Raw genomic sequence first — 271,542 nt, forward strand, 5'->3', positions numbered from 1 at the left:
TAAGAATACCAATACCCAAGTAAATGCTCGTCCATAGAATAGAATGTGCCTTCATCTTATTTCTTCTTCCGGTCTTCCCGTATGTTCTTGACATCCCTGTTTCTGGGTGGGTGCTATTGTCTATACACGCTCCTCCAGTGGGTCAATCATGTACTCTTTAATGTCAAATTTAATTTATACAAAAAAAAACCAAGAAAGAAAAACAAATCCACATTTATAATATAAAATATATCTCTATTAACTGTTTTAATTAAAATGTAAAAAATAGCATGCATGAAATTCATAATTCATAGAATTTGATGATGACCAAAAACAATTAGCAGGTCAAAACTCTTACACATCCCCAATACAGCAGCAATGTATTGGCTTGCTTAGTATATCTGTTCCACTTCTGTTTCTTTGGTGAGAGCATATATATTTGTTCAACTTGAACTTGAGGAGCTCAAATTACCATATAACCCATATATCTCTCTTTAAGCAAAATTAAAGAGGAGGGCAGTTTCGTCATCTCCAACAAATAATCGATTCCTGCAGCCTGCTAAATTCGAAACTTGTTCCGAGGTCCAATTCCAAACACAAAAACTTTTTAACTTTTAAGCCGCCCATGTACTACTCCATATAGTCCATGCATACCCCGTCTATATAAACGATAACCTCAGGGCCACCTCTCCAACAATCCTACCAAAAAGAGAAATCAAAACCACTCCTTCAATAAATCCTTCTCTCCAACCCTTGAACAAATTTCAATTCCAAATCATAATTTGCAGCTACTCCGATCTCTTCAATGGAACGAAGCAACTCGTTTGGGACTTCGTGGGCGGACCAGTGGGACTACAGCAATCCGGACCCGATCCCTGAGCAGAAGAAGAGCGGAGATGCAACCGCCAAATACAAAAAGAAGGTGGGAGAAGGCTTCGAGAAGACCAAATCCGTGGCTTCAGCAGGATTCAAGAAAGTGAAGGAAGGTACTTCTGTAGGTCTCAAATGGATCAAAGACAAGTACCAGAAGAGAACCCAGAAGTGTTAATCCATGGAGCTGGAGATCCTTCTTACGTACCATATCTTCTCTACCAATGGTGTCCAGTTTTCTTTCTTTTTTTTTCTTTACGGTTTGGCTTTATTTTATTTCACTTTTTTTTTTCCTTCAATTCTCTCAATTGGGAGATGAGTTACTACTGTTGTTCCATTGAGATTCGATATTGTTTCATCACTTCATGTACATCTCTTTTGATAATGTAAAAAGGAGGACGATACATATTGTTACATCATACATGGTCTTTTTAGAAAATTTGATGATACCCCTCTTTCTCTTTCTCAATAATTGTTTGTCTTCTTGATTGAATCATGAATTTAGAAGGGTTAGATGTCTCTGTTATAACAGCTCGATGGACTCGTCTGGGTAGCCCATGTCGAAGTGGGAAACACATCATCGATCGTCATCTGGTCACGCCTGTGAGATAGTCAGATATAACATAAAACATAAATAAGGATTCCAGCACATCAAATCAGAGGGTGCCATCTGATCCTGCACATTCATCCCTGCAGATCTTTCTTTCTGTACATCAAATCAGAGGGTGCCATGTCACCATCCTCTCATGCGTGATTTTCACATGTGCCAGTGGAATTAATAGACGTTTTAAACATCCTCCACTCCTCTTACCCCGTTTTTAATATATTGAAATTTATATTAAATTTTAAAACAAATAAAAAACAGGGGTTAAGGTTTTTTCTTCCTTTTTGTTAAATAAAAAAAGGTTTTTACCGTTTAGTCCACCTCTGAAATCATAACTCTATCGTACAATTGGGGGTATGTGTCAATTCGGTATTGATGCCAACTCATAGGCAAATATAAATGTTATAGGTGGAAATATTCATAAATTTGAATTATTGTTGGTCTGCAGATTAAATCTGAATTCCAAGATGGAGTGCAGTCTAAAAATCCCAATAATAAAAGGGTTTGCTCTCCAAGGAGCTGAATATTAGTAAGCAGAAAAAACAACGAATAAGATTTTCAACTTTTGAAATTCCCTGACCAACTACAGAACCACTGGTTCCTTGATCTATCATACAACAATTTCTCTGGTCCAATTCTGGCTTCCATAACAAATCTGCCCATCTAGAACTTTTGGGCCTAGGAGGTAATAAATTGACAAGAAGCATTCCCGCCTCACTTTGAATATCACAAAATCCCTTCATTTCGGCCTTTCACAAAACTAGCTTTCTGGTAAGATTCCTAAATCGCTTAGCGACTTCAATGCAGAAGCAATCTATCTTAGTAAGAACAAGTTTATACGAGATGTGTCGGCGTTGTTCAAAACAAACAGAACGTTGTTGTGACTAGACTTGTAATGGAATGAGTTTGACTTTAATCTAGCTTTCCAGGGTGAAGCTTCCCAAGAGCCTATAATATTTGGACTTATCCCATAACAGGACTAGAGGGAGTATCACTAGGCGTGAAAAAAAAAAAACCGAAAATTTAAACAGGACCAAATAATTGATTAATCGAATCGGTCGGTTTGGTTTTGGTTCGATATTCTTAAAAAACCAATAGTTTTGTTTCGGTTAATCATTTAAAAAAACGGCGGTTAATCAAGTCAACTGATATATATATATATATATATATATATATATATATATATATATATATATATATTATTTTTTTGAAAATCGAATAAACACTTTCGGTAGTTTGAGAGACTTTTAGACTTTCTCTTTGAAAGTTTCAAAGAGAAAGAGAAAGTTTTTGTCTTTGCCAGAGTGCCAGACCGGAGATTGTCAGTCTCTCAGTCTCGAAAATCGAAAAATTTCAAGCCATTAGCCCTTTCTTCTCTTTTGTCTCGGTGGTTTTCCTTCCACTAGCTTCTTCGAATCACACTCTCAGTCTGTCACAGTCTCACTCTCTCAGACTCTTAGTTATTTCTTCCCCAACGGGCCGACGGCCTTCGGTGCTCCGCCCTCCGACCGAATCACCAACGGCCCCTGATGATTGAGTCACTGACGTTCGACGCTTCGACCAGGCAACCAACTATGTCTATCTCACCTCACTCTCTATTTTGTGTTCTCTCTCTCATACTCTTCTTCTTCTTCCCCAACGGGCCAGACCTATCAACGGGCGAGCCTTCGACCGACATCCGACGTCTCCTCTCAGATTCAGCCTTCACTCAGACCGGCATCTAGCGTCTCCTCTCAAATCTGAAATCTCAATCTCTCATCTCTCAGTCTCTCTCTCTCATTCAACACTCACTCGGCACTTAGATTCACTGATCTCTCTCAATCTCTTCTCTCTCAGCCTCAGCCACTCATCTCTCTCACTCCCAGTCAAGGTTTTTCCCTTTTTTTTGTAATATTGAGGGCATAAAAAAACCAAAAAATTGAACCGCAATTAACCGGTTACATTGGTTCGATTTTAGTTTGGTTAAATTAAAAAACCGAAAAGTTCAGTTCAGTCCAAAAAATCACTCCACGGTTCCGTAAGCACCCCTAAGTATCACCAAGGAGGTCATGGGATTGAATTTGTACTGGTTAAACGTGAGTTATAATCGGCCATACAAAGAGATTCCATTCGGCGGGAAGGTGCAGGAGTTCAGTGCCGACTTTTTCTTCCATTACCACTATCTGTATGGTCAGCCACTCTCTAAGTGCTAGTAGCTTAATCGGCTCACCATGGATGACGAATGTAATGGACTTTCTCTATTGAGAGCAAACCCTTTTTTTATTTGACAAACAGGAAGAAACCCTTAACCCTAGTATAAATTTTAATATATTAAAAACGGAATAGCAGGAGTGGAGGACATTTGAAACATATGTTAATCCCACTTGCACATGCGAGATTCATGCATGAAAGGGTGTTGACATAGCACCCTCTGATTTGATATACAGGAAGATATGCAGGAACAAATGTACAGGAGATCCGGACTCAATTGAAATAACTGTATATCAAATAGCACCCTCTGATTTGATATACAGGAGATGTTACCAATACACGAAAGAGATATGATGTGGGACGTTGTGAGAACAATCTTGTGGGGGGCTGATTCGGTCTCGTGTGAGGAACGTTCTATTAGGGGCAAATCTCAATCCCAATTCTTTCCAATCTAGTGAAGTTTTTGTGACATTGATGATTGAAACCAAGATATGGTTAATTATTCATGTCTGTAACCAACTTTCTATATCATAACATATCATCTAAAGGAATCCCAAGATCTTTAACTGCAAAATCTTTTTTTTTTGTCCACTTCAAAAATTCTGGTAAAACAGAATCCAATCTACCGTTCTCTTTATTTGTTTGCCCTCAAAAAATTTTCTATTTATTTATTTCCAGAGTGTCCGTCTTTTCATCTATGTCAGAGGAGAGAGGGAGGCCAGGGGTAATGAAATCACATTGATGCCCCACAGGGGCCCTCTCACAATAAAGCTTACATTAGACCTCCTCCTTTTTCTCATACATGATGTATCCTTTTTAAACTGCAAATGGCTATGTGATTGCCTTTTTCAAATTCGATCCCGTTTTAAGGCTGATCTGAATTCATCCATTTATAATAATAATTGTATTAAATGTGATTCCACCCCTATTCAATTGATTATAATCTGATTTGATTTGATTTAGGTATATACCCAGACTTAAATTTTTATATTGTATCTATTAATAAATTTGGTTTAAAAGCTGTAGTTTTACTAAATAACATATCATAGGATAAAGTTTCATACGAGTAATTCTCAATTCATTTTTGTCATGAGATACAATATCCAAAGTAATTTTAGCTCATGACAAAAATGTACTTTAAACCTACAAATTTTGACACTGGATGTATCGGTCATTCTCCCTAATAAAAAACCCAACCAAATTATGGCCTAATGGCGGAAACCCAAAATTGTTGAGTTAGGCTGGGAGTAAGTATTGATAAATTTTCATTGGCCCCAAACCCCAACCGGAGCCCAATGTCGTTGAAATTATTTAAATTGGGCAACCCGATCGATTTGCATTATTGCATACACCTAAACCCAAACCAAACCAAATTACAAGGAAACTGGTATTATATGAAACTCAACAAAGAAATTAAATTAAAGGAGTTCATTTTGTAGTTACCATTTACAGAGGGCCGAGGGGCGTTCCTACTTCCTACCATCGTAGTATTTACATAAACTTACAAAGAAAAGCAAGCTTAAGGTGCTGGAGAAGGCGAGCAGCCAGTAATACTTGTCTAGTCGGGCTTCTCTCATGTCATCTGAGAACCAGCTATTCTCTCCTCTCGCACTTGTGATCTTCTCGATGACCGATATTAGAAGGGCACTAAGGAAGCTTCCCACTCCAAAAACACTGAAATACAGACCTACTCCCATTGTTCTCAACCTACTTGGCACTTGGGTGTAAAAGAACTCTTGCATCCCAACCACTGTGAAAACATCTGAAGTGCCCAAAAGAATGTACTGAGGTAGCAACCAGAAGATGCTTAATGGCACTACTGCAGTTCCAGCTGATTGAAGCCCCGATCTGCTAATCTGAAGCCTCTTTGCTTCGACAAGCGCCGCTATGACCATGGCTATGATTGAGAGGAACATCCCAATTCCCATCCTTTGCATCACGCTGACCCCTCCGTCATTCCGACTGATAATTCGAATCATGGGGATGATCATCTTGTCATATAGAGGCATCAGAAATATTATTGAGATGGTTATGGCACTCTGCAGTGTTGCTGGGGGGATTATGAAGTTCTTTCCGATTCTCCTCTTCATTGTCATCCCCTGTTTGGTGAAGAAGGTGGATGGCTGTTGGAATATGACAGCAAACATCAGGAGCATCGTCCATATAGGCAAGAGCCTCAGTAGAGCTTTTGCATCGTCAAAGGAATGGACCTGATCATCATTTGCAGGGTTTGTATCAAAGTTTCTGGGCCTGGGGCAACCAAAATCTGGCGGATTGCACAGTGGTTTCTCTTGTAGCCTAGAATAAGCAAGAAAAATTAATATAATGTTGCTTTAATTAGCTTCCTCCAATAACTCCATGATCAAATGTGTGGAACCGAACCTTGTTCCAAGAATGAATGAAAGAAATTAATTGAAGGGAAACTTACTCGAGCTCGGTGGCTTTGGATTCTTTCCTCCTTAAAGTGATCCTACCATTCATCACTATCTTTGATGCAGTTGCTTTGATAGATTGAATGATGCATATTATGGTTCTTTCTCCATCATTCGGCTGCTTATGAATGAAGAATCGGGTTCCACTACACGAGAAACAGACAACAGATGATGCCATTGCGATTGTGGGGATGGCGAATCCCAATCCCCAACCCAATGTGTCCTGAATGTAGGACATAAGAGAAACACCCAAGAGACTCCCAGTACAAATGCCAAAGTACCACCACTGAAAAAACAGACTCTTCCTGCTAGAATTCTGGCCATTAATGTTGCTGCAAGGCAATTCATCATCGTTTCCGTGTTGATCTGCTGCGAAGGCTTGTAGGCATGGGTTATATCCACCTTGGCCAAGTGAAATCAAATAGAGAGAGAGAAAGAGGGATACGGAAGAGCTTGTTTTGCTCCATGACGATGACACCAGTGCTGTGAACGTCAATGCCACGAGCCCCTTGAGATAGATAGAGAAAATTAGGGAGAAAAACCATCAGCTATATATTAAGAGTTATGCTCCATTCTTATATTTGAATCTGTAAGTTAAACATCAATGCTATATATAAACAACATTTTCACAACCGTTTCTCAGAGGCAGAATATAAGTAATTAACACTGCAGCAAAAACAAAGATATATAAGAAACAACTCACCACAACATAGAAGAAAGAAGCAGCCAAGAGGGTGGAATAACGATCCCAATATGAGTCGGCAAGAAATGCGCCCAAGAGAGGCAGCATGGATGTAACTCCACACCAGCTGTTAATGGCCTTGGCCGCCGAAGAGTTGCTCAACTTCACTACATCGGTTAAATAGGTTACCAGGTTTGACGCCACCCCCTTGAAGGCAAACCTCTCCACCCCGGCCACCACTACACAGAATCAACAAATGAAACTTCTCTTGTTATAAGTTCATAGTTCATATATATATATATATATATATATATATCGATCATTTCTCCTCTTGAGCTCTCAGTTCCTCATTGTTCAATTACCCATATGATGAGTATATGATCCCGGCCATGTTGTCATTTGAATGATCTATGAGTAGTTGAAACAAACACAGCAGAGAATATATGTATAAAGTTCTTACCTATGAGAAGAATACAGGATTTGCTGAGTTTTTTGTATCCCATACCTCCGGCCATGTGCTCAGCAATAAACAAAAGCCTTGGGGGACGAACTACCAAGAGATGAGTCTCCAATATGAAAGCCTAGACATTATTTTCTGCAAGTCTCGATCGGTCTCTCAGATACGATATATCGAACACTTCCTCATGGGAACTTGTGTGCTTTTGCTTGTTGCTTTTAACTTTCACATTAATTATGTATTTTAAACACATCACAAGATTCTTCGCACGTTAAAGCACAAAGAGCGCACAACAGATACATTTGGCAATCACTATCTCACCTTCCTGTCAGTTGGTTGTGTCGTCATCGTGAACACATTGCATGAAATTCACAGTCAACATGTGGCCTTCTGTATGCGTGGCTCCACTAGCCGTTGCCACGGTGGCGCAAATTGCCCGAAGAAAAGGTTTTGGTTTTGAAATTACCATCTGTGGCAGGCACTAGCAGAGTTCCACAAAAGATGGGGCAAAAAGAACACTGCAAAGAAAGTGAAGAAGACTAATAGAGACAAACGGGGCCCAAAAGTAGTCCTGAACAGGGCCATCTCATTCTCTCCGTCAGTTCTGTCGTTAATATGATGATATATTATGCTTTTCTTAATTTTCCCTCCAAACTTTTTATCAATAACAGGGGAAAAAGGAAAAGGATTTTTGAGTGAATGAAGACGGGTTCATTTACTTAAAACGCCCCTATAATTTCATGGATTTTCCCTTTATTAAAACGCCCCTATTTGGTTCTTTTTAATCAATTTTATTTTTTATACAAATATTTAAATAAATTCATGAATAAAACTATTGAGAATGTTCTAGTAAATGAACCAATGAACATTGATTAATCCTTTCACGATTCGCAATGTAACGTCCGGTACTGATGAGCGTATAGAAACGGATCGAACAGAAAATAGATATGCCCGGTACATGCACCACGTTTAATTTGGTGGTTTGCTGAGATGGATTTCACTTGATTTTGTTTTGTTTTTTATTTTTGGTGTTTCCAACAACATGTTTGATTTGATAAAGGTTTTAAAACGGACACTAGTGCGTTTTCATCCATCATTTGCAATTTTCTTTCATTTTTTAAGTAACCGCTGCGCTACTTGTCTATTAATATTCTAGTGATCACTGGCCAACCAATTTATCTAATTCCCGGCTTTATTGGAGTTCACATCTCCGCCCCACAGCACATCCCCGCCGTGCATTGAAAACATCATCGGGACTGGTACGGAGGGGATGTGCTGTTGTGAGGCGGAGATGTTAACTCGCTATCTTGGGAAACGGGCTGACTTACCATAAGTGGGGATCTACACAGCTTAATGCGCCTGTTCAAAAATGGGATTTGTACCATAACAAACAAACATCACTGCCCAAAACTTTAATGAAAGGCGGGATTTATTTAATGAAAGTTGGGATAATGACTTCGAAGTTCGAAGTTCAATCACCTTACTTCAAGTTTATCTTATGAATAAAGATAAAAATAAATAAAAAAATAAAGATAACACACTCAACACCAACTTTTGTCATCATTAATTACTCATCAAACCAACTTTTAACACAAGTTTCAGTACAGATCAATGTTTTTTAAAAAGGATCTGGAATCGGAAAGCATTCTGGCCACTGGTTTTTAGGTTGATGGTTCCATTGTTTGGTCTGAATAAATAGTCAATTTTGATATATCAGAAAAATAATTTTAAGAGACATATCAGGATACGTATTGGAGATACGTATGGATCCAAATGAAAAATCAAGATATGCATAAATATGTTAAAAATTCAAATAAATCATAAAAAAAAATATATTATTAACAATACTTACAAGTTTTATATGATTGTAAATAAGTCATTTAAATGTAAAAAAATAACATAATTTAATTTTTATATAAAATGTGATATGTCGAGATATAATTAGCAGCCATTGAAAAATGATGGAATAGCTAAAATGTGAAAAAAAAAACTAAAATATGAATGTATATACATCAATTTTCAAATAACCAATATAATTTTCTTAATATTTATTAACATATAAATTTTAATAATTAATTTCAGCATTTATTAATAAGCAGCACTAAGAAAAGAAAATATTGACTTAAAACTAAAAATGCATATAATTACAACAAACAAATCGGAGTGGTTTAGTGGCAAAATTATTTGCATTTAAATTTGGTGACTAGGGTTTAAGTCTTGCTATTGTTAATATTTGCAGTTTTTACACTAATAAAACGAAATTAATGATGAGAGAGAGAGAGAGAAAGAGTCATTAATTAATAGAATTAATGAAAGAATTGTAATTAGGCGCTAAAATTCAAATTTAAATTTAAGTATGTCTTAAATATAGGAGTAATTAACTAATTAATGAAGAAGTTAGACTTAAATAGAGAAGTAATAAACGACATTAATGAGAGAAATTCGATATTAAATATAGATTAATGGAACAAGGGGAACCGAAACGATTAAACGGAACACATGATTTTTACATGTTCCGTGTATCAGTTTCTTATCGAAACGGTACATATCAGCTGATGTGCTGCGATATTTTAAACCTTGATTAAAGTTTAAAAACGGCCAAAAACTGTTAAATGGGTTGACAGTTCAACCACTTATGTCAATGGGTCATTGCCTGATTCAACAGTTTTTGGCCAGGGACCAGGTTTGGGGTACAATGGAACCGGATGCTTGAATGGTTCTCAGGCCGAACAGTCCGACCATCTGCGCCAACGGCAGTTCAAAAACCATGGCACAAATAATAATATTAATTGATGGATGGAAAGGAACATGAAAGGCCATTACCCCACCCAACGTTCCTCAGTTACCTGGGATCTTAGTCATTCAGACAAATTGGGTTGGGTTGAAGGTCAATTTAGGATATATTTAGACCTGGTCCAATCCAAGGTTAAGTCTGGATTTGTCAATCCAAGCCCAAATCAAGCTTAACCCAATACATCTCTCTAATAAGGTTTGAGCTTGAACAGGTTGGTTAAGTTCAAAAAAATTATAAATATATTTTTGTATAGTCATCTATTGTTAAGCTTTATAGTTCAGTTTAGGAATTGAATTGATTAAAAATATGCACAAAGTCTAACCCACAGCCAAAAAACTCAGCCCCGGCCCATGCAAAAATTAGGACTGGATGAGGTTAGGCCCGCCCAAATTGCAGCCCTAACCAGGACAAAACACGATTTGATTTGAGTTGAATCAATTTAATGCAACAGTGTAAAAAAAGGTGCAACCACATTTGGGTGAATAAGTATACATTTCTACGAGACATATCCCAACATGTTGAGAGAGATTGAGACTCAAGGTTAATCGTATAGCAGTAAAATAGGACAACTTGTTTTACCCTTTTTCTCTGGTTCAGTTTGGAAAGAACGCAAATGCAAATATGTAAAATGTAAAACTTATATTTTATATGTATTTATACTGTACACATTTATATTTATTCCAAACTGAGATGAAATACTAAGTATTTGTTCGAAATCATTAGAGCATCTTCTAAAAATTTTCCATAATAAAACCTAGAGATCAAATTGCCAAGCTTTATAACCATTTGTCATGCTGTTTTGGGGCCCTAAGAATCCAAACTTTAACCAATTATATCTATCTATATAGATAATAAGGAAAATTTTAATACCCTCTCCAATCATTCAAGGGTGTCCAACAGTCCAGTTAGGTTTGGGCCAGATACATTCATACTCAATCCAGAGATGTGCATAAATCCCAGATACATTCATACTCAACCCATTGGCATGCACCCTCTGTAGACTCTAGTCTAGTTAAAAATAAATTACAAGACCTAAAAACTGCAGGCTTTCGCGATATATATGTTAGGTGCGTCATGAGCCATGACAAAGGAATCTCACAGTACATTATCTTCCACTGTCAAAAAAGAATTCATCTACATGAAACGACACTATAGTGGTGGCTATTTGGGTGATGATGAAATAAAAAATTAATTTAAATATGACAGTGATCGTCATGGGTCCAATTTCAATACATGAATAGAGGTGGCAATTTTTGACCCAACTCAATCTATCCACTTGTTATCCATCCAATTTCTTCCATTTAAAATGTGGATTGAATATAGATTTAGTCACCTATTAGGTCAAGTAAAAAGGGTTGGGTCATATGAAATTCTCTCCCCTTTAATCAATAGGAATTCACGGAAAAAGGAAAACAAAAAAGAGAATAACTAAGAGAAGAGAAAAAGGACAGATTTAAGAGAAATAGTGGGGATAGGAGAGAGAAACATAAACAGGGAAGTAATTAAGGCTGCATTTGGAAACGATGCAAATATGTAGAGTGTAAAACGGTTCATATAAATTGTAAAATTGGGTTAGTTTTGAACTGACAAACTTACCTTCTTACAAAATAAATTTTTAGCTATAATGGATGCAAACATGAATTCCAATAAAGCATATGCCTTTTTTTAATCAAAAGCCCACTTGAATGGAAATTTACTTTTTTATTAAGGCTGCATTTGGAAACGATACAAAATGGAGTGTAAATCCTAGTTCATGGTAAATTTGCACTCTGGTTCACTTTTGCCTGTTTGACAATATTTACATTTATGCATTGACAAAATGACAGATCAATGCATATTTACATTGATAATAAGATGTAAAAGCATATCAATAAAAAAGAAGCATTTGTGACTATTCGACTCAGGATTTGAATCGTCATTGACCCAGACAGTTGGACCATTCGACTCAGGATTTGTCTATGCGACTGGTTCTATTTTACTCCAAACCTGCTTTTGATAAAAAAATCGTTGAAAAAGTCAATAATCCGTTTACTCGGGTGGCCAAACCATCAACCCATTGATCTGTTTAATAGTTTTGACCATTTTTTATTTTTAATTATTTTTAATTTGTTTGTCAATAGGTCGTTCATTCGAACCGAATTATCGGACCATCAACCCGGAGACCAATGACCAGAACAGTTCCATTTCTAGGTCATTTTTTAAAATATTGGTTTTAATGTATAGTAACGGTCCGTGAATTGTGGAGTTCTATGGTTTGAGGTGTTACTGGTTCACATTATTTGTCCACCATCTTATCCTTTCAATCAATCATTTAAGTTAATACTTCTGGTAAAGGTTTTATTTATCAAAATTCATGGGTACCGTAGATTTTCCCATTAAAGAGATGTTCTTAAAAGCTGGCAGTTCAGATAGAAACTAGAAAGTGCATCATCTTGACTCTTATTCCTGGAGCTACATGTAGTGCCCATCTTGTAGTTGAGTATTGTTTTATTGGGCAGGCAATATTTAGGCCCTCTTTGGGAGTGCTTTTAAGTTAAAAATAAGTCTTTATTAATTAAGTGCTTAAAAGCAATTCATTTGACACCCAATTTTTTTAAGTGTTTATTTTAGTTTTTTTTTTCTAATAAGCACTTAAAATAAGTATTTGTGACTATTTTGTTCTTTATTTTCTTTCAAATTTTTAAAATATACCATTTGGAAGTACTTTAATTAAATTACTTTTATAAAAACACTTTTATGAAAGCACTTTTATAAAAATACTTTTATGGAAGTACTTTATAAAAACACTTTTATGAAAGCACTTTTATAAAAATATTTTTATGAAGGCACTTTTATAAAAGTACATTTAGGAAGCACCCTTACGAAAACACTTTTAAAGAAAGCACCTTTATGAAAGTGCTTTCGTAAAAGTATTTTTATAAAAGTGCTTTCATAAAAATACTTTTGCAAAAGTGTTTTTGTAAAGTGCTTTCGTAAAAATGCATTCATAAAAGTACTTTTATAAAATTCAACTAAGGGTAATTTTGTAAATGAAATTTTAAAATTCAACTAGGATAACTTTGGAAGAAGAAATTGAATAAGTGCCTTATTGTATAAGCACTTAACAAAGAGTTGGAAATTTGGGCTTAAAAAATAATCACTTATTTCTGGCTTATTTCCTAAATAAGCACTTATTTTTAAGCACTCTCAAACATGGCTTTAGATTAATTGCCAAAGAGAAAATAATTGCAGCCTTCAATCTTTCTTTCAGTATATCGATATACATTAACCCAACATTTTAAAAACTGCCCCAGAGGCTGAACCATTTTTGCCTCTGTGTCATGGGTCACCGGTTTGACCGACCGGGTCAAGTGGTTCAAACCGTGCCACATCCTCACATACACACATATGTATGTGTGTATAAATATATATTTTAGCAATAAATAATGTATGAATATGTTTTGGATATGTTATATGTATTATTTTATATTTAATTTGTTTTTTAATTTTCATTTATAAAAAATATTAAAAATTGCAATTTGAGGCCAAAAAATTGCCCTGCTATTTTTTTTTTTTTTTTTTTTTACGAAAATAGCGGGGCAAGGCGCATACGGAACTTTGGGACGCATAGGTTTCGAAAAGTTATCCAAAATAAAAAGAAAAAAATTACTCCAATCAGACAGCGAAATGCAAAATTATGGCCTCTGAAAGTTTACATGTATTGAATGTATAACTTGCGACCTGATCACCAGGTCAAACAGGTCAACGATTGAGCTAGCCGGGTTGAATGGTTCTTGACCATGTGTACTGTTTTTTTACCTATCAGACAAGTCTTAGTTGAACCGGATCTGGAATCCTAACCTGATGACGTTCGAACGGTTCGAGGGACCAGGTCAACGGCAAATTGAAAACATTGCCTTAACCAATTGCTTCAGAAAGCGATTTGGGCTCACTTCGGGCCTGGACCTGAGCCCAAAACTACATTGGGTCAGGCATGCTGTGATGGATTGGGGCCTTGGGGAGGTAATCGTTTTGTTGAAGCAAGTGAAGTTGGATGCTTGGTTGGGCAAACCCAAATCCAATCATGAAATCCGATGTGCGTTAACCAATAGCCATGCTGGCTTGAGCCAAGTATTTCGTACACGTGATCAATAACTTGGAATTGGAAATTGGAATACCATACATAAGTCAAAGTCATAAGCGTGGTGAATCGGATTTGGTGATCTCTAATTAATTAATTAATAACTATCAGGGTTGTTCCTTGTTGGACTGGAAAGAAATAAAAGTAAGATTGGTCCGGTCCATACGATTTCATTTTCGTCACGACAACTTCTCTATTTAATAAGATTAACAACACGGCATTACTATAAAGTATAAACACCTGGCGTCAGTTTCCATAATTAAATCCTATTCCCTGGTCGCTTGCACCAAATGCTTCAACTTGGGGCTCAATGGCTGCTGCTCGTGTTGTTAATTCGCAATTGACTCGCTCCGATTCTTTGATCTTTGATGGCCCCAGGCAACTGTACAAATTAAGCTAAATGTATTTCTATTTGTTTAATTGTTCTTAACTGATAAAATATTGAAACAACACAGATGGATATTGGGCTAGATTACATACTTCGTGGGCATTACTTGAAAAATGAGAAAATTTTGTGAATAGTTGGCAGATGAAATTAAAATCACAAATATTTTAGTATAGTGCTATAGATTATTAATTAATTTAGATGGTTAATCCTTTCGTATTTTAAGGTTAGATCTATATCAGTCCAGATAGTTGGGACCAATAGCCTTCATGTGTTTTCCTTTGTTTTGTTGGGTAGAGGAGATGGAGAATTCACGATGAAACTCACTTTAGTAGCAGAAAGAAATCCAAGCCCTCTCAACGTGAGAGCATTATTTGTCGAAGAAGCCCATCTTGAAGGGGTCCTAGATTTAAAGTATCGATATAATCCGATGTGAAGAATGGGGCATATCAGACTTTTTTTAGTTTTTTCAAACATGTTCAAAAGCAGGGGCAGAGCTAGGAATTTTTTATCAAGTTAGGGGGTAAAACTTATGAATGGGCCATAAGGAACCAACCATTGAATGAAAAATGGGAAGAGGAAAAAAACTTACATGAAAATATTCATTACCTGTGGGGATTTCTGGACCATAGGAGGGAGCCCTGGCTCCGCCCCTATCTAATGGGGCGGTATAAGGCCTGTCTACCCCTGAAACTGATAATACCCCAAAACTCCTCATATTTCACATATCGATGACCGAGTTCGGATTAGATCCCTTATTGGCACTAGATCCAATCTCTCGGTGACCCACCAATACGATACGTAGTTGCTAAATTTTGATCCTTAATAGCAGGCAATCCTCTCAAGTAGTTTAATTGACCATGGGCCCAAAACAAACATGGAGCCGGAGATGGAGCTTCCTACTTCCACATTTCTAGGTATAATTAGTCATGTAATTATACTAGAAATGGAGATGGAGGTGCAATCAAGCAATCCACCTTTTGGCATTTGTTGAACTATCCTAAATTCCTAATTCCTAAGAGGACACAGGCAACTGAGCTTGTAATTGTAAACCCAATAAAATTTTAAGATCGGAAATTTCCATGTGGGGTGGGGTACAAGGCCAAAGGCCCACTCCTGCCCCAACTTCACATCGTGGGCACTTCTCTGTTTGAAGAAACCTATTCGGCTAACCCATCCCGTTTAGGTCGGATTGGTTCATTTTCATCCGGCCCAAGTTGTAAAAGTAGTGGGCCCATAAAAAGCATTTGAGCATTGGGCTCTCTTACTCATTGAGGTATGACTGTATGACAGTATGAGGGAGAGAGTAGAGAGCCCGCCAGGCCGCCAAGGCAGGGACCGGGCAGGGTGACTCACTGACTCCCATCCTCACGTCTCCCTGTAGTTGTACAGCTGACTCAGAGAACTCGGCCAAAACGCTCCACCTGGTTTAAAATATTGCAGAAAAATCTTTCTTCCTCCACGCATTACTCCCTTCTTTTTCTCTTACTTCTCTCTTCGGTCTTCCTTTGATTCCATTACCGAATAAACCGTTTTTATTTCTTACTTTATTTTTCATCGGAACTCGGAAGCCCGTCTGTTTTCAGCTCTGTACTTCGATTTAATTACTTTCCTTTTCTTTGCCTCTTCTTCGGACGCCAATCTCTGTGAGTAAACCTTCCAAAATCGTTCCTTTTGTTTCAATCCTACCTGAAGGCTTGGTCGCTTAACTGCAGAGATTGGTTGGTTGCAGGTAATTTTGTTTCTATTTTTTTTTTTTTGGTTTCTGATGTCTGTGCTTTATGAGAATCGTCCAAATTCTTTTTTTTTATGGGGGGTTTTCTCTCTCCATTTTTATTGCTCTTTTATTTATTTTTCTTTTTTTTTGATGATTCTACGCTGATTTCTTAATTGAATATGCTTCGAATTGGGGGGCACTGGAATTGTTGTTTAGCTGCTGAAATTAGCTGCTTTCTTTCTATCTTTGTACCTTCCAGTTACCGGGAGTTTCGCACTAGTAATCTGCCCGTGGTTAAATGCTTGAAGCGATAAAAATATGAAATCTTGTCTTCTAAATAAATTCATGGCTCTTTACTTCATTTTCTTTCATCCTTGTTGTTTAAATAGTAGAATTTTGCAACTAGGGAGTCATACTTTAGTAAATGGATGACTCAATAATGAAACTTAATCGCTCTTTTACTATTTTGTGGTCCGTGATTGATGAACTATCGCCTTGCATGTTCCTATATTTGTGTTCGTTTTTGGGTCTGAAATTGGTTAAATTGATGATTGTGTACCGAGGTTCTGGTTCCATGTGGAGCTTCTGTAATACAAACCTCTGAATCAGATGCACTTAAACGGTTAGTGGGGAAAAAATTATTTAGAAGTGTAATTATGAACATTGTATGGTCACTTGATCAGAACTAATAAACTTAGTGTAGCGGCTGGGTTTACTCAACTTTATAGAGCACTTTGCATAAAGTGGAAATTGTTTTCCTTACCCTGATACTAATCCTTTTTTTTATTTTTATTTTCTCTTATCAATAACGAATTTAGTTTCTATGAAGTTAATTGCTGCAAATTTATCTTAAGGCATGAAAAAATATTGAAATGCATAGATGAATAGATCAATACCACTTCGGGCATTGCTCTAGAAAAATGCCTAGCTACTGCCCCTCTGCAACTTGTTTGCTAAAGTAGCCAAAGCTGTATAAATACAATGATGCTGTTTTACTCATAAAAAGAAAAAAAGAAAATAAAATGATGCTGTTATAAATTGCGCTGACTAATACAATAGTAATGCTGGTTGTGAAGGATTACAAGGTGGTCTTTTGGATATGAAAGTAAAGTTTATGCCTGACATCAATCATTTTAAGTTTACCAATCAAAAGGAAAAAAAAAAGAAAAATCCATCATTTCAAAGTTTAATCCTTCATTTCAAGTTGTTGAAGAGAGATGGATAGTCTGATCCTCTGTATCAGCTGAAATGGTTTTGACCTATGAAAGCATGGTAAACTGATCAATTTTTCGTTAAATGATCATATTGTCGGATATTATAGATGCCTTTTGCACAATACATATTGGTTACCAAACTCTGGGCAAGTTAACTTTAAACTGTACTAGAATCCTTCAATGCAAATTTGAAAAATAAACTAACCAGGTCACTTAAAGTATTCACCATGTATTTTCTATATCACATTCTTATGTTTCATATGGTTATCTCTTTTTCTTTAGAAACCTTTTTTGTAGTTTTATTCATTCTTGCCGCATATCTATTGAAATTTTTGTATTACTTGTGCAGGTTAGAAGACAAACTTAGCAAGTTTGTGGTGGCACCTGTAATTAAAGATTTGATCGAGTTCTGGAAATCAGCATTTAAGAAGGATTGCCTTTATAAATCATGGAAAGGTAATGCTGTCAATTTTGAATATCATATGACACCTTGTAAAACAATTTTCTGTATAGCAGTGATGATAACTGCATTGCTTCGGCGTCAGCAATATAAAAATCACTTATATTAAATTTTTGTAATGAAAAGAGAATTTATTATTTGTTCTGATGGACATAACTATCTTGGCACAAGTCAGTCAAACAAATATTTCAGGAACTTCTCATAGTGCACACAAACATGTGTATATTTCATTATGAATCTTATTCATCTGTAGTAGATATTCAATTCAAGCTGGGTGTTCACCAATCACCATTAGCTTTTTCTCAGCAACATCTTCCTTCTAAGTTCTAACTTGCCTGTCACCCAAAATTCTATATCATTTCAAGTTAGCCAATATAATGTACAAGGATGGAAACTGTTGGGACACAAACTAAAGAAATACAAGTGTACAAGAAAAGGCCATGACAGCCTTTAAAGATTGTAACTAACAGCCAACCACTAGATCAAAGATTGTAACAAACTAGACAAGTGGACTGACAAGTGGAGAGGCTGGTACAACAGAACTGTAACAGCTGTATAACAGCAGTGTATAAATAACAATAGGCTATAATCGAATGGGATTATTGAATTGGGAGTACAACCTCTCTTCCTTTCTCTCTCTCTCTCTCTCTCTCTCATTCTGGAGGTAGGCTCCCTCGAAAGAGCCCCTGAGTAAGGCAGTTCCTAACAAGTTGGTATCAGAGCCAATTCAGAGCCAAGATGCCAAGCACAAGATCATCAGCAATGGAGAACAGAGTCGATTACATGGAAGGAGAAATGCAAAGAATATCAGCCAATTTCAAGGAAATCAAAGAAAGCTTTGCATCCTTGCTGGAAAGACTGGCACAGGCACCACCGGCGCAAATTCAGGAAGAACGCAGCGACACCAGTCATCGAAGTGGATCAAGAACTGCAAGAATCGAGTTTCCCATCTTCACAGGAGGAGATCCCACTTCCTGGCTTCTGCGAACAGGAAGATACTTCGATTACCACGACACACAAGGCCCTGATCGTGTTCCACTAGCCTCTGCACACCGGGAAGGAGAGGCGATCGTCTGGTACCAATGGTACCGGCGACGACACCCAAGGGCCACATGGACCGACTTCACCAACGCCTTAACCATGCGATTTGGGGTCTCAGCCTTTGAGAATTATGACGAAAGCCTCGCTAAGCTACGACAGACCGGCTCCGTCCAAGATTATCAGATAGCGTTTGAAAGATTGGCAGTGCGCGTGCAAGGCTGGCCAGAAAACGCGCTCGTCGGCAGTTTTGTGGGAGGAGCAGCAATAGCCCGATTACATGAAGACAAAATAAACTGGGCAAGAAGGATCAGCCGACCCTTGGGAGCTGCGATCAGACCTGGTGTAACCAACCAAGAACTTGGAATCTTGGGTAAACCAGAGCCCAGATCAGGAGTAAGAATCACAGGCAAGGATGCCAGCTCTGGTTCAGGCCCCGGCTCAGCCAAGAGGTTAACCTGGGCTGAGATGCAAGCCCGACGAGAAAAAGGCCTTTGCTACGCATGTGGAGACAAGTTCGGGCTGGGCCATCGCTGTAAGGTCCCGCAAGTTTTCTTCCTGCAACCTAAAACTAAATATGTCGAGCAATCAGCCGACATTGAGGAGCCAAGGGATGACCAAGAATGGGTACAAGGGACAAAGGAATACCCGGAAGTATCTGCAAGCCTTGACTGGTCTTGCTTCTTCTCAAACGATGTGAGTAACCGGACTGATACAGGGGCGCCATGTATCGGTTCTGATAGACAGTGGCAGCACCCTCAATTTCATCACCCAAACCTTGGTCAGGCAACTAGGGGTTCTAGTCCAACCATGTGCAGCCTTTCGGGTGCACGTAGCTAATGGGAGCAACCTGGTATGTGACAATACGTGCATAGAATTAAAGATAAGGATACAAGGACATGAGTTCGGGGTTACACCCCCTGGAAATCAGTGGAGCAGATGTCATTCTCGGAGTCCAATGGTTAAGGCAACTAGGGCCGGTGATATGTGATTGGGCTCGCCTCACCATGGATTTCCAAATGGGCAGCTCACAAGTACATATTCAAGGGCAACGATCTAAGGGCCCAGGACCTATCAGCCTCGCCTCCCTAAGGAAGCAAACAGCAGACCCAGCCCACATCGTTTTAATGCAGATAAACTCCCACACAAATGGCCCCATTCTAGCCCAAGACAGCAGATCCGAAGAGGGCCGTGCACAACTACAGCAGCTCCTTCAGAAGTTCTCAGTGATCTTCCAAGAACCTAAGGAACTACCACCAAAGCGTGCCCATGACCATCACATCCCCTTGCTGCCCGGGGCTGCACCTACAAATGTAAAGCCCTATCGTTACCCCTATTTTCAGAAACTGGAAATTGAGAGGCAAGTGCAAGAGATGCTTGATAGAAAAATCATACAACCCAGCCAAAGCCCATTTTCCTCGCCAGTATTACTTGTGAAAAAGAAGGATGGGACGTGGCGGTTTTGCATAGACTATAGGGCCCTGAACAGTATCACTGTCAAGGATTGGTTTCCGATACCAGTAATCGATGAACTACTGGATGAACTTGGCAGGGCCACCATATTCTCTAAACTAGACTTGAGACCGGGATATCATCAAATTCGGGTCTATGAAGGAGACATCCACAAGACTGCCTTTCGTACACACGAAGGGCATTATGAATTCCTAGTTATGCTGTTTGGGCTGACCAATGCGCCAGCTACATTCCAGGCCCTTATGAATGACATATTTCGACCCCATTTGTGCAAATTTATACTTGTATTTTTTTATGACATACTTGTATATAGCGCTACATGGGACGAACACCTAATACATCTACAAATCACCTTGGAATTGTTAAGGACTCATAAGCTCCTTGCAAAGGAGTCAAAGTGCACATTTGGACAAACACAAGTACATTATTTGGGGCACGTGGTCGAGAACGGCCGGGTAGCAGCAGATCTGGAAAAGATCTCAAGCATGACAAATTGGCCCCGACCTCAAAATGTTAAGGAGTTACGAGGCTTCTTGGGATTAACAGGACACTACCGGCGATTCATTAGAGGATATGGACTGATTGCTGCCCCCTTGACCAGTTTGCTTAAGAAAGATGGGTTCTGCTGGACTAAGGAGGCCCAATAGGCCTTCGAGACACTCAAGACAATTGTCTCCTCCTTGCCAACGCTCGCACTTCCCGACTTCTCAAAGGACTTCATGATTGAATGTGATGCATCAAGCCAAGGAGTGGGTGCAGTCCTCATGCAAGAAGAAAGACCATTAGCATTTTTCAGCAAGGCAATGACCGCACAAAAATGGGCCAAATCAATATATGAACGCAAATTGATAGCAATTGTTCTTGCAGTTCAGAGATGGCGTCCCTACCTCCTGGGAAGGAGATTCATCATACGAACTGACCACCAGAGCCTGAAATTTCTGTTGGAACAGTCCGTACTCTCCCCGGAACAGCAGCGCTGGATAGCCAAATTACTTGGCTACGATTGTGTCATTAAATACAAGGCTGGGCACGCTAACAAGGTGGCAGATGCACTTTCACGCCAGCCACAACTGTTCCCATTACTTCTCATGGGCCCTACATGTTCCATCATGGGACAGCTAAGGGAGGAAGCTGAAAGGCACCCACAACTGTGTAAGCTGCGCGCAGAGATCCAAGAAGACCCTACTAGTCACCCAAGGTACACAGTGGAAAACAACTTGCTACTATATAAACGCCGAATGGTGATACCACAGGATTCAGCCCATATTCAGCAGCTCTTGGAATTGTTCCACTCATCCCCAGCAGGAGGGCACTCAGGGATCCTACGCACTTACAAGAGACTAGCCACCCAATTCCATTGGAAAGGCATGAGAAGTTCGGTCCAAAAATTCATAGCCGAATGCATCATTTGCCAAAAAAATAAGGCGGATACCCAGTCTCCAGCGGGACTGCTACAACCACTCCCAATCCCGACACAAGTATGGGTAGATATATCCATGGACTTTATAACAGAACTCCCCCTTTCCTATGGCAAGTCCGCCATTCTCGTAGCAGTTGATAGATTCACCAAATACGGCCATTTTCTCTCTCTGCCCCACCCCTTCATAGCCTCCATGTTTGCTGAAATTTTTACTAAGGAGGTGGCACGACTGCATGGTACCCCCAACTCTATTGTCTCCAACCGCGACCCTATCTTTATGAGTCAATTCTGGGCAGAACTTTTTCGATTACAAGGAATGCAACTCTTAAAATGGACCAGCTACCACCCTCAAACAAATGGACAGACTGAAGTGGTCAACCGGAATTTGGAAACCTACCTAAGGTGCTATGCAGGGGAACGGCCCCGCCAGTGGCTCAAGTGGCTTCATTGGGCAGAATGGTGGTACAATACCACATATCACAGTGCAGCCAGAATGACTCCCTTCCGGGCTCTATATGGTTGGGACCCACCTCCCCTACTTCCCTATGAGAAGGGGTCTACAGCAGTAGCTGCAGTAGAAGACCAACTCCTCCAACGAGATAGGGTGTTACAAGATCTCAAATCCCACCTCCAGCGAGCCCAACAATGGATGGCGGACTCCTACAACAAAAGACATAGACCTGCCCAGTACCAAGTCGGGGAGCAAGTCTTCCTTAAATTACAACCATACAAGCAGGTTTCAGTATCAGGCCACCGGTGGAACAAACTGAGCCCGAGGTACTTCGGCCCATTTCGGATTGTGGAGCGCATCGGATCAGTGGCATACAGGCTGGACCTCCCAGCAACATCAAAATTACACCCTGTATTCCATGTATCCCTATTAAAGAAATGGCCAAAAACAGGAGCAATAACAACAACCACCCTCCCATCATTCTCGGAAGAGGGCCAAATTCAAACTGAGCCCACTCAGATAACAGATTTCAGGTGGATACGCAAAGGGAATCACATCGAACCAGAAGCCTTGGTGGTATGGTCATGCCTCCCAATTGAGGATGCAACTTGGGAACCTTACTTGGAATTACAGAACAGATTCCCACATCTTGACCTTGAGGGCAAGGTCGAATTTAAGGGGGGAGGGACTGTTGGGACACAAACTAAAGAAATACAAGTGTACAAGAAAAGGCCACGACAACCTTTAAAGATTGTAACTAACAGCCAACCACTAGATCAAAGATTGTAACAAACTAGACAAGTGGACTGACAAGTGGAGAGGCTGGTACAACAGAACTGTAACAGGTGTATAACAGCAGTGTATAAATAACAACAGGCTATAATCGAATGGGATTATTGAATTGGGAATACAACCTCTCTTCCTTTCTCTCTCTCTCTCTCTCTCTCATTCTGGAGGTAGGCTCCCTCGAAAGAGTCCCTGAGTTAGGTAGTTCCTAACAGAAACTGTTGCTAGAAGTTTGATCATGTGATATATTTAAATCAAGAACCTTTCTGATCACTGGGAAGTGGGAACAGATAATTCACTTGCTCATGCTAATATCATGACTCATAACTCATAGTTTTGAGCTCCTTTCATGGAAATACGTTGAATTTTTAATGGGAAAGAGTTGATATACATCCTAGAGTACAACAAGGAAAGCTGTAATGTACCTCATAATGAATTCATACTGAACTCATAAATAGTTTTTTTTTTCCCGATTGCCACTTGATCATACATGTAATTGATGTATATGAATTCAAAATGACTTGGCAAGTACATCATATTTATCATTATTTCATAATAATTTTAATGGTTCAACCATAGAATGAAATCCGCTATCAAGTGCCATCTAACAATTTATGTTGCATATGTGCTGGACCTATTTCCATTTATGTTACTTTTAGGTGCTCCCTCCACTCCCAGTCCTTTTTGGTGTCAGAACATGCTGATTGTTTCACATAATCAACTATGCTAATGGCCCTAATTTAGAAAGATGACATTACCTTTCTGTGATAGAACAAGAATTAGAAGAAATTGATGTCTTTCTATTGAGAAAGTAGTACATATATATACAACCTTGTAGATACTAAAAAGGAAGAAAGTCATACAGCCTTGCAGATACAAAAAAGGAAGAAAATCATACAGCCTTGCAGATACAAAAAAGGAAGAAAATCATTCAGCCTTGTTGATACTAAATAGGAAGAAAATCAAAGAAAGAATAATTCCTATAATCAAGCTATTCCTAATTGGGCTAATACTACATATTTACAGCCTATAATTTCGTAACACTCCCCCTCAAGATGGAGCATAGATGTCAATCATGCCCAGCTTGTTACAAATATAAGAAATCCGAGCTCCATTAAGAGCTTTTGTAAAGATATCTCCTAACTGCTCTCCAGTCTTTACATATGCTGTAGAGATCAAGTTTTGTTGAATTTTCTCACGAACGAAATGACAGTCTATCTCGATATGTTTAGTTCGTTCATGAAAAACTAGATTCGAAGCAATATGAATCGCAGCTTGATTATCACACCATAGCTTCGCTGGAACTAAGACTTTAAGACCGATCTCAGTTAAGAGTTGAGAAACCCACATAACCTCACACGAAGCTTGTGCCATTGCTCTATACTCAAATTCTGCACTAGATCGCGACACCACATTTTGCTTCTTACTCTTCCATGAAACCAGATTACCACCAACGAAAACACAATAGCCAGTAGTGGACCTTCGATCAATCTTGGAACTTGCCCAGTCCGCATCAGAAAAACACTCAATGTTACTGTGACCATGATTCCGATACAGTATCCCCCGTCCAGGAGCTCCTTTCAAGTAACACAAGATTTGTTCTAAGGTTGCCCAATGATGCACTGTAGGAGAGGACATAAATTGACTTACAATACTAACTGAGTAAGCAATGTCTGGACGAGTCACTGTGAGATAGTTCAACTTTCCAACTAATCTTCTATATCGTTCAGGATCATCAAAAGCATCTCCATCCTTTGTGAGTTGCTGGTTAGGAAGCATTGGAGTACTGCATGGTTTGACTCCCAGTTTCCCGGTTTCTGTTAACAGGTCCAAAACATACTTCCTCTGAGACAGGAAAATGCCTCTCTTACTCCTTGCCACCTCAATCCCCAAGAAGTATTTTAGGTGCCCCAAATCTTTAGTATTGAATTGGCTCTGCAAGAAGGATTTCAAGGATGAGATTCCCTTCGTGTCACTCCCAGTAATAACAATATCGTCTACATATACAACAAGTAGAATGATGCCAAATGTGGACTGCTTATAGAAAGCAGTATGGTCAGATTTGCACTTCCTCATCCCAAACCTCTCTACTGCCTGACTGAATTTTCCAAACCAAGCTCGAGGACTCTGTTTTAGTCCATACAGCGATTTTTGAAGACGACAAACTTTCCCAGACTCCCCCTGAGCAACAAACCCAGGTGGTTGCTCCATATAAACCTCCTCTTGAAGAACTCCATGCAGGAAAGCATTTTTAATATCAAGTTGGTAAAGTGGCCAATCATATGTAGCTGCCAGAGAAATAAATAATCGAACTGAAGTCAATTTTGCCACAGGGGAGAAAGTATCAGAATAGTCCACTCCATATGTCTGTGCATAGCCTTTGGCCACCAGGCGAGCCTTTAGGCGAGCCACTGATCCATCAGAATTAAATTTGACTGCAAAGACCCACTTGCATCCAACCGCTTTCTTACTAGCAGGTAAATCGACCAGATCCCAAGTACCATTCTCAGTCAAGGCATTCATTTCCTCAAGCATGGCATCACGCCACCCAGGATGGGATAAAGCCTGGTGAACAGTTTTGGGAATCCCTACAGAATCAAGAGAGGCAACAAACGAACAAGAAGTAGAAGACAAACGATCATAGGTAACATAAGAGGAAATTGGATAAGTGCATTGACGTTTACCTTTCCGAAGAGCAATAGGTAGATCAATATCATTGGGCATTGGATCTGATGACGAAGAAGAGACCGGTGCTGGACTTGTCACAGGAGGATTAGGTCGTCGAGAATAGACTTGAGTAATAGGTAGTTTTGGTTGAGAAGGTGGTGGTGGGGTATTGGAACAACAGTAGCGTTTGGACCGGTGACATGATACACTAGTAGATCATCATCCTCTTGTGGACACACAGGTGTAGATGGAGCAGTAAAGAAAGGAAGATGTTCATGGAATGTAACATCAGCTGACACAAGGTACCTGTTCAAGAGAGTAGAAAAACACTTGTACCCTTTTTGGAGACGAGAGTATCCCAGGAAGACACATTTTAATGACTTGGGGTCCAATTTGGAAACCTGCGGACGAACATCACGAACAAAACAAGAACATCCAAAGATACGAGGTTCAACAGGAAACACAGATTTATTAGGAAACAGAATCTTATAAGGGATTTGATCATTTAGAATAGTGGAAGGCATGCGATTAATCAAAAAACACGCTATAGAAACAGCATCAGCCCAAAACTGTTTAGGAACATGTGTTTGAAATAAAAGAGCCCTGGCAGTTTCAAGAAGATGTCTATTTTTTCTCTTAGCCACTCCATTTTGAGATGGAGTATCAACACAAGATGATTGATGGAGAATTCCATTCTGAGTCATGTAAGTCTGGAAGGAATCAAAGAAATATTCTTTGGCATTATCACTTCGCAATGTTTGTACAGACACATCAAACTGGGTTTTTATTTCAGCACAAAGGGTTTTAAAATGTGAAAGCAACTCAGAACGAGATTTCATTAAATAAAGCCAGGTCATACGAGAAAAATCATCCACAAAGGTAACAAAATATCGAAATCCAGTCTTAGACATAATAGGACAAGGTCCCCAAACATCTGAATGTACTAACTCAAAAGCATGACTAGCCCTTTTATTAACTCGAGAAACAAACGATAGACGATGATGTTTTGCAAACTGACAAGACTCACAATCTAAAGAAGATACATCATGAAACTGAGGAGATAACTTCTTTAACAAAGGTAAAGATGGATGCCCCAACCGACAATGAGCTTCAAAAGGAGATAAAGTACTAGAACAGGCAATGGTCTGAGGTTCCTGGGTATCCAAAATGTACAGACCTCCTGATTCTCGTCCTTTACCAATAATCCTATTCGTCATAAGATCCTGAAACAGACAATGATCAGGAAAGAATGAGATACAACAGTTAAGAGTACGAGTGAGTTTGCTAACAGATACCAAATTAAAAGAAAATTTTGGTAAACTCAATACAGATGACAAAGAAACTGTTGGTGTGGGATTGATAGTGCCAGAACCAAGGACAGAAGAAATAGAACCATCTGCTAAGATGACTGAAGAAGGAAAAGTGTGTGATTGGAAAGTGGAAAAGAGACTAGGATTACTTGTCATATGATCTGTTGCACCAGAATCAATGACCCACTGAGAGGAAGAAGAAAGAAGACATGTATTGGTTTTACCTGACTCAGCAAGGGCAGTGATGAACTGAGAGGAGTTCTTTAATGCCTCTTGATACTGGGTAAATTTCGCATACTCATCTGCAGAAATTGTAATGGTCTGATTTGATGATGGATGAGGAGCATCACTCGTAGTTACAACATGAGCTGACTGAGACCCAGAAGACTTCTGGTTTTTCTGTAGCAATTTCTGGCAAGTCCTTTTAGTGTGTCCTGGTTCATGACAATAGTAGCAAACTACTCCCCCTGTGGCCTGAGTTCCAGCATTCCAACCACTATTACTGCCACCTCTGCTACTATTCTGAGAACGAGACCGGCCAGTTGATCCACTATTCTGACTGACAAGTGCACTAGGTTATTGTACAGGTGAGGTATGGGAACCAGTATCTGTACGAAGGACCCTAGTAAAGACCTCTTTTAAAGAGGTAATCTCAGGATTAGACAAAATCTGTGACTTAGCACCATCAAATTGAGGATTAAGGCCAGCCAGAAAACTCATAATAGCCATCTGTTCACGTTGAGTCTGCTGAACTTTGATATCAGTACTGAAGGCTAACAAGGCGTTCAATTCTTCATAAGTGCGCTTGAAATTCATGAAATAGGTCTAAAGAGACTGATCCTGTTGTTCAGCCTGATAAAATGTCTTGCAAACATAAAAAATACGGGAAATATTTTCTTTACCAGAGAACAGAAAAGCCAAATATTCCATTAGTTCTTTTACAAACTCACAGTGAGAGACATGATCGACGTACTCATTCTCAATAGAATTGCGGATTTGCAAAAACAATTGAGCGTCAATCCTTAGCCATTCAGTGCGGGTCTCATCAGTAGGAGGGTCCTTAGTCAGATGGTTGTCCTTAGAGATATTCCGTAAATACAAACAAACAATCTTACTCCAGTCTAAATAATTAGTTCCGTTTAGTTTTTGTTCAGTGATCTTAGACAGAATGGGGATAACACTAGGCATAGCCAAGTTCTTTTGTTCAACCGCCATCATAAACATAGGAAAATAAACTTTTAACAACCAACAAAGCCAATAAAATAGAATCGGCAGTAGATGCAACACCCAAACAGCAAGAAACCACAACTGGCAGCACCGAAATATCAACTGTATAAAAAGAACAGAGAAGAAAGACTTTCCTGATGGGCAAACAAACACCACAGGAGTAACACCGAGGCTGCTGTGCTACTCTCCGACCTGTTGCAGACTTGAAAGCCCTCTCCCGATCGAAGTGAAGAAGAGATGGGTGAAGGTGGGTAGGCCGATCTGGGATTCCGCTTCCACTGGTAGGGGCGGTGAGATGCAGATGTCACTCGGAATGGGTGACCTAGAGATCGCAGCTGCTGCTCACTTGGGCAACGTAAAGAATTCAAAGCTGCTCACTTGGGCAGCAGAGGGAAGAAAACCAGAAATTAGTTTCAGACTGGAATTGGTGTCTCCAGCTCTGATACCATGTGATAGAACAAGAATTAGAAGAAATTGATGTCTTTCTATTGAGAAAGTAGTACATATATATACAACCTTGTAGATACTAAAAAGGAAGAAAATCATACAGCCTTGCAGATACAAAAAAGGAAGAAAATCATACAGCCTTGTAGATACTAAATAGGAAGAATACTACATATTTACAGCCTATAATTTCGTAACACTTTCAACCATTCATTATTGCATAATCATGATCAACTTTATCCACCAACCAGGGGTATGTCCATTGATAGAGTGGAATGGTGAAATAGGATTCATGTAGCTCATCCCCAAATAGTTGGGATGAGGCTTTATTTAATTAGGTTGAGTATTCTAGGAGTTCTATAATATTTTATGAGATATGGGTATATGGCAAGTTTTGCTTCATATATTTCTGAAGTAGAACACTAATTTACTGTTCTCTCCAATTTCTTCTCATAGATTCTTTAGAGTATTCTTGTTATCTCTTTATTCTGCTCTGTGCTCAGATCCATATAGAGGTGAACTATTTATTTTTTAATTAAGTGTCCTTTTTTTTCTCTCTCATTCTCTTTATGCAGACTTGTAAAATGTTCATGTGATTCCCTTTATTTTCTTGTAATTTAAATCAGTCATTAATGTTGCAAATTGCCTTCTCAGATGCTCTTAGGCATATTACCAGGCCTTTTTTTGTGAGGCCTACTGGGTTAGTGTTCTTTTCCAGAAATATCCTCTCGTGTCATAATAATAACTATATTTTCCACTTTTTCCAGCTCCTTTCATTAATCAATCAACCAAACAGTTTGGGGAATGGACTGGCTATATTTTCTTGATCCAAGTGTTTACGAATGATGTCCACTGGACAAAAGGGTAGAAATGCTTTCAGCATATTCAATTGGAAATGGTGTGGCGAATCATCGTTAACTAGAGGGCTGCTAAGTGATGTGCCTCCTGAGATTGAACTGTCAGACTACAGAAGGCCACCAAGTTCTGGTAGTGAGAGCCCTTCTGGGTTTCTTGATGGTGAGGGCTTGAAGTTAGAACCTATTGCTGATTTGGACCTATTCTTTGAAAGGCTATATAATTATTATTGTGAAAAAGGACTGTGGTGCATAATCATCAAGTGGATTGTTGAACTCCTAACCCTTGGTTTCACCATATGTTTCTCTGGATTTTTCCTATTATTTGTTGATTGGAATGGACTGCGCCAGGCAAAGTGTGGAATAGATGCAGTTGACTCAGGAATTATCAAGTCTTGCGATCTGGCTAAGGTGGCTCTTCATCCACATCCTTTAACCCCCTTCACACTTTCCAAGGGTATTATTGTTGGGTACCTGGGTATATTTTCTGTCTATTGGATCTTCTGTTTCTTGTGGTTTTTTGCACAACTGAAGAACACATTGGAGATCAGGAACTTCTATTATAATAGGTCAGTCTGACACTACACTCTCATTCCTAGTTGATCTTCAAAGCTATAATGAGACCAAGCTACTAGCTGGATTCATTTTTTTTAGCAATAAGGTTTATTAGGAAACAAGGTTATTAAAGATGTTTAGGTTTCATTCCCTTGCTGTCCTCTGCAGTCTCCATGTTTCCGACCGTGAAGTTCAAACAACACCATGGGCATCAATTCTTGAAAAGGTTGTTCAGATACAGAGGTCACAACAACTTTGTGTGGTGAAGGATCTCTCTGCACATGATGTGGTAATGCGAATAATGCGCAAAGAGAACTACTTGATTGGAATGCTTAACAAAGGTGTGCTTGCTTTTCCAATTTCTAAGTGGGTCCCTGGTGTTGGTCCTGCTGTCAACTCTGGCAAAAATGGAAGAAAGAATCATTTAATACTACCGAAGACTCTTGAATGGACCTTATATTGGTGCATACTGCAGAGCATGTTTGATAGGTATACTTAGTTTACGAATGTCTTCTTGGACAGTGTGTTTAACTTTTTATGTTTCTTCTACAAAAATACCCTTCATGAACATGTCTTAAAGATATTATACTATGAAGGACAAAGAGGGGAACATATTCTGATCTATGATTGTCACTCTTAATAGCAGAAAACAAAGTGATTAAACCATAAAAGAAAAGATAAGAAATTAACCATTACTTAATACTTATATAGTATATTTGATTTATATCTCTCAGGACGGTTTCTCTCTTGGCAGATGGTTGCATTGCTTTTGCTTTTGTTCCAATCTCTTTTCTTCGTCTGTATATGGTTCTGCTGTTCCAATGATGTTTTCTTTATATTTCACTCTTTTGTTGACCAATAATTCCCTTTATTGATAAAAAATGTGGTTATACGTATCATTTTTATCAGTAACCACAACCAGATGAGTGCTTTTTCTTTATATTTCGCTCTTTATTGTTTTATTAATCTGGAAGTAGTAGTATTTTTTTTTTTTTGCTTTTTCTTTTTCATTTTGCAATACCATGGCTAATGCTATCGAAATGGAATATTAACCTTTTCTGAACGTTTTTGTACAGCTGCATCCATGAATGTAAAGAGAATAACTTCTATCTCTATGTAAGATATTATGCAGAATAAATGGTTATGGAAACTTTCAAATCAATTGGTTTAGATTTTCTTGGAGTGTGGAGTGTGGACTGAGTTACGGTCATATAAGTTAATTGATCTAGGCTCTATTAAGGGCTATCAGAAACAGAGTAGCCAAGATGTCTAGGCGACTCCTAAATGTTTTAGTTGCCTTTAATTACAAAAGAAACTAGATTTAGTCTAGGGACTTCGAATTAGCCGAACTGGTGAACCATCACCTGCCCAGAAGTCTGGGTTCATTTTACCACCAGACCACTTGCCTACAAACAACAAAAGTCAGTCAATGACCGAGTGAATCGGACAGTTGAACTGCTGAACTGTTTGACCAAGTCAGCAGGTCATGTGTCGCATATTAATTCTCATTTTCTGTTTTCTTTTTGTATTTTTAGCCATTTCCATCATTAATAAAAAATGATTTTTATTTATCACACTTATTTTGTTTAATATAATGAATATATAATATGAGAGATATGCCCATTTCTTATACAAATTTTCTGTAATGTTTTGTATTTTTCTACTTTTCTATATTTATTATTTAATCATGATGTCACAGGTAGACTTGTTTGACCTGGACAGTTGAACCACTAATCTGCCAGCTGGTTCCATTTCCGGGTTGGTGTTAAAAACACTGGTTGAATTGTCACATACAACACCAAGGTGATAAAGATACAGCACATAGATGTTCAAGTTCATAAGCCATTGACAAAGTTAACATGAGGTTTATTTAATGAAACAAAGTTAAATGAGGCTATCACAACCAATATCCTTTGTTATTATTTCCAAAATTTTGTGGAAACTATACTTATAACTCCTGGTTGTCCATATGTTGTGACAACAAATTGACATCAGTCACATCACATTGCCAAGTTGGTCTACTCGCTGCCTTTCTTCACAAGGATCCTTGTCACAATCCTTATTCGCTAAGGAGAAAAACCCTAATGCATTGTTGCCTGAGTAGTGCCTAGGTGCTTAGGAGCTTCTTTCTTTCTTGATAGTTGTAACTTCATGTTAGTGGAGCCTGTGTAGTGGTTACTCAACATGTCAAATTATTTTCAACTTTCTAATACATCATCTGTTGATCTGAGTATATAATGTTTGGGCAGAAACTTTTGTATCCGGAGGGACTTTATTTCAAACCCTTCTTCATTGAGGAAGAGGCTTATGGCAGTTGGGCTTGGAATGCTTCTACTTTCTCCATTTCTTGTCATTTTTATGTTGGTTTATCTCTTCCTGAGGCATGCTGAACAGTTCTATAACCACCCTAGCACCGCATCATCTAGAAGGTGGTCTAACCTTTCAAAGTGGATATTTAGAGAGTTCAATGAGGTATTTAATCATTTTATCTTTGTGCTCTTTGTGTATTTTATTTTATTTTTCTGATATTATCATTGATCCTCTCAATTTTTTACCTTGTAATAAGCAAAACTCCAATTTCAATGAAGTTTCATTTTTTTTTTTTTGAGAATTATGATAATCTTGTCAAAATATTGTAATGTTTTGATCAAATTTTGAGAAAATTGTAGAAAGAATAATCATTATGATTATTCAATGGTTGAAAACTTTAGATTTGTTTAAAGACTTCTCAATTGAAGACATTTATAGGAATTGGGAAGTGGTGGCATCTACAACTTCCATAAAACCTGCTGTGCAGGAATTGTGGTCCCCACCAACACAACAAAGAGTGAAACTGAACTTTGACGGGAGTTCTAGAGGTAACCCAGGCCGTTCAGGTATAGGAGTATTTCATGATGAAAATGGCAGAACTGTGGCTATGTTTTCAGGACCAATAGGAGTGGGGGCTCATTGAGAGCGGAGGTGATGGCCTTGCTTCAAGGTGTAAGATATGCCAAACAATTGGGGTTACACCAAATTGAGATAAGAGGGAGACTCTAAATTGTTGATTGAGTGGCTGCAATCTGGTAAGTTGGGAGCCTAGATTTATAGACAGCCCATAAGGAAAATCCTCAACACAACAAGGGAGATTGGTGTGTGCTTCAAATGGACAAGGAGATCAGCTAATGGTTTAGCTGACACGTTGGCTAAACAAGGGACTGTGAGGGAGACAGTGTTCTGGGCAGTTTTGTAAGAAAGATTACTGGGGGCTCAACACCTGTTTAGGGGTTGACAGTTGTACTTAACTCTGGAAAGCTTTACTTAAGTTGTATTAGTGAAGTTACCGTTTCCAATCAAAAAAAAAAAAGAGAAAATTATTATTCTTTCATCTCAGTTTGATTTCAAATAGGATTAAAGTTGACATTAAAATTGCTGATAAAAAAAAGCTGGCATTAAAATCAAATTGAATGTTTCCATCAATTTCTATCTACCCAATAGCCTAGAATGCATGTCTGTAAGTTATATATATTTGACCATGCTGATGTAGATAACAAAGTTTTGTTTATGTTATTATATGTTCTTTTTATTTGTATTGTATAATAGAGGGATACTTTGGAATAAGAGGCTTTGAGTAGGACTAGAAAAGAATACAAGGCAATAGAAAGAATAGAAATAAAGGTAACTCAAAGTAACACTTCTGTGCCATCGTGGTTCAGTATTGCATAGAGAATTTAGAGCATTTAGAGCAAGGTGGATGAATAATACCAAGAAGATTGAATTTAAAATATTATAATGTAGCAATAAGAGCATTTAGAGCAGTAGTGTGGGGAAGTAGATTTTTGTACAATCAAGAAGTAGCACATCCATAAGATAAGTGTAGTGAGATGAGTATGTTGAGAGGAATGAAAGGCCAATTGCTCTCCAAAATACCTAGGCAATTGCCTACTTAATACCTATACGATGTTTTACCCACAATGCTTGACTTTTAGCAATTTAACATTTGTCAAATTTGTGTCTTTTGCTCTTCCAAAAGTGGAAGCCCCATGATATTGGCCTTCCTTGATGAGGTCCTACAGTTCACGTAAATTATAGGAATATTAAGATTTCAAATAGGTATATCAGGTCTGAATTGACACGGGAGTTTGCGAATCATCTTTTATTCTTCTACCAGGGTCCAATGACCTTTAGGAATTCCTATGCTCTCCTTTTGGCCCTCCTTGACTAACTTGGCAATTCTTTCTTAGCTGTCTTTTTTGGATGGTTGTAAGGGATTCATCTGTGGGATGTGGTTTCATTTGTGGTCTCTTGGACTTTTTGCAAGGAAGGACCCATAGAATTTTTAAGAGTGCAGAAGGGCTTTTATACATCTCTATACAGATGCTAGTAGCAAAATAGTTTTCTTGTGGATCAGTCACTGGTATTGAAAAGAGTTTTGTGTCATCAACAAAAGGGATTTTGTATTTAACTAGCATGCCATTTTAGGTGCAGTGGATGGTATACTATAAGGCTATGGTTGGTTTGAAGGAAAAGGCAGGGAAACCTATACAAGGTTTGTAAAGGTTTCCCTACCTTTCCCTACTTTTTCTTTCAAACCAAACATAGCCTAAAGGTCTTTTTCACAACTTTGCTGCTCCCTTTATGCATGACCATAAGCTTTCTTGGTACATGAAAAGAAAGAAAGAAAAAGGTGCTACAAGGAGACTCAATCAAGGCTGAACTTTTGGTAGCTCTACAAGGTATTCAGATAGCAAATCAAATAGGAGTGGAGCATCTCCTAATTGAAGGAGATTCTAAAATGGTTGTTGGCTGGTTAACAGACCCAAACTCAGTAATTTGGTGCTACAAGGATGTCCTAAAGGTGAGCTGGTTAACAAGCAATATGAATGTTAGTACACGTTGGGTGAGAAGGTCAACAAATGCTATGGCCGATAGTCTTGCTAAATAGGGGGTCTTGAGGGAACATCTGTATTGGGAACTTCGTCACGAGATCTCATAAAAAATAACCCCCTTCCCATTTTCAACCTTCTTTTGAAACAGGGTGGAATAAGGTCTGGATGTAGCTTCCAACATTTATCCTTTGTATGTCTTGGTTTCTTATAGTATTCACATATAACCTCCTTCTTCCCTGTACCACCTGTAGTCATCTTAGGTTTCAACCCCATATTAGCAAAATGGTCAACTGGAATAGCCCCTTGAACATGAACCATCCTCCTGTTCTCCTCACTGCTTACCATGGCATAAGCCTGAGACAAAGATACAGTGTCTAGCTAGGATATTCTGTCTAGTAATATCAAATTCTGGATTTAACCCTATCAGGAATTCAAAAACCATATTCCTCTCAACTAATTTTCTCTGTCTCTGCATCATTTGTACTTTCCTAGACAACTGTTTCCATGAGATCTATCTCTTGCCACAAGGATTTCAGCATTGAGAAGTAGACTGCTAAAGGTTTCTCTCCCTTCCTTGGATTGTTCACATCACTTCTTAACTTATAAGCCCTGGCCACATTCAGTTTTTTGTGAATAGATTTCAGCAACACTATCCCATATTTCCTTAGCAGAATTCATCCACAAATAGTGTTGACTAATTTGCGGTTGCATCGAATTCACTAGTCACCCAATAACAGTGTAATTCTCTTGCAACCATTTCTCATAAGACGGATCATATTCCTTTGGTGCTTTCTTGCACTCGGAAATATATCTCCACTTGCCTCTACTACAAACATGTATCTTTACTAACTATGACCATGCTAGATAGTTAGTCCCATCAAGCTTGACTGTGGTCACAACCAATAAAGAGTCTACAGGTGCTCCTGGAACCTGTCTGGACTTTGAGCCCATCTTATTTTCAATTCCAAAAGCACCCATCTTCCTCAAACAACTCCTAACACAGTTTTAGATGACAAATAAAGGAGATAGGAAATAACATACACCAAATACCAACCTTCACAAATCCCTAACAGCCAACTACGTCTCACCCGAAACCTTGGAGAAATAGAAAAAAGACAGCCGCTCCCTGTAGGTTTCACAGAACTGTGCAAAGCTTGGATCGATTTTCAAGGTAATCAAAAAGAGCCCCTTCAATCTGTAGTAGACATGGTTTGCTTTATTTTGACCAGTGCCTTCAATCTGTAGATATTTTCTGGTTTCATATGTGGAGATTGGAGCATAATGATTAATATTGGCAAGGCATTAAATTTATATTTTGGAATAATATACCTTTCTGTTTTCAACATAAATCTTCTATTTGCTTTTCAAATATTGACTATGATTTGTTGAATTAACACATCTTTTTCTATGGATTCAGGTTGACCATTTGTTTAAACACCGTATTAATAGCAGTGTAATACATGCAGCTGAATATCTAAAGCAGTTTCCCTCCCCTATTGTTTCTATCATTGCCAAGTTCATTTCTTTTGTTTCCGGTGGTTTCGCTGCCATTCTGATTATAATTGCATTTCTGGAGGAATCTCTACTAGAAGGACATGTAATGATACTTTTTTGTACTCTGATCAGTGGCTATTAAATTCATTCTACAAGATTTTCACTTTCTAGATAAATATGATGGTTGGGTATTTCTTTTTTTTTTTCTTCTTTCTCAAGGCATCTTAACTGGAATGTGCAGATATTTGGTCGTAACTTGTTCTGGTATGCTGCTGTCTTTGGAACTGTGACAGCTATTAGTCGAGCTGCTGTGACTGATGAACTTCAGGTGCTCAACCCTGAAGAGGCAATGTCTATGGTCGTTCAACATACACATTATATGCCAAAGAGATGGCGTGGTAAAGAGAATAATGATACAGTACGCCTGGAGTTTGAGACCTTATTTCAGGTGAACATGCTATAATTGCTTTTTTATTGGTGCTTTAGTTCATTGTATCCATGAAAGAAAATGTATTACTACAGCATTGAAGCTAACAGAAAAACACAGTATAACCATCAAGGTTCAAAAATATAGGAAAGAAAAAACTAGAACAGATTGAGCAATATAACTCACTCATTAAAACCCCTTATTAGCTAATGAATTGGCTGACCATGGAATCAATCTGAATAAGACGTTCATTCTGGAAACCGAGGAACTAGCCTCTTTGATAAATTTCCAGACTTGTGGAAAGCCTTCAACCAGTAATAATAATGAAGACCTTCTACTGTTATTAATTAGAGCCTAGACTGAATGTCAATCTGACTCCTTTTAACACTCCCAACATCTCAGCCCCATGGTTTAAAGTGTCCATATATTTCCTAATATTTCCACCACATATTTCTATTTTCATGGATTTCGACATGAAATATTACTAGAATTAGCATATTCAGTACTCAGTAGTGAAAACTATTGGTGCTGCGTGGAGTACAAGGGATGGTATCATAACATAAGTTGACAACAATATTGTATACATGTGAAGTAGCAGTATCATTGTCCACCTAATGAACACAATTACCACTTCAAGCCAGCTCAAAATTCTTCTCAAATATGAAGTTAAATCTTAATTTTTTATGTGTAATAGATTATTTCATTGATCTATTAGTATCTTTTGCATTTTATGTGTTGAAATTTTGCTTGAACTTACCCTACCATGTAGTTTACAGGACAACTCTGCAGTACATTATTTTGTCTATTAACCTTAGTTTGTTAGCTTTGCTTGATGATTTGGAATAAGACAATAATTTAAAGGAAAAATCTATGCTGCCAGAAAGACACGATACAAGAAGAGCTTTGACCAATCAAAATCCACCTGTGAATTTTGATAAATACCACTTGATTGGTTACCACTTTTATGATACAATTGATTTTTTTTTATGAATTTTATGATTCGATTGATTGGTTACAAGATTTTCCAGTGTCATAGTCAAGCCCTAATTTAAAAGGCTGTACCTATGCTTCTTTCATCATTTTATAAAATGCTATTCTCTGTCTTTGCATGTTTCACAATGTTTCCGCCATGTCTATAATTTTTACAATATTTCCATATGACATTTCTGACATGTTTCCTATATTTGGATACCAATGTTTCCACTGATACCAACATTTTAAACCTTGCTGAGCCTTAATGGAATTCCTTTAACCAATCATCCTTGAGTAGACCAGCATAACATCTCCTATATGATATCTGAAAGCCCTGCAATGCCCAAAGCGTGAGATTCCATAACAATCAGCCATGATAGTTTGATTGCCCCTTGCCTTCTTAGGAAGGAAAACCCTATAGGTGCCATCTGTCACTGCATGACATTCTTGTCCTTTCATATTTCTTTGTGTTAATGTACTGTCATAGGACTAGGGAATCATGTCATTCAAATTATTGCTGTAATTATCAAATTTAATATTATCAAGCTTAATTTGATTTGCAGTATTAAGCATATCATACCTTCTATATAACAAGTACAATAGACTCACATTCATGATATATAATACACCTGTATTATTCTAGGAAAGGGTTAAAAAGTTGATTCAGAATTACTTGAAAAGATGTCAAACTGATAGATTACTTGGAATAAACTAGACTTGTCAGTTTAGAAGTTGCTTGAATACTGTGTAAATATGACATTGACATAACTTGAGTTCATAGGTTATTTTCTATTGTTTGAAGTTTTGTCAGTTTCCATTAGAGACTCAGATTTATAGGCTGGAATGTGATGTGGACGCCGGCAGCAGCAGCAGTAATTTAGTGTTCTCAGCAGCAGCAATTTACTGTTCTCATCCTATCTTATCTATTCAGTATTCTTACCTTATCTGCTTTCAGTAGTTGGGATTAGTAGGAGTCTTATCTATTCAGTGTTCTTATTTTATCAGTTCAGTAGTATGGATTAGTAGGGAGTCTTATCTTATCTTATCAGTAGGATAGATTAAGGGAGTCTTATCTTATCAGTTCAGTAGGATAGATTAGTAGGGAGTCTTCCTAATTAGCAAGGAGTCTTCCTAAAAGTAGGACTCTTATCTCTTGTAATCTCCTATTTAAGGAGCTAGGAATATTGAATAAAATCATCGAAAATTTCAGTCAAGAAAGAGAGCAAAGGAGAGTTGGTGATCTCTTGAACAAATCACCTTTGGGAAGACCTCTCCATGGACTTCATCACCGGACTTCCCCGTTCTTTAGGGAAGGAGGTTATCATGGTAGTAGTTGACCGTCTCACCAAGTATAGCCATTTCTCTGCCCTGCCTCACCCTTACACCGCAGCAATGGTGGCTGACATCTTCATACGGGACGTCGCAAAATTGCGTGGGACACCAAGATTCATTGTCTCGGACCGTGACCCTGCCTTCCTGAGTTCATTCTGGAAGGAATACTTCCGATTGCAAGGAACCCAACTGCACCCATCCACAAGTTACCACCCCCAGACGGATGGACAGACTGAAGTTCTTAATCGGTGCTTAGAAGCCTACCTGAGATGCTTCATAGGGGAGAAGCCCAAACAGTGGGCCCACTGGCTTCCGTGGGCAGAATACTGGTACAACACGACTTATCAGTCAGCGGCAGGAATGACACCCTTCAAGGCTCTATATGGCAGAGAACCTCCTCCCATATTACCTTATGAATTTGGGTCGGCTAAGGTGGCAAAAGTAGAGACTCGCCTAATGGCAAGAGACGAGATCCTTAGACTGCTCAAGGCCAATTTGATTAAAGCCCAGCAACGGATGAAGGTCTACTATGACTCTCACCACCGCCCACTAGAGTTTCAGGTAGGTGATTTTGTCTACCTTAAGCTCCAACCTTACTGCCAGGTCTCAGTGATGAGACGGGCTTGGCAAAGCTAGCTCCCAGATATTATGGGCCCTATAAGGTGCTGGAGAGAGTGGGCCTTGTTGCTTACAGATTGGACCTCCCTGCTACCTCAAAGCTTCACCCGGTGTTTCACATCTCACTTCTCAGGAAAGCTGTGGGGAATCATACCCCTATCTCACTCAACTTACCCCAATTTACAGAGGAAGGGGACATTTACACGGAGCCTATCAAGATTGTGGATATCCGATGGGTTCAGTGAGGAGGGCAGGTTGTGCCAGAAGCCAAGGTTGAATGGTCCGGACTGCCTCTAGAAGAGGCCACTTGGGAACCTTATCTAAGGCTGAATGAGAGGTTTCCCAACCTAGACCTTGAGGGCAAGGTCAGTGCTAAGGGGGGAGGAACTGTTGAGACCCAAACACTCCTTCCAGAACCCACTAGGGGAGTGGAGCAGGCCACCACCCATCAGCCATTCACAAGGCGACAGAGAAGACAGGCGACAGAGCCCCAGAATTAGTTACACTCAGAGTTGGTTACTCTGCCGCCAGAGGATATTCCATCCATGTTATCTGCCAGAGTTAGTTACCCAGAAGTCAGAGGACATTCCTCTGATATTACACCTGTAGGCCAGCTATATAAGGCCATCATCATATAATGAAAGCAATGAATGATTCTCCTTTAATTTTCTTCTCCCTGAGTCCAGTTTATTCCTTCCTTCCCTTCTCTTCTTCTCTCCATCTTCTGTTTCAGGAGGTCAAGCCTCCCTCGAAGAGGCTTCCGAGGTGAGCGGAAACTCACCAACAACTTTCATGGGCTGTGAATGAAATGGCTTCAATACTCAGAGAAGAGGACTCTGCAACAATTGAGCTTCAGATAGCATGGGCAGGACTTGCCATGGTTCACAAGGCTCAGCATGAAATTGCAGCAACGTTTGAAACTGGACATAATGATTTGACGGAAGTGGAAGAGCGAGCTCTATACACACTAAAACAGGCAATAGAAGAGGATCCAGATGATGCAGTTAAGTGGCACTAGCCCGGCGTACACAATCTTTGTACTCTACAGTTCAAGACATCTCAGAAGTACCTTAAGGCTGCAGTTGCCTGCGGCAAAGCATGCAGCTACGCATGGTCAAATCTTGGTATCTCACTGCAGCTGTCTGAGGATGAACCCTCTTCATTGGAACCCGATCCAGGAGGGCAAAATCATTCCACCTATCCGGGATTCCTTTGACTATGTTTCAAGACACCCATCCTGAATTCGAGCTTGAGGACAAGCTCGTAGTCCAGGAGGGGAGTAATGATGTGGACGCCGGCAGCAGCAGCAGTAATTTAGTGTTCTCAGCAGCAGCAATTTAATGTTCTCATCCTATCTTATCTATTCAGTATTCTTACCTTATCTGCTTTCAGTAGTAGGGATTAGTAGGAGTCTTATCTATTCAGTGTTCTTATCTTATCAGTTCAGTAGTATGGATTAGTAGGGAGTCTTATCTTATCTTATCAGTAGGATAGATTAAGGGAGTCTTATCTTATCAGTTCAGTAGGATAGATTAGTAGGGAGTCTTCCTAAAAGTAGGACTCTTATCTCTTGTAATCTCCTATTTAAGGAGCTGAGAATATTGAATAAAATCATCGAAAATTTCAGTCAAGAAAGAGAGCAAAGGAGAGTTGGTGATCTCTTGAACAAATCACCTTTAGAGCGGCAAGATAGGTTTTTCAAGAAAAGGGAGGAACAAGGGAAAACAGGAGGTTTTCCCTGTGGACCGACCCGTGACGAGATCCTATTCGCGGGCCCATAACAGAATGATGAACCCCAGTGTTGACTGACTTTAATGTTGCATGCTGCTGGTAATGCTTCTGGTTAACTTGCAAAGTATTGTCACATGGATATCAATCTCAATTCTTTTTTAGATTCTACTGCATTCATAAAAAATTTTGTACCATTTTAGTGCTAATGCTGTCATATTGCTTGAGTAACGCAGTACACTGGAATGATGTTGCTGGAGGAGATGGCATCCATTTTCCTCACCCCCTACTTGCTCCTATTCATTGTACCACAGGTATCACATTGTTTGCTTCAACCAACTCATGTCTAATTTTCTTTTCTAGAATACAACAGCTGCTGACCTGATAAAATTTTGTCCATTATGCAGCGTGTGGATGACATTCTGCAGTTCATCTCAGATTTCACAGTGGATGTTGGTGGTGTAGGTCATGTGTGCAGGTTATTATTGTTATATAATATTTTCAAGTCATCTTTGGTTGGCACTGATTAGTTTATGAGTTTCTACTATAATGTGGCTGAGATAATGCACAATAGTCTACTTAAGTCTGTTAATCTTGATGAGTTTTAATTTAAGTGGGTTTCATGATTCTGGATGCAGTTTTAGTACCTTTGACTTTGAAAGCCATGGAAATAGCAACTATGGTTCACCACATGATGCACCCCACACCAAAAGGAGCTCCCAGGGGAAAATGGAGAAATCATTCTTAAGGTATTTGTCCATGATTTCCAGGAGTGCTCTAATAAACCTTGATTTCTTCTCTAGTCTCTGTTCACAATGTGAATCTTCATATACCATAGTTTTATCAAGAAGAGAAGACATAATTGATCTTAAACACCTGATTTTTTCACAGTTTCTTTTTGTTTCTTATCTTGCTACCATTCATCTGTATTGTGGTCCTTATTTTTGATCTACCCCACCCTGTTTCTCAATTTCTTTCTATTATTTCCCTGCAGTTTCCAGAGCACCTATCCTACCTGGGAACCAAATACTCAGGGAAAGCAATTCCTTGCTACTGTTCACAGTTTTCGAGAGAAGAAATTACAAGGCCAGGGAATTCTACAGGGACAATCACCTCCCAGGATATTGCAGTGTAGCCCAAATCCAAGAGGTCGAACTGACATGCACAGATTTTTCTCAAGGGATGGGCTCTACAGTAACGTGGGTGGCCTTCCTAGAACAGGCAATCAATTAGGTTCTGTATGTCTGGTGAGAGCAGAACAAAAAGATCATCCGTATTTGCTTGATTGGTACTACACATCTCGACCTCCTTGTGCAGCCAATAATTCAAATCTACACCCTGAAGTTGCCAAAGAGGACATTTGGATGCCATTTCACAATTCCACTGCCCAAATGGATCCAAGTTTAGAAGAAAATTGGAGATATCCCTTGGAAGATCGATTACAAAGTCATCTAGGTGCTTCCAGCTCATCAGCTCCTTTCTTTCGAGAAAGTGTGTTTCAGCATAGTGATGGGGGTCATCCAGAACATCCCACTGAGAACCATTGGTGGGCCCGAAGTGGTCCAAATTCAGGGGGGGCCCAGACTAGTTTTCTTGAGCCTCCTAATTTTGACCATCACACTGGAACTTACCATCATGACAACTTCTCTGATAGAAGTTCGGAGCAAGAGCAACATTTGGACTGGAGGAATTCTCGTATGTTATCAAAAACTGTATACATGGATAACTATGATTTAGACACAGAATTCAATCTCCCATTCAATGATATTTACAGTAAACCATTGGAAATACTGACTATAAGACCAGATCCCCCAAGTAGCTAGTGATAAATTGCAGCTGGAATTCTTTATTTCTTTCAGATACTATTCATATGCTTCTGTTGGGATATGGTTGCATCATCTGCCAGTTGAATGTAATGTGGATTTCCAAGGTGGTCGTTTATCTCTGTTTTACTTGAGGGAGGAAGATAGTTATTCTTTGTTGTACATAAATTTCACAAGTTCCAGTAATGTGCTTCAGGAAGGTGGTTTAGGATTAAAGTAGTCCCCGCACCTGTCGTAGTTGTAAACATTAAACACAATTTATTCATCATCATCCCAATGTCGTTCAATTTTAGATACCGGGTGTATTTCTGGAGTTGTGTTATGAGTTGTTTTATTTAGTCATTTAAACTTGAGAGCTTGGCCCATTAAGCAGCTCGTATTTGTTTTGCCTGTAAGTAAAATGAAAATACAGTAAGAAAACTGTAAGAACCAAGAACTCAAAGGGTACAATCAACAAAACTAGCCTTGGGGCATCAGTCATCACCATTCTGTAACTCTGATGGCGCATAAGTAGGCTCTTTTTACAATAGGTCAGTTCTTTCTAGAGGGGCAGGGTGTCATGGGCCAACCGGCCATGGAGCATTTGTTGGTTAATGTGATTGTTCAAACTTCAAAGAGATCTTACCCAACCTCTAAACTCTAATGGGGTATTCGTCAATATGAATGATTTTTACTTGACGGTGGTTCAAAGCAGTGAGCATTTGTGGAAGGTTAGTGATTTTTGCAGTTGAGAAGTAATTTCAAGAACAGCACGGTGTGTCACGGCGTCACCCAATCAACACCCAAGGTATTTTGTCGTTGTTTGTAACATTCTAAATAAAAACAAACAATAGATGAAATGAACCTAAGCGAATGTCTAAACCTTGAAATCATCCTTTAGCACCAACCAGGCAACCACCAAGGCTTTATCCTGATATTATTTATAAAGGACTCACCGAGACATATTTCCACCATATTCCAATATTTCCCAGTCCGTGATGTTGTCTAAGGGTTTGTTTGGTTCGTGTTCAGGATTGGGATTGGAATTGAATCGGAATCACCAACTCCTAATGTATGTTTCATTCAATTGGGAATTAGAGTCAGATTCCGATTGTTACTTTTTGGTTCAATTAGAAAGCAGAGAATCAGCCAAAATTTTCAATTTTGTCCCTGTTAGAAGGAGGAGGAGGAGGAGGTGGAGGAAAGGGGGAGAAGGAAGATTGAAAGAAAGAAGAAAGGACGGAGAAGAAGCTGCTGCTACTAATAGTATTAGTAGCAGTGGCAATGACAAAGGGGAAGAAGAGAGAAGAGGGGAGAAAGAAGAGGAAGAGTGGGGAAAAGCCTGTAAAACATTGGATGGAGGCATGTATTGGGGTTCCCTCCTTATGAGGTAGAACCCACAAATAAAGGTAGAGGAAAGAAAAGACAAAAAAAAAAAAGGAATTAGAAAGTCGAGAATTTTTGCATTGGTTTGCAACACATCCTTGGCTAACCAATGAATTGGAGAGAGCTCACTTCATTCTCTCTATTCTCTTTAAAACTCTAGCAATTCTCTAGAAAATATTAGAGAACAGAAAAGGGGTTTAGAGAATAAGACTTTTGGGAAGAACAAGAGTTATAAGGGTTGAAACGAATAAAACAAATCCGTTTTCAGTATCTCCTCTTGCTTTCATTGTTGTGCTTTCACCTTTGGTGATAAATTACTTGTTTGTTATCCATTTTAATGATGGTTTTTGATATTGGTATCCAAGAGTTTTCTTGATGTTCATCATCTAGTTGTAACTAGATAGAAAAACATTGTACCCCATTATTATTGCTGATAGTGGATGTTTTAGACTTTGGTCCCATAATTTTTACCATCACATTGAGAGGTTTTCCACGTAAAACTTGGTGTTTACTACTGTTGCTTGCTCTGTATTTGTTATTTGCTTTATCACTGCTGCATGCTTAGCATTTGTGGTTAAGATCATTTTCACAAAGAAAATATTGGGTTTATTCCCAACAGCATGCCAGTCTTACGTCACCATAGATGATGATCATCAACGGCTGGCATTAGATGGAGGAAGGCCTGTAAAAGTTCAGGCCCTTGGTCAAAATGTCAAATACTAAATGGGGGTTATTTTGTCAAAAAAAAAAAATAAAGAGGGGGAATGGGAATTGCATTCCGTCAATTCTCCCATATAGGGAATCTCATTCCACCTAGAATAGGAATGGAAATCTCATTCTGAACAATCATACAGTTGACCCATTCCCATTCCAAGTCCAGGCACCTATTCCCGCAAATCAAAAACACCCTAAATTTTGAATCTTTATCATTTTGGCTCTATGGTTATTAGACAATTAATTGGGCTCTACCCGCCTGATGAGTATAGATTGAGCTGGGCCTCACCTAGATTCTGGTCCCAATGCTTTTGGAACAGGACTAGGACCTAGTTCTTGAGACTGATGTCTACCTTGTAACATCAAAAAAGTCACAACATAAATGGTTTTTCTAATCACCAGAACTGTTTTGCAAATTTTTTTTTTGGTAGAAAAACAGTTTTGCAATTTGGGTTTTGGAGTGTTCACCTTTATCATAAAAGAGAAAAAAAGTAAATAAGAAATGAATAGGTGATTCAACTATCGAATCCATTGTTTTCAAAACTGGACCGGATTGGATGATTGGACCAGAAAAATTAAGAATCGATCACCGTTTTACCCCAGAACCGTTTTTTGGCCAAAAATCATTGATTTAGTCAATAAATCGTTGATCTAGGCGGTTGAACCGTTCGAACTGTTTGAACCATCCAACAGTTTTTTGCCATTTTTTATTATTTTTTTATTTTTTATTTTTTTTGTTAGAATAGGTTATCTGTTCAATTCAAACGATCGAACCGTTGGACCCAAGAACCAGACCCTGAACAGTTCGTTGTCCAATTCGATTTTAAAAACCTTGATCGAACCCAATATTGATGCGAAAGCCTACATTATGTAGTCATCTAGAATCTTTATGGTGTTCTTAAGCTCGTCTTTGTCTCTTTGTGGTTACATGCTTTTGAGTGTAATACATTAATCTTTTCAGCCATAGGTTGTGGTCCACTTCCCTTGGAACTACATTCTAGTGTAGTTTCCTTTCAGCTTCCTTGTTTGTTTGGTTATGCAAATTAAAAGGTTAATATATGATATTACAAATGTGTCATGAAAAGCTCTACCTAACTTTGTCCAAATTGAGCCTTGAACCGATCTCAAATAGTAGTTTATATATTTTTAGTAGTTTTGAATTAAACAGATTATTTATTTTTTGTATATTTTATGATTTTAAATGTTAAATAAGCAAGGTATTCTTTTTAGTTTGGTGAGAGCAGACAATTTTGACCCTTTTTCCTTTTCTTTTTTTTTAAATTTTTTTGAGAAACAATGCTTTTTTTCTTTTTCTGTGGTTTTTAAATTAAGCCGAGATAAAACATATGAGGATTTGAGCCGAATAAAATTCAAGCTAATAATTCTAACTCGAATGGAGATTGACCCCAAATTACTCGAGCCTTATTCTTTTCTGCCAAGCTAAAATTGAATATGAAAGAGGATGGGGATTCAACCCTTAATATACTAATACTAGACTTTAATGTAGATGGACCATTTTATTATTTTAATTCATTTGGTTTAATACCAAAGAGAGAGAGAGAAGTTTCGTTTGATTTACTTTTTGTTTTTCGCTTCTATCTGTCAATAAATAAAATAATTAATTATTTGAGTTGGAAGCACATGTTAGTAGCTATTAAGTTTCACCTACTTTTGTTTGTGCTTATCATTTAAAAATAAAATTAGAATAATGGTTCCAAAGGAATACAATATGTGGGTCAAGGCCAATGGGACCTTTCTCAAGTCCTGGGTTGGGGTTATTGTCAATTGCATAGTTAGACGTGATTGTGGGGTCTCACGGGGGCCGGGGCAAAGATGTAGATAGAAAAAGCTTAGGCCCAAGCTTGGCAATAAGTGATTGATCTACTGGGCTTATAGTTGTGGACTGGACAAGAATTTGGTTCCTCATAGTACATTAACAGAATGGGCCTTTCTGGGAAAGTGGGGATCTATTGGAAATGCGATTGATTTCTCTTCTCCTGTAATCCTGTTGCTATTTTGTGAAGGAAATAAGCTGTCTTAAAAGATTGGGACTGCCAAATCACATGTTCAACTTCAGCCACATATATCTTATACGGTAAAGGGGGAGGGGGAACACAGTGAGAACGATGAGTATAAACAAATGGGCCCTACATCAACTTGGCCCGTTTGATTATTTATGTAAGAACTGTTGAATTAGTGGGCCACCCTAATTAAACATCAATTTCCCTTGTGTGACGTTTGGTCCTACTCCTACACCCAATCTGATCCGGAGGGGACAGTGGTTCCACCGGGTGGGGTTGGAATACTGTGTTCAATGCGATGCGATGCAATTGCTAATCGATCCAAAAAGAGATGGGCAAGTTTCGCAACATGGAGACAGTTCCCGGGTCGGCGGGTCAGTAAAGAACCATTTATGAATGGATTTTTAGATTAGACATATAATACCCGTTACAAGGTCCATATGGCTAGCATGAAGAACCCCATATACCTGTTCTATTATTATTGTATCTTAATTTGCTAATTGGGATTTGGGAGAGGAGAGTTGTCCGCTCGGATCCAATCCAGTACCCATGTTACTATCGCTATCATGACAAATAGGATTAGGCCCTACTTATTACTTTTCCGGTTTGTGTTGGATAATTTTAGGGCAACACTTGGTAATTCCGATTTAGCAGAACGTGATGGTTATGTTGTGGGCTGTGGGCCTCACGGTTTATTCGAAGCCCACAAATCATAAATGGTTGTTGCCCATATACATTTTGAGTCCAGATCATCCCCCGAACAAAATACATTCCTATCATGATGGGTCCTCTTTTTATGATGAAAATGAAGTTGGTATAGGGTTGGAACGCGTTTTGTTAGCAGGAGATCTCAACTCGTATATTTTATGACCGATGAATATCCATTTAACTAATCCTATTTAATACTCAGGCTCCTATTGAGCAAGGGACATGCAACCACCCAATTACATTTTGAACATTTAACTCAAATCAAGAGGTGGTCTGATTAAGGGTGAGCATTTGGTTTATTCGGTTAAAAACCAAATTGAATAAATCGAAATTTTAAATATTGAATTAAAAAAATAAAAACTATAACCAAAATTTAGAAAAACTAAAATATTTGATTCAGTTTTTGGTTATTTCGATTAAAACCAAATTTTAATAATATATACTCTATTATATATATTGTAGCATATAATATATAATATATATTATAAAATATATTATGAAATCAAATTTCAGTATATTATATATTAATATATTATATATTATATGTTACATATTATATATTATATATTGTATATTACATATAACAATAAAAAGTTCAATTAATTTGATTAACCAAAATTTTAATTCTAAAAACCGAATTAATCAAAAACCAAAATAACCAAATCGATTTAACAAAAAATCAAAAAACCAAAATCAAAATTTTTGATTTTAACCGAATAGTGCTCACCCTGTCACTCCTACGTCTGACCACAATATTGGTAAGGAATTGGATATATTACTCACAGAGCACTCATCACACTGACCTCACCGCGTATTAAAAACATCTCCAATAAATAATAGGGAACATACATATACGGTATTAGGAGTGCTCTATGAGAATGAGAAGCATATCAGACTCATCGGTAAGATGGTGTTAGGTCGGTATTGGTAAGGAATTGGGATATGTTCCTCACTAGATCTATTCATGGGCCGAATTGGGCTTGGGTCGGGCTTTTGCTCTTCATTAACATAAAATTTTCAGGCCCGAGCCTGGCCATCATAAAAAGCCCAAGCCCAAGCCCGAAGCCCGACTTAGGAGTCTAAGCGACGATGCCCTTTGAGATTGAGAGAATGGTGCCTGTTGAGATTGCCGATTCCTAAGAGTTTGAGAGTGAGAATAGAAACCGAGAAAGTGAGAAGATAGAAGATGACAACAGTGCTGGCCAAAGAGAGAGAGACGATCTAGATCTAGTGGCACTAAACGTTGGTGCCTGAGTTCGCATAATGAAAACGGTGCGCCTATGTTTTGGTGGCACCGGCTGGAGAAAGAACTGAGAAGATAGAAGACCTAGTTCTAAGAAGAGAGAGAACTGAAAATGAGAAGAAAGAAGATGAAAATTGTGCCAGTTGGAGAGAGAGAGAGAGAGAGAGATCACCGCTGAAGAGAGAGACAACTAGTTCTGGTGGCACCAGCCGCCGATGCCTGAGTTCGCAGGTGCAGCTGGGTTCGCAGGTTCTGAGAGTTGAGAGGGAGAGAGCCGCTTCTGAGAGTGAGAGTGAGAAAGGAGAATGAAAAGAAAGGTTTTAAGAATTTAGGGTTAGGGTTAAGCAGTTTAGGGATTTAGGGTTTAACTTATATAAAAGTCGGGCTGGGTCTGGCTTGGGCCAAGCTTTTTTTAACAAATCCCGAGCCCGGCCATAAAATAATCGGACTCGGGCTTTTAGGCCCGAGGTCAAACCCGCGGGCTAAAACGCATGCTCAAGCCCATCCGGGGGCCGGGCCAGCCCATCAGGCTACTCGGTCCATGAACAGTTCTATTCCTCTTTGACCTCACAACCAAATAAACTAGTAAAAGCCCATAATTTTCTAATCGTAGGGAAGAATTCCGATTTAATCAGTAATCGTATACCCTCTCCCAAAGTTCGTGTTGGCTTGGAGATTCTGTCGGATCGGATCTGTTTCAACTTACAAGTTACAACCAGCCCCTGTCAGCTGGACCCTTTTTTTGGGAAGAATTCCGATTCAATGCATGATAGGATGTGCGTGTGAAGCACATGTGAGGCGCCAGTTGTGAGAAGCAGATCCGGTCTCGCAGTGTCCAGTGGATGTAGATCCACGTTGATGAAGCTTTAGGTTGCGTGTCCGATCCAATCAGGATTATCCTCATCAGTCAAAAAAATATGCTGGCTGCCCATTGGATATTCCAATGACATAATGATTTTTCGTTCATTTTCGCCTTAATTAATTTGATAAATACTTAGACGTCTTTATTCTTTAATAAAACGTTAGTTGGACCTTACTAAATAAACCGAAACTCCCGCTGGAGATAAGATTAACATGGTTGTATGAGAATGATCTGAAGTGACCGTGAAGCGGAGGTAGGGCCCCATCAGTCATCACCACCCAACCAAAATCTCCGTTACTATAAAATGGATCGAATTGGGTAGATAGATTCAAAATTTGATTCCGATTTTATTTATTGGATTTATGTCGTATTCGAAACAAATTTGAATTATAATCGGATACTGAAAAATTAAACTAAAAATGATTTTTGTTTTTTATTTATATGAAAATTTTAATAAAAGCACAACGGAATATGTCGGATCGGAAACGGGTGGATCCATATATTCTATCAAATTGTTGACGGATGACAGATCACCCTAAATGGACCGAATTCAATTTCGGATGATCGGGTTTGGATACTCTGCAGCATCAAGGAAGAAGAAAGAGGCAGAGGAAGGGCGACAAAGCATGTGCATCCGCCTGCAAAGTCTCGTCCGTCACCGTGCTTTGCGTACATATCGCAAGCGAGTGCCGAGCATTGCTCCGCTACCACCTCCACCAACACTCGAAAGCTCATTATTGTCCAAGACATCACAGTAAATCCCTTTTTTACTCTCTCTCTCTCTCTCTCTCTCTCGCATATTTGTCGCTGCAATTGTAGCATTTTTTATTGGTGTCCGAGCTTGTAGAATATAAGGTTTTATTATGTTAGTGACTTACGGCCATACTTTGTATTTCAGTATCTGACTCTGAGACAAGTATGAAGAAAGGAGTTCTCTTCTGATTCGTTTTAAACTCTCTGGTTTCTCATACAAGGAGTTGCAATTTAAAACGACTGGAGCTACAGAATTAGAGATCTAGATTTCTTTTTACCTTCAAGATGAGGAGCTCGGAAGAGAGGGTTGTTGCTGTGATCATGGTTGGTGGTCCGACAAAAGGTATGAAATTGGTTCAAATTCTACAGAATTTTTTTTCATTCATTAAAAGTTATGATCTTTGGATTCAATAATTGGAAAACCTTCTTTCATGTTAATTATGTTCGTACTTTGCAGGTACTCGCTTTCGGCCTCTCTCTTTGAATATCGCCAAGCCGCTTTTCCCCTTGGCCGGACAGCCAATGGTTCACCATCCGATTTCGGCTTGCAAAGCGGTACACTCTCAAATCCTCAGTAGAACTTTACGCTTTTAGAAATCACATTGCGTCTTTTTTGTTATTCCGCAATGTAACTGTGATCCCTGTGGACTCCTGTAGATCCCAAACTTGGCTCATATTTATCTCATTGGTTTCTATGACGAGCGGGAATTCGCATTGTATGTCTCCTCAATCTCTAATGAGCTGAAAGTCCCTGTAAGGTAAGTTGACTCACACCTTACTCTAGGTTAGTTGTGATGTGTTCTTATGTCTAATATTGTTGTGGTGAAAGAAAAATAACACTGTTTAAATTTTAAGATCTTACACGTTTCCTCATCGTTGTCGTTGTATTTGCTCCCTCAGATACTTGAAAGAAGACAAGCCACATGGTTCAGCAGGTGGACTTTACAACTTCAGGGATCTGATCATGGAAGACAGCCCTGTCTGTATCTTATGCTCCTCGTTTCTCTCTATCCTGTATTTTCCTGGTAACTTAGAATATTTGAGTTTCTTCTGAACTCTTCTGACCCCATTTCTTTCTGTTGCAGTCACATATATTTTTGCTGAACTGTGATGTTTGTTGCACTTTTCCACTTCCAGGCATGCTTGGTAACTATCCTTCTTTCTCACTTTGATATTTCCTGAAGCCAACTTTTCTTACTTTGTATTGTCTGTGCTGTGCTGTGCTGTATGAATCTGTAGCTCAAAAGCCGTTGATTAGTTTGATGGCAATTTCCTCTTTCCAAACTTATGATTGGCTTCTTCGAATTTTAACTGCTGGCTATTGGCCTTCATATGTGCAGCGGCTCATAGGAGATATGGAGGGATGGGAACAATCTTAGTAATCAAGGTTGGCTAATGCATCCATCAATTCTTGCTTTTGAAAAGTATAAAGTAAGAAAATCACCCTTTTCTGCATTTCCTTGTCCTTCACCATTCTCAGATATCACTATGCTCTTTTATGCAGGTTTCTGCTGAATCAGCAAACCAGTTTGGGGAGTTGGTTGCTGATCCCATGACCAATGAGTTGTTGCATTACACAGAGAAACCTGAGACCTTTGTATGTGTAAAAGCAGATAATCAGCTAGAGTTATCCTATTGTGATTCATTTAGCATTTGTTTTTTACGGCTTTGCTACTTGCATTATGTACCAAGTTATTAAATATTAATGTTTGATGCATGAAACATTAGGGTGATGTTTGGCATCGATGTCGATTTCCCAAAAATCGGCACCACATTGGCGCCACATGGGATAAAGAAGAATTGGTGATTTTCAATCTGTTTGGTTGGTCAATTTTCGTCATTTTTGGGAAATCGGCAGAAAAACGATTCCTGAAATTGGAGCATCTTGAGGGATCACCATTTTCAGTGATTCCCCGATTTTTAGGTAATTTCTATTTTTGAAGGATGACATGGCATCGGATATGTCTCCTAGAAAAGGATAATTCCAAGGAAAAATAATCACCCTTGAGAATCAGTACCAAACAAACTGCTTACATGGCATAAATGATACCAAACAACAATTTTTGGTGAATTTTCAAAAACCACCAGTTTCTGGATAATCAGCAAGGAGGAATCATCACCAATGTCAAACATCATCTAGGCTTCTAATAACAAGTTACATGTTGCATACCTTGGAGTGTGTACTACGGAGTGCAGCTATGTGTAGACTGCATACCTTGGAGTGTGTACTAAGGAGGAATCAGCAAGTGTAGACTGCAGCTACACTTCGCAAATAGACTGTACATGCTGTACAATACATGTGTTATTTCATTCTCCCTTTATAAGCAATAACACACAAATAAATTGAAAAAGAGGGAAAGAAGAGTGTCAAAGGTTATGGAATATCAGGTTCCTCTGTAATGTGGTAACCCAAGGAACAGTGTCACCTAGGAGGGTGAGAGGCCACCTAGAAAGATTGGGTACCAACAGATCATCATTAGGACAAGGTTGATTTAGCCCTCATCCATTTAAATGTGAAAGGCTAATGCTTTGGTTATGAGACTTAGGCCCCTAGTCATATGACATCACATTGGCTCTGGTTCTAGATTACCAAGGATGTCACTAGGGCAAACTTTTCTGTATGTCATCCTCAACCAGTTTGGATAAGGCTTAGTTAAATAGTTAGGTTTCATATTTATATACTGAAGATAATTTAGGTAGCATTTGAATAAGGTTCAGGATTTGTGCTCTTGAGGCCCCGATTTTAGGTTTTCTGCTTTGGCGCTTAAAAGTGCTTTTATGTTTTCTAAAAGCAACTCTCTCCATTTTCTTTATAAACTTTTTGGCTCATTTTTGTTTCTTATAGCCCAAACCTCAAAAGCAAAAGCTTATTCAAACGGAGCCCTAGTTTTAAATTTGAAAAAGGATAAATTTTTGAAATGAAACACATTATCCAGGGTGGATCTTGTTCCAATCTATTTATAGTCAGATCTCTGGAAAAAAAAAATCCTGGGCTAGTATAACCAAACTGGACCATTGGTTCCTTCCAACCCATAAACAGTCCTAGAAGTTCTGTTCCTTCCCTAAGTTGCCTAGGTACTTAACCATGTTCATTGTAACTTGTGGTCTGTGCATTTGGCTATGGAGAATTGGACTTTAAATTGTTAATTCTTACTCATATATCACCCCTCTGAGTAGGGTTTTCTTCTGTTACCAATTTTTTGCAGGTAAGTGATCGAATAAACTGTGGTGTATACATATTCACACCAGATATTTTTACTGCCATCCAGAACATCTCCATACAAAGAAGCGATAGAGGTATATATATATTAACATGCAAGGTTGTAGATATATCATGCCTTTAGTTTGAGTTTTCTAAAGCACCAAGGTGGAAAGAAGATATAGAAAATAAAACAAGTTTTTTTGGTTTCAACATTTTATTACATTCTCACTTCACTAATTCATCCAAAAAGTTCTTCCTTCGTAAATATCATTTTTATACTTTTTAATTTTATTTTCATGGGGATGAGTATATGTTTTATCCAGTGATATGTAAATTTGGGGGCTGTTTATTTGGTAGTGGAAAGGTATCAGAGATCTAGAAGAGAAACTCATCTATATATATATATATATATATATATATAGTTTGATCTAATATTTTTTGTAGCCAAATTTGATTTTTCATATTATATTTAAGTGGAGAAATTTAGAAGGGTTTTGGTGTTGATTCATGTAGAAAGTATAAAACTACAAAGTGATTTAAAATTTTCCCTTGTAGGTTAAGTTTGATTTAAATTAGAATTAGCAAACTAACTTTTATAGGTTGTTTAAATGGAGAAATTTTAGAAGAATGGTGACATGGATTTATATAGATAAATTTATAGAGAATTGGGAATGGTGGAATCCACAATCTGACCACGTGGCTAGCTTTTGTTTTTTTTGTTTTTATAAAATATTTTATTTTCTATGTAAAGCGCTAGCTACATGCCTAAAGAAAAGAATCTTTGAGGAGAAGCATCTGAGGGTGTGTCTGTTGGCATTTGTAATGCTCATCTTCCATGGATTAATGCTTTCATTATAAAATAGATATAACGATTCCACATTGTAGATATCTGAACATTGCATTGTTGTTTGCAGCTAATCTGCGGCGTCTGTCCAGCTTTGAAGCTATTCAGTCAGTAACAAAGTATGGCATTTTTGGCACATTTATTCCTTCCAAGCATAAAACTTTTTATTCTTTTACTTTTTAGTTTTTAGCCTTTTGGGATTACATTATGCATTTAGTAGGGTATTTCTTGTTGATATATAGGAGTATTTGTATTTTTAACCCGTTTTCTACTTTCTGGTCATTGTATTTTTTTTCTAGGGGTCTTATTGTCTTTCCCCTATTAGTAGGGTATTGATAAAATATTCTTTCAGGGGTTGTGTAACATAGACACAACCATCCTTGCTGTAAAGTAAAAATTCTTCAAAAAAGGAAGAAAATGTACAACAAAGGAAGAGTGTTGAGGTGTTGAGATAACTTTCTTGAAAAAAAAAAACAACAAAGGTGTCTCTCGAAATGGATACCATACAATGTCAGTATGTCACACAGCTATACATCCTCTATTAAATCTAACCTAGACCAGAAATTGCCACCAAAGGAGACTCTTTGCAAATCCTCATATTCTGGGTGGTCTAGAATCCAAGAGAAGAATGCTGATGTCCATGCATAACCTATGACTATGAAAACCTTTTGATTTGCCCTAAAAAATGCCCCTTTTCCTCTCCCACCAAATTATGTAATGCACTGGAAATGGGATTCCGCCCCCCCCCCCCTTTTTTTTTTGTTTTTCTGTCTCTATCTAAAAGAAGCCCAAGTAGAGAAGTCATAAGACAAGAAAGTCTGAAATCTACAATTCCTGAAAAGCACAAAGAAAGACCACACAGAATAGCCACCCTACAAGAGATGAAAAGATGGCTGGCATCCTCCTCAAACTGATGAGACATGACAAATTAACTTGCCATATGGAAACACCTATTATATGCCATCAAGGGAGACCAACCATGAAAACCAGGTCACCTCACACCTTTCATACATAAGATTCCTATACTTATGGAGACTGCATAAAAGGACTTAACGATGAAACAGCCATCTAAACATTTTTTCTGTAGTCTCTAATCTGAATTAGTTGGCATCAAACGAAGTTCTTCAAGGCAACTAAGAAAATTTTGCATTCAATGATTCACACTCTAAAAGTAGCCTCCTGCAAAATAAGGAACCAAACTACTTTCACCCCATGAATTTGAAATACTGGCTGATGGTTAAGTTACTAGAGGCAAATCCCACATTATCCCCCTGTCCCAAACCAATTATCCTCCCAAATTCTAATTCTTCTACCATTGGCCTAAACCAGCATCAATTCATTCATCTATTCTTGATTTTATTTGTAGATATATTCAGACCTAATCCCTTTATGCTGTATTTTTTTATTAATTTATTAGAAACTACTTGCTTTTTAAAAATCCTGATTTGAGTGCAACAGAATGAAACCAGTGGCAAGGAATAATGCAGTAACAAGCATCTTTTAATATCCCAGGGTAGCCAACCTCAAATAGTTGACAAAAAACATGGTTCTTGATATATTCATCAGAAAAAAAAACATGGTTCTTGGTATAGCACAATGGCAGGATAGGATTTGAGTAGCTTACCCCATGTATGGGATGGCACTTACAGCTGACTGCTAACTCTTATACCTCTTTCATATGTAGTCAATTTTTGCTTTTCTCAAGGTCTTGGTAGAGCATAGTTAATTAGGAAACACTCGGTCATTCTTTTATGGCATTGAATGCTAGGGTTGTTTTTCTCTAGGAAAGGATTTACTTTCTCACCCATAAGGTCTAACATGATGTTTTGGTTCAGACAAATCAATGTTTTTCAGTTATTGCAAATATCCATATTTCAGGTCTATTGAATTTCAAATGTTGATTGAAGCATAGCTTCCTTTAGACTATCACTCTGAAATAAGCTCCATTGCAGGACTCTTCCTACAGATTTTGTAAGGTTGGATCAAGACATCCTATCACCTCTTGCTGGGAAGAAGCAGCTATACATATATGAAACTATGGACTTTTGGGAACAGATCAAGACTCCAGGGTAGAGCAGTATTTCTCAGTTCTCCATTTTTTTCTCCTTTCTTGCCCTTTGTCTTTGTACCATGGAATGACTCACTTGAATTTATAATTCAACTTTCAGGATGTCTTTGAAATGTTCTGCCTTGTATCTTTCACAATTCCGACATACCTCTCCTCATCTTCTGGCAAGTGGAAATGGCACCAAAAGTGCTACCATTATCGGCAATGTTTATATTCATCCATCAGCAAAAGTTCATCCAACTGCAAAGGTATTTCCTTTTGTTTTTTCTTTCAACTACAGCGAGAATTGCATCACAGCACATGGATATTTAAAATGGATCTGTTTAAACAGATTGGTCCCAGTGTCTCAATTTCTGCAAATGCTCGCATAGCAGCTGGGGCAAGATTGATCAATTGCATCATCCTGGATGATGTTGAAATCAAGGTATGACATCAGCTTAGAGATATGAAAGTCATCAATGAATTCTTTTATTTAAGTCTTAAGCAGACATGGTTTGCCATCTTCTGACAGGAAAATGCAGTTGTTATGCATTCAATTGTTGGGTGGAAGTCATCTATTGGTACATGGTCACGTGTTCAGGCAAGATTCCCCCCCCCCTCCCCCTCCCAATAAAAAACAACTAATAAATTGTTAGTTTGTTTTCAGTTAATTTACATCATCAGCCTTCCAAGTGGTGGTTTAGAAACTGGCAAGGCTGTAAACTGTTAAATGTGCTATGGTATACAACTAAAAAAATGGTTGGGCTGTTATTTTCCTACTCTATATAACTTCCATAAAGATGGGAGAGGAATACTATTACAATCTGATCTTTATCTTGAAAAGTATGAGTAGTGATTCAAACGAATGATGTGATGATATGCTAGAAGACCTCCTTTTTACATTTTCATTGATGTTCATAGTAATTGACCTAGACTGTCAATTGGCTCAGGGTGAAGGAAATTGCAATGCCAAACTTGGGATTACCATATTAGGTGCTCATCTTCTTTATTTTATTCATTTTTCTTTCAAGGAGATCAGATTCTATTGTATATGGGATCCTAACAATATATGAACCCTGGTGTTCCTGTTTTCAGGAGAAGCTGTGACTGTTGAAGATGAAGTTGTAGTCGTTAACAGCATTGTTCTCCCAAATAAGACACTCAACGTCAGTGTACAAGAGGAGATAATTCTGTAATAAGAGAAGAAATTTGGTCCATAGCAGTGTCTCCTTGCTACAAGCTGGAGCCTACCTTTTTATTTTGTTCATTATGTTTATTACTTTAATCCTTGTATAGTTGTTAAAGAACAAAGTTTTTACCCCACCTTAAATGTTATTTTTGAGTTCAAAGTAATAAAAATTTTCATTTTCTTCTTTGGTCTCCTTCGTGTTTAATCTGCAGGGATTTGGAATCTGCAGCAAATTTAGAAATTCAGATTACGTGTACAGAACTGGGTACAGGTGATGCGAATGTTGTTCAGGGCTGAAAAGATCATTCAAGACCAAACGACTGAGCTTGTTTTGTTTGTCATCTCCCAGGCAACATATTGAGATCGATGGTGTCTGTGGACAGAATCGACACATATCAGGATGATAACGCTAGGCAGAGCTGACCTAGATCCTATAAAGCTTGTTTAACAATTCCATCGGATTTTGGTTTGAGAATAGGCCATTAGCCTTTAACTAGAAAGTTGTTTATGCGTGCCATGGAGCATCATCATCTCTTAGCAATCTTTTGACAAGGCCTCACTATTTATACAAATAAGAAATAACTCGCAGCCTACTACAGCTTTAACGTTGTCATAAAATCCATTAAAGGGAACGGGGAATAAAGCTGGGAAAACATATCAGGTTCACATCTACACCCCACAGCACATCCCGACCTTGTATGTACGGGAGATGATAAAGATATCATCGGGAAATGTTCCCAGATCCGGATGTGCTGTGGGACGCAGATGTGTATTCAGCATATCAATGTCAATCAAATGACTCTCGTGTATGGACTCATTCCTGCATGATGCGAGGGAAGGCATTGGGTAGTTATTTCCATCCAAAGGCCATAGGTCTCCCTCCTGCTCATCTGAAAATAGTCCATGATGTCCTTCCAGGCCCAGCCCGGCTTGGGATTTTCTTGGCCCTATACTATTTATTTATGGTATACATGTAAATTTATTGCCATATCAATATATGTTTTGACATTAAAAAAAAGAATGGAATGATGAAACATGATTAAGCCTATATAATTAGGATAAGGCTTAGTTGTTGATTTTCTGTAATATTATTATAAATTGAAATTGAAATTTTAATTTTAGGGAAATTGTCTAAAACTCACCATGAGTTTTCAGCATTTCTCTCTTAAACTCACCACAACTTTTCAAAATGTCTAAATCTCACCATGTCACTAACTTGACGTTAAACAGACTAATGGGTGTTAATATATTACTATTTTAACCTTCATAGAAAAATATAAAGTATATACAAAATAAATTAATGGGTGTTAATATATTACTATTTTAATATTTAAACATGAAAAAGGAAAATGTTCAAAAAAATATTTCCAAATATAAAATACATAAAAACACAGGAATTACAAAAATATAAAAAAATATAGAAATTGAAAAAAAAAATAAAAAATCATTTTCAAATTATAGAAAATATAGAAATTGAAAAAAAAAATCAGAAAATAAAAATTGTAGAAAAAACACAAAAAATTATAGAAAAACACAGAAATTGCAAATAAATAACGAAAGTACAGGAAAATTTATAGATTGTAGAAAATAGAAAAATGTAAAAAAACACTAAAAATGCAAAAAAAAAAAAGAAAATTGAAAACTGAAAAAGACCACTTTTCCTCTAACTCACCATTCAAGGGTAATTTGGTCATGAAAATTGTTATTTATGTTGACATGGTCACCTCTGTTAAGAAGCATTAACGGTGCACTAACAGAAGGTGAGTTTTGAAAAATAAAAACTTATTGACATGGTGAGTTTTAGACATTTTGAAAAGTTGTGGTGAGTTTAAGAGAAATGTTAAAAACTCATGGTGAGTTTTAGACAATTTCCCTTAATTTTACAATATAATTTTATGGCAAGATACCCAAATGCCTAGGCATATATTATCAAGCCCAAGGTGCAAGCCAGGCTGGGCCAGGTAGCCCTAAGGCTCCGTTTGCTTTTTGGTAAGTTATTTACCTAGTTAAACGCGTTTACTCAGGTAAGTGTTTCCTAGGAAAGACTTACTCGGGTAAGTGCATTTACCCATGTTCTTTTATTTCCCTTATAAATAAGGCAATGACAATTTTAGTCATAAAAATCCAATATTAAAAGGGGTACTTTTGTCCCATTCAAGTGTTGGCAACTTTCCCTCAAGTGGGGAAGTTATTTACCCACCTAGGAGATGGGTCTCCCCATATATCTGAAAAAAGAACATGGGTTTCTTGATTTCTATTGACCAACTTTTCCCCTCTCAAAATCCTGAAAAAGAATGCCCCCTAAATGTCATTGCTACCATGTAAAAACCCGGTCCATGATCATCCCTACCTTGAAACCATTTAAATTAGAATGAATCTTTTTATTAGATCCGTATTTAATTCAATAGTTATATTGTCACTGAACTCCAAACCAAGAAGCTCAACATGGTATTCCTTTGCTATGACATTCTTGAAAGTGTTCTTTTCAATCATAAACAGGTGCTATGGGAGATAGGAGCTTTGTCCCGGGCATCTAAGGTCATGTTTGGTTCAATCCTCATTCTTTCTCATTCTTACTCAAGATGAAATTCTAAAATGGAAAAGAATGAGTAAAAAAAAATAGGTAGAATGAGAAAATATTGTTATGAATCAAACACTTTTTTTCTAAAAATGAATTCTTTTCAGACTGACAAGTATCTTATATTGCTCATTTTCATTCTTCAAATAAAAAAATAAATAAAAATTGTATCCGTATTCACAAACCACCAACCTAAGTCTCTAATAATCAATGTTGTTTACCAATTGACATAGATTATTGAGAATGTGCATTTGACTTTAAGGGTATTGTTGTCTTTTCATTTTTTTGTATTTGAACGCCCTTATAAGAACGTGGCTGTAATTTCAAATTTATCATATAAACAGTAACACCCAAGCTCTCTCTCTCTCTCGTAACTCGTATTCCTCTTCTCTACTTCTTCTTCTTTCTTCCTTCTCTTCTTACAGTCGACAACTATATTTACCAATAGTCTGTTATCAGTTCAAATTGCAAGATTTCACTCTGACTTCTCTACGGGCTAGAGAACACGGGAACAGGAGGATACGATACGAGGACAATCATAAATCATAAAGCAGCCCGTCATTCTACAATTGCTCGAGCTGCTCCACCCCACGTGTATAAAGCTGACATGTTACATAAGTCTGTTTGAAATACTCAACTTCCTGTTTCTATCTTACTTTTTCTATCAAACCAAAGACCGCATAATCGACTGAACACAGACATAATACTGTCCAACAACCCAAGCTTTTAACCTCATCTAGATGAAGTTAACGAAAATGAAAATGGTGCCACACCTTAGAATTTCATAATTTGAGGTTATAACTGAGTCGAGGTTGTCAGTTGAGCTCACTTGTAGCTTATTCCTAATATAATTTTTGTTAACATTCTAGCGATGGATGATTCAATTTTTAGATGAGAAACTATACATTCAAATGATTAAAATTGTTGTTTGGAGTTGGGACACAAAGCCCAGCTTGCCCAATGGCCAATGTACCCAATTGGTACTAGGTTTGAAGCAAGTAGAACAAGCCATGTAGTCAGCTTACTCCCCATTTCTTGAATGGAAGAGAGATTAAAGTAGACAGAGAAATACTTCAGTTCCATGTTTTGATTATAAGCAAAGTAGCACAGCCATCCAGTTAATTAATTGGTAGATACATTGCACAATTAAGAATTTAGATCCCATTTGAAATTTATACTAAACAAAAAATAAAAACCAAAAGAAAACAAATAATAGAGGCTTCTTCATATGGGTCATTAAATAATGCTGAAAGAGAAGGAAAATAACTCAATGTTATTGTAAAAATTAATGGAGTGGAGAACATACAGTCATTCTAGTTGGTGCATAGTGAATATACACCCAATACAATACTAGGTCACTTCTTTATAATAAAAATGTTATGTCATAATTAAATAATAAAGAAATTATATATATCTAGGATTACAAGAATAGAAACATAGAAACTTTTGACATATTTCAAATACTATAACTTTGTCATATTAAATAAACATAAGTGATGAAGATTAAAAAGAATTTGTTTTTACAATTGAGTATCGAAATGGAATAAGAATTTTAAAATTTCCCAAAAAATAAGATTCTTTTTTATTTCAAGTCAAATAGATCAACATATGATGTAATAATTATATAATAAAACTTAAAATAAATAGAAATAAAAGATTATAGAAAATACAAAAAAAAATTGTGCATATCTTTAATGTTATATGCTTATCATATTAAACAAAAATATATTTATTAACAATAAAAATAAAATACAAAATTTAAATCCATTAACACACCATGCTTTAATTACTTATACTTTCTTTCATGGGTGCTGATAAGATATTCTCAATTTGAAACGAGTGCAAATATAGGTTTAAAAATACAAAATACAAGGTTTTTATCTTAGATATTTGTATTTACACACACACTCTCTCTCTCTATAATATATAATATGTATTTGCATTTGTACTCTTTTCAAACTGGGCCCTACGAAAAACCTAATATTTTGCACGTTAATGCCATAGAGTGGGGTTGGTTTTGGATCCGGCCTCTTGGGCCCCCAGCCCAGGTCTTCAACACGACAACGCCCCAAAGGCCCAAAGAAACCAAGCATGATGACTATTGACTAACGTCATAGCGTGAGATGGGCCAATTACTCCCGGTGCATGTTAGCGACTTCCACGTTAAAATTTGGGGTTTATGGTTATAACCGAGAGCGCGAGAATTTCGGAGGAAGAGAGTGAGGGGGGATAGCTAATGGGTTCGAAGGATAGTTGCAGGACCGAGCTTCGAACTGCAATCCGCCAGCTTAGCGATCGTTGCCTCTACTCCGCTTCAAAATGGTGCGCAGATATACCCTAAACCCTACAATCCTATATCACTATCTACCACATTATCTGTACTTTTTGAATCTTTTGCATCCCGCTTCGTTTTGATTCCAGATCACGTTCATCCATCTCAAATTTTTAATCATCAAGTTCCTTTTTTTTTGTTTCCTGAAATTTAAAATCGATGCGAATATTCACATTTTTCTTCTTCATTATTGGGGTTTGGCTTGATTAATGATTGCAGGGCATCAGAGCAACTAGTGGGAATCGAACAAGACCCGGCAAAGTTCACACCTTCTCACACCAGATTTCAGCGCGGGAGTTCCAGCATTCGCAGGAGGTTCCGTACGAACGATATCCCTTCAACACCCGCTGCCGGCGTTTCCTATACCACCACTCCAGTCCCCGAGGAAGATGAGATTGTGGATAGCGATTGTTATCTTCTTGCTAAGTCCTACTTCGATTGTCGGGAGTACCGGAGGGCTGCTCATGCGCTTCGAGATCAGACGGGAAAGAAAGCAGTATTTTTGCGCTGTTACGCCCTTTTTCTGGTTTGTTTCATCTTTAAATTCGTTAATGTTCCTTCATCATTTCTTTTATGGCTAATATTTCGAGTTGCACTTTTTTCTCCGTTTCTTGATTTGGGGGTTGGTCGCATTTTTTGAGCTGTTTCTGGGGTGAGATTTTAATAGTTCGTTTGCGAATTGGAGTTCTATTAAAAAGAAAAGATAACTTTGAGTTTCGGTATGTTCTATGTGCATTACTGACTCAAATCAGCAAATAATGGCCATTGGAGAAACAATTGGGAGCTCTAGAATCAACAGGATTGGTTTTGTTTGGAAGGAACTATGATGCTGAGATGCTAGAATGGAACTTTGGAGGCCAAACATTTAGATTGAAGTTGTCATTATCTGTTGATTTCTGTGAGTGCGATCTGTTACCCTAAGAAATAATATATCCGTATATTGGAGAACTGTAAACTGATTTTGGGGGAATGAGGATGTCAAGTACCTTAATACCAACGTATATGAAATATTTTGCTGGATGGATTATCAATTATGTGGGTTCAAAGGTATCATCATGGTTACTGAAGAACTTTCACATTTTGATGATTTCTTTATTTCTTTCTATTCAAAAACTTATATGTTACATCACTTAAGAAATGTGAAACATTTAATGAAGTGAATGTTGGCATGGGACAGTGCATGCAAAGTATCAGAGTTTTTCCATTGCACAATGGTCAGTTGAATCTCTACTCATCAAGCAGTTATCCCATATTCGTATGGTTAATGGTCTTAAAATTCTTACTATGTTTTTTTTTCTTTGGAAAAGGTAAAGTAATATTTATTGAGAATGAAATACACACAAGAGGCTGATATCAGTCCCAAAACAGGCTGACTGATCTATTCAGCAATTACACAAGCCATCAAGACAAAGAAAATAATACATCTGACACATTACAGTTTCTAAAATCTGCCGCCACAGATAACCAAGAAATCAGCTTGCCCACTAACTTCTGGGTTAAGTCCTCCAGACTTAGAAACTTGTTACTGAACACCCTTCTATTCTTCTCGGTCCAGATACACCAAATTACAGCACTTGGAATCATCTTGTTACTGAACACCCTTCTATTCCCAAGATATGCCAGCAGCATAACAGCTCTTTTACCGACCTCGGCATCACCCAACAAACCTTCAAGGAGTTGAGGAAGTGGTTCCACAACTGAGCAGAGAACGGGCAGTGTATACACAAATGATCAGTAGATTCAGCACTGCACCCACATAAGCTGCAAGACAGGTCCAAAATCTGAAATCCCCTGCTCACAAGGTTCTCCTTGGAAAGGCATTTATTAAGAGCCATAGTCCAAACAAGGAAACTGGCTTTAGTTGGACTGATGGGATTCCACACTTTCTGAACTAGGAAATCAGGAACACCCCTCCTACCAAGGATAGCAGCCAAAAATTTAACTGAAAATATCCCATCAGAATTCCACTTCCAATGCCACTTATCCTCTAAACTATAATCCAACTCTTGATACTGGAGATAGGTCAAGAGGTTCATTGCCTCATCCACCTCCCAATGAAAGAGATTTCTTCGGAAAGAGGGAGTCCAAAGAACTGAACCACCAGAAATACTATAGCACTCAGCAACTGAGGCCACTTGGTCAGAAGCACACTGGAAGAGGAGTGGGAAGGACTCAGCAAGAGGAACATCTGAGCACCAAGGGTCCTTCCAGAATTTGATCCTATTACCATTACCAGCCTTGACGGAGATCCCCCTGGCCAAATCTGGAAAGTGCTTCATTATCCCTTTCCACATAGAGTTACCCCAGTTAGGAGGGGGGTACCTAAATCTCCAATTGCCCCAACTCACACCATATTTGCTGGCAATGAAAGATCTCCACCAAGCATCAGATTCTACAGCAAATCTCCAAATCCATTTACTTAGGAGGGCAGAGTTAAAATGTTTCAGCTTCCTTGTACCTAACCCCCCTTCAGATTTGGGGAGACAGACTTGTTCCCAACTCACCAAGTGCACTTTTTCTCCTCCTTCCAGCCTCTCCCAAATTCTTACTATGTTTAAACGGATTCTCCAAGGTAGCAACCGTTCTTGTTGATTTCGTGTATGGTCAGTCAGATAATCAATGGGTATTCATTGGGATTTGGGAAAGAAAAGTTGTTGTGCTTGATGGAAGAGTTCTTTTACATCAATTCCTTTTCTTCTGCTAATCACACTTCAATGTTATTGATGTACTTTTCTTTTTCCATGAAAGGAAATGCTTCTTTGTGGAGTAATGGCTGAATTCCAATAACCATTAACTTGTTCTAAAGTTGAAAGCTATCCAGAGAAGACATGATGTAACAGTGGAAAAGACAATCAAAGAACCAGCATTTCTTATCAATAACCACAGCTTTTCATTAATGTTACAAAGATATAAGAGAGTACATTAAAGAAAGGTCAATCAGTCAATGAGTGACAAACCTTCCTATCTGTCCTCTCAATGTGTTATCAAAATCTTACAACTGTGCCCATAAGATTTGATTTCAAGTCACCCCTTGTCTAGCTGGAGCATGAAAGAACCAGCATTTGCACATTAAAATCCTCCAAGTCCAAGGTGGCCATTTCCACAGGATATCATGGCGAGATACTATCCAATAGGGGTGTCAACCACAACAACCCAAATCCGCCCAGTGCCGACTAAAGATTGTGGACATCCGGCCCCAATCCAACCCACCTCACCCCACAAGTAGTATACCTACATTCAACCAAAGCCTTTTTTTTGACAAATGGTTCAATGCTACATGTCAAAAGGTTGGGTTTGGAAAGGAGCAGCCTCAACCCACCTCATCCCTACTATCCAATCAAACAAGAGATACTATCCTATCATTTCTTCTGGAAACATGCTGTTTGATCTGATGCCATTTGATTGAACATAGTAAGTTATGAAACTGCCAATTTTATGTTTTCATTTCATCCACTTTCTCCTCTGCTGGGAGTGTACTCTTTAACCCTGGTAAAAGAAACTAAAATTCTCAAGGTTAACCTGTTAACAGAAGTTGTTTTCTACCTGTGAAATTACACTGTTCACAAATCACAGCTCATAAATGGTTCTCTTCAACAAGAGCTACATTGTTAGTTCAAGAATAACTAGAAGCCAGTGAAACACCATATTCATCAACATTATGGTTAAGTGTTGGTGCCTCTTAACTTATAGCTTATCAGGTGTCTACTTTAATGGTTATGTAATCAAATGCTTATAAAAATGTGGAACATTATAAGCATATTAGTATTTAAAATAAGTATCGTGAATTTAGCCTTTTCTTCTTTCTCATGAAGGCTGGTGAAAAGCGGAAAGAGGAAGAGATGATAGAACTTGACGGACCTTTAGGTAAGAGCGATGCTGTAAACCATGAACTGGTTTCTCTTGAGAGGGAGTTGTCAGCATACCGCAAGAGTGGCAACATCGATCCTTTTGGCCTTTACTTATATGGGCTTGTGCTTAAGGAGAACGGTCATGAGGATCTCTCTCGTAACGTTCTTGTGGAATCTGTTAACAGCTATCCTTGGAATTGGAGTGCCTGGTCAGAGCTGCAGTCTTTGTGCACCACCATTGATATCTTAAACACTCTTAATCTCAAGAATCATTGGATGAAGGACTTCTTTCTTGCCAGTGCATACCAGGGACTCAGGATGCACAGTGAATCCTTATCAAAATATGAATATCTGCAAGGAACTTTTACTTTCAGCAATTATATACAGGCTCAAATAGCAAAAGCCCAGTACAGTTTAAGGGAGTTTGAGCAGGTTGAAGTTATATTTGAAGAACTTCTAAGAAACGATCCATATAGAGTGGAGGATATGGATATGTACTCAAATGTACTTTATGCAAAGGAGTGCTTTTCAGCTCTGAGTTACCTTGCCCACAGGGTATTCTTGACTGATAAATACCAACCTGAGTCTTGTTGTATTATTGGAAATTATTACAGTTTGAAGGGACAACATGAGAAATCTGTTGTATATTTTAGAAGGGCACTGAAACTCAACAAGAACTACTTGTCAGCATGGACTCTGATGGGTCATGAGTATGTTGAGATGAAGAACATCCCGGCTGCTATTGATGCCTATCGACGGGCTGTAGATATTGATCCATGTGACTATCGGGCCTGGTATGGGTTGGGACAAGCATATGAGATGATGTGTATGCCCTTCTATGCACTGTACTACTTCCAGAAGTCAGTATATTTACAACCAAATGATTCCCGATTGTGGATTGCCATGGCACAGTGCTATGAAGCCGAGCAGCTTCACATGCTTGAGGAGGCGATCAAATGTTACAAAAGGGCAGCAAATTGTAATGACAGAGAAGCAATTGCATTGCACCAACTGGCAAAGCTGCATAATGAACTTGGGCGTTCTGAAGAGGCAGCTTTTTACTACAAAAAGGATTTGGAGAGGATGGAAGATGAGGACCGGGAGGGGCCAAATATGGTAGAAGCTTTGTTATTTCTTGCTACACATTGCAAAGCACAAAAGAGGTTCGAGGAAGCAGAAGTTTACTGTACCAGACTTCTGGATTATACAGGCCCAGTAAGTTATCTCACTATTTGACAAGTTTTTAGATGTCCAAAATGTTTCCGTTCAGCTTTATTAATTGTTCCTTTCTATGCCCACGATGCAGGAGAAGGAAACAGCAAAGAGCCTTCTACGTGGAATGAGAGCAGCCCAGTCTGGTTTACCTTCCATGGATGTTGAGCATTTCCCTCCATAAGAAAATTCCAAAAACAGGTATTTCCTCTAATGCCTGGTTTCACTGAAATCAAGGACTAATGATAAAAATATGCTAGTATGCCACATGTCAGATCATACTGCTCAACAGATTGTGAAACATACAAACTGCAGAGGCAATTGCTTGGTGCTTGACTCCTTATTCCTGAAGTACAAGACGAGCTTTATGGAAAAATCAATTGATTTTTCGAAAAAATCATGCAATTACATGTTTGAAACCTTCTAAATCATTTGTATGAATTTCAAGTGGTATACAATAGTGCTTCTGCGTTCTGTAGCCCTACACTGAGACTTGTAGAGAAAAAGCCTTTGAAGCTTGAGGACCAAGTTCAACAACCAGCAGTTATTTATGACTGAGAACTTGCTGGCATCTTGATCTGTTCATTCCATTTTTATTTTTGCTTGTCCAGTCATGTACGTGTTCATTTTAAACGTTACAGAAATGGTGTTTCTCTTTTGTAATTTTTCTTCAATTTAATAAAGTTTGATATACAAAAAATGATGACAACATTTATGGTGCTTATGAATAGATTTACAGATCATGCTTTTTGAATTTTATCCAAGTGATCTAAATTGATCATTAAAACAAAACAAGTTTTGATGAGATGTCGTCTTTTCTTCATATTATATGGCAAATACTTTTCCTTTTTCTCATCAAACTAACTTTAACTTGTTCTTTTTTTCCCCAATTTTCCCTCTTCTTTCTTTTTTATTTGTTTTTTTTTGATAAATTTCATTTTTAACTGTTATGCATGCTATTGTATGTCTGTAGGAGCATTGAGGGCGAAGGTGTTGACGTAACAAGGACAGATTTCAAACCCAGTTGTGGGTTCCAATGTGGAACAACCTTGACAACTTGGACGGTACCTCATCCAAAACCATTTTGGCGCGATGTATACCTGTATACAATCTGTAATCGCCTCATCAAGCATGTGAAGCTTCTTCACGGCATTACTTTGTGATTTGTGAATCCTCAGCCAACCACAACCTTTAGAAGAGAAGCATTTGAGTATTATGATTTGTCATTTGTGAATAGTCCTTCGCTTTGAGAATCACAACGATCATGCGCAACAAAAACATTGCAAGTATGGGAAGACAGCGTCGAAGTGGTATTAGCCCATCAGATTTCAAATGATCCTAAATCATGCTTCATCTTTTCCTTCCTGTTTTACCACATCCTTTTTCATGAGTGATGGTATGGACTAGTTGAACGACATGTTTTTAGCAAAAAGAAAACTTAGGTCCCGTTTGGTTTGCAGGAATAGGAGTCTGGAATTGGTTATTCCGATTCCAAATGTTTGATTGGGTGGAATTGGAATCTCATTCTCATTCCTGCTAGAATGGCATTCCCCCATTTGAGGGAATGGTCATTCCTTGCCCCTCCCTTCGGAAATGAAATCTTATTTCTGTTGATTCTAATTTCCATTCTCACACTTGTCTGAAAAATACTGTAGGAATAGATCATTCAGATTCCGACTTTAGAGGATTTTCATTCTGATTCCAATTTTGATTATGACTAAAAATCAAACGGACCCTTAAATAGGCATGCCAGTGTTTTTGAACCGGTCGTGAAGCCAGATGGATGAACCACCTGCATTGCCACTTAGCCACAATTTTGGGTTCAGTTTGATTTGTTTAAAATCTGTGGTAAAAAACTGTACGAACCTGATGATTGAACCGATGACCTATTTGACTCATCACTGTCAGACTCAAGGTGCAAATTTAGAGAGGCCATAACTTTGTATTTGAATGCTTGAGATCTGCGTCTTGAAAGGCAAAGGCGCCTTCAGATTGCAATTTTTAGCTTTTTTTTTAACAATTACATAATTAAAAAACTGATTTAAAAAAATAGATTAAATATAAAATAATCTGCTACTGGACAGTTATTAGCAAATAGTAATGTATGAAGCTGCTTCTCAAAAGAAACTCAGATAATATGCTTGTACCTATATTTACACCTGTTCAATTCGGATGGTTGAACCGACCTCCAAGTTGGTTTTTAAATCATTGGTACGCGCTAACTCGCGAGAGAGATAGGTTGGGATGAAAATAAGCATACTAAATATTCTATTTTATGATAGTCCAGACGTGAAGCCAAAGCAAGTGCCGGCATTATATTAAAATGATATTCATGTAGATGTAGATGGACCGACCCATATAGTTGGGACAAACTATTATATTAATGAATTGACGACGATGATTGCAAGTCCTTTTAGTCTGTGTTTGGTTTGAAAAAAACAACTATCAAACCAAACGTAGCCTTATGGTCTTAAAAAACACCTATCAATTTACCATCGCTATCGCTTGACACCATTGTTGTTTCTCCACTCCAGTTCTCCTTGATACAGGAAGTAAAAAAACCCTTGGCATTTGGATCAAGAGTCAAAAACCCAAGGAGTTATAAAAGCGGCTTTTGCTCTAAAAAGGAAATAAATAATAGCTGGAATATTTCAGTCTGAAAAAAATTAACAACCACATTTATGAACACAGGCACAAAAGGCGCATAATACAATTGATACTCTGGGAAGAAAATAAGGGAGATGGCGATATCTGTATCCATCTTATTTTATTAACAAATGACGATGATTCATTCAGTTTCGTGCATCATCCTCATTTAGGTAATGTTATCAAAACAGTTCAGTTTGAGTTTTGATTAACACCCATAGAGTGATATCAATGTCAATGACAATCACAAACACAATAATAGATCAAAATAAAAGTTCTACAAGACGTAAAAATCACTTATTAAATTGGCTGCCTTCATTTTTGGTTGGTAAAGAAATTGTTAATGGAAGGCATGATCTCAGGGGTCCTGTTGCGAACAAACTTCCTGAGAGTGTGCTCAGCATATTTCTCTCCTTCTGCAAAGTTCTCCAACACTCCTGCAGTTCTGGTTTCCTTGCTAACCCTGATTCCAGAGCCAAAGGGAAAGAGAATACAGAACACATGTACAAGTTAAAATTACAATTTCCATGTAAAAACTAAAAACATTATATAAGTTCAAAAGAAACATTTCCCAAGAATCTTGTGGGAAGTGAACTTTAGTTTTAGCCATATCAAGTATCAAACGCTTTCCACTGTCCTGAGTATACATTAATAATATTTTGTGCTGCAATTTGATGGAATTTCTTTTGATAACATGCCCCAGTTTTATCATATAACTTAATGATGCTTTGTGAACTTCGTTATCATTTTATTTTGATTTTGATTTAGTAGGAATGTAGGATTGGGTACAAAAAGACTCCTTTGGTAGTGCCTTAAAACAATACTTTGAGAAACCAAAGTCTAGTATATTGGATACCAAGGTCTGGCAGAAAACTGAAATTACAGTGTTACGAGTTACCGAGACAAAGGTTCTAGTTTCTAAAATCCAGTTAAGACACTTCGAAGGTGTATTATAGAGTACGATTTGCGTGATTTTACTTGAACCAAAATATCATGTCATTACCATAGGAAACCTAAGCTGATAATATGCTTCAACAGCTCAAATCAAAGATCGGAATATATTAAATGGAATAAAATAAGGAAAAAAAATGCAACTCCAAATTTCGCAAAGGTGCCATCAAAGTTTAATAATGAATCATAGTTTTATTTGATTCCCATAATATTTAGAATGGAAAGAAAAGAATTTATTCAGAGATGTAAGAATCCAAGTAAACAAAATTAGGTTGAAAATTAAAGACCGTGCAGAAAATTTAGTGTAGATGGGGCAGAAGTCAAAAGGGTTACATATACTCCGGAAGTTGAGCCAATCCATTGCCCGATGAAAAAAGGTCGGAGCATCTAGATCTGATTTCCCACCCACCCCCTTCTTTGGGGGTTGGGGATTGTTTAGGTAGTACACCACTTTAAATAGACTGAGCTGATAAATAAAAATCCCGTACAGTGGTAAATCTAGGTAGTTTTTTTTATCTATCATCGTTCAATTAAAATAGATTTTCAGAGAGGCTATAGATCCATCAATAAAAAGGATACACAGAAGCAAGCATGCATGAAAGAACAAAGAAATGGGGTTTGGTAGTAGCTGACCTGACTTCAGGGTTGATGCAGATATTGCGCACCAACTGAAATCCGCAAATTCCTACAGCAACTCCAACCGCGGCGAACAAAGGATAAACCTTCACAAGCAAAAAGAAAATACATCTATGGAGAGATCGACAGATAGAACCCAAAACTAGATTTGGAAGAACCTAGCCCAGAATACCAATGAAAAAAAAAAAACGAAATAATCTACACAAGAATGAGAGTAAAGAAAAAGGTTAAAATGCGAGAAATGAAAAAACCTCAGGCCTCAACCATCGATTGACAGAGGAAGCCATTGGACGCTGCTGCAGGACGGAAGAAACGAGAGCGGACGGACGGCGGTGAAAGTAGCGGACGGCTCGCAACCAACGATAAGGAGGGCTTTTTGACAGACCTACCCCACTCCCTCTTATACTCCATCCCACCAATCAAATTCAATCGCGATATCATGATTCGCCCCTGGTATGGCAAAGGCAGAAAGGACATGCACGCCCCTTGTTTCTCGAGACCATGTCCGTGACCCTACTAGCCAAAACATGACTTCACATCTGCCCCCACATGGGGGCGCTACATCTCAGCCATATATTGAGAACATCGATGCTGTTGATGTGTGGGTTGGAACTTGGAAATATGACTGTCTTTTTTTATTTGGAAATATAGCGGTTAGGTATGACGTTTTTTTGGAGTGTCATCAACATTTTATTTTGGTACCGGTGCTGTCTTGTAAGTATAGCTGTCTTTTTTTGTTTGGAAATATAGCTGTTAGGTATGACGTTTTTTGGAGTAACAGCAACATTTTTTTTGGGTACCAGTGCTTCGTATCATGTTTTTGTTGACAGTAATGAGCTCTGATCTGAGAAAATGTTAAATTTAACATTGCTTCAAATTGCATTTTTTCGATTTCTAATGCATTGTTTGGAGAATTGTTTTTTATGAAAAAACTGTTTCAAACATGTTAACGTTTCATGGAGCATTTGAACAACTATCAAATTGTTTTCTGGAACAATGACATCAATGCCAAATAGATGCTAATTAATCACGTTAAAAAAGCATTTGAACAATTATCAAAAGTGGATTTTAATCTTTTTGGTGGGGTGAAAGTATTTTAAGGAACAGGTATCAAAAAAAATTTCAAATGCTCGTTGAACATGCTTACACCACTGTGCATACCTGATCCAAACTGTCCGAAACCAGACCGGATGTGGGAGCTAGAGTTCTTCGATCAATACAAAGCCCGTTCGAACAGCTTTTACAGCCTTGCAAAAGATATTCCCAATGCAAGGCTGCAAGAGACTGTTGAATGGATTTACACTGATCTAAGCCAAACTCAGGGTTCTGACGGAAGAGAGCATCCATTGCCAGGGTCTTCCCATTTGTTATATTTTATAGTTAAGAATAAAAACAGAAATATAGAGCACAACAATGCTTACAGACGGTAATTACAGTGGTTCAACATTTACGCTGTGTTTGGTTGCAAATTTGCACTAGTATAAATGCATGGGAGTGCAAATGTAAAAAATGCAAATTTTTGCTTGATTTTTATTTTGGATTTTACTTTATTCTGCTTCATGTCTTAATTTACTTCACTTGCACCGCAATCAAACAAAATAAGTTAAAATTTGAAACAAAAATAAGTCATAATTTTGCATCAATGCAAATTTTATTTACATAGCAACCAAACACAGCCTTAATAACAATGACATACGTGCACGAATAAGAGGAAATGGATCCTCGAATTGTTATTTGGATATAACATAACAAAAACAAACAGTTGAAAAATACCTCTTTTTTTAAAAAAATTCGTACAACCCGTATTTGCCACAACCAATCACCTCTTTTTTTAACTCAAAAGCTAAAAATCCAGGCACATATTAGCAGTTCTACACCGCCAGCTAAGGCTGGATTTTGATTCATTCTCTTGTTCATTGACATTTGCAATCCAAATTCCCATTTAAAGCGTTTTCAGTTCAGACGTTCGATGTGAAAAGTTGCGTTTTGCAGCATCCATTGGTAGGCGCATCTTCCCTCGTCTCAGAAGATTCAACAATTTCTTCTTGGCAAGATGATGGAATTGGAAAACAATGATGGCTGACCGACAAGAGAAAGCAACAGATGTTTATCATGTTTCTTTGCGTGGACAAGGACAATCAACTCCATCATAGTGCTCAAACAATTCTCAACTCCCTTCAGCTTTTCTGTCCATCTGTAACTTTACGAGCTCGATCTCTCCAAGAACCCCGTTGCTTCGCAAGCACCTATTACAAGACAAGTTTCCTTTTCTTATCCGGTTGCCCACAGAAAACAAGCGTAAAAAAATCCTAAAACCATGTCTTTACCTTATCACTTATAAGGTTTGTCAAAGTCACACTTTGATTGCTCTCTTTGTCATCATTGTCCTTGGTTGGTTTCTTGTCTGTAACTACAGGTGGTGGAGCAGCTGATACTCCGAACATGGCCTCGTCATGAGCAGCTTTTATTTGTTCCTCCTTTCTTGCCTTTATAATTGCATATATGGAATTTGCATAAGAAACAACTGAATATGTATTCAAAGAAAAATGGAACCTCGTTTCTCAAGCTTTACATTCCAATTGATCAAACTAACATGTAGAGTAACCAAATAAATAACCATAGTACCTCCACAGCAGAAAACCGGAAGCTCTGGCCAATATGTTTGACCAATGCTGCATCATCGTCCGCCACTGTAAATTGGATGAACATGAAGTCAAAGTTCCAAGAAATTTTAAAAGATAGAAATAATAACAAGGGTTCTCATTGAATAATGAATACGTAATAAAAAAAGGTCAATATAGTTTCCGCCATTCAGGGTCTTGGGAAGGGTATACTGCATGTGGATTTAACCTTTGGCATTTAAATTTCTTTCTTGTTCACCAAGTGACCGCAATAGCCCCTCAAGTTGTGTGTACAACCTTATTGCGAATGTGTGTGTGTGTGTTTAGCCAGCTCCTAAGACTGAGATTACATCCATTTATTTGTTTATTTGGTTCCCAAAATCTTTTGTATTAAAGGGAAAAACATGCTGGTGAACTTTGTAAAATAAGCTTTCAGATCACAAAGGGAAAAACAGTGTCATCTAGTGCACAGCGATTAAAAGCACTCTCTTGAATATCTCTACCGATTAGAGCAACGACAGGTCCTATCACACATTAGCTATAAGCAATCATTGATTGGAATTGATTTGCTGCCCTCTTTGGTTGCAGGTGGTTTTCTCCTGACAAGCTGGATGGCTTGTTTTAGCCCTACTGGCATTAGTTGCACTAAAAGGAGGGGTAAGATCCTGTGGAGGTGTACTAGAGCAGCACTATTTTGACTGGTTGGGAGGAGAGAAATGCAAGAATATTTGAAGAAAGAGAAAAAAGCAAGGAAGCCTTGATTGAAACAATAATATTGAGTGTCACACTGGGCAAAAAAACATGAAGTTGTTCTCAGATTCTTCAGGGCTTGGGGTGTCATTGCTGCCTCTTCATCTACAAGACAGAAATCTGTTGACACATGGTCTCCCCCATTAGATGGCTGGAAGAAGCTGTATTAACAGACTGATCATCGAGGGAGAATCGAAAACTGTGATAAAATGGCTGTAGAAGGTAGAGGGTGGCATGGCAGTTGAGAAATGAACTCAAAAGATTTAAATGGTTAAGGACATGTCAATTCGTGTGAGATGGGTGAGAACTGCCAACAGCTTGGCAGATAGATTAGCTAAGCAAGGGGTACAAAGAACACCTCTGTTTTGGGCTCAATTGTAACTTTGGTCTGGGTCAGCTTTCTAAAGCTGGGTTTCTTTCACAACTTCTTGTTGTAACCAATTTTTTCTTTTAATCAATGAAATCTTTTCTGTGTTGCTGATAAAAAAATTATTAATCATTAATTTTCTCAATATAACTTCTTCAGGGATAAAGGGTTTTTGAACTATTAAGTCCTTTTCTTCTTTCATTAGGAACAAATTGTTGTTTCTTTGAATGAAAGCAATATGAAATTCTGTAAAGCTCTGCCAAGTTCACCAACATCACAATGATTATCCAATTACCACATTAATGTTCACATGTATATCAGAGTTACTAGGAACTGCACAGGCAGAAAAATGAACCAGTAGAAAACAGAAACCCCAGCTGCGGTAGATCCAAGATAGAATTGTCAATATTCTTGACAAAATACAAAACAAGGAAGTTTTAATGTTTTTTAACTTCTAGAATGAGTAAGGATTTAAACACAAGAAGAATGAGCCAACCTTCAATTTCCTCATCATCAAGTGGGGCATCCTTGTTGAACTCAAATCGTTCCCATCCAGCACCCATGCCCATTGTAGCATCCTTATCAGCTGCAGAACATATATTATCAGTACTAGAATGAATATGAGCTACCACCAGTAAATGATAATCATTCAAAATTACATGCAATTATAATTGATGTACTTCTTGCCTTAATGTTCTCATAAAATTTTTAACTTCCTATCAAAAGAATTATCTTGTGTTTCTTGCACAAGTTGAAGTCCAGCATTTATCTGAGTACTTCATCTGTGCCCTTTTTCTGAAAAGACACCTAACCATGGACATGGTAGGTTGACATGTATTACGAATTTGCTGCTCTTAACACCTCCAAGGAGTTGTCACATTTGAGAAGAGTGTTGTAAAAAGATACAGTGGTTTAACCATAGTGTATCCTTGCTGATGTTTTCAGAACTGGGGCTTACACAACCTGTTGGAACATTTGCCCCATCAAGCTGTATAAAGTCTCAAAGAAACAAAGAGCTTGTGGAATCTCTCTTGAAGTAGGAAAGTTATCACAATAGTTATGCCATCAGGGTACCATTTGGCACTAATTGCGACACGAGGATCAGCAGGGGATAGAATAATGGCTTGGAGACTTAAAATACCAAAGAAGACTTTTGCAAATAAAAAGGCCAATGCAAAATCATGACCCTAACTATCCAGGGTCTTGGGAAGGGTATTTGTACTAACCTAAACTGGTTATTCAAGTGAACTCCCAAGGATAGAAAATAACCTAGCATATGCTCTAGCAAGAGAAGAGGTAAAAATGAGTAAATTAGGTTAAAGCACCAAATGACTTGATGTAAAATGACACTTGAGTTAAACTTACTACATCCTTTTCTAGAGGGGCCAAAAATTGAAAAAACAAAAAATTCTTAGGTGCATTAGATATTAAAGTTCAAAAGCTAAGTTTCACATAGGTTTAGAACAATGAACAATTTAAAAAGAGAAAGCATATGGTGAGGGCTCATCGACTTGGTTAAGTGAACATGAAATGTGATTTTCAAAATCATCATCATCGGCACTATACCTAAATAAGATTAGCAGCAAGAATTTTACTCCACCATTCCACTTTCAAACCAAGGGATAACTCAATGTGAGCTCTTTTGTTACCTTGGTTCCATAGTTCATAACAAGGGAGAGAATGAGGAGGATGCCACCCATAGAATTAGAGCAGAATAGGTGAATACCACTTAGGTTAAAAGAAAAAAAATTCAAAAAAATATGTTGTATGGAACAAAGTGTTGGGCAGTCAAAGACATGCCCAAAAAATGTGTGACAAAAATGCGAATGTTGAAATGGATCAGTGAAAGAAAAAACTAGAAAGAACTGAGACATAATGAAGTCATTTAACCTAGGAGTAGCTCCAAAAAGTGATAAATGAGAAAAGTAAACTACGATTGTTTGGTCATATGCAAAGAAGACCATTTACAACACCTGTAAGAAGTGATTTGTTACAAGTTGAAGGGACTAGAGGGTCTAGAGGAGCTAGGGGAAGATCAAAAAGGACATGGTTTGAAGTAGGAAGAAATGATTTAAGCACTCGTAATTTAACAATGGTTATGGCACTGAACAGAATGGATTGGAGAAACAATTCATTAAGTCAACCCCATATAGTTGGGGCATGGATTAGATGGTGATGATAATGATGACCATACATCTCAGCAACAAGCTTGAGTATGATAGTAGTTCAAGAAAATCAATGTTATTTGCAAGACTAACATCTATGTTCTTGGGTACACCAAAAGAAAAACCCAGCTTCTTGGATTTAAGCCTATAATTGATCTCTCTCAAAATAGACAATGCCTAAAGCTGCTTAAATAACAACAAAAACAAGATTCAAGCAAAACAGGAAGTAACATATACAATTTAGAACCAAACTAGAATAGCAACCAAGTAAATATAACGGATACTGTCCCTACTTTGGCCAAAACTCTCTTAAAATTGCATTCAAATTGTGTGATCTTCAACTCTCTAGAAAAATTTATGAGAAATTGTGCAAAGGTGTCTGGACATGATTTTAGCATCAAGCAATAAAGGTGCATTTCAAAGTCTAGTAGCAAAAGGCTGAAATTAAGTTAGGTTTATGAGATCTTAACAGCTAACATTAGGCTGGTTAACTGGGGCTTATGGAAAATGAAAAAAAGGACCTTAGAATAACAAGAAATACCAAAAATAAGAATTTAGAATTCTAACCATAACTGTTATTAGGATTTAAGGTCAAGAATTTAGAGGATCAAATTTAAGATTAAAGCTATTTAAGAGATGAAGTAAGCATCAAAGTGGTCTTGATTGTATTTTCAATTTTTTGCCTTTTTTTTCTGCATGTTCTGATTTATAGGTTATGAGGCAATTTGGATATTTTATATTTTGATGGTGACTGTAGAAACCACTGATGTGGTCCCCACCTCTTTCTATTGTACTCGTATACAACTACTAGTTATTTAAGTGTCAGTCCACAATTAGTTGTTAGTCTTTTATTAGGACTTTAATTGTTGTCTTTTATTAGGATTTTAATTTTGCCATGTAACCAGTCTTATCCTTACTTCAGAATTAATATAAATAGAAAGAGGGGGGAGGCAGATTAAGTATCCTCTTCTTTTCTGAAATCTTCTTCTCTTCTTTTCTCTTTCTCCACTCATTCTCTCCTCTCATCCTCTTAATTTCCTGTTGATTATACACCACAGCTTGGGCTGTTAGTAGTCTCATACGACTACATGGTATCAGAGCCAACCTAGGAAATCTTATGATAGTCTGACATGGCCGGCTGCATAAGAATTTTCTAGGGTTGGAAAATTTCCAGCAAAAAGGATCATCGGCTGAGTCTTGGAGATTGTTGGTGAAGCATCAGAGGATGACCAGCGATCAGGAAGAGTCAGAAGGAAGAACCCTCAAGATTAGGGTTCAGACTTATCTTTGAAGGTTGCGGCCAGAGTTTTGCTGAAGTAAGTCAATCTTTTCTATTAAAAGGGTTACCTTTGCTGGTTATTTCAAAGGTTCGACTGAAAGTTTTTTCCTCCAGAACTGTTCTTGATACATTAAAAGAATAGTTTTTTGGTTACTTTAAGAGGTGTGGCTGAACTGGTTGTGTTCTTGGCTTGTTTCTTGACCTTTGACTGGTTCTAAGTTCAAGATTCTAGTTACTTGACTATCGCCAATTCTAGGGCTGCTGTTAGTTTCAGCCTTGCACTCTCAGCCCTGCACTCTAAGTTGTACTTGGAAGGTTATCTTTTTTGGGTGGATTGCCGACCTAGAAGGATAAAGTAGGTTCGGCTGATAGCAAATTCTGGGTGTAATTACCCAGTCTCAGTGATACAAAAGGCATTTGTTAATCTTTTCTTGACAAAGAATGGAGTTTAAGAGCCAAGGGGAAAACTATTTAGGGGTTGGTGGTTCTGATAGCATACCTGAGAACAGTTTTCAGATTACCACTGTAAAAATTTGATGGGTCAAACTACCTAGAGTGGGCCCAATCAGCCATGATGGCTATTGGGGGTAGAGGAAAGCTAAGCTATTTACTAGGAGATGTCAAGGAACCAGCCAAGGAGGACCAAATATATACCAAATGGGTTCAGGAGAACTATTTGGTTATGACATGGCTGTGTAACTCCATGAAACCACATATCAGCCGAAATTATTTATGGGCAAAAACAGCTAAAGAAATTTGGGATATCATGAAAGAAACCTACTCCCAACCCCTCAATGTTGATAGGGCCTATGAGCTAAAATGTAAGGTGAATAACCTTAAGTAAGGAGAGAAGCCAGTCTCGGTTTATTTTTCCACCTTGAAATCCTTGTGGTATGAGATTGATCACTTAGAAACAATTGAGTGGGAAAGCCAGAAGGATGCACAGACCTACAGAAAGCAGGTTGAAACCAATAGGGTATTTGAATTTCTAGCTGGTTTGAATTCTGAGTATGACATTCTGAAACAACAACTTCTAACAATAGACAGTGTGACTCTATCACAAGCTTACTCTTTAGTGCACAGTGAAGAAAGTAGAAGGAAAGTTATGTTACAGCATTCGCCACTTGAATCAGCCTTGGCAGCAACTAAACCCAAGTTTGGGGGGATAAGGAGAGAGATATGAAGAAGGAAGACAAGAAGGACCTAATATGTGAACATTGCAAGAAACCTAAGCATACCAGAGAAACCTATTGGAAGCTACATCCTCATCTAGTTCCCACAAAACTCAAGAACAAAAAGGGGAATGCTAATACATCTGTTACTACTGATTGTGCAACCTCATCAGGCACAAGAGCAGCACCACTAGACACTCTAGCTGTTGTCCGAGTTGCCTTGACTTAGTTGGAAAAGGAGGTTGGTAATTCAGCATCATCATCTCAGCCAGTCACAACATCAGCTCCTCCCACCTCAGCATTTGCTCATTCAGGTACACGGGCCTCAACTTATCATGCTTCAGCTCCAAGTAACACTAAACATTGTTGGGTAATAGACTCAGATGCATCTGATCATATGACTGGTTTGCCTTCACTATTTACTACCTATCACTTATCCTCTGGTAAAGACAGGTGTTTATTGCTGATGGATCACTTGTTCCCATTTCTGGCAAGGGAGACATCAAGTTGTCTAGTGCCATTTCTCTGTCTTCTGTTTTGCATGTTCCTAAACTTAGCACCAATTTACTTTCAGTTAGCAGCATTACTAAAAACCAGAATTGCTCAGTAACCTTTTTTCCTGATCGATGTGCTTTTCAGGACTTGGAGACAAGGAAGGTGATTGGGACTGGCTGTGAAACAAATGAAATCTATCTGCTTGGAGGAAGTTCACAATGGAACGGTAGTGAAGTTAGAGGGTCTTTTGTTTCTCAATCTATTGGTCAAGTCATGCTTTGGCATAACCGACTAGGTCATTTATCCTTTAGGTCTTTGAAAAGCATGTTTCCTAGTTTATTTAAATCTATCTAGATGTCCAGTTTTAAAGTGTGAAAGTTGTGAGCTTGCAAAGCATTGTAGAACAACTTATTCATTAAGTAATAAGAGAAAAGTGTTCCTTTTTTACATTGTGCATACCGATGTTTGGGGACCATATCACATCACTGCTATGGGGGGGTACAGATACTTCTTGCTGTTTGTTAATGACTACACCCAATTTTCTTGGATCTACTTGATGCGTTCTCGATATGAGGTCCCTACCCTAACTCAAACCTTTCATCAGATGATTTTAACCCAGTTTGGGGTAAAAATCAAAATTTTCAGATCCGATAATGCGAGAGAATACTTTAAAACATCACTAGCCTCTTATTTTCTTAACCATGGGATTATCCATCAGAGTACCTGCCCTCATACCCCTCAGTAGAATGGGGTAACTGAGAGAAAGAATAGGCACATATTGGAAGTAGCTAGAAGTATCATATTCAACTCCAATGTGCCTATACATTTCAGGGGAGATGCCATTCTCATAGTTGTCTATCTCATCAACCGAATTCCTTCACGGGTTCTTGACATGAAACCCCCATTCACTCTTTTATATCCTAATAAATAGTTGTTTTTTGTCCCTCTTAAAACCTTTGGTTGTACCTGCTTCGTGCAAACTCTTGGCCCTCACTGTTCCACATTTGACCCTAAAGCCTCAAAATGTATTTTCCTTGGTTATGCACAAACTCAAAAGGGATACTACTATTACGAACCTGCTTCAGGAAAGAGATTGTATCCATGGATGTTACTTTCTTTGAAGATGTACCTTATTACTCTAGGGTTTCTTCTCAGGGGGAGAGTAGTACGATTGGGATTAACACATCAGAAGTCCCTTTACATGTTCCATTGAGTAAAGAAGGGTGTAATGGGGAGGGTTGTCAGAAATGTTAGGATTTGAGAGTTTATCGCAGATGATGGAGGCAGGTTGATTTCGGTCATCAGCAGTCCAGGCCAGCCCCAATTCCTTTTGAAGATTCAGATCCAGGTACTACATCTCTTCCAGCTCCCATTACAGATGAGTCGTCTGTTGTTGAGCCTTCTCCATCTTCTAAGCCCTCACTTCTATTGAATGACCTTGACCTTCCCATTGCAGTCCGTAAAGGCAAACGCCGTTGCACCTCATCCACAGCCCGTTGTATCTCACAATTCTTGTCCTATGATCACCTGTCTCCCTCTTACAAGTCCTTTCTTACATCCATTGCTGATATTCCCATTCCCAGAACAGTATAGGAAGCCCTGACCATTCCTGAGTGGAAAGATGCAATGAAGGTAGAAATGGATGCCCTTCTGAGAAACAATACCTGGAAGCTAGTTGATCAACCCAAAGGGAAGAAACCAGTTGGATGTAGATGGGTGTTTACTATAAAACATAACGTTGATGGTTCCATTGAAAGGTATATGGTCCGGTTAGTTGCAAAGGGATTTATTCAAACTTATGGTATAGATTACTTGGAGACTTTTGCACCAGTAGCAAAAATGACCACTATCAAAGTGTTACTATCTCTTGCAGCCAGTTACTCTTGGCCCTTATTCCAAATGGATGTTAAAAATGCCTTCCTCAATGGAGACTTGCAAGAAGAAGTGTATATGCAGTTACCTCCTGGTTTTTATAGTACAGAAACAAGTAAGAAGGTTTGTCGGTTGAATAAAGCTTTGTATGGACTAAAACAGTCCACCAGAGCTTGGTTTGATAGATTCAGACAAGCCCTTGAAAAGTTTGGCTATGTACAGGCTCAATCAGATCACACCTTGTTTATTAAGAAAGTGGATACTTCCTTGACTCTACTTGTTGTATATGTGAATGACATTGTAGTAACAGGGAGTGATAATAGCGAAATTGAGTCTCTTAAGAAACTTCTCCATCAAGAATTTAAGGTAAAGGACCTGGGAGAGCTACAATATTTCTTGGGTATTGAGGTAGCTCGATCCAAGCATGGAATCTTTGTTTTTCAAAGGAAGTATGTCCTTGATTTGTTAGAAGAAACAGGAAAGTTGGGTGTTAAGCCAACTGATACACCTAATGAACAGAATCACAAGATTAGTGCAGAAGGTGGAGAGCCTTTTGAAGATAAAGCTATGTTCCAAAGATTAGTTGGTAAACTACAATATCTTTCCCTTACACGACCAGACATCAGCTATGCAGTCAATATTATTAGTCAGTATATGCACTCTCCCAAAACTACCCACCTACTTGCTGTTGAGAGGATATTGACATATTTAAAGAGGTGTCCAGGCAGAGGTGTACTATTTAAGGATAATAATCACATGAAGGTAGAAGTTTACACAGATGCAGATTGGGCCAGTTGGGTTGATGATAGAAGGTCTACCTTTGGATATTGTGCCTTTGTAGGAGGTAACCTTGTTTCTTGGAGGAGTAAGAAACAAAATGTTGTTTCTCGTTCCAGTGCTGAAGCTGAATATCGGTCCATGGCAAATGGTGTGGCTGAAATACTATGGTTGAAATCACTGTTTGATGAATTGGGTATTACCTATGAGAAACCTCTAATGTTGTATTGTGATAATCAAGCTACTATTAATATAGCTCATAACCCGGTACAACATGACAGAACCAAGCACATTGAAGTCGATCGACATTTTATTAGGGAAAGGGTTGCATCTCAAGAAGTCTGTCTTCCATATATCAGCTCCAACATGTAGCTTGCCGATCTTCTCACCAAGGCAGTTTCAAAGAATAAGTTAGAAGCAAATCTATGCAAGTTGGGAATGACAAACATCTATTCCCAACTTGAAGGGGAGTGTAGAAACCACTGATGTGGTCCCCACCTCATTCTATTGTACTCGTATACAACTACTATGTGGTCCCCACCTCTTTCTATTGTACTCGTATACAACTACTAGGTATTTAAGTGTCAATCCACAATTAGTTGTTAGTCTTTTATTAGGACTTCAATTGTTGTCTTTTATTAGGATTTTAATTTTGCCATGTAAGCAGTCTTATCCTTACTTCAGAATTAATATAAATAGAAAAGAGGGGGATGACAGATTAAGTATCCTCTTCTTTTCTGAAATCCTTCCTTCGAAATCTTCTTCTCTTCTTTTCTCTTTCTCCTCTCATCCTCTTAATTTCCTGTTGATTATACACCACAGCTTGGGCTGTTAGTAGTCTCATACGACTACAGTGACCAATCATTGTAAGTTGTTAATATTAAGCCATTGTTAGGGTTTGTGTGAAGTTCCAAAGCCATCTCATCAACAGGTCAGAAATTAGGGAGGGAGGAGCTTTCTTTGAGGGAGAATGAACAAGAATTTGGATTTATTGCTCGTAGATCCTTTGTTGGTATTTCCCCTAAGCCCTAACTCTCTTCTACTACTCTTCTATTCTCTATATCAATCCTAACAGCTATAGAAAATCAATTTCTGTGTTTCATCATCCTTTCACGAGTTACAAAAAAAGAAATCCTTTCACCAGTTGCAGCAACTCGTCCTAACTTCATAATTCCTTAGTTTCTTCCATGGGATAGAAAAAAAAAGAATTTTAGGAAAAATTGAATTTCATCAGTTACAAAAAACAAAAAAAAACAAAAAAAAAATCCTTTCATCAGTTTCAGCAACTCTTTCTCTCCTTCATAATAATTTTCTTCTGTGGTATGAAGAATTTTGGGGGAAATTGTCTTTTGCTTAGTAATCATGAGAATATGCTAGAAATGATCAAGTCATCAAGATTGACTTAAATTCATACTAAAGATTGTAATGTAGCTAGCTATTGGGGATTGTTCTCGAATTTCTGATAAGGCTGTGCTAGCTCATGAAGTATAGAACAAAAACCAACAGGAGATGGTTGAGAAGAATCCAGAAGGGATCTTGTTGAAGAAGATGGTATCATGGGGGGATGAGGTGATGGAAGATTATTAATTTGACAGTTCTGTTGATGAAGTTGTTCTAATACACAAGGAGATTGATCTAAACAAGGTGAGCAAAAAAGAAGTTCAGAGTGCTTGGGTGTGTAATTAACTTATTTTAGTGGGCGAGAAAAATGCAAAAAAAAAAAGTGTTTGTGCAATTACAAGAAAGAGAAAATAATCTACAGCATGATGAAGAGTGCAATTAAAAGGATAAACGGAGACATTACTTGGGCATTGAGGCCTAATAAGCTTTTGGGGGAGTGAACTCTAAGTACTTTATTTGAAACATGTCTGTGATTGGTATGATTTTTCTTAGGTGGTGGAAAACCATCAGGGTTGTTGATTCCTTTTTGCTTGTTCATGTTCATCATTTTTTCCTTTAGTGAAATTTATCTTATTATCAATTAGACTAAGTGTAACAAGGGTTCTCTTCGTCGCGCCATCAAGTGCCATCCACTGTGCCTACAGCCGCAACTCCAACGTCCAAGTGTGTGCCATGGGTGGGCTAAACATGTACTTTTGTATGGGGGACTGCCAATGGCAATATTGTAATATTGTAGTATGCTTTTTCATCTTTTTGACGTTTCTTATTGTCACTCCCCCAAAAGCTTAACGTACTCTTTGAGGGGAGGTAGGTAGTCGAGTGAGCTCATAAGCGTGTAAAGGTTAAGCACGAGATCCCCTCGACACTGTACTGTGTGCTTGTGCTTACCACTGATTAATGCAATACAAGTAGCCTTTTGCTAATTCGTGTGCCTTCTTGTTGCCTTTGTGTGTGTGTTTGCTTTGTTTCGTAGGCTTACTCGCCCATTTCGAGTGCCGCACGGGGCCCCAACGATTACCCCCGTGACAGTTGGTATCAGAGCGGGTTGCTCCTCAACGCTCGTGACCCTTGCATAGCAACACTAGTGGTGGCGCAATGAAGCACAACAAGGAACTCACCGACGAGATTAGGCATGGCCTTGCCCATGCGAGGGAGACTGATGAGTCTCTAGGCGTTGAAGCCACTACAGAGAAAACCCCAGGGGGTCGCACATCCAAGACAAGCAAGCTTGACAAGTCAGTTGACACGCTTGCTGCCTTCGACACACGCATCCTTCGCTGTGAAGTGACTGTTGGGGAGATGCGTGACCGAGTAGAAGAAATCCACTTGAATGTGGAAACAATTGAGAGCTCCGTGGTGGATCTAGAAGCCCGTTTAAATGGCATTATGAACGAGGTCCAAGACGTCCTGAATAGAACCCTCAAGGAAGTCCTTGGAACAAAATCCCGACAAGAAGGGAGCTCATCTCGATCCAACATCCAAGACCAGGTGGATGAGATGAGAGCTGAATGGGTGGCCATGAAAGTGGCCATGGCCTCTCCCTCCGACCTCCAGACTCAATTGGATGATCTAAGAGGAGACATGACGCTCCTCAAGAGACTAGTGGCCAGCACTCCAAGCCCCTCCACAACACTGGCCCCTGCTCGGGTGAAGATTCGGGAGCCCACACCTTATGCCGGCTCCCGAGATGCTAGAGAACTTGACAACTTCTTGTGGCAAATGGAACAATATTTCCATGCCGCTGGCATTGATGATGACCTAACGCAAATTCGTACAGTGATTATGTATTTGACTGACATTGCTATGCTATGGTGGCGCAGGCGATGCCAAGACATTGAACGGGGTACGTGCACCATCGAGACATGGGCTGATTTCAAACGAGAACTAAAGCGGCAATTCTACCCAGAGAACGTGGAGTACCTGGCACGGAAGAAGTTGAAATCACTCAAGCATGAGGACTCACTCCACGATTATGTTAAAGAGTTTTCAGCCCTTACCTTGGAGATCACGGACATGTCCGACAAGGATCTACTGTTCAACTTCATGGACGGACTGAATCCATGGGCCGAGCTAGAACTCCAATGCCGCAACATACAGGACCTCGCCACGGCAATGGCAGTGGCGGAGCAACTCAATGAGACCAGCTTGTCAGATGAAGAAACCCCTAAGCCAGAAAACCCGCGTTCCCCTAAATCGAGTGGGGGAGCAAGCCCCTCACGCCCTCCGTACGACAACTCCAGCTTCAACAAGCCAGCAAGACAAGACTATGGGAAGAAGCCACAAGGAGAACAAGGCCCTCAGCACCGTTACAAGCCTAGAACCGCTGGGTCCCCAATTTCTTGCTTCCTTTGTGGGGGAAATCACTTGGTTCGCAATTGCCCAACCAAGAAGAAGATCAATGCCCTTGTCGCCAAGCTCAGTGATGACGAGCAAAGTGATGAGGAAAAGTCTGTACGGGCGCCTAGAGTGGGCGCCCTTCAACTCTTCAACGCCATGGTGAAGAAAGAGGCCAATCATGAAAGGCCAAAGAAAGCCCAAAGGGGGCTGAAGTATGTAGACATCCTCCTCGGCGGGAAGCAGACTCGAGCCCTTGTTGATACAGGGGCCTCCCACAACTTCATCTCAGTTGCCGAGGCCAAGCGACTCAATCTGAACACTGTGAAAGAGACAGGGTGGATCAAGGCCGTGAATTCCGGGGCAAAGGCGATTGAAGGCATGGCTCGTGGGGTTGACCTCCAAGTTGGGCCGTGGACAAGCAAGATTAACCTTTCAGTGGTACCCCTGGATGACTTCCGAGTTGTCTTGGGAATGGACTTCATGAGACAAGCAGAAGCAGCACTCCTACCTCACATCAACTCTTTATGCATCTTGGACGAGCGCTCCCCTTGCATGGTACCAGTTACGACTTCTACTAAGGTTCATGGGAAGCACGTTTCTGCACTACAACTTTTTCACGAAGAAGCCTTGTTCAACACCAACATGAAGGAAGCAGAGAAGTTCCCCACTCCACTGGCGGAAGAAGCCGCCCCTCAAGCCAACAACTACAACAGCAACAGGAAGCAGCAGGCCATCCAGCCGTCTACACCTCTCCAGCAACAGGGTTTGTGCGTGTCGACAACCACCAAGCAAAGCAGAAGACCCAAGGCCGTGACAAACTTTGCCCACACCTACTGCCACAACCATCGGGGAGAGCGAGTGCCACCCAAGCCATTTAGGGGCCACATTCACATTATCCCTCAAGATAAATCCCGTAGTAGCCTTGCGAGTCACCCTTGGGGAAAAACGCATGGGAACCAACACCCAAACAATCCAAAATACCATTTTGACCTAGCCTTGGCCACCAACTTTCCTACCACCATCAGGAACAAGTCAAAATCCTACCTTGAAGCAGCCAAGCAGGGACTTAACTTAGGGACTAGCCATAGGTTTTCCCCACCATCGAGAACATCCACTAGCAATCTACCCAACCTACTATCTGGGCCTTGGAAGAAACCCGGTTCGTGGAGCAGTCGAAGAACCTTCTTTCACCAACAAGAAGTTGAAGCCTCAAGCAGAAGCTAGTCTTCGAGGACGAAGACTGAATTGAGTGGGGGAGACTGTAACAAGGGTTCTCTTCGTCGCGCCATCAAGTGCCATCCACTGTGCCTACAGCCGCAACTCCAACGTCCAAGTGTGTGCCATGGGTGGGCTAAACATGTACTTTTGTATGGGGGACTGCCAATGGCAATATTGTAATATTGTAGTATGCTTTTTCATCTTTTTGACGTTTCTTATTGTCACTCCCCCAAAAGCTTAACGTACTCTTTGAGGGGAGGTAGGTAGTCGAGTGAGCTCATAAGCGTGTAAAGGTTAAGCACGAGATCCCCTCGACACTGTACTGTGTGCTTGTACTTACCACTGATTAATGCAATACAAGTAGCCTTTTGCTAATTCGTGTGCCTTCTTGTTGCCTTTGTGTGTGTGTTTGCTTTGTTTCGTAGGCTTACTCGCCCATTTCGAGTGCCGCACGGGGCCCCAACGATTACCCCCGTGACATAAGGGCACATGCCATGCCAGTGTGCAAGTAAAGAACTAAAGATAAAAGGTTAAAAAATGAAAAGGCATTTAGGTTTTGAGTTTTTCTTTTACTATACTTCTTTAAATGTCTCAACTTAATGATTAGATTTAAAGGTTACAATATTTGGACAACTACCCTTTGCAAGAATTAACATTATACAATACTATTAAAATATTCTGATTAAACTTTTATGTCCTGGATGTGAAGCCAAGGCAAGTATTAGCATTATATAATGACAGATAAAAGAAAAGACATACAGAAATCATGGAAGAAAAGCATACCAGTTTGTGAGAGTTGAAGTTTCATCTTGGCTTTAACTCTTTCAGCTGGAGTCTGCAAACAGTGTCATGTTTTACAATCAAAGACAACAAAAGTAATGTTGGCAGAAAATGGCAATAGAATCAAAATGAAAGAATAAACAAATAAAATAAAATACCAAAAAGAGAAAATAGTTTTATTGCTGCATAAAAATAATCAGTGCAGGATTATGTGATTTAACATCACAATGCCAAGGAATACGGTTCTCTCCAACTAAAAGTCTCCAATAAACGATGAAGCAGATCTAACAGCCTTAGCAACAATATCCATAAAATTTCTGCAACTTTTCAGTTTAATATCCCAGTTCCCTCCATCCAGCATGTTATACACTTAAATGTCCCAAATCTTTTCAATGAGTCGAATACAAACGAGGAAAAAAGGACCTTGCTCCAGCGTATAAAATTAATCACTTTTTAAGTTTGACTTCCACATTAGCAATACTAAATCAGAATTCCCTACTTAAATCACCAAGTTGTCTTGTAAATGGAGCACTTGCACTTAAACCATTATAATTGCACTTTAGTTAAGCTCTCAGATCACCAACCTATCTCCCATAATAACCCCAAAGTAGCATATAGTCCCTCAATGAGCCATTTCACTGGATGTCTTAAGGTATCTTACATTTTGAGTAAAACAAATACGGTGGAACAGAAAGAGGATCTATGTTTCACGAATATCGGTAATTGTGGGTACTGAGTGCAAAATATAAAAAATGAACATGCATATTCTGCAATTGGTATACTAACCATATCTGCATAACCCTCAACGAGTCTTGAGTAGTCGATTCCACCATTTTTGTCCTTCTCGCTCTTACCCTCTCCTTTATCTTTGTAGCTGTGGCCTCTACTCTTTTCCGACCTTCGGTCCCGAGGGGATGAACTCCTGCTTCTTCCTCTACTTCTTCTTTCTCGAGAACTCCTTCGGTGCCTGCCTTCATCATGATAACTTGGAGACCTGCTCCTCCTCCTCTCGCCCCTTCTTTCTCTATCTTTGTCCCTGCTGGATGAACGATGTCGACGCCTCGACTCGTGCCTATCTCTACTTCTACTTCTTCTCCTCGACGATTTATCTCTCTCTCTACTAGAAGAACGACACCTACTGGCTCTCGAATCGTGCCCTGCATCATACTTGCTTCCATCTCTGCCTCGATTATCAGAATCCCTGGATTGATTTCCAGAGCTTGGTTTCTTCTTTAGTTTATTTTGAATGCTTTCGAGCTGTGCTTGTCTTTGGAGCTCTGCAGCTTTACCGGGACTGGAAGCCCTAACGAAATTGCTGAGAAAGGAAGAGGAAGATGGGAGAGCAGAACCTCTAACGGCATCGTTAGTGGTATTTGAAGACTGTGAGGAGAATCCAAGGCCTTGTTTGAATCTAGCAGCGCCTTCGCCTTTCCGCGTGAGCTCGTCATAATATGCAGCGGCCTTCTCCTCCTCCATTGATGAGTTTGGGAGATTAAAAAATTATTTGAATGAGCAGCATCTACAACCAATGCACAGGCACATACATAAGGATTTGAATCTTCGAGGGTTTCGATTTTACAGCAGAATTTTTTTCACAAATCACAAATCAGGGCGGAAGAGGGAAGAACGGAAGAGGGGGTCTGCTGTTGCAAGTTCGGATCTACTTGGATCCGGTTATGAGACAAAAACGCGTGGGTGTGACCCAGGGGCTAGGGGTGCAAGTCAGGACGGGTTAAGTCAACCCTAATGTAACCCGATGACTGGGTTGGGTTGGCATCGGTCCATCGAATTGGGTTAGATTGGGCTTTGGAGTGGCCCAAATTTTCAATTCTAATAAGTCTTAACAAGTTAACAGGTCGGTGAATATGGCAAGTTGGCAACTGAATAATCAGCTTAAAAATAAATGTTGTTGAATATGTCCTTTTGGTGGAAACAACCTTGTAAGAGCATTAACGATATGCTTGAATTCTACAAGGTATAATATATGACATCTGTTATGGGTTGAAATTGGACATCACTACCACTACTTCTAACACTAGTTTGTTTTATTAGCCTTGAAACTCACTTGCTATCATCACCTTCTCCAATCATAGCCATCAAAATGGCATTTTGTATGGACAATGAATAAGGCCCTGTTTTGCATATTTTTTTGCGTGGTCTATCTGTTATTTATAAGCCCGGTAGACTGTGATTCAGTCTTTTCCTATTTGGTTTGTAGCAGATCTAATCGTCAAAAGCTGATACATCGAAAAGATACGAAAAGCCTAAATCGAGTGATTTTTGAAAAATTCTAAATGAAGCTTTTATATTTTTTTCTATTCATTTTCGTACGAAAAGACACACCTTAACCAAACAGGCTTCAGGCTATTCATACATTAATGCAAAAGCTCAATACTTCTTTTGATTGTTAAAACTACCAAAAAAAGCTCCCTAAAAAGACTTACTAAATGACCCCTAAATCAAGATTTCAACTAGTTTGCTATTATAATCGACAGGGGTGGGAGATGGTTACCTTCACTATCTAATTAAAAAAAATTAAACAAAAGCCAATAACTTAATCTCACCAATCCAAAATGATATCTCAAGATTTCAGCCATCACAAATCCAAAAAATAAATAAAGAGAAATCTTTACCCCACCTTATAATTTATTATTTTCTAAAACCTCCATCTATAATACATTACCCCCTCCCCTTTATGTTCCCAACTTACAAATAAATAAAAATTTGTCATATGGGGGAATCTAAAAATTTCCAAAGAAGAATAAGTGAAGCCACTATTGCTCATACAACACGTGCCATTTCCCTCCTCACCCCCACATTTTTTCTCCACAATACAAAAATTGAGCCCTTCCAAAAACTAGCCCTTCAACAAAAATACATATTTCAATAATTTTGCATGTAATATTACTAAGATGATTGTTAGAGGTATTTGTTGAGTTAAAATGGGGTTATTTCAATAATTTTGTATATAAAATAATTTATAAAAAGGTAAAATGGGTATTTAGAAAAAACTGGTGCGCATCAATCTAACGTTTTCCGTCTGGGACAATGGTGAAAAGGAGGTTTTTGTTGAATTTCTCAAAAGTTCAGGGGATGCATTTGTTAAAACGAAATTATAGGGGAAGTTTTTATGATTGTCAGAAACTTCAAAGGAGGTTTTTCTATTTTACCCTTTTATTTATCCATACTTCCACCTATGATTCACCATCCCGACCCCTCAAATTTTGTTTTATCCCCCCATCTGTAGGAATGGCAACGGGGCGGGTTTGGGACGGGGCACCCCCTCCCCGTCCCTGCCCCGAAGTCACGATACCTTGTCCCGTACTCGCCCCGTCTTCGGTGGTGGGGTGGGTTCAGGGCGGAGCATCCATTCCCCATTGAGGACGGGGAATCCCCGAATTTTCCTTGCTTCAAAGCAATTACTTAAAAATTATCTATTTTATGGACAATTTATATATAAGATATAGGAATTTGGGGGTATTTTAAAACTAAATTATAATACTTTAGGGGTAATTCAAAAATAAAATTATGGGATCCTAGGATTTTAAAAATTTAGGGAAAACTTAGAGATATTTTAAATATCAATATTAAATATAGATATATTTTACTAATTTACCTTCAGGTTCGGGGAATTATATACAAAACCCGTCCCCACCCTATCCTTGTTTAGGGTCGGGGAAAACCCGCCCAGTTTGGGGCGGGGCCCCGGTTTTACGGGGGAAATTACCATCCCTACCCATTTGTCACTATTTCAAGGATACAAATTGTATTTATATTAAAGTTTATGGGGTGATTATAAAAAAAAAAGTTTATGGGGTGGATTGACCAATAAAAACCACTTTGCAAAAAATTAGAATAATTGTTTATTTTAAAAATAAGTGTTAAAAAGTAACTTTAAACCACCCTGTCCTTGTGAATTGTCTTCTCCAATTGTACGTGAAGACCTTTCATCAGGCAACCTACCAATCTCGCCCAACAGATAACTCGCAAAATTTTTCAATTTTCTGTTCATCGTAATCAATGTGAAGAAGGCAAAAATCTCATCTTTGGCTAGTGGTGATGGTGATATATATGGAAGATACGTTTCCATAGAGGATTTCAAAATCAGCACAATGGTTGACATGTTTATCGGCATCATCATTCTATAAATTGTGTTTAACTAAAACCCCATCTTTAGGTGGGTAAGACAATCCAAGCTGATCGACAGACAAATAGCAGAGCATCGCTTGATGATGAAGATCTCGCCACTTGATGGAGAAGAATAGGCGACACGAGATATTCTAAGTAGTTACTAGTACAAGAAGAGCGATTTTGATATTAGAGAGGTTGATACCGAGATTTGTGATGAAGACGACGATGACACAACGAGAACGAGCTATTCAAGTTCTGATCTTTCGAACTCGATAACTTAGTAGTGATTGGTATAGATAGAGCTGCCACCGTATGAAATAACCCATCTCGATATATGCCAATCATGCCATTGCTATTGGCTTGATTTTGTAGTTGTTCAACGGTATATATATTATAAAAAATGAAAGAAATATTGTCATCGTTTTTGAATTTTAATAGTTTTGGGGTTTATTTTACATCAGAGAATAAGTAAGTGCTTACCTTTCTTTGGTTTTTGTGCGAACCCTTCTTTTATTCTGGGTTAATTTTTTATAATAATTTAATCAACTATATGAATCAAATATTGTCATCCTTCTTTTTTTGGTTAATTTTCTTTAATTTATTATTATTGTTGTTGCTAATATAATTATTAGTACAAGAAATTATTTTTCCAGTTATTTATTGTATTTTCTTAAATAAAATAATAATTTAATAATTAATGCCATGTGGGCCCATATGTGTTGTGAGGGTTAGAATTGTCATTTTTTATCAAAAATATTTCAATATAATATTCATGAAATAACTTATACATGCATTTGTTAAGTTAGGATTATAATTGTTATTTCCACAGTTAAGTGTAATGTTTTAAAAAATAACCTGGAAACAGAATCATTCTGGCCATCGGTTTCCAGGTCGATGGTCTGACCCTTTGGTTCGAATGGATAGCCTATTTTGACAAACAAATTAAAAAATAACTAAAAATAAAAAATGGTCGAAATCCATTGAACGGGTGGACAGTTTAACCGTTCGAGTCAATGGGTTGTTGACTTTTTTAACGATTTTATGGCCAAAATCAGGTTTGGGGTAAAATGGAACTCGTTGCCTGGACAGTTCTCGGGCCGAACAGTTCGGCCGTTTGAATCAACGGTGGTTCGAAAACCTTGGTTAAGTGGCTCCCCAAACGGTATAAACCAAATAAGTGTAGTGATTTGAAAAATTACCCCTAAATGCTAATAATTATTTAAACAAAAAAATTTGATGAATAATTAACTTATTTGATTTTTTTTGTAGTAAAACCTTAATAATCAGAGCAAAAAACAAAATCATTCAGGACAAGCTCTTGAATTATTAATAATAGTTAGGCTTCAGCCAGGACAAAGCCCATCCAAACAGCTCTTACTGCCTTACATTAAGAATATCTCTATACTGATATGCTTTATTTTATAGAGAAATATTTTCAATATGCAAGATTGGAAAAAGCTGTTAGATCGGTGTGGGCACAGATTTGCCCTCATGAAAGCCGATCTCCTATAAGCTGGCATTCAAATTCGGTACAATCGGTGATTATAATTAATGGGATGGCTTCATGGCCGTGTATGAGATGTGAGATCGTGTGATAATGATGATTAAGAGCTTTTCATCACCCAATACATCATCACTCTATGGAAATTATGGTCAATGCGCAATCAACTTATTTTTGGATCCATTGCACGTTATCCATGATATCTCATGCTTTGTGTCTTAATGGTTAATAATATTTTTCAAAGGGGCACAAGTGGTCTATTAAGTTGTTCTTCGTGCTACTATATTGACCAGGTTGTACATATATATTATTGTGGTTGATGATCTTGGTGGTAGCTTCATGAAAAGCCGGTTCAAATCATGGTCGTGGTTCCATATGCCCATGCTGTGGGAGATTCTTAGCTAATGATTTTTTTAGCATAAGTTGATTTTATTTATTTATTTTTTTCATATTAGTCGTACTCTGAATGTAATTCCTCTCCTCTCGGGTGGAAGGTAATTCCTCCTGATGTATTTTTAATAGAGTATTTCTTTTTTATGAAGGTTTAAAATATATTTCATTTATTTAAGATATTGATACAAAGATATGCCAATAAGATCAAATAAAATTTAGAAACAATTTTCAAGAAGAACAAAATAAAGAGATGGATGAAGAAGAACCAAAAAAACTACTACAATTAAATAAGGTGAATTAAATCACCAACAGAAGTAGATAAGTACATATAAGAGGTGTTTAACAAAGACGAAAACTGACAGTGGAAATTACAAAGCCAAACATCCATGAAACTATAACTTCCAACCAATCCAAACCACAAAAGACAGCATGGCCAAGAATTGTGGCTGTCATCCAACACACCGGAGAACTGTCAATTCTGAAGTGCCATCAAATACATTGGAAAATTGTAACGTCCAACCACAATGTCAAAAAACTAAAACTGCCAATCATAATGCCGGAGAACTATAATTACCATCCAGGACACCATAGAACTGTAACTACCATCCAAATCGCTGAAAACAGCAATAAGTGAAGCAATTTCCACTGGCGGATAAAGCAGAAAGGATTTTAGACAAAGAAACTCCATATCAAACTGCCCATACAAAGGAAGAAAGCATAAAAAAGATAGCAGGGAAGAGGGGAGAATGGGAGAAGAACGAAAAAACAAATGAACAGATAAATGGAGAATAGAAAAGGAGAACAGAAATTGAGAACTGTAAAAACAAATGGGAATGGGGAAGACATGGAGAACACGATAACTAAAGGACAGAGAAAAGAACTAAGAAATGAACAAAAGAACTACGGAAAAAGAAACGAAACCTAGAGAGAGCTCGAGATTAATCCTCTCTGGAAACAGAGAGAGAGAGAGAGAGTATTTCATGCATAAGATAACAATATTGCCCCACATGCACATTGCAGAGTGTATTGGGAACATCTCCCATACTTGTCATTGGGACCCAATTCAGGGTTTGGATGTATTGTGGGGCCTAGATTTGAACTCCTCATGTGTTAAGCTGTTAGCTACTTCTTAGGGTAATTCCTTTGAGGCTGGATTTCCTACACTTGTTTGGTGTGTGCCTTGGTGCACTCTCAATATATAGGATGGTAACATGTCATGCTTGTATGGCTCTTTAACTGAATGGAGATATATTCCTCACAAGGACCTCACAACCACATCCCACTGTATATTGGGAACATCTCCTTATGAATAATAATAAATATAAATATGGAAGATGTTCTCGGTGTGCAGCCAAAACATGCTATGAAGTAGGTGTGAGAAGTGCTCTCTGAGGAGCATATCCAGACTTCCTACTACTCACCTGTGTGGGAAAATTAAACGGCCCATTACACTTTGGTAAAATACTTAAACATACCCTCAGTTTTTCAATTACACTTAAATATACCTTCTCAGTTCTCACCATTATTTTTGACAATTTGTTCAAAAAAGACAATCTTGCTTTTTGTCGAAACATGAAACAGGATTATCTTCTACCTTTGAGACATCACCTGCAATTTGGTGGCTTCTTCCACAATACAGAATCACAATCTTGTTGGTTTTGGAAAAAGTTTTGAATCAAAATCACAATTAACCTAAAAATTTGAGAAACAAAAAAGGCATATCTTTTCAATGCCTCCCTCTCGCATTGTCGACAGATTCTTGGATCTAATCAGCTTCTATACTTTCGATTTCAAATTTGAAAGATTTGTTAATTCAATTTTAAACATCTTTTTTTGGTCCTAATTAAGCAGATTGCACAGTAACTTGCAGGTTACACACAGGTTTTGTTAATTGATTTCATGTTTTTCATTTGCCAAAACTATTCTTTTTCCTTCTAGTTGTGGGAGAGTTTTGTAGGAGTTGAAATAAATTTTGTTAAAAACACCATTAAAAATTTAAAACACAATTCTTTTGTAAATCGAGAGACCTTTCAATTAGATTTTTTTCTTCTTTTGATATTTTATACTCAAAAATCCCCGTTGGCATTGTTCAACGAAGGTCTTTTTTTTTTTTTGTTCTACCTTTTTTGCTCTTTGGAAAGTTCTTTTTATCCTATAAGATTTTTTGCCCCCAGAGGGATCAAATGAAAAATCTATGTGAATGGTGGGAGAGAATGTGCAATAAAAAGGAAAACAAATCCTTGTTTATAAGGGAAAAAATAACTTTTGTTTTATGGGCTGTTTGGAAAAAAAGGAATTCCAAAGTTTCTAATGATGTTATTACCCCCATTCCATTAACCTTAGAAAGAGCTCTTAAAATGTTCTTGGAAACTATTGATGGGGGTCAAAGTAGTACCCATGTCCCAACTCGCAAAATTTGGGAACAAATTGTATGGTCAGCTCCAAAGTACTGATACATTAAAATAAATTCCGATGCATCACACAATAGTGAAGGGAAGTGTTCTATGGCCAGTGTTGTTCGTGGCCATCTTGGCCAGGTACTTGCGATTAAAGCTTATAAACTTGGCACATGTTCTATAAATCAAGTTGAAGCTTGGGCTGCTTGGGAAGTCCATGTCCCTATTATCATCGAAGTGGATTCATCTCTTGCATCAACAGAAAGGTGGTTGTTCCCTAAAAGCTAAAAGGCATCATCTCTAACTGTCTTCAGAGGAGAAATCTGATCGAAGGAGGTCTCAAGTATCAACATGTTTATAGGGAGGCAAATCAGGTGGTGGACTGGCTTGCTCGCGAAGCTCTTTCTTCCTCTTCTTCAACTCTAGATTTTACCATCTCATATCTTCTTTCTCATTTGTTTTTCTGACTTTGGGGACATACTACCCCGTTGTGTTTAGTATATTTCAGATTTTATAAAAAAAAAAAAGATTTTATACATGGTGAATTGAAACTTGGATATTACTATATTTCGATTCAGATTTGGGTTTTGGTTTGAGAAATTCAAGGTATGTTATTACCATCTTTGCTACAATTCACTAGGCAAGGGGGGGGGGGGGGGGGGGGGGGGAGAGAGAGGGTTCTCTTCTAACTTGAAAAAAGGGGAGTGGTTTTTTGGAATAAACTATTCAAATATTTCATCAAACAGGTGGGGGGGTAGGTCACACATTATCAGCCAATAACAAGGCATAGACTCTTAAAGGGGCAAAAGGAGATTTTTAAAAATTTAAATGAATCACATGATGTCACTTATTAACGATTCTTAAAGGTATATTTAAGTCCAATTGGCGTATATTTAAGGCTAATCTAAATTAAGTCAATTTGTGAAAACTGAGGATATGTTTAAGCCTATAAAAGTAAATTATTAAAAAAGAAAAGTAGAAAAAAAAAAAACAATTTGAGAGTTAGGAGAGAACAAGACAAGGAACTCTTTGCAGACTGAACCTCAGAGCTGCACAAACGCCATTAACGATTGCAGATGCCCATTCATCTTCAAGCTTTGACAAGGGGCAGGAATTTTATTTTAAACTGTTAAGTAGCTTTGGGAAGTCTCCTCGCTCCGTTCACATCTATTAGGAAGGGTCTAAGGGATAAGAGATCTTAAATAACCTCGAATACAGGACGAATCCCCATCCATTATTTTTCAAAATGATTCATGAATAATTTATTAATTTCTTTGGAAAAGTTTTATTGCTTGATGCACCATTTCATTTCTCATCTCTTGGTTTCCTTTTTCTTGTTTTTTCTAACCATTTTTTCATATTTGAGAAGCTTTTGTGTGTTTGCCTTCTATTTTGTCATTGGTGATCAATCTACTCTCTAACGTTTTGCCGTTTTTTTCAAAATAGGTTTGAAGGTTTTATTTCTATCTTATTAACTCGTAAATAATGTTTTGGGGTATTTCTTTGTGAAAAGTATTTATGCAAGTATTTCACATATGTTTCTATTTAACTTGAGAGAAAACCCGCCTGAGTTTGGTAATTAGCCGATCATTTCGGTTGCTATGTTGCTACGATGGAGGGAAGAGCAAAGAGAATGGAGAAAGAGAGGATAATAATAAGAAGAAAGATACAAATAGGGAGAGGGTGTCAAAAAAGGAAATAGTTTCTTTTTCATTTTTTTTCTTAAAAAATATTTTATAAAAATATACCATTTGTTTAGTTGGAACATGATATATTACAATCTTATTGGGAGTATATTAGGGTTAGGGTTGTTCATAGATCAGGTCTTCATATATGAAAACTGAAACCAAACTGAATTATCAGTTTATCCCAAAACTGACTAATGGTGAAGAAAAACAAATCAAATCGAATTGAATAGGACCGGTTATTTATAAACAGCCCTAAACACGGCACACACCAAACAGGTGTAGGAAATCTGGCCTCAATTCCTCTCCTCTCATGTGGAATGTGTTTCGTTCTCATGTAATGGTTTTTTTTAGATGCATTAATACCTTTTTTGTAGCAAAAAATGATTAATTAAAAAAAAAACAAATACTTATTTCTCAAACCAATTATTTGCGAAACATAATCTTAGAAAATTTAGATAAAAAACAGAATATGAATCAGGATCTATAAAATTACGTACGACGGTCTTTATTTTGCTGGTATCCTATTGGGGGACGTGGTGGTGGGACCATTTCAGATACGGAAGCCAGAACCGGAAGAATATATCTTACGGTTTTATTTGTATCCACCACATTCCACACATACATACATTACTGATAAATACGCAACTCGGCAGGCACGACATAAATTTATTATTCCCTTTCATGTTTATTAAAGAATACAATAAAAGGGACGTTTTCGGTTTTCCTTCCATTTCACCATTTGGCCATTTGGGTGCTACTGTCCATTGATACGGAGAAGATGAAAATATTAATTCGGGGTGGATTTGCAGACCGGAAAAATGGGAAAATCTATGATATGGAAAAAGTCATATCGGATGACATGGACCAATCACATTCCATTTTTCTGTTTCAGTGAATACCGGTTATCCCAGATAATCGGTTTCAAAAACAATCATTTAAATCGTTATTTCAAAAAAGAAATTCATTTCAACATCATAAAGACATTAACGTCTTCACCATGAAAGGTTACCCAGAAGCCGCTCCGGCGGATGGGGGTGCACGATGGCTAGGAAAGCTCACTTCCGACGGTGAAGAACGGCTAGTACAGGGGGCCTCTGACAATCAAAGACGGTCGGCAGCAAGAGATAAGCAGTCGTATGTGATCAAGAAACAGTGATCTGATTTTTGGATATGATCTCTCTCTTCAATGCTTGTTCGAGTTTTCAGGAGTTTTTTGTTTTCGCGTCTAACGGTAACTAAACAGAGAATAGAAGAAAGATGCCTAGTACCAAGCAGGAGGTGCGCATTAACGCCACTCTTTCCCTTCTTCTGTTGCTTTCCAAGCAAAACAAAACGACATGACCAAGAAGCTCCCCTCCGACTCTGTTATTAACCTTGACCAGTAAGTTTCCAATTTGAAGCCAGTGCATTATTTGCTTCCATCATTTTCAATTACAGTTGAAGTTGGGTTTTTGATATGTAGATTGTCGCAGGCTACATTTATTTCATATTCTCGGACTGACGCCTAACGGTATTTTTTATTTGACTTTCATTAACAGTGGTGGTCCAAAAATAATCGAGCCATATTGGCAGAAGATGGGGGACAAGTGCACAGCGGTGATCTCCGTCTGGCAATCGCTAAGCTACTTCTCTGACATTACAAACTTGTGCTGGTTTCTAGAGCCGGAATTAGCGGAAGAGATCAGACGCTTGCATCATTTGGTGGCCAACACTAAACCAGAAGGTCGCTACATCGTGGTTGGTACCGGTTCAACACAACTCTTTCAGGCAGCACTCTATGCTTTATCATCTCCCGATTCAGTAGAGCCGATCAACGTCGTTTCAGCCGTTCCATACTATTCGGTGAGTTTTCTCACAATCTCACTCTATACATTAGTTGTGAATTCACCGCGCGTATCATTTGATAACTAGCAAACTTGTTTGCACGAGAATGACCCATCTAATGATATTGTTGTTGAGATTTGAATTAAGCCATCAGAATTGTTCAATACTTACTTACACTTCTTCTTCTTCTTCAGCATTGTTTATCTTGGGACCTCATTAGACGTTAGTGGTCGTGTCTCATGCTCCCTCTCTCTCTCTCTCTCTCTCTCTCTCTCTCTCTCTCTCTCTCTCTCTCTCTCTCTCTCTCTCGCTCGCTCGCTCGCTCCCTCGGTGGATTAGTACCTCGAGGGAATAAAATTAGTGGTATATACGTGCAGACCATCATGTTATCAAGTGCTTATAAAGTTTCTATGGCCAAAGAAATTTTAAAAAATAAAGGAAAAAATTTTTGGCCTTAATTTACTATACTTATGCTCATTGATTAATCAAGTTTTTAATTAATTTGCGCTGAATTGCTTCTTCCTTGCAGTCTTATCCTGCGGTCACCAATTTCTTAAAGTCCGGGTTCTATAGATGGGCCGGCGACGCATACACATACAAAGGCGATCAACCTTACATAGAGCTCGTAACCTCCCCAAATAATCCAGATGGATTTATTCGGGAAACGGTGGTTAACCGGAGCAGAGGGAAGCTCATTCATGACCTGGCTTACTATTGGCCTCAATATACACCGATTACAACTCCGCAGATCATGATCTCATGTTATTCACCGTCGCCAAAAGCACTGGTCATGCTAGGTCACCGGCAGATCTCATGCTGGGTCACGCAGCTCATTCATGATCTCATGCTATTCTCGAGGCCGTGTCTGATGGTTGTAGAGAAGACTTCTTTGACTATGGAAGAAGCCTCGTGGACAAGAGATGGGAGTGTTTGAGAAATGTTATTTGTGTCCGGTTTAACTGCCGAACTCGTGTTAATGGGCCTTTTACCGTGAACATTATGTGTTCTCCCATCTGGTCGACGTGGTCGATTGTAACTGTACTGTAATCGACAGAAGTTTCGTATTCCGTATCAGGCTAATTTAAGAGCTGACTGAAAAAACAAATAATTAATTATCAATTACTATAATAAATCCGGTAATTGCTGTAAACGTGGCATTATAAAGGATTTTCCACACGATATGGTTTTCCATATCGTAGTCGGAACCCCGGAAAAATAGCTAGTGGATATAAAATTGGCTTAGATTTCCAGATTTGATGAGACTTGGAACAGAGAGATAACGAAGTTTGAAAGTGAATGACAGAGAGAAGCAAAACAGGTGTGACGGGATCTGCTCCTCACAAATGGGCGCTTCATAGTCACATCCACCGTGCATTGAGAGCATCTGGCGTGAATAATAACGGGGGATGTTTTCAATGCACGATAAGATGTGCGTGTGAGACACCAGATGTGAGGAGGTGACAAGTATGCTATAGACATAACAGTATGTAAAAATAGGAAATTAAAGTGACGGGATCTGCTCCTCACAAATGGGCGCCTCACGTGAATAATAACTTATAAGTATGGGAAATGTTCCCAATGCATGATATAATGTGCATGTGAGGCGCCCTGTGTGTGAGGAGCAGATCCGGTCTCGAAGCTAAACATAGGTTCCTTTGTTATCATCGTTTTTCTCAACAAGGAAGAAAATGAAAAAGGAGCCCGTGAAAGAGATTCCATTAGCGAGAATTTCAGTACAAATGCAAATATATACAACTTAAATACATACAAAACAACACGAAATATTAGGTTTTGTAATCTACATATTTGCATTTGTATTCCTTTCAAATTCAGCCTTTTTTGAAGGAGTGTAACAAAGAAATCAATCTTTGCTGTCGTCAGCGGAATCTAATGAAGTACATGTTCTTGCGGTTGACGAGATAGTTTTGTTGATCGGAAAGTAATTGAGCGTCCGCTCAAGATCTCTTCTTGCAAAGGTCATTTTCATATTATTTTTCATTTGGTTCTCGTCTTGTTCTTTTCGTTTTTGTAGTGTTCTGTTTTGAACTTTTTTTGTTATCTAAATAAATATTGTTGAAATCATAGACTCTTAGTTACTGCCGTGGATAGCGGAAGGAGTGCTCTGAAATTTCTGGGTTTGGATGGGGAAGAAAACTCTGCAGCCGGCATGGGTGTAAGAGAATTTAGTAGGCTGTAGGCAATATAAATGATTCATTGGAATTATTTTCTTAGTAATTTATTCTTTTCATCTGATATTAATTGCAGGGCTTGAAAGTGAACATGATAATCACTGATTATTGTATGCCTGGGATGACTGGATATGATGAGTTGCTCAAGAAAATCAAGGTTAATTAGATTCAATTCATATATATTCTTATAGCATTTCAACGGATTAATTTGAAAAATACTGAATTCGTTAATTACTTATTTCCTTAATCTTTCTATGCAGGAATCTTCGACCTTCAAAGAGATACCTGTGGTGATTATGTCAACCGAAAATATCTTGTCTCGGATTGACAGGTATATTCACTAAATATATCATTACACATTTTCCAGTAATCAAAATTGAAGTATATGAATAGAAACACGGTTGAAACAGTCAATTCCATTTATAAAACAGAAATTGTTCAAGATGCATCTGAGTGGGTATGGTCACTGGATTATTTGCTGGGACAATCACTAATCTCTGTTTAAAACAGTCCGGGAGAAGAATTCATTTTATTTATTAGCTTTGACAGTTAGAAGGCGGCATTTGGAGATGTTAGCAGCTGGTTGATGTTCTGTTTTGTCTGAAATGAGCAGGTGCTTAGAGGAAGGGGCAGAGGAATTTATAGTGAAGCCAATAAAGTTGTCGGACGTGAAGCGTTTGAAACATTATTTAACTAGAGAAGGTGAGAATGAATCCAGATGGTCCCACAAGAGGAAGTTGCAGGATGCTGTACCGTCATCCACATCTCCATCTACGCTTTCGCTGCCACCCTCTTCGTCGTCGTTCTTGTCAGTTCCATCGTCGCCGGAGTCTCCCTCAATGCGAGCTCAAGGTTAGCAGAAATTAATGAACATTGGTTCCCGCAATGAATGCCATGTATATGAAACTATGAATGACATCGCAGTATCTTTTTGTGGTTGTATTAACTTTTGTTCAACAACTTTTCATTGGAAGGATTTATGGTACCTTTTCATTTTCATGTATCTTTTTTAGGGGATGTTCTTTTTTTTATTTTGAGAGGGGGAAAGTTGGTCAAAGTGATTTTGATTCTCATTGACCAAGAATCCTAAGTTTATTTTTCAGATTTATGTGGGGATCAAAGAGTTTATTTTCCAGGGTATGATACCCATCCCCTAGGTGGGTAAATAACTTTTCCACCTAGGGGGAAAGTTGCTAACACTTAAATGAGACAAAAATGCCCCTTTTAATAATGGATTTTTATGGCTAAAATGGTCATTACCATGTTTACCTAAGAAATAAAAGAACATGGGTAAATGCACTTACCCCGGGTAAGTGTTTAGAAAAACTTGCCTAGGTAATTGCATTTACCGGGGTAAATAACTTATTGAAAAGCAAATGGGCCTTAGATTTCTAGAGCGCAAAACTCGACATTTTCGACGAGTCCTTAGACCTCAAAATATGGGTGTGGCTTTTCGAACCATAGGAATCATAATATCAAATAATTGTGGTAGGCTCCCAACCCAATTAGAATTAGGCACCTTAAAAACTAGAATTAGGCATGTTTCTTGTCTGAAGAGATTTTTTCTCGTAGTAGCGAAGAATTGGGATCGAGTCCCATCCCATCTACACATGGGTTGGGGGATGGGCTACCCCTGTTGTATAGTCATGTAGAAGATATCAAAAGAAAAAAAGGGCAAATTTCTTAAACTATCCTTATGTTTTAGTTAATTGACTAATTACCCTTATTGTTTACTTATTGTCTTAAAGTATTCCTATTGTTTTTGACAATTGTCTAAAACCTCCCCTACCAATCTATCATTAACTCTCTGTCATAAATCATTCACAGATGTCACTAGATTGATATATTTTCAAAAATCTCTAGTATGCCCTTTAACAGAGAAATCAAGGCACCGAGATCAGGAGCAGGAACTCTATTACAAAGTTTCAAACCAAAGCGCAATGGAACCAAAGACTGTCTTTTTCTTTTTGAACTAAGGGACAAACAAGCGTTTGGGTTTTTTCATCATTTTTTCTTTTTTTTTTTTGGGGGGGGGGGGTGGTTTCTTTTCTTCCTCTATTTTTTTTTCTCCTTACCATTAACTAAAGATGGAGAGAGCATCTTGGCATACAATGGTAGTTCTGCCCCTCCCATCTATTTCTAACACCTCCCTCACTACCCTCTTTCATCCTTTCTTCCTTTCTCTCTCTCTCTCTCTCTCTCACTCACTTGAATCTCGCTCTCTTGTTAGTTCTTTATCAATCAAGCAATTCATTCGTCGCCTCTCACGAGTAGTCAACTTGTCCTAGTATTGCCTTCTTCGGTTTAGATCCTGTGTCGAAGTCTCGTCAAGAGCCTGTTAGTCCGAATCCTTTAGAACCGTCCAAAGACCGCCGATCCAGAGTCCTCGAAGGTCATCTACCCGTTTACGTTGCAGAAGAGATTAAGAGGTTTATCATCAGTGTTGAGTTCTTCAACCACCCAATCTTTGTCTTGCTTTTGAAGAAATCGATCCAGGAGTACAAGTGCGATCAAAAGGGTGTATTGAGGATTCCCTGCCACATACTTGTCTTCGAATGGGTTCTTGAAGCGTTGTGTGTTGTTGGAGATAGTGAAAGAGATCCAAAAGAACTTGTGCACTCGTTATCAGATGATTTCCTCTAGTTCCACCCTTCCCTCTGTTTTGGTCTCTTCTTTTGTTTTTTATCTGATTTGTGAGATTTTATCAGAATATACTAGATCTTCTTGTATATACTCTGTAGCAGAAAACGGCCGAGTATGTTAGGCTATGTTTGGTTCAATTCTCATTCTTTCTCATTCTTACCTAAGTTGGAATTCTAAAATGGACAAGAATGGGTAACAATTGGTAGAATGATAAAATATTGCTATGAACGAAACACTTTTTTCTTGGAAAATTAATTATTTTCAAACTAACAAGTGCCCTATGTTGCTCATTTTCATTCTTAAAAAAAGTTGTGTTAGTCATAATCCACCGGCCTAGGTCTCCAAAATCATTGATATAGCTGTTTACTGGTGGATAGCCGGTGGTCAATGTCTGCCGACATAAGTTTCCATGGCAGTCTGCCAATAAACATTCATGGTGGTGGTTTTGTAGTCCTAGGTCGGAGGTTTATGATTGCTAGCATAGAGTTTCTTTAAAGAATGAAAACGAGCAAGATGGAACATGATTGTTTTTCTTGCTGCAAGCTACCTCAATTCTTGTGTTATGGGCTGATTTTTTCATTTTGAAAAGAATGAGGCTCATGGCATGAATTTTGTAGCCAAACGCTCTAATGTTGTTCTTTCTTGCCATAATGAGCAAGAATTTAAAAAAAAAATGAGGCCCAAAGCAGCTAACCAAACATGGCCTAAATTGGCATAGGATTATATTTGTTTCTTAATTAAAACTTTGGTAACTTTTTAATGGGTTTGTGTAGAATACTAAAATGTTAAGATATTAAATTGGTTGGTAATTTAATGGGTTTGTTTCTTAATTACACAAAGGCATTTGTTTCTTAATTACACCAAGGCATTTGTAGCCGATAAAAGGAACTATAGCTGAGTGGAGTATGGTTTTGGAAGATTTGTGGAAGTAGTGATGGTGAATGTAGCAACGATGACAGTGATGGCGGTAGCAAGATACGACAAATGCATGATGACGGAGAACTCAAGAAGGTTCCTGAAAATTTTCATCAGTTGGGTTTTATTTTGAAAGTTTAAGGATAGTGGAGGGTAAATTTGACATTTCATTTTTCTGTTAGTGCTTAGTGACAAGGTCAATTGTTTGAAATAATAGGGGTACTTTAAGACAATATGTAAATAGTTAGGGTAGAGTTAGTCAATTAGCTAAACCATAAAGGCGGTTTAAGAAATTTGCTCCCCCCCCAAAAAAAAAGAGATTTTTTGTTGATTGTGCTCAACAAAATAAACCATAAAGGCGACCACCTATAAAGTTAGTCAATATGCATGGTTGTGCTTGCATACTCGTCTTTGAGAGCCTAGGACAAGACATTCTGATGATCAAGTTCGTTTATCAAGAGACCATTTACCTCTCAGTAAGTGCACTTATTCGGTAAACACTTACCCATGTTCTTTTTTATTAAATTTACCTAGGTAAGCGAGGCCTCTCAACTTTCTCATGTTCTTTTGTCACCCACTTTCCCCGGTAAGTGATTATTTTTTTTTCATTTTTACCCTTGGGCCCATGTCCATGTTTTTTGGATTATATTGTTTTAATGGGTATTTTTGGGTCCACTTCCCCAAGTGATGTAGTGCGATCTGACGGCTTTCATGTGTCAGATGACTCGGACGCTGAATTGGGTGTTTACTCTGTCGGTGGCCGAGCTGAGTTGGATCGAGCTAGGGTTGGCCGAGCTATTTGATTCTGCAAAAGAAAGAGTTAGAGTGCCTAGGTTGTTTTTACCCCAGGTGGGCACTTCGATGCTTTAGTTAATGAAGAGTTTTTAGTTCTTGGAAGATAAGAGAGTGCGAGAGCTTAATCGTGCATACCTCAGGTTCTCGCAGAGTCGTTTCCGCTAAGTCGGGAGAGAAATGGCATCGGTTACATAATCTACATAGAGGGCTAAGGTCCGTCCGATTGGCTCTGATGCGCATGATGTGGGTAGGTCGGCCTAACGGTCGACTCATCAATATTTCAGAGAACTCAGTCTGGCAACGAATCTATGTGACAACTCAGCGAGTGTGCCTTATAGGTCGCCAATGGTACTTACCATAGCTAAGTCATTCTCTGAGGTAGGTCGCTCTTTTCTCGGAGCCCTTTCAGGTCGGCCAGGCCAAGGTACTCTAGGTCGGCCTAGGTGAGCTGCTACCAACTGACTTGTCAACGTGATCTGTTTACTCACTACTGAGGTGTCACTTGAAAGTCACGTGTCGTGATGTCATTCGGAGGACCAAATTACCCCTCATCACCAAGGCTTTAGAATCTATGACCCGTGGTGGTCACTTGAGGACACTTGTGATGATGAGTTGATATGTCTTACATACATGGTATAACTCTGAGCCTCACTTTTTGGCTTGGTTGTCAATGTGAGGTTGCCTCATCGCCAGGTGTACTATCCGAGCTTCCCACATGTTGGCCCCTCGCCTTGACACGTTCATAGCTCATGGCCCTGCTGATCTGTGTTGGCCCCTTGCAAACTGAGTAGGGGTGGTCGAGAGAGGTGATCCTGGAACTACTCAAGCCTAGGGTTGAGCAAGAAAGCATGAAAAATCGAATCGAACAGAAAAACCAACCGAAAATCTGGTTAACCAAACCAATCAGTTCAGTTTCGGTTTGCTATTCTTAAAAACCGCAAGTTTCGGTTAGCCTTCTAAAAAACCGCTGGTTAACTGAACCGACCAGTATATATATTATGTATAATATATATTATTTTAATTTTATTTTTTTTAAATCAAAATAAACCCACCGCAATTTGACTTTTTGAGTTTTTCCCCTTTCCCCTTCTTCAATACCTAAATGCTAATCCCAAAACTGAAAACCCTTGCTTTCCTTCGGCGCTGGTCGTCATCTTCCGTCATTCGACATCGGCACCGGTCGATGGTCGTCCTCGACCGAAAACTCTTTCTCTCTCTCTCTCTCGTCTATCATCTCCTCCGTCGCTCCGTGCCAACCGCCAAGCGGCAATGCCGGTCACTAGCAAGCACCAAGCCACCAAAGCTAGGTGCCAGCTACTCCCTCTTTGGCAACACCTATCATCTCTGCCACCTCTCACTTCAAGTTCAAGTGACAACAACCAATTTGGCACGAACAAATCAGCCACCACTTCAGTGTTCATTGTCCAAGTTCGACTTTAGGCCTTCAACTTGTTTAAGGTATTTTTTTTTATTTTTTGCATAAATATTATTTTCAGTGTATATATATATATATATATATTTTTTTTTTTTTTTTGCATAAATATACAGGCTTTCAGGCTTCAACTTGTTCATTTATAGTGCATTTTTTCATTTTTTTGGATTGTTACTGAATGAGTAAATGAATGTTGATTAATAATCTAGTTTGTTTTACTGAATGAATGTGGATTAATAGTTTAGTTTGTTGTATTTTCATTTGAGTTTGTTTTAGGTTTTTTTTTTTTTTGCATAAATATTAGTGTGTTTGTTCATTTACAATGTATTTTTTTTTATTGTTACTAAATGAATGTTGATTAATAGATTAATTTGTTGTAAACTGATTTTGATGGATGGAAGATTTTTTTTCCTTTTAAAAAAAAATTGAATAAAAGGTTAATGCACAAAAAACGAACTGTGGTTAACAGGTCGAGGTTTCGGTTGGAATAATTAAGAAACCGACCAAATCAGTTCGGTTCAAAAAAAAAAACTCACGGTTCGGTTATGAGCACCCCTAATCAAAAGCCGAGCTCCTTCGGATCGATGCCACATGTCACAGTTCGATTGACTGGCAATTCTGATCACATCAGGTACTAAACTGATTGTTAATTGAGAAAATCGGGTCTGATCCGATAAGGCCCGCTTACATTAAACGGTGCCTAGGTGAAGTCAAAAAGAGAATATAGGATTTTAACACAGAAAGACTGAGCGTTCAGTTTTACTTTTCTAAACACTTTCAACCTACTAATTACTACTTAGTTCTAAAGCGAGATGTTACAGTTCAAAATTTTGAATAAAGAACAAGAAATTTCTTGCAGATTGATAACTAGGGCTGTTCATGGGTCGGGTTGGGTCGGTTTATTGTAGTTTTTCTAATCGATCCGACCTGGTCGGGTTACCTGATATAGAAACTGAAACCGACCCAGTGTTAAGCAAAACCGACCTGGTCGGTTTGAATCGGGTTGGGTCGGTTTTGGTTTTAAGTTCATCCCTGTGATAAAATCTTGCTAATTTTAAAAACAGTCATAAATTGAACATCATTTCAGCCATCTCCTATGATAAAATTTAAATGAAAAGTTAATCACAAAAGTTGTTCATTAATCACTATTCATTAATCCAAAGTTTCTTGCAACCATTCAAAAACTAGGTGGCCTAATGGGCTTTGGAACTTCATGTTTGAACAAGGAACTAAGTCGGTTCAGTTCGGGTCGGTTTCGGTTTTCTTGTGTGAAAACCGAAACCGACTCGAATCATCGGTTTAGGATTTTGCACAACCTGAAACCGACTCGTGCTGATGAAAACCCGACCGACTCGGGTTAGGTTGGTCTGGGTTGGTCGGTTTGGTCGGGTTGGGCCTTCTTATGAACATCCCTATTGAGAACTCTAATTTGAGCCAATAGTTAAGAAAACTCTAGGTAACAGAAATGAGAAAAGTTTATTCAAAAATTAAAAGAAACAAAAGAAAAACAAAGAAAAATAACACAAAAACAAAATAAACCAGAAAATTTTCATGCTTCGTATCATGGTTTTTAAAAATGAACCAGTCAGGGGTCCGGTTATTGGTTCGAACGGCCGACCGTTTGACCCAAACGACCAACCCATTCTGACAAAAAAATAAAAAAATTTGAAAATGGTCAAAACCGTTCAAACGGTTAACCAGCCAGTTCAGCGGTTTGCTGACCAAAATCAACGGTATTAGGGGAAAAAGCGATTTTGGGGGAAAGCGGAACTGGTCAAGTGACCGGTTCCCAATTTTTCTGGTCCAACTGTCCGGTCCAGTCCGGTTTTGAAAACCATGCTTCGTATAGTGAGTTCGGTGTTGTGCTTGTGTCTATCTCTATTCTAGATTCTTGGTTATTCATCTCTGAATCCGTTCAATAAGAATGAGAAAGGGTTGAAGGTGTTTTAGCATTCTCATAAATCATCTCTCAAATCTTTTGTTCAAGAAGTGAGAAAAGTTAGCCAAGGACCTTTATTTTTTATCTTGTCTATTGATCTTACGTATTTAGGTATCAATTATATTTAGGGTCCGTTTGGTTCGTAGTTGAAATTGGAATTGGAATTAGAATGGTCCATTCCCATAGTCTATTTAGTTCAGACAGGAATGAGAATGGGAATTAAAATCAGTAGGAATGGGATTTCATTCCCAAGAAAAAAGCAGGAAATGGCCATTCCCTCAAATAAGGGAATGCCATTTCAATAGGAATGAAAATGGGATTTTGATTCCGCCCAACCAAACAGTTGGAATCGGAATAACCCATTCCAATTCTAATTCCACACCCCTATTCCTACAAACCAAACGGACCCTTTATATTACATAAATGTCATTATATATATCTAATCGGTTAGGTATAGCTAGAATTGGTCCTAACCTGATAATAATTGGGACACAAATTAAACCTTAAATCAGAATCGACCCAATAATAATTGGCTGAACCAGAACCAATATAATCGGTTCAGTTCAGTTCGGTCTGCCAGATAGACCGGGCCTATTGACAGTCCTAGTGTGTACAAGTAGTTTTAGTAGACTCAGGTTGAGGTTGAGCAAAAGCTGTTAGAAGACACTCTTTGATCAAAGCTTGCTCCATTACTTATAAGCAAGGGGTCCTGACTTGGTTGTCTCATTTCATAACACATCTCACACTAACCTCAGAGCCCTTTCAGCCTTGCATTGAGAATATCTTCCGTATTTGATTTTATCATTCATATGAAGATGTCCCCAATGTAAAGTTGAGATGTATTATGAGGTTGGTGTGAGGTGTAAATTCAATTTCTGTTGAAACATCATTATAAGAATATGCGCCTGTGACATACATTACCAGGGCTTTCAAAGTGGGCCTTAATTGGATAGCTTTCAAGTAATATTAGCTGAAAAGTCTGAAAAGCCCCAATTTGTTACCCTCCAAAAACATTAAAAGGAAAAGGAACTTAATTGGATAGCTTTCAAGTAATATTAGCTGAAAAGTCTGAAAAGCCCCACTTTGTTACCCTCCAAAAATATTAAAAGGAAAAGGAACTTTCCATTAAAATTTCTTCAAGTAGCTGATTGTTTAGCTCTAACCAATGAGAATTAATTCATATATATAAAACCACAGGGTGGTTTTGATTGTTTAGCTCTAACCACCAACTCTTAACTTTTTTTTTATTGAACCTGACCAATCAAAATCACTTGTGAACTTTGTTAATTCTCATTGGTCAGTCTACAACTTAATTAGCACAAAACCTTAATTTTATGAGATCTGGACTGCAAAAAAAGATTCACTCCTCCCAAACGTGAGCCTAGACATTCTAGATGTTCCCACCTACAATGGTTAACAAGCATTGACAATATTGTGAACTTAAATTGTACATTCCAAACCTAATTTCCCAGCCCAATCAAGTCATAACAAGCATAACCCCGTAGCAAAGCAGCTGAACAGGCTGGAGAAAACCTATAATTGGAATCTTGGGCCAACAAAAAAGGGTAAATTATAAAGACGCCCCTGGGGTTATTGACAATTACCCTTGAATTTTCATTTGCGACAAACCCCACTGAACTTTCATTTTGCGACAAATACTCCCTGGCCATTAATTTAAATAACAGAATGGTTAAATTATCAAAATACCTACCTGAACTTTTTGTATTTTCTTTTCCTTGTCTTTTATCTTAAACCCTAATCGATCAAAACATTACCTCAATTTTTTCTCCTAACAAAACCATCTAAAATAACTAGAATCATTTTATTAACATAAAAAATAAGTTTTTTTTTTTAATTCTTGTTTCATTTCACTAACATAAATGGCTCTCTTCATCTTAATATATAACAATTATTTACTCATTTTCCAATAAAATAAGAAAAACCAAATAAAACCTTAAAATTTGTATCTATCAAAAGAAACCTTTACCATTTCATCTAAATATTGAATCCAGTAAAAAATCTGTAAGGATCTATTAGAGCAATCGAGAAGACTTGAATATTGTATTTAAAAAAATAATCAAATCATAAATCATTCAAATAAATAAGAATAGGATAATTTAAAGATTTAAAAAAAAATTAAACAGATAAATGAGAATTCTTTTTAAAATTACTTGAGGGAACTCTAATTGAGGGGAGTATTTGTTGCAAAGGCTGAGTTTGGAAGGAGTACAAATGCAAAATATGTAAAGTGCAAAACTTTATATTTTGTATTATTTTATATGTATTTACGCTGTAATACTTTTTCCAAACTGAGCCAAAGTGAAAATTCAAGAGTTGTTTGTTACAAGTGAAAGTTAATACTGGGGCACCTACGTAACCATTAACCATTTTTTATGCGTCACCTGTCAATAGACCTGTTCATGGGCCGGGTGGCCCGATGGGTCGGCCTGGCCCGGCCCCGGATGGGCTTGGACATTCTTATAGGCCCGCGGGCTTAAATTCGGGCCAAAAAGCCCGGTCCGAGCCCGGCCCGGCCCGACCTAATATTAAACTTAAAATTAGTTATGTGATTATATCCATTTGAATAATTTTTTTTATTTAAGAATGTAAAATTGTGTTTTAAAATATAAAAGAAAGGGAAAAATACCATCTTGTAGGCCTATTGTTCATTTAAATAGAAAAAAAATACTATCTGAATTTTTAATTCTAATTTGAATAGGTAAAATTGTTTTTTTTTTTCAATTAGGTCGGGCTTCGGGTTTTTTACCAGGGCCGGGCTCGGGCCCAAGTTATAGGCCCACTGGTCGGGCCAGGCTTGGGCTCAGACCTAATATATTTTCATTAGTGACAAATAAAAGCCTGGCCCGGCCCGGCCCATGAACAGGTCTACGTGTCAATATGGCAGGTTCTTCCCAGTTTAGAGTTGAGGCTAAACAAGACTTCTGCTATATAAGAAGAAGAAGATCAACCTTTCCACTTGTACAAGCGTCCCTTTCTTTTCCACTCGTTCACACTATTTTTCTTAGTTCTAATACGTGCAATACTGGAAATTGATACGGATCCATTATTGGTCGGCTTCGATTCATCGCCCTCTGACTTGGATTTATTCCACATATTACAATAAATGTTCTATGTTGGTTAGGTAATAGGTACGACGACAATAGTGCACAAGGAAATTTGTTCTGGTTTCAAATTATTTAGATCCCAAAAAATCTGGTCATTTATAGTTTTTATTTTTGAAGATTTATAAGCTAATTAGAATTTTGATATGATCTTGCCATTTTGGTATATACTATCGGGTTGCAGTACTGAAGCCTGAAGGGTTTGACCCGAGTAACTTCAGATTAAACGGAGAATCTTCCATACCTAGTCGGATTAGTGCATTCGAACGGGTCAAACGTGAAGTTTCTGGGGTCTGCCCCATTTAACAGCCGGTGGATAAACTTTAAACACAACTTAATGTAATTGAAAGAAAGAGGAAAGAAATAACAGAATAATTTCATTCAAAGTTAACAAGCGCAAGCATGTCTACAGGCTGATGGCTAAAGAGATTACCTGAAATAGAGTCTAAACCCAACACATTAGAAAAAGTATGGTTCAACAAATTCAACACCATCTCTGAATTACGAATGCAAATTTTTGGTTGAGATTCTTCAGACTAATTGTTTTGGTAGGACCCAGGACGATATATCATGGAATTAGCAGGGAACCGATAGGTGGCGGTGGGCCATCCTTAATTCCGCATTAGAATGTAGAAACTTCATACCACAATTCACATGGAGAACGTCACCAAGAAGAATATCAAATCTCTATTGCATGCTCAGGTCAGGACCCCATATATAATAGGATTTGGGCCTGCAATATTTTTTCTTTTACTTAAATGTGTCTCAGATCAGATCCACGTACAGGAACCCAACTCATGATCATGGACAAAAAAGGAAGACTAATGCGATCAAGTGAGGCTTGCTTCTTTCCTCGATGGTTTCGTCTGCTTTTGCCAGGACGTGAGTGACCCTTTTCGGATCGGCCATGTGGTCTCTTCCACATATATACCAGGGTCCATGCATGCGATCCACACTTTTTGGGGCTTATCTTTTTACCACGTGGCAAGATTTCCAGGGTGAAAAGAAATGATTGAGATAGAAACCGAGAAACATCTGCCTTAAAATAACTGCAATAGCAATACGAAGATTTCTGAGTCGTTTAGATTTCTTTTGCCCACAACTGATGGCAGAAATATCTTCCTATTATACATACTATTACTACTACCACTTTTAACTTTTAACAGACAAAAATATTAAAGTCAAATACCATTGGTTATTCGACAAAGGCAAAAATCATTAGTTGGTGCCATTTGACTAATTTTCTATTTCTATATGAAATAAGTTGAACGTATTTTTTTGATGTTGTTGCAAGACTTGGCCATGATCTGGTTGTGATTTATGAATTTTGAGCAAATCTACAACATTGACTTGGCAATACCTAACCCATTCCCCATATCACAAAGGAAATATAAAAGATATGGAAAAAACAAACGAGACATGGAGCAGAAGAAGAAATACTTGTCTTGCTCCCATGATTTATCCTAGACCAATCGCCAGCTAAATTCATCAACTCCTAGACGTGGCGATCATTTTCAAATTGAAAATGGGTAGGAGAAGGACTGTGGCCTGTTCCCAGACCATCACTTAGCATTTAAGTCCTCCACAATGAAAACATACATCGGCCATATATATTTGCTTCTTTCTGCATGCAATTAATTTCTGTCCTATCCACTCTCACCCTGCATGCACCCTCATCAATCACCATTGATTGTTCGCGATTTGTGCTTTCTGTTAGTAGATATGTCGGATGATGCCAAAATGAGTACTTTATTTTGGTCGAGCTGCAAGAAAGTGAAAGCTAGTATTCTGAACTTTAAGTCAATAAAGAGGTTTGAGAGACTTAAAAGTGATTGAACTAGAGAATTAGTGAATTCTGAGAGCTAAAGCATGTGTACCTTTCTTTGAAAATGGGGGTGCTCTTATATAGGCGTCGGTTGGCATGAGTTTCATGCACCACATCCGAGATCTTCGAGAGGACATGACTTACCAATTCGAAGTTCTTGGAGGTAGTTTCATACGTGGACTAGGCTTTTGTGCCTTATTTGGTTGTCTCCAGAACGACCGGTGCGGGAACTGACTTCTGGAGGACCCGAGAGTGATAAGACGCACATAGAGGAGGTTAGCGAGCACATCTCCTAGGTCGCCACCTAGACCTCAGTCAGATTGGTAAATCCTTCGGGAGAGGTTACTCCTCATGCTGAGGTCCCTTGGACCGAAAATGACGAGGTACCATAGGTCGGCCCTAGACAATAGGGGTGCTCACGGTTCGGTTAACTGAACAGTGGGGCATTTTTTGGAACCGAACCGGTACTACTGGTTTTTGGAAAATCGGTAACCATAACCAAACCGAAGCTAATCGGTTAACCGGTTCGATTAACTATCAGTTCAGTTCGTCGGTTTTTCGATTTTTTTTTGTTTTTACAATATATATATATATATATATATATATATTATATTTTAAATAATAAATATATATTTATATTTAATGCATATTTATTAATTTATAATATATAATAATATATAATATATATAATATAATATACATAAATATATATAATATATAGAAATATATGTATACTAGTTGGTAGACCTGTTCAAGGGTTGGGCCGGGCTTTCACTCTGCATTAACAGATTTTTTTATGGCCCGAGCCCGACCCAACCATCAGGCCTACAACTTGGGTCAGAGCCTGACCCTCATAAAAAGCTCGAAGCCCGGGCCTGGGCCTGAGCCCAAAGTATATAGCTCATGCCGCTGCTGAAGCGGCTGAATAGAGAGAGAGAAATTATAAAGAAAAAAATAAAAAATGTATATATATTATATATTTTATATTATATAAATGAGTTCGATTGGGCTAGGCTTTTCTAACAAATCCCAAGCCCGGATTGACACACAGTCGGGCTTGGTGTTTTGGGCCCGAGGTTAGGCCCGCATGCCTAATTACATGTCCAAGCCCAACCAGAGTGCGAGCCAAGCCAGGCTAGGCAATCGAGCTACCCGACCCATGAATAGGTCTACCAATTGGTTTGGTTAACCACTAGTTATTGGTTAACCGAAACCGAACCAATACCCTTGGTTTTTTAAAAACATCAAACCGAAACCGAACCAACCAGTTCGGTTATCGATTTTTCGATTCAGTTTCGGTCGATTTCTTCGATCAATTTAGTTTTTTTGCTCAACCCTACTAACAACGTGTTGCTAGTTGCTTTGCCGATATGCCTAAATTGTATACAAGATGTTTGGACTAGTTCCGAGTGCGCTTCCTTAAATATTTACATGTGTATGCCATATTGTCATAGGGGTAGTTCTATAGCAAAAGAAACTCGTGCGGCGTCCAGGCCAAGGAAGGCCAAGACAAGCCTTATGTGCACTTGGGGCTAGGAGTTACCTGATGAGATGGATCCACCAAGGTCAGTAGCACTGGATCATTACCTTAGTTCGCATGGTCAAGGTTCTCTGTTGACTCTTTTCGGTCCATGGGAGGCGTCGTTTACGTGCTAAAGGGGGACGACTAGATGAGAGGCGACTTGGTGCCGATGAGAGGGGGGCACCTGTTGTCCAATGATGATAGGCAACCGCTGGACTGGAACACACCCATGCACTAAGGGCAACGGGATGGCTCAATCAACTTGGGCAAGGGGCTGGCGAGGTGTAGGGACATGCTTAAGCCAGACTTACAAGCCAAGCCTCCCTTGAGTGTCGGTGGCACAGTGTCGATCCATGCACTGTCCTCATGAGCATGTGTGCACCCATAAGGAACTCTGGTAGCCATGCTAACCATTAACCAGGACTACCCCGCAAGGAATATTGATCGAGGAGTGCAAGAAGGTCGATCACCCCTCCTCAAAGAGTATGTTTAAAGTTTTTGGTAATCTACCTGGATAAGATATGAGATTTTTCGATAATCTTACTAACAAAAACGACATAGTATCCCTTAACGTAAACCCGCCAAACATAAACAACACTAAACCTGTGTCAGACCAGACCATGACAATATGATGGCCTCTCATGCCATAAGTCGCGATGTCATTGAAGGGAAAAATCACCCTTCGTCAACATGCTATTGCTATCACGTCTTTGTATGCAAGGGCACGGCCCCAATTTATGGCTTTGGAGACTACAAGGGGACGGTCTGCTGTCTACTGTTGGAAGTGGGCCCATGGCCTTTTTGATTTATTGTCGGCCAGTCGTGCGATCAACATTAAGGCGTGACAGTATCAAGGAAAAAAAAGGATGATTGAGAGAGTCCACCTTCTGACTTTTTATTAATAAATAGTTAAATACAATAAAATAAAAATTCAATCAGGAAGAAGAAGAAAGAAGAAACATTCAAATTCAGGCCTGTGCATTTATAATAACATAATTATTAATCCAAGAAAAACCGATTCAATGCTTTTGACGTCGATTACAATGGGATTATGGGAAGAGAAGAGGTCCGACAGAGTGAACCCATCATCAGAAGTCACATCTCACAACTACCCTTCCACCCGACCGCGTCCACTGCTCATGCAAATATACCCTTTTATTTTAGACCATAATTACCAAAACACCCTCTCCTGTTAGGACACCACATCCAACTGCTCCCATGGATATTTTTGTCACTTGATGAACAAATGCCTGGCAACAATTACCAACCACTCTGCTTTGAAACTGTCAGCAACCAAAACCAAACCGAAGTTTGCACATAAAGAAATTAACGTCATTTCCCCAAACTGTACAAGAACCAAAACAACACGCTCTGTTTCCAGTTTCCATCATATCTGCATATTCCATCTTCTCTTCGTCTTCATCGCCGTAATGTTTTCGCCAAGGGTTCCCTCTGTTTTCTTTCCTTTCTTCTTCGTTTTTATTTTCCCTTTCGCTCATTCTCAGTCGAATTTCCCACAGAATATCGAAACTTTCTTTCCACAGCTCTCTTCTCCTCCACCTCCTCCTCCTGTATTTCCCCCGCCCACCCTTCCAAACAGTCCTCCTATCTCTCCGCCAACTCCATTGACACCGCCACCGCCCACTCCATCGTCGGACTCGCACAACGTCGCTAAGGCCGTCGCAGCCACCGCTGCCAGCACTCTTGTCGTTGCCGGTGTCATCTTCTTTTTCCTTCGGAGGTACACCGTCAAGAGACGTCGTCGCCAGGATGAGAAAAATCCGACGGTTTTCCGCCCAGGCAAGGTTATGGCTTCCCGGGACGAGTTCAAGAGATTCGACCTCAAAGGGGTGATTGTTGACGAGAATGGTTTGGATGTACTCTATTGGAGGAAGCTTCAGGATGGACAGCGTAAGAATAGTTTCCGTAAGGAAGTCATTCCTAACCGTAATATTGATGGAGGAGAACCGGAGACTCGTAGAGGAGGAGATCGAAGCAGGAGATCTGAACAAAATCAAGAATCACCATTGCTTAGCGAGAGCTCTTCAACTTCCTCTACGCAGATTAGGCCGGCAGTACGAGAGCCACGTCAGAAAATGGCTGACCTTTCTCCTGTGTATGATTGGATTCCTCTTCGCGAAGTGGACAAACCACCATCACCAACTCCACCACCAACGCCTCCACTCTCAGCACTCCCCGTCCCACGACCTCCACTCTCAGAGCCCTCACCTCCACGGCTTCCACTGTCAACGTCCCCACCACCGCCGGCGCCGCCACCACCCCAATCACGATCAACTGCACCACCGCCCTCACGTCCTCCTCTGCAAACATCACAGGCGATTCCTGAAAAGAAAAGTCAGGTAGCACCTCCTCCGCCTCCAGCTCCTACGAAGAAAGCTCCAGCACCACCACCGGCTCCACCATCTAAACCGGGAGGCGCTGCACCCGGAGGGAAATCGATCAGAAGTGCGCATGCAGAGGCTTCATCATCGAAGGAGACGGGTGCTGGCCAAGTGAAGCTCAAGCCGTTGCACTGGGATAAGGTGACGGCTAATGCCGATCACTCCATGGTCTGGGACAAGATTAGTGAGGGTTCATTCCGGTGAGTCTCATTCCCGAAATCAAGACTAACTTTTACTCTTTGGTAAATTCATGATTAAGAAAAAACATAATAACATTTCTTGTTACTAAATCAATATTTCTTTTTTTTATTTTTTAGGTTTGATGACAATCTCATGGAAGCTCTGTTCGGTTACATGGCCACGAACCGGAAGTCGCCTGAAAGAAGTAGAGCGTCAACGAATCCGAACAGCTCCAAGTCTGGCCCGCCTGCACAAATATTCATCCTCGACCCCCGTAAGTCCCAAAACATAGCAATAGTACTTAGATCCCTCGCCGTTTCTCGCCAGGAAATCCTTGATGCCCTCCTTGAGGGGCGAGGCCTTAGTGCTGATACCCTAGAAAAGCTTACCAAAATTAGTCCAAGCAAAGAAGAAGTAGCCGAGCTACTTGCATTCGGAGGCAACCCCACCAAACTTGCCGATGCTGAATCCTTCCTCTTCCACATCCTGAAAGTTGTTCCCTCCGCTTTCGCCCGTCTCGAAGCAATGCTTTTCAGGTTGAATTACGAACCAGAAGTCATCCAGCTCAAGGAATATCTACAGACACTTGAACTAGCTTGCAAGGAACTCCGAAATCGTGGGCTTTTCTTGAAACTTTTAGAAGCCATCCTAAAGGCAGGCAATTTGATGAATGCTGGAACAGCAAGAGGTAATGCGCAAGCGTTCAACCTCAATGCACTTCGAAAGCTTTCAGACGTTAAAAGTATAGATGGAAAGACTACGCTCCTTCACTTTGTTGTGCAAGAAGTAGTTCGGAACGAAGGCAAACGCTGTATAATCAATAGGAATCACAGCCTCGGTCGAAGTAACAGCGGGAGCAGCACCAACAGTAGTGGGTGCTCCGAGTCTTTGGTTGCAAAAGAAGAACGACAGAAGGAGTATATGATGCTCGGGCTGCCGGTGGTCGGAGGACTTAGCGTTGAGTTCTCTACCGTAAAAAAAGCAGCGACAATAGACTACGATACCTTAGTCAAAACATGCTCCACTCTAGCAGCCCACGTTGCCCAAACTCGGGATATCTTGATAAGATGCAGTGTCAACGAGGGACATGGGTTTGTGAGGGAGATGAAAGGATTCGTAGACAAAGCTGAAGAAGAGCTCAAGGCATTGAGGGAGGAACAAACGAGGGTATTGGGTCTTGTGAAGAAAACAACAGAGTATTACCACGCAAGATCTTCCAAGGGGGCTTACCCACTTCAGTTATTTATTATAATCAAGGATTTTCTGGGCATGGTTGATCAAGTATGCATTGACATTGCTCGGGATTTGCAGAAGAAGAAGACAACGAGCGCCGGTACATCACCACCAATGTCACCCATAAAGAAGATTACGGTGAGGTTCCCGAAATTGCCGCCACATTTTATGTCAGACAGGTCCAGGAGCTCTTCTGGTTCCAGTGATTCGGATGACGATTTTTGAAGAGGTGTCAATATTTGAATCCTCAAATTAAGGATTTGATTACTGTACATAATAAACAGGAATAGTAGCTAAGAGTAGGAGAATGGAACACACATAGCTCGTTGAGTAAATTATTAATTGATCATGTCATTGCGTTGATTCTTTACTTAATATCGAATTGTTGGAGTCAGATGAAAAGTTGTCCATCTTGTAGTGTAAATTAATTTTTGAGTTTTTTTCTTTTTTAACTTCATTAATTTCAATACATCATGATCATGAAGATTGAATCGAAGAAGTTATTGGGATTACGTAGTTTTTTTTTTTTTGTTGGAAAAAATATATCATTAACATAAACAGCAAAAAAATCAACAAGAACAGAGAAGAGAACCCAGCAACCAGTCATGATTCAACCAAAGAAAGAATCAGCAACGACTACCTTAAATATCAGAGACAACGACATTCCTCAGTGGCTCAGTCCCCCTATATCCAGCTTGAGGCATATCAAAAGCTGAGCTGGTTCAAGAACAGAAGGGCTGAAGGGGCTATGTAAATACTAGTGCAGCTGTGGGGGCATCTGTCATTCAATCCCAAGCAGGGAAGACATACCTGGCATTAGTTTGACAGTGAAATTTAATATGCGCAAGCTCCACCGAAAGAGGATACAGCTGTGAAATGGTTGATGAACTCATTAAATGAAGTATAAAAATTAAAGAAACGCCGGCCTTTTATTTATTACTTTAGTGCCACAGCATATTGGGGAATTGAAGTGGCAATATTAAGATGCAGTAGTTTAGCAATTAGCAGAGAAAACGTATGAAATGTAGTAGTAGTCAGTCCATGGTTATCGTAAAGGACTACGTTTATTGATATGGTAGAAGAACTAGGAATAGGAATAGAATGAGACTGGGAATTGGGAAAGGAAGGGGGAAGAGGAAGTAATACCAATTGCCAAAGACTAATATGAACATATTATATATACTGGTGGCCGATGGCTTCTTAAAGTTAGTACAAGATTAGATTAGTGGTGCTTGTCTTTTTTGTAATGTTAAAATACGCGTTTACGGCTCTTATTACTCTATCCATCTTCTGGTAAGTGGTAAGTTGGTTTCGCTTGGAGACGGGACCCGGCCTCTTTGACTTGTTTAGCTGACTAACCAAGCAAGGATCCTTGGCCATGCACGCAGTGACGCAGACATACAGAGACGTGTAATGGGATAAATGCTTGGGGGAAAGTGTTGAGATAAAAATGATAAAATTGCTTTTTTGCTGCTGAGTACTCTCTCTCTCTCTCAACAAGTGGAAAATGGAAATACGGCTCCTAATCAACCCAATTCACATTGGGTTTCACATCACATGTACTCTCGGTCGGAATTGCGGTGCACCAGATTCCAGATATTTGGTTTTGGTAATGGTAGCCCTTTACACTCTATAGTCAAAATGGTTTCATGGCTGAAATGTGGGTGAGGCCCGCCCGACGTAATGGGAGCGGTTTAAGTGGGCCTGGGCCGGGAACCTGATTTGTACCCTCTACCTGTAGTTATTTCTGTCAAAATCAGTAGAGGTTTTGCTACTTATCTTTTATTTCATGAATTTTCCTTGAATAATATATAGTTAGTTGGTTTAATTCTTGCAATGCATCCCATGTTGCTTCTCCTTGTTGGTCCATTAGCTCATCAACATTTAATATTGAATTATTGATAGGATAGGACGGTGCCAACTGCCTCAGTTGATAAGTTCTTTACTCTCTATATAGTTGTTGTTTCTAGCGGATTCCTGAGATCAAATTCCACCATCACCCATCTCTCTCTCTCTCTCTCCTCTTCCTTTTAGACTCCACGATTTCACATTCCATCCAGCGATGATCTCTTGATCCTAGTCTTTGCAAGTTGGTGAGTTGCATCCATATTTACAGTTGGCATTTGAGTTTCAATTGTTAAAGATATAAGGGTTCGTTTGGTTTGTAGTCAGAATTGGAATCAAAATCCTTTGAAATTAGAATTGAAATGATCTATTTTTATAGTTTGTTTGATTCAGATAGGAATGGGAATGGAAATAGGAATTAGCAGTAATATAATGAGATTTCATTCTCAAGAAAGGTGCAGGGAATGACCATTCTCTCAAATGGGGGAACGCCATTCCAACAGGAATGAGAATGGGATTTTGATTCCGTACAACCAAATAATTGAAATCAGAATAACCCATTCCGATTCCAGAACACTATTCCCACAAACCAAACGGGGTCTATATTTTTTTCTTTTTGATAACTAAACGCTAACAAATGCTCCCCCCACAGTTTTGACCGTTTCTATATTTGTTGTTTATTATTATTGAGGACGATTTCCTAGTGTTTTACACCGTAGTTTAGATGGGTATGGATGCCTTCTTAGCAAAGTTTTCAAAAAAAGTTCTGCAAAACTTTATGAAAATGTTTGAATATATCATAGTGTATGTCAATTCATGATATTTAATTATAGATGACAAATAACAAGATGGATCAATCCACACTAAGTGTCAAACTATGCCAAGCAGGGTGTGGTGTGGATAAAAACGAGCCATTTGATCACAGCTTAAATGACTGAAGTGAGAAGCTTATTAATTTGTCATTTAGTGAAGCTATAATTGGGTAGATTATTATATTCTTAAATATTTTATTTATTAAAAAATGAAGAAATAAGTGATTCAATTTAACAACTTAAGTCGTTATCAAATAACTATAATGCCTTATTCAAGAGGCCATTTATCCTGGTAAGTGCATTTATTTATGTTCTTTTTTTGTTAAATTTATTCAGATAAACGAGGCTTCTCAACTTTCCCATGCTCTTTTGCTTCATCCACTTTCCCGGTTAAGTGGTTAATTTTTCTATCTTTTGTTATTTTTATCCTTAAGCCCATGTCCATGTTTTTTTAATTATATTGTTTTAATGAGTGCTTTTGGCAGATTGTATTTTGAGCATTTACTCTTCACTTGGGAAAGTCAAGTGGGAGAAGGGTAACACTTCCCCAGGTAAGTGATACCCAGTAAAAACATATTTACTATTAATCTCACCTAAATCCTCAAAAAGAACGTGGGAGAGTCGATGGGATTGTAATTCCCCATTGACCAACTTTCCCCTATACTAGAACCCGTGAAACATTAGAGGCTATAAATCCTCTCTAGATGGGCTCAATCATAATGGATATGCAATTTCATATATTTGACATATTCACATGAAGGCACAACCTAAAACCCAAAATTCTTGCGACTACTAAATGCAACCTTTACTTTTGTTGCATTCAATCACTAGCCCAACAGTGCTATGCTCGGGGAAGGGAACCTAAACCTTGTAACCAAGAAACCGGTTCTCAATTTCGTATGTATATAACATATTAGTGTCATTATGGACTTACTATAGCAGTATTATCTGAATTCTGGCCTTCCAATAGTATCTATCACATGGCAAGTATGTGATTAGGGCTGTAAATCAGGCTGGGTTAGGTTTGGTTGAGATTAACCCTAATCCAATTCGAGTTTCTAAACCTCCAACCCTAAGCCCCTAACCCAAACCCAATCTGACCTATTCAACTTTAATCCTAACCCAACCTATTCCTTCAACCATAACACAATCTTTCTCCTATCCTCTTAAAATCTCAAATCAAAATCTCTTAATCGATTAAGAGATCTAAAATGACTTTTCATATATACTGACCATTTTTTTTATTGCTGTTTACTTGGTTGATGTTTTTATTGATTCTTTTTAGATTTTTTTTTGAAGCCTGAAAAAGGCAAATTTCAATACGAATGCTGAGAATATAGTCTAAAATAAATTTCATTGTTTTATTAATAAAATGTGATAAAAAAGGAATATTTCAAATGACCAGATCCTCGTGAAAATCTAAAATCATGAAATTAACAATAATAAAATATAAAATAATAGAATGAAAATCATTAATGACAACTTGTAATTAAGTTTGAGCTTAAGAATTAAAAGAAAAAATATGATGATATTAGCCCAAGGGATCGAACCTAAACCGATCATCAATCAAAACCCAACTTGACCCATGTTACAGCCCCATATGTGATAGCTTCATCTATCGGATTCATATCGGATCCAACACATTTAATCTTTGATTGTTGAAAATTCAAATCAAATCTAAATTTTGTTTTATTGTGTTTAAAATAATGGAAATAAATAATTTAAAAAATTAATTATTTTTTAATTTATGCACATATAAATTTTAATATCTATATATACATAATATATATAATAAATTTTAATTAAATCCAATCTTAATTGGATTGATTTTTTATTTCAGAGTCCATTAACAGCCCTAACTATGGCATTGTGTCATTGTTTGATATTGATATTGTTTCTCAGAAAAAGAAGGTGACAATTCAGCGCCACAAATGTTGTTTCGCCAACTGAGGGGTGGCTCAGTTGGTTTGTTAGCTGGTTTGCTCCAACATAGATGCGGATTTGGTTCATGAAACCACTGGCTTTGGGAAGGGAGGCTATTAGTGTGGCGTGAATTACCAAAATACCAAAAAAAAAAATGTTGTTTCTTGTCTTGCCCTTGTGTTGTGTACTTCAATGACTTGGTGCCAGTGTGACACCCAAAAAATGGTCAAAACCCTTTAACGGGTAAAATATAAAGACTTGCCTGAGGTTTTGACAATCATAAAAATCTCTCCTATACTTTTGAAAAATCATGCAGGTACCTCCCTTCCATCATTGTCCCATCCAAAAAAATTGGCCTAATGCATTATTTTTTTTTTGAAAAAAAAAATCCATTTTACCCTTATGTCTATCAATTCAAGTGGAGATTTACTAAAAAACTCCCAAAAGAACTTTTAGGCTCAGTTTGGAAGGAGTACAAATATAAATATGTAGAGTGTAAATATATATTTGTCTACATATTTGTATTTGTACTCCTTCCAAACTGAGCCTTAAATTCTAACTAAAAGAATTCCCTAAGATTAAAAAGAGTAAAGTAATTTTATTTTGTAAACTCATTATGATCAAGTGAAATCTATAAGGGCAAATCTGACATTTTGATTATATTGAAAGATGCCCTAACAAGTACTAAATGCAATAATGTAACTTCTAAGTTTCTCTTATTGAGACAATGATGTCTTTTTTTGGCAATGAACTAAAACAATAATGGAAGGGAGGGAACAGTAAGTTTTTCAAAACTACGAGGGAGGATTTTGTTAAAATGAAACCTCAAGGGATGTTTTAATGATCGTCATAAACCTCAGGAAAGGTTTTTATATTTTTCTCTAACTATTATTGCCACACTATTTTATATTTTTTAAAGAAATATTATATTTCAGAGAGAGAGAAATAACACAGGAAAACACACAATAAACAGAAACACAGATGAAAACTAACAGTAAAAAACCTACAACTACCCCAGAAAACTAACCCAACTAAAATAGTCAAGGGGGCTTTGAAACTTCAGCTTCCTTTTTAGACCTAGAGTCAGACACTTCTAATCTCATAAGAGGGAGCAGCCACAGAGGAGAGACTGACCAAAACTCTTCAGAACAAGATTTACCTTTTGCAGCTAACTTATGAGCTGCAAGGATTGAACCACAACTGGCGCTAAACACCACAAGCTTCACACCTGAAATGGCATACAAATCATGCAAAATCTACCAAACTGCAGGATCACAATCAAAATATCTTTGAGAGACTGTATTAACCACATTAACTGAGTCACAGAAAATATTGTTCAAATTTTGAATTTCAAGTCTAATGGCAGCAAGGCAACATTCAACAATAGCTAAAACCTTAGCAAAAACTGTAGAAATAACTTTACAAGAACAAGAAATCACCAGAGTCATTGGATATCCAAAATCCAAAACCACTACAGCCAGAACAAAAGCTGCCATCAGTCATATCTTTACAACCAGAAATACTATTCCAAGAGTCCAAAAAAGCCTTGCCATCCAACTGAGAACATGCGGTTGATTTTAGAGGGAAACTCTCCTCACTTCAATCATCCACTTGCGTACAAAGAATAGAGTAGAACGAGGATTAGGCAAAAGACTCCTCAAATATAAAAACGTTTCTGGATTTCCAAATGAACCGCTGAGGGTTCCACCACATAATCATCAATATTTGTTAGATTGGGTTCTTGGTTCAGCCCCCACACCCACCAATCAGCAAAAGAATTAAATTACCAACTTGTTTATTGCTATATAAATGACAGAAAATAATAGGAAATTTTGATGCTTGTTTATGTTACTTATTTATTGTTTATATATGACAGAAAATTATAGGAAATTAAATGCAAGTTCTACACCCAACTAATCCACCTTCAAATGTAGGGAGGGTTTTATATTTTCTTGTACAGAAAGGGTTTGGATTTTGAAAATCTAATCCACTATAGATTTTGGGAGGATACTAGTTTGGAGCTCTAGTGAGGTGGGAAAGATTTAACATTTACAAAATCCTTATCCATCCTGCCATGTTGCCATCCCTAATTTGGAATTAGAACCCACTCTTTTGCATGCAAAATAGTTGCACTTTTTTGTTCTGATTTGACCTATTTTTGGGCAACAAAATTGCATCTACAAAAAAGGGTAGATTATAGATAGGTACCCTTTACTTCAGGGGTAGTGCCACATAGGTATCCTGAACTTTCAATTGTGACACTTGAGTACCTTGAACTCTCAAAAATAGACACTTTGGTCCATTTGTTAGTATTCCGTTAGTTAAACATTACATAATCTCAAATATACCCTTCTTGTGTATTTTTTAGATCATTCTACGGAGTAAAATCATCACCAGAAAAATATCGTCGTCAAAAAATTTGAGTCTACTATTTGCTGTCCATGTGACAACGTCATCATGAGGAGAAAGGTATTTTTGATATTATATAATGTTTAACTTATGGAATACTAATGGATGGACCCAAGTATCTATTTTTAAGAGTTTAGGCGCTCAAATATTGCAATTGAAAGTTCAATTACCTATCTATCACTACCTCCAAAGTACATGATACTTTTTCTTTTCTATAAATTACTCAAAAAATGTTAGGGTTTGTGAAGTAAATCTTTTATAAATAGAATAAATCTAAATTTCTATTTGCATTGAAAGATATTTTTGGCATTAAATTAAAATATTTAAATTGATCTTTACAAATATTGGTAAGGGAAGTTCAAGTGTTAAAGTGAAATTAAATGGAGGTTTCGGTATTGTTTGAAACCTAGGGCCGGGCCAGGACCAGATCAGAGTAGGTTTAAGCATTTATTCCAAGAAACAACAAAAAGAAGTGAAAGGACACATGTGATACAAAGCCAAAAATGAGATAAACAACATAACCAAAGGCAAAGGTATTAGGTACAAGGAAAATTAAAAAATTAAAAAAAAAAAAACACAAAAAGATAAATTCCTATAACTTCCCCCTGCCCTATACTTTCTAACTTACATCGTTGCATCTAAATCCCTTCCTAGAATATTAACTGAAATTGCTCATATTATCATCTCGATATTTTTAAATGTCAAGATTGTTCTTAGATGAAAAATGTATTTTTTGTTTTATGCCAAAACCAAAAGATATGTTTTTACACTAACCAAAATACTCTAAAAAGATGATCTATATCATACTTGAATAGTGGGTTAGAACCCACCTTAACCCTCATCCGCCTCAACCCACCCACTTGGACTCGTATGTCCAACATACTCAATATTTTTTTTCTTAAAATACAAAAAAGGAGACAAAAATTGATAAAAAAAACCAAAATTAAAAAAATCACACAAAGCATATGTTTTTTCAAAAATGTATTTCAACAAAAATATTAGAACTGTAGAAAAAAATACATAAAATGATAAAATTTTCAAACAGAATATATATCTCAAGTGAAAAAAGGTAAAATTTGCAAAAAAAAAAAAAACGATAAAGAATTAAAAAATGTATATTTAATTAAAAAGTAGAAAGTGTAGAAAATACATAAAATTCATAAAAAAAAACAAACTTCATGAATTTTTGCCAGTGTAATAGGGAAGGGAAATTTAATAAGCCAATTTACCATTTAAAACGTTGGGTATTTAGGTAATTTTGCCCACTTTTGTCAGCTGAAAACAATGAAGGGAAATACAGTAGTATTAACATAAAGCAGGGTACAGAACCGAAACTATCAGAAATTACCGGGGTGGTTTCAGTAATTTATGCAAAAAAAAATCGAAGGAAAAAGAAAAAGGAAAACGAGGAATGGGTGGGTCGGGGGGAGGGTAAGAACAAAGAAGTAAGAAGACTAGAAGAGGGGAGGAAAGAGTTTCAGGTGCAGCGATACCGAAGAAGACGGGCAACGAGCCATCGACGCAGCAGAGGGCTTGGGCTAATGGCCGCCACAGCTAGGGCCTTCCTGCTCTCACGCTTGAACGACCTTCCGCTCAAGACCCCTCAACTACCTCCCGCCTTTACTCGCCATGTACTTCTACGGCCGCTACTTCCCGCCACCGCCGTTCGGGCAACCACTACCACCACCACCACTATTGCTACCAATAGACAGTCTTCTTCTCCTGCTGTTCTTAATTGCCTCATATCCGGCGTCGACGGGGGTGGCGTTGCAGATGACTTCGTCTCCACCCGAAAGTCCGGTTTCGACCGAGAATTCTCCGTCATCGCCAATATGCTCAAACGCATCGAACCTCTAGACACCTCCATCATCTCCAAGGGTGTCTCTGCCGCGGCGAGGGATTCCATGAAGCGCACAATCTCGACAATGCTTGGCCTGCTTCCTTCCGATCAATTCTCCGTCACAATTAGGGTTTTAAGGCGTCCCCTCGACCACCTACTGGTGTCGTCCATCATTACCGGGTAATAGAAACTACTTCTACCACCATCACCGTTACCTTTCACCTTTCTAATTCTCTTCTCGCGATTTTAATAGGAAATTTGATTGTTAGTGAGTTAGTTATTGGATGGTAATTTTGTAGGTATACTCTGTGGAATGCGGAGTATCGACTTTCGTTGATAAGGAACTTCGAGTTGTCTCCTGGGAGTACCGAAGCTTCGGTTTCTTCTCGAGGGCGTGAGGCTTCTGAGATGGAGTTTGAGGAGAGGGAGGGTGTCAATGGTCATAGTGACGTTTGTGTGGGTTGGTCTTGTGAAGATCTGGTTGATACAAGGATTCCTCAAGGTTTGGGGGATTTGTCTCCCGAAGCTTTCAATTACATCCAAGCGCTGAAATCCGAGGTGGCAGCTATTGAAAAGGTCAGAGCTCTCAGCTCTCCCAATCTCTATTGCTTTCTTATCGGGTCTAGATCCCACATTTGGATGTGAACATGAGAAAAGTAACACAATTTTAAGGAAGGAAAATGGAAAAGAAAAGAATGAATAAAGAAAACGAAATTTTATAAACATAACAACTTTTCCATGTATTGTTTTAGAATATGAGGAATGTTTTAGATTGTTCTAGACTATGAATGATATTGATGCATATTGCGTGGATATGGTATTCAGAAAATCAGATTATATAATTGATATAGTAGAGCCATCAAAACAGTTGATCTTGATTGGTCTCAGTTTCAATTGGTTGTAGGGGATGTATTGTTGAAAATCAAGTTGTAATTACTAATTAGGCTTCTTTTTGCACTCCACTCAGCCATACAATTTAGCCCAAAATAAGTGCTACCTGTTTCCCCCTGTTTAGCTAAAGTATCTGCCATGCCATTTGCAGTTCTTCTCACCCATTTAAAAGTGATGCTCAGTTCCCTTGTTATCATTTCAATTTCCCTAATCCTTTGCCTGTAAACCCAAGGGGTTTGGCTGTGAAATTTTGTCCAGGAAATCACCACCTGAGAGTTCCCTTCCACTTCTAACCTTTGAAAACCAAACTGTTTTGCAAGCTTCAGCCCTTCAAGCAGAGCCATTAATTCTTCTGTCAATGGATCCCCTTGCCCTACAGGACCCAAATAAAGTGCCAGTACCTCACCTTCTGTACCTTGAAATACACCCCCTAAACCAGCCCTTCATTTCCCAAAAAAAATTCTGTCAAAATTTAGTTTCACGGAATTAGGTCTTGCCGGTCTCCATTCCAATAACGACCCTTTCTTTCTCTTGGGCTGAGTTTGCCACTTCCTTCCATGATCTCAAAATATCATTGAAGGATATAAAACATGGAAGATTTCCAAGGTTTTTACCCAATGTACAACTTTTATCTTTATGGCGTCTATGATTCCCGACTCAGATCTACACCTTTCATTGAAAATCCTCCCGTTCCTTTCTTTCCCAAATAGTCCAAATCAGTGCTTTTCACAGATGCTGTTTTTAAAATAAGAAATCCCAATCCTAGCTCTATCTTCTCTAGTCCAAATCTCTCTCTCTCTACACACACACACACACACGCACGTGCGCATAGCCACATACACACATTATAGTTCACAATGAAGCCCTATTTGGAGTTATGAGCTGAACTGGTAAATGGACACTTGGAAAAGAAAGTGTCAGAAAGCATTAAAAACTGCTTCTGTTAGTGCTAGGGAATATTCAAGCATCTACTTAAACATGTGAGACCCATTTCTCAGTCACGGTCTCAAGTATTTTGTTTACCGGATTTTCAATCTCCTGTGGAGTATGAGGGATATCAATTTTGTCATCGGAAGCTACATGGTGGAAAAATTCTATATTGTATGTTTCTTATTTTAATAGGATGTGTGTTCACTTTTGAAAAGGTAATTCTGTATTACATCATGCAATTTGGGGGTCCAATATTTTCATATATTCTGGTGATATTAATCTTAGCTGACTGTAGGTCTCCTCTTATTGATATCATTATATCTTTGAGCTCTCTGTAAGGGCTTTGACTTTTATGGTCCCCTGGTTTTTGAATGATAGGTAGGGGAGGATTCTTAGATTATTATTTGGTGAATGAGATGCCCTCTTACAGTTCCGAGAGGTTGAGTTATTTTGCTAGAGAAACTAGAAATTTGCCTTCCATATTAAACACTTGGGTTGTTTGGACATTTTGATCTGCAGACGTGGTTACTGGTAGGCTTGCTATAGGTGGAGTTCTGTGGAGTGTGCTTATTCAGGGCTTTCTTTGCTGGTTTTATTTTGCTCACAATGTTTATTTTGTGTTTGTTTATGGTGCATCTGTTTTGGTACTTTCTCCCTTTCTATTGTTGTCTACTACCTTAAGGAGTTCAGAGAGTATCCTTTTGTCTGATTGCAAGGCATTATGTTATCTATAGTTCAGATGGTGTGTATGTCTACAGAGACTCGTACCTTTACATATCGGTCAGGTAACTTGGGGTTCTTGTTTTATTATGTGATCTTAAAATCGGATTTAGAAAATCTAATGCTTTCATCTTTGAGGTTGATTTTGAAGGAACAAATTATATATTTATGTACTTATTTTCAAACAGATAGGGATATGAAAGAAAACTTTTTCAGGGGTTGAATGCACTGTGAAATGTGTCTGCATACAATATACATGATACTGCTTTTTGGTAAAAAATTGCATACATGATACTTAATTGCATCTTGAAGTGATTGGTTATATTTTATCAGGAATTGAATGCACAAGAGCAGGAAAATGTCCACATGGAATGTAATGGAGAAGAGAACAATGATTTGTTAGAGTATTTACGGTCCTTGGAGCCCAATATGGTACTGATCTTGGAATTTCTGTGTATTACTTAGTAGTGTTCTTAGTTCATACTCCATAATTTCATATTTCGTTTTGCTTTTTGAACAGGTAAATGAACTATCTTGCCCGTCATCATTAGAGGTGGAGGAAATTATTCATGAACTCATTCAAAATATACTGCAAAAGTTCTTTAAAGATGAAACTGCCTCCGGTTTCCTGGAAGGCTCAGTCATAGTAAAAGCAGACAACTACCCAAATGAAAATGTTGAGCTTTGTGATTCTATTGGCACTACCCGGGATTACCTTGCTAAGCTACTTTTCTGGTTTGTCCTCATACTTCACCAATGATCTTTCCTGTTATTATCCATACGTTTATGCCATCATTGCTCATATTTCAATTGAATTACTATTCCAATCCTATAATTTAAGCATTTGAGCCTGGTTTTATAGCCAGGATATCCACATAGAGATATAGACATGTTCAAGCACACACACATGTATTGGTGGTGCAACTGTCCATGCATTAATATGTGTATTTGTTGTTATTTAAACACCAGTAATTTTTGTCATTGTGCAAATGACTAAAATACCTCAATTGAACATGTAATGCAGTGGGAAGCATGAAGATTGAAGACTAACTTTTTTCTGTACATGATCTTATATTACTTTTGTTCTTTCATAGGGTTCTCATTTGCTTTCTAATAATTTTACTTTTATCACATCCTTATTCAACTTCCCAATTATTACCAAGTTGTTTTGTAATCTAAATCTTGAATACATGTGTCAACATGTTCTGGTAAAAATGAAAGAGGAGGATTAAAATTACACTCTTGTGCATGGAGGACCCTTTTTGTACTCCCATTTAACAAATATGTTGTATATAGGCCTCATTCGTTTTGCGTTACCTGGGTAAGGCATTTCCCCGGGCAAGTGATTCCTGGGGAAAAACGCTACCCAGGTAATCACAAATACGGCGTTCGGCTTGGCTAAGGATTACTCCCATTTAACAAAGCGATTGGCGTTTTACCCACCTTCTAGGAGAGTATTGGTTACCTGGATTGTGTTTCTTAAGCCATAGACCTGTCAACCAAAATATCAGATCGACTGTAAAGAGACCTGAGCCAAAATGGTGTTTTCTGGTGGCATATCTCAAAGCATCTATTATATGTTTTATTTAATTTGTGCAGTGAGAGGTTGAAGCAGTCTAAAAGAGGCATCTTTTTAGTGCCAGAGCTGGTTTGGTGATAACTAGTATCCAATTTTACTCTGAAATACAATGCTTACTTGTAGTTATTATCCACTAGTATTATAATGTATGAACCTTTATTGATGTATTCAATTCTGATCGCAAACTGCATTATAAAGGTTATCTTATTCTGATGGCAGGTGCATGTTAATGGGTCATCACTTGAGAGGCTTGGAGAACAGATTGCATTTGAGCTGTGTTACTGGATTGTTGTAAAGTTGAAGAAAGGAAGTTGTAGATGCATGTACATTCTTCCTTATAATCTGCTTTCTAGAAAACAATATGTATGATCATTCTAATATTTGCACTTCCCAACAATTCATTCGTAGATTCCTTCAAGTAAATTTACCCATTAGCATGAATTGTTAGGTCATCTCATAGTCGGTGTATAACCCAAAATGGTAACGAGACTTTCTTTCATTGGAATAGGTAGAGTTGGAACCAGATTTGGGATCCTAAAACTGCCGCAAGGCAGTGCATGTATTCATTCTGAAATCTGGACTCTAACCTGTGCTATCAACATTTTTTTTTATTTATCATTATTATTATTTTTTGTGATGCTAGTTAACTAGGTGGAGTTGTGTAATACTTCATCCGAATATTTCTGGTGTCGCAGGGACAGGAAAAGAACCTTATTTTTTGGCTCCGGGGAGCATCCATTGGAACATTACCAAATGCCGCCTAGTTGATGACCTTCTGTGTTGTAATGTGTATCCTATCTAGAGGTGCTCCACCCAAGTATCGGAGTTGAGTGATGGTGATGGGGGAGGTGGTTTTATTGGAACCTATTAACAGAGAAGGCATTAAATAACTTTGTACATCAATCTTTTAGTTATTAAAGTAAACTACTGAGGGTTTTAAACACGAATTGCCCAAGGAGACCATTAGGCTCAGCAACCACAACACTTAGGTTATGCAGCCACGTTTTGTTTATGGTGTAGGATGTTCGTGCTTGCAAGACAACTTTTGGCACTGAACAGGCTTGTATGCATTTATTGAGTTCGGTCTCTAAATTTTTATTTTCCTTTTTCTTATCTCGTCTCTGTGCTAAGCGGGTTCAAGCTGATTGTCAATCAATTTGGCCTCTTATTGTCGGTCTAGCTTATTGGTAGGTTTTCAAGTCGGCAGCCTTTGACAAGTTACTAAGACTAGCCTGCAATGCATCCTCAATTGGTTTAGAACTCTCTTTTGCTGTAACAGAGAAATGCTCTTCCTGTATTGAATTCGAAAGATTACAGACGCAACAAAATATGTTCCAGGATGGATTGAGGGAGGTAACAACCTTAAAACCAACTGGGAATCAATTATCAGCCACTTTAACCCACTATATTTCCTAAAACTGAAAGTTCACCAACCTTTGTTTCTAAAAAATGTGTTTTTTACCTCATGTCGTCCAGGGACCGGTGTCTCTTGAATAGAAAATATAAAATCACTGATGTTGGTACTGTAACCAGAAAAATTTGAGCTAATTGAAAACAAACATTGTCAAGAATTACTAAAATTATCAAATTCAGTTTTTTGCATTTCACACCGTTGGGCAAGGAAGAACAAGTGAGAATCCAGGAATAGTTATTTGAATACAGGCAAAGAATCCCATCACCAATCACTATCTCTAACGGCCACTGAACTCCATTCATCGATGTGGTTTTGTCTCATTTTCTAGGCATGGATACATATATCATCTGGGCTGAGCTGATTGATTGCTTAACCAACAACGACTACAGTGTTCAACCAAAAAAAGAAAAATGCAAAACAATGTAAATGTTTAGAAAAAGATCGACCAGTATGATTGGGCCAGATGGACAACTCTGGGTTATTGTTACATGTTACTCTCATTTGTGGCAATGCACAGAGACCATGTTAAATTTACGTGAAAGAAACAAAATACAAGTTTGGAGAATGCTTGTGCTTAAATTGGTCAGCCTTTTCCCTTTACAAATTATCTAAGTGTAACGAAACTTCTCTTTCCAAACTCCAAACCGACTTGCCTTCTACTTCCTTCAATGCCCCTACGCTACTCTATCTTCATGGTTATGTATAAAAAGAGCCCATAATCTCCATTTCCCAAACATCACTCTCAAGTCTCAACACCCAATTCTGTTCAAATTCTGCCGGTTGAAAATGAACTCAGATCTAGAACAAAAACAACCCAACTGTTCGACTAAGAACAACATGAAGAGAAAGACTGGTGGCTTGCTAGGGATCCTAATATTATTACAATATCTAGGTTCCATCAGAGCAGACCCGGATCCCCTTCAGGACTTCTGTGTCGCCAGCACCAGCACCAGCACCACCTCTCAACCCTTCTTTGTCAATGGCGCACCCTGCATTAACCCAGCACAAGCACTTCCCGTCCACTTTATGACATCTGTTCTGTCCAAACCTGGTAACACAAGCGCCAACCCATTTGGTTTCAATGTAACCCTCACCAACACAAGAAACCTGCCTGGTATGAACACCCAAGGTCTAACCATGGCACGCATCGACATAGCGGCAAATGGGCTCGTACCACCCCACTCACACCCTCGAGCCTCGGAGGTCACCTTCCTCCTTAAGGGCAACCTTCTTGTGGGCTTTGTAGACACCTCTAATAGACTCTTTACGCAGCAGCTGCGTGAAGGAGATTCGTTTGTGTTCCCTAGAGGACTAATCCATTTTCTCTACAATCTCCAATCCTCCCCGGCACTATGTGTCTCTGGCCTTAACAGTCAGAACCCCGGTGCACAGCTTGCTGCAATTGCGACATTTGCAACCAATCCCTCCATTCTTAATGATGTTTTGAAGAAGGCGTTTCAAGTTAGCGAGAAAGATGTTGCCAGAATTCGGAAGAACCTTGGCGGGTGATTACTTTACTACTTTACACCTGCTGGATGAAGATAATTACTAGTTAATTGTAACTTATTTCTTATGATTGAAATTTCCTTCTCGACGTAATTTATGGATTCTTGTACCTCCAAGATGAAAATGAAGAGAAGATTGGGGTTGTCGTATTGTTCATGTGATGTTACACCGTTAAACTTGAGCCATGTTGACAGGAAACTCCCACAATTCCAATACTACAAGTCTACGATATTACACAAATGCAAAATCATTCAGATTTTGGGCTTTACAACATACCCAAGTCTTATAACCGGCTGTAATTCGTTATCACCTCCGCTTTAACTGTAAAACCAAGTGTGCATTCAATTGTTTCTGCAACCGTTGCACCAAAAAGGAACGGTAGGAAGGGTCAAGGGTGTATCATCTTCACGGGTTTCCGAGTTTTATTAACCTAAGCAATTTATTGGATTAGGTTGTATTCAAATAATTCAAATTACATGTAAAAATTTCATCTCCAGGATGTATGTAAACTTTTAGAACTTAGAAGAATCAAATACAATCACATTTAAAGACTACTGTACATTAGCAATACAGGGATATTAGTGTTTAGGTGGGAACAGTGATAGGGAGGAGTTGATGCCAATACAGGGGATATTGTTGTGCTCTTTTGTCATAAGCAGAAACCTTAATAAAAGGACTCGCGCATAAATTTATTCACAAGGTTTAGGAAAGAATGGGACCCACGATACAATAAACAATAAAGTGATAGGGGAAAATCACTTGCCCTAAAAATTCCAACTTCACCTACAGTTGGGGAACAGTGATAGGGAGGAGTTGATGCCAATACAGGGGATATTGGTGTTTAGGTGGGGGTTTGAATTATGGGTGTATGGTGGAATTAAATTTTCTGTGGGTTTCAATGAGATTTTCCCATTCTTTAAAATCTCTATTTAAAGTGCCTAACCACATTTCTCAGAAGAAAGAATTTGGGAAACACACAAGGGCTCAGAAAACCTCTACCAGAAAGCTTTGACCAATGAAAAAGTTGCAGAGAATTTTGATACGTACCACGAACCCTTGTTGGGTGCACGTTAATACCAATACTAGTATACTGCTATTAATTCTATGGGCTGCGTTTGAAAATAATTCAAATAAATGTAAATGCAAATATGTAGTGTAAATTGCAAAATTGGATTAGTTTTGCACCGATAAATTTATCTTCTTATCAAATAGACTTTTAGCTGTAATGAATACAAACATAAATTCTAATAAAGCATTTTTTAATCAAAAACCAACTTGAGTGCAAATTTACTTATTAATGTACTTTTACATCTTATTATCAATGAAAGTATGCATTGGTCTGTCATTTATCAATACATAAATGTAGTGTTGCCAAATACAACCAAAAGTGAACTAGAGTGCAATTTTACCCTGAACCGAGATTTACACTCCATTTGATTGTCTCCAAATGCAGCCATAAGGATTACAATGACGTTGCCTATCAAAAGTTAAAAAAACTAAAATAATGCAGCTTAGGTTGCGTCGAGGCAATTGAATCATATCTCTTAATAACTCCTCACGCCTTTAAAACAAACTGATGATGGGTTTCAGCAGAATCTTTCAGATTCCAAAAACCAAATTAAAGGTATCCAAAAACACAAGCATCCTGAGGATGCCACGTTCAATAAGTTCCCGATGGTAACCGAAATTTAAAAGGCTCGGCAGGAATCTAAGAAGAATCGATTTCCTATACAACAAAATGAAAAGGATCCATTAATGGGAAAACCAGTAGTCGATAAACGCCACTTAACCCCTTTTATTCCTTCTAACTTTGGTTGAATTGTCCACAGAAATTTTGATCCGTTTCAAGGAAGTACAGCTTTCAAATGTTTCCTATCTGCTCCAAATGCCTGCACAGAGAATCCAGGTGAGTCCTTTACTCTGCTACAAAGCCAATAGCCAACAGTTCTTTCTTTCTATTATTTTTTTAGCGTTTAAGGGAGAGGTGTTTAGGGGGCTGTAAACAGATTACATCCAAGTCCATACCATTAATAAAACTCAAATTGGATTGAAAATTATACCATTAATAAATTAAACAAAAAAAAATCAATTAGGGGTGTCAATGGACTGGGTTTGGGTTGGACCAATCTGAATCAAAATCAATTTGAACAATTTGGGCGGAGCAATAGAACATATTGAATTTGATCAGCCCAAAATATTTATTGGATTGGACCAATATTCAGTCCACTGACATAAGATTAGAGTACGGGTGTCAATGAACCAGGTCTGGGTTGGACCCAATCTAAATTAAAACCAATTTGAACAGTTCGGACAATCTAGACACTGAATTGGTCCAGTCCAGGCCCATAATGGTCCAAAGTATTCATCGAATTGGATTGGACCTGGTCCATCTGTAATGGATTCATACTAGACCAGATCAGATTGGACCAATATCTGGCCCATTGACAACCCTAAGTGCAATGGTAAAATCTCAAGCTAGCAAGTGTGAAAACACAGGTTTTGAGAGCAGCTACTTTGTGAAAACAATTAAATATAAAAGTGTATTTTGAACTGATCAACCAAGAAAAAAACTATTTCTGAAACTAACAAAAAGGCATTCAAAATGAAAAATATGTTATGTCAAAAGGATGACTTAGGCCATTATTCGGTGTCATAACATTGTTGCCCACATGCTGAAATTTCTCCCAGTCTAGTACAAGTGCTAATTTAAAGTTCACATGGATTACACTAATCCACATTTAAATGCATTTGGGCCCAAATCACAAAATAAACAAGGGACTAGAAATGGCTTCAATAATATATTTCATAAATAAAACGACTTAGGATGGTATTCTTCAACACAAATGTTTTTGTTTTTCCTGTTTCTAAAAAATGCCACATCAGCAAAAAACAAAAAACAAGTGTTTGAAGAAGTGTTGTTTCAAAGCATAGTGACAAATATTTTTTAATTGACTCAAAAAATACCCCCATTTTTTAAACTAACAAATGACTGCTTCCAAAAACAAAACATTTTTTAATGTCAAGAATAATTACTTGGGTACTATTTGGTGCATTGCACACGCAATGAAAGTTAATTTCCGCCTTTTTTTTTATAATTAGTTAATTTCCACCTTTTAACGTCAAAACAAATTACACCTATTGGAGCAAACCTTTTCCCTTGAGGAAACCAAATAAAAAGGTAGAAAAGAATGAACAAATATAACAGATGAAGAATAGATCGGAGGGGAATGAAACTTACCTCTACACCAAAACCTTTTAAGTACACATTGGTGAACAGTTCAGAAGGATCAGGCATGGGACTTTCCTGGAAACAAGAGGAAACGACAAGCAGCATTAATAACAGGAACAGAACAAGTTCAAGCATGCCATAGCAAGAAAAACTAATATAACTGATGAAGTTCAAAACTGAAGCTAGTGTTTACTAGAGTAGTCCAACAATGTACAAATAATATATTGCTTCTAACCTTAGCTTGAGCTATGGCATCATCCACTTCTTTCCTGACCTCCTTCTCGGCATCCTACAAAAAGAAATTATTGACATTTCAGTCTTCTGATGCAATGAAATTCCTGCTCAATTATTCTCCCCACACTATGTTCAGACTTTGTGATTTTGTCAAAATACTTTAAGGCCCCAAACTAAACCTACAAGCCACAAACTTTAAAATACATATGACACTTGATGACTTGAAAAGACTTTTTAAATCCAAAACCGATTCAAAGAAAGCAAGCAATAAAAGCTAATTCAGTTAATCCCAAAAGCATAAACTTAATCACCCACACTAGATATTCAAAGCCCATTTCAAAGAAATACCTTCAACTCTTTTTCAGTGGCTAGCTCATGAGATAATATCAACTTCTTTATTCTCTCAATTGGATCACGCTCCTAAAATCACAACCAGAGCAAGGTCATATGGAGTAGATATGACCAAATCTTAAGAACGATTACAGAAAGAGAAACATTGAGAAATTAACCACCTGTCTCACACCAGAAATTTCATCACGTGTCCTGTAGGTGCTTCCAGGATCTGACATGGAGTGTCCATGGTACCTGTATGTGTCCATTTCAAGAATCTGAAAATCCACAAAGAAAGTTGTCAGGTTAATTGAAATTACTTTAAAATAGAATGTTAGAAATAGTATTCATGCTAGAAGTAGTTTCTGAGATACCCTTAGCAGACAACAGTCAAGAAATTCATCCATTTCCTATATAGACGACAACAAAAAATAGGAGAAAGCCTTTTAATACAGAGCAAGTAGCTTTATATGCAAATGAGATAAGAAAAGATACCCTTTAGCATGAAGGGGCACAAGAGATGGGGGAGAAAAAGGGCATAGGCAATAATATAACTTGATTTTTTAACCATAGATATATAAACATTGTTATGGGCCTTCAAATCATTTCTCACGACTTCAACCCATGTCCTTTTTTGTCTGTCCCTAGCTCTTCTGCACCCTTTTTTATCAATAACAACAGATTTCATTAATACTTAAAACAGGGTACATCTTGACAGATGCATCAAACTCTGATTCTCTGAGTCCACTCCCATTCCCTTTACTTGCAACATCTATTGTTATGGTTGATGGCTCATGGGACACCACCACACACTATGAAACCACAGGATTATGTCTGCCATCTCATACTTATAACATTTCTATTGCAGAAGGACAGCCCTGCTATGTAAATGCCACCTCAGAAGCTGAATACAGGGCAATCATTTGAGGCCTGAGGAAGCTGCTTTCTTTTGGAGTGAAAGGGCTCTCCTGGAGCACATACAGTATCTTTTTATCCTTTTTTTTTTATAAATTAGTATCTTTTAATCCCTTTTTGTTGCTTTTTTTTTATCAGTAACAAGAAACTTTATTAATGATATGAAACTATGTGAAACTTCAAGTACAAAGGGGGGAGGTAAAATGTCTTAACTCCCCACCAACAGAGTACATTGGAAGAAAGTCAAAAGTTCACCCAAAATATAGATTCCCTATTCACCCCTTGCTTGGCTAACCCATCAGCAAATGAATTAGCAGTCCTCTTCACCCAGTTGTAATGCAACACAATATCCCTACTCAGCCATTTGAATTTTTTCTTCTCATTGTTATAACTCCACAAACCGCTGTCTTCTTCCTTTAGCCACCTAATCACCACCTCCGAGTCACCTTCAAGAACCAAACATCTGATGTTCAAATCTCTTGCTCTTTGGATACCTTCCAGGGCTGCTAGAATCTCAGCCCTAAGAGAGTCTCCTTCTCCAATTGGGCCTGAGAACATGGCAGTGATAGCCCCATCCTCATTCCTGAACACTTCCCCAATCCCACAAAGCCCTGGATTCCTTAAGCAACTACAATCAAAATTCAGTTTTATGAACCTAGAGGGAGGAGGGAACCAATAAGGACTACGAGTCCTCTTACATAGGGCAGAGGAAGCTATGCCTTTCCAATTTCTTACCAAATCAGCCACAGAATAACCTGAGAACAGCTCCATAGTTTTCAGCCAATGGGCTACCCTTAAAAGTATTAGATCTAATAAGCTTTCCAGGGTTCTTTCCTTGTCTGAAAATATTCGTGAGTTTCTTTCTTCCCATAGGGACCAACACACTGCTGCCCTAATGCTTCTCCACATAATCTTCCCTCTCTTCTTTGGCCATCTGAAAAATGAAGAAGAGAACAAGCTTTAGACGCTCCCAAGGGGAATCCAAATACACCCAAAGAGGGAAAAGGCCCACCCCCATACTGTTTTAGCGACCGAACAAGTAACCATAAGGTGGTAACCAGTTTCCCCATCAGCTTTACAGAGAGTACACCTATTAGGAAGTAAACAAGAATTGGGTCTCTTTTTCTGAAGTAGGTCATTTGTGATCCCTTTTTTTTTGCTATCAAACTGTTTTATGTAAATAGAAGTGAAATTAGTGTTAGAGACTGCAAACCTATTCAATGACCTCACCTAACAGCTTAAGCTTTTAGGTTGAACAGTTCTTTAAGATGGTATCAGAGCTTGTTTGACCAAGTGGTCTAGCGTTCGATCCTTACCGCCCCCATTATAATTAATTAAATTTGAGCACAAGGTATGGGTGCACATGTTGGAGACTGAAAACCCATTCAAGGACTTCACCTAACAGCTTCAGCTTTTAGGTTGAACAGTTCTTTAAGAGTTAGAACTGCACATGTAATAGCTAAAACTGCCAAAACTAGGAAGTCTTTTGTTTCTTTTGCTAAAGCACCCCCTTAGCCTTCCAATCATATCATTGTACAAGGGGGCTTTTGATGTAATAGTGTTTTGAATGGTTCCTTTATTTTGCAAAAAAAAAGAGAGTACATAAAGCACAGATAAAAGAGGAGAGGTAAACTCTCTTTACTCTCTTCAATATCTTGAACAATGTTACAATTAAGCCCAAAAGTTGGTTTATTCCCACCACTTGTTTTGCTATTTGCTAGTACATCAGCTAAGGCATTACCAGTTCTTTTAACCCATATCAGTCTCACATCTATATCTTGTGTCATCCATTTGAATTTCTTTCTTTCACTGTTGTAGTTACAAAGTCCAACTTATTCCCTTTGTGGACATCACATCACCAGCTTTGGATCACCATCTATAATCAACTTATTAATGTTTTAGATCCTTTAACGTGTAACAGATCAATTCTGTTACAGGGGCAATATTGATAAAAAAACCACCACCTAACTTCAAAGGAAACTTGAGGATGTTATGAACTACAATAGTGATGAAATCAAACTGTAGATTAGTCCAATGGTGTGCCTAGGCTCTTGTCTCTAATATACCCTCACATGTGAGAACTATATTTATTGTCTAACTACTAATAAACTCCTATAAAATTTATATGCATTTCTTGGTCCAGTTGTGTTTCAAGCAGCTACTTCTCATGCAGGTACAAACAAAGAGTAGATCAGCATCATTCACCCTATAGATCCCAGTCCTTTCCTTTGAAGATGACAAACCACGTCATAATCAAAATAGTGGGACCAGAAAACATGCCTTCAAATCCTATTGCCTGATTTCTAATTCACGGGGTTTGACTAAAAGACATGGATGCATCCCAAGAAAAAACCAATAAGTTCCACTTCCAAGTGTCGTACACTCTCTAATGTCCTGAAGAAGAAGACATCATCAGGTCCCCAAATATGCTTATATCATCGAACACATCTTCAGATATTGTGGATAGCATTGAGATTTTTAAGACAGCTTCTTATCATAGCAGCAATTTGGAAAGAAATGACTCATTAGAAATGTTTTTTTTTTCCAAATAATTATAGTTTTTCTAATATACTTTACCAAGCATGAAAATGATCTCATAATATCTACCACACTCTGAATAAACATGAGGAAAAAAAAGTATAGCAAGACTCCTGAATATGGAAGGTAGACCCAATGGCAATTTCTCCGTTCTGTACTTTTATGTAGTACCCCTTGGACCATTAATGATCCAATACAGAAAAAATCTATGGAGCATGAACTGCACTTGAAGAAAAAAACGTGAACAGGAGGCAAAACAACACATCACGGCTAACATCTTTAATGTTATTAAAGTCTTGATTGTAAGTACACCTTGTAAAACGTGAATCAATGAAAAGCAAGTAGACCAATGTGACGTCTTAAACATGATTAGTTGAAATCTTGATTTAACATGCAGCCAATATTTGTAGATGTACTGTAGTTAGACTCTTCTATTGCAAGTAAATGTTCCACTGAAGATTTCTCCTCTTGTTCACGTTTGCGCCAGAAAGATTTCTTACAATCTGTCAACTAAAATGAAGACATAAGGATGTGAAAAATTGGGATCTCACTTTGTGTAAACCAACAAATCAGCAACCCTTTTTTCCATTCCCCCTTTTCTATAATGTTTCTACCTTCTTCAAAACCATAGATTCACCAAAAGAGACATTCTTTGGTGTTGGGACCCAAACACTCCCTCCGAACCCAACTGTAGGAGTGGAGCAGGCCACCACTGAACAACATTTCACTAGAAGACAGAGAGGCTAGCGTGACACGCGGCAGAGCCTCCCAGAGTTAGTTACACCGCCACTAGAAGATATTCTCTCCATGATTGCATACATGTAGGCCAGCTATATAAGGCCCTGATCATGTAATAAGTGGCATGAATGAATATCCCTTTCATCTTTCTCTGAGTCATTTTCTTCCTACCTTTCCCCTCTCTTCCCCCCATCTTCTGTTTCAGGAGGTTAAGCCACCCTCGAAGGGGCTTCTGAGGTGAGCGATAACTCATCAGATTGGTATCAGAGCCAGGCTATCCAAATCCCAGGCTTCACGATGCCACAGACACGTTCCACTACCGTGGATGATAGGGCCGACCAGCTTGAGGTTGGATTCCACCAGGTGTTGAACAAACTCAAGGAACTCAAAGTGGTCGTCTCCAACTTCGCCTCTCAGCAATAGTCCGGTGAGACCAGTCACCCAGCAGGAGCGGAAGCCTCTACTTCCAGTAGCCAAAGAACAAGGTATTACCCCACCGGAAAAGTCACTAAGATCAACTTTCCCAACTATTCCAGTGGAGATCCCATTCCTTGGATCTTCCGAGCAGAAAGGTATTTCGAATACCACGAAACTCCCGCACACCAGCGTGTCTCCATCGCCTCCATTCATCTAGAAGGAGACGCGATTCTATGGCTCCAGTGGTATTGCCAGAATCATCCCCAGGTAACTTGGGCGGAGTTCACCGAAGCTTTGTGCATCCGCTTTGGGCCGACGGCGTTCGTGGACTACGACGAGCTTATCACTCAGTTGAGGACTCCTCCACGGGTCGATCAGCCTCCCAGAGTTAGTTACACTGCCACCAGAAGATATTCTCCCCATGCTCGCATACATGTAGGCCAGCTATATAAGGCCCTGATCATGTAATAAGTGGCGTGAATGTATATCCCTTTCATCTTTCTCTAAGTCATTTTCTTCCTACCTTTCCCCTCTCTCGAACCCATCTTCTGTTTTAGGAGGTTAAGCCACCCTCGAAGGGGCTTCCGAGGTGAGCGGTAACTCATCATTTGGCCAGTGAGGGGATATAGCAATAGAGGGAACACATCATTCTTATCAAGAGAGAGAAAGAGTGGGAACGTATGATGGAACAAATCTGCAATTTTACTAATATGCTTTCTTTAACAGAAAACAAATAAATGGACTGCAGATGCTGCTTATACTGCCTCACTGGAATACCAATAGGTTGGTGGCACAGAAAATGGTGAATTTATGGGAACTAGAAAGCATTTCTGAATAGGTATTCTCAAAATAACGATTAGAATCAAACACCAATTATATTACACCATCTAGAGCACTCCATTAACTTTTTTAAGACTTGCTACAATCAAGCATTTCAGGCTTCGATCAAATACATGACACTCCTCAACTTTTATCTCCTCTTTGGGGGAGATTCCCTATAATTGCTTCAAAGATTGCTAGGTTGTATTTGAAGACCACCTTGCAATGCTCAATTTCCCCTTCCAAACTATATTTTCTTGGAGCAATATTTGCAAACAGTGATCCAGGCATATTGGCATAGTAGTTGCTAAGAGTTTCAAAACCATTACAATGTCCCCATCTATATCAATGGTCAATGAATTAAGAATAGACATGTTGTTGTACTCCATTATATTTCAATTTGTTTCACTTGAGAATCTAGATTCTCAATCTCGTCCACATTCATTATTACAACAAGTGAAAATGGGACTGTGATCAGGAAGTTATCACCCTTTTCCATCATTGATAGCATCAAAGTTCCCATAGTTCTGTATAAAGTGAAGAAGCTGTAACAATCTAATGATATCAAGTGTAATGATGGAATTCATCTCAAATGAAAAATAAATAATTAATTAGATAAAACCCAAGTATAAGAGTTTTTTTATGAATAATAGTAAGCACAAGAGTTTTATTGAAGGTGAATCAGCTTTTTTTTTATCGATAACAGAAATCTTTACTAATGAATAATACTTGTGAAAATTAATTACAGAAAATGGGAAGGCAAACTATCTTAACTCCCCAACATCAAAATGGCAACAAAATTCTAAAAATGTGCCCAAAACAAAGAATCCTTAGCCACCTCTCGCTTAGCTAACCCATCAGCCATTGAGTTAGCACTTCTCTTCACCCAGCTGTATTGCACCTCTAAGTCCTTACACAGCCAAATAAATTTTTTCTTCTCATTTCTGTAGCTTAACAAGCCACTGATATCTCCTTTCAGCCACCTAATCACCACCTTCGAGTCCCCCTCAATCACTAAGCATCTAATGCTTAATTCTCTTGCTCTTTGGATTACTTCAAGAACTGCTAGAATTTTGGCCCTAAGAGAGTCACCCTCTCCAATTGGCCCAGAGAACATGGCAGTAGTATACCCCTCCTCATTCCTGAAAACACCCCCTATCCCAGAAGGCCCTGGATTCCTTAAGCTACACCCATCAAAATTCAGTTTTATGAATCCGGCGGGAGGGGGGGTCCAAGTGGGACTACAGTTCCTTTTATACATAGCAGCAGTAGCAACCTCTTTCCACTTACTCAGCATGTCTGCCATAGAGAATTCAGAGAATATCTCCATTGATTTCAGCCAATGAGCAACCCTTGAAAGTATCAAATCTGTTAGGTTTTCTGTGGTTCTTTCCTAATCTGAAAAAATTCGTGAATTTATTTCTTCCCATATTGGCCAGCACACTACAGCCCTAATGCTTCTCCACATAATCTTCCCCCTTCTCTTAGGCCAACTAAAGAAAGGAGAGAGCAAGCATTGCACACTCGCGGGGGGATTCCAAGTATACCCAAAAAGGGAAAACACCCACTCCCAAACAGTCTTAGTAACTGGACAAGTAACCATAATAAGATAACCCATTTCCCCATCAGCTTTGCAAAGAATACACCTATTGGGAAGTAAGCAACAGTTGGGCCTCTTTCTTTGAAGCAAGTCATTTGTGCTAACTCTTTCCAGGAAATGGGTTTGCTCCAAATCTCTTTAACCAGGAATGACAGCCCAAGCGGAGTAGTAGGTTGGACTAATGTCTCAAAAAATGAAGCACAAGAGAAAAGAGTCGGATGAAGAAGGGGTCTAGATTCTGGTGTCTCCCTTACTAGGGTTCAAGAAAACATTTTCAAGGATGGTTAGCAAAGATGACATACACCCCAAATCTGTATCCCTTATTGCCCTTCTCAACCCCAAATTCCACCCAAACCCAAAAGAAGAATCAAAAGGAACCGAGAAGGAGGAAATGGATTCATTTTTCAAATCTAACAAAGCAAACAATGATGGAAAGTGGTCTTTCAGAGGTAGGTCCCCAACCCAAATTTGCTCCCAGAATTTTATTCGATTACCGGAGTTCAAATTGTACCTGATCCAAGGGGAGAAAACTGGAAGCAAATCATGAATGGCTTTCCACGGGGATGCGGCAGTAGTCCTTGCCAAAATTCCAGGATCCCAGTCATTCTCATCCAGCCCATTTATGCTAACCACAATCTTCGTCCACAATTTGTCCCTTTCCAACGGGAATCTCCACAACCATTTCCCCAATAATGCCATGTTCCTTTTCCTGATATTCCCAATCCCAAGCCCCCCTAGCTTCTTGCTCCTATTTACCACTTCCCACCTCACCGTATGGTCTTTCTTCTCCACTCCCGGTTCCCATAAAAAATCCCTCATTAATTTTTCTATCCTGTTGGAGACCTTTGTAGGAATCTTGAACATTGACATGAAGTAAATAGGAAGGTTGGAAAGGGTAGACCTAATCAAGGTGATTCTCCCCCAATAGAAAGATAATTTTTCCTCCAAGAAGCAAGCCTTTTCTCAAATCTCTCTACTACAGGGTTCCAAAAGCTTTCATTCTTGGGGTTATCTCCTAGGGGGAGGCCCAAATAAGTGATAGGCCACTTTGAGATAGCGCACCCTAACACACCTGCACAATCACTTACTTACCTTTCCTCCAAATTCACTCCCACCACAACTCTTATCGAAGTTCACTTTAAGATTAGACATCTGATCAAAGAGTTGTATTGCCAGTTTTAGGTTTCTGATCCATCTTATATCCCCACCCTCACAAAATAGGATTGTGTCATCTGCAAATTGCAAGTGTGTAAGTGGTACTTCCCCCCTTCTGACTCTCCAACCTCTTATTAAGTCTCTAGAATCAGCTCTATGTATCAGTCTCCCCAGGACATCTGCAATCAGAGTAAAGAGAAAGGGGGAGAGCGGATCACCTTGTCTTATTCCTCTCATGGCCGGAAAGAAATCCACCGCAGTTCCATTCACCAATATCGAGTAATGGCAACTCCTGATACAACCCCAGATCCATCTACAGCATTTGTCTCCAAAGCCAAAACTTTTCATTACCTCCGCCAAGAAGGACCAGTCAACTAGGTCATAAGCCTTCTCTAAGTCTAGTTTGCAAACCACTCCCTTTTTCTTGGATTTCCTAAAATTCTCTAAGCTCTCATTTGCAATCAAAATTTGAACAGTGATCTACCTTCCCTTCACAAAAGCTCCTTGATTGGGTGTGATAATGACTAGAAGAACTTTCTTAATTCTTAGAGACAAGACTTTTGCAATTATCTTGTACAAACTATTCACCAAACTAATCGGCCTGAAATCCCTTGGATGTGATGCCTCTTTCTTCTTAGGGACCAATGCAATGAATGTGGAGTTTAAACCCGGATTAATGATTCCCCACCTATGAAACTCCACAAAAACCAACACTAGGTCCTTCACAATATCCCAACAATCCTGATAAAATGCCCACCTGTGAAACTCCACAAAAACCAACACTAGGTCCTTCACAATATCCCAACAATCCTGATAAAATGCCATTGTAAATGCATCTGGGCCTAAAGCTTTCGTTCTATCCATTGAAAATATTGCTTCCTTTATCTCCTCTAAGTCAAAGTTTTTCTCTAACCCCACTCTGGCTTCTAAACTATGAGTTGGCCATTCCAGCTCCTCCACCCGAATCCTCTCATTTAGAGGCCTTCCAAAAATTGATTTAAAATGGGTTGCAAAAGCCTCTGCTATTTCTGCTAGTTGGGAAAGAACAACTCCATCAACTTCTAGCTTAGAAATGATATTCTTCCTTCTTCTAGTGTTTGCCACAGAGTGAAAAAATCTAGTGTTTCTGTCTCCCTCCTTTAACCATTTACATCTAGACTTTTGTCTCCAACTTATCTCTTCCTGCAATAAAAGACCCTCCAACTGCTTTCTAACCCTCCATCTCAATTCTTTGTCTTCTTCTCCAAAAGAACCCCTTTCCTCCTTCAAGTCCAGTCCTCAATTTGCTCCATTAAAATCTTCTTTCTTTCCTCCACTCTTCCAAATACCAGACAGTTCCACTCCTTTATTTGAGATTTTAGGAATTGAATGTTTTTGTGGAATCTCATCCCCTCCCATTCGACTGACGGATTGTGTTGTTCCCACCATTCTTTGATCTTCTCTATGAATCCTGGATGGATCAACCACATATTCTCAAACCTAAAGGGAGCAGGTCCACCTCCTCTTAAGTCCTCCTTACACAATGGTCTAAAGTGAGTCTAGGGAGTGCTCTAGAATTTAGGTTCCCCCAATGCTCCTCCCAATCTGTTGAGAACAAGAATCTATCTAACTTAGAGCAGATTGGGTTAGATTGAAGGTTGGACCAAGTGTAGATATTGCTTAGGATCGGGAATTCCTTAAGCTCAAAAGTATCCACAAATTGATTGGAATTTCTCATGCTGGTTGTCACTCTCTGTTAGGGATTATTGGTTTCCTCTGTGAATCTTACTTCATTAAAGTCCCCCCCCCCACACACACACACCAAGGTCCCTCCCATAGGCCCCTAATATCACTCAATTCTTCCCATAACCTCTTCCTCTTCCTATAGTCATTGGGGCCATATACATATGTTAGTACCCATTCAAAACCATCTTCCACCTGCCTGAATTTCATAGAAATTGAATGATCCCCTATCAGTTCTTCCAAACCTACCACCACATCTTCCTTCCACAATGTTATGATCCCACCCAAGGCTCCCCAAGATGGAGTAGCCACCCACTTTATCCCTTTAGAACTCCAGACACTTCTTCCCCATCTACTATCAAAGTCCATTCTCTTGGACTCCTAGATTAACACCACATCCGGATTGAACTTCCTAATTACTTCTTTGATAATTGCTCTCTTCCTTGCATTACCCAATTCCCTCACATTCCAGCTTAGAATTCTCATCTCAACTTTAGAATTCAACCTAAAAAACCACAAGATATCTATTTGAATCCTTTCCTTCTATCCCCTCTCACCCCAAACTTATTATCCACCTCGATATCTCTCTTTTATCTCTCCACTTCACTCAATTTTCTTTTCTTAATCTTGCTCTCCTCCTTTCTTTTGATTAGGGAAGCTTTTAGATCATTTGGATTCTTCAGCTTACACCCCAGCTTTCCAACAAATTCAGCTATCGAATCATCCTTCCTAGTCTCCTTCCCTTTTTCATTTTTGTTCTCTCCATAACTAGTCCTCTCCTCTATTCTAACCTCCTCCTCCTCATTGCACACCAGCTCAGACCCATTTGTAACTCTCCTTTGTAGCTCATTTTTCTCGATTTCACCCATTATGCTCTCAATGATTCCCCATATTCTTTCTTTCCTTAAAGTTCCCTCCATCCTCACCTCTCCCCCCTTCTTTCCTTGAGGACTCAGTGTGGCCTCCTTCTCATGGGCTTCTGAGACTGGAGTGAGAATGGAATCCAGAACAAGAGAAACAGAAGTGGCATCAGTAGTAAAAGCTAAATGAACAGGGTTAGCAGGGTTACCTGGGTTCGGATGGGCAAAGGGAATTGGGATTGTAGGCAGACAGATGGTTGTCAAGCCCTGTGTGTCAAAATTGGAGTTTTCTGTCTCCTTGTTTTGGAGGGTAATATTCCCCGTCATTCTGTTTTCACAACGACTGCTCCCCTTACCCAATTGTTTACCATTCTGTGATGTATTCTTGCTCAGTTCTGGGTTAACGTAAGCTAACACCTCGGTTTTCCCCCCACCTCTTTGATTGTGAGTTTCTCTGTTTTCAGCCTCTGTGTTGTGCATCTCTGCCTCCTCGTTCCCTTCTTGTTCTCCCACCAAATCTCCATGAAATAGGCAGTCCAAGTTTAGGGACTCCCTGTTATGATCCTCTTGAGATCCTTCATCTTCCAAGCTTCCAAAACTTGAAATGTCGTCTGAACTCCCCTCCTCAAAGTCACTGTCTGAACCACAGCTTATCCACCCTTGGTCTTCTACATCCCTCTCTTCTTTCTTATCCCTCAAATAGCGTGGATTAGGGCGATCTACTGCGCTACTTTCCTGTTCCTCAACACCCAGTCGAGGAACCCAACACAGAGATCGAGTTTCTCTCTCTGTTCGGCATTTTTCCTTTTGTTTCAGTTCGGCCAGCTCTGTTTTGGAAGATGAAAGATGGGATTTTTCATCTATCATCTCCCTCTTTCTTTCCCGACTCATGTGGGCCTCTAAGAGTGTTTATGCTATCCGGCTCACCCAATCTTCAAAGCGGCTCAGAATGTGCGCCTTGGTTATTACCATCCAAACCCAAACCCCTTCCTGCCACATCAGCATAGGACTGTCGACCATAGCCAAAAGTCTTTAGTTCAAAAAAATTGAATTAATTGCTTTAAATGGAGTGCTTTGGGACTGGTTAACCTCCTGCGATTGTTCCCCTTCTGTTTTCATTGTACCAGTCTTCTTCTTCAGCCCCTGAAAGCCATGTGTACTCCAACCGGCCACCTCAGCATCTCCCTTTTCAGTTGTTCGTCTTCCCCAAAGCAACACCTCAGCTTCTGAGGCAATCTAAACTTTGTACCAGGCACCATCCGAGCATATCTCAATCGAACGGGGCACTTGTTCTGGTTTCAATCCTGCAACTCTAAGTTCCACTGCTCGCAAGCTCCTCTGGTTTATCTCCAACACTACTCCACCCAAGGTTTTTGCGAAAGGAAGTCCTAGCAACTTAATCCGAAAGCTACCTTCTTCTGGTTCGATTTCATTACAGATTGGGACCCATTTTTGTATTGGTACCAATCCACCATCGATCTGTATCGTGTTGAAGCTCCACTTCTGAACATCAACTTCCAGGATAGCTTTCTTCTCAGAGAAAGGCAATAGTATAGCATCACCTTCCAGCTTTAACTTTTGTGCCACTGCATCTAGGATTTTTGTCCAGTCCTTTACTTCCCTTTCAGCCGTTAAAACCATTCTGTGCTCCCAATTTTTCCTCCCTTCTTCAACTCTTAATCTCCGACGTACGGTTGAGCTTGCTACCGTTACTTCTTGACAGACAGGGGTCTGGTCCAGGTTGGTATTAGGTAACCATTAGCAGGAGGAGTTACTTCCCTTCAGTGATTCTTCTGCTGCCTCACTCTCAACTTTCAAGAGGAAAGATTGAAGACTGCCAGCAAAGGAGGCCCACCCTTGTTTCCTCAGACCATCAGGCACGCAAATCATCTGCTTTTTATTAATGCCAAAGTGTTCTGAAACTGTGAAAAACCAGCCTCTCTCGTTCCTCTTCGGAACCGCTTCGTATCTTTTTCCAGAGTAGCCGAAAGAATTTTTCCACCCTTCTGCCTTGATGGAGTTAACTGTTCCATCTACGAAGCCTTTCAGCCCTACTACCTTCCCTGACTTTCAGGTACTCTTTACCCCTTGCTCGTCCCTGCTCGAAGATAAATCTCTTCGTTTCAATGCTCAGATCTTTTCTCCACCTCCCTGCCAGCCTAAAACTTTCCTCCACCGCCATTCGTTTCAACTACTAACCCATTTGTCCTTTTGTTTAACTTCTACCAATATTCACGCCATTGTTAAATTCTTCCAAGAATTTGTTCAGTGGTCTGTCTTTCTGAATCAGCAAAAAAGCCACCTCCACTACCCAAAAGGTTTTCACCACCTTGTATCTTCCCCCCACCAACAAAAAAAAGAGAAGTCGGGTGGAGGTGAATCAGCTATTACAAATAATAACTAGTATAAATAAGAAATAACATTCATTTGCAGGACATCAGCAGGTCCATGTGCTCTATGCATTATACTGGCAACCGTAAATATCAACTATGGTTTTTACATGACATGAATTACTAATTACTAAGATGCATTTTCATGATATGGTTAACTAGTTTGCCCATCATCCATGTAAAAATGAATTAAATACTTACAGAAAAATATGAAGAAATAAAACCATTAAGAAAGACAAAGCAATCTAGCACCATTGTTATGTGGCATCACTAAGCTCGAAATTACAAAAGAATGTTTTAAATACTTAAAAAGTAAAGTTAATTATTTGACAAAAGGAAATAGGGATGACATAAATAAAAATAACATAAAAGCCTAATAGATTTACTCACAATGGGCCCATTCTGCAAAGCATACTCCTTAGCAAATTTGCATGCTTGCTTCACAGCAAAAGCATCCATGCCATCTACCTGTTATGTGTGTAAAACAATCAGAAGCTGTGATATATATATATAAAAAAAAAAGTAGCATTTGAGGAGAAAAGAAAAAATAACTGCCTAATGTTTATGCAATGGCCTACTCGTCTTCCTCCTGTGGAAAAAGAGAACTGTGGAATCCATCTAATAATAGCACATAAACTTATAGAGCCCCAATGTTGAGCAAATCCCAAGCACAAATTACAATATTAGTTACAGTACCCATCACAACTATTCACAAGTCAACCAACAAGGATTAGGATAAGGTCATGCTTCATGAAAAGAAGCCATGAACCCAGAATCCTGAGATAATTGATTCAAACAGATGCAAATGTAAAGTCTGCAATGGCATCCATTGCAGCTGCCGCTCCAGTGTTTTCCTTTTTGCACTTTTCAGTGACAAGGAAAAAGACAGCAAGAAATACCCAAACTACTCTCTTCCAATTTTCCCAAAGCAATTCCAGTCCTTTCAATTATATCCATGCAGACATCAAGGACGATTAGTGGGTTGCTAGCAAATGGTGAGAACCAATTATGAATCCAGGCATTAGAGCAGAAATATCAAGTTCACAATCTGAAACCAGTAAATTAATGAGAAATGCACACATACACATACACACACACACACACCAAAAAAAAAAAAAAAAAATCTAAGCTATTATGTCAGAAACTTCCCACATCATAAGACTAATCTCTCCCCATAGCCTAAACTTCTGTTCCTGTACCCTATTGAACTTCAAAAACAAATATAAGAAACAAAAGGATAATGTCAAGTACATAACATGCAGGTCTTTTGTTAAACCTATAATTTACTCATTCAATAGTTTTTTAATAATCATTAATTATTTTTTATACTTAGGCAATAGCCAGAATATCAAATGATCATAAATCTAAGGTGAGACTTCTCCTCACCAAGACACTTCACAAAGCAAATCAAGACAATTACCAACCAGTACAACACTCATGATTAGTTTTTCAGCTGTCCCTTACACTTCGTCACTTCGATAAGCTAATATATCCATCCACAGTTAACTACTTATTTCATCATAGGTAACACATTTAACAACTTCTTGTTGCTGCAACTCATCACCGACCACAGGTTATGCATGAGTATGATTCTAGAGTGAACGATACAATATACAAACAGAACATCCAGTAGAGTCAAAAGCTTTAAAAACTTCGTCTTAGTAACTACAGTTAACAATATAAGTGCTCAGCTTCAATCAACTTGTGAAACTTCTCTAGCAAAATTGTAAATTGGGACTCAAATGATAAAACTGCAAGATGACAGTCATAACATCAAAGTAAACAAATTGGAATGACAAAATGTTATAACACGAATTTCACCTTCAAGCCAGGAACATAATCCCCACGCTTGTAATAAGCTGGACTCTTAGCTGCTCTCCATTCTGCTGTCCCCATTCCGTCTGCAAAACCAAAAAGAAAAAAAAAAACAAAAAAAAACAAAACAAAACAAAACAAAAAACAAATTCAACTAAGAGCATAAGAAGCACCAGTGCAAGAAAAGTTTCAAGTTTAAAGCGAGGTAAAATTGTATTATTTCTTTATCTCAGTCACTTACAGTGGTTGTTCTCACAGACCAAAATTGCGGGCAGATCCAAAAGAGCTGCCATATTGAGTGCTTCGAACAACTGGCCTTGATTGGCCGCACCATCACCGTACATAGCGAACGTGACAGTATTATCTTTGGAGTACTTCTGCGCGAATGCAAGACCACAGCCGAGCGGCACCTGTGCACCAACAATTCCATGCCCACCATAGAAGCCAGAGTCCTTCTTGTAGAAATGCATAGAGCCTCCCTTTCCCTTAGAGCAACCAGATTGACGACCCATCAGTTCAGAAAAGGACTCGAGAAGGGTTCCGCCCCGGCCGAGGAAAATACAGTGATCCCGGTAGGCAGTGATGATGCAGTCCTTCTTCGTGATGGCAGCTTCCATGCCAACGGAGACGGCTTCTTGGCCGTCGTAGAGATGACAGAAGCCGCGGATGAGCTTAGCCTTGTAGAGCGAATCCGCAGCGATCTCCATACGGCGCATGACGGCCATGTCTCTGAAAAAACCGAGGAGTTCCTTTGGGGTGGTTTCGACGGTGCGGGAGGGTGGGTCGATCTTGTGGCCGGTGAAGGGGACGCTGGTTTCGACGGTGATGACAGAAGTGTCATCGGCAGGTGAGGAGAACGAGCGGCGTAGGGATTGAGAAGAGGAGAAGGAGGCAAGGGGCTTGAGGAACCTGGAACGAGATGAAGATGTTATTTGGTTGAGAGCAGCCATCTCGCTCGTTTGATAGATCTTCCTCTCACAGTTTCGAGAGGAGAAGGGATCTAAAATCCAGAGCTGAAGACGGGAAGGTTTCGGACAGGCAGAAGGGAAGGTGGGGAAGATGGGAAAGTATACTAGAATAGTAAAAAAGGAAAAGTTAAAAACAAAAAAAAATAAAAAATGTGCACTGCTTTTTTCAATTAATTATTTTAATTTAATTTAACGAAATTTATTTAAAAAAAAAAAAAAAAGGATTAGAGGAAAAGAAGAACTCAAGAAAGAACTGGACCACCTCCACCTACCGCGGAAAACGATGAAATCGGTTAATCGGACAAATGATAAAAGGCCCATTTGTTTCTTAGAAATAATAAAATAAAGCCCTCGTTGTTGAATTTTATTAGTAATACTGTCCAAACAAGTTACTACAGTCGGGTCAAACATCTCCCAGAATGAGAAAAGGAGATATTCCTAATGTGCCGCTGCAATGATTTGTTGGGACAGTATTGAGAGATAGCAGATCATTACACGAATTGTATTAATAAAAGGGATGCTTAAAAGAGTAAATTATTTAAGCATCCGTTTGTGTTTTAGAAAAATGCTTTAACACCTTTTAGGCTTTTTTACCTTGAATTTTCCAATTTTCTTTCTTAACATTTTTTGAAAAATTATATAAATAGACCCTTTTCATTGGTTGGCATTAGAAATTTAATGGAAAATGACGATGTTATCCTTTTAAATACTTTAAATTTTCAATTTACCCATGAATTACCATATTTGGAATGTTTATTAATCAAAAAATATCCCAAAAGGGTTCTTTTATATACGTTGAGGGTAAAAACTTTCATTGCTCAATTCCTTATTGTTCTCAACCCTCTAACTCTGATCTCTGGCTCACTTGATTGCTACTCGAGTTCTTAGAATTTCTCATGTTACTACGTGGTTGTGGTTGAGGTCACCTGATTTTATTGTTATTCATCTATCTGTATTCGGATTCTATTGAGTAATGAAATCCTTTTGATTTCCAACAATAAATATATATATATATATAGGAATATTTTAGTCAAAAATTTTGAAATAAATTGAATATTATTAATCATTTTTAGTTAGGTTTTGAACGTCAAAATAAGGAAAGGGGTCTATTGAAATGTCGAGCGAGGAATAAGTGTAGGGAATGTAAAAGTGGCAACATTATTAATGTACTATTTACATTAAGGGTAAAATTGTAATAACCTAATTAAAAAACAAATGAGTATGCCGTTATTGGATGATGGCATGGTTGCGTGCAAATCTTGAATGGCTACATTTTTTTATTGGAATGGCTACAAAATTCATAACTAATTAAAAAACAACTAAGTAGTATGAGTTATAACTTAAGTTTTTGATAAATAATTTGTTTTTTTGGGGAGGAATTGTCTAAAAACTCATTATGAGTTTTCATCATTTCTCTTCAACTCACCACAACTTTTCTAAATGTCTAAAACTCGTCATGTCACTAACTTGACTTTAAACATACTCGCAGGTGTTAATATATTGTCATTACATTCATAGAAAAATATATAATATATACAAAATAAATTAACGGGTGTTAATATATTACAATTTTAATATTTAAACATGAAAAAGGGAAAAGGTTTAAAAAATATTTTCAAATATAAAATATATAAAAATATAAAAAAATATTTTCAAATTATAGAAACTATAGAAATTGAAAAACAAAATCAGAAAATAAAACTTGTAGAAAACACATAAATTACAAATAAATAACAAAAAATACAAGAAAATTTATAGATTGTAGAAAATAGAAAATGTAAAAAAACAGAAATTATAAAAAAATGATGGAAATTATAACAAAACACTAAAAATGCAAAAAAAATTAACAAGAAATTTGAAAACTGAAAAATACCATTTTTCCTCCGACTCGCCATTCAAGAGTAATTTGGTCATGAAAATGGTTATTTATGCTGACATGGACACACCTCTGTTAAGAATCATTTACAATGCACTGACAAAATGTGGGTTTTGGAAAATAAAAACTTACTGACACAATGAATTTTACACATTTTGAAAAGTTGTGGTGAGTTTAAGGAAAATGTTGAAAATTCATGGTGAGTTTTAAACAATTTCCCCTTTTTTTTCCTCTTAGTGAGTTCAAATCTGCACCCCACGGCCTAGTGCCCCAAAAACATTCCACTATGTTTCCCTCATTCCTGTTCACAACCTCTCATCTCTCAACCTGCCCTAAACCTTGCATCTCGTCTTCCTCTTCCATCCAAGTTTGATGAGAAATCCAGCACCTAGGCTAACAACCCTTTGGGCAAGGGCACCAGAGGTACTCCCCATCTCTCTCGTCTCATCTGTTTTATCTATTCTACTGTGTTGAGTGCTAATTTTGATGGTTTTTTGTTGTGTTTTTTCCATTTGTTCTGGTTTGCTGTTTAGCCTGTGTTTTTTGTTTAAGGGAAGTGGCTTTTCAGTTTTCATCGGAAAAAGAAAGGTTGAAATGGGGCCTCATTACTCATTAGGTTACAGTGTTACATGGTTGTAGATAAAATACATTTTTTTAAAGTCTATTGTACACAAAATACTTGTATTTTAGATGAGAGATATGGGGAGTACCTTCGGTGTCCTTGCTGGAATGGTTGTCAGCGTCAATGTCGGATTTCTCATCAAGCTCGAATGGATGAGGAAGAGGAGGTGTATGGTTCAAGGTAGGTCGAGAGATGAGAGGTTTATGAACGGGAATGGGGGAAACATTTTTGTTTTGGACTTTTTGGAGCTAACGGGACCAGCGGCAACTCCCTATTGTGTGGCACAGATTCGAAGTTCGAACTCCTCATTAGTGGTGTAAATTTCAAGCACACATTTTCAAAAATTGATACAAAATTTGCACTACCTTCATCCTATTTCAATTCTTTCACCTAAAAAAGCGGGGACAGCATCTTGCATCTTACTAAACTCCTACGCAAATAAACCTTCTCTACTTTCATTACTTTTTTTTTTTGTATTTTATGAGAATTTTCTTTAAGTTTAGTTCATGTTATTTCTCACAAACAAATATGATAGACAAATTTGAACTAAATCAGAATTTACACAACATTTCTATGAAATGAAATTTATTCCCAAACCAAACCCAGACTTAACTTTTCTGTTTGTCTCTCAAACAGAGGACAAAAAAGGGTAAATTGCATATTAATACCTGTACTTTGGGTCTAGTCTCACATTTGTACTTGAATTTTAAAACGTGTCTAAAATCCCAAAATATTTCAGTTTAATCCAAAATCATTAACTACCATTAAATGGGATGTAAAAAGATACAAATGTCCTTGGGATGTCATCTAATTTTTTTTATTAATCATCCAAATGCATAAATCTAGAGTATTGATTGATTTATTGAGCTAATTTTGTGATGGGCTTGAAACTTCAATTGTCTTGATTTTTTAGGAAATATGTAATTCTGACATTTTCAAAAGATTTTAGTTGTACATGTCATAACATGATAAGACAACTGACAAATGACTAATTTTCATGAATTCAAGTAGTACATTTTGAAATTCGAATATCAAAATAAGATTAAACCTAAAGTACACGATACTTATTTGCAATTTACAAACAAAAATAGAAAAATTAAAATATTAGTTTTTAATAAGGGATTCAATTACAAAATTATTACATGGAATGGGCAAAGGCATCATCAAAAAAGAGAAAATATTATTCTTTAATAAGGGATTCAATTACCTTAAATCGCTTTTTGATTAAAGTATTCAGACTCGAATTATCGACGTGTAATACACGTGGGGGGAACAAAAATAGTTGTTATAAATAATGGAATTTGATGTGCAGATGTTTGATGGCAAGACTGTAATACAAAATTTATAATCAATATGCATTATTAACTATTAAATGGAAAACAAACAAAAATCAGGTATAATATTTGGCAAGTGACCAAATTTGATATACAAAATTTAGGAGGTTAATTTCTTTTGATTATATAACACAATCATATTGGTATGGACAAAGTTGTAATTGACATCAGATGAAACCAATGCCTTATTACACATTTTAAGTAATATTAATATTGCACATTTTAATTAATATTAATATTAGAAGTGATAACCCTTTTTACATAAAATCGAAATGATTAGGGAATCGATGTGACTTTTTTTTGTAAGGTTACATTTGGAAATGATGCAAATATGTAGAGTGCAAAATGATTCATATAAATTGTGAAGTAGGGTTAGTTTTGCACTGACAAATTTATCTTCTTACCAATCAGACTTTTAGCTGTAATGGATGCTAATCAAGGGTAATTTGTCTCACCCGATAGTACGCGGACATGTGGAGCGACCTGATGATTGGACGACAATTCAACATTTCCGAACACCTCAGCAAGTCAGGTCAACTTGGGCACCTCGGCCAAGACCAAGGTCCGAGCAACTTATGGTGTCCCAACCTGTCGAGGTACCACATAGCCCTCCTCTAGAAGCTAGCCAGTCGTCTCTGACCTTTTTGAGATCACACCGCTCGTTAGCGAACCTTATTCTTATCCCGCACAGATCGGGTGAACTCGATAAGTCTTATCAGCTCACACGAAGTCCATCTCCGGATGCGAAACAGACTCCGAGTAAAGCAAATCGGAGATCTTGGATATGTTTCGTGAGGCTTACGACAACTCGCCTATATAAGGGCATCACCTCTAACCTTATAAGGTATGCGCAATTTATCTCTCAGACTTTCTCACTTACAAGAAAACAACTTGCTATTACATACCCTTTGCTAACTTAAGCATCAGAGTGCCCACACCGGGTAAAGCACCCCAGGTCTTTTAATCTTCTTGTCTTGCAGTTCGACTGACCACGTGACAGTCCGACATCCGAGCTACCTTCCAACTAAGAGAGTACAGATCACACATCATCAGATGAAAACATGAATTTCAATAAATAAATAAAACATATGCTTTTTTTATCAAAAGCCCACTTGAATGCAAATTTACTTCTTTTTTATTAATGTTTTTTTACATCTTATTATCAATATAAATATGCATTGATTTGTCATTTGTCAATATATAAATATAATATTACCAAACACAAGCAAAAATAAGCCAAATTATAAATTTACCCTAAATCAAGATTTACACCCTATTTGCATCATTTCCAAACGCAGCCTAACGAATATCACCTGAGTCCTGACTATGTTTGGTTGGTAGAGGTGTTGTTGATTCATAGTTTGTTTGGTTTGTAAATGTCCACCAACCGCAACACACCTAACAATGAGGAGGCATATATCATATGACCTGTAAATGACCAATTACGACCCATTGGATTTATATTATATATATTATTAATATCGGTAGAAAATGTTTGTTTATTCAGTTTTTAACATTAAGACAAACATCAAGAGGATTAGATACCCTACGACCCTAATAAAAAATAAAATTAAATAATTTAAACGATAAATGATCCCTCATTAGCGATTTTGGTCAAATCAAACATAGCCTTGATTTTATCATTTTTTTTAATCAGGATTTCTTTCTCACACCCACCTGAGAGTACCTCCAACCTTGTTCCCAATGTGTGGTTAAGACATGCTGTGAGATTGGTGTAAGGAGTGCTCTGTAGGGATGATCATGGGTTGGGGCAGGCTGGGTTTTGCACTTATGATAAGGAGTATAGCTTAGGTCCGGGCCTGGGCTGGCTCAGAGTTCTGGGCCTGAAACATAAGCCCTAGCCCAGGTCTATACGGGCTCGGGCAGGGCCGAGCTTGATTCCGGGTCAATATCACTCATATATAAAACATTACATATCTATATATTAAATGACATAACATGCATATAAACTTATTTTATACATTATATAATATAAAGTATTACATATAATATAAATTATACATGTCATGCTATAATATTTATATATAAAATATATAATATAATATAAAATAACATGTATACATATGTATACATTATACACAAAATGTATAAGTTTAAATATATGCGGGTACGGGCTCGGGCAGGGCCGAGCTTGATTCCGGGTCAATATCACTCATATATAAAACATTACATATCTATATATTAAATGACATAACATGCATATAAACTTATTTTATACATTATATAATATAAAGTATTACATATAATATAAATTATACATGTCATGCTATAATATTTATATATAAAATATATAATATAATATAAAATAACATGTATACATTATACACAAAATGTATAAGTTTAAATATATGCGGGTCGGGCTTGAAGTATTAAGCCCAAACCCAACCCTAAAATTTGTGGGCTTAATGTGGGTCCTGGCTCGGGCCGAGCCTAAACACAAAACCCAAGCCCAAGCCTGAAATTTTCGGGTCAGGCTTGTGAGGGCCAGGATGAAATGATCACCCCTAGTGCTCTGTGAATAATAGATATGGATTCAGTAGAGATGTTCCCAATGTATGGGTGCAATGTGTTGTGAGCTGAAAGCGAGGAGGATTATGTGAGGAAGAAATTCGGACTTTTTTCTCGTTTGGAATTTAGTGACTTATTCCACCCGTCTACTAATTACATGTTGTTAATATTAGGTCATGTTTGGGAGTGCTTATTTGGGTCGGGCCATGTTTGGTGTTTGAGAAAAAAAATAACTTAAATATAGGATTTAATAAGAGAAAATGAGATTTAATACCTCAAGTATAAGATTTAGTGAGAAGGGATTAAATGAGGTGAAAAGTAATAATTGAAGTTACATTTTCAACACTTACAATTAGAGATGAACTAAATACATAAACATGGGCACTTTAGTAGCCCTCAAATCTGGCATTAAAGCTATAATAAAATGACTTTCATACCCTTTCTCAAATAAAGAAATAGATGGTAATTTTAGTCAAAAAAAGTTTCACATTACATCGACGATATATATATATATATAGAGAGAGAGAGAGAGAGAGAGAGAGAGAGAGAGAGACGTTATGGTTCAGTTTCAGCTACTAATCTCTCATATTTCACGCTTTTGCCTTGTATAGAAATGCTTTGTTCCCTATATAAATCACCTTATATTCTCTTGAAGTAGGTTTAATTTGACATCAATGCAATGGTTAAAGACTTAAAGCCTTGGATGATGGACAGTTCTAATCTTTTGTTGGGGCTGCAAAATAATCAATTGTTTGATCTCAAATTTGTATATGATCCGGTTGAGGCAATCCAAATTTGATCCATTTACAATTAGATCAAATATGGATGTACCCCAATCTCTTTTTTAAGCCACTACAACAAAACCTATTCAACAAAGAGTCACTACAAGCGATGGTCTTGTACATATGTTTGATACAAAAAATCAGGACATGATGACCATATGAAGCAGGATACGGGTTGCTTCTAGCAGACTGGTGAGTGAAAGTGACTTGTATTTCAATGAATTCATGCATGACTACCTTGCAGTTCACAATCAGAGTGCAGATTCTCCAAGGAGGTTTGAGAAACCGAATTCACTGAGTTTGGATTTGTTCTTCACAGAGCGTGCCTCACACCAACCTCACAGTATATTGCAAGTGTGCATTGAGAACATATTCCATACTTGTTAACATTCATGGGAAGATGTTCCCAGTGCATGGCTGCAATGCGTTGTGAGGTTGGTGTGAGACATACCTTGTGAAGAGCAAATCCGAATTATGAAAAAGCATCCAATAGGAGCTTGAGCTAGAATTATACGTGGTGGTTCCACCTCGAGAACATCTTTAATTTGAAAGCACATCTAAAATGATCGGATGCAATCTTATAATATTTAAACATTTACATTCATGCTTACATTTACTTAAGATTATAATTTGTATTTACAAGTAAAGTTGGTTTGAGTGTTAGTATATTTACTTTAGAGTCATAGGTTAAGTATCATAAAATTCAGTTTTCAACTCATTTTATTCATAATTTAGAGTATCAAGTTCATTTTTATTTTTTATTATTCATAATATATAATACGCTGACTATATATTTTAGTATAAATTATTAATGATAGTACCCAACCTGAATTTGATCTAAATCCTATGGATAAGTTCAAGTCAAATCAGAATATTACCGAATTAAAATTTGAATCTAGGTACATTTGGTTTTGGTCCAATCTATTTGCAGACCTAATCTTTGAGGCTACATGCTTGAAGATATCAAGAAAATGTAAGAAGAACAAAGAGATTATCTGCAAAGAAACTCACCATAGCCTATAATTCATAATCCATGGGGCTAAATTGAATCCTAAACCCCCATGTTTTCTCTCTTATTTTCTACTTGGTTGATTGTCACTTTTATCTGTACCGATTGATTGGTTATAAGTTTTTCTGATATCATGGCAATGGCATTGGAAGAAGCCACATTATCTGTTACTCTGAGTCTGAGGGAAGGCAATTAACTTTACTGATGATTGGTTTGCCAGTTGCTAGTCAAGAGCTAGATTATATATATATATATATATATATATCCAACGAATGGAGTCTACATATGAGTATTTGAATGCAAAACACCTGGAGGATCTCCTGCACCCAAAAGCTCTGCATTCTGCAGTCTGCACACACTCTGAAGTCTGAATTCATCCAAGACGAGTGCTAGTTTACATGGCCAATATGTCATCCAACTCCCTCAACTCAATTCTTTGCCCTACATCTACTACATATATACAAGTAGGATGATATAATTTTGTCTTGTTGTATACAATTTCGTGAGTCTTGTAATGTCTGTGGCCTGTGGGGTCCGGACTCAAGAATTTCATTTCTTTAGATATTGAACTGCTGACCTGCTAGGCACCGGATGACGAAATACGGGTCATCCCTCTGAAAGTTTTATGATTATTATTATTTGGAAAAATTCTTGATCAGTATCTTTTACTTTGGCTCGAGTGACAATTTGGTCTTTGAACTTTCAAAATGTGACAATCCAGTATTCGAACTTTCAAAATGTAACAATCCATATCCAAACTTTCAAAATGTGACAATCTAGTACCTACCGTTAACCAATCCGTTAATCAGCCATTAAGTGACATTTGGAAAGTCAAAAAAGACCTAAGAATGCCATCTAATTCTCTTTATCGACCATCCAAACATTGACAATAAAATGAACAATTCCAAATTCTATATTCTTCTAAACAGTCACCAACTTTTTTGAATAGAAGAGGTTAGGATTTGGGACTATTCAGTTTTTTGTCAATGTTTGAATGGTTGATAAAGAGAATTAGATGGCATTTGAAGGACATTTTTGACTTTTCAAATGTCACTTAACGGCTGATTAACGGACTGGTTAACGACAAGTATTGGATTGTCACATTTTGAAATTTCGGGTATTGGATTGTCGCATTTTAAAGTTTGGGAACCAAATTGCCACTCGAGCCAAAGTACAAGGCACTGGTCGAGAATTTTTCCTTATTATTTTACTTCATGTGACTATACAACGGGGTTAGGGGTAGCTCATCCCCCTCCAATCCTGGTGGCAGCGGGATTTGATCTCAATATCTACTCCGATGAACTAGTAAAATAGTGTCTATCTGACTATGTTAAATAGTTCAATACAAATACTTAAAAAAAGTTGACACCCCGATAGTTTTGCTTATTTGCTGAAATCCACCCTCTAATTTGTATATTATTAAGACATTCCTCTAGTTTGCAACTTCTTTACTTAATCCATCCCCCATTCCCATGAAAAACTGTTAGTATATCTGTTTAGAGATGGTCAAGCGATCATTCAAAATAATTTTTGTTTCAAAAACTACCTTTGATCTATTAGACACAATATAGTAAGCACGTTCAATGAACAATTGATAAATATTCTTACAACTGCCAAAAATAGTGGTTTTTAATGTTTTTCAAAGATAGGCTAGGGGAATTTTGAGTGCTCACAGATTGTCCTTGCAGTAGACAAGCTGATTTGTGGTTGGCCCAAAAAGCTCCACTAATTCTCACCAGTCATTGCCTAAGAGGGGTTGCTTCTGTCAAAACGTTATGGTTGCTACTGAACATACATGCAAACTTTACTTTTGCATCACTATGGTTTAGTGAGAACCCTAATCACTCGTCAAAATAGAATTCTCTTTTGCTATAAATATTTTACAACTGTGATCCCATCTCTTGCCTATTTATCTTATCAGGAAGTCCTATTGTAATAGAGACGTCGATGGAAATTACTAATAATTTTTAATTGAATTATGACAGAAACTATACAATTAGCAAAATAATGCTTGCCAAATGCTGAAAGGGTATTTTTTATGACAGAGACTATACGATTAACAAAATAATACTTGTCAAATGCTGAAAGAGTAGTTGAACCTAAGTTGTAATGAAGAATATGTTGTTCACCTGTTCTATCAGCACATTTGTGATATTGCTTGCAAAAAATAAGTCTTCCATGGCATGACATTGCTAAGTGAAGTGGTTATTAATAGTATGAATTGTTTTGTAGCCAATGGATCGATGTGCATCACCGGCTCGGGTCGAAGGTCGGACTTACAAAATCACAGGAGACATCAACACTCAATTTGATGGGTCTTTTCTGATTGGATCTAAAGTAAAAAATCGTGTCACAGTTGGAAGGGTGTGTAGACTATTTTTGCTTTTAGGAAAGGGGAAATCTGTGCTGCTACTTTCAAGTTTCAAGGATGGTTGTGAGGTCACGACTTGTGTCGTTAAAAGATGCTGCAATTTTTTCAGAGCTCTTATAGCCCTTGCTTATGGTGGAGATGCAACAACAGGCCTTCAATTTATTTGATAATGGAGTGTGGCAAGATATTTAGTGAGGACTGAGGAGATTATTATTGCTAGAGATTGTCATCAATGTAGAGACTAGATATATAGGTGTTCATTATGTTTGAATGGAGAATAACCATTGGGTTCATGACAAGGAGTGCTGAAATCTTGAAACATATTTTTCATCTCCTTATTTTTGTGTGGTTAATGGCATTAGGGTAAAAACATCATTTGCTACTTATGTTAAGAAAACTATGATACCAAAAAGACATTGTATCCAAAAAAAACTTGTGACCAATCAATCAGTATCATTAATGTGTTAGTTAATCAGGTAGTATTTAACAAAATTTATAGATGGATTTTGATTGGTTAACTAGGACAATGTCTTTTCGATATTATATATATTTTCCCACAAGTAAAGAAGTTGCAAACTATAGGGTTTTTTATTAGCTGGTGGATTTTAGTAAAGATGTGAAATTATAAGGGTGTCTTAATAAATGACCCTAAAAAACTAATAAATCAATCCTAACTCATGGTAACCGCATCATATCCCTACATGCTGTCACATGAACAATGATATTTTGTACCCATCATGACTGGTACAGTCTCCGACGTCCTTTAGTTCCACAAGGTGATGATCAATGTTTTAAAAACCGACCGAATTATTTAAGTTTCTAGGTTACAAGTCACTAATTCAACCATCCACGATACCATATGAGCCATTTGGTATATGTAAATATAAATAAATGTATTATATATAATATTTATAATATATATAAATAATAAAAAAACTGAAAGACACAATTCAGTTATGTAAGACTTAAATTCACTTTAGCACCCTAAACTTTGGGGATAGTATCAAGTTAATACCTGAACTTTCAAATGTGTCACTGCAGCTTTCAAAAACCATTAACTGATGTCAAGTATCATATAAAAAGACAAATTTACCCTTTCACCTATCAAACAAAAATTAGATATCTCGTCTCTAGCTTTAGAAAATGGAGAGAAGGATGTGTGAGCAGGCACCCAAGGAGGGGACGTCAAGCTCCAGTAAAGGTCCCTATTGCTCGATATATGACTGAGAAAAGTTCAGATCGTCAAGATAATTGCCCGACGAATCCAAAACTGCCACCCATGTGCACATGTTCACCATCCAACCATGCTGGCTCCTTCCAATGTAGTCATCATAAGTCGGTAGTAGCTGGGAAAAATATGAGAAGGTGTCACCACCGTGCTGACAGAGAGATTCTGAGAAGGGCATTAGCACCTCCGGTTCATCAATGTAGTCAACCGCGCTGGTTGAACTTCCAACCAATGAATGATATATGATTTCTGAGTTTTTGTTTGTTCAAATGTTTGTACTACTTGACGACACACACACACACACACACACACACATATATATATATATATATTTATTTATTTATTTATTTTAATTTGTATGATATACACATACAAGAAAAACATCCATTGATGAACTAATAAATCTTGTTTGTTGTTTTTCGTAGGAAGATTCATTGAGTATTTTACCAAAAATCGCCGATGGGCTTATCAATGTTTTGCAATTTTGCAATTATTATTTGGACTCTTTTCATTTGTTCTGTTTCCGAATTCTAAAGAATTTCGTCGAGCTTCTGTGTTTTGGATTCATAGTATTGATCATGGAAGACAAACCAGCGGGGGTACCAACTTTTGTCGTAATTCACACACTTGAAAAGAATATCGGAGATTCCATTTCTGATGATGTCATATATCTTAACCTCCTAGTGACGTTAGGTCACTCATCGAAGGCACAACTCGTTGCCTCATCCGGCAATGATCAAAATTGTTAGTATTAGTGTAGCTTTATCCTTCTTACTGTATGAGTCCTATCTGGTGTATGAATCTTAGTTGTTCTTTGTTTTGGCTTTCATTGTTCATGTAGGAGTTTGTATCCTAATCGCAAGAGGGAGCTAACTTTACCTCTATATATATCTTGTAATGTTTGGTTGAAAAGATACACAGAGAAAGAAAATCTTTCCCTTCAAACTCAAGTGTCTCAGTTTATCATGGTATCAGAGCGCGGTTCGTTCGACTTTCGCACCGCCTTCTGAACTTGCTCGTTCGATCTTCTCTAACCTCTGTTCGTGGAGCAAATCGCTGAAGAGTTAGCAGAACTCTACCTTCTTTCGATCGTCAAAGACTGGAGGCTGCGGTATTTGTTTTTTTTTCAATCGTTGCTCATGAAGTGGATTCTCTTAGAGGAAACAGAGGTTGTTGTTGGAAGGTCTTCAAAGAAGATCTCTTGTCGCACACTATGGCAGACATGTTGTTATAGTCTGCTCCTATTCCGAACTCGCAGCGAATCCTTCGCTCCCTCCCTAAATTCTTCTCCCCTCGTCCATGTAGATGCAAAGCCGGTGACGGTTCCCTCCCGCTCTGATTTTTTGTTCCCAATCTTTGAATTCCACGATGACGATGTAGAAGACTTGGAGAGACGATTCCGATTAGGGTTTCTGAGCAGCTACTGCTTCTTCGCTGGCTCGGTCAGGTTGGAGAGAGGGAGAGAGAGGGGACAGACTCCTATCCTATTTAAGCCCTTGGGCTTCCTTCTCTAAGGATTCTGCAGGACTCTTTTTTCAACAGTCGGTCAAAGCCGGTAGTTGTTCTTCGCTAAAACCAGGAAGGAAACACCTTGCTTTGACCGATCGATCATGGCGGATGGAAGAGAGAGGCAGAATGAAGGTGAGGGCGGAAGCAGAAAGGTAGTCTCACCGTACTACCTGGCGGCCAACGACAATCCGGGTAATATAATTACCCAAGTCCAACTGAAAGGAGATAACTACGAGGAATGGGCTCGAGCAATGCGAATGGCACTCCGAACCAAGAAGAAAATCGGATTTCTCGATGGAACCATATCTCAGCCCGCGGACGGTTCATCGGAGTTGGAAGACTGGTGGACTGTGAACTCGATGTTGGTCTCATGGATCCTCAACACGATAGAACCAACCCTACGCTCTACAGTCACATACATGGAGGCTGTGAAGGACCTGTGGGACAACATCAAAGAACGGTTTTCAGTGGGCAATGGGCCAAGAATTCAGCAACTCAAGGCAGATCTTGCGACCAGCAAACAGGCCGGTCTCCCAATCGTGGCATATTATGGCAAACTGAAGCAAATCTGGGAAGAACTTGCTAATTATGAGCAAATTCCGACATGCGTCTATGCAGGTTGCAACTGCAACATCGCCACAAAACTGGAGAAGAGACGAGAAGAAGAGAGAGTTCATCAGTTTCTAATGGGCTTGGATGACTCAGTATATGGAATAGTGCGTTCCAATATTCTGGGCACCGATCCGCTACCAAACTTAAACAAAGCCTATGCCATGGTGATACAAGAGGAGTGGATGAGAACCATGACCCGCAGCAAAGAAGAAAGAAAAGAGGCAATGAGCTTTGCTGTGCAAACACAAGGTGGCACAAAAAGAACGAGACACGATACAAAAGAGAAATCTGGAGTGTGCACCAACTGCGGACGAACAGGACATGAGGCCGAGAGTTGCTTCCAACTTATCGGCTACCCAGATTGGTGAGGAGACCGGCCGAGATCTATTGGGAGTGGGAAAGCTCGAGGCCGAGGAACACAAGGTAAATCTGGTCGTGGACGTGGAGGCAGACAGAGAGCGAATGCTACACAAGCGGTAGGGCAAACTTCTGAACCGACCCACGCGACAGAGGGAGATCGCACTGCGTTCGGTGGATTGACTAATGAACAGTGGTCCACTTTTCTTAATCTGTTGAATTCTTGCAAACCCAGTACAACCGAGAAGTTGACAGGTATGAATTGGATAATTGATATAGGAGCTTCGCACCATATGATAGGAAACCTGAACCTCTTGCGTAATACCGAGACCGTGACCGGTTGCCAGGTTGGATTGCTCGATGGAAAGCATGTCATGGCAATAAAGAAAGGGATCGTCATTTTGAATGAGCACATGAAGCTTATAGATGTGCTTTATGTTCCTCGTTTAAATTGTAACCTGATATCTGTGTCGCAATTATTAGAAGATTCAAATTATAATATCCAATTCACTAATAAATTTTGTGTTATATAGGACCGCACTTCGAGGATGGTGATTGGTGCGGGTGAACTACGCGGAGGGCTCTACTGCTTCAAAGGTGCGCACTCAAGTAGAGTTCACAAAGCAAAGGTTGAAGCATCATACGAGTTATGGCACAAGAGAATGAGTCATCCCTCTGAGAAAGAGGAAACTGAAGAGTATGGCGAAGAGGATAGTGAGAGAGGAAGGGGTAATGGTACTCGTGAGATCATAAGAGAGACAGATCAGGACGACAGGAATGAAAATAATGAAGGGGAGCATGAAGTAAGGGGGGGGGGGTTCTATGGAAGAAATGAATGCAATGAACAACTTGGACGAGGCCATAGAGTGAAGCATCCTTCCACCTGTCTCAAGGATTACGTCATACACACCACATGGTGTTTCGATCGCAGTCTGAGCCCTTCTGCCATTTCATCTCGCCAATTTCCCTCCTCAAGTACTCCCTATCCTATAACACATTATGTGAATTGTGATAAATTCTCTTTGCAACACCGCTCTTTCTTAGCAGCTGTCACAGCTAATCATGAACCCCAGAGCTATTCAGAGGCTGTCAAGGACTCTCGTTGGAGAGAAGCAATGAGAAAGGAAATTGAAGCCTTAGAAAACAACAGAACCTGGACAGTGGTGGACTTACCGGCAGGGAAAAAGGTTCTCAGAAGTAAATGGGTATACAAGATAAAGTACCACTCAGATGGCACAATAGAGCGGCACAAGGTGCGTTTGGTGATATTCGGAAACAAACAGGTTGAAGGGATAGACTACAATGAAACATTTGCGCCTATGGCAAAGATGGTTACAGTCCGCACATTCCTTGTAGTAGCTGCGGCTAAAAACTGGGAATTGCATCAGATGGATGTGCAGAACGCGTTCCTTTACGGAGACCTGCAAGAAGAAGTGTATATGAAGATGCCCCATGGATTTGCTTCAAGACTACCTGGGAAGGTGTGCAAGCTCCACAAGTCACTTCATGGTTTGAAGCAGGCCCCTCGTTGTTGGTTTGCTAAACTAACGACAGCCTTAAAACAGTATGGATTTATCCAGTCACATTTTGATTACTCCTTGTTTACACTTCGACGGAAGCAGGAACAGTTGAACATCTTGGTGTATATGGATGATCTTGTTATCTCTGGAAATAATGGCAATGCCATACGGAGATTCAAGGAGTATCTGAGCCAATGCTTCCACATGAAAGATTTGGGAGCTTTGAAGTATTTTTGAGTGGAGGTTGCCAGAAGCCAGAAAGGTATTGTTCTTTGTCAGCGGAAGTATGCTTTGGATATCATATCAGAAATTGGATTGCTAGGATCTAAGCCAGCTGGACTTCCCCTGGAACAAAATCATAAATTAGCTCTGGCAGATGGTCCTTTGATGATGAAACCAGAGAGTTACAGGAGGCTTGTGGATCGTTTAATTTACTTAACCATCACCCGTCATGAATTGTCCTACTGTGTACATGTGCTTGCTCAATTTATGCAGAACCCCCGTGAATAACACTGGGAGGCGACTTTACGTGTGGTGCAATATTTGAAAGGTAACCCGGGACAGGGAATTTTCCTTTCGGCTGACAGTGATCTTCGGTTGTATGCTTACTGTGATTCTGACTGGGTCGGGTGTCCACTGACACGACGCTCTCTCACTGGATACTTTGTGTTATTAGGACAAGCACCTATCTCATGGAAGACAAAGAAGCAACTTACAGTATCCAGATCATTGGTTGAGGCGGAATACAGGCCTACGGAAACAACTGCATGTGAATTGAAATGGTTAAAAGGGTTGTTGCATTCATTAGGAGTCAGTCATCCTGATCCTATGCGATTACACTATGATAGTCAAGCAGCCTTGCATATCGTTGCGAATCCGGTCTTCCATGAGAGGACTAAACACATTGAAGTAGATTGTCACTTTGTCCGCAATGAAATTCAAAATGGGAATATACGGCCTTCCTACGTCAGGACTTCCGAGCAACTTGCTGATATGTTTACGAAGGCCCTGGGCAGGCAACCATTCGAGCATCTTCTTGCCAAGTTGGGCATTTCCCGTTTACATGCTCCAACTTGAGGGGGGGTATTAGCGTAGCTTTATCCTTCTTACTGTTTGAGTCCTATTTGGTGTATGAATCTTAGTTGTTATCTTAGTTGTTCTTTGTTTTGGCTTTCATTGTTCATGTAGGAGTTTGTATCCTAACGCAAGAGGGAGCTAACTCTACCTCTATATATATCTTGTAATGTTCGGTTGAAAAGATACATAGAGAAAGAAAATCTTTCCCTTCAAACTCGAGTGTCTCAGTTTATCAGTTAGTCTCGCAGTTGTGGTTCATACCATTGTTGCGAACGCCATTATCGTGGTTGTAGTTGTTATTGTCATTGAGGTCGATGGAGGATGTTCGAGGATACGCATCATGGCTGCCAGCAACCAAGTCGGATCTCCACCTCGATATGTCAAGCATATCCTTTAACTGAGAGGAAGTTGCTACTTGGCTCCACTCGGAGACGATAGAGACACAACAGAAGAGATGCATGAAGCTGGATCAAACAATATATCATTCCAAAGAACGAAATCACTAGGATTAAGAGGTTTTCAACTGGTTCAGTCTCAAGGTAGAAGATAATGAACAGTGCCTTCTTTTGAAGGATAGTTTTAACATTTTCAAAAAATTTAAATTTCACATATCATCAACATGATCAGAAAACTGAAGATCAGTTAACCGCAGGGAAAAACTTGACACTTTTTGAATGTTTGGGTATTGTAGCGACATGTTTAAAAGTTCAGAGACCAACTTAGCACTACTTCCAAAGTTTAGGGTATAAAGTGAAAGTTTCCCTAAGGCTATGTTTGGTTTGAAGGAAAAGGTAAGGAAATCCATACAAGATTTGTAAAGATTTCCTTACCTTTCCCTACTTTTTCCTTCAAACCAAATATAGCCTAAATTTAAGGTCAAAAAGTTTTTCTAAAACAAGATAAGCATATCCATTTATATCTAATAATGCTAAAACTGAAGTAACCACAACTTTAAGTCCAAGAAATAAGAATATTTGGCAAAAGGAAATAAAGACATTGGATCAACATGAACCCAACGCGATCCCAATCTAAGTTGAAAACTTAGATTGATTTAGGGTTAGGGTTTTCAACCAACTGATTTGCACCTAGTTCTCATCCAGTAATCTTACCCCCTCAAGGTTTCAATTTTTTTTTAATGAAAAACTGTCCATGCAAATTAAACAATTTATTTTAGACATGTGGCTATGTTTCTTTGTCAACGCCATTAGCTACCTCTCATGTCCTTTACTTAAGGCTATGAACAAGTTAGGTTCGGATTGAATAGTAGGATATACTTAGATTCGAATTCTATCTTTTCAATATTTTGAATTTGAGTAAAATCTTATCCATAAGATTTTTTATTGGACCAGGATATTGTAGGCATTAAAAGAATGATCAGAATATTATATGTTAAATATAATTTCTATGAAACTTGAAATTATAAGCCTTATAAAAATATAATGCTTACAAAAACTTTATTAATAAACATATGTTGATTATATACATAATATGAAATATGTAATACCTTCTCGTCCGTCTGCTGTTGAATGCTCAATAAACAAGATGTTGAGAAAGGAGATTGTGACGGAAAATTAAAAAAATAAATAAATAATCTATGAAGAAAACACATTTTGAAGCTTTCATCATAATTAAATAAAACCTTATGATCTTTAGGCTTTTTAATTCTTTTCCTTGTTGAAGAAAACGTCGCACATTAGATATTTAGATCATACACAAAAAGAAACAGAAAGTACCCAGATTAGAAATGAATAAGTTGGCAGATAGAACCATTTTCACTAAAAAATGTTCAAGCTCAAATCTTTCGGAAAATCATTTTTCATTTGAACGAAAGATCATTTTAATACGAAAAATGTATGGAGCAAAATGGCAAAATCCAATTCGAGCCCAATCTCTTATACTGTTTTGGAACTCCAATGTTGAAATGATCGATTCAAATCCGAAGGTTGGAATCATGTTTATCACCGCTTCGGGCCTGCTGGTTCTGAGAACCTCTGCGTGAAAAAAATAGAAAGAAAACAACAACAACAACTGAAAAACAAACAAATAAATAAACAATATTTCTGCTTGGATGGTTTGCATTTGCGCTTTTGAAACTGAAATCTGCACAACTGGTGCCCTTTTTTTATTAAAGCCTGTGGCGGGGAAAAGGAATATAGGATAGATATTTTCCACTTTCACACCAGCTATGAGTTGACCATCGGCTTTTTGGTGATTTTATCGTAAAAATACAGCAAATCAGCCGGCTCAGATGAAGCTCATCCTCCGTCAGAACCGAGTCGAGTAGTCGATACTTGTCAATGCTTGTAATGACCGATAACACCCTATCTTTTATGTTAAGGAGTCAATCCTATCAGGGGTAGTTCTGGTGATTGGGTTTCTGCTTGTCCATTTCTCTCCCTCTCAGTCACCCACTCACCCATCACGGACACACTGCAATTCTGAAGCGGTGAAGCCACCCCAAGAGAAGATGATGACGGAGAGGAGGAACCTTGGTGAAGCTACAGGGATGGGAGAGGATCTGATACGGAGAGCCTGTTCGCTGTCCGTGAACGCTCATACGGCTACTCGGACCTACATTCTGGACAGACAAGCTAATTCGACTCGTCTCTTCTTTGCCTTCTCTGCTTCGTGGTCCGTGGACGACTGGTTTTCTCAGGACCCTTTTGGGGATTCAGAAGTCGACCTTTCTCTCTTCCCTTCCCTGAGAAGCATCGGCAACGATGAAACTGCCGTCGTGAATGGATCGTTTCTTCGTCGTTTCGACACAATTCTAAAGACGACTCAGTTCCCCAAGGAGGTATCATACCCAGCACAGCCACTCGTATCCTTGTACAAATTCATCATGAAGTAAATGCTAAAGCTACCAGTGACAAAATGAAAGGGAAAGGAATGAACATTTCATAAATTTCAATTGATTTTAGTCGATATTTTCTGGGTCTGACAGTTGACTAATTTCCAAACTTAGCTTAGAGATTTGACTAGCTCCTCTAAATTTTCAGGTGGAGAAGGCTGTGACTGAGAATAAGCAAATAGTGTTTACAGGGCACTCATCAGGCGGCGCCGTTGCCGTACTCGCGACCATCTGGGTGCTAGAACATTTTGTAAGGCCAAAACCAGAAAGTCATCAAAGCCAGAATCCCCCTGTGTGTGAAACACGCTCTCCGACGAGAGAACTGGGCACGCCACTTTGTTCATTTTATCATGAGATACGACATCGTTCCCAGGACATTACTCGCCCCCCTTTCATCCATTCAACGTGAATTGCAGACGATTCTTAATTTCTTCAACCCCAAATCCAGGTACTTCAATTACGAGCCCCTGGGCAAATCTGAGGAGGCCACAGAGTTCTTTAGCACCGTCACGAGAAACGCGTTGTGCGTTACAAGCCACATCGCTTGCTCATACATGGGGTGCACCAATCTGTTGTCGGACGCTGTAACCAGCTTAGTTGAACTTAGCCCCTACAGACCTTGTGGAACCTATGTATTCTGTACCGGCAACAACAAATTGGTCGCCTTGAAAAACCCAGATGCCGTTCTACAATTACTTTTCTACTCTCTCCAGCTTAGCCTTGAACCTGAAGAAAACATTGCTGACATTGCTTGTAGGAGTCTCAAGGAACATTTGATATACGAGGCTGAATTGCAAGCGAGCCTGCCAGCGAAGGATGTGGTAATTCTAGACAATCTGGAAAAGCTCCCGCTGTCTTCAGACGGTGTTGGCGATGCTGGGACAAAGCTAATTGACGCAGCCTTGAACGATCTTGGGCTGGTAAGCATTCGCTGTTACTCTTAATTACTTCTAACCACTTCAATCCGAGATTGCAAGTTAAAAACCAGTTCCCTGTTTTGTGTTGGCTCGTTCGTTCCGTTCCAGAGCACGAGAGCCAGACTCTGCTTATGCTCTGCTGGGGAGTTGAAGAAGCAAAAACTGAAAAACCAAGCAAAGATCGTTGGCAACCGCAGCAAGATTGAAGATGGACTCACGACGCTTAATGGATACCGAACAGTATGTGAAGTACGTGAGGTGGGGTACTACGATGCCTTCAAGCTTCAAAATGATCCCGAAAACTTCAAAATCAATGTGAAGAGGTTGGATTTGGCAGGGATATGGGATGGGATCATTGAGATGCTAAAGAGATATGAACTACCTGACAACTTTGAAGTAAAGGAGTGGGTGGAGCTGGGCACAAGGTTCCGGCGCCTTGTCGAACCTCTGGACATCGCTAACTACTACCGACATTCGAGGAACGACGACACTGGACCCTACATGAAAAGAGGGCTAGGCCCAAGCGTTACAGGTACACACAGAGATGGCTCGAGAATGCCAAAACCTGAAAAGAGAAGGATACTACTCTGAATCCTGTTTCTGGGCCAACGTAGAGGACCTTTGCGTGGCTGCCAAAACCAAGCCCATTGATGAAGAGGTGAGGCGCATGGTGGTGCAACTGGAGGATCTAGTCTCAAAAGCAGTCGATATTGGACAACTAAGAAAGGACGTATTCTTGGAGAAGTCTACCTTTATCGAGTGGTGGAAGAAGCACGAGCCCCCCTGTTCAGGTCGGTGGCTCCCACCATTGCAAGTCTCATCGACGGGAAGGCAGAACTTACTTGTGTTGAGTGTTGATTAGAGAATTGTGGTTAACATAAAAGAAAAACAAATAATGCGATAAAACCCCATTCTAACACAAATTTTATGCTTTCTTATGACTAATAAACGATGGAGATATTTATCTGGATTTTCCACATTCCTATTTCCTAATGGCATATCTGGTTCGCAACTGTCCCCTGGCAAAAGCTACTAGATAAAATCTTGGTAGTTATCAGAAATAAGATAGTTGAAATATCATCTTACCCCAAAACAATGGGAGCAAGATTGAGAATAGACTGGACTGGAGGAAAAACACATCAAACAAATGAAAATAAATTACTCAAGTTGCACCTGCCACTGAATGCTGAACAAAATCCATTTGGTGGCATATCAAAGAGTGATAAAGTACCATTCGATCAGCAGAAACAATGTTTCCCAGACACCCAGAAGCAGAGAGCAATAGAGATCAAGAGCCAGTGATGTCCAAAAATTCTATATTTCAAGGGCAACTTAAACCACAGGAGTGTGATCGATGAAACTGGAAACGTGGGCGTGGGTTATTCGTGAACCGACAGGACGGACAACTAAATGACGCATCGCATGCAGGTGATCTGAGAAGCCCTATCAAGCTAGTTGGAATCATCTAACCTCACATCCTACCATAAAACAAGTTAAACGCCCCATCTTTGTTACGATCCAAATGCTGAGACCGAGAGTACACTACCCAAATAAGAAATAAGGCTCAATTATTTCAAATTTCAAAGGTCAATACAAAACCTGAATGCCATTGTATTTGTACAAGAGAACAACAGCGAGAAACCAAAATAAGAAACTTTCAAAATTTGAAGTTACATGTTCTGTGATGTCTCATGGTAGGGATAGCAGGATACCATTGTAGCAAGGAGAAAACTATACCTCCCAAAAGATGAAAAAATTGTTCCAATCAGCCTCTGAGAGACAGCCTTGTATAATAAATATTATAATGGATGAGGTTCTATGCCTACCATCAAGTGCTCCATGGACGAACACCAGAATGTAGCTTAGCCAATGCCACAAAAACCCAAATATTGGGAATTCATGCAAAAATTATAAAAAACGCACAGATATTGTTAAGATACAACTGGATAACCATGTTCATGAAGTTGTACTTAAAAGAACTTTTTTTTTTACTTGAAAGAATGGGAGCATGGTTTATGGACCAGAAAAATATATTACCATGTATCCCTTTCTCTAAAAGAATGCAAAAGCCACATTAGCATAAATAAAAAGGCAATAATAAGATGAACAAGTTGAATAAATATCCAGAAAGGCGAAGAGAACAATATTTGGGTATTCTTCCTATTTTGACACCAGTAGAAGTACAAGTAAAATGAAATTGGCCATCATTTAGGGAATTAGGGGTCAACCTGTGTTCTAAATTTTCACGTCCATACAAACCAAAAGTAGAAATATAGAACATCAGATAACAAATGACACCAAATAAATGTATTTGGTCATTATTTAGCAGTCAATTTGTCTGTTTTCACAAATCTTCCACGTCTACATCACCCCACTACCATGTAAGCCAACAATGGATTAAAGGAATACAAGATGACACATATCACCATAATATCCCATGGTGCTTTGGGTTTTATAGTTGCATGTAATGACTAGCAAAAACTGAGGCAGCAGAGATTGCTTTAGGTTGCTTAGCGAAATGTGACATGTTTTCATACATCAACTGACACGGGCACCAATACGAGAAACCAACGACAACTGATGCTACTATCACTAAAATCACCTGATCAATACGCAGCAGATGGCTTGTTCGCATAAATTCTTTCCATTTCCACTGTGCTAGCATCTGAGTTTTATTTGCAGGTGTAATATCAAGCGCAATGCAAACATAATTCCTTTTTTCTGGCAATAAAAAGTTAATAACAACCAGAACGACAAAGTTCAGAGGTCATTGAACTCACTTTTCTGGGTGGAGAATTAATTGATTTTTTTGGCTCTGGCTCAAGAATTTGTTGTTTTGATCCATACGTTGTAGGGACGCCCTAGTTGGAGAATTAATTGATTTTTTTGGCTTGTTTGTTGTGTTGATAACAAACAGAAGAATGCTTTAGGTCATTGAACGTCCCTACGTTGTAGGGACGCCCCCCTTAGTTTTGGCGAAAACCATTTGGTTAGGTCTAATTGCGTTTTTTTCGTTGGGAGGTGATATGCATGAGAAACAACACTCTTTTTTATTATCATGCACAAAAAAAAGACATTTTTTCTGATCAGTGCATGAAAAACAGCACGTGCCATTCTTCAGCGCAGGCAATCACACTGATCTCTTTCATCCCCACATTTTTTATGCATAGCAAATGATGAAGCCATCACTACCTATTATATATGTTTCAGGGATTTAGGAACATTTCTTTTTATTATTTACTTATTTGTTAGGGTTTAATCAACACAGACATTCTAAATGATGTATTGAACTTCAAAACCTGAACCAATAAATAAGGAGGAACTTAAAATTTTGTCTAATCGACACTTTTTTATCAATAACTCTGAAAATATTTCATTAATTAGAAAATCCAATCAACACATTTTTTCCACCTTTTCTTTTTTTTCCCTATAACAAAAATATGGGTTCAGCCCCTATATTTTTTTAATTTTCTTTTCTTTCTTCTTTTTTCTTCTCATGAATATGTTGATTTCCTATACTTTAATATGAAATTTATACTTTTGTTATGAAAATTATGGACAGTTAATAAGTAAATATGATTATGGAACCTAGGAAACTACCCCAGGATATATGTTTTTTACTTGAAAAAATCCCCGTCACCTAGCCTCGCCTTGCCTTGAAAACTAAGCTCAAGAGATTGCAAGACTAATATAGTTGTTTTCTTTTGAATCAGTGAAACAATCAAAGATGTGTTATTAATACTTGCAAAGTTAAAAAAGAATATAGTAGTAATTACTAATTATAAGACTGAGAAAATGTTCCCCAAGGAATCAAGAATCAAGATTTGAAACTTTTGTCGCAGGAACCAATCAAAGCAGTTCTCTTCATTTTAACCAAAAGCTAGCTATATGGCTTATTTTCTCTACAGGGTAAAACACATAAAATATGGGAAGCAAGAACATTAACCATGTTTTATGCTCCTTCAAAAATTCTTCTCCACATAACTACAGGAACTTAAGATAATAAGTACACAAACCAACAAATTCTTATCCCAACTACATGTCTCAGCAATATGCATCCTGTATTACCACCCCACTCTAAACCAAGGCCATATCCCTTTTCAAAGTAAAAGGTACAGTTAATTATCCCCTGTTAAATTGTGAGCCTATAACATATTTCGTCTCAACTAATGTTCTCTCCAGATTGTTTTACCACCCCACTCTTATTGTTGCAGACTTGCAGAATGTAATCACAACCACATGCTCAAACCATATTAATACACTTTCCTTTATTTTTCACCTAAGACCTCTACCCCAAGATTCCTACAAATGAAACCAGTTCCCATTGCTTCAGACCATGTCTTTTTGGACTACACCAAGTTCTTCAAATTGTGTCCGGTCACTCCCTGGCCCTTGCTAGTGTAGAAGGTGAACACATGCTCAAACCGTCTCTGTCTACTTGTCACGTATTGAAGGCTTGGAGCTACTTGCAGATAAATGCACTTGTTTCAAATTCTATCATTTCTTGTGTCCCCACTCATCCATCTAAGCATCATCATTCTGGCTACACTCATCTTATGGATGTTTTGCTTCTTAACTGCCCAAAATTCTTCTCCACACAGCAATAGGATTTTAACTAGAAGGCAGCATCGTGGAAGGCCAATTATCTAAGGCAATTAATTAACCATCTGAAAAGCCTGCCTTCCAATTTACAAGACAAAGTGATAAAACCTGCATCAATCCATTTAAGGAGCCCTTCAATTACATGTTCCATACCAAAGGGCACAACCACCTTTACAAGCCTGAGTACTCTTAAAATTACTACGTCTTTGATTCTATAATTTAATCATGTCACTCATCCATGTCTACATCTCATCTCTGTTACACATTTTTTAGACTGGTAACCAGATCAATAAATTGCATTGAATAAACAACAGCAATTACAATAACCTCAATTCTCAGGATCTCCTCATATATAACTATACCCAAAATGAGACTCCCATACACAACTCTGGACATCCAACTTCTCCTAGCTATGCTGTCAACTTTGGTGTTTAATAATTTTCGCATACATCTAAACAAGATGTTCACTATAGATGAAAGATCCCTAACCTCTCAATGTGATGATTATCCAGCAACATCAATTCTGAACTATCTAGATCAATCCCTCATCTATTTTACACCTATCTTACAGATGACTGCTTCTTGATGCCCAATACTACACTCCATATGCATCCAAACAAAATCTAGTACCTTGGGAGGGAAAGAATGGGCTGGAGAAAAAATCATGCATAGCGGTCTGGGCAACCTATCACGAGTGAACATGCCAGTGTTCAGTAGACATGGGCCCACATGGAACCCACACCTTATGCATACAGAACACTGGTGTGTTCACTCATGATAGGTTGCCCAGCCCACTGTGCATGATTTTTGTCACCAGCCAATCCGGGCTTCCTTAGAAAGACAATATCTCACAACAAAATGTGCTTTCCAACTTGCCTGCTTATGAGTTATAACCTATCCCCCCCCCCCTTCCCCCTATCATGGTTGTGGCTTGTGATGACTGAAACTTTTACAAAATTACCAAGGGATATCCTCTGCAAGAGCTAGAAAGCAACTTCGGTAGCTCAACTCCAAACCTCATAACCCTTGGAGAGTAGTATTACAGTAACCAAAGTGGAACTTGAAGTACTTCTTGGCCTTAGCTCAGTTGTTTGTGAAACCCTGATATGATACAAGCAATAACGCATTGGCTTCTTTTATCACATCTACCATCAAAAGAATAGGAGAAAAATACTATAACAAAAATGAAGTGCACATAAAACACATAGTCATACAACGTCATAAGCCATTTGCCACCAATGCATCAGCATACTATGGAAGTATTAATTATCACAACAAAAGTGGAACCAATTTCTACGGACATAATGAAAAACTGTATACAAAAGAGCAGCAACAACAACATATTGCATCAAATCTATAAACCAATTCTGTTAACATATGGATTAGAAACAATAGGGAACAGATTAAATCTAAATACATACTATTCCTAATGCAGGAAAAGAAAAAAACAGAACAGAAAATACAACCATCATTTTGGGATTGCTCCAATGCTCCCATAACCATATCTGTCCCAACAGATTCCTGAAAAAATTATCACCAAATAACACATTTGATCAGTTAGCAAAGTAGACAATAAAACTGCAGTACCTACCAATCAGATCCAGTCAACTTGTTATAATGCTTTGGAATAACAGACTCTAGTCCTCCATACACTTTAATAGGAACCCGATAAGTCTTCACATACATGATGGCCCCGAGTCACAAAGATACATCTTCTTACAAGTTCACAATTTGTACAAAAATAGATGAATGCTGAAGAAACATGTAAAAACATTATAAGAGGGTAAAGCCACAAACAAATCAAACAAAATAACCCCACTTTGAAATAAGAGATTCACCAATACAATAAGTCAGGCAACCCATTTTAAAGATTAATTTCTCAAAAGGAAAATTGATAGTACCAGGGTGAAATATTCCATATATCAGTGAAAACGGACACTGATGATATGCTCAATTACTTTTACATCAGACACTTGCACGGAAAAAGATATCTGGAATTCAGACTTCCATAGACATTAAGCACAAACATATGCAGAAATTAAGCGATTCACCAATACCATATGCCAGGTAACTTATTTTAAAGATTTATTTCTCAAAAGCAAAAATGACAGTAACAGAGTGAAATGTTCCAAATATCAGTGAAATCAGACACCGATATATGCCCAATTACGTGTTACATCAGACACTTCTGTGGCAAAAGATCATCTGAAATTAAGACTTGCATAGACACTAAGAGCACAACTATATGCAGAGAAGATGAAACAAATATGTTTTACTAGAATTCTTGATGTATTCAGTATCTATACCACCTTATGTATTCACATACCCAATTACTCGCTTAATCCTCTACATCAGCATAAGCAGAATACATGTGAGAATCAAACTCAAAAGAGGTCCAGTTCAGTTCCCGAAGTGCTTCATATCCCTATCCTATATTCACATCTTTCTGAAGGAAAATCAGAGCTCTACTGGTGAACAGACCACGCAAAGACACGCTAAAAAAGAAAGAAAATCCCGCATGCATCATATTCTGAGAACATAAAGACTCTCCCTAAGACCTTGTATTCATGCTACAACAACGAGTCAAGCGTAATGGTTGAGCACCTCCATTCACACCCATCTCCCAGTCTACATCGTATTGCTTCCTGCAGCCAGGACAACGCCCATCAGCCTCAAGAATCCTCTTGTGGCAAAACAAACAGAGACGAAATCCACATGAGCATGGTAGAAAACTAGAGTCCGTGACATCAAGATCTTCGTAGCAGATAGGGCACGAAGAAGGCTGTGAATTAAAACTGTGGCAGGCCCAGTTAATGGTTCCACGACCGCAACGCCTCTCCGCGTTGGTTGGAAAACTATGCTGCTTTGAGAGATTAGGCAGACTCTGCGGACGGAAGACATCATCAGGCCTCCATGCACGACCGTTGGGCGCGGACCTGGGGACGGTTCCCTTGGATTCCGGTTTCAAAGTGCCCGCTTCAGAGGTTTCATTGGTCGATTCAGGAGGAACGGCTGATGCAATTGGGATTTCAGGTTGAGCTGGAGTTTCAGTGGTCGGGTGTTGCTGTTTCTCGTTTGCCGTTAAGGCATCGGCAACAGCTTCCCAGTCATCCAAGCAACCATCATCGTCCTCCTCGCTGACGTTGCCAGAGCAACATCCGCTGCTGATGCTGCTGCTGCTACTGCTGCTACTAGTCCCAGGGCGATCCTTCCCCAAGTCATTACCCCCCAATACGTTACTAGTCGGACTATTGGCCATGGAATCGAAGTCGCTGTCATGAAGGCTAGATTCCTCTCCTCTTGACCTCGTGTCTAAATTGTCCAGGGACGATTTCCGCTCATCGCTCACAGGTAAAGGAGATTGAGGAGATCCACCTGCACCATTCGATTCCTCTTTCGATCCCTTGTTCTTGACTGCATCAAAATCCCGCCCATCCATATTTATTTAAAGAGAAAAAGAAAACATACAGACTATAATTTAAAATAAAACTAAAAGAAGAAAAAAGAATCCAAAAAAAGGCAAAATCTTGCTTGAGAACAAATAGGTAATGAAACGATGAACACAATTGATATGCAGAGGGAAAAAATATTTCACGTACCTTGAGAAAGCCATTGCTCGCGTCTGGCATCAAGCTTGCATTGCTTCAATTTGGCAGTTCTGTTTGCCTGAACAGCAAATAAGAGATTAAAAAAGAATGAATTAACATAAAAAAAAATATGATACGTAAATTGAAATAGAAATATGAAAAACAATATGCAAATTAAGAAATAGCAGAGGAACCAAGATTGGTTATTTACCCTCTTTTTCTTCGCGAAATCCTTTGACGACACAGCAGCCTGACCGTTGATGATTGAATCAGAAACCATGGCTTCGACCTTGCACAAAACGATTGGTCGCCCAAAAACCCTAATTCGAGAAGAGATAAAACCCCAAAAAGGAGAACCAACGAAAGATGCAGAGCGAGAGATACAATGGATAACGAAAACCCCTGCGATGCGCTCGCTAAGCTCTTCTCCTTCTCAATTTCCAGTTTCCACGACACCCAAATTAAACCCTCCACGAATGTCTATATATAATTATCTAGTTACAATTATGCCCCTAATTGTCTACAAAAACTACGGAATCAACCATGCCCTTTCTTAAACCGATTTTGATAAAAGGGAATTTATTATCATCTTCCTATGTATCTTTTATTTTCTTTTTTTTTTTCAGACTCGTGTCTAATACTGGAAAATTGCATTTACTAGCCTTAATAACCTCTCTGACATTATTTTCTCTCTCACTTTCATTGCGCGTCTCAGCATATCTTCCGATTCGTTCTCGTACTTCTCTTTCGTAGCTACCAGTTTTTCTTAAAAAATTTATGTTGCGACTTGCGACTGACCAAAGAAGGGTATTTTCGACATCCTAGCAACATTGTGAATTTATTTTGTGCGGGACGGGAATGGCAGCTTGGTAAATAAAAAGGGATGGGTACGGCTTACTAGTTACTAGTAACGACAAGAGAACCGAGCCGAGATGGCGTGAGGGTGTAGCCATCCGAACGTGGAAACTTTGTGGGGAAGTCCGTTACAAGAGCAACGTGTAGGGTTAGATGGTGAAGAATCGCACGGTAAGTATAGGCTCGGAAGCGGTTCGTCAACTGGGGAGGCGTAGGCTGAATTTGTTGGTGGCGTGTGGGTGTATGTCACTGCAGTGGGAAGGGAGAGGGAGATAATGGATGTCGTTGGATTGCTAAGAATGAAATGGGACCTATTTCAGCAGTGTAAAGTGTTGCTTGTGATATAATGGAAGTGGCCCTACAATGCCACATCCCGACCTTGTATTGGGAACATCTCCTCGTCGAAAGGTGTTCCCAATACAAATGTCGAGATGTGCTGTGGGGTATTGTGGGGCGATGATGTGAAGTCTTTGATGATAGGAGTGGAATGGGAAGGGACAAAGACAAAAGCCTCCTTTTTTATAAAAAAGGTAAAAATAAAATAAAAAAAGAGATATCTTAACTTAGGCCTTGACTTAAGATGCAAATCGTAAGGGGAAATTGTTCAAAACTCATCATGATTTTTCACAAATTCTATTACATTATAATTTTTCAATACATCCATTAGAGTATCATTAAAATTCATTGACCTAAGTTGTCCACGTCAATCTAAATGCAAATTTTATGACCAAATTACTCTTGAATAACAAGTCAGCTTGTTAAACATTTTTTTTTTTTTACTGAAGTGCCCAAACTTCTTTCATATATAAGATGTCTGCTTGTTGAAATGAGAGTTTTTCTTTTTCTCAACAACCAAGGATGAGTCTTTGCTCTGAACGTACGTCCAAGAAAGAGTCTTCTTACTCTCAACGTCCAACGAACCTCTAACCAGTTATTTCACCTTCATTTTTTCCAATTTTGTTTAATTAGGGCATTCGTTTTCTCATTGAGTGTGGGGGTGGATTTTTGTTCCAAAACCACATGTTACTGGTTCCCTAACCAAAAGCGGTTGATGAACACATCAAAAAAAAACAAAACAAAACAAAACTTCGAGAGCACCCATCACCCACTAAATTCTAAAACGAACAACTTAATTGATTAGGTCTTCATTAGAATATTTCTACTATTTCTTCCTTTTGAAAATATATATATATATATGGTGGAGAAATTTCATGTTTCAAGGGTTAGGAGTGAGTGGATTCCTTTTGAAATGAATAGGGAATTTGATGTTCTGGTGGGAGATGTAATAACAATCATAGTAAATCGATCATTGTATGTGGATGTTACATTGTCTTACACTGAATCAAGAGAAGCTATGGTGATGCCAATCAAAGATGATCATAGGAACAAAACTTGGATTTTTTTCAAGCCTTTGACTTAGATCTGTAATTGACGGTTTGTAGCCTTCATCTTTACTCGCATTGTGGATTGGGTTCTAGAACACCGAATAAACACAGAGTTCAAGGGATCACCCAGATAGCAACTTGGAATGATATTCTAGTTCTCTCTTAACTATAAAATCTAAAGATGAAGTTGAGTCTAATATGCTGAAAAAATATGATCTAAAATTAACAAGTAAATAAAGAGCATCCTTCTTTTGATCTATATTGGTCTGGCCACATCATGATTCCATGTAGATGAAGCAGGAAAAATTTTCTAGAAAAGAAACTTAAAGTTCCTAGATAATTCTTTTATCATCATCTCTAACAGTATTAAACAAAGGAACTAAGATCAGTATGTTCCTGTAAATCTTTTTAATTAATCACTTCTGCTGAAATCGTCTTTAGTTAGTTTAATTCATACCCAAACACCGATCATACAACTACCATCGGAGGTCTTTCTCAAATGGTGGAAAAAGAAGCAGCAATCGTTTTCACATTCTCAGATGGTGGAAGAATCAGCGACAAATCATTTTCTTTTTCTCAGACGAGAGATGGAAGAAGTAGCGGCAATGGTGTTCTCTTCCATTCAAACTATTAGGGTTTTGGGTGAAAAAAATGATGCGGATAATTTTGGGATATTTTAAAATGGGTTGAACATAAAAAAGGGTAAAATAGTAAATTAACAATATCAGTCAATCAAGTTAATGTTATCTTGTTGACATGATGAGTTTAAGAGAATTCGTGAAAAGTCAGGGTCAATTTTAGATAATTTCCCAATCTTAAAATAAGTGTTAGCTGTTAGGTGCTACACTAACATTGCCAATATGTAACCCAACCAAATAAAAGAGAGAGAAGTATAGCATGTATTGCATTGTATGCATTTGGTTCAATTGAGAATTTGAGATTGAATTGGAGGCCGAATCATAATTACGCAATAAATAAAAATATTATTAATTAATATCTAATAATTATAATGTAATCTATATAATATATTAAGAAAAAAGATCACCCCAACCAAACAATCGAATATAAAGTTATGACCCCTAAAAATTTGAATTCAAATTAAAAAAAAATGAAACCAGGAGTGGTTCACCAGTTCACTAATTGGCTAAGTTGATCAACTGGTTTTGGCCCATATTTAACACCCCCGATTTTTGGGGTATGACCAAACTAACTGATGGATCGGCTCATGGTTTTTCCAATCCAACCAGTCGGTCCGGTCAAGCTCTTTAAACATATTTCTTTCTTCACCTCTTACGATAGGGAAAACCTATGATACTGAAAATACATGATATTCAAAAAGCTTTGAAAGGCATCCTGTGAATTTTCATGAACACCACCTAATTTGAATATCATAGTCGAACCCCTTACAATATAAAATCATGGAGTAATGGTAGGCCAGTGAGTTATCGGATGGTTGTCAGTTTTGGGCCCCAAAATTCAGAAGACATAGTAATGGCAACTAAACAATGGGATGACTTGTGATTTTTGAAAAGAGTATAGGCTCAATTTAGAAGGAGTACAAATACAAATGTGTACAGTACAAATATATACAAAATAATATAAAATATAAGATTTTGTATTCTACAAATTTATATTTGTACTCCTTCCAAACTGAGCCATAAATACAAATATGCACAGTACAAAAACATATAAAAGAATACAAAATATCAACGTTTTAAAAAATGACATGGAATCAAAATCATTCTGACCACCAGTTTTTTTATCAACGGTTCGACCGTATGATCCGAACGGATGATTCATACTAACAAAAAAATAAAAATAAGAACAGCGAAAACCATTGAATGGGTTGACAATTCAACCCTGGGTCAACGGGTTTTGGCCAAGGACTGAGTTTGGGTAAAGCGGAACTAGTTACCTGGACGGTTCCAGGGCTGAATAGTCCAACCATCCGGGCCAAGGATGGTTTGAAAACCATGCAAAATACAATGTTTTGCACTCTACATATTTGTATTTGTACTCCTTATAAGGTTTTGCACAAAACACATTGGTATTTGTACTTTTCCCAAAGGCTGTGCTTGAAAGCAATGTAAATCAATATCAATCTAAATATTTATGTTGATTCGATTTTGTTGACATTTGGAAAGAGTGTAAATCAAGACCGACGTAAAACTCCATTCTGATTTGGTTTTGTTAGCATTTGGATGGAGTGGAGCTTTATGTCATAAATAGATGTAAAACTTCATCTAAAGTAGAGTGTAAAACTCCGTTTTTCTTGTCACGCTTTTTGAAACTCAAAACAGTCACTTTTTATGGTTCAATGTAAAATGCTATCGATGTACTTTTACACCAATAACATTTAACATCGGTTCTAAACGCAACCAAAGGCTCAGTTTAGAAGGAATACAAATACAAATATATTGACGGCAAAATATTGTATTTTGTATTCTTTTGTATGTATTTATATTGTACATATTTGTATTTACACTCTTTCCAAATTTAGCCTTGAAGAAAACAATGCCTTAAGGAGGTATTCTTCAATGTGAACTATTTTTCTTGTGAGCTCCAAAACAAATTAAAACCATATGTTTTGGAAACAGATTGGTTCTTAAAATAAAAAACATGGAAAGCATATTCTTGGCTCTATATATGTCTTTTTTTTTTGTTTACAAAGCCAAAACAAAAAATGTATTTTTGAATTTTTGGTTTGAAAAAAAAAACATATTATTATTTGATGATTCATCATCATTTTTTATAAAACATATATATTGTACTCCAAAAGTTTTTTTTTTTGTTTTAAAACCCATTATTTTGATGGTTTAAAAAACATGAATTGTTTTCAAAAACAAAACCATTTTTTTCTGCTTCTCAAAACAAAAACACAAATCAAGGCTATGATTATATTTGAATAAGCTTTTGTTTTTGTGTTTTTTGAAACATTTATGTGTGCTTTATGCAGTTTGGTAAATATATTTTCAAAGCATGCTTTTAAAATTAAAAACATAAATAAATGTTTGGTTACATCATGTTTTTTTACCACTTGTGACATGATAAATTCCATGTGTCAAATTGTTATTTTTTAAATTTATAATATAAAAATGTCACGACTCATAGCTATGCAATATGGCACAAATTAATGCTATGTTGATGTGGCTTATATTTTGCAATATTTATGGACATCAAACTTGGCATATACTTTGTCATATTTCATAAATTTGCCATGTATCATATATTCATGGGCATCAAACGCGGCATATATCTTATTTGGCCCAAAGTATGAAGCAAAAGCATGAATTAATCCAAAATAACTTCTTGCTTTTTGTTGTGCAAATGTTTTTACCTTGGGTGTTTTGACTAAAAGGCTAACGAAGCACAAAAGTACTTCAAAAAAGCTTATCCAAACAAATCCTATATTTTTTATGTTTTGTTTTCTTTTATTTTTCTAATGTGGCAATTTAAGAAACAAAAGAAAAAAAAAAAAAAAAACATTTACGTTTGTTTTAAAACTAAAACACCCCAAGTATCACTCATTTATTAGTGTAGTAACTCACACTTCTCATATGTTTTACAATTCTGCCCCCAAAGTAAATATCACATTTAACGAGACAATTCCTAACATTTTTCTCATATTTCATCTTTAAATTCCAAAATTTTCTCTCTTTTACTGCACCATTTGTAGTGGATAACCGATAACTACGATTACGATTCAGTGTGTAGCTTTTCAATAAATAACAAAAAGTCATAACAACGAAGGATTTAACCAGTACTAAGAAAAAAGACACTAAAAATTGAAAAGAGCCAATAATTACTTTGTTGACATGGAAATGACACATTACAGGACAAAGTTGATGCGTCTCTTCCTGGATCTACTCTCTTTATAGGGCAAAGAAATTCAAGGGTTTTACAAAGGCCATTGAGGGTTTTCATTAATTATTTTCTACAGCTAGCTGAAGTGACTGAACTGAAAAGCTTATTATTACTTTGTACTTTGTCTTTTAACAAATAAATTTTCAAGGATACTATGGGCTTCTGGCTGAAGCTGAAGATGGATAAGAAATATTTTATTACAGATAATTTGACCCACTAAATGCAACAAGTCATTCATTTCAGCAAAACTTCAGATGTTGTCAAATCACGTTATATTTAGCTGAACTCTTCTGCCTTGGATACGAGGACACATGACATACAGATAGCTCTGCCCCCAAATCCATAAATTGGAAATTTGGCATGAATCTGATGTTTCAACAATCAACTAAAGCAATGACTATAAATTGATCAGATGAAGTATAGCGTTCTGATTTGGGACTTTTTAGCAAAGCCCCCTTTGATATGGTTACATCTCAATCCTCCAAACAATGGACAGGTGGCAAGTTTTAACTTTTGAGAGCTCCAGACCCGTCTAGTTCGGGTGTTCGGACCCTGGATCTAAACTTGCTTAATATCTATCGTTCATCATACTTGGATTCTTAGTGCAAAGTTGAAAAAGAGATGCTACTGTATTTAAACTGGGGAAAGAAACAAATAAAACCACAAGTAATGAATAAAAAACACAGAAAATGCTTCATTACTGATTATTTCACTGCCTATGATGGGGAAAAAACAAGTTTCAATTCAATTCTCCTTCAACTTGTATACTCAAGCGGGTTAGTTGGCTTACGGACCACAGGGAGTATTTACACCAATTGCAACAACAGGAAAAATAACAGAGGCTGTCGTTCGTTTCTGGGTGGAAAAAACAGTAAACCAATGAAATGAAGATATATCTCTCAGTTTTACATCAGGATAAAACCCTATTTACAGAAGTGGCTCCAAATGCCCACTGACGCGAAATTACAGGATACCACCAGATTTTACGACCCTTTCCCACTTCTCCTAGGTTGTTATCGCGAAAAAACCAATGCGAGGGAGAGATGCCTTCGGGAAAGCGTTTTAGTAGAGAGATTGGCAGCAGCAATAATCCACAACCCCATGGGAGGTACCTGTCCGGTAACAGGAGGCTTGATGAGAAACACAATTACATAGTGAATTTCCGAAGAAAAAAAATGACCAAATGCAAGCTTTCTAAGAGTTACTGGTAAAAGTTATAAAGAGTATCCAGAATCTACCTTTGATATCCCAGCAAGGCATACTAGGAACCAGATAGCAATCTGTGGAACCGCTGTACTCTTACAGCATAACCATTCGATACCTTTGCTTGGTCGTGGCAAGAAGAGATGCCCGTAGATAAACATCTCTTTTTTCTTCTCTTTCGAAACAAGAAATCTTCTGTATCAAGCACATAGGAGACCTGCCAATGTACATGTCTCATGAGCCCACAAAGCACTGAAGCAACAGTTTAAACCAATGTTGACCAGTTGGGTCGAATAGGGAAACAGGGAAAGCAGGGGTTATCCCAGTTCAGTCAGTGTTATAGTGTGATTTCGGTATTTTTGAGTTTGGACCACTAAAAGTGAGGCTAAGAGATGGATCCAATTAGGTTTAAAGAAAATATTGATTTATACATGCCTAGTCTGTAATGGAGCCCCTCACAGGAACACAGGATATATAAATGGATTTCCTTGCAAATATAAGGGAGTAAGAGCTCCATGATCTTTCTTCCTCTAGCAATAAATGCTCAAAAATCAAATTTTGAAGCTTAATAAGTAGATGAGAGAGAAAAATACCTTCGATGAATTACAAGCTATCTTACACTCCAGACCATTGACCACTGTAACTCCCTCGAGAGCTTTGCATGTAGTAGAAAATTCATCATCACTTGAACTTTTGCGTTTGTTTCTGGAAATGTAGACTCTTATTGACACGTTGTAACTTATTTAACTAATAAATGGGCTTAAAGCAATGTGAGCTGTGATCTCCTTACCTTTCAAGGAATACACCATGCATCTCCTTTCTGTCAGGAGCAACTGACAGGAAGTCATTGTGCAGATAAGCTGAAAAGTTCGGTTCCATGGAAACAGCAGTGACTTCAGGCTTTTCATGCCCATAGTCCATCAACTGGATGGACAAACGGGTGGGACTGGGACTTGATGACTGCAAGAAATAAAACTATTCATATATCAACGGAAAATTATTCTCAACCCCTCCCCCCTGCCCCCGAGAAAAAAAATAATAATAATATAAAAGGAATACTACATTTAGATGATATTAAACAAAAGAAAACCAGCTAAAAACATACACATTCAAATCGATATATGTTCTCTTCATGAAGAAGAACACGTGCATTTTCATGATAAACTAAATCAATAAATCTCCCAGGCTGCCTTGATTTTTCATATGCATATAGTTGAAGAAGCTTGTTGTCCATCTCATCAGTTGCAACTGTTTGAAGCTGTGGTGAATGCTATATACATAAGTTTTTGGAGTAGAAACGCTAACAGGAAGAGAAAAGATTAATCATTAGTTACTTACCTGTTTGACAAGTTTATATATCAACTTATCTAATGTAAACAGAACATATGATTGAGTTCCAATAATAGCTCGGCAATCATCCTCGAACTTTGTATTATCAGCAGAACCATCAAGCAAACTGTATAATGCACTCATAAATCTGGGCATCACAATTACAAGGAGAAAAAAATAAATCCCCAATTAATGCAATTTGGACATTTTAAGTAGGTAAAGAACTAAAACTGCAAGGTTCAATCACCTGGCATAGAGATCAGGAGGGCTTGTGTCCTTTGAAGTTCTCCATTTTTTTTCAGCAGTTGATGAATTCATCTTTGCTGATAGAATTCTCTCATACAGTGTCTGAAATGGCAGATTAAAGAAAAAAGTTGATCAAATCACATAAAAATTTATGAGTTCATAATATATTTCAAAACAAAATAGAACTTACTTGATGAAGCCTAAAAAGCACATAGAAGGAATCATTTCCATAAAAAATTCGTGAATCCTTCTTTTCTTTGTCCTGTAGAACAGAAGGGACATATTTTGCCAGAGGCTTCACCCTCATCAGAAAACGTTCTGAAAATGGCAATGAGATACTATCTCCTTCAACATCATGTGCATCAGCCATCCCCTCAGCCTCTCCTTCACTTTCAGCCTTATTGTCATGCTCATCATGGTCAACATCTTCCTCCTCTTCATGATCTTCATGGGAGCACTCTTCACCATCACCTGACTCACTACCAGAAACATCACCAGCTTCAGAGGCATTCTCACTGTCCTCTGTTGACCTTTGAGCACTTTCTTCACCCTCATCATCAGCATCTGCATCATTTTCTCCTCCTGCCTCGCCACAGCATATTTCTTCTTCTTCTCCATGCCTTGTTTGATATTGCCTACTTGTAGCAGTATCCTTTGCCTTAGGCACTGCATCAATACCAGCATCTCCATAGCCAACAAAGTTATCTTCTTCAAAATCCTCATTAGGGGGGGATAACTCACCCTCTTCTCTCTCAACTTTTAAGTGTCCAACAGATTCTTCATGATATCTATGGACTTTAGAGCCATCTGTTATTACCCCATTGGCTGGTACAGTGGGTCTTGCATTGTCACCACCCTACATGGTGCATGAAATTAAAATGAAAGTGTCATCAGGAAGGGAAAAAATGTTGGATAATGCTAACTATCAATCCCACAAAACAGAAAACACAGTTGCACATTGGTCTAACTCAACCCTGCACGTGCATAGAACTTTGACTTACTGATGGAACTTTCATAAAACTATATGGTGCATGAAAAATACGATGAAGAGAATACCATTACAATTATTTCATTAAAGATACAAGCTGCAAACCTTTTTTTTTAAATATAAATAAAGAAAAGATTTTATTTCTAGAAATAAAAGATTACAAGAGAGAAACAAAACAGACTTCATAGCAAACAAACAAATACCCCAAGACTTTTTAAGAATTCAGAGAACACCAAAAATCTGACCCAAAGTCTTCTTTCTTTAAGCCTAGAAATTCTGGCATTATCAACACCCAAATCACTGAAGAGACTGATCCTTGCCACCACCTCTTCCACCCTTTTCTTCTTATTCTCAAAAATTCTGTTTCTTTCCTTCCATACTTCCCAACACACAGCAAATGGAATGCAACTCCTCAGAATTTTCACCTTGGTACCACCCTGAAATCTTGGCCAGAAACCAAAGATTTCAGACTGACCTGAGATTGACCATATATCCACTTTAAACAGCTTGAAAAACACTTTAAACAGCTTGGTAAAACATTGCAATCTGGCACTACTCAGCTAATAGACATTGCTACTCTTGGGGGAAAATTGTGAGATAATTACTTTGGGATATTAGCTTTTAATAGCATTTGCAGATAAAGCCGCTAACTTCCCCTAAAGTTGTGTTTGGTTTGAAAGAAAAGGTGGGCAAAGGAAGGGAAAGGTAGGGAAACCTATACAAATCAACACCAAACACAGCCTAAGAAAAAGCAGAGTAGGAATTCCCTAAACATATAACATTTTGAACAACACAAAATGGCATCAAAAACTGCAAAACAGAAAAAAAAAATTACATTAAGTAATGGACAAGAGAATTAGCTAGCTTTCACCCTTCCCTTACAAATGACTTAGCTATACTTATCTGAACAGCTCTGCCTGTCAACAGGTTTTCCTCCCTCATACATCAAGAACCATAAGCACCACCCCAACAGAAAGAAGAAAGATCAAAATGAGCATGTTGTATCTTTAAATGAGAAAAAATAGACTCGTCCTTTTGAATATGTGTATACCCCAGAAAAAAAAGACCAAAATGAGAATATTGTATTCTTTAAATGTGAAAAAATAGACTCATCCTTAAGAATATGTGTATACCTCAGATGATGGTGGAACATCAGTACTAAGCTTGGGCTCATTCCCACCCTCATTTGCAGTTTGACCAGGTCTGGAAGGAGGTCCGCTAAGACCTTGCAACAAAAAAGTATCTCAATAATCCAGTAATGATTTCAAAATCAATTAAAAAGAAACAAAAAAAATTCAAGATTAATTAAAATAGTAACTTCAAACTTCTTGGGCAAGCAAATTATATTAAAATTAATAGTTTCATTACTTTGAAGCCAGTTTATATTGACCTGATGTGATTTCCATATTGGATCTACCAAGATTTTGTTCTGCTCTAGCAGCAAGTGATGTGTTAGAATTGGTTAGCCGTTCATTAGATGTAGCCTGTATGTTAACTCCAGACATTTCATCTGTCATAAGGGCATTATTCTGCACTTTTCCATTCTGAGGAGTATTGCATGTATCATTTCTACGGGCAACTCGATCTGCATCATGAAGGCTATCTTCTTTGGCAGAAGTATCCCCATTTGCCAGCCTATCCCTGCATGAACTTGCTTTTTCTGGTGCAGTACTGTCATCTCCATTGCTAGTAGGGTTTAATTGCTTGGAATTTGTAACAGCAGCATCAGCTCCAGGACTCCCATCACTTTCTCTGCTTGCTACACTACTTTTGACAGTATTGTTTTTAGCTTTTACAACATCTTCAGTATCTTCAGCACCCTGTGGCCGAGGAGGAACACCCAAGATGGGTTCCAAGAATGTTGTCCAAATCTTCATCACTTTGTCCAACTGTTCTGTTGTTGTGCAAACCTCTCCACATGAATATTTGATTAGCTGGTATAAATCTTCAGGAATGTCAGAATCAGAGTACTCAAATTCCAGATTTGGAATTATAGGTCGTCTGTTTCCAGCAGCAATAGCAAGAAGAACATCATCCTCCTTCCGCTTCTTCTCATTAATTTCTTTAATCTCAGCTAATAAGGCTGTGCATTCAAAAGCATAAAAATTAGAAAAATAGAAGCACATAAAACGAGAAAGCAAAAGAATGTATAAGACACCAAAAGACAATCTTGCAGGAGCAATCAAACAGATTCATTTATAGAATAGCAAAAGATAAAATGTTTTTTAGTTCTTAATGGTAAAATTGAATTCAACTGAGCTCCTATAGTTGAATGATCTGACTATATTTTCAAACTATAAAACTCAGTTTCAACTCCCCCCCCCCCTCCAAAAAATAAAAGAACTATAAAACTCAGTCCTTGGTAGATTAACTTACCCTTCGTACTCAAACTCTTTGTATCCTGTTGCTTGAAATAGAAGCTTCGGTGATCAAGTGATTTGTGATAGTTCTTAGCATATATTTCAGCCCAAACTTTATTAAAATCTGCACGACACCTTGTCCATTCCTCTTGTTTCTGCTTCAAGCGAGTTAATATGACAGGCAATGCAAGGGGAGCATTCTTTCGCAACACATCCATCACATCCAGCCCATGGTCACCATACAGGCGTTCAATGCACCTTAAATTTAAAGCTACAAGAAGAAAGAAAAATATATAAACAGTGGTCAGAAAATATGGAGGTAAATGAGCTCAAATATCAATACATGAAAGGAAATCCCAAGATTATCATATACTTAATCAGATTGCATATATAAACCTGTAAAGTAATCCTCCACACGAATTGGACTGTCTGGTATAATTGTATTGTCATTGAGCTTGTCTAATAACTCCTCTACACGCTTAGTAGTTACATTAACTGATTCCAACAACATGTCCAGCTCAAACCTGATATTGTTTAGGAAAAGAAAACGACAGTAATTACAAAGTTAAAGGAACTAGTATAAAACCCCAGCTCAGAATTTCCATTGTAGATAAGTTTTGCAAGCATCCCTTGGGACGTGGGGCAGAGAGGTTTTGGATCAAGGAATGCGGTGTACAAAAAACAAATGAGAAGTTAGGTTTTCTTATCTATGGAAACCACATCAAGCACCAAAAAACTTCTTTCACTTTTTTTTGGTTATACATTTGATAAAAAAAAAGCTCCAAAAATGCTTAATCGTCATGTCACATATAGTTAAATCAGGAAAAATATGGGAAAAAATCATTGCTCCAAATCTCAAGCAGGTCTTTTACCTATCATCTTCACATCTGAACAGGCTTTCTTCATACTGATTTTTGCGCATGTGTTTAAAAGAGTAGTCCTCACTACCTGAAGTCACTGACACCCAATGATCATTCAATACTTGATAACCAAGATCTGTTCTATGACTTGACGAAGGTATAGGATACTGCAGGACAAACATCAAAGAATGTCATGACCACCTAAATACTAATTCAGATCAAAGTATCAAAAGAAATACCAAGAAGATAGTGAAAGAATTGCCTACATTCTTTGGCAGAAGCCGGTAACTGGGAGTACAGCGTTGACAATTAGAGAGGTCAAGCTCTGAAATGGGTTTAGCTATAAACTTCTCCTTGTTTGAATACAAAGGAACCTTGTGACCCCCAACACCCTTGTCATGCCTTTCCCTTTCTTTATCCCTCTCTCTTTCACGGTCTCTATCTTTCTCCCTATCATCCCTTTCCCGCTCCCTGTCTTTTTCCTTGTCTTCTACTTTCACTGGTCTGGGTAAGTGTCCTTCATTCCACAATGATTCTGCAATAAATAAAAGTTTGATGAGATAAATCTACACAAATAACTAAAATACCTTGAGACATCCAGCAAGCAGTCTAATCGGGCATTTGCTAGTCTCTACTTGGGAATGGCTCGTCTTGATAATACTAATCAATGAATAATAAATAATCTTATATTGATACATTAGAAGACAAAAGCATGAAAATTATACTCAACAACTGCCCTTATCATTAATGGAAATAAGAAAAGGTATGTTGTTTCACATACTTTTACTCATAACACCAGCAAGAAATCCATCTGCAGAACACATCTCAATTAGAAAAAATACAAATAAGAGCAGGATATGCAGGGAAAAAAAACTTTTAGTTTCCAAAACTTACCAATCTTCTCACAATGGGTCAAAAATTCATTGAACCCATCCATAAGATCTGGATATTTTCCAAGCAAATCACCCATCTGAAAGAAGTGCAAATTAAAAAAATTCTGAACCAAGATTGTCATCATAACAATATAAGCTTTACCAATGAGATTGAAATCAAATTCATGTTCAATACTTTTAAGGCTGCAAATGGATCAGAGAAAATTGGATATGCCTAGATCCAAATTTCATTCATTAATATCTGGATTCAAATCAAAATTTATATGCTGGATTTAGATCTGGCTCAAATTCAGATATTAAATTCCATTAACAAATTAATTATCAAAATATTACATAGTATTAATGAATTAAAATGACTGACATTGTATAAAATGAATAGAATGACTTGAATATAACTCTTGTGAGACTTGAACCTACGAATCTTAGTAAACATATAACATTTAAATCAACTCTACTAATAGATACATAATAATTTTGTGTATATATAAGCAATATAAAGCTAAACATTATCATATCAGATTGTAACAGATCGAGTTATGGTGGATACGTAATCCAATTAGAAACAAATTGATTTTAGATTGCCTTAATTGGGTTTAATTTGAACTCAAATTCAGACAAATGGAAAGCAGTTGCGACCTTAAATACTTTCATGAATAAAAGGGATGCCGCACAGTATATTCATGTTGACGAAGACAAGAAAGATTAATAGGTTCAAACTCAGCCAAGTCTATACACTCTTGGTCTAAGCTGGGCCTGACCAGAACTCAGCCCTATATATGTTGCCAGAACCCATTTTCTAAATAAACAAATTGAACAATATAATATAACAACAGACAGACTGTATTTAGGTAAACTAGTCCTGTCATCAGTGCCAGAACCCATTCATTACTAAGGGTTATCTAGTCCTGTCAAAGGACTATACTTGGTTGTCTCATTATCAACTTTTCTTCTTATTCTCTTTCATCTGTGCTCTCCTATTTCTGTTGTAATACATTTCTCTTATCAGTTATTGGTTAACATGCATACATATAAATAACAGCTCTATATAAGCATCCAGTCATAAGATCTGGTTAAAGAACACCCCAACAATTCTTATCAAAATAAGGAACAAGGAAAATATGAGGCATACCAAAGTTTGCAGTTCAGATCTTGTGATTATTTCTGTGCTATAAATATGAAGGCATTTCAAGAATTCCTGATAATCATCAGAATTACGCAGTTTCTCCTTAACTTTCTCACAAAAAGTAAATTCTTGGCTGTATGCACCTATCAAGACATGGAAAAAAAAAGTTTCTTCAGATAAAAATAAATAAAGTTACAAATCAACTAGATCATTCTCAAAAGAAATACCATAAAACAGCCTGCCCTGCCTATTTGAACTTGAAAAGCCAATTTCACCAATAACAGAAGAAAGATTACAATGGCATTTGTAAAGATACAAATCATGGGTTTATACTTATATTCTACCTATCCAGTAGTTGTGAATTTGACATTTGAACTACATTGTTAGTTCAGTACCAACTTAAATATACTGACTACTTGGTTTCAACAAAAAAAATCCTCCTATTAATATTAGAACCTGTGAAATATGAAGTCTTCAGTGTTATTGTCAATGAACACAAATGTATTATCAAAAAATACCTCGTCATGCAATTCTAATATATTTCCAATGGATAAGCAAATCCAGCAATATCAGTGAAACTGAGACCAGAACATGTTAGCAGTCCCTATGTGGGTGGATTCAGTTTTAAGACTGATTTTAGCAGTCTAGTAATTAAAGTAAATGAAACATGCCGATATCAAATTCTCAGTTGGTCCTATTCAAAGATTGTTGAAATTGTTCCAAAGTGAACATTTAAGTTCACATGATCAAGCAACCAGGTAATACCAATGAGAATGAAAGCTACTCTTTGAAAACCTTTTGGTGGCTGGTTATTGCATGTATCTACCCATGCATCTATCAGGCCAATATGCTAATTTTAGAACCTAGAAAATCAAGCAACATACATCATGTCTACTAACCTCTCCTACGTTCTTGACTTCTTGTAATGTAAAAACTTGGTTACATATGAACCTACACCATTCGTAGCCTAGAAAGTACATCTGATCATTTCATGAAAGTAAATAAATTCCCTGTATCATATGAAATTCTAGGCTAACAAGCAAAGTTAACAAGTTTTCTAAATAAGGCACTCAAATATGTAATTTACAAGTAGGCAGCTCAACCAACTAACATAAAAACCCAAAAAAAAAAGCAGAAAGAAGCCACATACTCAACGTCTTTGCTCGTTATCAAATTATATAATCAAGCACTCACTTTTCAAGGCATTTTTATCATCAAAAGAAGATGATACGGCATGCATTCCAAAATTTTCAGCACCTTCCCCACCTTGGCTTATCTGCTCAGCTATGGAGTCTTCAACCCTCCGAGAAGATTTCCGTTTATGGGTAAGACGTGACACGCTGTTGAAGTCCCTACTGCTTTCATGCTCGGTATCCTTATCATCCCGATCACGGTCTCTCCTATCCCTATCATCCTTCCTCTCCTTGTCCTTTTCAGAGCGCCTTCTCTGCTCTTTATCCCCTTTCATGACTGTTCTATCATGGTCTGTATCAGGACGGTCAACACTTAGATCACGATCAGCATGAGAAGTAAATGTCCTCTCCTTCTGACAAGTATGCAAATAAAACATGATGTCAGTTCTCTATCCAATTACAAGACGCCAACAAAACCACTAAAAAACTTTGAAAAAGAAAAGAGGAAACAGGAAAGAGGGAAGGAAGGATACCTTATCCACATGAATTTGCCGCAACGTAGGCATGGCAGTGCTTCGCTCGTCACGGCGAAGAAAAGAATTTCTGCCTGATGGAAGATGCTGTGTGGGCACTGTTGCTGATGAATCAGGTAGAAAGTGTGTGAACTCACTGAGCAAATCAGGATGGTCATGGAAAAGAGTAGCCACCTGGAAAGAGAAAGAAATCAAACTTGCAAATGATCTAAGTGCTTAAATGAAGGAAACATGCTGTAAAAACAGATGAGACAGGAGAAAAAAAAAAAAAAAAAAAGATGAAACCCATTAAGGACACCAATGAGGACATGAAGCATTCTGCAATGATACCTCCTGATAGACCTCAGTAATGGACTTGTTCTCCTTTCGGTACATATTTAGAATGTCTAAGAATGATTTGTATACATGATCATCATTTTGGAACCGTGTCTGTAGGAAAAAAAAAAAAAACATTAATTGAAAACCCTACGGAATAAAAATTACAACTCAATATTTAACAATGTGGTAGAAGTCTCACCTTGATCTTGTTTACAAAATTTATTGCTTCTTCAAACTCAACAGGCTTCTTTGGTGGAGTTTCATCCTCAAGTGGGAGGGTGATCTCATACCCCTTTGGCAAGAAGGTATTGAAGCCTAAAATTAAGTCCCTATGCCCTTTGAATAATTCTTTCACCCTTGATATGACCCCAGTAGTGTCAATTCTGCAAGAAACAAACAAAGATCAAGGAATCAACGATCCAGACAAACTGGTGAGAAACCCAAAAAACAAAAAAAGAATGACATAATGACCGCACCTCTGGGCCTTGAAATCTTTCATGACCTCAAGAAACTCGTCATATTTTTCCCTTTTATCCTGAAAAATGTCCTTGACCGCCTTAAGATAGGCTAGGGCATCGTTTGTTGTTAGTTTCTGTGCACCTTCTCCCCCTCCACTTCCTCCTCCTCCGCCACCTCCTCCAACTGCACCTCCTCCGCCTCTAGGGACTTGGGGTTGCCCGGAGCTTCATTGCCAGAAAAGAGAAACCCCAAATTCAGTAAATACCCCAAAAGAACAAAGCTCGTTTGACAATATTTGCATATACACAAATTCTCTTTAAGAATAAATCATCTAAAAAAAGGAAGAGATCAAATCATGTTTCCAGAGAAAAAAATGACTTATTTTTCCGTTTTATCTTTGAGAAGAACAACCAACACCAGAGTTGAACTTCTGGTGCAAGTTAACGGAAGAAAATGATCTGGCAATAATAGTCTAAAGAATTACCTACAACATCCTCTAGGAATTAAATAACAAGAGAAAAAACAACGAAAAAAACAGTAACCTGAAAGAGAAAAGCTTTAGATATTCAGCAATTTTAAATGAAAACATGATTAACAGCAACATCAAAAATAGCAGAAAAGCAGCCAGCACACAACGAAAAGGTTTAATCCCATTACTAAAAAAAATAAATTTAAAGATATAAAACAGCAATAAGCCATAACCACAGCTAGAGAGAATGAAAGATGGAAAATGCTTAAAACATACAAAATCAGGAAATTAAAGATAAAGATTAGAGACTTACGCTTCCCCTCGAGAGGAAACGAGGGGTCGTTTGAGTTGAGAGCCCATGTAAACGTCTTCTCTAGACCTTTTCATCTGTGCAGAAAACTCCTCTTCAACAAACCATGTTTCGTGTTAAAAACAAAACCCCGATTAAAAATGAAAATCCAAGAAACGCACGTCGTCGGTTCAGAATCTTCAAAACAATCGCTTGGAAACTTCACCCTGAAACTTGAACGACTGAGTAGATCTAACCCAAGAGAATTCAATTCGAACCTCTTCAATAGATCACCTTCAGAGAACAAATCCTGCACGAGAAAAAGAAAAAGCAGAAAATAAACAACAGATTACTTCACGAAAAGGAAACAAGCGAGAAATAGTAAGAGAAAAAATAGAAATTGTGAAGGGAAACAAACATTGCGAACAAGAATAGAGATCGTTTGGAGTTCCAGAGGCGCAAATCCCTTCAAGGTGAAGCTTTGGAAGACCCGAGCGAACACAGAGCGATGAAGGTTTGAAGAAATCTCGCACCTCTGTGAAGAAACCTTGAGAGGGAAATCGATAATTAAAAAGACTTAAGAATAGGCCTTGTTTTGCTTTGCATTACAGGGAGATGAAGCAAGGAAAGAAAGAAAAAACAAAAGAATATGAGAACGAGAGAAGAAGAGAAAACAGAGAGAAAGTTTACATGTGATATTATTGTATATAAGAAAGAGGGGAGCGGAACGGAACACTTCGTTTATAAATGGGCTATGGGTGTTGAGAAGGGGCTATTTCACGTCCGATTGCCGGTCACCCTCTCGTTAACGGACACTGTTGTCCACCGGCTATTAGCAGTCCAACTCCGACCGGTTTAAACCGGCATACTTCAATTTTTCTCTGTAAAGAACCGGTACACTTGAATTGAATAGATGTTTTGTTTTCTCCTCTTTTTTTCTTTTTAGTGTAATTCTTGGTTTCATCTTTCATGTTAGGATTTAGGGTTAGGGACTTCGGGATTTCTTTTCTTTTCTTTTTGCGATTTTTTTATCTAATAGAAATCCAGAATCATTATTTCCTTGTCTGACTTTTGATTTTCCATTCTGAAGTTGGATTTGTATTATTATAATCGTCGTCGTGCCAATCTATCTAATCGGATGACTGAGATCATTTCATCAACAAAAGGTTTGGTATTGATGTCAGACGAATTAAGGGTAATACTCACTGGTCACAATAACTGCTAAGCGTAACAGCGTTACATTGTATCCGAAGTACTTGTCAGAAAGCAAAATATTTGGAACCCAATATGCACGTGAAATAGGAACTGCAACCCGAAGTGACAAAACCGGATCGAACCGGATGAGCCGGACGACCCCGCCGTTTAAATCTGTGGTCCGTGTGGATCAGTGGATGTGGGATGTCAACGAGATTCAATGCTTTCGGGGCATCAGATATTGCTATTCCACTCCTTTCGAACGGTGGAGATGTTTCCTTGACCCAAAAAGGGGGTGAGTTGGGAGATGGTAACTTCTCTCTCTGGTTTAGGGCTTATCTTCATGTTATTATTGAGATCCGCTCCAGATCCGTATCTGGACGGGTTTGGATCGTTTGGAAAGGGTTTCAACTTCGATATAAGAAAGGACAAGATTCAGTTTTACTATTTTGATCCCACACTAATTCGGATATAGTATAGTATAGTATATTAAATATAAATAATATTTAATATATATACATATATATTATCGGGGGCGGGACAGGGCAGGGACCTCAATCCCCATCCTTGACCCCAACTTTGACCAGGGATTCCTATTAATCCCCATCCCTGCTCCACCAAAACAATTCCTGATGTAGCGCGATCTAACTACTCCCTATTGGAGGATGATCTGGCTTCCAGTCGGACGGCGAGCTAAGAGGATCTACAAGAAAGGATCAAAGAACCCGGGGTGGCTAACCCAACGAGGTCGCTCCGATGCTTAAGTTAGTAATTTGATGCGAGCTGAAGAGCTTTGAGAGTTTAGAGAGCTAGAGAGATTGAGAGCAGAAAAATCACGCGTACCTTGTGCCATCGGGGTTGGAGCCTTTATATAGTTGAGTAGTCATGGGGCACACGAAAGAATTTCGGGATATCCGGGATGTGGAGATAGAGTTCGCTCCACTTCCGAAGGAGTAGTATACAGGTAAGGCTTATCTCGTTCCACTTTCGATTCCGACGGAGTCAGGATAAGTCCTTATCGTGATCCCAGAAAAGTCGAGGTCTGTTAATTTATCGTGATCTCGAGGGATTCGGGATTCGTTGGAAAGACCTCTGAAGTTGGTTGCGCGGGAATCAGTTACGTGGCGATTCGAGTTGTTGGTTCCAAACTAGCACTTCGGTCTTTTAGTTCCAAACTGACTTGAATACCAAGGTGCCTCAATGCCGAGGTGAGACTTGCGCTGAGGTGGCCCTACTCTGAGGTGAGCCTTAAGCTGAGGTGACCTTTGTGCCGAGGTGACTGAATACGCGAGCTCAATTATTGCGAACTGAACTTGTCAGGCTGAGTTGTCATCTCTTGGTTAGGTCATGTCCATGTGTCCCCTTTTTACTAGGTCGAGCCAAATCACCCTTCATCAATCTCCATCTCTGGCCCCATTGAGTCGAGGAAGTCAGGTCCCCATCAAATTCTGCCAATATATATTGAAAATCAACCTCAACAACCCTTGTATATGTTTCCTTGCTTTTCTTTTTCATTTCCTTTTCTTTTCCAAATCAAACACAATATTATTGAATATGGATGCAACTTGAGTGGGCTCAGCCTGAAATTTTACACGAGTTAGGTTTCGATTTTCAGTCTTCGGATTGGGCTTAGGCCTAAGAAGTCGGGCTTTTATATTTTTCGGGGTGGACCTAAGCCTAGCCCTTAGGTAGCACAACCCAACTATATATATATGTGTGTGTGTGTGTGTGTGTGCGCGCGCGTGTGTGTAATTTTAGAATGGGTTCATTGACCAACTCAAGCACACCTCAGGCCTGAGCCCAACCCAAGTGCATCAAATTACCTTGTGGGTTGAACTCAAGTTGGGAAGGTTGGGCTTGACCTCGAGCTTAGGCCTTAAGAAAAAATTTTAGGGTCAGGCTCGAGTTGACCATAAACCTGACCCAACCCGCCCAAGTTGCACCCTTATTATTGAATTGTGTGTATAAAAACTATGTTTTATAATTATGTATAATATTTTAATGAGGTAAGTACAAGGACTCTCATGGTAGTATATTATAAAGGGATGCATCATTTGATATGGTAATTTATGTACCCTATGGCAAAAGGTCTGTTGTCTAAGTAGGTGTTTGGCATTCTTGAATTACCTTGGTGATCTTGAATCTTTAAATTGGCAATTCTTGAGGAAAGGAAGGGTTTCTTGAATCTTTAAATTGGCAATTCTTGAATTACCTTGGTGATCTTGAATCACTAAAATGACATGGCACGCTTAAGTTTGAAAAAGCTGATTTCTTTTCTGAAATGTCATACAGTTATTATTATAAATATAATATAATAATAAGCCAAACCACTTTAAATGCCAATCAGATTGCATCTCAATTTTTTTGTGCTTTTTTTTTAAAAAAAAAACATGTAAAATGAAATACTTGTGAATTAGGGCCTACTTGTGAAACGAAATGCTTATGAAAATGCTATGGTGCCAAACACCCACTAAATTTGATAGTTTGGGTTGTCATTTGTCAATAGGGCTTTTCACTATGAGATATGATTAATTTACCCTACAGTAATTCATCATTGATATAGAAAGAAACTAGATTAAATTTGACAACATTTGCTGTCCTCAGGGCTCTCATTGTTTGATATGTTAATCAATATGAATTTCATATAAAAACGTCAAGGACAGCATCTGCTTGCCTCAGGGCTTTTCACTCTATATATTTGCATTTGTACTTCTTCCAAACTCAGCCTAAAGATGAGATGGTATTAACTAAACACAATAGCTGTTTAGCAGGATGCAGCTATGGGTGAGCATTCGGTTTATTTAGTTAAAAACCAAATTGAATAAACCAAAACTGAATTTTTTGATTCGATTTTTTCGTTGCTTCAATTAAAACCAAAATTCAATAATATATATATATATATATATATATATATAACATAAAATACATATTAATATATATACATATATATTATGAAATCAAATTTCATTATATTATATATTAATATATAAATATATTATTATTATATATTACATGTTATATAGCAAAGTTTGGTTAATTTGATTTTTTTGATTAACCAATTTTCTATTTAAAAAAACTGAACCCAAAATTGAAATATTCAAAAACCAAAACCAAATTTTTTTATTTGATTTTTATTTTCAGATTTAACTAAATAATGCTTACCCCTACCTAGAGGTGTAAAACGGGTCGTGGCTCATGCAAAATGCAGGTCGTCCTGGGCCGTGCTGCCCTCCCCAAGGATAATTTGGGGGGTTGGCTCAGCATGGCCCACGGCCTAAGCTCGTGCGGGCCTGTGTCATGCTGTAGGCCTGGGCTGGGTGGGCTGAAGGTTGTGCCGTGGGCTTGGGCCGTGTCAGGCTTGGCCACAGGCAGGGCCTTGGGCGTGGGTCAAATCGGGCTAGACTGATTTTTTTTGTTTTTTCACATTTTTTATTTTTTTAATTTCTTTGCTAAGTAAACCTAAAATATTTAACTTTCATTTGGGAACTATTTGAAAAAAAAATCTAACAAAGAAATGAAAAAAAAAATACATAACCAAATAAGAAGTCAAAGAGACAAAGACTCAAAGTGAATAACAAATTGGAAGAAAAGTATGAATTTTATTTCATTTAAATTTGAATGATACAAAGCATACAATGGTTAGATGAATGAAATATGAAAATTGGAAAATGGAATAAATTAATAAAACATAAAAAATACAATATAGTTATAAATCGAAAATAGAAATTATATTATTAAAAAATATCAAATAAAATAAATAAAATTAAAACAAAATTTACAATAATTTTAAAAAATGCTATACGATTATTGAGCATGCAAAAAATATTGACTTCATCATTTTCTCCTATTGTTCTCGACTTTGGTCATTGTAGGAATTGAAAATGGTGGAGGATAGGGCTATTTATAGGAACTGAAAATAATTCAATTGCCTAAAATACTTTAAAAACTAATCGTTTTTTAATTGTTGGGAGTAGACCTGTACATGGGCCGGGCTCGGGCCGGGCTTTTACTCTTTATTAACAGAAAAATGTTAGGCCCGAGCCCGAGCCCGGCCCGACCAACAGGCCTACAACTTGGGCCCGAGCCCGACCCTGATAAAAAACCCAAAGCCCGACCTAATAAAAAAAATTCGAATTTTTTCCTATTCAAATGAACATTATCTATTTTAATTCAGATGCTTTTTTCCCCTATTTAAATGAACAATGGGCCTACAAGTGAATCAACAACCTTCTTAAATCAAAAAGTTTATTCAAATGGACATCACATAGGGTTTTTACTTAGGTTTAACTATAGGTTGGGCCGGGTTGGGCTCGGACCGGGCTATTTTGGCAAAGCCCGAGCTCGGCTCGAATTTTATGCGGGCCGGGCTTTTTGGCCCGAGGTTAAGCACGCGGGCCAAAAATCCAGTTCAAGCCCGTCTAGGGGTCGGGCCGACCCGTCAGGCCACCCGACCCATGAACAGGTCTAGTTGGGAGGGGTATTTTGGTCATTATAAAGTAATTTATCATTTTACCTAAAATGCCCCCAAACTAGTTGTTATATAGCTGATGTGGGGTATTTTTGTCATTCTTTCTCCCCCCAAAACCAAAATACATAAATACCCTCTTATATAGTTGTTTATAACTATTAGGGGGTATTTCTACAAAAAAAAAACCCAAAAGCTAGAACTAGCTATTGGTCGGGCGGGCCAAGCACAGCCCATAGTAGGCCCGCAAGCTATGCTGGTCTATGAACCTGGAACCCCAAACCCAACATAACTCGAACTGTCGTGCTGAACTGATTGCAACACGACGTGATTTACACCTCTACCTGTACCAATATCAACACTCTACACTAATCATCTCTTAATATGAACCCATGTATTTTTGCCACTAGCATGGTGTGACGGTTCAACACAAGCTTAGCCTTGCCTATGCTTGGCAGGCTTACGTTAGGGACATCACCGTCATTTTCGCCTATAAGATTTTTGGGAGAACTGATGTCATCTTCAAGCAGACCACCAAAAGCTTAACGTACTCTTTGAGGAGGGGTGGTCGACCTCCTTGGGTGCCTAACCTTGGCTCTCCTAGACCATCATCCCCTTGCGGGGCGGCCCTGGTTAACGGCTAGCATGGCTACCAGGGTTCCTCATTGGCGCACATTTGCTCAAGGGGACAGTGTTGGACCGGCACTGCGCTACCGATACTCAAGGGAGGCTTGGCATGCGGGCCTGGCTCAATCATGTCCCTTCACCACGCCAACCCCTTGCCCAAGCTGAGTGAGCTATCCCGTTGCCTCTAGCGCACGGGTGTGTTTCGGCCCAAGCGGTTGCCTATCATCATGGCACACAGGTACCTGTCATCATCGGCATACAGGAGACCCTTCACATCGGTGCCAAGTCACCTCATCGGCGCATGGTCGCCTTGCATTATGGTTGTCCCCCTTTAGCACATAAGCGGCGCCTCCCATGGACCGGTCTAAGCCAAAAGAGTGCCCCGACCATTGGACTTGAGGTCATGATCCAGTGCTATTGACTTTGGTGGAGCCATCCCATCGGGCAATTCCTAGCCTTTAAGCGCATAAAGGCTTGTCCTGGCCTACCTTGGCCTGTACGCCACACGGGTTTCTTCCGCTGTAGAACTACCTACGTGACAATTGGTATCAGAGCGAGTTGACCAATTGCTGTCGTAGTTGGTTTTCAGTAGATTAGCCTAGAGCCAGTTGAAGCGGTCATTACGACAAGCAACATTTTGTGGGGTGCGGTCCCTAGGCACTTCCACCCAAGATCGAGCAGAATTCATATCAGGCCTGGCAAGAGGCCATTCATTGTTCATGTTCCCATTCCAATGACATTAAAACAGCTTCCCTTGCGGGGGCAGACGCGCATTGGTTGTTGTCCTCATGCGGGGGCAGACGCGTGAGCCTTGATAGGAATGTGGGTACACTGCCCGAGCAGATTGCTTATCAGGCCTAGCAAGAGGCCATTCATTGTTCGTGTTCCCATTCTAATGACCCTAAAACAGCTTCCCTTGCGGGTGCAGACGCATTGGTTGTTGTCCTCGTGCGGGGGCAGACGCGTGAGCCTTGCTAGGAATGTGGTTATTGGAGCATGGCGGCCCTACACTGGCAAAGTATCAGGTGGACATGCTTAGTTTTCAGGTGCATCACTTGCAACAACAGAAGCTCATCATCAGGCGAGTGCATGTTCGGCAACTCATGGGTAAAAGTTGCCACACTCGCGTTTGAAGTGGTCAGGTCTCCTTGAGGCAGCAGCAGTGGGGCCCCCTCGGAGTGAAGATGTAGCCCGAGTCGGAGAGGCGAAGCGTAGTTTCGAGGGCCAAGAGAGCATAAGCCATGGCTAGGTTTGAGTAACCCGAATCGACGAGGTGAAGTCTGCAGGCCAGCATGGTGAAAGGGTACCTAGGTCATCACCAACATGAGGAGTAGACCTATCAGCGTGTTCGGTTAGCATCACTGAAAAGCTACCAAGAAGACGATTGAGCCTTGAGGTAAGATGATACATGGGGCGGACCTCGGCGAAGCACTACACACATTTCTTCGAGGGCCCTTCTTTCACAGTTCAACGGCATAGCCATTGCGCGGTTTGAGTAACCTCAACACTGGAGGGTGAAGTCCAGGCAGGCCGGCATGGTGAAATGGTTTCGTCCCCATAAATGGACACCAACATAGGCAAGACCCGGGCTAGCCAGACGAGCCCTAGAATTGGCAGAAGAGTGGATGGCGCGAGACTCAAACGCTCATTCACGGAAGGAGTCATTGTCGAGGACGACAATGAATTGAGTGGGGGAGCCTGTGACGGTTCAACACAGGCTTAGCCTTGCCTACGCTTGGTAGACTTACGTTAGGGACATCACCGTCATTTTCACCTGTAAGATTTTTGGGAGAACTGATGTCATCTTTAGGCAGACCACCAAAAGCTTAACGTACTCTTTGAAGAGGGGTGGTCGACCTCCTTGGGTGCCTAACCTTGGCACTCCTAAACCATCATCCCCTTGCGAGGCGGCCCTGGTTAATGGCTAGCATGGCTACCAGGGTTCCTCATGGGCGCACACTTGCTCAAGGGGACAGTGTTGGACCGGCACTGCGCTACCGATACTCAAGGGAGGCTTGGCATGCGGGCCTGGCTCAATCATGTCCCTTCACCACGCCAGCCCCTTGCCCAAGCTGAGTGAGCTATCCCGTTGCCTCTAGCGCACGGGTGTGTTTCGGCCCAAGCGGTTGCCTATCATCATGGCACACAGGTACCTGTCATCATCGGCATACAGGAGACCCTTCACATCGGTGCCAAGTCACCTCATCGGCGCATGGTCGCCTTGCATTATGGTTGTCCCCCTTTAGCACATAAGCGGCGCCTCCCATGGACCGGTCTAAGCCAAAAGAGTGCCCCGACCATTGGACTTGAGGTCATGATCCAGTGCTACTGACTTTGGTGGAGCCATCCCATTGGGCAATTCCTAGCCTTTTAGTGCATAAAGGCTTGTCTTGGCCTACCTTGGCCTGTACGCCACACGGGTTTCTTCTGCTGTAGAACTACCCACGTGACAATGGGGCATTATATTTGCTTCCACCGCTTGCTACATAGTTAAAACTTTCAGCTAATGCGAGTTAACCGAAGACATGTCTATATGAACTAATGTGTCATATGAAAGAAGCCTCATTACAGCATATGTTATCAAACGCGGGTAGTCAAAGATTTTTCTATCAAAAAGACTATAATGCATCCATTTGTAAAGAGTACGTGCAATTGAATGGTCCCACCTAAAGAATGATCCCAAAATCACAACTGATGTTTGCAATTATGTATTTTTTTTTAATTTTTCATTGAATGCAATTAGCATAACTTCACACAAGAAAATGGAATGGTTAAAGTTTAGCTTGACTGAACTTTGGAATGCTTGTTTTGTTTACAATGCAATTTCATTTTTATTGGTGTAAAACTATGGAGATGCAAATTATTTGAGTGCAAAATATGGTCTATTTTTTGTTTGAACTGTTGTTTTGTCGGTTTAAATTGTAGGTGAAGTAAAATACAACTTCAAGCAAAGCAAACCACGACCCAAAATTAATGTAAAGCAGAACTTACATTCTTCTTATTTGTACTCTCATACATTTTCACTAATGCAAATGAAATTGCAACGTAAATAAATGGAATCAAGGCTGAGTTTCTAAGGAGTACAAATGCAAATATGTAGAGTGCAAAACTTTATATTTTGCATTATTTTGTATGTATTTATGCCGTACATATTTGCATTTGTACTGCTTCCAAACTGAGCCCAAAAGTGCAAATTTGATGGATAAAACTCATATTTCACACTTTTATTTTTTTATATATAACCCATAAACCAGGTCAATGGGTCACTGACTAATTCAACGATTTTTAACCAGGGACCGGGTTTGGGGTAAAAAAGAACTGGTTGCCTGGATGGTTCCCAGACCGAACGGTCTGACCGTCTGGATCAATGGTGGTTCAAAAACCTTGCCATAAACAATGTTGTCCACTCAAATCTATCAATTTGGCTTCTTCAGATCCAATGCATCAATGAGGTTGCAATTTGTATTTTGAAAATCAATAGGAGCAGCAAAACTGCACAAAGGGTTATGACCAAAGATTAAAGTATCAATATCGGGTATTGTATCAGACAACTTGGATGTGGATATGGATACAGATACGCTTGAGAAATGTATGGGTATGAACAAAAAATATGGAAATGCTTGGATACGCTAAGAAAATGCACACAAATTCCATGAATATATTAATATCATTAAGTTTAATATCAAAACAAATATAAATAATATATAAATACATAGGAATTGTATATTTAAATGATATATAATACATATGAAGAAATATATTATAATTAATATAGTAGGACATGTAGATATTATACAATTTTATAAATAATGCATCAATAAAGAGTCCAAGGAAAATATTATATAGACTTTTACAAATTAATATATACAAAAAGCCAATATTATTTTATTATCTATCAAAGTGTATGGCATAAAGCATATGCAATTATTATATTTGAATTATTATATTTTTTTTTCTATTTTTATTTTTTAACATTAATAAAAACTTCAACTAAAATATTAATTCTTAAATTTTTGATAAATAATATTTATATTTTTGTAAACAATAAATATGTTATTATAAAATTTAAATTAAAATATCAATTAATAATTTATAAAAATATATAATCTTAACTTCAAATATATTAAAATTTTGAAAATGCATATCATATGAAAATTCATAAATTTTAATTACTAAAATAATTATTCTATTATTAATATTTTATTTTTATAAAATTTAAAAGTTAAAAATCATTTTTTATATAAAATGTAGATTAATGAATTTGATAGATTCAATTTATATTATATTTTCAAATACTTTGTAAACAATACTTTTATTTTTGTAAATAATAAACACTTTGTTATTTAATGCAAATTAAAATATTAATTAATAATTTATAAAAATTTAAGATATATACCATATGCAAATTTATAAAATTTAAGTATTAAAATAAATATTCTATTATGAATATTTTATTTGTATAAATTTTTAAAATTAAAATTCATTTTTGATATATATATATATATATATATATGTGTGTGTGTGTGTGGATTTTACAAATTATTTATTCTATTTATTTATAAAATGCTAAATTTGAATATTGTTCTTTTTAATTTATAGTTGAAGTTTTTGAAAATAAATGTCTGTTGTTTTTTGTTTGCATGTAAACATTAAGTTTAATAAAAGTTATTTTATTACACTTACTAACATGAAATAACAAATGGCTTTGTGGTTAAAGTGCGCTTGGGCATTAGGTGTGCATTGAATGATGTAGGTTTGAGTCACACCACTCCTGTTTTTTTATTATGAGATGTCATGCCACTAATTGAAACGATGGTCGATACGCTTCGGTATCGGTGCATATTGGCCGATACGGTGGCGTATCGGACCGATACGCACGACTGATAGGATACACCTGTAGTTGTAGCGTATCCTGTATCAGTATAGTCCGATACCGATACCAATATGATATACCCTGTATCGGACGTATCGTATCGATATTTTAATCCTTGGTTATGCCTTTGTTTTTTTTCCCAATATTTTTAAACTTGACCTAGAGAGTGAACTATTTTTCCCAAATGGGTCGTTGATCAATTCAATTGTTTTTTTTTCCTGTAAATTAGTTGATTAGAGATTGACCCAAACTATTATTGTAAAAGAGCCACTGGCCCAATTGTTCAAATCAACCATAAGGGTTGAAAACACAGGGTTTTCTAGTTTAATCGGGCAATTCATCATCAAACTAGTCCATTTCCAACTTCCCGTTGAACCCAAATAGGGTTTGGTTCTATAAAACCTAGGCTCTATTTGGTTCACAGGAATAAGGGTCTGGCCCATTCGTTCAAATCAACCATAAGGGTTGAAAAACACAGGGTTTTCTAGTTTAATCGGACAATTCATCATCAAACTGGTCCATTTCCAACTTCCCGTTGAACCCAACTAGGGTTTGGTTCATACAACTTAGGCTCCGTTTGGTTCATAGGAATATGGGTATGGAAATGGAATTGGAATGGGCTACTCCGATTCCAACTGTTACGTTGGGCAGAATTGGAATCCCATTCTCATTCATGTTGGAATGACATTCTCCCATTTGAGGAAATGGCCATTCCCTACCTCTCCCTTGAGAATAAAATCTCATTCATGTTGATTCCCATTCCCATTCCCATTTCTGTCTGACCAAACAGACTATGGGAATAGGCCAATCTGATTTCAATTCTAAAGAATTTCAAATCCGTTTCTAACTATGGGAATCAAACCGACCCCTAATTTTGGTGGCTGGTCTTTGCGGGGAAGCGGGGATGGTTGTGGGCTACTCAAGCTGTTTGGTTGGGCAGAATCGGAATCCCATTCTCATTCCTGTTGGAATGACATTCCTCCATTTGAGGAAATGGCCATTCCCTATCCCTCCCTTGAAAATAAAATCTCATTCCCACTGATTCCCATTCCCATTCCCATTCTCATTTCTGTCTGAACCAAACAGACTATGGGAATAGGCCAATCTGATTTCAATTCCGAAGAATTTCAATTCCATTTCTAACTATGAAACAAAGAGACCCCTAATTTTGATGGTTGCAGGGAGGGGGGGGGATGGTTGTTGTTAATATATCCCATTGTTTTATTTATTTATTTTTTCTCTTTCGCTGCAAAAACTATTGATTAATGGGAGATGTTCTTGATATGAGGATGTGGTGTACTGATAGTTCTTATGGGTAGGAGATCTGGACTAACCTGGGTTGATATTAGGACCCCCACACCAGTAGTGAAAACTGAAAACTGATTAGAGGCCTACACCCATCTAAGGAATCCCATAATTGAAGGCCCAAACCTTGTTGATATGAAATTTCATCGTAGTAATGAAAGTAACCTTAGAATAAGTGCTGTTTATGTCGAAGCCTCTCGATAACCCACTGCACATGTATATGTTGTAACTTGTAAGTGTAATAGACATCCCGCATCCGTCTCCAGGCTCTATAGTGTAAATCTAAAATTGATTCAATTCGCAATTTAGATTTTCATGATCTATTTGTTTTTAACTATGATTTGTACATTTAGGTCATGTTTGGTTTAATTTTCCTTTTTATTTTTTATTTTTATCTAATATGAAAATTTTAAAATAAATAAGAATGGGTAAAAATAGGCATAATAAAAAATTATTGTTATGAACTAAATACTTTTTTCTCAAAAAATGTTTTTTTTTTCCAGATTGACAAGTGTCTTATATTATTCGTTTTCATTCTTAAAAAAAAGTGTTTGTATTCATAAACTGCCAACCTAGGCCTCCAATGATCAATGTTTACTAGTTGGCATAGATGTTTTGTAAAAGTACTTTTATAAAAGTACTTTCGTAAAAAGTGCTTATGTAAAAGTGTGTTTACAAATCGCTTTCATAAAAGTGCTTATATAAAATTAGTTTCGCAAAAGTGCTTTTTTTATCATTTTTTCATAAAAGTGCTTTAGTAAGGTACTTTTATAAAAGTGCTTTAATGTAAAAATACTTTATAAAAGTGCTTTAATGTAAAAGTGTTTTTGTAAAAGTACTTTCATAAAAGTGCTTTTCATAAATTTACTTTTATAAAAATGCTTTCGTGTAGAAGTACTTTTATAAAAGTGCTTTCATAAAAGTGCTTTCGTAATAATGCTTTCATAAAAGTGTTTTTGTAAAAATACTTTCATAAAAGTGCTTTTGTAAAAATGCTTTCACAAAAGTGCGTTCGCAAAAGTAAACAACTATGGCAACAGTTTTTTAGGCAGAGTTTCCTCAGACAATGAAAATGAGCAAGATGGGGCTATTTATTTTTTCATGCTGGCTACTCAATTTTTGTGCTATGGGGCTGATTTTTCATTCTAAAAATAATGTGGCCCATGACAAGAATTTTGTAACCAAACACTTTAATGTTATTTATTCTTGACCATTTTTGCCTAGAATGGGCAAGAATTAAAAGAATGAGGCCTAAAACAGTGAAACAAATGTGGCCTTAGATGTTTCAAAATCTGCACTTTTGTCTCATTGGTTCATATTCATCTTGCTCGGAATCTCATATAAAGCTGGGAGCATGCTGGTTTACTTCTTATTTCATTCTCCAAAAAAAAATACTTACCTTGCTTCAAGCTTTATTTTACTTAATCTACATTGCAGAGAAACTAATGGGCAAGAGAGAAACTGCTTTTCCATTATAAGCAGATTGGGTACAATATATTTGTTTTTGCTCATAGCAAGCTCTCCGCGCTAATCTATGGGCAATTATATTCAATTCTCTATTTAGATACTCAAAACACACAGCTTCCATATCCTTAAAAGCTATCCATATATACTTGTTCAGCCAATTCTGGTGCTTTTCCACTCCTATAATTTTTTTTATATTAGGCTAAGTGCATCAGAAAAAAGTACCATTCTGTAATGTCCTAGGCGTGATTTTTAAAACTGGACCAGACCGGATGGTTAGATCGGAAAAACTGGGAATTTGTCAATTGGCTGGTTTCGTTTTATCCCAAAACTGTTATTTTGGCAAAAAACCATTGATTTGATCAGTAAACTGTTGACCCAAGTGGTTGAACAGTTTGAACCATCCAGTGATTTCTGGTTATTTTTATTTTTTTTAACTTTTAAAATTTTTTATTTTTTATTAGAATGGGCCATCGGTTTGGTTTAAATAGTCAAACTGTTCGATCCAGGAACCAGACCCCTGAATGGTTCATTATCCGATTTGGTTTTAAAAACCTTACTCCTAGGTCTCTGTTGCAATGAAGTAAGAAATGTACCAACTGGGCCACAAGCAAGTTGTTCACTGTTACATAAAATCTAGCCACCGAAAGATTGCATCCCAAAAAGACATGAAAAGCTCAAATCAAGCTTATTTCGAGAATCTAGAAATGGAAATTCTTGTTCTTTTTTTTTTCAGTCTCATTTTTGTGCGAAAGAACACATGGAAAGATGTACCTCCAACCAAATGATCTGTAAACTACCAGTATATATCTTTTAACTGTCAGATCTTCTAAAAGATCTTTCAAAAAACACTGTCAAACGACACCTTGATTTTTCAAGAGCAAATAAGCTGATCATTCATTGATCTGGAAAGGAGCTGTACATCATACTTGGTAGAGTGATAATCATAAGGCCAGGATGATTAGTAGTTACAAGTTGTGCAAGGTTGCAGTATGCTTTTAATTTGTTATTTTTATTTATTTAAATGATTTGGATTGCTAGTTGTCAACCTAGAGGAAATGTTTCTGGATTACATGGGCTCTGCTAGAGGTTACATCTATTAAGCTACATGGATTCCAGGCCCACATCACTCGTAATTGGAGCCTGGACCATGGGCTCTTGGGCTTTTTTTAAATGAGTATTTCTCCACCTTCAAAGGAATTCGGATCAAACAAAATCCAGAATACTTGCAACATGATCTAAAACTGCACATCTCATATATAGTCCCAGTCTTATGGTGAAATGTATGGTGTCAGATTTGTAGGAAGCTATTAAAATTAGCTTCATTGAAAAGTCGAAGATGTTATATGAAGCGCTTATTTTTCATCAAATATAGCTTCTGGGCTTTTTGTGCATAGTCCACCCTAAAATGCAAGAAGCTGTTGCATGAAAGCTCTCTCAAATGAGTACTAAATGATTTTAGCCGGTCAGGGGTGTTAATGGATCAATTTTGGATTAGAACCCGTCCAATCCAAAATCAATTTGGATGGACTAATAAGACATATTGAATTGGAAGAGTTCAGACTTAATTAGGGATTCCACCAAACCGATGGTACCGGTTTTTTTATTTCTCCAAACCGAAACTGAATCGGTACCACCGATTAACAGGTCTGCCGGTTTTGGTTTTTGACTGGTTCGGTTTTTCGGCTTTTTATATTTATAATATATATTATATAAATATATGTATAATATTATATTATAAATAATAAATGATATATAATATATTATAAACATTTTAAAAATATATAATATGTAATATATTTATAAATATAATATAAGTATATATTTATATATAATGAATATATATTTATATATAATATATAGAAAATATGTGCCATATATTAAAATATATATATATATATATACATATGAATATATATACTGGTTGGTTCGGTTAACCGCCGGTTTTTTGTAGGTTAACCGAAAATCGAAGTGGTCCTTCAGTTTTTTTTCAAAAATTCCAAATCAAAACCAAATCGATTGGTTCGGTTAACCGCATTTTGTGGTTTTGAGTTTCTCGGTTCAGTTTGATTTTTCAGTTTTTCATGGACACCCATAGACTTAATGGTCCAAAGTATTTACTGGATTGGATTGGACCTGGTCCATTTGTAATGAATTTATATTGGATTGGGTTGGATTGAGCAAATATCTGGTACATTGATAGAAGATAAGAATATAGGTGTCAATGGACTAGGTTTGGGTTAGAATTAACTTAAATTAAAACTGTTTTGGGTCATGGCTGAGCTGGCTTTGGGTGCCACTTGGCCTCCCAGTCACTGCACAGTCACCTCGGCCACGTCGGTGCTGCTCTACCATCTCTGCGGCAAACACTGACTCCACGACCACGGCCGTACTGTGCTACTTTCATGGTCCCCACCTTATCCTCCCAACCACGTTGATTCCATGTCATGTGGATAAGCATGACCAAGAACAGGAGTGGATGGGGACAACTCGCTGGGGATTAGGACTCATCCCGAAGACTTCGGCGGTTAACCCCATCCCGACAGCCTCAGAAGCCTAGTCCGATCAAGACACTGATCTTTGGATATAAAAAAGGTATCTCTCGCTCAAGGTAAGGGATTCCAACCTCTAGCACCCATACTGTTACTTTGCTTGGACCAACACTGTTCTCTAACTGCTTGGCCCGACCACCCACTACCTTCTATTGATTTGAACGTCAGAGTATCTACCCGGGGATAGCTCCTCAGGCTTCTGGCATCTCTCTTGATTACAGATCTTTGAACGTGACTTCATTCTTCCACCTCGGCTCCGCCCTATTGGTGAGAACTATGTGACTATGACCTCGGTTCGTATACCATCTCAAATCGAGCAACATCAAAAACAAATTTCAAAATTTGAACAGTTTAGACGGTCCAAACATTAAATGGAAACAATCCAAATTGATCCAAAATATTCATTGGATTGGATCGAACCTGGTCCATTTGTAATAAACTCACATTGGACAGCATTGAATTGGACCAAAGTCCAATTGTACAGCCCTATTTGGCCTCCAAACCATTTGAGTCAAATGGTCAATGATGTCTATTTAAATAATAAAATTATAAAAATGTTAAATATAAGTATACAAAAAGTTATCAAAAATGATATATTTATTATATTAAATGAAAATAAGTTTAATTAATAATAATTAATTTTATGAATAGTAAAAAGGACTAAAAATTTTGGAAAAAGCAATACTAATATCTAACTCACGATCCATTGTTGACCAAATCAAACGGTTCAATAGTTAATTAAACTGGCCAGTCATTAGGATCGTTGACCTAGATGAAAACAACCGGTTCAGTAGTAAAATGGATCTAAAATTCTAAATTCTGACCGGAAGATGGATCGACCAGTCTGACCAACTGATCCAATTGTAAGCGGAAAACGCTGCTCAGACCGTGTTATGATTATTGGATCCCCCACTGATTCAATTCAAGAGCAGCGGAATTGTCCTTAACTTTTACCGGAATTTTCAACTCCGGTGAAAAACGTTTCTGCAAACGATGGTGACTCATTCAAAACCCACTGATTCAAGAGCAGCGGAATTTTCCTTAACTTTGGGCTCCCCTAATTCATTCATGGTTTCATACACAGATAGACTGTAGACAGCTTTCACGCATAAAATAGAAGTACCCAGATCATGGAAGATTCTGTATTGTCTATATTTCTGTTGAGAGATTTGAGACATTTGACAAGGCAAACTAGAGTAGGGTTCAATTAAAAACAGAATGGCAAAGTCAGGCAGGTCAAGTAGGTAAACTTGACTTATGCGACTTAGAGGTTGAACCCCACGGCCCACGGGTCTGGACTTCATGGATATATAGGTCATGCCGTATTCCCAACCCTTGACCTTGAGACCTTGATTCCTATTCCTGTATTGTAATCAAGACCTGCATTTTTGCTTTGTTTTAGTTTTTCTTTATGTGAAAATTCACTCAAGAGAAGGTCTTAACTTGAACACGACGTAAGGATTCTTGGAGTGAAATTTGACCCATTAATTGTATCGATGGATAGAGGAGCTTCTTTTCGGCTTTCAATACAATTAACGTGCCATCTAGAAAAATCCTCGAGTTATTTAGGCATAGTTTGGATAAGCTTGACTTTTGAACTTTTTAAAGTCCTAGTTTTCAGACTTTCTATTTTCTATGAAACCCAGTTGATAAATTTTGCTTTTGAAGCATGTTTTTCAAAGTAGAAGTAGAGCATGGGTGTTTTGTGAGCTATCAAATTGCTTTCTGCTCTCTATAGACATGTAGCGCTATAACATTGGCTTTAATGAAACTGTAGTATTTATGCCAAAGGAAATTAACAATGATATTGATACATTCAAGCATGGGGAAATGATATATATTCAAATGATACAACAATCTATTATCTCCATCAACATAACAATAAAATGATAAACTCACATTCATTCAATTAGGGGTGTTAACGGCATTCGAAAATCCTATTTTGAATTTGATATTCGGCATAATCGAATCGAATTCGAATATTTAATCAGTCAAATTCGGATATCTTATTCGTACCGAATAGTTAATTAGATTCGAATTCGAATATGACCTGATTCGATTTGATAAATATCCGAATTCGACCGATTATTTAATTCTTATATATAATATATAAATTATTTTATATAATTTATATGTATAATTATTAAGTTATATAAATAATTTATATACTTTATATCAATAAAATATTTATTAATTATCTAAAATAATTAATTAATTGAATTCAAATCGAATCGAATATTCAGATATTTAATCGGATTCGAATTTGTGTACTAATTTTTAATATCCGTCGGATATCAAATCGAATTCAAATTTGGATGTGGCCCGATTTGATTTGAATTCAATCCGTTTACACTCCTACATTCAATGATGCCTTCAAATGTTCACAACACATTCAAATAATAAAATGACTCTTTCAAATATATATATATATATATATATACACATTCAAATGGTAATGATGTATTCTCATAATGGGGGGGGGGGGTGAATAAGAATGGCAATGGGGCGGGGATCATATTCCCCGTCCCCGACCACGATTATAAAAGTAACCCCTGTCCCTGTCCCCGATTCCCGTCGGGGATAAATTTTGTCCTCCATCCCCGATCCCCGATGGGGATGGGTTCCCTGTAGGGACCTGAATCCCTGAAATTTTTTATGTATAACAATATTTATTTTGAAAAATAAATTTACTTAAAATAAATAAATATTTTAAATATATTTTGATATATATATACATAATCGGAATTGGGGCGGGACAGGGACCTCAATCCCCTTGACTCCGACCCTGATTAGAGATTCCTATTAATCCTATCCCTGTCCCCGCTCCACCAAAACAATAGGGTCGGGAAAGTCAGGTCCTCGCCGGGATGGAGAAAATTGCCATCCCTAGGGATGAATAAATGGTACATTCGGATGGGGCTGGACTAGCACACACACATGTTTTGATACTTGATTGATAGGTGAGATGGATCTAGCGAGTTGAAAAAGATCTGAATTGGTTACAAGGGTTTAAAACATAGAATTGTGTTTAGGCTGTTTGTCCTATTGTCAAAAAAAAAAAAAAAGAGAAGGTATTTAAGTTATTCTGAAAACGCCAAGGGTACAATTATTCAATTTCAAAAAACCCATGGATACTTTAAATATATAATAATTTCATATTCATTTTACTACTTTACTGTGCTCCCATGCTCTGACAATTTCAGAATCTCTACTTAAAATTGCCAAAGTGCTATTGCGGTTTGAGGTACAGGTGCACATGAACAGCACCCTCTAGCTCTAACATCTAAATCTGTTTGCGAGCACAAATACGAGTTTCTTTTTTCCTTTTTTTTTTTTTTTAAATTTTTGTTTAATTTATAAAAGCAATGGGATGTTTGGTTGATGGTATTTTTGTTTATTTTTCGCCTGGCAATGTAAATGGGCCACTAGTGATAATTAAATTGCAGTTTTGCACAATTTCTGATAGACCATAAGCCCCCATGGTTTTCAAATTCCATCTGATTCTTTACAGGTTTAAGGCTGCATTTGGCATTCTTTATTTTAAGGATTTATTTCCTTTTTACAATTAAAATATCTTTATAAACACTGAATTTTTAATAGCACAAAAGAGATAAATCCTTAAAACAAGAAATGCCAAATGAGGCCTAAATGTTTGATTTGAAGGAAAAAATAGGGAAAAGAAAGGAAAGGAAAGTTAGGGGAAACGATTATAAACCTTGTAAGGATTTTCCTACCTTTCCTTTATTTTCCCCACCTTTTCCTTCAAACTGAACCTATCCTTAATCTCTCATTTGGTGGGGTGGTATGGTTACACCAGTATTTTGAACCCACCAGCCACCAATTGCTCCAATTGGTCAGATCGTTCAACCTAAAAGGCTAAAACTTGATCATGATTCTGGTCCGGGTTAACCTAAAACCCAAAATTATCTAATAACTGTTGACTTGATAAGTGACCTGGTGACGCGAGTGGTTGATCTGTTGACCCACTTGATCCGGCCAGCAGTCATGAGTTGCAAAAAATTATAAGAAAATTTCTAGAGGCCATAACTTTACATTCATTCAATGGTCAGATTAGATCGACTTTTTGTGATCATCGCAGTCTATACAAAAAACTTTTTTTTTTTTAAAGTTTTTTAATCTCAAATATCTTTTCAATTCATTTTCGTTTTCAGCCTTTGCGGGTCCCACCCAATATTACAATCCTTATGCAGGCTAGAAGCTGTAGCGGATGCTAGCTAGCTCAGTTGCTACAGTTAGTTGATTTCACATTAGTGGCAATCTCTGTGTTAGGATCTAGAGTGATAATAAGAAAGAGACGCAATTTCCATTTGATAGGGAGATTTGGATGAAGGCCTAAAATGGGCCTAAACCCAGGTCTCCTAAGCCCAGCCCGAAGAAATGGTTGGCTATTTCATATTTGTGTGGATGACTCATTTAGCATTCCGTCGTTGGTTTTGCTATGTCATCACAATCTAGGTCTTTCCTTGTGAACTCAGGACAACTTAATTTGTAAAGCCACCCGATCTAGTAAAGCAGAAATTTGGGCCGTGATTCTTGGCAAAAGTTGAGCCTGAGACCGGTCCATGAACAGAGATCTATTTGCAAAATAAACAAGAACTTCATTCATTTATAGTATCAATATGTACGACTATCATGCACTATATCCATCCGATTTTTACAAGAAAAGTAAGTCAAGTTGTGAGCCAATATTATATAATGTTTATATTGAGAAAAGGACCTCCATATTCTCAGTAATTGATTGTCCAACCTGATATTCTTACTCCTTAATTAACGCTTTTGCATCAGAAAATATGCACACTGGACAGATTGCCTTACTCATGAGCATGACAGCACCTTCTGGCCCAACAACTGTAATTGCCCTATCTGCAGCTACAGGTGTCTGATTTCAAGAATTGTCAAACTCCCAGACTCTGAAGTTACAGTCAACAAAATCAATGGCACCCGCAATGACTTTGCATGGGACGACCTGGCCTTTATTTTTTTTTTCAGCACATCCAAATGCTAACCCAAAACTTATTTAAGCTCAGTTTAGAAGGAATGTAGAGTGCAAAACCTTATATTTTGTATGTATTTGTTCTGTATATATTTGCATTTATACTCTTTCTAAGTTGACCTAAAAGGCTATTTGATAACAGCTAAAAGTGCTGAACCGAAATATTGAATAAGTTTTTAAGGAGGTCATGGGTTCTTTAATGGCTGAAATTGATCAAATTGGATAAATTACAGTTTCCTTTAAAATAATTAAAAGGCAAAACAATAAATCTTTCAATTCAGTAACTTCAGCTAACCATTATCAAATTGCCCCTAAGTCTAGAATAAAAAGGAAAAATATATGCAAACCAACCCCTGCAGATTACGTCTACACCCAATGGGGTGGCATCTAATTGTACGAATTTATTTTGATAATGAATTTTGGTTTATTGCCACAAAAAAAAAAATCCATTTATTTCAAGGTTAAAATTAAAAACACCAATGACCAGGGATGGAATCCAAAATCCCTGCCTTCACTCTCTCCACCTCGCTCGAGTTTGCTCAGTTGAAAAGAGTTTGAAATCTTTTAGTTTTAGGTAAGTAGCGTGATTCCAATCAAAATGTTAATCACTTATTATGCAGGCCACTTGGAGATACCATTACTAAATCCCCTCTTACTCCACATCTCTACTGACACAGATATCTCTCTCTCTTAATTATTATAGTCAAACCGCAAGTAATTAGCCCCCAAAAAACTTCCACATCGCAGGTTTAGACTTCAAAATGGCTCCACAGGTTACTCTTTATCATCTTCTATTAGTGGGACAAATTTCAGCCCCAAACTCTTGTTACATGGCTGAGACTTGAACCTGTTTTTGAGCAAAATGATATAATGAAAATATTCAAGGTAAGTTTGGTTCAATTCATAGTTGGAATCAGAATCAAAATTCATCAGAATCAGAATAGTCTATTCCTCTCATCTCTTTGGTTCATATGGGAATTGGAATTGAAATTGAAATTAGTTGAAATGGATTTTCATTATCAAGGAACGGGAAGGGCCATTGAGAATGGGAATTGATGGTGCACGATCTAATGCTCCTTGCTAGAAGACAACTTGGATGCTTATTTGATGAGATTGGCTGGCCGAGCATCATGAAGACAGTCAAAGTACCTAGGGTGGTTTACACGGAGTGAGCACTCCGATGCTTAAGTTAGCAAAGAGTTTTGGAAGAGTTAGGAAGCAAGAGAGCGAGAGAGTTTTGAGAGCTAAATCACGCGTATCTTCTCTGGTTGAAGGGGGCGCCTTTATATAGGTGCAAGTAGTTGTGAATTTCACATAGCACGTCCGAGATCTTCGGGAGGACATGGCTTATTGGCCTGCCATGCTTGGAGACGATTTCCACGTAAAGTGATAGAGCTTATTTGATTACCTTCGAAGCGGGTGGCGCGAGAGCCAACTCCATCAGTGAGGCGACGTGACCCTGGAGGGTTTGGAGATGATAAGTCGCACGTAGCGGAGGCTGGTTGCCACATCACACAGGTCGCCAATTGGGCCTCAGTTACATTGGTGGGAGGCCGCCCCTCATGCCGAGGTCTTTGGCTTGGTCTTGAGATCGCTGGCTTGATCTTATCGAGATGCCTATAGGTTGGCTTGTCGAGGTGGTGCAGGAACACTCTCAAGGTGTGCGAGGTGTTTGTGGTGCATCCGAGGTGGACTCCATCATTTTGGCAAAGACAAGTCATTGCCTATGTGGCACTGAGGTGTTAAGTCACGGTTTGGAAGTGCGACATGGCAAAGACAAGTCATTACCCCTCATCAAGAATGAAATTCCGATTCTGTCCAACCAAATGGTTGGAATTGGAATTCTGATTCCGATTCCAGACCCTTATTCCTGCAAACCAAATGGATCCTCAAACTTTGAAAGGTGAATAATATCAATTATCTTGTCAAAAAACACTAACTAAAGGTAGACACATGAGTGATGTGGATGGGAGAATTGACCACGTGATCAATCCAGAGGATCCTCTCCTTGTTGGACATCTCAGGGTCAGGGCTCAGATTATAACCCAACTAATAAACCTAATTAAAGCCAGCTAATAAACCTTTTTATGTAATATGACAAATTCAAGCTAGGCCAAGTTCGGCCAAACTCAACTTTGGGCTTATATTTGGACATAGGGCCAGCGCTATCTTGCCTCAGGTTTGCTCCATTGTTTGGGCTTTGATTTGGGTGGGGATGAGCACATGTCCATGCCCCCTTTTATCTCACCATGTTACAAAAAAATTTAGGCAGGACTAGGAGGTTGCTCTGGATGTGTAAAGCGGGCACAATGTATTACTATTATTATTATATACATGTGTTTATGCATCGTATATAATAAATAATGTTATATCGTATATTATACGATATGTATTTTACCAAAATGAAAACCACAAGTGTAAAGCACACGCAGAAAAACCTTAGAACCCAATCAACTTGTCCAGGTTAAACCCCTCCAGTCTGTCCCAGCCTGTTGTGTTGGGTTTAACTTATTAAAATGTTATCATGGCACCTGCAGCTACGACCTGCGTGTTGAATTTGTACAGGTTGATGACGGATGGCAGTAATGCAGCAAATTTCCCCAGGACCAGGAGTGGAGTTTGATGAGATGGGTAATATAGATTATGGACACCATTCACTAATGCACTCCTTTCCATTTTGGCTTTTATTGATAGGACAGAGAATGATAGTTATTCTAAGTTCTAGGCCAATGATATCAAGGATTCGGACTCGTCAGTGTCATGCTATTGTTAGTAACACACAATTAGACCTGTTAATAGGCTGAGTTCGGACTAACCTTTTGTCAAAATTTGAGTGGGACCGCCCTGAAGTCCGAGCCCGACATAGTGTAAGTCAGGCCCGGGACAGGTCTAAACATAAATAATCCTAGTGGACTAAGAAAGAAGCCCAAAAGCCCAGGTATCATTAATGGTTTACTGGGATCAAAAGTAAAGTAGATTGTTTTATTACAATTTTGTCTTCCAAACAACCCATGAACATGAACGGATGAAAGAATGAAAGAATGACATACATTCTTTCATATGATGGCTGGTACACCGTACACCTAACACCCAAGGCAAAGGCATTATTGATATGGAGCGAGCAAATGATGTGACAATCCATACATAGAATATAGGATAGAGGGAATGCGAGCGAGGGAAGGGTCATGTGAATAGAAGAAGGCATTGAAATGAAATTATTTAGTCAAGCTACTTTCAGGTTCTGTAGTTCTCACTGGTTACTTTCATGAGTCATGATTGGAGTTTGAGTATTAATCTGAGGATGAAATTGAATAACTACCTCTCTCTCTCTATATATATATTTAGGCATACAGATTTTTATTTTTTCAACACTGAGTACTAGCACTCGGGCTTTAATTATATCTATCTCTTTTTGCTAATATATTTTAGACTTACCCGTCAAAAAAAAAAAAAAAAAAAACAAAATCGTACGCCGTACGTCCAGGCCCCAACTCCAATTAAGCCTTCACAAAATGGTCATAGGTTGTGCCTTATCTTTTTTCAACGCCACTATAAAACAAACTCTTTCGAGTTTTGACTTGAATAAAGCAAACTAATTTTACATTCTAAAATCTAAATCGTCATTATAATCTATATACCTAGCCTCATATATATATATATATATATATATAGATGATAACATCGATCCCTGCTGATGAGTGATTGAGCAGCTTGCTAGCTGGGAAATTTTGCGCGCAACGGCCGGGGCGGGGCGGGGATATCATGATGATGATGGTTTAGTTGACCGGGTGTTGCTGGTTGGTGTTTGGACTTCGTTGGAGGCTGACGAGGGAGTAGTAAGCACCCGTGGGTCCTTTGCTCAACAGCGAGGAGTGGGTTCCCTTCTCCACCACCTTCCCTTTTTCCAGCACTGCGATTTGATCACAGTTTTGTATGGTGCTCAATCGGTGGGCCACTACCACGCTCGTCCGCCCCACCATCACTCTCTCCAACGCATCTTGCACCACCTTCTCCGACTGGCTGTCCAGCGCGCTCGTTGCCTCGTCCAATAGCAACACTGTCGGGTTTTTCAGTATTGCCCGTGCTATCGCAATCCGCTGCTTCTGCCCTCCCGACAGTTGCACTCCCCTGTCCCCACACCATGTATCGTATCCATCCTTCAGCCCCGCGATGAAATCGTGAGCGTTTGCCGCCCTCGCCGCTTCCATTATCTCCGCTTCGTCCACCTTATCCGATGCACCGTACGAGATGTTCTCTCTGATCGTCCCGCTGAACAGCGTGGGTTCCTGGCTTACCAACGCTATGTGTTTCCTTAAACACCTTAAGTGGTATGCCTTTACGTCCCTTCCGTCGATCTTCACCGTACCTTTCAGCGGGTCGTAGAATCTCTCGATGAGTCCGATGATTGTTGATTTTCCTGAACCGCTCTGCCCCACCAATGCCGTTGATTTTCCGGCTTCTATGATCAGAGAGAAGCTTCTGAATATCATCACGTCGGGTCTCGCTGGGTATGCGAAGTCCACGTCCCGAATCTCTACGTACCCGTCTAGCTTCTCCGGGCGGTGGCCATCTGGGTCTTCGGGTTCAATGCGAGTGTAGCGATCGAGTACTGCAAATACGGAGCCCACAGCATCGGCACCTTTGGCCAAGTCGGTGGTCATGCTTCCGGCATCGGCGATGACACGTCCGGTGCTAACAAGGATCATGAAGGTCTGGAAGAGGGCCTTGGCGGTGATATAGCCCTGGGAGACGAGCTTGCCACCGTACCAGAAGTCGAGGGCCCAAGTGCATGACATCAGACTCTGGGAAGTGCCGAGTCCGATGCCGGCAAACCATGACTGGCGGATGCTCTCTCTTCGGGGTTCTTGTTGGGCTCGGTCCAGCATGTGCATGATTCGGGCTTGGGATGAAAAGGCGGTGACAGTTCGGAGGTTGGACACGGCTTCGGCAGCAAGCTTGCTGCTCTCGTCTTGGGCTTTGATGGCCTTGTTGGACATGCTTTTAAGAAGGACCCGACGGGCGTAGAAACACACAATAATCAAGGGTTGGACGGCGATCATGACGATGGCGAGTCTCCATGCGATGATCAATCCCATGGTGCAGGCGATAGTTACTGCTGATATGGTCTGAACAAGAAGAGCCATTCGATCCCCCACCAACGATCTCACCTGCAAAACATATCATGCACTCGGTTTCGGTCAAAGACTCGGGGTGGCTCATAATTCATTAATTCAAACTAGAGATCAAGATCGGAACCCCGTTCTTGTTTTAATTTTTAATTTATTAATCTGTTTGAGGGATGCTGATCAGAGCCTGAGACTGGTGATGAATTAGAGAATACATAGATAAAACAAAATTGTAGAACCAGTTTGCCGACTAGTTTTTAAAATTTCGCGGATGAGATAGTTGAAACCATCTACTCTAGTCTAGTCTCTAGAGATGGGTTTGTGACGGAAATAGAGAATTCCTCAAGCAAACCCTAGTCTAGTCTCTAGAGAAGCTTCAACGCTAGCTCATCCTAAAAACAAACAACAGCGGTAGTCATATAGGGACGTGTTTATTCAAGAAGAATAATTATTATTATTTTTTTTTTCTCAACTTTGTTTTAAATATTGAAAGGACCTTAGGCCTTCAGTTTAGTGCTTTATTAGGGTATTTATTCCTCCTGCACTTTTTTCAGATTAGCGTATACGTAGTATAACAAATATTCTATTTACAAACGTGTAAATAGTGGAGTGAGATGAGAGAGTACACGTGTGATGGGACACCTGTCATTGGCCGAATGAAGTGTGACTTGAAATATCGGGACCGGGATGCCTTCGATTCATTTTTATGACAGGTGTCTCATTGTTTGTATACTCTCGTTTGGAAGAAAGCGCAAGAAAAGGTGGAACAAAAAAGTTTGCTGCACTTGTATTTATTTAAAAAAAAAAAAACTCAAAAGCAGGAAAAAAGTTGAAGAAACCCGGAGAAGTAGCAGTTACAAACAGAAAGAAAAAGTTGAGGAAAGAAGTATAGCTGTAAACAGAGATCGGCTTCGGTTAGCGTTCCGTCCCAACAGCCTCTTTCAACCTTGCATCGGGAATATCTCCCATATAATAAACATGACTAGATAAATATTCCCAATACAAGGTTATAGAGGTTGCTCGAACGCCCAGTCTGGAAAAAGAAAATAGTGTGCCATTTGGAAGGCAAAGACACAACTTTTGGTTCTCCCTTCCCCAGTTACATGATTAACTATTGATGTGGCCACTGCCCAAGTGTCACTGTACCATGTTCTTTAATAAATCGTGAACATTTAATTAATTTATTTCGAGCTAATAATCTCTGTGGGTGTTTTACGCTTTGGTTTTGGACCCCAGGCTCCCCAGCTTAGTTTTTTTTTAATGGTTAAAGACCTCACAGCTTATAACTAACTAATCACTTCTTAGTTCTTACGCATATGGTGCAAGGGGCTTAAATTTCTAAGGATATAGTCTTACAATTCTTAATTAAAATCTTTCTTTTAAAGAAATATTTAAACAAATATCACATGATAAAATAGTGCATCAATTAAGATTAGGAGTTTCGTGGACCAACATGATGTGACATAAAATATTGACAAACGGTATGTCATATATGACTCATTAATTTTTCTGCCACGTATTCAACCATGCTTAAATACGTAGGAACTAGGAAAAGAAATAAGCGGAAGAACTTTGGCTGTTGGGGCCAACAGCCTAGGCTGTATGCTGTTGGGGCACGTTATAATGAGAGAGACTGAGTGGATAAATTAATAATTAATAATTGTCCTCTAATTTAGGTGAACTGCCGTGAAACGTGCCCAGCTCAGAAATTCTCTGAACAGCATAGGGTGTTCCCTGTTGGCCCCCAACAGCCAAAATAGCTAGTCAGTCAAGCAAGATTTAAGAGTATGCATGCTTTCCCTCCAGCTCCAGCTTAGCCTAAACAAAATAACGGCCGAACCGATACCGTTATAGAGTAAGGCCTCTATAGTCTATAGTCTAGGTGGGCCCACAGATTAGACAAATAATAATAACAATAGGGAATTCAGTACGACTTACCACGTTGGCATCCTTGGCGAGTCTAGAACAAACAGCACCCGAAGAGTTCTCATCTCGATCGAACCACCCAACTTCAAACGTCAGTATCTTGGACAGCATTCTCTCCCTAATCCTCTTGGTCAGGTACTCGCCCATGGCAGCGAAGCTATAATGCTGGCTTATGTTGATCACAAACGAGAACACCGCCAATCCCACGAAGAACAACGCGTACAACCTCGTCTTTGATTTTATCTCATCATGATCCGGTAAGAAGTACACCGATATCATACTTCCCATCACGAACGCGTACACCGGCTGCACCCCGCCGAATAATGCCGCACTCACGCACCCTATGCTCGCTTGCTTCCACTCCGGAATGTTCAGAAGCAGCAGTCTCCTAAACGACGGTACCGGCAAGTCTTGCTCCCCGCTGGCTTCTACGTCACCCCCGAGTGATGCTCGACTCGCTGAGCTGGATCTACTCATCGTTGAGATTCGTCGGCTACTAGTGCTGTGCCTTTTATTGTAGTTATCTTGGTTCACGATATGGGATGGTAAGGACGATGTTGATGGAGTCTCTTCTTCTCTGCCCGACTCGGTTTGTTGGAGTCGAACGAGTGAGGCATATAACCCGTTCTCATCCTGAATCAGCTCGTCGTGTGACCCTGTCTCTATCACCTGACCGTTCTGTACCACTGCAATCACGTCGGCGTTGCGGACTGTGGAGAGACGGTGAGCGATCACGATCGTCGTGCGCCCGACTGCAGCTTTGTCTAATGCTTCTTGGACGATTCTCTCCGATTCCGAGTCTAGCGCGCTCGTTGCCTCGTCTAGCAGAAGTATTCGAGGCGCTCTAATTACTGCTCGTGCGATTGCTATTCTCTGTTTCTGTCCTCCTGACATCTGAACGCCCCGCTCGCCGACCTTCTCAGGATTCCGATTTGTATTTTGTTAGTTCAATTATTACATACAATAAAAACTGCCAAACCGAGTTTATGTCGAGTTTGTCGTTTTATGATTTTCTGTAAGCAGAGTCAAGGCAAAGCGACAACAGAAGCTCACCTGAGTATCGTACCCCTGGGGTAGTTGAGATACTATGAAATTATGAGCATTTGCAGCTTTTGCCGCTGCAAAAACCTCGTTCATGGTAGCGTCTTCCTTGCCGAACAGTATGTTTTCTTTAATGGAGGTCGCGAACAGAGCCGGTTCTTGGCTCACCAGACCCATCTGCGATCGGAGCCATTTGAGCTGAAGTTTATCAATGGGGACCCCGTCGAGTAGAATTTCACCACTGAGAGGGTCGTAAAACCTCTGTAACAGGGAAATAACTGTAGATTTTCCTGAACCGCTCCCGCCAACCAATGCCACAGTCTTTCCGGCTGGAATTTTCAGGCAAAAATCTTGGAAGATAATATTTTCGGGTCTAGAAGGATACGCGAACTCGACATTTCTATATTCGACCTCCCCTGAAACATCTTGCAGGATCTGGCCTTCCATGTTATCGGAATCTATCTTGGGTATCCTCTTTATGACTTCCATTATTCGTTCCCCGGCCGAGGAGGCCTCTGAGAAATATTTCAAGTTGGACAGTCCAGAGCCCAATGACCTAAGTCATTCCGAAGTTGGATCAATGAAAGATCTGAGTCAGTAAAACGAGAAACAAAAAGATGCTTTTCTTCTCGGTAAAAACAAAAGGAAACCTTTGATTTTTATGATTACAGTAAGAAAATATGTATAAAAATTGAAAAGAGCACAAAAGGCAAAAAACAAAAAAAAAAAAAGAAAAGATATTCACTGATTTGGCTTGCTCTTCTTTTGACCATGCATACTCGAAAGACACAATTGCCCATGAGAGAGAGAGAGAGAGAGAGAGAGAGAGAGAGACTTACAGGCCACCAATGGCGATAGAGGCTCCCGCGGCGAAGATGGTCCCTCCTTCCCCACCATGATACATGACCAGTCTGCTACCATACCAAGACATGAAAGACCAAATAGCGAAGACGATACCATTGCTTCCAACTGCTAGACCCTTGGCCAACCCCTGCTTCAGCCCCAACTTTATAGACCCTTGAAGAGCTGCAGAGAACTCCGCCATGGTCTTGCTCTCACCAACGAAAGAGTAAACCGTCCTTATCGACGATATAGCCTGTTCCGCTATTGTACCAGCTTTGTTATATTCCTCTCTGATCTTCCTCGCCAAACCCATCAGGATCCTCCCGTATATTAACCCCGGAATGATTAAAACCAAGATGAACGGAAACCCAACCAGGGTCAACCTCCACATTAGCAGAAAAGCTGCCAAGTAGCTCCCTATGAACGTTGACGCGTTCATTAAGAAGTTGGGAAACTGATACAATTCAAGAATGTACAGTTAAGATACAATAGAACCAGCTGGAGTTCAAGTGAACTACTGCCATTCATAATTTACAGGAATTATAAAGAGCAACTAATACCTTCTCACTGAGAACGTCCTGAATTACGAGACTGTCGTTGGAGACGCTAATGACCACCTCCGCCGTGCTTGTCACTTGCAGATCGAAATAACCCACGTCTTGCCTCATTACTGCTTTGAGATATCTTGCTCTCATCCTCGTCGCTTGCCTCTCTGCCGTCCTTGTCCAACAATAACCCTCTGAATCGAACAGTCAGGAAGAAGAAAAATCTACATCAATCCTTCAAAACTATACAAAAAAAATTAAAATAACCTTTTAGAAACAAGAACAAAATCCTACCCAGGAAGCAGACGACCCAATACCCACATGCCATATACAATAGATTCACTGCATTCTGTTACCCGCTAAAGAATTAGTTAGTCACCTTAAATCAAATCAACCTGGAGAGAAGGAAAATACAAATTTGGTGAGGGGGGGTGGGTGGGCAGGGGAATACCTTGGTGACGTTGTGAAGGAAGAGATGGGGATCGGCAGTGGAGCCACCACCAAGAGTGTTCATGATTTTGCTGGTGATGATCAACATCACCGGCGTCCCTAATCCATCACCGATGGCTCCGATAACACCCAGAATCATTAACAGAGTATCTATAGAGTCGGCATGCATGAAGATGGTTCGGAATGAACCACCCTTGACTGCAGGCTTATTATTTCGAACACCGACCTTATTATCCATTTCGCCCACTTTCTGGGGAGGTTGGTAGAGGAAGAAAAAATCAAACAAGAAGCTTTGTCTCCTTACTGAAACTTGGAAAAGCCTCTCGTTTCTCTCTTGGACTTCTCCAGAAAGAGGCGGAGATGTGAGTAACTAGAGAAGGAGCTGATGAACTCGTATTTATATGGGGAAGGAAAGCACAAATTCGTATTTGTATTCGTAATTTCGTTTTACAAAATTATATTAAATATCAGTAAAATGTGCAGCGATTACGGTTGACTTTTATCTTTTTAGTAATCGTCATTAGTGACGTCTAATGTGAAGCCTTTTACAGGTTCCATCCTGCCCGAATTTCTAACCTCGAGCATTTTGAGGAGCTTCGATTATCCAGGATCCGATTTTTTTTTTTTTTCTGAGAAATATGGATACATTAGATGCAGAATTCTGAATTCCAACCCCCTACTACTAGCCCTCTCCCCTCTATAAACCACATCTTGTCCGTGAATTTGACATCCATTTTTGTACTAGGGCTCCACATGGGTTTGGGTTGGTTTATTGGGGTTTTCCCAACCGATTCGACCTGGTTGGGTTATCTGAGGTGGAAATCGAAACTGATCCATTGATAGGCAAAACCGACTTGATCGGTTTGGGTTGGGTTTGGTCAGTTTGGGTCGGTTTCGGTTTTGCTCCTATAGTCAAATCTTATTTCTGAAACTTGCCTCACTTTTGGTCCAGTGTCAACCTTACTAACCCCTGTTCCACTCAAAAAAGCTTTTGTATTTCCCTAGTAAGCAAGCAATCTTAATCTGTTCAGACCTTTATTGACCACCACCTGTCATTGAACAGAGAATTTTTCATGTCTGGGTTCCCAACTGTCATTTCTCAAAGCCTAGAGTAGCCATCTGGGTATAAGTTTCGAATTGAGACGTTGGATTCAAACCCAGTAATCCTGATCTACTATTAGAGGAAGGAAGTTGTAAGACTTCCTTTCCCACACCGAGTTCCAGAGTTTCCTTATTTCTGAAACTTCTAATCCCCTTTTGTGATTCTTTTCTTTGGCTGAAAAAGAAGCTATTTCTGTGATTCCTTATTTCTGAAACTCTTAATCCCCTTCTGTTCTAGTTTTAGTAGAAGACTAGTTAAGTAAGAAACTAAGAACTACCGAACTAGTAGAAGACTAGTTAAATTGGAAGACTAAGTTGATTCAGTTTCGATTTTTACACAAAAAAATCGAAATCGACCCAATATTTCAATTTATAAATTTGCTCAACCCAAAACCAACCAGTAATAATGAAAACCCGGCCGACTCAAGTTGGATCGGTGCGGATTGGTCAGGTTGCGCCTTCTTATGAACAGCCCTACCCTGTATTATAAGACTATAAAATTCTGATTTAGGCTGGCTTCATGGGGCTGCCCATGCCCATCCTTCCAACTAATTGATGCGATTACGTCCTGTATCATTGAAAGAAAACAAAAGAAAAAGCTGAGGCCGGAGGGTGACGTGATTACAAAGGGGACGCGACGCAAATCACATCAGCGGAGGGCTCTGACAATCTCTGGATCGGATGGTTTTCAGAGCGGATTGGCGGCCTCATTATTCTTTTATTTTGTAATGTAATATTCGGTTGCAGCACGCTGTTTCTAACTTTCTCTATTATATTGTCCTCCTTGTCCCATTGCTACTTTGCCACGATTTAAGCTTTCCCTCTTTGTTAATTAATAATTTTGAGGAAAGGAAACTGCTGAATATGTCTCAAATTAAAAACCTCTTTTTTTTTTTTGCTCCATATAACAACCCATAATGGTTGACCTTCACTGTTCCTCGGAGCTGGACAACAATTTCCATTTTTCATTGTTTTTCAATTCCTTCACAGAAAAAACTTTGCTGGTTGGGAGCCAACACGAAACAGCCTGGAAACATTCTTGGGCATCATAATACATTAAAATCCATTCAGCCCTTTGCTTATTGTCATTTTGGTCAACAGAAAATGGAGTGCAATTACTCTTTTACCCCACACTTATTACAAGTTTACAACCCATAAGTGATTGATACAATATTATTTTTATCGATGGGGCTACACATGGAGATCAGAATGGTGCCTCACAGAACTTTCCACCCGTGTATTAGGAATATCTCTCCATGACAAATATGAGAGATTTTCCAAATGAACGCTGAGATGTTAGCCTTGCCTATACTTGGCGGGCTTGCGTTAAGGGACATCATCGTCATTTTTGCTTGTAAGATTTTTGAGAGAATTGATGATATCTTCAGGTAGACCTTTAAAAGCTTAACGTACCCTTTGAGGAGGGATAGTCGACCTCCTTAGGTGCCAAACCTTGGCACTCTTATACCAACATCTCATGTGGGGCGGCCCTAGTTAATGGCTAGCATGGCTACCAGGGTTCTTCATGGGCGCACACATGCTCATGGGGACAGTGCATGGATCGGCATTGCACCACCAACACTCAAGGGAGGCTTGGCATGTGGGCATGTTCTAAGCATGACCCTTCACAACGCCAACCCCTTGCCTAAGCTGAATGAGCCCAGCGGTTGCCTATCATCATTGGCACATTTGGTGCCTACATCATCGGCATACAGGAGTCCCTCTCATCGGTGCCCAGTCGCCCCTCATCGTGGTCGTCCCCCTTTAGCACGTAAGTGGTGCCTCCCATTGATCGGCCAAAGCGAGCAAAGAGCCACGACTATGCGAACTGAGGTCATGATCCAGTGCTACTGAACTTGGCGGAGCCATCACACCGGGCAACTCCTAGCCCTAAGCACACATAAGGCTTGTCTTGTCCTACCCTGGCCAGGACGCAGCACGGGTTTCTTCCGTTGTAGATCTACTCCCGTGACAGTTGGTATCAGAGCGGACAAGCACACAGAGCCAATTGAAGCGGTCATTTCGACAAGTAGCACATTGTGGGGTGCGGTCCCTAGGCACTTCCACCCAGGTTCAAGGGAGCAAGTATACACATCAGGCCTGGAAAAGAGGAAATTCATCATGTCCCCATTCCAATGACCCCAAAGCAATGCCCTTGTGGGAGCAGACGCATTGGGTGCTGTGCTCATGCGGGGGCATATGCATGAGCCATTTCATGGAAGGCATATTGTGGTGGTTTGAGTGGGGGAGTGCCATGCTTCCTCACGGACATCAGTTGCTGTTCATTTTGGTGAATTGTGGGCGATGCACCCACATCTTAGTTTCATGACGGATGCGCCTTTGTTCCGTAGCTTGTCAGAGGCACTACTAAAGCAGGGACAACAGTCCGAAATTGGTTTGTATCAATGGTTGGTCAATGAATATAACTGAAGTGGCAGTTCTGCATCAAATGGGTCATTGATTGAAGCCACAATATTGGAATGATAGGAATGTGGGTACATTGGCCATTAGAGCATGGCGGCCCTACACCAGCAATGCATCAGAGGACATGCTTAGCTCAATAGCAATGCGGAACACTTGTAGTAGCAATCACACATCACAAAGGCGTGTGCATGTTCGACAACATCATGGGAAAAAGTTGCCACACTCGCGCACATTGCGGTCAAATCTCATTGAGGCAGCAGCACATTGGGGTCCCCTCAGAGCAAAGAGGTAGCTCGAGTCGGCGAGGTGAAGTGTAGTTTCGAGGGCCAAGAGAGCATAAGCCATGGCTAGTTTTGAGTAACCCGAACACGATGAGGTGAAGTCTGCAGGCCAGCAAGGTGAAAGGGTACCCATGACACATCGCCAACAGCAGGAGTAGACCTATCACATTGTGTTTGGTTGCACCACCGAAAAGCTACCAAGAAGACAGTCGAGCCTTGAGGTAAAGATGATACATGGGGCGGACGTCCGTAAAGCACACACATTCAATTTCTTCGAGGGCACTTCCCACACACAGTTCAACGGCATAGCCGTTGTGCGGTTTGAGTAGCCTCAAGACAAGGGGTGAAGTTCAGGCAAACTGGCATGGTGAAATGGTTGCGTCCCCATCAATGGACATCACCGTCTGACATAGGCTTAGCCTTGCCTATGCTTGGCGGGCTTGCGTTAAGGAACATCACTATCATTTTTGCTTGTAAGATTTTTGGGAGAATTGAAGTTATCTTCAGGTAGACCTCTAAAAGCTTAACGTACTCTTTAAGGAGGGGTGGTCGACCTCATTGGGTGCCTAACTTTGGCACTCCTACACCAATATCCCTTGCAAGGCGGCCCTGGTTAATGGATAGCATGGCTACCAGGGTTTTTCATGGGCGCACACATGCTCATGGGGACAGTGCATGGACCGGCACTGTGCCACCAACACTCAAGGGAGGCTTGGCATGTGGGCCCATTCTAAGCATGACCCTTCACCACGCCCGGCCCTTGCCTAAGCTGAATGAGCTATCCCGTTGCCCATAGCGCACGGGTGTGTTCTGGCCCACCGGTTGCCTATCATCATTGGCACATCAGGTGTCTACATCATCGGCATACATGAGTCCCTCTCATCGGCGCCTAGTCACCCCTCATCATGGTCATCCCCCTTTAGCACGTAAGTGGCGCCTCCCTTGGTGGAACCATCACATTGAGCAACTCCTAACCGTAAACACACATATCTACCCCCGTGACAACCTTGCATGTGAACTATACAATTGCCATGTCCGAAAAAACATAGTCATGTTGATTTTATGTCAAAAAAATCATATTGGTTTTGTGATTTTGCTTAATTATGTGGTAGTTGTTTTTGTTTTAAAAGTAAAACATATACATTAGCCAACGCCACTTAGGACAATTTTTTCTTTTTACAGTAGAGAGCAAATAGGTTCTGAATAATTGTGTTATACATGATTTACAGTTTCTCATGGACTAATACATGAGGTTGGAGCTTGGAGGAGTGACCGAATAAATTCAAAATGACTCATTTCTTGTTTAATTAAAATAATCTCCTCTTGTTCTTTATGCTTTGTTTGTTGCCTCTACTTTTTTGTTATTGAGCCCAGAGCACAAACACATATGTAGACAACCATGCCATTATGCGCCAGTATGTTTTGTTTTTAATTTAACTGTTCATCTGGCAACTTTTCGCCCATCGATATCTTCTCTTTTTCGTCCTTATGAAGATGAAATTTCTCCACCATTGTTGGTATGGTAAGTGAATAGTGGAAGAAGCACATCTCTCTCTCTTTCATAAGATTTTGTTTCAGGCGTAGGTTTAACCCTTTTCGTTTCATTAATGATTAAACTAAGTCCCGTTTGGTTCATGGGAATAAGGGTTTAGAATGGAAATCGGAATATGCTATTTTAATTCTAACTGTTTGGTTGGACAGAATTAGAATCCCATTCCCATTCCTGCTGGAATGGCATTCCCCCATCTCATCTGAGGGAATGGCCATTCCCTGCCCCTCTCTTGGGAATGAAATCCTAATCCTGCTGATTCCTATTTTCATTCCCAATTCTGTCTGAACCAAACAAACTACGAGAATGAACTATTCTGATTTCAATTCTGAATCCGAGAACCAAACGGATCCTAAGAAATATTTGATAAAGGGATATAAGAACAGATGAAGGGTATTATTGGCATTAGAGAGAGAGAGAAAGGGAGAGACGAAAAGCCTTATGTTGACGTTATTTAATTCAAGGGAATTCAGCCAAAATAAAAAGAAAATTGAAGGGAATTCAGGAAAAGATGAAGTATTGGCAAGAAAAAAAGTCCAAACACAGTGTGGGTGTGAGTTGATACAGCAACAAGGTATATAGATGGATGGGTAGCCTATGTAATCTAAATCTAAAACTGTAAAAGTAGCTGATGGGCATCAGAAAATCTTTTGCAGGATTCCAACTTTAAAAGGCAATAGTGGAGGAAAACGCAACAGCAGTTACAACTCTGTCGTTTACAGATACAAATCTTAGACTACGGCTCATATGTATGCAGCTGTCGATGAGAATTGAAGTGGAATCTTTTTCGTCAGAAATCAGAATAGATGGAAAGGAAGGCTGTATTGTAGAGGTGATGATGGGCCTACTGTTGTATATATGATTAAGATATGGGAATTCGTCCAAGTTTGAAAAAAAAAGTTACTCATCATGACCTAAAACCTAACTTTTGAGGGGAAACAAACCTTCCTTCTCATCCAATGGTTTTTGGGGGCCCACTTTGATTTTGATTAACCCCTCACTCCCTCAATTCTAGGGTCATGGGCTCTCATGCCACTATATCTATTTCCATTTCAACTGCAGATGCTTGGAATCCAATATGTGATTTTGCAGTTGCACAGGATTAGAGAATCTGTCAACAGTACTTAGCTTAGTAGGTCTTCGTCCTAATTGAAATAAATCGAGCATTGATTTTCTTTTATTTGGGTTGCATGAATTATTAATGAACGGTGGTCACTGCACTGGTCTTGGTCATGCGGGTTTCTATTAACCCAACAATTAATAATAAACATGCCGGGACCGGGAATAAGCTAGCTGTTGGGATGGATGGATGGAGGCGGGTTGTTGCCTGCTCAAGTCGCAACCTCGATGGTTTAACGGCCGCCCCTCATATGCGTGTGCTCTCTCCAATTTACACGAAGGATAGTGGGCGTGAGTATTCTCGTCCGCTTCTGACTTCTGACCGTGTAATTTGTAGCCTCTGTGGCAAGCAACCACACTTCACTCACTACCTTTCTTCCAGCTTCCGTCCACGACCATCTCTCTAGTCTCTGTAGCGCCGCGTGACGGATACAACATATAATCCAAAATCTCCAACAATGCAAAAAATAAAAAAAAAAAGAATACCTTATAAGTCAGTATAATATAGTTGATGTGAAATTATATAAACCTAATTATGTCTACAATGTGCCAAAACTTTGATGCTTGAAGCATTAACCTAACCACGTAGAAAAAACAAACGTATTTTTATTAATTCCATCACGTTTGAAAAACCAAAAACGTGTCAAAGAATTAAATTATCCAATACCATATCTTTCAACTGAAAATTACTAAATTTCTTCTTAAAATAAAGTAATTTAACTAGTTTCCACTAATTATTTCTTCAGGAGAAAGATAAAACGTTAATCATAACGTGTAGTGTGTGGTGGGTGGGAATTGTGAAGGAGTGTGATTGCTGGGAACGTGCCTCCACGGGTTTGAAGCACCCAAAGTAAATGCAACACATGCGCCTGTCTCTGTCTGTATGACAAGTGTTGTACTCGTATATTTTTATACTTGCATTCAGTGGATGGTGTCCTGAACCGGCATGCTGCACACATTTGCAGCACACCTGCGTACGTGTTTCCTAGAAGAAGCATCGAGCATATGGGTATTGGGGAGGCTGCTGCTGAAGCAAACGAGTTTGATTGGGGCTGCAAAGGGTCAAAAGTACTCAAAAGTGGTTCTATCACTCTAGTCTAGTCAGGTCATACATGAACAAAACTTTACACTCTTTTATTTTGGGCGACACTTGTCTTAATGTTTATATATAATTAATTTGGTGACTGCTGAGAAGTGAAAAGTGAAAATTCCCCCAACTCTCTTTTTCAATGAGGGGGATGTTCCTCTCCAATGGTTTTGGGTAATACCTTTCTCTGTTGTCTGGTGAGAGCTTATTATTTCTTTTTTCTTTCGTCTTTTTGACTGAGACTGAGAGAGAAAAAAAAAAATGGAGGGAGATTGAGGTCAGGGGACCAGATTAATGACGCATGTTCATACGATAATTGGACCAATTAAACTCCAAAGGAAGATGGCCGTTGAGTTCACCACTTTGGCTAATAAGCAAACAGCAAACCGGGTCGAGTTGAATCAGAATCACTACTCAAATCAAAATGGGCAACTTCCAAGAGATTGACACCCTGTCTGTCTGGGTTTGGAGCATGTGGAGAGATGGCGGATTCTGATTGGTTGATGGAGCTAGCTTAACTGAGTGGTATAGCCAATATGACAAAGCGACCACAACGACTGCAGCTGTATATAGTGGACTGTGTATGGGGGTTAATTTTAGCTGCAGGCTTTGAACTGGGTCGACTGTTTCATGATTCAACTGAAAACCAAACGTACTGCTTTCTTGGTCCATAAGCCTACGGCTTCTGCTCCAATATTGACTAGTCAAAAATGAGATATCTAGCTAAGAGACTTGGTTATATATACTTCCCGAGTAATTATTTCCGTTCAATTAAAAATTAAGTGCTATATTAATATAATTTGAATCAGGATCTGCTCCCAACAAAAATTCTTCCAATATGTCGGGGTGCCCATCATAAAACCTAAATATTGAAAACTGAACCCGGCCAATAACACCAACAACTGAAAAATCCAATTAATCAAGTCGATTGGTTTGATTTCGGTTTAATATTTTGAAAAAAATCAAACCCATACACACGTATATATACTGAACAAGTCAACCGATTAATAAATTGGTTTTAATTTGATTTCAATTTTTTATTTTGAAAAAACTGAAAGATGGCCAATTTGATTTATAATCTGAACCATAAGCACCTACCAATATGATGTATATATATGCACAGCTCAAACATATATTGCACGCATTGATGGGAAAAATATTTTTGACATGTGCAACTTATAAATCAATATTGGAAGAAGGTTTTTGTTGGAAAAAGATCCATGGGTCAGATTGCCCTATCTACTCTATTATGCAGGATTCAGGTTTTATTTCTTACAGAGCGCACCTCACAGTCCCATCCCATTGTGTATTGAGGACATCTCCCCATGGATAATAGTATAAAGTGTAGCAGATGTTCCCTATATGCGGGTGGGATGCATTATGAGGTTGGTGTGAGCAGCGCTCTACGAGGAGCATCGGTCTGGAGTGTATGGAAAGTTGGGCCCCCTTTATTTGGTGACAAGGTGCTTTGTTTGATATTTGTTTCATAAATACATTTATTTGGGTAAGTGTTATTTTGGGAAGTGTTACACATTTGCCTATCTTTTTTTTGTTAGAAAGAATTAGTTGGGTAAGTGGGTAAATTTCCTAAAAGATCCTTAACTATTTTATTACGATAGAGGTGTTTTAGTTATATAAAGTTGGCCAAATTTCCTCCATTCATGGATAAATAACCTATCCACATGAGCTTTTCGTGATAAATTGCCAAAATTTACTGGGAAGAGAGTTTTATTTCTGACTCCTACACTTTACTAGTAAAAGAACTGATGAACCATGAAGATGTAGAGATGGACGACTGATACATGGGCGCTCCAAACCTGCATACAAAGAGAAAAGTGCAACTGCCACACAATATGGGATCCGAGACACCTATCTCTTAAACAAAGTACAAGAGAAAACTGCTGAATCTGATTGTAGCTGGAGCAGGAGAGATGATCTTTTCCTTTCTCAGTAATGAGCTTATCTTATGTCTTTGAAGCAATTGGGAGTGACCCCTTATATAGCATGTTTCTCTGACGTAAATTCCCTGTTATTAGGAACAAACACTAACCAAAATAACCAATTGAGATAAGTGCTCATCAACAGTAAAATTCATGTTCTATCAGATTTGAGACAAGTGTCTCATGTTGACTAAGGATCTAACCACTTGGTCATCCAGTCTACACTGGGTCAAATGGGTATCCATTGACCCAGTAAGTGCTGGAACTAAGATCCATAGTAATCCAATAACTTTGGTATCTCTATGCATAAAATATTTTCAAGTAAACAATCAAATAAATTTCTTTTTATAGAAAATAAATAAATAAATAATAATTTGAGAAAAAAGAAGTGAATGATTGTGTGTGAAAGTATTACATAGAGATTACCATAAAATAATATTTTTCCATCAATATGTGACTTGTCACATGGCCATTGGATATTCCAACATGTTGAAGATCAAACTAGGGCCTATGGACACTCTACCATCAATAACATGAGAATGTTGGTGTTGTTCTCCTTGTGGGTGTGTGATTGACGGTCAATGGCCCGAACACACACTTTAAATTGTTGTGCAATATTAATTAAGAACATGCATTTATGATTTTAACACGACATTTACATCTACCACATTATTATTATTATTATTATTATTATTATTATTATTATTATTATTATTATTATTATGTTCATCTAACTACAAGCTTAATCAAAATGGGTGGCAACATCAGTCTTCAACTTGGAATCTCAAACCTTATCACTTTGCACGCGCCCAGCACACATGTCACTCACTGATGAACTACGTGACATATCTTTTCTATCCATTAACTCGTGTTAGCAGTTGGGAATTGGGATGATGATATCTTTAATACTTTGGTCTTCTTATTGGAATATATATAGATATAGCCCCCCGACAACGTCCCACAGCACATCTCAATCAAGTATTGAGAACATTTTCGGATGATGTCTCATAATTTATTATATTATCATGGAGAGATGTTTTTAATTTCAAGGGCTGAGATGTGCTGTGGAACATTGTGGGGTGGGGGGGGCTGAATTGATGTAGGTGTGAGTGTGTGGCGTAAGAACTAGAAAAGAGCCTCTGGGGTCTGGGCTCTGGCTTTGAACGGAGGTGAAAGATGATGGGCCTGGTCCACAGGAATTAGGAAATATGGCATGTGACAGTGCCAGTTGCACTTGAGTTCTCAAATAACTAACGTACTGTAAAGCTTTTTTGGTGCATGCATGTATATATATTCCATTTGTAAATTAAGGATGATTCTTTTAAATTTTAATTTGCTTCCCTTAACACTCCTCTTTCCTCTGTTATATATATATATATATATCATTTTGCTTTGTTAATACATTGGGTTGTATTGTACAAACAAAAGGCCACTAACTTGATCACTATGTCTGCCTTCCTAAAAGTAGGATTTGTGTGCTGTGAATATATTTTGCTGGAGTTTCTGTGGTGGACCTTATTGCTACTAAAATGTGAGTGGACAACCACTATAAAGTTTATACTCCAAAATTTACGTTCTTTGGCTTAAGGCTATTGATACATTATAGAGTTTGCATCAGCGCCTCCTACAATGGTCTCACACCACATTTCAACCGTGTATTGGGAATATCTTCATATGACAAATACGAGATATATTTTCAATGATCACTGAGATGCATGTGCTGTGAGGCACTGATATCATCAACAGTAGACTATTCTCTCTCTCTCTCTCTGAACATATTACATTAGCTTTAAATAGCTGATGTCTACGTCAGAGATGTCTTCTAATGACGCCCATTTCTTAAAATGAACGTTAAAGAGATAATGGGTGTTAACACCTTCTGTATGGCTGTCGCAATCCACAACGAATTGAAGTGATTGAGCTATCTGCATGCTCGACTTGCTGCCTAGTTATCATCACCCAATTGACTTATCGCATTAAAACATTTATTTTTCAGGAATGCTTGAAAGAATTGGGTTAACCAGAAAAAAAACTCTTTCATGTCTCACACTTGTGCATCGACACTTCGCTTTCAACCATTTTAATATTGAACATCAGAACTAGCACTCACCAAGTTCTCTATAGTTTCTCCCAACTAATCTATGAAGGAAAAATATCCCCATCCATTATCCGTGCCCAATTCACAGTTGAAGAAGAAGAAGAAGGGCTATATCTCAAGTTAATTGGCATATATATCCTCGTTGGTTTTGTAATTTTCATTTAATTCATAATAACAATAATATAAAGCCTTGACGATGTTGATGATTAGGAGCCAAATGTCGTTGGATTGGCATCTCAATAATGTATATAAGTTGACAACTGTGGTACCCCCCAACATTTCGCCCCACTTTTCCTTTTTCTGGAGTCGAGAGAGTCCATTTTCCTCCCACTAACGCCCCCTTCTTGGCAGGGGCTGGTGGGATACGGGTCCCTAACCAACTTCACAGTCCATGCTCCATACTCCATTTCTTTGCATGCATGTATCTAAGCTACTTCGTTCCTTTTATATACATGAAATAGCATGGCCTACGCATGAATCAGAGAGAGAGAGGATGATCCATCACCCATCAATAGCTGCCGGTAGGCCACTAAAATTAAGGTCATTGGGTGCAGAAATTGGAAGGGTATGTGTGGTTGTTATTGTTGCTGATGATGACGACGGTACATTCTTTAACCAGTTTGGGGAAAAGGATTGGAGACAAAGTAAGGGAGATGTTCGATGCTAGTGGAGTGAGAGAAAGTAAGAGAGAGAAAATTGTCCTTCGATCCACACCGCCGTTGCAACCATTTTGTATTTAAAACCCCAAATTGTATAGTGGTGGATGAGCATGAGAAAGTAATTAGGGAGATGTTCTTCCCCCTTCGTTACCATGGTATGGAGCTTTTCATTCATGTGGGGTATGTTCATACCACCATCCCTACACTACCCCAATCTTCTTTAGTTCCTCCTAACTTGCGCCCCCCCCATTCCCATATATAATTGAATCCAACTTCGCCTCCAAAATAACTCTCTCTCTCTCTCTCTGTGTGTGGATAAGTCAGACTGAATAAGAATTCAAGGGTGTCTTAATTACTAACTCAGTAATTTGGGAGATGAAAATTCGAGGGATATGCTTTCCTGCTCGACTCCTCAGTGTATTAGCATCTGCAACCCAAGTATTCAACCTTGGGTTCAATGTTTGGCCGTATATCTTCTAGACATGGGATGCAAATGGTTTTTGTGGTAGCGAAACTGCAAAACATGTTTTGTACCTTAGACATATTTGCATTGTCCTATAGATGCTCCATGAGGGTCAATGATTTACTATATCTTTTATTTTTCTTTTGTTCTTTTCTGGGATAATTAAATCCCTTTATAACATAACAACCAACATAGTTTAACAAGTACATTGTGTGTGTATATATATATATATATTCACAACAAGTTTCTCTACAAATATAGGTTTGTTTGTTCTCTTACCAGGTTTAAAAAGGTCAATTTTGTAAATTTTCATCTTATTGATAGTGAATTGTTGTTTTCACTACCCTAAATCTGATAACCTTGCTTCCGACTAAGAAAATCACAATGGATCAAGTACTACATCGAATCAATTCATTGTATCGGTATGGTAAGAACAAGCACATCGAGCCAGAAAAGGGCCTTGTTTCCCCACTTTCCCAATTCATCAACCTGTATATATTCTTCTTTTTCCAGTTTTGAATGAAGCAGTAAGGGGTCTGGGTTCCAGTTGAACACAGTCTGGTTTTTACAACATTGTAATACAACTGCTAAGCTAATTAATAAGCTTAACTACTATCATTCACACATCATGGATCCCAAGCAATAACTTTCAGATGATTCGGACCCAACCAATAGGGGCCCTCTCTTGGGGCTTAATTTCCTAGCTTTTCCGGTGTCAGATTGTATCTGCTTAAAATTGGCCCCAGTTCCACCTACTGACACCGGCCCGACAGTTAAAAAGAGTGATCCCCACATTAGAAAGTCCATTCTGATTCACCACCGACCAGTGCTAACTAATGTTATAATACTCATTTCAATCCACTGTTGTACAAGTGCAGAGCAACCTTGTAAAGCCTTAGACACTCAGAATCTAATAATTGTATTAGTTCACAAAGATTTGTTCTACTAAAGTCATCCAACACAGCCGAATCGTCTCATACTGATCACTCTGGTCTAAAGAATGCATCTGGTCAAGTCTTGAGACGCCCATTGATCGAGCACTAGCTAGTGGTAGTGGAGCCGAAGATGGTTAAGTGTGCACAAGAGTTTTTAAATCACAGAGCAAGGCGACACTCAGCAAACCCAAGGTGTTGGATCACATGAGCTTGCCCTCATATTGGCTAACCCTTGTGATACAGTCTCCTTTTTTTTTTTTTTCATTCAGACATATTTGGCTCAGTTGTTGGTAGGGCAACTGCCCATCATTAATTCCTTTCATCTTCAGCTCCTTAATTGGCTAACATTTAAGTAACCATCTCTAGCTACAAAAGTAGAAAAAGAAGATTTCTTTTGTCAGTCTAACCTGTAAATTTACATGGCTGGCACAGTGGCACTACTAAACCAAACAGAAAAGGCTCTTTCACTAATCAGAAAAGAGGAGATCTATTTGCTTTGTTGGGTGAATTACGCTCCTTAACTCCGCTGGACTGGCCATCTTTTTTTGATTTTAAGGCTGCGTTTGGTTGCAGTACAAATCTTGACGGGTGCAAAATTGGTACCTGGTTCAGTTTTGCTTTGTTGCTTTGTAATCAGGATTTGCATTCAGTTGCTACTCGGATTAGCCGAGGGCAACAAGGTAAATTCATTCCCAAGTTCCGAAGGCTTTGAGGACTATAGGCTGAGGCAAGGTGCTCCCTCTTCGGGTACGGTAGAAGCCGAGGACTGTTGGTCGTCGTCTCAGTGGCGAGGTTCCCGGAGACTTGAGGTACTGCAAAAGAAGAGGTGTTAGAGGCCACGGGTGGAGACCCGAGGCAGAAGCTCTAACGCTCATGTTAGTACGAGGTGTAAGGTAAGAGGAGGTGCAGACGAGGCCTCAGCAATAGTCCTCGGATACGTTGGGTCCCCAGGGGGGAATGCTAAGGAAGCGAGGTAAGTGCAAGAAGTAAATGAAAGAGCTGTATCAAAATTCTGGGATTTTGGATCACTTGTCAAGGGAGAGTTACCTCTTATTTATACTTGAGCGAGTTGGAGGTAGGTGAAGATGAATGCACCAGATGAGGGTCGTACGAAGTCAGGTGACAGGTCCTGGCGGAACGCCTAACAACTCTATGGTTGGCTCCATACAAGGTGGCCCAAACGATCGAGGACAACCTGAAATTGCTCATAGGTGACCAGGTTCTGATTATTCCTAGTTCTTCATCTTAGCAACGGTTCCCACAGACCACCAATTGTTGCTACTCGGATTAGCCGAGGGCAACAAGGTAAATTCACTCCCAAGTTTCGAAGGCAGGCCGAAGGCTTTGAGGACTCTGGATAGGGTAAGCCAAGGCGAGGTGCTCCCTCTCTGGGTATGGTAGAAGCCGAGGGCTGTTGGTTGTCGTCTTGGTGGCGAGGTTCCTGGAGACCCGAGGTATTGCAAAACAAGAGGTGTCAGAGGCCCCGGGTAGAGACCCGAGGCAAAAGCTCCGACGCTCAAGTTAGTATGAGGTGTAAGGTAAGAGGAGGTGCAGACGAGGCCTCAGTGATAGTGCTTGGATACACTGGGGCCCCAGTAGACCTGTTCATGGGCCGGGTAGCCTGATGGCCCTGCTCGGCCCGACCCGCACCCCGGTCGGGCTTGGTCATGTAATTAGGCCCGCGGGCCTGACCTCGGGCCAAACACAGTAAGCCCGATTGTGTTTCGGGCCGGGCTCGAGATTTGTCAAAAAAGCCCGGCCCGGCCCGGCCTGATTCAACATTACATATTTTATAAAATATATAATATGTATTTTATTTATTATATAAAATATAAATAATATAATATTTATAATTTAATATATACATTTTTTATTCTTTTCTTTATAATCTCTCTCTCTCTCTCTCTCTCTCTCTCTCTCTCTCTCTCTATTCAGCCGCTAACAGTATGGACTAAATTTCGGGCTCGGGTCCAGGCCCGGCCTTCGGGCTTTTTATGAGGGCCGGGTTCGGGCCCAAGTTGTAGGCCCGATGGTCGGGCCGGGCTCGGGCTCGGGCCTTAGAAAATTCTGTTAATCCAGAGTGAAAGCCCGGCCCGAGCTCAACCCGACTCGGCCCATGAATAGGTCTAGGCCCCAGGGTGGAATGCTAAAGAAGCGAGGTGGGTGCCGAAAGTAAATGAAAGAGCTATATCAGAGTTCGGATTTTGGATCCCTTGTCAAGGGAGAATTACCTCTTATTTATACTTAAGCGAGATAGAGGTAGGTGAAAATGAACGCACCAGATGAGGGCTGTATGAAGTCAGGTGACAGGTCCTGGTGGATACGCCTAACTGCTCTGCAAGCATTAGTGGGATGGGCCTCCCAACCCGTAGTGGGCTGGGCCTCCCAACCTGTAATGTGCTGGGCCTGACTAGCCGCCCACACCACATTCTTACCTTGATAAAAAAAAAAATTATAATTTTTGTCTCTTTTGCACTCACTGATACTGAAAAAGAGGGGACGACATTGTCTTCCACATACCTTACTCCTAGATAGATAGGCCTCCTATCTTCATTCTCTTTCATTTAAAGAGGATACTTCATTTTACTTCTCCTAAACAAATAAAAGAATGCTAAATCTGGAGCAAAATTAAACCAGAATTTACACTCAATCCTTTTGCTTTCCCATGCATTTACAGCAGTGCAAATGAAATTTATATTGCAATCAAACGACAAACTAAATATGAATTCCCGGGTCAAGTTCCAACAACTTTAATTTAGTGTAAACACGTTGTAAGGCACTGTGGGCTTGACAGTTCAGTTGATCCATGAATAGTGGTTGGTGGAGGAAGGGACATTTGTCCTTACTCCCTTTTGGGCGCCAAACCATAGTTTAACGTGGATGATGATTCACAGATGCACAGTGGTCTTTAGATGGAATCAATTGGAGGTCTCGAGTCGAAAATATTCAGGCCAGAAAGCCACAATGCCCGAGAAGAGAAATGAAACAGTACAATCATAGTTTTCCCTTTTTTTCTTTTTCAGAGACAAAGGTACCCCGGTTGATTAGATTTTGGAACAGTACAACCATATTTTTCTTTTCTCTTTATCTTTTCCAGAAACAAAGCTACTCCATCTGCTAATTTGTGGCCAAGCATCTTCCAGAGTGGAGCTTTTTTCCCATTCTTTACCATCCAATTTTCGGCTCTTCTTCTCACTCCTCTCATGTTTAATTCATGGCCTTAGCCATTCGCCCTCAACGTAGCAGACCAATCCTATATCGTTTTCAATAACCCAACTGCCTTGAGCTGCACTAGTTTCATTGATGAATGGACCTCTAAAAAGCGGTTCACTTGCAAGGATTATGACATAATTTCTCAAGATCAACACAATGGAGTCCAGTCTTCATAGCCTTGTATTCAACCATTGCAAGTGTTATTATTAAAGGGTCTTTTACCGAGTACAGTAACAGAATCGTGCCTACAAAATAAGTCTGGTAATGCTGTTTTGAATTTCTGAGATACCAGATATCTGTTCGATTTTTCTACGTTAACTTGCTCCACAGAGCTGAAATATGTTGAATCCAGCTCAGCCCAGAATTTTTTTCACTGGTACTGTAAACATTAGCTTATCACGGTACTCTGAACCAGTAGCAACACTGGTCCCGTTCTGATGGTGATGGGCTTTTCGAGCTATGTCAACCCGGTCGCCTTCTGCATTTCTGCTACATCTAAATGATGGGCGTTGGACTGTAGACCTAAACCAACTTTGATTTAAACCGTGGGCCTTTCTGCTTCTTTTCACCGTTATAGTCCATACTCAATTGGTGGCGGGCTCAGATTTGCTGCCCACAAGTGGTCCCTATATCCCTACCCACGTAACATTGGAGTAGAGCATTAGGAATATCTCCCTAAGTCATTCATGGGAACCTTCTCAATACACGGCGTGGTGCTCTGTAGGTAAGTAGAAATTAAATGTGGGAACAATTTGTAGGTAGCAGATCTGGAATGGTTATTGGCACTTTTTATTTTTTATTTTTTTTCAAAATTCTCCTCCTTTTTCGCAGATAACATGATTCGAAACAAAAGAAAAACGATTCGACAATCATGCCAGGCGATTTAGAATTTAGATGTTTACCTTCTTACTTGATCTGTAAGAAAAAGTGCCCTCTTATGGGCTTAAGCCCATTACTTCATACATGGGTTACAATGTCCAAAATAGGCACTATAGTCTATATGAAATCTAGCCTTGACTTGAGTAACAGGCAGGTTTATTTTTCAAAATTGGGCTTAGGCTGTGGAACCCCAACAACAGATCTTGCTTTTGGACTTTGATGTGCTTTCGATGGTCCAACCCAATCAGCCCAATAACGTATAATAAAGCATGCACATATACAATTTTGTGATTGTGTGAAATTATACCGAGACAAATTTATTTAGCGACTTTGTAAGGTTTGTTCCCCTTGTGACAGTTTCTAATGATTCTTCTTTGTCAACGTAGAGACGAATTTATTAGTGAAATGTTGAGTGCTCAACAAGAAGATTAGGTTCGTCGATCTGTCATTATGCAACACTTGAGGGAACGGGGTGAGTTTGGAACTTACTATATTCGATAAAGAACCTAGGTTGTGCTTCGACCAATGTTGATCCATGGCTATGGGTTTCCATCACCTTCGCATTACTCATCTGATGATCGTTCATGTCGTCTCTAGTCAAATTTTATGATTTACATAATCTTGGATAATGGGTTTATTCCAATTTTATTGTATCTCTTTCTTATCCTAGGTCATGGATTTGATGTCTGCTTGCTGAACTGATGGTTAAAACAAGAAAGAAATGGAAGAGATTACGAATTGGTGGTAAGCTTTAGTTCATGGACTTGATAAAATTTCCAAGTTTCAAGCCTATTGATGAAGAGCGCTGCCGTTCATGGAAGTAAGAGAAAGATTTTATTTTGGTGCCTTAGTTCACCTGTACAATTCCAAAAATCGATTGGTTGTCTGCTGTGAAATAACAAGAGAGCAAAAAAACATGCAATTGTGCTTCTGCATGCAACAGGCTACTGTGTTTCGAATAGGTTCATCAGTCATCACTTGTGTTTTTGTTGCTTATCAGTTTTCGTTTCTAGCATTAAAATGAAAGCTCTTTTTGATCTTGAGTTTACACTTGTGAAACATATAAAGAATTGCTGGTATTGGAAAGATGCAATTGTTGAAGGTAAATTTACAACTAGACTATAAGAAGAAATGTATAGGTGTTGTTCTTTTCAATTCATGCTGAATAGTAATGATATCGATATTTGTAGAAGAAATAGTTTTGTCTTCTGCTATTGTCAGTATCTCTGGTCCATTATGTCCGCCATAGTACATGCCTTGTACAAATGATGTCGAGAAATGTTAATATTCCTTGTATGATCAACATAACTGATACTAAAAGGCAAGGACAATTGAGTTATTTTAAGGAGCAAACTCAAAACTTCTGTATTAGGCCTCTAACTAGTTAGCACTGCAAACTTTACAGACCTAACAGGACACAGAGGAAGGGCCTCTTGATTTCACAATTAAAGTCTACATCACAATATCTTTGGCTGGTGAAATAATTCTGGACTCAACTACTGTTCCTTGCCAGTTTTTCCTAGCTTACTGTTTTTATATTTTCTGCTTGAGTGTTGAGTGACTATTTGATGTTATAAAGTATTCCAAAAGAAGCCAACTAATGGTTTGCCTAGTCTAGGAAAACTAGTTCTTGGCATCTGTTCCTGTTTCTCTTGTTGTTTACTTACCCCTCTAAGAAGCTTTGGATTGACATTTACTTAGGTTGCTCTGGCCTGTAAGAGGTGTGTTATGGTTTGCTCTTTTTTTTTTAATAATTCATACACCTTGGATGTAAAATGAAATTTCACTGCATAAAGATGAACAAAGATCTGTCAGAAAAATCTCTAACAATTCTAGAAAACAAATTATAGATTCTTTTTCTTTTCAGATATTATTTATTTTCTTACCAGATATTGTGATATTTTCAGACTTTATAGAGCTTGTATCCTTTTTAAAAACTGTTGTTATATATTTCCTTCAGTCAAAAGATCATTCTTGAGATGGGACTGGACAAAGTAACATTCTGTGGACCATTAACCACTGCAGTTGCTTTCTTGAGTTTATAGCCAAAAATTTGCAGGATCAAGATTGATAGTGTCAGAATAGATTTTAATCAATTATTTAATGGTTCTAATATTCTAAATAGAGGGATGAGGCAGCTTATGTTTTGAAGGCAAATGCTACCTGCAGGTGTAGCAGGAACTTGGTGATTCTTAAGGGCAGGTTTCCTTAATGAAGAAAGTTGTGAAAGAAATGAAAAAAAAAAAAAAAAACTACAGAACATCACATGATATTCATTTAATTTCTTCGGAGTAACATTGTACTGTACCTCATGGAATGGTCATCTGATTTGGTAAAGTGAATATTGTCAGCAGTTAAGTAATTGATGCTCCTAAAATATGTTGCAAGTGGTAGGTAGGGTTGCAACTTGGGCGGGCTCAGGCTGAGCATTTGTTAATATTTTTGAATGGGCCTGGGAGAGAAGTACCAAGTAGGATATTTTAGTCCATGCTGAACATGATAATTTGATATCAAACAAGCAGATTGCTGAACTAATAGAGTCCACCTGCATCTCTTGGTGAGTTGCAGAGGAGATGCACATGCCCCAGTTTTCATCTGGATAATGCAGAAGCCTTGGGAAGATTACTCAAGGAAAACAAGGGAAACAGTCATCTTTTATGTAGTCTTGTTAATTAGGTTGTATTTTGTTCTGGTGTTACTTTCCTTGGTTTGAAATGGTCCTGCTAAAACGTAAAAAGAAAAGTATTAATGCCAAGGGTCTATGAGGCCAACCTAAAGCTTAATGTTTTGGTTAAGACATATGAGGCTTTGGCTAGTGGGAGAAGGCTTCATAAGTTTCTTAGTTTGTTCCAAAAGTGAATCCATTAAGATTATGTTGGCTTTAACTGCAAGAAGATGGTATATCATGCCTACAAAGCTGACATTTGAGAAACCTGACTCTTAAGAACAGTTTTGATTCTGTTAGAAAAGAAAGCTGCATATTCAAGTTTGGAAGTCTATATATATATATATATATATATATATTGTGGTACTTTTGGTATAATCTGATGAAGTTATTGTGACAAAGATGACTAGTCTCCTATTTAAAATCTTGAGATTCTGTCTTTTGGCATTAACATTTTGAACCATTGTGGATGGCTCCAAGGTGCAAATGTCAAGCTATTTTATAAAGCTGGGTATTTGAATGTTTAGTCTTAAGTTCCAGATGCTGTACAGATGAAAAGGGACTAATTTAGGAGCCCTTTTAGTTTAAGTAGGTAAAATTGGTTTCATGTTCTATGAGCAGTAGACTTTGTGTATCCTTGTAGTTGGATCATAGGAAAATTTATGCAAGGGTTGAGCTTATACAGTTGCAGGATAGTACTTCATGATGTAACTGTGTGGTACATGTTGATTTCATTTTTTAATCTATTACTAGGGTACATCCATCCACAATCTTGAGATCCCGTTTCTATATGGAATTCAAAGAGATATTGAGGGATGTTCTCAGAATATTTTACAGAAAATTCAGAGTGCACCAGCAGACAGGCCAGAATCCGCAAATCATCACTAGTCAACCATAGATAGACATATGTCATGTGAAGAATGCAGTAAAGTAGAAGAGTGAAAACAAACTACTGTAGCAGCGATTAAGAGGGCTTCTAAAGCATTGACAGTCAATGGTGTTAACAGCTAGAGAGCTTGAATTGTAGAAAAGCAATTGTTGGAAGCAAATAGCAATTACGTGTGGTAGAAGCATTTAAGTTGATAATATAATGAAGGGAATCTTGGCAAAGCTCTTTCAAGAAAACTGGGTATGAATGAGACATATTTGTGTGGTGGGGGGTTGAGCTGTACCCCTGATTTTTCTGCTGTGTCACAAATCACAATTACTAATTGTGGGTATGATACTTACCTACCAACAGATATTTTTGTCTTACAGACTGTTAAATGAAACAATCTGTAAGAGAGCATTGTTCCGTGTATCTGTTATTTGCATGTACATCTTTCTATATTACAAAGAGGAAAGAGGGAGGCCAAGAGTTCTCTTACTTGGATGCTCACAGTCACAGGGGCCTCCTCCTTCCTTCATTTCTCACACATGTGGTTATTTATTTTAAAATTAAATTATTAGAAATATAAGAAGTCACAATAGAATCTCACTCTTAGGCCTTAATTTCCTCTGATAAAATCTACAGTTATTCTCTCAAACAAGATCATTCTTAAATCTCTCTCTCCATTAGTCAATATCTGTGGCATCTTTTTTGTAGTTAAAAACTCAGTAACCATAGGGGCATTTTAACTGCCAAAAGGAGATAAATCCTTAAAATAAGGAATGCCAAATGTAGCCTAAATTCCTCATTTCCTCTTAACCTCTATTAAAACAGGGGTATAAATTAGATGGGTTGGGCAGGTTAAGGGCCAACACTAACATGGAGGCCTGCCTGGATCCAAAATGACGTCAAAACCCAAATTTTCCAACCCAGGCCTAACCAAATTTCTATTCAATCACAAAAATTGCATAGTTTTACTTGCAATTGCTCTATTGATAGGAGAATGCGATTTTCAATACAGTTACTTATTTAGTATTTTGCTAAAATTTTAAGTTTCATATAACAGGATGAATGATATTCTGCAAATGTTTCTGAGTTATCTTTTTAAGTTGGAGATTTTTTTATGTAATATGAAGGAAGGATTAACTTATTAGAACCCCATCTCATCCTCCCCCTCCCCCTCAAAAAAAAAAAAAAAAATGGAAAACGAATGAAGAAAACATGGGAAAGAAAAGAAAAAGGGTGTAGCCGTTTTTCTTGAATAAGTCTCAACGCAATTAATGCAAAACAAATTCAGAATGGGTACGTCCTCCATCAGAGAGAGTCACAGGCCTTACCTTGATTATAGTTCAACTCTGTATTTCAAAGCGCTGAACTACGGTCTACAGAGGTCAGGTTCCACTTCTTAACTAACTGCCAACAGACCTTTTGAACTGTTGATTGGCGTGTGTAATAGGAGCCTCTCTTGTTGTTTCTGTATACCTTAAAGCCAAGGATTGAGGTGGAAATGCGTCCGGACTTACTTGGTAATCAATCAATGTTATTGAGTGTCAGCCTCAGCTCTCAACTCCCAAATGAAGACAAGCAGAATGCCAAGTTCAAATTTCTATGTTACGGATCGGAAGACTACTGTTTGTTTTCCAGCCCAACACTCTATTTGCAGTAACATATATATTTCATAAGACTTAAGAGGACGACCATTAAATAATTTCACTTTTCTATTGCTTCTTGCTTTACGGCAGTTTTTTATGGCGGAATCCGTGTAGGTATACCAACAATTTCTGACCCAGCAACCGCTTTCCCATGGCCATTAGATGGATGAACGGATCCCATTTCATAAAATCTCTTGGTCAAAGTCAGTGAGTTAATCTTAACCCTCCAGTCTGTTGACCTCTCGCTTCAATGGAGTTTAACAAGGTCAGTTTCATTTATTTTATGTGGTGAATAGCATCGATCATGCACACACACTAATTAATCTACTTCTTGCAATCGCCTCTTATAGGATGTATCTCGTGAACAAATAAATCAAAAAATCCCATGCATTATGATGAAAACCACCCTACCCTAGCTAATTGGTTACCACTTTGTTGATTGGTTGTAAAGTCTCTGTCTTTTAAGGCTATGTTTGGTTTGATAGAAATCAGAAATGCCCGAGATTATTTCTCTAAGCAACCAAGTCGTGGGAAAGCATACTACTCATGTTCACCTTTTTTCAGAAAATAGAAAGCTCGGAAAATTCTCGAGTTTTCTTGTTTTATTTAGCTGTTGTATGCATGTAACATCCCACCTCATTCTAACCGTAGCTTACTTGCAATCTAAGAATAGGAAAGAAAACATCGATCTAAATATTCTTCTTTTAGTTATACCTTTCCGTTGGCGTTTAAATATTACATGGAACAATAACAACAGTATGGATTTGTATTATTGCTTCGGCGTTTCAACTTATTTAGTTTAGATCTGTTGATTGCTATATCTAATCTTAAAAAAATAATAATAATAATCATGATCGATGAAAGAAATGACAGACAATTAATCCCAGCTAGTTTGTATTCAAAATTAATTAACTTTTCAATTGTTGAGGTAGTAGTAGTAGTAGAGATGAAGCCAAAGAAGAGTCTATGATTGCCTTGTTGCTTCCATGTGTGATTATTATTAATGGCAATGGATTATGTGATACCACCTAGCATAATAACATGCTCTGTGCAGGCCCACGACACAGCAACCCCAAGGGGTGGGACCACCACCACCATCAGCACTGCCCTCTAACACAGCTCCCCTCCACATGGTCCTTCCACTCATCCAAACAGTAGTAAATTCTCTCTCTCTCTCTCTCTCCCCCTTTTTCTTTTATTTTAAGATTGCTCTCTCCTTGTACATCCATGATCCAACAAAAGTGAGTTTGATTAATGAAAAGAATTAAACGAAAAGCTCCCCTTCATCCCTAGCTCTCATGACCCACCATCCAATATTGAACCAACTAATTAAGCTTCTCTTGCATGTTCAATTTTCACCCTATGTCCATTGTCCTAATAATTAGAAAAAATTCTGACGTGTCAACAACAATACACATATGGAAACTTGATACAAATCATCTCTACCGTTCACGTGGCAGAACGACTTACCAATCGTTTAGATTCTGAAAATCTGATAATGGATGGGTAAGCGTAGCAGTTTGACTGAGACTGAGCTGGTGTTACACAAACGTAAGTAACATGATAAAGAGAAACAATTCAAGATAATAAAGGTATAGGTCAGGTCGCATTCATATTTAATTTTATAGTTTTCAAAATTTCTTCTCGGTACAAGTGTGGCGTTTGTTTGTTGATGTTCATATATGTCCATGTTCACGTTGCATGTTCCCGTCCTTTACCCAAATATACCACGTCAAAGTTCGAACCCAATATGGCTTGATGGCGAAACCTGCAGCTGCAGGTAGGGTCCATGTAAATAAATATACACATATATATATATATATATGATTTATCCATCCTTCAGTCCTTATACACTTGATCATGTGAGGGAGAGAGACGTGGTACCACTAAAAGCATGCCACGTGTTACACAACATCATCAAAACAGAGAATGTTCTTGCTAGTAGACAATTAGACATACACCCCCCCCCCCGTCCCCTCCCTTGGTTTTTATCATCTATATATCCTGTTAGCCCCCATTATTTAAAACAAATACATATCTCTCACAGAGCCAAACACAACCCACATGTGCTCGTGTCGCGTGATAGAAGGAAACAAGCACATGAGGGGCCAGGGGGGATGGACAAGGAGCTAGCAAGCGAGCAAATTAAGAGCGACGGCCGGATCTCAAATTATTTCTCTCCCCCCCCCCCCATGTGGCATGTGACTCCTCCTCCTTAGCCTCCCAAAGGCCAAAGCCACCCGGCGGGAGGCTAATTGGTGGTGGGGTGGTGTTGTCTGCTTTTCATGGAGTCAACCAACACGACATGCCCACCAACATGATATCGCGCCTCATTGGGCCTAACTCATTATTCCCTACATCTCTGCCTTATCTCTGTTGTTACTCTTCTTATCTTCTCACTCCCCTCTTTCTTGGGTCCTGACAGCCACCTACTTTCATACACTCCCTCTTCATTCATATTTCATTGATGAATATAACTAATCCCATAAGAAGCTATACAGTTTTAGAAATTTGAGTAATTTGGATTAAATTTAATCATTAGTTCCTTATTGGTGGCCACATCCTATGTTCCAGCTTTTGATTCTTATCGGCATGTTCCCAATTTGTCATTATCTCACGTGAAAATCTCGGTTTCCTCTCTAACCTCACGTTCTCTGTCTATTGATCCATTCATCTCTCTCCTCTCTATAGGAAGGAATTGAATTAAACCTGCAGTTTTTTTTGTTTGCTTTCTCCAATTATTGTTTCTTTAGTACTGATGCAGCCAAAATCTATATCGGACGGTTCTGTTCGAAGATACCTTTTGTCCCTGAAAATGCTGCCTTCCTGAAGTTACCTCATACATGGAGGGTGGAGCTACTAGCTTTTCAAGGATGCATCATGGCACACAGTTTATTAATAGGTCCTCCCATTCCCATAACAATGGTGCTACTGTCTCTTTATAGATTAAATTATTCCAACGAAAACTACACAAGAGAGGGGAAAAAAAACCGGTGAATATTCCTTGTAATTATGAGATATGTATCAGATTGTCTAAAAACCCATCCAGTTGTGTCTTTCCTTTTCTAAGCAACAATGACAACAATCTGTATTGATTCTTTTCTTTTTTAACCTTAATTAACGCTTAAAACTTGGGCCAATGATATGGGCACCTTGTAGCTATACTAGATGATGCTCCTCCGAAATCCAGATGAATGACTGTTTTTTGGGGGTTGTAACCTAAAAGCAATTTCATATTTTCATATGCACTCGAACTTTACAAATTACAAAGGCACAGCAGGTTGCAGTACTTGTGTACAAAACAGAATAAAATGAGTATGTTCCCGTTTGTCCCTTCCATTGTGGCAATTCTTGTCCACTTACTGCCAATAAGTTTACCTAAGTTCTGAGACCCTGCTCCGGACTGCTACGCTTAATTAGTGTCTCACCCCATTAATGCCCCCACATTCCCATTTCAGCGTGCATTGGGAACATCTCATCCCCAACTTATCAGGAGATGTTCCCAATACACGGTATTAGATATACTGTGGGGAAAAGATGTGAATTCCCCCCGTTTAGTTGTTCATTATCGGCCTTATGGCTGGCTATCCATGAAGCCATGTCTTGTTTATCGGTTGATGCGACTCATTTTCATGCAAGGAATCTAGCCCGTGAACATTTCCTATCTATCAATCTATAACCAGCAGAATTTTCTTTTCTTTTCGACCTCTGCGATGAAATCTGGGTTACAAGTTAGAACAGGTTTAATGAGTTCATATCGTATGGAAATTGACCGTAAAAGAGATTATATTAACTAACTATTCTACAAAAGCAGAAAATTAGTTTTCTTTTACGAAGCAGAGGTGATTAAGCATCATTTGAACTTGCTGTTACATCAGAGGACGTGGTCCGTGACTCAGTGGTGGGGCCTCTAACCTCTCTATATGCGGGACCGGAAGGATGGTGCTATCTTCAATAATCTCTTTCCTTGCAGTATTTGCACCATTTAATTAACTACTAGATTTTTTCTTTTCTTGGCAGAGGCGATGAATAATAAATGTCGTGTTTATAAGAAATTCTACTTCCTCTTCCTGTATACACTTCATATTCATTTATGCGTGTGTAGGTTTTAGGTTCCATTTGGTTGATTGCACGCAGAAGTATATATAATATTAAAAGGAAAACCATCCATTTCAAATAAAAAAAAAAAAAATTTGTTACTTTTCTGTATCTGGGTGTATGTAAAACAGTTGTTTAAAACAAATGTTTTTAAAATAAGTAAGTGATAGTCATAGGAAAATGACATTCCTTCTACTCTGTTTGTAAGTCATTTTCCAAGCAGAGATTTGTCCTCCTAGTACTCATTTTTTTCTCAACCATTCAGATTTGTTAAGAAACTGTGGAAATTAGAAAAAAAAAAAAAAGGAAAATGCGGAAATTGATTTTTTATTACCAAGTATTGTCTTCTTAGAAAATTATCTTCATTTCCTTGTTTAACAGGGAAACCAAACGTAGCTTTAGGTTGCAAATTCCAAGAGAGAGAGAGAGAGAGTTCTACGTAGGAATGGAAAAAAGAGGATACGAGGGGAGCTTTTTATCTTATTGAATTAATATTGACCTAACAGACATGAAAGATCTAAAGCTAACCAAATAAAGAAACAAACATAAGCAATCAAGGTTTTGTAAAGTACAGTATGTTTGTTGGCTGTAGGAATAAAGCTGTCGTTACTCAACCCAATATCACTAGATAATTTGCCACGTCACCTTTTCCCAAATTTACAAGTATCTCCACACTTGGCAACACACGTAGAGCTTATGAAATAAATTGGCTCTTCCAAGTCAGCATGTTTGCTGGCTGAAGAAACTAATTAAAATGGTATAGGTAAGCAGAATATTATATGTCAAGAAAACTTCTGCCGAGGAATCAATTTTTGGGGAGAATTCCATGCCATTTCATTTCCTTTCCACACCCAACTGAACATGAAATGAAATCCTCTAAAAAGCTGGTCAAGTCTTTGCCGTCTAGTCTACGTCAGCCTCCCCCACAGTTGGTATGCATCATATCAAAAATCTTCTTCTGCCAACAATGCAAAATCAAGCATTGAATTAGAAATTCATCCATTTTCAGATAGAAAACGGAAATGAACATCAGACCGCAGTATCATCACATGAGGAAAGGGGAGGGTGATGAAGTAAGCACATGAAATCTTATTGGGCCTCCAATCCACTGGAGTGGCCGCATTGTAACAATTGATGCTTACCTCGACAGGACTCTGTTGAAATTTCTTGGTGGGCTTTCAAAGTTTGAGACAATCCGTCTACCTATAATAAAAGAAAGAAAATTCTCAGAGAAAATTGAGTATAGGAAACTTCATTTTCTCAGGAAAAGCCAACCCAATTGCAATTGGGATAATAACAGGTCAGGCTCAACCAGGATCTCAGAGGGGGAAAAAACTGCTTTTCATTTCATGGGCTCACATGAATCTAACTTATTCACTGTCACCATTTTCCCCATAAAGTCAGGGGATATCCAGCTATAATTATATTCATTTCCTTCTTTACTTCCTTTTTCCAGTTTCCATCACTTCTTTTCTCTCCTCCTCGAATCTACATTGATTATGTTCTTAATAAAATTCACGGGCTTCTTCCTCCTTCCCCAACCAGTTAAAAAGTCAAATGGGCTCAAAATTCCACTAGCCAAATCTTTTAATACGAGGAGCCATTTTGATATTCCAATCCAATGGAAACAAGGAGATAATTACCCATTAATTGGCATTATAGTAATAGCAGCAGCAGCAGTAGTTATTTAAAATGAATCAACTGAAGTATCGCAATTAATGGCCAAACAATACCTCTCAGAAAGGAATATTCAACAGGGTTATTTCCCTAGAGCTTTAAATAAAAGGTGTCCTCTACTCAAACCAGCACACGTTGGTAGGTAGACTGTAGGACTACTAGGAAACTTAAGATCTATACCATTAGATGTGTCACCAATTTCAGTGATCCCAATCCTAGATGGGGTCAAAGTGTCAAACAGAAGGTGTTCCTTTGATCAGATGGTCACTCTCCCTCGCATGACCCCATCCACCAAACTAATGGGTCCACGATTCCCCCTGATTCAACCTCACCAATAACCGAAAGGGAACTAAGTGAGAGAGAGACGAAGGGTTTGTGTTTGATAATGTTCTCAGTCAATTAAACAATTACTACTTGTTCTCAGTCAATTAAACAATTACTACTGTCACGTGGTTGTTTATTTTCTTCCGTGCAGTTTATAATTACCAACATTTATTATTTTATTAAAGTCTTCTTGCTAAACTTTGCTAAAGTCCCAAATTTATCCTTGGCATTTATTATTTTCTCCTCAAAACGGGTTTCCGTTTTAAAGTCCATCTCTTAATTTCCTTTTTTTATTATATTAATTATTTTGGCTTGTTAATAAATAATACAAATTTGAAATTTGATCTCTCTCTCTCTCTGAAAGTCTACATAAGTACATATTTGGTAATTAAATATTATTTACCGGTCACCGGACAAACAGAATTATTAGTTAAAATAAAAATAAAAAAGAAAAAGAATTTTCCAGCGGTGCTTAAGTCGTCCAGATGCGAGAGATGATGGGAACGAACGAACGAACGAAACGAACGAACAAACCGGCTTTTTGTTGTAATTGAGTGAAGTGAAAAATAATACTACTTGGCTTCTGCCTTCACTATTCCCTCCCTCCTTCCCACGTCCTCCGTCTCTCCTCCCGAAATATATAAGTTTAAAAGCATCCATCGTCTCTCGACTGACACACAGACAGATTGACAGAGAGGAGAGAGAGAGAGAGAGAGAGCGAGAGCGAAACAGGAACGAACCCATACAAGACACAACCGACCAACATCTGAACTAACCGTCCAGAAGACGAAGAGGCCCACCGATGTTGCCGGATATATTGGCTGCACCACCGCTTTCAATCTGAGCGGCTCGCCTAACCCTCCTCAATGCCGGCATTCGACATGCATTACTCCCCGTCTCCCGCAATGTCTCAGCCTAAACGATCCTCCCTGAGTCCACCCCAAAACGCTTCCATTAGGGATCTGAAGCAGCGAGTCATTACCTGCCTCAACAAGCTCTCTGATCGAGACACTCTCGCCATCGCCACCTCCGAACTCGAATCCATCGCTCGGAATCTCACTCACGAATCATTCTCCCCGTTCCTCACTTGCATCTACGATACTGATTCCTCCGAGAAGACTCCTGTCCGTAAGCAATGCGTCCGTCTCCTTGGCTTCCTTTCAGAGACACACGGTGACGCTCTCTCTCCTTTCTTATCTAAAATGCTCGCCAACATAGTCCGCCGCCTCAGAGACCCCGATTCAGCCGTCCGTTCGGCTTGCGTCGATGCCGTCACGGCGATGGCCTCACAGATCACCAAGCCTCCCTTCTCTGTGTTCTTGAAGCCATTGACGGAGGTTCTTTTTCTTGAGCAGGACTACAATTGCCAGATCGGTTCCGCGCTTTGCCTGGCCTCCGCGATCGACGCTTCGCCTGATCCTGAGCCAGCGCAACTGCAGAAACTTCTCCCAAGGCTCTTCAAGGTGCTTAAGAGTGAGTGCTTTAAGGCAAAACCGGCATTGTTGTCGCTCATTGGCAGCATTGTTGGCGTCGGAGGTGCCTCCAGTCATAATATTCTGTTAAATTTGATCCCTTGCGTGATTGATTTCTTAAGTAGTGAAGATTGGGCTGCGAGGAAGTCTGCCGCGGAGACGCTTGTGAAGTTGGCTGTTGTGGAGAGGAATTTGTTGTCTGAGTTCAAGTCTTCGTGTCTGACGTCCTTTGAGGCTCGGAGGTTCGATAAGGTAGGAAAATTTTTCGCTTTTGAGCCCAACCGATTACGATTTCTGGGTCTGTTCTGAGCTTTGCGATATTTGGTTAATTGCATTTCAATGTTTTTATAGGTGAAGGCTGTTCGAGACACTATGAACCGTATGTTGGAAGCCTGGAAGGATGTTCCTGGCCCTCCTGATGAGGTCTCTCCGTCATCCCAATCCAAATCTTCTTCAAGAGGTAAGGGCGTTCTTGTTTGTTGTTCTATCATTAAATGCTAATATATTTGTCTGGATATAGAGGCAGTAAATTGGCTCCTTTTCCTCATCTTTATTAGAGATACTTGTATAATTGGATTATGATTTTAGGCTGTGAATTCCAGCTTCTGATATTCATCTGTAAAGATTTACCTTCTCCAAGTTGTATTTGTTTGCATTATTTCATGATTTCAATATAAGTATATCTTTCTTGCATCTCTCGTTGTTATTCACTTTTCTCCTTGTTCAGATTTCTCAAGCTGTTGTCCATTGGTGGAACCTCTATGATATCTTATGCTTTCTGGTTTTTAACACGAACAGAGAATGCCAGCGACGGGCGCTTCCCTCCTTGTTCTGGAAGTTCTGGTTCTTTGGGCTTTGAAACTCCACAAACGAGGAAGAAAACCATCACGACAAGCAGGTCATCCCCACCATATAGTTCATCTGAAACTACTGCTAGAAAAAGGAGCCCTTTGAAGATCACTGACAATAAACCGGGTCCAGCCTTGTTTCGCAAACTGGATTGTAAGAAGCCGGCTGATTGGAAACTTGAGATTGCTGTTCCTCACGCCCAGTCTTTTACTGTGTTATGCGATGATGATTCTAAGCACAGAGACGGGAGGATTCTTGAATCAGTGGAAAACGAGAGTAGGCCTGAAACAAAAAGAGCCCTCTTTAATAAGAACTTAGAAGACAAGGGGTATAGGTTTGGTGGGTTGAGATCGGGGTCTCGTGTTGTCCCGTTTCATGACAAGGAGGGCTTTGAATCCACTGTTGTGGTTAGCAATGCTACGGAAGAGATCTATGGGAACCAAAAGGACAATGAGGAATTATCTTTGATCCGAAAACAGCTTCTTCAAATTGAGAACCAACAATCCAGTCTGTTGGATCTTCTCCAGGTATGTCGTAGAAGCTTAATTCTTTTTTGCCCAATTTTCTGATTGGTTCTTTCCTTCTATGTATGGTATATTAGGATTAATCATGTTGTCCAGAATTCTATTTCCATCATTATCCACCATATGTTGGATCTTCTCAATGACAGGACTTTATTTTTCATTTTGCTTTTTATTTTTTATTCTGATAAATCCTCCACCTGTAGCTGTTTCCAACTGTCTTCAAATGACTTGGAGATTTGTAGATAGAGCATTAACGAAGAACATGTATACCTATAATAGCGACTTAGGAATTGATTTGTCAAAAGCATCCCCAATTTAGATATTTGGATTTAAAAACTGCATTGAACATGCATATTAAGTGTTTATGGTGGTCTATGGATGAGTCAATTTCCAACACCTATCTGTTCTTTTAAGGTATATGCCGATAATAGTAGTGGTACACTTCAATTTTACAGCCAGTTCTGATTTTATATTGTCTTCTTAAATTTAGAGGTTCATTGGGAGCTCACAGAATGGGATGCGTTCTCTGGAGACCCGTGTGCATGGATTAGAAATGGCATTGGATGAAATTTCCCATGACTTGGCTGTATCAACAGGAAGGATATCAACTACTGACACTGCTGGAAACACATGTTGCATGTTACCTGGTGCAGAATTCCTCAGCTCCAAGTTCTGGAAGAGAACAGAAGGCCGATACTCAACTTCTAGGTTCTCTTCTGCTGGGGTCTCACCATCGTTGGCCATGACGAGGAACATGATGGAGAAAGATGGCAATTCTAACCCTCTTAAGATGGATAACAGGAAACTACGGCTCCAAGGGAACAGTGAACTTGTCATGAATCCATTGGCAGAAATTCACAGTGACTGCAGGGGGAGTGCAGGGGTTTACTCAAACCAAATACCAAAGAAAGTGAACCAAGATCCTGAGGGGAGGCAAACTTCCAATTGCAGTGGAATTGATGGGGCTTCTCTGGTCACTGGCGTATTGCCAGCTGATGTGATCTGCAGGTGAGTGAAGGTGGAAAATATACTTTGTTCCTATATTTCTATTTCTTTATATATGTGGATTTTAACATGACATTAGAATGTCTTATAATTGATCACTAGAATAGGCAACTTGCTTATATAATCTTTTAGTTGGATGTGGGTATTGTTGGATTGTGGGCGGGGTGTATTATCTGCTCTCTCTCTAAATCTCAGTATACAGGGAAATGGCTATAGTTGAATTGTAATTAAGCTGTTAGCATTTCAATTTCTTTTCAAATTCTGTAAAGGTTTAATAGGCAATTGCTTTCCTTCAAAAAAAAAAAAAACAATTACTTAAGAACGGGGAAAGCCATGTTCAGCATAGGTTTGATATATTGCATGTCTATATCCTTGTCTGAACATGATTTAAATGACGGCATAGAACGAACCCCATATCGTATTTCTGATCCATATGAGCTCATGGATTTTCATACTGTTGTATCTTATTTTCTCTCCCGGTCACCATCAGTCAGGGTCATACATGGCATCGAGAGTTGCTTTCTCCTATCTTTTTTTTTTTTCTGCAAATTACACATTTTGCACTAATGGTTGCGTAATGCTTGCTATGCCGTGCATTCTCATCCATTTCCCTTTTCTTCTATGTATTAATTATCAGGTCATCCGCATAAATGGAATGGATGTTGAGTTTGTCGGAGGAGTGAGGAGAGAAGACTCGGAATTGGTCAAGGCAAAGGCCACCGTGATGGTTACATCAATCAAAGATCTCTCTTTCAGAGAAGTTGGTCTATCTACCTTGAAGACTAGCTTGTGAATTGTGACTCAAGAAAAAGGCCAAAAGTTCTGAATTCAGATGCTAGGCAGTCACCAGGTTGATTCATTCAATAGTCCTATAAAAGCAGTGCTCGGTTAAGTTGGGAAAATCGATGTAATTGCATTTGATCCACACATCAGATGCCATGTACACGGGAAACGGGGAAAGAAGTAGAATGTACATAGAAAGAATAGGCTTCTTGTGGTTCTCTACCCATCTTTCATTCTCGATTTCTTTAATTGCTACATTACGTGTCAAAGGAGTACATGTGAGGTGGTAGTGGTATTGAGACTGCTACCATTAAGCAACCGTAGCAGTATGCAAATCATTTACTAGCATGCCAAAGCCAAACATTGATAGAAGGGAGATGATGCCCACTCCCCTCGTCTTTCTGCTTAGCATGGTTTTCAAAACCGGATCGGATCGGATGGTTGGATCGGAAAAATTGGTTACCGGTCAGGTAATCGGTTCTATTTTCTCAAAAGCCGAATTTCTCCTCAAAACTGTTGATTTTGGTGAGTGACCCGCTGAACCGGGCGGTTAATCGGTTGGATAATTTGGTCTGATAACCAGACCCCTGACCGGTTCACAGGGTTGGTTTTAAAAACCATGCTGCTTAGACATGATTTGCACTTTGTAGTGTTAAAAAAATAAGTAGGATTAAAATAGAATACGCTAGGTGATATTAGAAAAATCGAAATTAGGATGGTTTGGTTACATGCATACATAGAAGATCATCACAGCAACTATAGAGAAACAAAATTGAAGGGACTAGAATATAGGGGCGTATTAGGTGAATTGATACACATTTTTGTGCCTTTTTTTAATTTTTTTTGAAACTAGTTTTGGGGGATCGGTTTAGGGTTCCTCCACCATCTGAACCGGTTAGACTCCCGATACACCCATTATAGGGGCGAATCGGAAGGGTCTTGGAAGGCCAAAACTTTGATCAAAATGAAAAAAGAGAGAAAGAAAGGCTAGGAGATGATTAAAATGGGTATCAGTGCATGTGTGTAATGAAGTTGTAAGAAATAGTTTAAGCATGTCGAAATGAGATTTTGGTGAAATGATGACATGGTGTGTGATTTCACGGCAAGAAAACGAAAACCAAGCCAACTGCCAACCCGAGGTGCTTCCCATCATGTGGCATTACCTGTGTTGTGCATGTATCATGTATGTGCCTTTTCTCCAAAAGACAAATGGGTTATAAGGTCCACAGGTCTCTCTGGTGGGATGGATTATGGTCATGGATGCCTTCGGCCTTTCGGACGACCGACAAGCAAGGGCCTTGGTAGTGGGTAATGGAGGACCGATTCACAACCCCACCCACCACGACGCATATTTTCAACAGGATATTCCCATGTGCAATGCAATTTCAATTCTATGTATATCTGGCTGGGGATTTAATTTTCTTCTTTTTATATATTTTTTTTTCTCTCTTCTTTTAGGGGTTTGGTTTAGGCCATGGGGAACAAATTAAGTAGCATTATTGGTTTGGCACGGTTGCTTACCAGCTGATTCGGCCCTACCTATTCTATGATAGTGTCCATCCTCCATGCTCCTTGCATTTCTATCCTAATATCTTCAATATTTATTACTTTATGAAGAGGTGTGACGTACGTTTAGTTTGAAAAAAAAAGATAGTGAAAGGAAGGGAAAAGTAGGTGAATCTGTACAAAATTTATAAAGGTTTATCTTTCCTTTCTTATGTTTTCTTTCAAAATCAAACACAACATTAGTAATAAAATTATAATGTATTAAAGGGTCGTGTAGTGTGTTTTAGCGTGTCGCAGAGAGCCTGAAAAGGGTAAACCTGCGGTTGATCAAATAAGTGGTGGGCAAAATGC

General features: G+C 38.6%; 17 protein-coding genes and 2 pseudogenes across 26 annotated transcripts; 12 read left to right on the top strand and 7 right to left on the bottom strand.

Moving 5' to 3' along the window:
• Positions 1–565: 565 nt before the first annotated feature.
• On the top strand, positions 566–1,512 carry LOC104596014 (uncharacterized). The gene has a single exon (XM_010256992.3). The coding sequence runs from the start codon at positions 785–787 to the stop codon at positions 1,025–1,027; it is 243 nt and encodes an 80-aa protein (XP_010255294.1). The 5' UTR covers positions 566–784; the 3' UTR covers positions 1,028–1,512.
• Positions 1,513–5,054: 3,542 nt separating this feature from the next.
• Positions 5,055–7,405, bottom strand: LOC104596021 (protein NRT1/ PTR FAMILY 5.8-like). 2 transcript variants are annotated; one of them, XM_010257005.3, is made up of 4 exons: positions 7,218–7,405; positions 6,779–6,996; positions 6,072–6,583; positions 5,055–5,941 (listed from the first exon to the last, which is right to left on the bottom strand). In XM_010257005.3, exons 1-4 carry the CDS (start codon positions 7,270–7,272, stop codon positions 5,113–5,115), a joined length of 1,614 nt encoding a protein of 537 aa, XP_010255307.1. In that variant the 5' UTR covers positions 7,273–7,405; the 3' UTR covers positions 5,055–5,112. The 2 variants fall into 2 exon arrangements, with proteins under 2 accessions (XP_010255307.1, XP_088757471.1); XM_088901345.1 differs by having other exon boundaries at positions 7,263–7,400.
• Positions 7,406–15,783: 8,378 nt separating this feature from the next.
• Positions 15,784–43,873, top strand: LOC104596030 (autophagy-related protein 9-like). The gene is made up of 11 exons (XM_010257017.3): positions 15,784–16,245; positions 17,794–17,900; positions 29,488–30,143; positions 30,298–30,618; positions 32,379–32,601; positions 36,415–36,594; positions 36,733–36,939; positions 41,805–41,882; positions 41,976–42,046; positions 42,207–42,317; positions 42,563–43,873. The coding sequence occupies exons 3-11, from the start codon at positions 29,563–29,565 to the stop codon at positions 43,389–43,391; spliced, it is 2,601 nt and encodes an 866-aa protein (XP_010255319.1). The 5' UTR covers positions 15,784–16,245; positions 17,794–17,900; positions 29,488–29,562; the 3' UTR covers positions 43,392–43,873.
• Positions 43,874–50,885: 7,012 nt separating this feature from the next.
• On the top strand, positions 50,886–58,523 carry LOC104596039 (uncharacterized). The gene is made up of 16 exons (XM_010257029.3): positions 50,886–51,058; positions 51,203–51,400; positions 51,515–51,612; positions 51,715–51,815; positions 51,958–52,036; positions 52,143–52,203; positions 52,398–52,444; positions 52,562–52,654; positions 54,264–54,354; positions 55,174–55,222; positions 57,056–57,172; positions 57,272–57,419; positions 57,503–57,595; positions 57,683–57,751; positions 58,101–58,143; positions 58,246–58,523. The coding sequence occupies exons 2-16, from the start codon at positions 51,343–51,345 to the stop codon at positions 58,344–58,346; spliced, it is 1,248 nt and encodes a 415-aa protein (XP_010255331.1). The 5' UTR covers positions 50,886–51,058; positions 51,203–51,342; the 3' UTR covers positions 58,347–58,523.
• A 4,533-nt stretch (positions 58,524–63,056) lies between these two features.
• On the top strand, positions 63,057–69,662 carry APC8 (anaphase-promoting complex subunit 8). Its single transcript, XM_010257043.3, has 5 exons — positions 63,057–63,239; positions 63,469–63,775; positions 67,062–68,312; positions 68,404–68,510; positions 69,283–69,662. Exons 1-4 carry the CDS (start codon positions 63,154–63,156, stop codon positions 68,491–68,493), a joined length of 1,734 nt encoding a protein of 577 aa, XP_010255345.1. The 5' UTR covers positions 63,057–63,153; the 3' UTR covers positions 68,494–68,510; positions 69,283–69,662.
• A 1,369-nt stretch (positions 69,663–71,031) lies between these two features.
• On the bottom strand, positions 71,032–72,950 carry LOC104596051 (uncharacterized). Its single transcript, XM_010257057.3, has 3 exons — positions 72,794–72,950; positions 72,540–72,628; positions 71,032–71,418 (listed from the first exon to the last, which is right to left on the bottom strand). Exons 1-3 carry the CDS (start codon positions 72,827–72,829, stop codon positions 71,271–71,273), a joined length of 273 nt encoding a protein of 90 aa, XP_010255359.1. The 5' UTR covers positions 72,830–72,950; the 3' UTR covers positions 71,032–71,270.
• Positions 72,951–74,263: 1,313 nt separating this feature from the next.
• On the bottom strand, positions 74,264–91,436 carry LOC104596057 (serine/arginine-rich splicing factor). The gene is made up of 6 exons (XM_010257068.3): positions 90,563–91,436; positions 89,780–89,831; positions 76,777–76,866; positions 75,168–75,232; positions 74,870–75,028; positions 74,264–74,788 (listed from the first exon to the last, which is right to left on the bottom strand). Exons 1-6 carry the CDS (start codon positions 91,250–91,252, stop codon positions 74,720–74,722), a joined length of 1,125 nt encoding a protein of 374 aa, XP_010255370.1. The 5' UTR covers positions 91,253–91,436; the 3' UTR covers positions 74,264–74,719.
• A 9,418-nt stretch (positions 91,437–100,854) lies between these two features.
• Positions 100,855–102,859, top strand: LOC104602772 (tryptophan aminotransferase-related protein 2-like; annotated as a pseudogene). Its single transcript, XR_016083522.1, has 3 exons — positions 100,855–101,266; positions 101,424–101,727; positions 102,239–102,859. The product of XR_016083522.1 is annotated as a tryptophan aminotransferase-related protein 2-like (transcript).
• A 740-nt stretch (positions 102,860–103,599) lies between these two features.
• Positions 103,600–105,070, top strand: LOC104602779 (two-component response regulator ARR4-like). The gene is made up of 5 exons (XM_088899723.1): positions 103,600–103,604; positions 103,795–103,882; positions 103,975–104,055; positions 104,159–104,229; positions 104,512–105,070. The coding sequence occupies exons 1-5, from the start codon at positions 103,600–103,602 to the stop codon at positions 104,753–104,755; spliced, it is 489 nt and encodes a 162-aa protein (XP_088755849.1). The 3' UTR covers positions 104,756–105,070.
• A 14,279-nt stretch (positions 105,071–119,349) lies between these two features.
• LOC104596065 (formin-like protein 4) lies at positions 119,350–122,308 on the top strand. Its single transcript, XM_010257080.2, has 2 exons — positions 119,350–120,693; positions 120,811–122,308. The coding sequence occupies exons 1-2, from the start codon at positions 119,522–119,524 to the stop codon at positions 122,129–122,131; spliced, it is 2,493 nt and encodes an 830-aa protein (XP_010255382.1). The 5' UTR covers positions 119,350–119,521; the 3' UTR covers positions 122,132–122,308.
• Positions 122,309–130,296: 7,988 nt separating this feature from the next.
• LOC104596072 (seed maturation-like protein) lies at positions 130,297–135,968 on the top strand. Of its 4 annotated transcripts, none has more exons than XR_734981.3 (6): positions 130,302–130,915; positions 131,035–131,311; positions 133,610–133,708; positions 133,797–134,011; positions 135,075–135,218; positions 135,551–135,968. XR_734981.3 is itself a non-coding variant. In XM_010257103.3 (6 exons), exons 1-5 carry the CDS (start codon positions 130,437–130,439, stop codon positions 135,148–135,150), a joined length of 1,146 nt encoding a protein of 381 aa, XP_010255405.1. In that variant the 5' UTR covers positions 130,302–130,436; the 3' UTR covers positions 135,151–135,178; positions 135,551–135,968. The 4 variants fall into 4 exon arrangements, 3 of the variants coding, with proteins under 3 accessions (XP_010255393.1, XP_010255405.1, XP_010255413.1); XM_010257103.3 differs by having other exon boundaries at positions 135,075–135,178; XM_010257111.3 differs by having other exon boundaries at positions 135,075–135,174.
• A 980-nt stretch (positions 135,969–136,948) lies between these two features.
• Positions 136,949–137,918, top strand: GLP7 (germin-like protein 7). Its single transcript, XM_010257121.3, has one exon. The coding sequence runs from the start codon at positions 137,056–137,058 to the stop codon at positions 137,776–137,778; it is 723 nt and encodes a 240-aa protein (XP_010255423.1). The 5' UTR covers positions 136,949–137,055; the 3' UTR covers positions 137,779–137,918.
• A 1,240-nt stretch (positions 137,919–139,158) lies between these two features.
• On the bottom strand, positions 139,159–157,607 carry LOC104596102 (pyruvate dehydrogenase E1 component subunit alpha, mitochondrial-like). Its single transcript, XM_010257134.3, has 8 exons — positions 156,779–157,607; positions 156,544–156,623; positions 155,113–155,190; positions 141,751–141,846; positions 141,587–141,658; positions 141,240–141,293; positions 141,014–141,079; positions 139,159–139,664 (listed from the first exon to the last, which is right to left on the bottom strand). The coding sequence occupies exons 1-8, from the start codon at positions 157,485–157,487 to the stop codon at positions 139,620–139,622; spliced, it is 1,200 nt and encodes a 399-aa protein (XP_010255436.1). The 5' UTR covers positions 157,488–157,607; the 3' UTR covers positions 139,159–139,619.
• A 13,259-nt stretch (positions 157,608–170,866) lies between these two features.
• LOC148800957 (uncharacterized) lies at positions 170,867–173,491 on the top strand. The gene is made up of 3 exons (XM_088899728.1): positions 170,867–171,741; positions 171,970–172,162; positions 172,268–173,491. The coding sequence occupies exons 1-3, from the start codon at positions 170,867–170,869 to the stop codon at positions 173,489–173,491; spliced, it is 2,292 nt and encodes a 763-aa protein (XP_088755854.1).
• Positions 173,492–175,966: 2,475 nt separating this feature from the next.
• On the top strand, positions 175,967–186,117 carry LOC104596110 (protein EDS1L-like; annotated as a pseudogene). Its single transcript, XR_016084110.1, has 3 exons — positions 175,967–177,128; positions 177,331–178,102; positions 178,208–186,117. The product of XR_016084110.1 is annotated as a protein EDS1L-like (transcript).
• LOC104596120 (RING/U-box superfamily protein) lies at positions 184,826–186,759 on the bottom strand. Its single transcript, XM_010257158.3, has 3 exons — positions 186,500–186,759; positions 186,301–186,367; positions 184,826–186,115 (listed from the first exon to the last, which is right to left on the bottom strand). Exons 1-3 carry the CDS (start codon positions 186,566–186,568, stop codon positions 185,253–185,255), a joined length of 999 nt encoding a protein of 332 aa, XP_010255460.2. The 5' UTR covers positions 186,569–186,759; the 3' UTR covers positions 184,826–185,252.
• A 6,303-nt stretch (positions 186,760–193,062) lies between these two features.
• LOC104596135 (paired amphipathic helix protein Sin3-like 4) lies at positions 193,063–205,316 on the bottom strand. 4 transcript variants are annotated; one of them, XM_010257179.3, is made up of 25 exons: positions 205,014–205,316; positions 204,778–204,905; positions 204,620–204,693; positions 203,855–204,061; positions 203,578–203,761; positions 203,391–203,489; positions 203,061–203,234; positions 202,589–202,940; positions 201,401–201,537; positions 200,273–200,348; positions 200,160–200,189; positions 199,645–199,913; positions 199,391–199,545; positions 198,915–199,042; positions 198,535–198,789; positions 197,549–198,241; positions 197,292–197,383; positions 195,361–196,026; positions 195,172–195,272; positions 194,934–195,072; positions 194,701–194,853; positions 194,386–194,555; positions 194,189–194,300; positions 193,631–193,812; positions 193,063–193,504 (listed from the first exon to the last, which is right to left on the bottom strand). In XM_010257179.3, the coding sequence occupies exons 3-24, from the start codon at positions 204,691–204,693 to the stop codon at positions 193,654–193,656; spliced, it is 4,425 nt and encodes a 1,474-aa protein (XP_010255481.1). In that variant the 5' UTR covers positions 204,778–204,905; positions 205,014–205,316; the 3' UTR covers positions 193,063–193,504; positions 193,631–193,653. The 4 variants fall into 4 exon arrangements, with proteins under 4 accessions (XP_010255481.1, XP_010255497.1, XP_010255472.1 ...); XM_010257195.3 differs by having other exon boundaries at positions 202,661–202,940; positions 204,620–204,905; positions 205,014–205,315; XM_010257170.3 differs by having other exon boundaries at positions 204,620–204,905; positions 205,014–205,315.
• Positions 205,317–229,586: 24,270 nt separating this feature from the next.
• LOC104596159 (ABC transporter B family member 15-like) lies at positions 229,587–236,390 on the bottom strand. Its single transcript, XM_010257208.3, has 7 exons — positions 236,022–236,390; positions 235,865–235,919; positions 235,586–235,764; positions 235,022–235,479; positions 234,195–234,738; positions 233,154–234,056; positions 229,587–231,257 (listed from the first exon to the last, which is right to left on the bottom strand). Exons 1-7 carry the CDS (start codon positions 236,256–236,258, stop codon positions 229,866–229,868), a joined length of 3,768 nt encoding a protein of 1,255 aa, XP_010255510.1. The 5' UTR covers positions 236,259–236,390; the 3' UTR covers positions 229,587–229,865.
• Positions 236,391–265,720: 29,330 nt separating this feature from the next.
• LOC104596165 (TORTIFOLIA1-like protein 4) lies at positions 265,721–269,954 on the top strand. Its single transcript, XM_010257220.3, has 5 exons — positions 265,721–266,776; positions 266,876–266,984; positions 267,323–267,900; positions 268,388–268,905; positions 269,540–269,954. The coding sequence occupies exons 1-5, from the start codon at positions 265,919–265,921 to the stop codon at positions 269,550–269,552; spliced, it is 2,076 nt and encodes a 691-aa protein (XP_010255522.1). The 5' UTR covers positions 265,721–265,918; the 3' UTR covers positions 269,553–269,954.
• The last annotated feature ends 1,588 nt before the right edge of the window (positions 269,955–271,542 follow it).

This window comes from Nelumbo nucifera, chromosome 3 (assembly GCF_055504915.1).
Source record: "Nelumbo nucifera cultivar China Antique chromosome 3, China Antique-T2T, whole genome shotgun sequence".
Taxonomy (NCBI): domain Eukaryota; kingdom Viridiplantae; phylum Streptophyta; class Magnoliopsida; order Proteales; family Nelumbonaceae; genus Nelumbo; species Nelumbo nucifera.

Coding starts and splice junctions, on each gene's coding strand:
- LOC104596014 (XM_010256992.3), top strand. CDS start 785: ATGGAACGAAGCAACTCGTTTGGGACTTCGTGGGCGGACCAGTGGGAC.
- LOC104596021 (XM_010257005.3), bottom strand. CDS start 7,272: ATGGCCGGAGGTATGGGATACAAAAAACTCAGCAAATCCTGTATTCTT. Junction 6,584..6,778: donor CTTCTTTCTTCTATGTTGTG/GTGAGTTGTTTC, acceptor ATCTATCTCAAG/GGGCTCGTGGCATTGACGTT. Junction 5,942..6,071: donor TCCAAAGCCACCGAGCTCGA/GTAAGTTTCCCT, acceptor TGCTTATTCTAG/GCTACAAGAGAAACCACTGT.
- LOC104596030 (XM_010257017.3), top strand. CDS start 29,563: ATGATGTCCACTGGACAAAAGGGTAGAAATGCTTTCAGCATATTCAAT. Junction 30,619..32,378: donor CTGCAGAGCATGTTTGATAG/GTATACTTAGTT, acceptor ATGTTTGGGCAG/AAACTTTTGTATCCGGAGGG. Junction 42,318..42,562: donor ATGGAGAAATCATTCTTAAG/GTATTTGTCCAT, acceptor ATTTCCCTGCAG/TTTCCAGAGCACCTATCCTA.
- LOC104596039 (XM_010257029.3), top strand. CDS start 51,343: ATGAGGAGCTCGGAAGAGAGGGTTGTTGCTGTGATCATGGTTGGTGGT. Junction 52,655..54,263: donor CAGAGAAACCTGAGACCTTT/GTATGTGTAAAA, acceptor AATTTTTTGCAG/GTAAGTGATCGAATAAACTG. Junction 57,173..57,271: donor GAACAGATCAAGACTCCAGG/GTAGAGCAGTAT, acceptor TTCAACTTTCAG/GATGTCTTTGAAATGTTCTG.
- APC8 (XM_010257043.3), top strand. CDS start 63,154: ATGGGTTCGAAGGATAGTTGCAGGACCGAGCTTCGAACTGCAATCCGC. Junction 63,776..67,061: donor GCTGTTACGCCCTTTTTCTG/GTTTGTTTCATC, acceptor TTTCTCATGAAG/GCTGGTGAAAAGCGGAAAGA. Junction 68,313..68,403: donor TTCTGGATTATACAGGCCCA/GTAAGTTATCTC, acceptor CCCACGATGCAG/GAGAAGGAAACAGCAAAGAG.
- LOC104596051 (XM_010257057.3), bottom strand. CDS start 72,829: ATGGCTTCCTCTGTCAATCGATGGTTGAGGCCTGAG. Junction 72,629..72,793: donor ATCGATGGTTGAGGCCTGAG/GTTTTTTCATTT, acceptor TTGCTTGTGAAG/GTTTATCCTTTGTTCGCCGC. Junction 71,419..72,539: donor TGCATCAACCCTGAAGTCAG/GTCAGCTACTAC, acceptor CTCTGGAATCAG/GGTTAGCAAGGAAACCAGAA.
- LOC104596057 (XM_010257068.3), bottom strand. CDS start 91,252: ATGGAGGAGGAGAAGGCCGCTGCATATTATGACGAGCTCACGCGGAAA. Junction 76,867..89,779: donor ACTTCAACTCTCACAAACTG/GTATGCTTTTCT, acceptor TATGTTCTGCAG/CTGATAAGGATGCTACAATG. Junction 75,233..76,776: donor TGATGATGAGGAAATTGAAG/GTTGGCTCATTC, acceptor TCCAATTTACAG/TGGCGGACGATGATGCAGCA.
- LOC104602779 (XM_088899723.1), top strand. Junction 103,883..103,974: donor ACTCTGCAGCCGGCATGGGT/GTAAGAGAATTT, acceptor TATTAATTGCAG/GGCTTGAAAGTGAACATGAT. Junction 104,056..104,158: donor AGTTGCTCAAGAAAATCAAG/GTTAATTAGATT, acceptor CTTTCTATGCAG/GAATCTTCGACCTTCAAAGA.
- LOC104596065 (XM_010257080.2), top strand. CDS start 119,522: ATGTTTTCGCCAAGGGTTCCCTCTGTTTTCTTTCCTTTCTTCTTCGTT. Junction 120,694..120,810: donor ATTAGTGAGGGTTCATTCCG/GTGAGTCTCATT, acceptor TTTATTTTTTAG/GTTTGATGACAATCTCATGG.
- LOC104596072 (XM_010257091.3), top strand. CDS start 130,437: ATGGCCGCCACAGCTAGGGCCTTCCTGCTCTCACGCTTGAACGACCTT. Junction 131,312..133,609: donor AGGTGGCAGCTATTGAAAAG/GTCAGAGCTCTC, acceptor ATATTTTATCAG/GAATTGAATGCACAAGAGCA. Junction 133,709..133,796: donor GGTCCTTGGAGCCCAATATG/GTACTGATCTTG, acceptor CTTTTTGAACAG/GTAAATGAACTATCTTGCCC.
- GLP7 (XM_010257121.3), top strand. CDS start 137,056: ATGAACTCAGATCTAGAACAAAAACAACCCAACTGTTCGACTAAGAAC.
- LOC104596102 (XM_010257134.3), bottom strand. CDS start 157,487: ATGGCTGCTCTCAACCAAATAACATCTTCATCTCGTTCCAGGTTCCTC. Junction 156,624..156,778: donor GGTCTGTGAGAACAACCACT/GTAAGTGACTGA, acceptor TTGGTTTTGCAG/ACGGAATGGGGACAGCAGAA. Junction 155,191..156,543: donor ATTATGTTCCTGGCTTGAAG/GTGAAATTCGTG, acceptor CACACATAACAG/GTAGATGGCATGGATGCTTT.
- LOC148800957 (XM_088899728.1), top strand. CDS start 170,867: ATGGCGGATGGAAGAGAGAGGCAGAATGAAGGTGAGGGCGGAAGCAGA. Junction 171,742..171,969: donor CTTATCGGCTACCCAGATTG/GTGAGGAGACCG, acceptor TTGCAAACCCAG/TACAACCGAGAAGTTGACAG. Junction 172,163..172,267: donor AGCACATGAAGCTTATAGAT/GTGCTTTATGTT, acceptor TGTGTTATATAG/GACCGCACTTCGAGGATGGT.
- LOC104596120 (XM_010257158.3), bottom strand. CDS start 186,568: ATGGTTTCTGATTCAATCATCAACGGTCAGGCTGCTGTGTCGTCAAAG. Junction 186,368..186,499: donor ATTTCGCGAAGAAAAAGAGG/GTAAATAACCAA, acceptor TTTGCTGTTCAG/GCAAACAGAACTGCCAAATT. Junction 186,116..186,300: donor CGAGCAATGGCTTTCTCAAG/GTACGTGAAATA, acceptor ATTTTGATGCAG/TCAAGAACAAGGGATCGAAA.
- LOC104596135 (XM_010257179.3), bottom strand. CDS start 204,693: ATGAAAAGGTCTAGAGAAGACGTTTACATGGGCTCTCAACTCAAACGA. Junction 200,349..201,400: donor GATCTGAACTGCAAACTTTG/GTATGCCTCATA, acceptor CACTTCTTTCAG/ATGGGTGATTTGCTTGGAAA. Junction 198,242..198,534: donor AAAGAGTTTGAGTACGAAGG/GTAAGTTAATCT, acceptor TTGAATGCACAG/CCTTATTAGCTGAGATTAAA.
- LOC104596159 (XM_010257208.3), bottom strand. CDS start 236,258: ATGGATAATAAGGTCGGTGTTCGAAATAATAAGCCTGCAGTCAAGGGT. Junction 235,920..236,021: donor TCCTTCACAACGTCACCAAG/GTATTCCCCTGC, acceptor AGCGGGTAACAG/AATGCAGTGAATCTATTGTA. Junction 234,057..234,194: donor CCCAGGGGTACGATACTCAG/GTGAGCTTCTGT, acceptor AATCCTGAGAAG/GTCGGCGAGCGGGGCGTTCA.
- LOC104596165 (XM_010257220.3), top strand. CDS start 265,919: ATGCCGGCATTCGACATGCATTACTCCCCGTCTCCCGCAATGTCTCAG. Junction 266,777..266,875: donor AGGCTCGGAGGTTCGATAAG/GTAGGAAAATTT, acceptor ATGTTTTTATAG/GTGAAGGCTGTTCGAGACAC. Junction 266,985..267,322: donor ATCCAAATCTTCTTCAAGAG/GTAAGGGCGTTC, acceptor TAACACGAACAG/AGAATGCCAGCGACGGGCGC.